The following is a 230,697-nucleotide window of genomic DNA, read 5'->3' on the forward strand; positions in this document are numbered from 1 at the left end:
GAAAGGGAAATGTGTGCTTCCCACTTCCGCATGCCCCAACACATAGAGTTTCAGATCCTGAACCACAGAAGGGGGCTGGGATGGAGTTGCAGCCTCCTGGCTCCAGAGACTCCTGTCATTTATATCTGTGTATTCCGAGCTAACATCCGTATCCAGATATACGTGGGAGAGGAGAGAGCAGCATCACTGGCCTCAAGGTAACAAGGCCAATTGGAATTTTGAAGACACAGAATTCTCCTCTCCTTCAAAGAAAACATCCACATTAAAAGTTAGCCTCACCTCTCAACAAACAGTTTCACCATCCTGAGTTTGTCTTGTGTCTTCCAAAACGGAAACAAAATGTTGCACCTCACACCGCTAGGAAATCAATATCCCCTCCTACCTCACCCCCACTCCTCACAAGTCTAAAATCTACCAGAATTCACAAAGTTCCCTAGACCAAATGGCAATCAGAGTATCAGCTTCATTAACGGCTGATATTTAATCTTCAAAAACACAAAGTAAGGGCAGATCTCTAAGGCCAAGACTGGACTTCCTTTCTGAAATGCAATCTTCTCCTTGAAATGCAAGATCACCCTCATACGTCCTGTCTGGTACTGGTGAAGAAGCTGGGTCCAACGGTGAACCTGCTGAAACAGGTCCTGTTCAGTCTGCTTACGTCACGGGGAAGGGCAGTGCTAAGCCCTTCTGCCCTCGTGCAGAATGATAAGACAAGCAGAAAAAGAGTAAAGTCAGATTCTCGCTTTGGAGGCATATTAACTACCCACTGTGCCGTACATGACCCTAGATTTACACTCCCCAATTAGCTATTTATCTTCCTTTCAGGAGGGTGAACAAAAGGTGGTCAGAGAAACAAGAAATGTTTACTCCAGAACTGCCGAGGACTAACGTGGGAATACAAATGAATGGATTGGAGGCCTGGCAGGATAGAGTACCCTGAGACTTAAATCTTAAAGACCCAGTTTACTACAAAGCTCCAAGAATACATTTTCAGCAAGTGTTAAGAGTGAACATCAAGGTGGGGTGATCCTAGGGGAGGGAGAGTTCTCAGGTCTCCTCAGTTTCTGATAGCAGATGGGCTCAGGCTGGTGACAGTGGTATTCTACCTGTCCAGAGAGCGATCCCGCCGGGTTGCATGAAGGCCTATCACTATGAAGTTCTGAACGACTGCTTCATATGTGGCTGCAAAAAAACTAACCTTAGTTAACCACATCAGCTGGCTCCACCACCCAGTTCTACGGGTGCTTATTTACAACCCCATTGGCACCATCCTGCCTTCTTGTCCAAGACACTACAGTAATAGATGGGCGGTCACAGGACAATCGTGATATGACCAGGCCATATGCCTGCCCAAACGGGTATCTAAGAAAAACTGAGCACAGCAGACCTAGCCCCTTTTATATTATCCCCATTTTACAGATGAAGAATTTAAGACAGAGGGTGGTTACATAACTGTCCAAAATCACAGCTAGCATGCTGTAGGGCCAAAAAGTTGAACCCGAGTGATCTAGCTCCAGAGTTCATACTCAACCAGTGCACTGTGCTACGGTGCAAAACTACCTATACATGTTTCTAAGGAAATATGCCCTACTAAGATCACATGAAAGCGTGAGCTTTGCTCTGGTTAGAAAAAGAAAATTAGCCTCAACTCAGATTGTCACCCAGAGCCACAGACTTAGAATTAATAAGAGGCTGAGCCATCACCTTGTCCAATCCCCAGTCCAGAGCATAAATCCTTTCTGTAAACCTCCTGACAGATCTTATTTCTCCTAGTATGCCACAAATATCACAACCATAAGAGGTAGTATTTATTAAACATACACTCTGTGCAAGATTCTCCTGCATGCTTCATGTAAGGTATCACATTTAGTCCCCATCAGATATGAAGCACAGAATCGCCATTTTCAGATAAAAAATTTAAGTGTGAAAGGATCTCATACTTTGTAACTAGCGAACTCAAGATTGCCTGTTGGAAAGGGGTCTGGGAGCCAAGATCAGGGTGCCAGCCCTTGCCAGCAAGTGGCAGCAGTACACTGTGCGGGGCACAGCTGCCGTCTGAGCCCCCTGGTACGGCGCACGCGCTCATCAGGGTTGCTGCTGTGGTTGTTCTCTGTGCCATCACTTTATTCTTTCTGCTAGCCGCCCTTTTTGCCCCCTCTCTTTATTTAATCTGTTTTATCTTTTACGCATCAGCAGTCATTTAATGAGACTGACATAGGCACTGAGGATAAACCAGTGAACAAAACAGAAATCCTTTCTCTCTTGGAGCTTGTATACTGTTGGGGGCAGGAGAAGTAAGTGTGTGTGTGTGTGTGTGTGTTGTGTGTGTGTGAAATATATAGTCAGAGATATCTAAATATCTCTATTATCTATGTATATTTACTATAGATATCTATCTATAGACATCTTCTGTAAAAGATATCTATCTTTCTGATATGTATCTGATACATCCATCAAATAGATGGATAGATGCAGAGACAAAGAGAGAAAGCTTTGGTGATAAGTGTTATGATAAGAAAGTAAAGCAGAGTAAGGGAGACTGAGAGTGACAGGGTATGGGGAGGAAGATGGAATTTTATATTAGATGGTAAGGAAAGGCTTTCCTAACAGAGTGACCTATAAGCAGAGACTTTATTTCATGTACTATTGGGTCCTCATATCAGAGAAGGGATGGAGTCGATATTATATCCCCAAAGTAATGTCTACGTGTCTTCATCCATTCATTCATCTTGGAGTATCTTAGACACAGATTTCATTACGCTGGACTCTGTGGAAGACACAAAGATGAAGAATAACAGCTAGCTGTCTTCAGTTGGTCCCCCGGGTAATATATATACTCTGAGACTGAGATGTGTGTGCAGAAAGGAGTTTATGGGGAGGGCTCCGGGGACAACACTGTGAGACGGTGAGGGAAGCTGCGAGGGAAGCTGCATTGCGCAGGAGGACACACTGACTAGTCTTATCGGGAGCTCTCGAGCTGGGATGGCCCTACAGAGGCCAGGCAGACAGGCGTTTGAACTTTTGTATCAACCAGTCACTGGATGCAGGCTGTCCCTAAGGACAAAGTGAACTCTGGCTAGGCTGCTCCCCTCTGCAGAGGGCAACTGAAAGTGAGGGACTTCAATCCAACAGCAACCAACACTCCCAGCAAGTGCAGAGATGCGTGAATTAACACCGTGGTCCTGGAGGGAAGTCTCCGCGACGCACCACAGCACTACCTGTGCCAAATGTTTTCTCAGTAGGCAGCATCATGAGATTGTTAAGAACGTGTTGGGTCAGAGCGCCTGCATAAATCCTGTCTCCACCTTTTGCCAGTAGTATGACTGTGCCTGCGTTCCCTTGTCTGTAAAATTAAGGTAATAATGATTTCTACTTCCTAGGGTGGCTCAGAAGATTAGATGAGTTGGTATACGTAAAATGCTTAGAAAAGCACCTGGCATACCACGGTAAGCATCAAGTAAATGTTAGTCAGGATACCAATTTTCTCTTTCTGCTCTCAGAACATCTCCTGTACATATTACTATTTCCATGTTAACAAACAAGCTTAGAAAATTCATTCAACCTTTCTTTCCCTTCTTTGCTTTGCAGCCCATGTGGTTTAGATAGGGCTGGCCCCACCCCTCAAGCTCTGGGAATGGGCACATGACTTGAGCCTGGCCAATCAGAACAGTGCAGAGCCTGCTGCAGATTCTGAAACAAGCGTCCACCTAAACTGAGACAAGAATTTCCTCCCCTAAGTGCTTTTCCTGGACTTTCATGAAAGCATGCTCTTTCTCCTGAAAATCCTAGCTCTAAGGATAGTATAAAGATTCTGAATTTCTAGGAATCCTCTTTTCTAAATTTTGGAGAGAGCCAGCCTAAAAATGAAGCCAACCCAAAGGGAACAAAACCAATGTATGAGAGACAGATTCTTAATGACTGTGCTTGAGTTTCTGGATCCTGGAATGCCTGAAACCAAAATTTGGGGTTTTGTAAAAACATGAATTAAGAAATTCCTTTTTTGTGTGTGTGCTAGGCGGGCCTCTCACTGTTGTGGCCTCTCCTGTTGCAGAGCACAGGCTCCGGACACACAGGCTCAGCAGCCATGGCTCACGGGCCCAGCTGCTCCGCGGCACGTGGGATCCTCCCAGACCGGGGCACGAACCCGCGTCCCTTGCATCGGCAGGCGGACTCTCAACCACTGCGCCACCAGGGAAGCCCAAGAAGTTCCTTTTTTTAAGTTGGGTTTTTCCACTGGAAATACTTGCCTAGGTCAGCACAGCTGAGCCAGCTAGAACTCAACTCTGAATTCTGAGGAAGGGAGCATAACCCTGGAGAGTGACCTGAGATCCCAATATAAAGAGAATGAGGCAACAGTAAGCTATCAACAGCCGCAGCCTAGGAGAGCCCCGTCAAAAGGAACGATAATCCCTGATATGGATGTGATGAGAACGGCACTTCACCTCTCTGCTGTCACAGGAAGAGGAACCTAAGGAAACATGATGACTAAATGTAATCTAAACGTGGTAGCCTAGATGAGATCCAGGAACAGAAGGACATTATGCAGAAATTAACAAACTATGAATAAAATATGGAGTTTAGCTAATTTTTAAAAAGGGGGGCACGGGGGTGGGGGAGGGAATAACCTCTGCATTTACTACCAGTTAGTCTTTGCTCTGACAGCTGCGTGGCCTAGAAAGATGAGGGCAAAGCAGAACGGCCTCAACTCTAGCAACGGGAGCTGCTTCCATCTTCCTGGATTATACCTCTTCATCACAAGTCCTCTCCCACTCATTTAGCACAGCGCGCTCTGTGCAAGGTACTGGGGCTCAAAGATGTGCAAGCCATGGGCCCACTCTCAAGCAATTTCCAATCTGGGTAGCACCAGACAGAAAGGGGGGGGTCTCTTGGCTCCAACAGTGGCTCTTAGACCCACTGCCTCCCCAGCAGATCTATTCTTGGGGCTTCGCTTGGATCTTTCCGTCCTTGGCGTGGAGGACCCCTTTACTTCAGACGGCTGGGTCATTAGAGGAGACAGAAGGAAGGGAGAAAAAGGAGTTGGCTCAGTTGGCTGGCTCTGAGAAATGACCAGAGGCTCTTAAACCTATCCAGATCCACAATCCCTTTTCTGAAATCTTTGAGGCAGATATGCTTCAGAACTGAGAATTTTTCAGAATTTAGAAAGCAAATATAATGAATTACTAAGACCTCCAGTAGAATCTGGGGCCTTACCCCATAATCAAATGTATTAATATTTTATCAAATATTATCAAAACAAAACACAAATATTCACTCTAAGTGGGATAAATATAATGATCATAAATAATCTCATATGAATTCCAGGCAGGTTTTGTCACCAATGAATTTTGGTGCCAAACTTACATTAAAACTCTTGGTTTTCAGAGCTTTGTGAGTTAGAAATTTGGATAAGGGACTGTAGACCTGATTAACCTTTCAGCTTCAACCCCAAGAGAAAATCAGTAGTACTCCCCACATCCCTTTCCACTCTCCCTGGAGCTGTGTTTGGTTTATTTCCTGACCCTGCAGGAGACCACCTTGAATGTTCCTTTCAAACTTCTTTCAGCCATCTAACAATGACTGTAGTTTGGAAGGGGTTGGCCTGAACTGGTTTCACTCTCTAACCTACTTCCCTTAGTTCTCCCCACCTCATCCACGCAGAACTTACTGGGAAGTTCTTAAACTTGAGTGTGGATCACAGTCACCTGGGGAACATATTAGAACGAGTCCTACACCCATAGTTTCTGATTCAGTAGGTCTGGGATCAAGCCTGAGAACTGCATTTCTGACAAGTTCCCAAGGGCATCACTTAGACGGTGCTAGTCCTGAACCACGCTTTAAGGATCCACTGCTTTACCTGACAGAGCTTTCTCATTCCACACTGTAGAGAAAAAAAATCAATAAACACTCAAACCCATTTTTTATTTTCATAAAGACTATCTCCCAAATGACCCCAATGTGTATTTGATGACTCACAGCTGCCTGCCTGTCTGACACATAGTGAGACAGAAAGACAGCGGGATACTTGTGAAAAGCTTGCTTGCCATGGGATTTTGGATGGGATGTCACCCTGAAAAGCCCAAGCTAGGCTCTTTACTGGTATAGGAATCAAAACAGCAATGTTAATGGGGGTTAGGGAGGGGGGGTTAGATTTTGATTTTAAAGAAAATTCCTGAATTGAAATTTCTTTCCCAAACCACTGTATCATGTTGCTATGTGGAAAAAAAAAAAAAAAAACTTTGCAAATGATCTTCAAAAGTCATTAAACATGCAAAATACTATTTTCCTTTTAATGTATATAACTGTCAGCCAACATGGAAACTAGCAGACATAGATTCACTTCCTTTGGGAATCAGGAGGTTGTACAAACTCTCATGAGTTGATTTTCTTAATTTCTCTACTTATAGGCCACTTGCTAACTTCAAGATATCTTTTTCACACCCACACATATTTTTTTTCAATTCTCTTCTTCCATCTTTATTTTCTAGATCTTATGCGCTAAGCCCAGAAAAAAACTCTCTCCTCTTCTTACTCTGTTTCAATTCTGAGGGGGAAAATGGCCAACTTTGAACAAACACAAGAAGGCTACCCATTTTTAGACTAACTTAGACACAAGAATCAGTGCCACCACATCTCAATACAAAGGTATTTTTCTTCTTCATGTTTCTCTAACACTACGTTTACTGAAACATCTTGATAACTAAAAATGTATTTCTACTGAATCTGGCATCTCCTTCATAGTTTTGACTATTCTAGCTGTATTCTTTTTACTTGCTTCAGTTACAAATTGCATTATTTAACCTACCTCATGGGTTTAATAGCTTTTGGAGGGTTGATCTGAAAACCTATTCGTGATTTATAATTTTTGTAATAAAGGGACATATGCATTTTTGCCTCAATAAATATCTACAAGCCAATCCATTTCTTGTTCAAGGACTAAATGAATTTCTGTAATCGCTTAAACATGGAACATGTATTTAACAAGAGAGACCCTTAATGAACATGTCTTGGCCAACACATAGATTATCAAGTTGAACTGTGTGATAATTTACTTTGCAAAAAGATTCTTTGCTTTTCAAAAGAACTAACCAGTTTCCTTTACTTAGTCCCATGTTTGACCCACACACATTTTCATGCACACAGCTGCTGCTAAAGGCAAATGTAAAAATGAAATAGAAATGAAGGGTAAGTGTCATCACACTTATTTCAGGCCTGTCGACTCTGCCTCCTTAGATTGACTCCCAGTTCCTAAAAGAAAGGCTCAAAGCATGTACCTTTCCATGTGGATGTTAGATTGAACATTAGCAGACATGGCTACATGCCCTCACCATAGCTCAACAATAAGTAGCCAGGTGAAACCTAGGGCTAGGGATGTTTAGTGAGGCCCTATGCATAGGGTCACCAAGAGCAAGAATTAAAATGTCTAAAGAGCAAACTACAGTTGACCCTCCCTGAACATGCAAGGAGGTTAGAGGCACCGACCCTCCACACAGTAGAAAACGTGAGTATAACTTATATTTGGCCCTCTGTATACTAATTCCTCTGTATCCACGGTTCCACATCCACAGATTAAACCAACCTCGGGTCCTGCAGTATTATAGTATTTACGATCGAAAAACTCTGAGTAAAAGTGGACCTGCGCAGTTCAAACCAGTGTTCAAGGGTCAACCATATTTGTTTCCAAGTATCTTTTCTGAAGCTCACCCTTAAAGGCAAGAGTTGTGTCTCAGAAAGCTCTGCCTCAGGGGAAACCGTTCTAAAATTAAGGCCCATGCCTGTTCTATCTTTCAGCTAGGGTCCCTGACTCTAATCCTAATTCCAGTTTTAAGGATGAGGCCTATAAATGGATTTTTAACAGTCTCTCTGTTTTATGCCTTAAATGCTCTTATATTTTCATATTCCTTAACTATCCTTTAAAATAAAAATTCAGCCCTGCTTCTAGAAAAGGACCAGGTTGGCATTTGTCTCAAGGATATATGCCTCCCATTCTCAGGCTACCTGCCTCTGTGAAAATAAGCGAAGAATCCCATAACTCACTCACTATTTGAGAAGACCACCGGCCAGCAGGGTGTACACCTTCCTCATCCAGATGCCACTGGGGTGAAATCATACCATTAATGAGAGACAGAACGCGTATTCACTGGTACCTACTACGTGGCCAGTGTTTGCTAGGCTAGTGGTATGAAGATAAGCAACTCAGTCTCTACCCTCAAAGGACTCAGAGTCAATTAAACGGATCCCTTCTTTAGGGTTAATTGTTCTTTCTCTGTAGCCCTCTTAATATGCAACTTCATCAGGTCTTTCCTCCCAATCCTAAAGTATCTGTGGGAGAAGACAACTTTTAAAGAAAACGATTCTCTCAAATATTTGAAAATAAATACAATGACTCACAGACACAGTTTAAGAAAAACTCAACTCTGTCACCTTAAAGACTCCCTTTGCTGCAACCTGTGTCCTTTTATGACTGAGTCATTCATCTGCCATTCCTACCATGAAGCACTAGATGGCACCAGAAAACTGCCGCATCAGAGTAACTGCACAAGCATCCTTGGCTTTCGATGTCTCCTTTCTCATCAAGGGGTCTCAGCATTTCACATATGGTGCCTCAAATTTGCCCTTGTGGGTATGATTTTCATGAGAGAGGAGCTAAAGAAACAAAAATAAATTGATATTCTAACAGAAGAAGCACCTACCATTATCATCGTCAACACTGATTCAATTGCTAGGGGCCAGCAACGTGGCTTCAGGTAACTTCATAATTTTCCCAGCAACTCAGAGTTCTCATTTTCTCATATACTAATTAGGTCCAGAATCTCGTGTACCTCCCTGAGAGGAATGTGTGAGAACAAAATGCTATAATGGATTTGAAAGGCTTTTGTGAATTGTGACGGGTTATTTATTAATTGCCATTAGCACACATTTCCCCCTGAGATCAGAGCTTGTCTTGAGGCAACACAGGCTGTGAAGGGAAAAGCAATTTCTCTGCAGAAGGCATGAGGAGCTTCTGCCTGGGTATGCAGTGTTTCCATTGAGCTTGGCCAACACACTCAACAGCATACAGTGAGGGAAGAGAAGTGTTATTCAGTATCTAGACACCAGGGATTTGTTCTCTCCACTCTCTGGTTAAAGTATCACCCTGACTCAATTCCAGTATGAGGCAGAAGCCTTGGCACAATCATTCCCTGTCCTCTCAGCAAACTCCATGTGAAGCTGAGTTCTAAGCAAAATGGTGAAGTAAGTGAAAAGAAGTCTCTAAAGTTTTCCTCTTCATCCATAGCCTTTTTTAACTTATCCTTCACAGTTAATCCTGTACCATCACTTTTGCCCAGGCTGTCCCTGTCAGCTTGGGAAATGAACAGAAAAAGGTATATAGAGATTAACATGTTACCCCTAGAAACATCTATATTTTAAATGAGAATGGTAACCAAAAAGACAGTGTTTCATCCAAAGGAATAAATCTCTAATGGTTGAATGTGAGGCACTGTGGAGAGACTTTGTTATCTCTTTGCACCAAAAAAGTCATCTCTCATAGCTTTTAACAGAAGGCCCAGCCAGCTTTTTCTCCTGCTCCCCCACCCCAACTTTTTCTCTCTGGTCTATGCAACTGACCACACTCTGAAATGAACCTACTGTGCTTTCCCTTCCTCTATGCCCCTCAGCAACCACACTTTTAAGTTTACAGGATCTTTCTTTCTGACCCTAAACTCAATGATGACGTTCTCCTCCCTCCCTATACATACATGCTTAACAAAAATCAAGCTAGCCACCATGTAAGTACCAGAATTATAGCTCTTTACACTAATTTATAATTGACAAAGTGTTCCCATCCAACAGGTAATGGGAGGAAAATGAGATGCAGTAAATTACCTGAGGTCACAGGACTAACTGGCAGCAGGATTCAGACCCAAATACAGACCCCTGGCTCCCAGCAACCCAAGGACTGTTCTGAAAAGAAGAAGAACCTGAAGGCCAGAATGACACTGCCATGGAAATGCCCCAAGGCCCCACACCTACACCGCCAGGCCCACAGACTTCCCATGGGGACCAAAGGCAAATCATATCTACAGCCAGCACTGGTGCCCTCACTTTCACTGGGGTTGGGGGAAGGAGATGGAAGACAGAAGTACTGTACTATCTCAGGCCCCGAGATAGCCCCTGATTTAAGGGGACCTTAAATACTTAACACATATCCCACCCTGAGCAGAACAGGACCCAGAGTACCATCTCCACATCCAGATTCAACCTTGAAAAACCATGAGACAGGAGAAGAAAGAAGAGCTCTAGAAAGCAAAAACTTGGGGCAGTAAAACCATGTTCTTATTTCCAGATTTCTTAAACCTCCCTGAGGACAGCTCACGTAAAAGAGCATTCTAGGCTGTTGTGAAAGAAGGGGAACCAACACATAATTTGGGGGTTTTCACTGAAATCCCCTACTATGATGTAACCATATACCCACCAACATCCTTTCCTCCCATTAGACCATCCCTACTAGGGCTTCTTCTTTGGCCCACAACAGAGCTGCCTTGCCCGTCCTGGGCCAGCCCCTCCTGACACCACACAGTAAAGCCTTTGTAAGAGCTGGCTCTCCTTCCCGGCTGGGGAGAGCCCAAGACCTGGGAAGAGATTCTCTGCCCTAAACCAGGAAGGAAGCACCTGAACACCTTTCAGCCCTGAGTGCTTCACCATGGAGGAGGAGGTGGAAAAGGGGAACAGGAGAATTGGAAAGAGTTATTGAGAAGGGCCACTCATTTCGGAGAGGGCAGTCCTGTCAGTGGCCCCTCGTAAAACTCTTTTCGGGCTTCCCTGGTGGCGCAGTGGTTGAGAGTCCGCCTGCCGATGCAGGGGACGCGGGTTCGTGCCCAGTCCGGGAAGATCCCACATGCCGCGGAGCGGCTGGGCCCATGAGCCATGGCCGCTAAGCCTGCGCGTCCAGAGCCTGTGCTCCGCAACGGGAGAGGCCACAACAGTGAGAGGCCCGCGCAACGCCAAAAAAAAAAAAAAAAAAAAACCTCTTTTCCACATCCATGTGAAATGCTTTCATCTGAGAGCTGGGCAAGTGGCCCCAGCTCTCTAGGGCACCCCAGTGCCCACACTACCCTCCCCAGTTATACTGCATACCTAGAGATAACTTCCACACAAGGCATCCAAAGGCGGAAAAAGAAGCAGGCCCGAAGCTTATTCAATTAAGATCGTATCCAGAAGCCTTGTCAGCACACAGGTAAGGTTGTGGTCGCTGCTGCCCTGGGACAACTGTGCTTTAGCGGTTTCTTTCTGCATGGCCTACCGCTGCCTTGGCATAGTCTTGCTTCCAAAGGCCCGTATAGATACCGGATGGACATATATGTACCCGTGTACACCAGTATACATATATTTACATACATCTCTGTGTATATATGCACATATATACATATAGCGTCGGCTCCCGGTATCCTCTGGGGACTGGTTCCAGGACACACACGAATACGAACTCATGGACACACAAGTCCTTTACATAAAATGACCGTGGACGCACAAGTCCCTTACATAAAATGACCGTACCGTCTCCCGATTCCGCCCCCGCGGGTTCCGCCCCCGCGGGTTCCGCCTCCCACTGATCCATTGACGCGTAATACTTCAAGTGTGTGGCTAAATGGGACTACAAAGGACAAGAAAAATAACAATACACTATACTTCTGTAAAACTTTCTACCTTTATCAAAAGCTTTTACACCTATTACGGTATTGTTTCATTCCTAACTCATGAGGTAGATTGGACAGATGTTATTAGGAGCCGTATTTCACAGATAAGGAGATTAAACTTTAAATACAGTATGTTGGTTTGAGCCATAACTAGAGTCCAGGTTGAATGACATCCATGTCATCCTGCACCAAACAGATATTGCTTAGTAACTGTACAATTAAATATGGTGCAGTTTGAGATGGAAAATTCCATGTTTTATTGATATAAACCCATTTTAAGAATTATTGTTGCTGATAATACCCACTGCAAATCACTTTTTATCTCTATAATTAAAATTGGAGTAGAAGTGAGCAAAAATTATTTGGATACTACCTATCCTAAAAGAGCCATTTGATCTATTACTCTCAACCCTACCTGCATGTTAGGAATCAACTAAGGATCTTTTTGAAAATATCAGTGCCTGGGCTTCACAACTCTGAGCATTTGAAGTAGACTATCTGGGGATGGACAGAGCAAAGCAATTTTTTAAATCTCCTTGTTGGATGTTAATATGCAACCACAAGCTTAGTTGGCACGGGAGTACACAACATCAACCAATGCCAGATCATTTTGTACATTTTGTGCATGTACATGTCCCAGGTCTATAATCCAAATGTCCCCAACTTTATGCTGAGAAATCCAATCACCTCCGTAATATTTTTAAGGAGTCTAGGAACCATGTTCTCTTGGTTCATATCACTCCAAATTCCTGCTGTTGCTGGTTTCTCAGTCCTACTTACCATCTTGCTCTCTGCAAATGCTGACCTTTTTCCTCATTCTATCCCCTCACCTTTGGCCACCACCCTCCTACCTCCTTTCAACACCCAAAGCAACTGTATCACTATTACTTCATGGAACAAGCCTTTACTAAAAGCTTAGGTTTCATAGAAGACTACCAAGCCTAAAGAAAAACTTATCACCGGGTATTAGGCATTACTGTTCTTGAAGCTTCCCCATCCTGTCACAGGGGATTCCTGCTGGCTGGTTTTTTTCCCTTAGCCAACAACAATTTATTATGTTACCATATTCAACCAGACTTTTCTATCATCCTTTGTCTTCTCTCAGTCCCAGGGGTCCTCACCATTTTTCTACCAAGCTACCACCCAAGCAAGCTCACAGTCACTTAATTTTTTTTTATTTTAACTGAAATGATCCATCCAGTATTTTCCTAAACAAAAAATTCATTACCTTTAACACCTGGCAGAAGCTTTGAAGTTACTGTTTTTCTTTGATTTGTCACAGACTGAGTTTGTAAACTGTGATCCCTTCCCTCACCACTTTCTTATGTATATGTTTATATATGTAATTTATATAGGTGTGTGTGTATATATATATATGCATATATTTACACACATATATGGGTATATATATGCATATATATGTATGTGTATATATATATACATATATATGTGTGTATGTATATGCATATATATAATATACATGGGTGTGTATATATGCATATATATGTATGTATATGTATATGTGTGTGTGTGTGTGTATATATACGTGGCAGGCAATCATTGGCTGTCATGTGGAAGACTGGTTAGAACCTTAGGAAACAAGGGACATGACAGGCAAGTTTTGGAGAGTCCATAGGAAGAGACAACTCTAAAACATGTGGAGACATCTTGAGAGAATTAGGCAATTTCAAGGAGCAGCCAGAAAAGGCTAATTGGTGGGCCAAATGTGAAGTGCTTGAGCTCTGAAACATCAGAGAATGTCCCAAGGCCAATTTCATTTAAGGCAACCTAAGATCTTTCCTCAAGTGATCAAAAATATTTACCAGGAGGGGATCTACGCTCCCAGGGAAGCTGTGCAGTGCCAGACACTGAGCTGGGTAGTTTTATCACAAGCCTTCAAGATAGGGTATGATGGAATTCTTTGGCTGAGATGCCTTCCAGACATCCCATCTATCTCCAAATTACAAAATCTTCCTAATCTGTTTTTGGTAACGAAGGAAGGCAGCCTCCTACTCATGACCTTCAGGGTATTAACTAGCAAACCTGGCAATTCTGGACTGTATGTAGTAATATCTATTGCACTGCTTGGCAGGGTACATAACCAGATCAGGATGATTTCAGAAACAGGGTATCTTGCCATGAGGGATGACCTAGAATTGAGGAACTACAAGAGAACTAAAAAAGTCATCTAATTCACCTCTTCATGACAAAGGAACTGGGGTCTTTTGGATGCTCTTGGATTCTTAGTTGCAGAGTTGAGGCAACTTGTCTCCTGGTTTCCTGTTGTGGAATGTTTTGTGACCATACAAGCTGTCATAAAGTGTACCTTTAATTAATCTTTATTCTCCGTAATGGTAGAAGAAGCCTTAAGATGTGAAATGAACTATATTTCAATAACATGATGGAAAAGAAGTATGTTTCCTGACACAAGTGCCATTTCCTTTCTGGCTACACTGCCATCTTCTTCTCTCTTTCTCCCTGATACCACATCCATCTACCCACCCACACCCTACCCAATATATATCACAATGCCTGAAAACAGCCTCTCTTCTGACAACTGCCCATGAAAACCGCCTAGAAAAAGGCAATGATTCAGTCTGACCCCAGGATGAATTAATAACAAAAAAACAGAGCCCTGAACAAAACACGGCCTTACTTTTGTTGAGTTAAGAGATTTTATCCCAGCATATTTTCTAAATTTTATCACCTCTAGATCTGCTACTTGCTCTGCTAAAAATGTGAAAAAAAGGTAAATCAGTGCCAACCTTACCTATTAAACCATAAACATAAAATTTCCAGCATTTTGATAAAATATTAGGCAATCCTCCAAGGAAGTTTATCACACACACACACACACACGCATGCACACACAAAAGTATAAACTTTCCAAGCTGGGCACAGAGAAAAATGACAGTGAATTGAGTAGGAGTCAGGAGGCCTAGATATAGTGTCAGCTCTTCTGCTGACTGACATAAGACACCATCCCAGTGGGCCTTGCTTTCCTTACCTGAGATCAAGAACCAGACTAGGAGTCCCTAAAGTTCCTCCATCCACAAGTTTCTTTGACTCCATATAATCGTACAGATACCCTCTGTGATATCCTGAGTCATGTGACTTAGGTTGGGTCATCAAAAAGGATGGACATGCCTCCCTGGGTTACCCTGGCAAAGCATATTAAGAAACTGAACGTTGATAAGAAAAAATAATGTTGAAAATTAGTGTCACCCTACTTGCCCAGGAGCCTGCTTTACTTGAAAGGAAAACCTCAGAAGCTCAGTGGCCATGGGTCATTATTGAGGCTGTGGGATTCTTTCCTCACAACCCAAGTGTTGCCTTGCCCAGCACATCAGGGGCCTCTTCTAATACTGGCTCGGAGGGCACTAACCCCCTACACTCTGTTTTCCTTTAAATTTTCTTTATAAACATTTAACTACATCCCACCCCTGCTTATCTTAAACGAATGTACCAGGCATGGCTCCTCTTGGTCCATAGCCAGAAAGATAAGGAGACAAACAACTCTTGGTTACTTTATGTCTTTCTGAGCAAGGAAGAAGCAGCAGAAGAGAAGACTCAAATAGGAAGATGGCATTGGAAATAATGGAAGAACCAAAGGGGGAAAAAAAAGTACTCATTACTTTTGGCTATTACTAAGTCAGGAATAGGTAGTCAATTGGGAGGGAACCAAGCAGTGGCCTCTCTACTATTTATATGTCAGATTAATTATGGAAGCTGATGGGTAAGTTGTGTGATTTGCCTAACAGAGTATACACTTCTCAAGTGCATGCATTCAAGAGGCCCTAATACTCAACACATGGTACATGGCACATGGTACATGGTACATGGCATTCTGGCAGCCTTCCAACACGCCTCAACTTCAGATATAACAAAAATGTTGAAATCAGTGAGGCCTTAAAGAAGTGACCACATCACTGATAGTAGAATATTTAGGATGCATTCTTGCTATAACAAAGCTCAACGGTGGCAGAGGAGGTGGAAGTTCTGTTGTGCTTTTCCCTTTCTCCCTTTCATCTCAGAACTTGAGCATACAGAGTGTTGTGGACGGAATGTTTGTGTCCCCCACCCCGCAAATTTATATGTTGAAGCCATAACTCCCAATGTGATGTTATTTGGAGGTGGGGTATTCGGGAGATACTTAGGTTTAGATGAGGGCAGGAGGATGGGGCTCCCAGGATGGGATTAATGTCCTTATAAGAAAGGGAAAAGAGATTAGCACCCTCTCAAAGAGGTCATGTGAGTGACAGCAGCCTACAAGCCAAGAGAAGAGGCCTCAGAATGAAACTTACTTTGCCAGGACCTTGATCTTAGACTTCACAGCCTCCAGAACTATGAGAAATACATTTCTATTGTTTGAACCCCCCAGTCTGTGGTATTTTTTTATGGGAGCCCAAGCTGACAAATACACCAAGACCCAGAAGTCACAGTCCTTCAATTAAATTCTTTACCAAGGCTTTGGTGCATGACATAGTGCATGGGATATCTTGAAGCCTGAGTTTAATCAACACCACAAATCAGGTCAAAAAACTCCCAAGGGTTGCAGGTTACTGAGTAGAGTTTTCCAGATAAACAGACCTCTGCTGCCTTCTCATTCCTCGGTCTAATTTCCTACGTGGAGTTTCCTTCACAGACCGTGAGGCAGATCTGGATTCCTCTGACGAATCTGACCATTTGGCTTTTCTGTAGCATGCCATTCAGCACTGAGTTACACACCATCATGGACTTTTTATGTTTTTGTTTTGTGCCTTAAATGTCTCTTCTCCCTGAAGACCAATTATAAGCACCTAAAGTGCAGAGACCACATCTCATTTGGTTTCAGCCTCCACAAAGTCCAGCACGATACTTAGTATGTAATAGGGAATCAGTATCAGTATGTCTTGGATTTATTGGTCAAATAAAGAGTAACAATTTTTGTGGTCAGGCAAAGAGCAGTAATTTGCTACAGGCCTCACCTGTGTCAAGAAAAGCCCTGCCGGGGCTTCCCTGGTGGTGCAGTGGTTAAGAATCCACCTGCCAATGCAGGTTCGAGCCCTAGTCCGGGAAGATCCCACATGCTGCAGAACAACTAAGCCTGTGCGCCACAACTACTGAGCCTGTGCTCTAGAGCCCGTGAGCCACAACTACTGAGCCCACGTGCCATAACTACTGAAGCCCGCGCGCGCCTAGAGCCCGTGCTCCTCAACAAGAGAAGCCAAAGCAATGAGAAGCCCGCGCACCACAACGAAGAGTAGCTCCCGCTCACCACAAGTAGAGAAAGCCCACGTGCAGCAATGAAGACCCAACACAGCCAGAAATAAATAAATTAAATAAATAAATTTATAACAACAAAAAACGAAAAGACCTGCCATTTTCACAGAGAAGATAAAGAGCTTTGCTCTTACTCAGCATCGCACCTAATAGCAATAGTTGCTCATATTTGCCTGGCACTTCATAGCATACAAAGTGCCTTCAAAAAGATTGATTCCTACAGGTTTCTTCCCACAAACCTGGCAAACATGATCCTCATATCAGAGCCTCTCCTGTCAGGGTGAATGCAATTGTAAAATCCACCTCATTAAATACCACCTATCTCTCTCCAATCCTCTCAACCAAATCTAGCAATATTTCCATGATTAAAGTAAAAGCGTGAGGCTTTAAAAGTTCTATTTACTCACAGATAGGAGTCATGAGAGAAAATCTCTATACATGACCTGGACAAGGAAAATAATTTTAAAAGCAGACATAATCAGCTTCCTCACATTCAAAACTCCCTCTTGATTGAGGGCTGACTGGAGCCCTTTGTCCCTAGGAAGGTAGAAGAAGCAGAATCTACCCTGCCATGTAACCCTACAAAAGAGTGAAAGGTTCTTGGAGATAGGTAAATGGTTTACCTATTTCTTTTATGAACAATAGAACCAGACAGCCTTTAGGGGAAAAATAAATCATAAAAGGGTAACATTGTATTTTTAGCCAGAGGGGTATATGCAAAAGAGGAAAGACTTACCAAAATTCTTTTGTCCAATGTTACAAACAAATCTCCAATTTGTTACCCCCAATGAGTGCTTTCACTAAGCAGGCCACCCCCAAATTGGAAATTCAGAATCAACATTTTTTTTTTAACTAAACAAATAGAACAGATTACTTCAACAGAAAACAGAGCACCTCACAGCCACAATGTAAGAATCGCTTCATAAAACTTTTGAAATTTTATATGTAAAACTGTACTGTATCTTCTTATCAAATATATTTCTTACTACAGTGCTGAACAAAAAAATGTTTGAAAGTTTTGCCCTAGCTGTAGCAAGGTTGCTGGTGGAGTTGTACGGTTTGCGGTCTCTTTTTTACTGGTATTAGCCCAATGAAAGAACAGCACTATTTGTTTTCTTTCTTTCTTTTCTTTTTTCGGCCTCTCACTGCTGTGGCCTCTCCCATTGCACAGCACACGCTCCGGACGCGCAGGCTCAGAGGCCATGGCTCACGGGCCCAGCTGCTCCACAGCATGTGGGATCCTCCCGGACCGGGGCACGAACCCTTGTCCCCTGCATCGGCAGGCGGACTCTAACCACTGCGCCACTAGGGAAGCCCGCATTATTTGTTTTCTGATAGAGCAGCACTTGCCCTGGGAGCTGCCCAGGGGGCAGGGTGGTGTAAGCCCTGGATTCTGGCCTGTGAATCATGGCTGCATCATTGCCCAGTAGTTAGGTAATGTTACTTAGGCAAATTACTTCAGAGTCTTTCTTCATCATTCTATAGGGATCCCTGCTATTTCCTTCAAGAGTCTCAAAAAGTGGGGCTTCCCTGGTGGCTCAGTGGTTCAGAATCCGCCTGCCGATGGAGGGGACGCGGGTTCGTGCCCCGGTCCGGGAAGATCCCACATGCCGCGGAGCGGCTGGGCCCGTGAGCCATGGCCGCTGAGCCTGCGCGTCCCGAGCCTGTGCTCCGCAACGGGAGAGGCCACAACAGTGAGAGGCCCGCGTACCACAAAAAAAAAAAAAAAAAAAAAAAAGAGTCGCAAACAGTAATGAATATATTGCCTACAAAGTACCTACAAAGATATTCAACAAATGTGACTTCCTGCCCTGTCCACACTTTCCACCCCACGCCACCCCTTCTGCAGTGCTGCTGTAGGGACTCTGGCCTCTGCATTTTCCCACTTTTCTTAGGTGGGGCTCTGTTGACCCTGAAAAGCGCTACCAAACAATCCGACCGAGTCATCTCCAGAAGCAGTCACTGACTCAAAACGAGGCGAACGCATAATTCACTCAAAGTGTCCGGAAATACATGTCTCAAAGAATATGTGAAACAAGACCTCCAGAAGGACTGTTATTTGTCTTGGCTTGCACAGAGTAAAGGCCTAAGAGAAATGTTTTGTTAGATGAACGGTTTCAGTGCCTTCAGGGGCTCTGAAAAACATCAGTTTCACATTCTAAGCAATAAAAACGACTTCTGTATCTCCTCCAACTGACTCCACATTCCTTGTAATCAGGTGGTTTCCACAGCACCCAAGAAGGACTCTCAATAAATATTAACTAGGGAAGAACAGACCAGGAAAAACTCTACTCTTCTCCTTTTCTGGCTTAACCATTTAACTCTGAAAGGTCAGAGGCCTCATCTGTTCCTATGGAAACCCCCCAGTGAGAATCCAACCCGATTCAGCCTGTTTCCAACACTCAGTGAGGTGTTAACTTTTCCTAACTATGAAAGACTAACTGTCCCAAATTCCAGTACCTTGAGGGAAGCAAGTTAATCATAGGTGGCCTCCCGCTGTGTCACCCATCCCAACAGAGCTTTCGCGGGCTGTATTTCTTCTCAGAACCTTCTAGCTCCTCCTCAGCAAGAACATTGTTCTCACCATTGCTGTCTTTCCCTGGCTCTCTCTCCCCATGTCAGTTCTTTCCTGAAACCTTCCCCAGGTCTCTTGTCAGAATACTTCTTCTTTTCTTTGCATTGCTTGCTAGTTTGTTTATACCTTCCCCAGATCCCTTACTACACTGGGATGGTGTTACAATGACTTGAAAAGATGCCCATCCTCCCCCATAGACGGTGAGCACCTTCAGAATGTGGACTGTGTCTCAACTGTTATCACACCTCCCCTGAGCTCCATTCGTAACAGTGCCTGACCCATCACGCACATCCATCGCAGGTTGTTGAACTGGCTTGACCAGAGGTCTCTGTACCGCTTCAGTTGCCCTGCTCGTTTGTGCCTACAACCAAGTCCTGGTGACTTCTTTCTTCTCCATAACATCAGGAGAGAACATTTTAAGACAGGAAAGAAACAGAAAGGCCAGAGAAGAAAGGAAGCTAGATACAAAACCAAAAACACTTCCTTCTGTAACATTCATAGCTGTACTTCACGGCTCTGTCTGCCACATCCACCCATTTGCCCATTCACCACCTCCTCAACTATGCTTGAGAGACTGGCTTTACCTGAAAATCAGCTCACTCACGCTGGAGCTTTCAAAGGCTTCCGGGATTGCTAATGAGAATGACACTGCATTTCAATTTAGGGTCCTTTTTACCATAATCTCAAAGCATTTTCTAAGCTCAAGAACCAAACTTGATTAAATCACACATTCAATTTGCCTCTCAGTCACATTCCGAACATTCAGGTCTTTGGAGGCAGGCCAAGCTGAGACCCTGAAGAAGGAGAGGGTGTCCTGCAAAATCGTGACTGTCCACTCGGCTCTCTCCGTGCGTCTACCCTTCCTCTGGTCACTCACAGGCTGGCCTTGCAGCTGCTACTGTCACCAATGTAATGCATGATGTTGCCCGGGAAGCAATGCTTTTTGCAGTGGCTGGAACAATGTTTCTGACATATGTTCCCATGGCCAGAACAATGACAAGGCTCCTTTCAACTCGCTTTCTTCCCTAGCAGGTTTGGAGAATGCTCTTTGTGAGGCCTGGCTGAGTCACAGATGGACACAGGGCTCAGGTCCGCCCCCCTGCCGTCCTCCCCACCAGAATGCCTAAGGCATTTGCATATGGTGAATCCTCCTGCCAGGCTCTTTACAAAAGCAAAAGAAAGGCATTGTTTTCCTTTCAGGGCCAGGTGGCTTTGACGATTAGTTTGTTCCACTAACAAGAGCAGCCTGAGGAGATTAGACAGAAAGGTCAGTTTCCCTGCACAATGATTTCACCCAGTGATTATTTGAAGAGGCTCAGTAGCCCAGGGGCTCTGTGGCTACATCTGATCTCAATCTGGCCAGCACTTCTGCACTTCTCAAAGGAGGTAGGAACCAAGGCTTTAAACTAGCTATAGACCTTTGCAGAGATCCCACCCTGGCTTGCACAACTAGGATAATATCTGGGGATTGTCACCTCTATTAGGGTTAATATATCTGGAAAAATACACAATACAACCCAGACCCCCACATACACGTCCTCAAAAACCAAGGCACAGGGATATGTTTATTCATATCCATTACGGTTTATGGCACCACTTTGGGCCCAGCTACTGAAATAGAAGCCCAAAAGTCATTCTGGCTGCTTCACTTTTCCCCATATCTAGTGGGTTAACTCTATCTAAATGGCTCTCTTCCTCTTCCTCTCTTCTCCATCCTGTTGTTGCTAAGCTCTATGCAGCTGGTTGTATTAAGTTCGTTGCTTTTCTTCCTGCCTCTCCCTGAACCCTTCCACAAAGCTGTCCCAATAATTTTTCTAACGTTCAAGTCCAATTCCATCAGTCCCTTGCTCAAAATTCTTCAGCAATGCCCATTTGTCTTGGAGATAAAAGCTGACTGCTTCAGGTGGCTTCAGGGTTTGGTTCTTCCCTACTTGTTCATCCACCCTTATATCCCAACTTCTCCCTAGACTCCAGTGACTCTAAATGGCTCTGGGCTCAGCATCCCTGCTAGGCTCTTATATACCTCCAAAGGTGCTCTTTTCCCTAGAATGCATCTACTCTCTGGTTGGTTCCCAGTGCTCAAGACCGCCAACTATTCCATTAACTTACCTAATTTCATTCTGCTCCCGGTGACCAAACCAGGACACATGTTAGTCCATTCTTATCTATGTTGTTGCCTTAATCGGTCAAGGTTAGCAGAAGTTTGAGAAGTTCATTTTGCCCACTCTGCCATCCCCAAACAAGAAAACCTTAAGGGATATCCCACAGGGTGGAATCTAAGAGTGAAGATGCCCAGGTGGCAGGCAGAACAGAGGCAAAGAGGACCTGGGTCCTTGGTAACTTTGAGTGACTGAGTAAAGCCTGTCTGGAGCCTACTTCATATCTGGACTTTTCAAGTTCATCAGCCAGTAAATTCCCTGTATTGTTTAAGTCTGTTTGGAGGCTGTTCCATCTATTACAATGCAGAGAACCTTATCTGATACAGCAGACATGAAGAGTATTATCTTTGAAAGAAGCAGCTTTCCTTAACATAAATGATAAAATAATATGAAACCAAGGGAGTTCAGCAAATGCAGCATTGAAAAGAGTCAAGAAGCTTGAATTCTGGACTTCCCTGGTGGCTGAGTTAAGACTCTACGCTCCCAATGCAGGGGGCAGGGGTTTTATCCCTGGTCTGGGAACTAATATCCAGCATGCCGCATGGTGTGGCCAAAAAAAAAAAGCTTGAATTCTAAATAAAAATTTGTCCACAACTTCTAGGGGCCCTAATTTCTTATGCTTTATTCTTCTATCTATAAATTGAGTACCCCTACCAATTCCTTCCTTATTTTATAACACAATTGATAGTAATGAAGCCTTGGAAGGTGTTTTAGTCTGTTCTGGCTGCTATAACAAAATACCATAGATTGGGTGACTTCTAAACAACAGAAATTTGTTTATCAACATTCCTCAGGCTGGAGGTCCTAGATCAGGGTGCCAACATGGTAGGGTTCTGGTGAAAGCTCTCTTCCATGTTGCAGACTGCCAACTTCTAGCTGTGACTTCACATGGTAGGGAGGGGATCAGGCTAACTCTCTGAGGTCCCTTTTATAAGGGCACTAATCCCATTCAAGAGGGTTCTACCCTCATGACCTAATCACTTTCCAAAGGTCTCACCTCTAAAGTATCTTCACCTTGGGCATTAGGCTTCCAATATATGAATTTCTTTTCTTTCTTTTTTTTTTTTTTTGTGGTATGTGGGCCTCTCACTGTTGTGGCCTCGCCCGTTGCAGAGCACAGGCTCCAGACACACAGGCTCAGCGGCCATGGCTCACAGGCCTAGCTGCTCCGCGGCATGTGGGATCTTCCCGGACTGGGGCATGAACCCGTGTCCCCTGCATCGGCAGGTGGACTCTCAACCACTGCGCCACCAGGGAAGCCCCATCAATTTCAATACATGAATTCAGACCATAGTGAAAGAGTTCTTCTGTTCCTTTATATATGCATTTAGTCATTAAAAAAAATAAGACAAAAAAAACTTTTAGTGAGTACTTACTATTTGCTTGGTGGTAGGTATTATATACGTAGAAAAACCTGAGACATCCTCTAGGCTAGGGTTTGGCAAACTCCAGCTCACAGGCTAAATCTGGCCCCCACTTGCTGTTTTTATAAATAAAGTTTTACTGGAACACAGCGGCACCTATGTGTTTACATAATGTCTGTGGCTACTTTCACACTGCAAGAGCAGAGTGAGAAGTTGCCACAGACAACATAGACCTGCAAAGCCTAAAATACTTACTATCTGGCTCTTGACAGAAAAAGTTTGCCAACCTCTGCTCCAGGCTATTCACCACTCCTAAAACTTCTGGTTACAATAAACCTCCCTTTTCTGAAGAGCCATAGTGGAGTATACTCCACCAACTTTTGTGTAGCACAGTCCCATATATCAAATTACACTCCTCCCAAAAAAAGCATGGGGGAGAAAGAAAAAAAATGTTTTTAAACATACATTCAATTGAATGCATTTTGAGTTTCCAGAATTAACTGGTACGGCAAATGAGATGCAGGCCCTGTGAATCATCATTAGGATCCTCCTTGAGAGATGGGCAAAAACCACCCCAGCTGGTGTCAATGAAAAAACAAGTGTAGACAATATGACTCATTAACAAAGAAGAGAAGTATGTTTGTTTCTCCTCCATCCTTTCCCCGGGTGTAGTTTATTTCTCAGAACAATGATTTGACTTCAAGAAACCAGCCCAAGGGCTTCCCTGGTGGCGAAGTGGTTGGGAGTCCGCCTGCCGATGGAGGGGACACGGGTTCGTGCCCTGGTCCGGGAAGATCCCACATGCCGCGGAGCAACTAAGCCCGTGAGCCATGGCCGCTGGGCCTGCGCGTCCGGAGCCTGTGCTCCGCAGCGGGAGAGGCCACAGCAGTGAGAGGCCCGCATACCGAAAAAAAAAAAAAAGAAACCAGCCCAAGACTAGAAAAGAAAAGTAAACCCCAGTCCATTTCTGAGTCTGAATGCAAAAGCTGAAATCTAGAAATTAGGCCCCTGGTTTAATTTTTTCTATATTGGTCTATGGTGACCCACAGGTAAGCTTCTAGCCTAAATATCCCCCTTTTCATTATGCAGTAGAGGCTTTTTCCAAGCTCTTTTCAGATGCTAGAGGGATTAACCCCATAATCACTAACATTGTTATACAGTGGAATAGAAATAGCACAGACTATTGAATCCAACAGATACCTATGTGAATTTGTTTTGGCACTTATAATGTATGCAATATAGAAGGAATATATTCTTCTATTCCTCTTCTCTGAACCGTGATTGCCTCAACAGTATGCAGACACTAACTTGTAGAACTGTTAGAGAACACGTGTGTGGCCACAAGTGAAAGTACCTAACACAGTTGCAGGCACAGAGCTGTTTTCCAATAAATGTGGCTTTCTTCCCTCTTCCTTTCAACCTTCTATACCTCAGAAAATAAAAAGCATATCCTAATCTGAACAACAGAATCACAACCTCCTACTATTTTGAGTCTTTCCTGTGTTAAAGGAAAAACAGAAGTTAAAAGTTGAGAGATATAAAGAGATTTAATTGTGTTCTGGGATTTTCTCCCCCTAACACCACCATTACCTCCTCTCCCAACCCCAAGATTAAACATGAGAATAGGTTTCTATTTCTAAGTGAACAGAATGCTGCAGGCATCAATCAGTAGTAACCACTAATGGAAACTTAGCCACTAGTACCCACTCCAAGGCTGACACATTTGGATCTAATTGGCAGTCTGCTTTAGAGCAGCCAAAGAATATAGTGTCATACACATCACAGATCAAAGTGGAGGCAAACTTGCTAGTGGCCACAGGGCTCTGATTGCCGGACTTAGGTAGGCAGATCTGTGGGTTTTGTTTAGGGACAGGTAAACGCTCACTAGCTTATTTAGAGAAAACCTCTAGAAGACCCTGATTTAGCTAGTTTGGGCCCAAAACATGAAGGTACAAGAAAAAGCATTCAGAGTAGCTGGCCACTTGGGTGGTCAGAAGGAGAGACCAGCTTATATTCACCCTGCCACCATGTACATTGGAAATTACTTAATATTCTCTTCTGGGCTTTCATGTAATGAGTGACTTAGGCTTTTCAGTAAGAAATATGCCTAAGTCTCAAGCTCAGAAATGTCAACTATACCTAAAAACACTCAAATCCATTATTTGTAGGAGAAAACAAAATTTCTCCTTTTACTAAAAACCAACAAAAAGAATGCTTTTTTTCTAATTCCAGCATTATGCAGAAATACCTATCCACCAGAATTTAAATGATAAATGCTCCTATTGAATACTGTTAATCTTTTTAGTGTCATAGCCTCCTAAAAATTATGGAAAACTCTTTCCAGAAAAATATATATGCAACACAATTTTACACACAATTTCAGTACTGACAGACTTCCTAAGGACCTCCCAGGGACCCTCTTGGGCTCTATACTTCCTAGATTAAAGATTACTGTATTAAATCTGTTAAACAGAAGAACAAAACCATTTGCCAAATGATAGTTTACCACTATAGGTCTGTCATTACTTCTAATTTATGACAGTCATAGCCAATTTACCATTCCTACAAGGACCTCCAGCTCACCAATCAAAAATTACTGCCTATCTAATATCATCCACTGTGAGAACCCCTAGGAATATCTGATCATTTAATTCATTCATCTAAATATGAACAGACTACTAAGAAACAAACATTTGAGAGAAGTCTGCAGCACAAAAGAAGTAAACTATGGCAAACTTTTTAAAAAGTACAGTTCTGACTAGTATCCTTAGAGAGATTAGAATAGATATTACACCTATAACAGGATGTTCTGCAAAAGGAGAATATGAACATAAAAAATAATTACTGGAGGGCTTCCCTGGTGGCGCAGTGGTTGGGAGTCCGCCTGCCGATGCAGGGGACACGGCTTCGTGCCCCGGTCCGGGAAGATCCCACATGCCGCGGAGCGGCTGGGCCCGTGAGCCATGGCCGCTGAGCCTGCGCGTCCGGAGCCTGTGCTCCGCAACGGAAGAGGCCACAACAGTGAGAGGCCCGCGTACAGAAAAATAATAATAATAATAATAATAATTACTGGAGATTAAAAATATGATTGCTAAGATACACAATAAAATAGAACGGTTGAAAGGTACCAGTAAAGGAAGTCTCCCATAAAGGAGAACAAAAAGATGGAAAACATGAGAGGGAAGGTGAAACATGCAGGATTAAAAGAGGATTTAATATATAATAGGAGTTTAATAAGAGAAAAAGGAGGCAAAGAAATAATAGAAGGAAATTTCCTAGGGCTTAAGAAGAAAACATGTCTTCACATTGAAAAGATTTACCAACTAAGAAGAAGGAGGAAGGAAAAAGACTCATAACTCTAAACATTACTGTGAAAGTTAAGAACAGTGAAAGATAAATCCCCTACAGACTAAGATATGGAATTAATAGCTTTAGAATTCTGAGGGAAAAGCATTTACAATCTAAAATTCAATACTCAGCGAAACTCTCTATTGTGAGGAAAGACTAAAAAAATTTCAGACAAGGAAGGACTAAGAAAGTTTGCCTCCCACACATTTTAGTTGAAGATTTACTCCAGCAAAACAAGGGGATTAACCAAGAAAAGAAGACAAGAGACCCAGGAAATAGTAGATCAGAACCAGGAATAAGAAAAGATGTCTCAGCATGACAGCTATGGAGCTGGCCTAAAAGTATAAGTTGAGGCAGGAAGAAGTGGTGATCTGGGAGGGAAGTCACTGAGGGAAGAGTACACACCATAGAATAGACAGGATTTGAGAAGACGAAGTACCTGAATATACGATAAAATTCACAAGTGCAATAAAAAACATACAAAATATACTCAGGGAAAAGCAGAAAGTTATATAACAAAGTCATGTACCAATAGAAAGGAAATTAACCAGTTAGAACAGTATCTTGATGGATTCTGTAACAAAGAACAGAATAAGTCTCAAGTAAAATACAGAATTATTAAGACTCTTAAAAGTGATAATGGGGGCTTCCCTGGTGGCGCAGTGGTTGAGAATCCGCCTGCCAATGCAGGAGACACGGGTTCGTGCCCTGGTCCGGGAAGATCCCACATGCCGTGGAGCAACTAAGCCCGTGAGCCATGGCCGCTAGGCCTGCGCGTCCGGAGCCTGTGCTCCGCAACGGGAGAGGCCACAACAGTGAGAGGCCCGCATACCGCAAAAAAAAAAAAAAAAAAAAAAGTGATAATGATCTAATGATAGACACATGTTTCTTTTATCAATTAAAGAAAGAAAAGGCGATCAAAAACTCCAGGATAAACAAAAACTATACAAAAAAGTTATGGAAAATGTAGCATTTTTAACAATTAGTGAAATATAAGAAAGAACAATCCATTTGAGCATTCTCCTTTAATTGGTTCTTTTATTAAGGAAATATAATCATACCACACAGCTTGACTCTATAAAGAAAACAAGTATTTATAAAAATGAAAATATTTACTAGGTTTCAATTTTTAAAATCAATCTCTTCAAAGTGTAACACAAAAGACAAAATAAAAAATAAATATTGTCTTGAAATGTATTGATAATAATAAAAATAACAGTAACAACAAATATTTAATGAGAATTTACTATATATCAGATACTGAACTTAGAATCAGCCTCTATTCCTATTTTATAGGTAGAAAAAGTAAGGTGTGGTGAGGTTGTATAACTTGCCCAATGTCATGCAGATAGTAATGTGTGGGTCAAACCTCCAGATAGTCTGGCTTTAGAGGCAGAGTTCTTGCCACTATACTATAATTTCTCCTTTGTTTTTACTAAAAACATTAAAAGTACAACTGATAGATTTTACAAATTAAAATTGGGAGAGGGTGAAGAGAAAAGGAGGAAGAAAGGATTAAGCATGTTAATAGCCTTTTTTACAAAGTAGGGAGTCAAGATACAGTCTAGTGGATGGAAAGGGAAATGGAGGTTTTAATTCTTAAGCTTGTAAAGGTAACCAAGAAAGGAATTAAAAGTAATGATGTAACAATATTGGGAGGAGGTAGGAAGGATAGGAGGGAGTTTGTATAAGTGAGCTAAATCCTTAAAACTAGTAGCAAGAAATCAATTCATATTGTAGTTAAATTAAAAGGAACTTCCCAAACAAGAATTTGTAGTATATACATACTATTTAGACTTACAGAGGCACCACTAGATGAACACAAAACCAAACTGATTAAAGGTTGCCTGGGGAGTGGACTAAAGATGGAAAGAAGAGGTCAGAGGCTCTGCTGTTATTATGCTATTATATTTTTAAATTTTATGTTAATATATGCTAACGTAGTAAAATATGGATTTTATTTTGACTTAAATAAAATAGTTTTTAAAACACATAAGCAAAAGCCACCAGAAATACAAGGGAATTGATAAAAATGAGAGCATGGGGGAGAGGGAAACGAATACCTTCCTCTCGTGTAGATAAAGTAGACTAATAGCAAACAAAGATAAAATGGAATTGTATAATAGTATTAATAAGCAAGATTTGATATTTATATATCAAACTTTGTACCCTTCAGAAGAAGATGGTGACATAGGAGGCTCCTGAACCTACTTCCTTTCACAGACACAGCAAATGTACAACTACACACAGAGCAATTCCCTCTGAAAGAAATCTAGAAATGAGCTGATCAAATCCTACACACCAGGCAGACAAGAAAACACCCACACGGAAGTGGATAGGAAAGGCTGAGATATATTCTTACTGTAAACCCCACCCCTGGCATAGTGACATACAATTGAGGAGGAATGCACAACTCCCAGCTTCTCTCTGAGGAATCAGAGTTTGGACCAAACATCTAGCACACCTCAACTTTTAGGACTAGGACTTCCACCTGAAGGATGACCCCCAAAATACCCAGCTCTGAGAGCCAGTGAGTTTTGTGTCCACAAGACCCACAAGACTATAGCAAACAAAGAAATAGTTTTTTTGGCTTTTGTTTTTGGCCGTGCCATGTGGCATGTGGGATCTTAGTTCCCCAACCACGGATTGGACCTGTACCCCCTGCACTGGAAGTGCAGAGTCTTAACCACTGGAGCACCAGGGAAGTCCCCAAAGAAATAGTTCTTAAGTGGCATTTATTAAAATATTTTGGATGCTATCAAAGTTGTATTGAAAGAAAAAAATCATAGCTTTAAATGCTTTTATAGCTAAACAAGAAAGAATGAAAACAAGTGAAGCATTTAACCCAAGAAGTAAAGACAATTAAAAAATTAAGTAGAGAAAACATAATATTTAAAATAAATTAATGAATTAGAAAGCAACATAAAATTAATAAATCCAATAGTTCTTTGTTTGAAAAAACTAAGAAAACAGACAAATATCTGGCTATTAAGAAAAAGCAAACAAACAAAAAAAAACCCCCAAAAAACAAAAACAAACAAAAAGAAACAACTGAGAGGAAGCCAGATAAAAGCATCATTCTGAGAATCAGAGATTGTTTTTAATTATAAAAGATTTCTCTATATCACTCAATTCTTCACCCTCTCAATACAACAAAACTATTAACAATTGATTTACATACACCAATGTCTATGGAAGAACTTAGGAAAACTGTCCAAGCATTCCTCCAAGTTTTACTTTTCCTTCCCAAGCATCAGTTGATCAGCATGCAAGAACTATGGGGGGACTGCTGAGCCTGCACTCTAGAGCCCACGAGCCACAACTTCTGAGCTCACGTGCCACAACTACTGAAGCCCACGCGCCTAGAGCCCATGCTCCACAAGAGAAGCCACCTCAATGAGAAGCCCGTGCACCGCAGCGAAGAGTAGACCCCACTAGCTGCAACTAGAGAAAGCCTGTGTGTAGCAATGAAGACGCAATGCAGCCAAAAATAAATAAAATAAATTTATTTTAAAAAAAACAACAACTATGGAGAGTGGGGGTGGGTGGCGGAGGCTGAGCTCTCCTGCTATTCTTTATAGGGATGGCCATGTTGGTCTCTGATCATTATATGCAGCTGTTCCTTTTTTTCCTCCCGAAATAATGGGTATTGATTAACAAACCGCCAAACTGGCCAGATTTCAGTGTTCATCCCCTCTCCTCCCTGGCGTCTGTGTTCAGCTGTAGTAAGCAGAGCTCCAACAGCTACTGTGTCCGATGTACAAAGAGCAAAAGATTTCCATGGGCAAAGGGCAAAGGAATGTTCTAATGAGAATGGGTTAATCATCCTTTGTAAAATAGAATCACTGAGCTAAGTGATATTGCTAAAAGCTTTAGTCCTTCACATACAATAAATACTAAAGTATGTAACATAAGATTACATCAGTTTATCTTATTGTCAGAGTGGCAGCTAAGAAAGGGGAAAGACACACCTCACTGCACTTTCAAAGGGAATTCCTTTCCAAGTAAATGAAAACAACATGGTCAATTAACTTCCTCAAAGGACTTTCAGAACTCAGCTCCATTTCCGGTCTTTGTCAAGCTGGTTGTGTACTTTGTGTTCCCAGCTTTCCCTAAAAAAGGAGAAGGTAGTTTGGTTGAAAGCATTTCTTAAACCCTAATGAATTCATTAATGTAAGAAACTCTCCTGTGCTCTCTACTTTCTTATGAATTACCTGAAGTCATTACCTAAAACCAAGTAGAAACATATCCCCCATGCAATTTTTCTACTTTGGGTCTGGCTCTTTCATCATGCCCTATGAGTAATCTTATTTATTCTCCGTTTTGTTCCAAAAACGATTTAAGGGAAAATCCTATGAGTAAGCCTCACATTAATAAAACCTTTTCTAAACTGGCTCTAGGTAAAAACTGATAGCAATTGTACGGAGGCTTTAAGATTCAATGTAGTGATAATGTTCAACTAAGAAAATGATAGTGTAATACTTTTTAAAAGCACTTATTCTGTGTATATATATATATATATATATATATATATATATAAAACAAACTGCCATATATGTGTGTGTATAAACATCTTTCTCATTTGCTTTTTTTCCCTTCCTCTGGACAAGGTCTTCATTAAATGATACCTCTAGACTAGTGCAGGGTACCCCTAACTAGTCATGCTATTTCCAGCTTTCCCCCTTGCAAGTCAACCAGCACAGTGCTGTCAGATTAACCCGCTAAAGTGTACCTTTGCACATATCACCCTTCAAGCTCAGAACTGTTACTCAGCTCCCCAATGTAATGAGAACCCACCAACTCCTGAGCCTGGCACCCAAGAGTCCCTTTCTCCTCGTCATTTTCTGGCTTTCCTCTGTTCTACAAGTGCTTTGTTTCAGCTTAATTAAGCTAGTTATCAATCCTCAAGCCACCTTGCTCTCATCATGCCCCCCTCTCGGTAATGCCCTTGTCTCCTTCTTTGCAATCACAATCCTAACCTTTCAAAGCCCTGATCCGGTACTGTCTCTGTAAAGCTCTAACCAAAAGGTTTCAGCAATACCTATCCTCCTCCACATGCTCCTAACATGTACCTCAGCCACTTACCTGTCATCTATCAGGCATGACCTGATATGGTTATTCACCTTTCTATAGCCCAATGTGTTCTTTCTCCTAAACCAGACTAAATCACTTTAGGCAACTAATTGCCACACATTTGTTTGTACACAGATGGAACTGAATACATGCTTCATAATGAGAATGGTACCCTAATAGACTTGCTTCTTCGGTGTGCTCAGCTACAGATGGGCCGTGTCCTGGAGGAAACAAGGCAAAGGTGAAGCATCTTTAAGAAGTGAATTTTACTTAGGTAATTTACAGTGTTATCTTTAAAATGAAATCAAAATAATATGGAGCAGATTATAATTTTAGATGAATGTTAAAGACAAAATTAAAAAATAAAACAGGAGATGTCAAAAAGTTTCTTGTCCTCAGCGGTTCACTTTGGGCAATGCTTTCAGGTCATTATCTTCCTTCCAAGGGTAAGTTCGTGTTCTTATATCAGTTGAGGATGTTTATGTGGAAACGTTCGAGAAATACCCTGTAGATTATGAATGAGCAGTAAGGAAAGAATACAATCATTTCCCTTTTTTTCCCCATTTTTATTTTAAGATGCAATCAACACACATTTTTGTTTTCATTAAAATGGGTAATAGAAATTAAACCTGAAGATTTGTTTAAGTCTTTATTTTACTTACTTGGTTATATTTGTGAAATCAGATTTAAATATTAGAAATGAATTTTAGTGTGACCATTCTTAAAATTAAATCTCAAATGTTTAAAAGTCAAAATTTTTAAGCTTTTTTTTTTTTTTTTTTGCGGTACGCGGGCCTCTCACTGTTGTGGCCTCTCCCGTTGCGGAGCACAGGCTCCGGACGCGCAGGCTCAGCGGCCATGGCTCACGGGCCCAGCCGCTCCGCGGCATGTGGGATCTTCCTGGACGGGGTTATGAACCCGTGTCCCTTCCATCAGCAGGCGGACTCTCAACCACTGCACCACCAGGGAAGCCCCTAAAGCATTTTTTGAATATTGATTTAGCTTTTGCTTTTTAGTTTACTGTTTTTGAAATCCAGTAGTAGTTTTGTGTTCTACTTTTGAAAATCAAATTTATTAAGTCTGAATAAAAATTTCTTTGTTCCTAAGTAGATGTGCCCATCCATCCACCTATCAACTACTCACACACACACACACACACACACACACACACACACACACACACAATAGACATATAGATAGGTAAATATACTATCATATATATGCTATCCTATAACACATCCATTAACACATGTACATATGTGCCATAAATTTAATTCAATTCACAGAACATGCCATGTGTACAGGAAACATAGAGATAAATTAATCAATACCAAGCAACTGAATGTTAAAAAGATTCCTCAGACTGACGCACTCAGAATAAATAGTCCACTGTGTGTTTAAAATAAGGATACTGAGTTTCTGATGTTTTTAATATAAGTACAAGAGGAAACACATCCCTGAAAATTCCCCAAACAACTTTTGTTGTCTTTTCAGCCATCAAGAGCTGTAAACAAACCAAAGTTCAACCATTGTTCTTTGAATTTGCTTTTTTTTTTTTAATTTTTAAAAAAGATTTATTTATTTATTTTATGGCTGTGTTGGGTCTTCGTTGCTGCACGTGGGCTTTCTCTAGTTGCGGCGAGCAGGGGCTACTCTTCATTGCGGTGCGCAGGCTTCTCGTTGTGGTGGCTTCTCCTGTTGTGCAGCACGGGCTCTAGGCGTGTGGGCTTCAGTAGTTGTGTCACGTGGGCAGGAGCTGTGTCTCGCAGGCTCTGGAGCACAGGCTCACCAGTTGTGGTGCACGGGCTTAGCTGCTCTGCGGCATGTGGAATTTTCCCGGACCGGGGCTCAAACCCATGTCCCCTGTAATGGCAGGCAGACTCTTAACCACTGTGCCACCAGGGAAGTCCAAATGAATTTGCTTATTTTAAATAAACTTGTAGTGTATTTCACATGCTTCTGGAATTATCTATAATTTTGTGCCTGGAAGCTTCTTCCAGTAATTACCAGTTCCTTGTCTAATAAGAACTTCCCTTTTGTGTACTATTCTCATGTATATGAGGCTCACAATGGGTGCTAGTAATCTTTTCCATCTACACAAAAGGTTAAATTTGAAGTGGACCTAGAAAATAAACACTTCCGCTTTTCAAGATGAGGAAACTGAGGCCAAGATAAATTGTAAATTGTCCAAAGCCAAAAGGAACTAGTAGAGGTCTCACACCTCCCTCTAATCTTCCATTTCTAGTCAGAAAAACGGCCATTCTACTTTAAAACATCTAAAGTGTCTGGTCAGGGTCTGTATTCCTGCATTGGGGCAGGAAAATGGAAGAGGTGATGACCTTGACTTTCAGTGCAGGTCCTTCCACAACAGGCAGCAACTGGTTAACTGAAATCCAGTGCTTTATTGGTCTGACCTGGGTGGAAACACCATCCTGTACTTTAAGTCAACTCTTGAAAGGAGTTGTCCTTCTCCTTCCTGAATCCAACACAAGATTCAGTCCAATCCTGAATCTTCTGAAGCTTTGTTCAGAAAGATGAGATCAGGTTTTCTTCTAAGCCCATGTGGAAAAATCTGTCTCACGTAAAGACCAAGCAGACCTCTCAAGGACACCAGCCAGAAGCAGAGTTACTGTTGAAACCTTGGCCATGCTGGGCTTAACTGAAAATTCAGATCAACAGCTCCCTTGTAGGAAGCTAGATATTGCTTTTAACTCTTCCCTGAGTTTGTGACTTCTTCTAGTTGATACTATCACGTCTGCAAACTGCTTGGCTTCAAGGGGCAGGGAAACAGAATGGTAAAAAGTTAAATTTCCTATTGAAAATGACACACATGTTCCCATTGGACACTTTGTAATTTAAAATTATGCAAGTCAGAAAGATGCAGCCAAAGAGGATGTCAAAGAGATCTGAATTATAAGAAGGACTCGATGTGGCTTGAAGATGGAGGATACCACACAGAAGGCATGAGAATGAACTGAATTCTGCCAACCAGGGAGCTTGGAAGAGAACCCCGAGCCCCAAATTCAAACACACTTGGGCCAACACCTGGATCTTCAGCCCAGTGAGAGCCTGAGCTGAGAACCCTACTACATCATGCCAAACTTCCGATGTACAGAAACTGAGATTAATGAATGTGTTGCTTTAAGCCACTATTTTAAAAATTAAAATAATGCTAAGAGGCCCTAGGCTGGCTCATGCAAGATGTGGGTTCAAATTCTAGCTTTGCCACCAACCCACGTTACGAACTTGTGCCACGTCACCTACCCCCTGAGTCTCAGCTCCCATCTGTAAATTGGGGGAGGGGCACATTAATAGCTACTTCCCAGAATAGTATGAAGAGCCAATGGAAATATGTGATTCAAAGTACTTTGCACACCATAAGAAATCTTGTAAATGCAATTTTTTTACCATAAACCTCCCCCAAGAAAAACTTACTGTGCTTTTATGAACGCATTTCTTTCTCCACATATCCTCCATTTTAATGGAGCATAAAATTAGCTACATGCTTGTGAAAAAGTGACATGAAGGAATATTTTAAATCTAAAAAGACAACATATTTACTGAGGAGGTCATTCCTACCTCACAAGCTTGAAATATATTTTGGGGGACACACCCCCCCTGCGCTTAGTTCTCTCTTCTCCTTTGGAAAGAATGTCTGACTACAAACTCATCACCCACACTCACAGCCACAGCACACACAGTACAATGGCTCCCTCTCCTCTCCCCTCCTAACAAAGAACACTTAGAAGAACTTTGACATTCGTGATCTCATCCTATCCTCCTAAGCCTGAGTTAAAATGGACGAAATGACACCATGTGATAAATGGCTGGCCCCAAACCACACCACCAGTCAAGAGCAAAGCCAGGCCTGGAACTGAAGCCACTTGTTACAAGCTGGGTGTCTGTCCCCCAGCCCCACACCACCTGGATAGCAGAAGGAAGGGACAATACAGGACGTCGCCTGCTGGTACTGTGCCTCGGGTGACACAGATGTACCAACACTCTCCCAACTTTGTTCACGTGCCCTTGTGGCGCCAAAGTCCGGAATTTGGGACACACCATGCAGGGCAGTGTGTGGATTTCTGGACTTGTTTGCTTTTAGTGAAACAAACTGGCTTGACTTCAGAAAAATCTGTCCAGGCTGATGAATAATCAGATGTCTCACAACTCACCTCAAGAAAATCTTCATGTTTATTTTATCTAAATATGTTAAATAGCATTAATGTCAACCACCCATCCACTCCCTCCAAAAGAAAATATATTCCTTCAAATCACGTCAGGTCAGTAAGGAACCACAAGATAAAATGGCTAACATTAGGGCTTCCCTGGTGGCGCAGTGGTTGACAGTCCGCCTGCCGATCCAGGGGACACGGGTTCGTGCCCCGGTCCGGGAAGATCCCACGTGCCGCGGAGCGGCTGGGCCCGTGAGCCATGGCCGCTGCGCCTGCGCGTCGGGAGCCTGTGCTCCGCAACGGGAGAGGCCACAAAAGTGAGAGGCCTGCATACCAAAAAAAAAAGTTTAACATTAGACTTAATCTGCTTCTCATCAAAAGCCTGAATCCTAGTTTTAACACACAGAAAAAGCAAAGCTGATAAAACTGAAAGTCACACTGAGAGAGAAGATGGCGGAAGAGTAACGCGGCGATCACCTTCCTCCTCACAGAGGCATCAGAAATACATCTACACCTGGAACAACTCCTACAGAACACCCACCGAACGCTGGCAGAAGACCTCAGACCTTCCAAAAGGCAAGAAACTCCCCAGTACCTGGGTAGGGCAAAAGAAAAGAGAAAAAACAGAGACAAAAGAATAGGGACGGTACCTGCGTCAGTGGGAGGGAGCCGTGAAGGAGGAAAGGTTTCCACACACTAGAAGCCCCTTCGCGGGCGGAGACTGCGGGTGGCGGAGGGGGAAGCTTCGGAGCCGTGGAGGAGAGCGCAGCCACGGGTGTGCGGAGGGCAAAGCGGAGAGATTCCCGCACGGAGGATCCGTGCCGACCGGCACTCACCAGCCCGACAGGCTTGTCTGCTCCCCCGCCGGGGCGGGCGGGGCAGGGAGCTGAGGCTCGGGCTTCGGTCGGATCCCAGGGAAAGGTCTGGAGTTGGCGGCGTGAACACAGCCTGAAGGGGTTAGTGCGCCACGGCTGGCCGGGAGGGAATCCGGGAGAAGTCTGGAGCAGCCGAAGAGGCAAGAGACCTTTTCTTCCCTCTTTGCTTCCTCGGGCGCGAGGAGAGGGGATTAAATGCGCCGCTTAAAGGAGCTCCAGAGACGGGCGCGAGCCGCGGCTGTAGGCGCGGACCCCAGAGACGGGCATGAGACGCTAAGGCTGCTGGTGCCGCCACCAAGAAGCCTGTGTGCGAGCACAGGTCACTCCCCACACCGGCCCTCCCGGGAGCCTGTGCAGCCCGCCACGGCCAGGGTCCCGTGATCCAGGGGCAACTTCCCCGGGAGAACGCACGGCGCGCCTCAGGCCGGTGCAACGACCCGCCGGCCTCTGCCGCCGCAGGCTCGCCCCGCATCCGTGCCCCTCCCTCCACCTGGCCTGAGTGAGCCAGAGCCGCCGAATCAACTGCTCCTTTAACCTTGTCCTGTCTGAGCGAACAGCAGACGCCCTCAGCGGACCTACACGCAGAGGCGGGGCCAGATCCAAAGCTGAACCGCGGATTAAAGCTCCACAATCAACTTGATGTACCTGCATCTGTGGAATACCTGAATAGACAACGAATCATCTCAAATTGAGGAGGTGGACTTTGGGAGCAAGATATCCTGTTTTGATTTTTTTTTTAACTTAAAAAAATTTTTCTTCTTAATAACTATTTTTTATTTTAATAACTTTATCTTATTTTATCCTTCTTTCTCTCTCTCTCTCTCTCTCCTTCTTTCTTTCTATTTTTTTCTCCCTTTTATTCTGAGCCGTGTGGAGGACAGGCTCTTGGTGCTCCAGCCAGGTATCAGGGCTGTGTCTCTGAGGTGGCAGAGCCAACTTCAGCACACTGGTCCACAAGAGACCTCCCAGCTCCATGTCATATCAAACGGCAAAAATCTCCCAGAGATCTCCATCTCAACGCCAAGACCCAGCTCCACTCAACGACCAGTAAGCTACAGTGCTGGACACCCTATGCCAAACAATTAGCAAGAGAGGAACAAAACCCCATCCATTAGCAGAGAGGCTGCCTAAAATCATAATAAGGCCACAGACACCCGAAAACACACCACCAGACGTGGACATGCCCACCAGAAAGATAAGTTCCAGCCTCATCCACCAGAACACAGGTACTAGTCCACTCCACCAGGAAGCCTACACAACCCACTGAACCAACCTTAGCCACTGGGCACAGACACCAAAAACAACGGGAACTACAAACCTGTAGCCTGTGAAAAGGAGACCCCAAACACAGTAAGTTAAGCAAAATGAGAAGACAGAGGAACACACAGCAGGTGAAGGAGCAAGATAAAAACCCACCAGACCTAAGAAATGAAGAGGAAATAGGCAGTCTACCTAAAAAAGAATTCAGAATAATGATAGTAAAGATGATCCAAAATCTTGGAAATAGAATAGACAAGATGCAAGGAACATTTAACAAGGACCTAGAAGAACTAAAGAGGAAGCAAGCAACGATGAACAACGCAATAAATGAAATTAAAAATACTCTAGATGGGACCAATAGCAGAATAACTGAGGCAGAAGAACGGATAAGTGACCTGGAAGATAAAATAGTGTAAATAACTACTGCAGAGCAGAATAAAGAAAAAAGGATGAAAAGAACTGAGGACAGTCTCAGAGACCTCTGGGACAACATTAAATGCACAAACATTCGAATTATAGGGGTTCCAGAAGAAGAGAAAAATAAAGGGACTGAGAAAATATTTCAAGAGATTATAGTTGAAAACTTCCCTAATAGGGGAAACGAAATAGTTAATCAAGTCCAGGAAGCACATACAGTCGCATACAGGATAAATCCAAGGAGAAACACGCCAAGACACATATTATTCAAACTATCAAAAATTAAATACAAAGAAAACATATTAAAAGCAGCAAGGGAAAAACAACAAATAACACACAAGGGAATCCCCATAAGGTTAACAGCTGATCTTTCAGCAGAAACTCTGCAAGCCAGAAGGGAGTGGCAGGACATATTTAAAGTGACAAAGGAGAAAAACCTACAACCAAGATGACTCTACCCAGCAAGGATCTCATTCAGATTTGATGGAGAAATTAAAACCTTTACAGACAACCAAAAGCTGAGAGAGTTCAGCAATATCACTGATGAACATAGATGCAAAAATCCTCAACAAAATACTAGCAAACAGAATCCAACAGCACATTAAAAGGATCATACACCATGATCAAGTGGGGTTTATTCCAGGAATGCAAGGATTCTTCAATATACGCAAATCAATCAACGTGATACACCATATCAACAAACTGAAGGAGAAAAACCATATGATCATCTCAATAGATGCAGAGAAAGCTTTTGACAAAATTCAACACCCATTTATGATAAAAACTCTCCAGAAAGTAGGCATAGAGGGAACTTTCCTCAACATAATAAAGGATATATGTGACAAACCCACAGCCAACATCGTCTTCAATGGTGAAAAACTGAAACCATTTCCACTAAGATCAGGAACAAGACAAGGTTGCTCACTCTCACCACTCTTATTCAACATAGTTTTGGAAGTTCTAGCCACAGCAATCAGAGAAGAAAAACAAATAAAAGGAATCCAAATTGGAAAAGAAGAAGCTGTCACTGTTTGCAGATGACATGATACTATACATAGAGAATCCTAAGGATGCTACCAGAAAACTACTAGAGCTAATCAATGAATTTGGTAAAGTAGCAGATACAAAATTAATGCACAGAAATCTCTGGCAGTCTTATACACTAATGATGAAAAATCTGAGAGTGAAATTAAGAAAACACTCCCATTTACCATTGCAACAAAAAGAATAAAATATCTAGGAATAAACCTACCTAAGGCGACAAAAGACCTGTACTCAGAAAATTATAAGACACTGAGGAAAGAAATTAAAGATGATACAAATAGATGCAGAGATATACCATGTTCTTGGATTGGAAGAATCAACATTGTGAAAATGCCTCTACTACCCAAAGCAATCTACAGATTCAATGCAATCCCTATCAAACTACCACTGGCATTTTTCACAGAACTAGAACAAAAAATTTCACAATTGGTATGGAAACACAAAAGACTCCGAATAACCAAAGCAATCTTGAGAACAAAAGATGGAGCTGTAGGAATCAGGCTCCCTGACTTCAGACTATACTACAAAGCTACAGTAATCAAGACAGTATGGTACTGGCACAAAAACAGAAATATAGATCAATGGAACAGGATAGAAAGCCCAGAGATAAACCCACACACATATGGTCACCTTATCTTTGATAAAGGAGGCAAGAATATACAGTGGAGAAAAGACAGCCTCTTCAGTAAGTGGTGCTGGGAAAACTAGACAAGTACATGTAGAAGTATGAAATTAGAACACTCCCTAACACCGTACACAAAAATAAACTCACAATAGGTTAAAGACCTAAATGTAAGGCCAGACACTATCAAACTCTTAGAGGAAAATACAGGCAGAACACTCTATGACATAAATCACAGCAAGATCCTTTTTGACCCACCTCCTAGAGAAATGGAAATAAAAACGAAAATAAACAGATGGTACCTAATGAAACTTAAAAGCTTTTGCACAGCAAAGGATACCATAAACAAGACCAAAAGACAACCCTCAGAATGGGAGAAAATAGTTGCAAATAAAGCAACTGACAAAGGATTAATCTCCGAAATTTATAAGCAACTCATGCAGCTCAATAACAAAAAAACAAATAACCCAATCCAAAAATGGGCAGAAGACCTAAATAGACATTTCTCCAAAGAAGATATACAGATTGCCAACAAACACATGAAAGAATGCTCAACATCATTAATCATCAGAGAAATGCAAATCGAAACTACGAGATATCATCTCACACCGGTCAGAATGGCCATCACCAAAAATCTAAAAACAATAAATGCTGGAGAGGGTGTGGAGAAAAGGGAACACTCTTGCACTGTTGGTGGGAATGTAAATTGATACAGCCACTATGGAGAACAGTATGGAGGTTCCTTAAAAAACTACAAATAGAACTACCATATGACCCAGCAATCCCACTACTGGGCCTATACCCTGAGAAAACCATAATTCAAAAAGAGTCATGTACCAAAATGTTCATTGCAGCTTTATTTACAATAGCCAGGACATGGAAGCAATCTCAGTGTCCATCGACAGATGAATGGATAAAGAAGATGTGGCACATATATACAATGGAATATTACTCAGCCATAAAAAGAAACGAAATTGAACTATTTGTAATGAGGTGGATGAACCTAGAGTCTGTCATACAGAGTGAAGTAAGTCAGAAAGAGAAAAACAAATACTGTATGCTAGCACATATACATGGAATCTAAGAGAAAAAAAAATGTCATGAAGAGCTTAGGGGTATGACTGGAATAAAACACAGACCTACTAGAGCATGGCCTTGAGGACATGGGGAAGGGGAAGGGTAATCTGGGACAAAGTGAGAGACTGGCATGGACATATATACACTACCAAACGTAGGGTGGATAGCTAGTGGGAAGCAGCCGCATAGCACAGGGAGATCAGCTCGGTGCTCTGTGACCAGAGCACTTTGTTGAAAAGCAGAAACTAACACACCATTGTAAAGCAATTACACTCTAATAAAGATGTTAAAAAACAAAACAAAACTGTAAGACAAAGTTTATGCAGAAAATGGAATTCAAAGCACGTCTTTATACAGATCAGAAATTCATTAATTTCATTATTTAGAGTCTGTTTTCTTGCTTTTAAAACTGCCAATCGACTGATTTATTTAATTCTAGGCCACAAATACACTTTAGAGTACAAGTTAGTAATGTTAATAGGGAAGAATCTGGATCTGAGTTAATCACGTTGAGTCTTGATTGTAAACATTAAAAGGAACTGATGACGATGTACCTCGTATTTGTGGGGAAGAGGTAAACACTTTGGCTTTTGGAGTAAGTACATGGATGGACGCAGCTATAATTCTAGTTTCGATATTAGCATATCAGATACACACCCCTGTATTACTTCTCTAAGGAATCACCATCTGTCTCCTGTCTCCTGCCCTTCTCTAGGTGAACCCCAGGGAGTGACTGGGGTCGATCTCAGGGGGTGGCCCTTTGCCCTAGGCATGTTGTCAGACACACCAAAATACAAACTCTAAATCATTATTTGAAATAACACATTCTCTTATACATACATCCATTGATGCAGGGAACTGGAAGAGGAGGACATTTTCTTGGGACTCACAGACCTGAGAGTAAAGGCAAGCTCAGAATTACTAGCTGGTTTGTTTGTTTGTTTGTTTGTTTTTGGCCACGCTGCTTGTAGGATCTCAGGTCCCCGACCAGGTTAAGATTAAACCCAGGCCACACCAGTAAAAAGCCCAGAATCCTAACCACTAGGCCACCAGGGAATTCCTGTGGCATTCTTTTTCTATCTGTCACTTATAAATAGTATGATCCCTGGCCAGACATGTTCACAAAACTATTGCTTTCACCATGAAGTAGATCCAATATCTGCCCCACTTATTTCATAATATTGTTCTCAAAAGTTCTTTAAAAAGCATACACAAAAATATATAAATAAAACATACTATAGTTACTATTAAATTATTCAAAGAAATTCATTTCTTTCTCATAATGTAGAGCTGGATACTATCTTTAGGGTCTAAAAAATACCTCGATTTATTATCTAACAAATGAAAATAATTGAATTACAGGAAAACCTAATTATAATTCTCCTCCAAACTCACTAGATTCATAATTTACATTGCAATGAGTTTGCTGGTTAGGGGATTAATTAAAATCACTGCTGTATAAAATGGTTCATTCAATAATTCTTTGGAAATGCAAATTCAAGTTCAGCAAATAATAAGCACACTTTAAAAATGAAATAATGTTGACATTCTAGGAGACGATTAAGCAAATTAAGAAACGATAACCCAAAAATGGTTTTAAATGATCTTATTGATTTCCTCCAAACTGAATGCTTAGAAAATGAAATTTGAATTATAAGTCAGTTGTAAACCTTTGTGCTTAGGTATCATATTAGAGGCAAATAACATTCAGCAAAAAGGCATCAACACCAGTATAGGAATGTGAGTTTCCAGTTTTGCAGAGACACAAGTCCTAGTTGTTAACCAACTTCTGGCACTCAACTTCAGGCAAGTCCTGCCTTGAATACTAATCAAATGGAAATGACCTGAAGTTAACCCTCTTTCTGTAAATCCTTTCTTTAAAAATCATAACAATGAAACACATTCCTCTAACATACTTTTGGGAGGTTAGAACTGACCTTAGAGCACACGGAGCCCAACATGTATTTTATAGAACTGATAGCTCTGATGCCTGGCAGCATTTTTATTAGGATGATCAAAGACCTAAATTATTGGTTATTTTTCTGGATAATGATCAATGCCTGTGCAATGGCAGTGTGAAGTATCACACACACAACAAAGTCTGCAACAAGTGAAGGCATCACACTTGCTCCTCTTTCTTTTAAGAAACAAGGTAGCAAGAGTTACTTCCATATATGGTATTGCAGATTAGGTTACTTTTTTGTCAGTTCCAAACCTAAGATTTAATAATGACTTGGTTGGCTCCTGGATGATAAAATTGAACGTGTCTAAAAACATGCAGCATAACAAAAAATAACACGCTTGATTTCCTGCTCCACATTTATTGGGGCCAGAGAGACTAAAACAGCTATTTTCCTCTCAAATACTTGGAAAAATATAATACTACAGCAATTTCTTAAATACATAACAAAACTTTCTGGATCATGAATCAACATGAGATGTAACAGCCTATAGATATCAACCGTAACAGCTTTATAAAATGTCATTCATCGAAGGCATTCTGAAACTATCTTTAAAGCTACACATATACACATATTCTATATACATAAAGGCATCCATTCATGAACAGAAAGTCCTTTAGAAGCACTGCGTAGGGAAGGCTAAAGTAATACATATCTAGATTCTGTATAATTTTTAAGAGACAACTGGGGTTCTAAGAAACGGTGATTTACATTCAAATAAACATGTAGATTTTCAAACCTGAATAGGTGAGATTTTTGTGATGCCAGTGACAAGAAAATTCACACTGTGAATTGTTGGTTTTTCAAAGGCCTCTTTCAAACTAGAGATTTCAAGTTGGGAGCAAACATCCATGGCATGAACAAATAGGATGCCTAAGATTCTAAAACTTGTTTCCATGAGGTTTTCCTCTTCACCTCCCTGCCTAATAACACTGGAAAAAATCCCTAGAAGGGGCAACAGCTAAACGTTATGGAATTACATCCAATAGGTTTTCTGGATGGTGAGTTATCCCACCCAGATTACAATGTGGCAAAGGATTTGTTTAATTTCTATTTCAAATGGACTACACTACTTCAAACAAAACAATCTTCTGCCACAACATCCAAAGATAATTACATAGACCCATATTTTTTCCTAGGACGGACAGAGAAATCACTAGGGAAGGACAGAGCTGACAGAGGAAGGCAACAAGGGTAAACCCTTTCTCTGGCCAGTTATACAAAATGAAAACATCAGTCTCTGTTATCAAAGTTGCCAGCTTTCCCCATTATAAACACAATCTCTAGACTGGCTTACGTCTCACCCTTTGATGCACTGGAGATGTATGTGGGTTTTAACCAACCAACCCGTTCCTGTGGATTCCAACAATCTCACACAGGGCAAATCGTTAAGGAAGAAGTCACCAGTTTTCAGGCACTTTTCAACATTTAAAAACTTAAATCCAGGGGATTCCCTGGTGGCGCAGTGGTTGAGAGTCCGCCTGCCGATGCAGGGGACACGGATTCGTGCCCCGGTCCGGGAGGATCCCACGTGCTGCGGAGCGGCTGGGCCCGTGAGCCATGGCCGCTGACCCTGCGCGTCCGGAGCCTGTGCTCCGCGACGGGAGAGGCCACAATAGTGGGAGGCCCGCGTAACGCAAAAAAAGAAAAAAACCAACTTAAATCCAGTTATTTTAAGCTATTCTCTACTTCAGTTCTTTTTTAAAATTTTTGTGTTATATATATTTTTTGGCTGTACTGCATGGCTTGCTGGATCTTAGTTCCCCGACTAGGGATCGAGCCCGTGTCCACTGCAGTGGAAACAGAGTCTTAACCACTGGACTGCCAGGGAAGTCCCTCTAAATCCAGTTATTTTAAATCTATTTGACAAACACTTCCCACTCCCCACAAAAAAATTAAGCTAGTTCTTTTATAGTATCTCTGTGAGAAGACATAGTCCTTCAATTTGTCGAGGAAATAGCATAGATGCTTTCTTCCACTTTTACTCCAAATTCAGGAGCTCTGCCTCAGATAACATAGAATTTCAGGTTACTTGAAATCAGCCCCTGTTTAAAGATTCTTTGTGGAACCCAGCTTGAAGACTGTATAAATATGCGGGAGTACATTGCCATGACTGACATTCTTGGTACAAAAATTCAATTTCAGTTGAGTTCCTGTGATCCCCTGAGCAGTTATAAATGCCCTGTACTATAATAAGGCAGTGTAAGAAAAAGCAAATTACTCAAATATCTATCCATTTATATTTGTACTAATATGAAATACAGTGTTAGAAGAAGATTGATTTTTTTCCCTGAAGTGTTTAGAGTTTCAAAGGAAAAGAAAGACACTTAATATTGAGAAATTCCTAATGAATAATTTAAAATATTTTGGGGTTGGTGGCCATTCAAAAGTTTTCCCAGAGTTCTCATCTATGTTCTATACAAACAGTAAATAAAAATGTACACAAACAATAGATGTACTATACATATATCAGATATCAATATGTACATGTGAATTAAAGTTTCTTAAATATACACATCCCCACTTAGAATACAATCCATTACACAGGCAAAGCATCGTTCTTTAATAACAGGTCCAGGATAGCAGCAATTTAATAGTCTAGTTACCCAGTTACCTCAGAAAATAGGTCCTGATAAGTCCTGATGTGGTACCCCTAGCTTCAGGGAGAGCCATCCACTAACATTTAACATGTTTCTCATGAAGCACCAGGTTACTTTGCTAATGGCAACTATAGTAAAAGTTACTGTCTTTTCAAAACTCATTTATTCAAAATCTGACTAATAGTATAACGGGAAAAATAAGCCACAATGAGGTGATACGAACCCAAACTATTTAAGATATATAAAGCATTTACATTTTGTTTCTCAGATATTTTTTGTTGTTTTATCAGTGCCCTGTACATACAAAAAGTACTCTGATTGCCCTAACAGATGCTGAAAGAGCAAAACTTTGCTGCTGGTAAGAGAGCTGCTCTGAATTGTGTTTGGAAATACATAAACAACTTGATTATCAATTAGTGTTTTTACAAACTGGGATGGCACATTGTACTATTTTAAAAGAGTTATGTTTATGAGTCAAAACCTTCAGGTAACTTATGAACTTGTAACCAAAATGTACATATATAATATGCAAAAAACATTTAGGTTGATTTATAATAAACCATATTAGTCCCAGAAGAATGGCTTTTAAGTAACATTTATTTTGTGTGTACTATTGGGTAAATCCATTCATGCCCAATGAATAGAAACTCTAGGTAGGCAGCAAGTTATACAGATTCTAGATGTACCTATGGACTTTAATATTCACTCTCGGTGTGTACTTGCAGGTCCAATTCTAAATCTGTTGGGTGCATGAACAGAGAGCTCAAGAAAGGTCCCTGAAACCTGTGATGATGATTTTGAATCTCTGCCACTTTACCCATACTTCATATAAAACAATTCTGTAGACCACAGCTACTAGCTGTAAGAAAAGTTTATCACCCAGGGGAGAGATACTACATTAGACCAGATTATTTTACCTGCTGCAGCCCTTTTCCTGGGAAGGGACAACTCCCTCTGCAAAGCAGTTTCTCCTGCTGGACACTGAGACCACACAGGAGAAACCTATTGTTTCTGCCAAGTTCCTGGGGAATCAGCACACCCCCTAACCGGCAGAGGCAGAACCGCCATATCAGCTCCTAAGATAAGCAGCTCTCTTATAATTCTTACAAGAATTACAATTCTTATAAGAATTTCCCCGTAAACAGTCTGATTCTTCCTCTCCTACAGGAGGTTTTCCTCATGCTTCTCATGATGGTCAAATCAACACAATAGACTATGGCTTCTCAGTTAGCATGTGTGTTGTTATAACTGGCAGCACATTCATTACACCAAGTGTTCATTCAGGCTCCTTGGATGTGGCTGGAAGTTGAACAGCCCAGTGGGATCCTTCAGACGATAGCATGATGATGTGTTAGTTCCTCCCCATCAACCCCAAAGCTTTCCAACGTGCTCCATAGACATGGCCTGGACTGTTGAACTCTGTTCTCCTTACACAGGAACACACACACCAGCACTTGGCCTTTTTGGATGCTGAAGGTGGGCAGACAAGTTCAAAGTCCGGACACAGAGGCACTTCCAAAGTTTGGCAAGGAGGGGGAGGCGAGTTCACTAAGGGGGGCTTTATCACTGTGCTGTCTCATATAACCCAGACATCTGTGGCACATGGATACGAACGGAGATCTTTAGGTTGTGGATGGGTCATGCTTTTTCTTCTTGCCCCGACAGGACTTGCAGATGCAACAGATTATACATGGGGAAGCCAGGAGCAGCAAGGGTGAAGTCACCAAGGCAACAATGCCCAACCCCACAAGAATCCCGACCACCTGGAAATGTAGAAGAAAAGCCTATTTCAGCAGTTCAATCTTCCTATGTGTACACTCTACCATCAGCTGTGGACTGTTTGTGTCCCCCGCCCCCCAAATTCATAGGTTGAAACCCTAGTCCCCAATATGATGAAGTTTGGAAATGGGGGCCTTTGGTAGGTAATTAGGACATGAGGGTGGTGTCCTCTGATGGGATTAGTGCCCTTATAAAAAGAGACAGCAGAGAACTTGCTTCTCTCTCCATTCTCTGCCCTATGAGGACACAGTGAGAAGATGGCCATCTGTAAACCATGAAGAGGGTCCTCACCAGAACCCAACCACACTGGCACCCTGATCTCAGACTTCCAATCTTCAGAACCGTAAGAAATAAGTGTGTGGTTTGAGCCGCCCAGTCTAGGGTACTTTGTTATAGCAGCTTGAACTAAGACACCATCTCAGGCACATAAAGCAGTTACAATTATGGGACCTTCTAGCCAGTGCCCAGAAGGACAAACCAAATGCTAACTCAGGCTCTGGCGCAAGCCCAGTGGGATCATGAATTGTTGGTGTTGGCTACCTATCTGTTTCTTCAACAGTCTTAGAGGGTTGTTAATAATGGTTACTAGGCTATGAACACTGACTCCCTCAAAAGGAAGGAAGGAAGGAAGGAGGGAGGGAGGAAAGAAAGAAAGAAAAGAGAGAGAGAGAGAGAGAGAGAGAGAAAGAAAGAAAGAGAAGGAAAGAAAGAAGAAAAGAAAGGAAGGAAGGAAGGAAGGAAGGAAGGAAGGAAGGAAGGAAGGAAGGAAGAAAGGAAGGAAGGAAGGAAGGAAGGAAGGAAGGAAGGAAGGAAGGAAGAAAGAAAGAAAGAAAGAAAGAAAGAAAGAAAGAAAGAAAGAAAGAAAGAAAGAAAGAAAGAAAGAAAGAAAGAAAGAAAAGAAAGAAAGGAAGAAAGGAAGAAAGAAAGAAACACTATTAAAAATAAACCAGGACTCCCTTTGAACCTGCCACGTAAACACACAATGATATGTAGAGAGGGATCTATGCCCCAGCAGGGGCTCATGGGATTTTATTTTATCTTAATAAATTTATTTATTTTTGGCTGCGTTTGGTCTTTGTTATTGCACACGGGCTTTCTCTAGTTGTGTCAAGCAGGGGCTACTCCACTTTGCGGTGCATGGGCTTCTCACTGCGGTGGCTTCTCTCGTTGCAGAGCACAGGCTCTAGGAGCACGGGCATCAGTAGTTGTGGCTCGTGGGCTCTAGAGCACAGGCTCAGTAGTTGTGGCACGTGGGCTTTGTTGCTCCGCGGCATGTGGGATCTTCCTGGACCAGGGCTCGAACCCGTGTCCCCTGCATTGGCAGGCTGACAATGTGTGCCACCAGGGAAGTCCGGCTCATGGGATTTTACAGCCCTGCCTTTCATAGCAAATATGCCTCAAAGGGCTTTGGGAAGGTCATTCTCTCCATTTTTTCAGGAAGAGCGAGCATTTGTCTTCATTCTCATGGTCACTGTTAATTACTTGGCTGCTCTGTCACCCTGACCCGCCACCTCTCCCCTAGGATATTGTGCTCATGGATTTACTTCAGGCCCCAGAAGTTCCCCAGAACCTCTCAGGCTGGGCTGGGTAAGTAGGGAATGGAGTAGGGAGGATAAGTAGGGAGGGTAAGTGGGCTTTTTAACCCATCCTAGGTCTGGCTTCTCTCACGCTCCTTTCAAGGTCAGGGTACCTGTGTTCGGTTCCACATCACTGAGGCTCTTGAGTGGCCGAGCTTATTCCTACATGGCCCTTTGTCATAATGTCTGAGGAAAATGTCATTCTGAAAAGCAAAGAGAGCATTCAGTAAACATGCATTTTTGAGTTGAGAAGTGGATACTAACCCCATCAGATCACCTCACTGGAAGCAAAGGCTCTTTCTGGTGATATTAATGACAGCCTGTAGGAACTCCAAGCTGACAATCCTTAGACAGTATCTTAGTAATTTTACAAATCATGGAGTGAAAACAGATGATAGTCCTTGAGGCTCCATTGATTCTAAACAAGATTAACGATCAGACCAATTATCTTTGAAAGGCTGCTCTAGCAGAGGTGCAGTATGGAATGAGAGGACCATGAATGAGGCAGCGAAAAGCTTCCTAGTCAACCAGCTGAGATAAAATGCCAGCGGCTGAGATGGAGAAGAGGTAAATACAGCCATGAAGAATTAAGGTAAGTAACTAGATGGGGAAACAGGGAGAAGAAACCACAGATGAGGGAGAAGCACTGGGTAGAAGGCTTTATTGAGGGAACTGACAACACAGAGATGCATTTTGTTGGGAAGATGATGACCACAGTTTGGACGTGTTGAACTTGAGAGATACTTGAGACATTTAAGCAGTACCGTTCAAAAGACAGCTGATTACATAGATCTGGATTTTGGGGAGAAGACTTGGGAAGCAATGTCCTTGGGCTGAAGAAACCACAGAAGTAGATGAGGTTACCCTGACAGAGGGTGTAGACTAAGAAGTGAAGAGGTTATTGAACACAAACATTTAAGAGAGGGCCAAGGAAAAACCTGGAAAGGAAACTGAGCAGTGGCCAGAAACAAAGATGGGAAATCCGAAGAGATGGTATCACTGGAGCAGAGGTGGTTGAGATGTGAAAGGCAGCGGAGAATCCAGGTAAGATGAGGAATGAAGTATCCACTGGATTTTACCCAAAAGGAATCTCTCACAGTCTTGGAAGAATGCAGTCAGGGTGTGTTTAGGCAGCAATCTGAGTCACAGCAATGACTGGAGTGTCAACGGCTAGAGGCGATTATGCTTTTTTGAGTCTAGGCTTCTAAAGGAACGAGAGAAAAAGAATGGCAGTAAGGGAAAGATGTAGGCTTGAGAAAAGTGTTACTCAGTTTTCAATGGGATACAGTTGAATGTGTGAGTAGGTTAGAGAGTAGAGAATGGAAGTTGAAGTCACAGGAGAGAGAAGATATAAATGAAGGGGACAAGTCTCTGAGGTTCCCAAAGCAGAGGATGAAGACTATCTCATCCTCTGAAAGAGCAGAGATGAGAATCAAGGCAGAAACAAACCCAACTCCCCACAGCAAAACTCAAAATCACTCTTTGGTGTCCGTCTCAGGCTTGGCTTTTGGATAATCACCCTTCTCCTGGACCCATGCTCTAAAACTTTCCTATAAACAAAGATCAACCCCACCATATGACGTGGGACACTTGTCTACAGGACAACATCATTATCCACAAGCCAATGCCCCCTGGCTAAAACTGAGAAAAATGACACCTCAAAACACAATGACCAGAAGATGTTGCGTATCTAGCAATTTCACATCGGTAGCATCTTACTCGCGTACCAGAACAGCACAAGTGATGGAACACTGTGTTCTTTGCAACACCATACCTAAAACGTATTTCAGCCAAAGGGAGGACTGATCTGGCACACATATTTATTCCCTTACTCTCTTGCCTCCTAAAGAGAACCTCACGGGCTCAGCCTCCTAGTGGATATGAATCCAATTACTGTTTTGGTTAAACCTGAAGGAAATCAAAAAAGATTTCTTTCATTTATAAAGCAGGAGGGGTGTACAATCACGAGTCATACCCTCATCCAGAATATCATTCATTTGGAATTAGGAGAGGTCTCAAATATCAAACATAACTGTAATTCAAGGGGTTATAATAAATAGGATTTTTTTTAAAGAATGAAAACATGTCTTTCAACCTGACCTGCTAGGCTTCTAGAGTCTAAAATGTCAACTTTCTCCTCCCCAGTGCATACCTCTTCCTGAAATCCTGACATCAAGCTGATTAAGATTCTTACTCATAGATGTCAGCCTAAGCAACTTACCTAATTTTCAGTTAAAAATCAGGCATGTGGTGGCCAGCATGCGTGCCATGTTAACTACACTCACTCACTAAGGGTGTATAATACTAAAGCAGTACACAAATGGCCTATGAAAGTAAAGCAAACTAAGCAATTAAAATGAAAAGTTGAGAAAAGAACGGCCACCCATCCAACCACGGCTGAGGGCTTACACTGATATGAACATACCTTACAGGTCCAAATTGCCAAAATAGGGAATATGTATAAAAAACTTATGCCACCCCAAACTGTAAAACACTAGAATTGAAAAAACTCTCACCGATCCTTCACATCACCTTTTTTTTTTTTTTTTTTTTCACATCACCTTTTAACAGTGAGGTTACCATTAGCCTCAGCACTGGAGTGAATGGAGCTGCACCTGAATTTGAGAAGACACCCTTCAGGAAGGGCGGGGGGAAAAGAATTAGACAAGACCCCTTGATGTGGGAAGGGAACTGTAAGAAAGCAGTAACGATCCCGCTGTCACGCCAGTGAATGAGATAGTAATTAAGAGATACCATTTATTTGAATGGCTTTTTTCCTTAAATTCATAAAGAAAAAAAAAAAAACCAATCTAATCGTGGTAAGCAGAATAACTGCTCCTCTAAAGATGCCAATGGCCTATTCCCCATAACTTGTAAATATGTTACCTTACATGGCAGAAGTGATTTTGCAAGTGTGATTAAAGACCCTGAGATGGGGGAGATTATCCTGTCTTATCCAGATGGGCCCAACCTAATCACATGGATCCTTAAAGGCAGAGAAGTTTTCCCAGCTTGTCGGAGGGAATCACTCTGGAAGTTAAGACCATGGAAGAAGGGTCAGAGAGATGTGATGATGCTTGCTGCCTTTGAAGATGGACAAAGGAGCCATAAGCCAAGGAATGCAGGCAGCCTCTAGAAGCTAAAATAGGCAAAGAAAGGGATCCTCTCCTAGAGCCACCAGAAGGAACGCAGTCCCGAGGACACCTCGATTTTAATCCAGTGAGATCCATATCAGATTTCCAATGGACAGAACTAATGACAATAAATTTGTGTTGCTTTAAGCCACAAGTCTGTGGTAGTTGGTTACAAAAGCAATAGAAAACTACCACACTAATAGTCCTTTACATAATAAAATGAGACAATGCCCCCAAAGCAGGAAATGTCCCTAAAACAAAAGCTTGCCTTTAAAGTTAAGGTGACACACCTAAGGTAATCAGAGAGAGGTATCTAAAGTAGCAGGCTCAGGATGTCTCATCAGGAAAAATACATTTCTTTGGCGAACAAGAACAGGATCAATATTTTAAAAGGAAAGACCATAAGATACTGGCTGTTGCACAGATACAGGATGGAGAAGGACCACACGGGGAGACTCTTCCAGGTGGAACTTACGTCCAGGTTCTGGAGGCAGTACCAGCAAAACGTGTGCTTGCAGTTCTTACACATCATCTGAGCACAGCCTTCATTGCGTTCAATATAAACCCGGCACACTGGGCATTGCTTAATGGGGGCTTCTGCCTCCGTCACGAAGAGGGCCCTAGAAACAAAATGAATGAGAAATTATAGGAGAGGGATGGAGAATGCTGCCTGATTTTTAAAAAGCAAGGACCGCAAGGTGTGCACTCGCCAGAGCTATGGGAAAAGTGGGCTGAATATAATTAATTAATCAGCCAAATACGCTCTTCTAGACTCAATTTTATGGTCATCAACTGAATTCCCAGGGCTCCTATTGGGTAGGGAGTGAACTCTTTTCTATCTGTGCTTGATTCCCCATCCCAGGGGAATGGTGAGGGTAACAGTAGGAGAGAGTATTTGTCGTTCAGATAACTCAAAACAAAGAAGAACCTTAATTTATTTATCTTTGGCTTTGAGTGAATTACATAATTGTATTTTCCACAGCTGATTGAATTCATTGTTTTGCCAAATTAGTCTTTCATTCTCTGAGCACACCCTGTCTGAATAAAAAGTACAAGAAGTCTGCCACACAGTGGATAAAAACAGCTCAGGATCTAACACAGGGGTAGAGATCATCTATCTAATGATCTGTGCAAATAAACAAACGGAGGGGATTGGAGGGAGTCAATCATCAATTCTTTCAAATAAATGCCCAATATCACTGAAAAGACCTGCTCCAAATAGATGAATAGGCCAGCAAGGCTCACAGGCTCAAGTGGCATAGAAAATAAGTAGAACAGGGCTTCCCTGGTGGCGCAGTGGTTGAGCGTCCGCCTGCCGATGCAGGGGACACCGGTTCGTGCCCCGGTCCGGGAAGATCCCACGTGCCGCGGAGCGGCTGGGCCCGTGAGCCATGGCCGCTGAGCCTGCGCGTCCGGAGCCTGTGCTCCGCAACAGGAGAGGCCACAGCAGTGAGAGGCCCGCGTACCGCAAAAAAAATAAATCAATAAAATAAGTAGGACAAACTGAGGTGGAGGGAGGCCTGGGTGAGCCAGAGCACTAGCTTGCATTTTAGCTACTGTTCATGAAAACCACCACCCAGCACATGGAAACATCAGTTTCACAAAGTGCACTCAAACCTATGGCTGGATTTGGTGCTCATAGCAACCACCATTTTCGGGGGGACAGCCACCATTTTCATTCCTCCCCTTTTTTTTTCTCCAAATACAGAAATAGACTCATAGAGGCTGAATGACTTGCATGAAGTCACAGATACCAAATGACAATGTCAGAACTCAATCCTTCTCTCCTCCAGGAGCTTTACATTGTCCTGTGATTCCCTGGGGACCTTGCTGCACGGCAGTGAAAATGTAGCAGGTATTGGCTAAGCAGGCACATGCCTGCCACGTGTGTTAGCTCTTTTTCTCCTTTTGACGTGTTTGGTCTGCAGTTCAAGCACAGCATCTCAGCCAGGTAGCGTTTCTGTTCCTGGAGAATGGTTCTCCACACTCCGAGGGTGCTGGGTGATTAGGCCAACTGGACGGTAACACTGGTATTTCTGATCTTGCTGATGCAAAACAGCCATAGCCTCAAGCAAAGCAAGGGATCAAACACACAGGTCTCTCACTCTGGGCCCTGCTGCTGCCATAAAAACCCTCCATCCTAGAAGGTACAGAGTGCATTGCTTCTCATCGTAACAAAATCTCAACCTCATCACTGTTTTTTCAGAGCACAACGAACTGAAAGATAAGCTCTCTTTCTCTAGTACACACGAATTTTAGCAGCGTACTACACTGAATGGCTGTTGTTTCTACTGCTGTGTTCCTTTTGATATGATTGACAGGCACACCTCACAAACTGGCAACTGAGTCAGGGAAGAAAGTCATTTCTGTACCTCTTCGCAAGCAGGAAGACTGAGGTGTATCAATTGTAGGCGGTCACGGTACCTAAGCAAACGGCTGTGGACAAAAGTCATGACTTCCTATGGAGAACCAAAGGACCACATGCCTCCTACCTAAAAAGAAACCAAAACTCATATAGACTCTAACTTCAGCTGTATCTGGAAGATTCTCTGGGGGTAAATAACTAAAATCCCTTTAGACATGCTTATTTGGTTATTGTTTGTTAGTAACTTACCAATTCTGAGACACTTCTCAGGAAAGCTCTGTAGGGAAATAACTTACCTTGAAATGTCGTCACAATATAACTCCTTCTCCAAGCAACGTATTTCTAAGATCACTAGTGAATAATCCCAAGACGGAGTTTCCTTTCTTACCCGTGCTCTGTTGGCAGGACGCTAGGCTGACTGTCTCTGCAGGAGACCTCTGCATGCCAAGCATCCTGGCAGCACGAGCAGAACTTCAGGTGACAAGAAGGGCACTCCACGAGCACGGGCTGTCCTGGCTCACTGGATGCGACAGTGCATATTGTCTGACAGTCCACAACAGGACACCACGTTCTGCAGGGGTCCAGGTGGACTTCTAAAGTGTAAAGAAAGAAAATGTGGTGGTCTATCTATCTTTCATTCAAGCTTGAGGCTTTGCTTTCTCTCCTACATTTATTCTCTTTTATAGGTCGACACTTACACGGAAGCTTAGTACAACCAATGGCAATGATTTCTACTGCTGGTCTTCACAGTGGACCCAGACCTACAAGGTCACCCAGCCCTGCCACACTTCCCAAAGTACGTACTCATGGAATAGGCCACCATTGCCCTTGTGAACGGATAAGGAGGCTTCTTACTAACCAAAATGCACAACTCTTTTGGAATATTTCTCACCTTTTGGCATTCAAAATAGACAAAAAGCTCAAGTCCCTTCTACAATTATTTTGGATACCATCTTGGAGAAAAATTGGACATGAAGAACCAACCAAGACAAAAGAAAAAAAGTCCACAAAAGATTTTGTCCTTTCAGGCACTGATAAATAGGTAGTGAGGTTTCTTCTGTTGTGTAGAGAGAAACTAAAGAAGAAGAATCAAATAGTTTTAGGACCAAACAGTGTCTGGTGCGGCTCAGCCAAGAAATCAGACTAGCTGTCAATTTGGATATTCTGTTGCCCTGCCAATGTGCTAGTGAGGGACGATTTGTAAAAGACCCACATGCTCTAAAAACAAAAGGTAGGGACCTTCACAGGCCATAAAATGATCATCATACACCACACTGGCTAGATCCATGTGGCATGCAGAAAAGAAGATACGGTTTGGGAGGTGTGCAACTGTCTCTCTATGCGAGTGTTTACAAATCTTGTTCAGTTTTCCATTCTCTAGTCAATAACAGACTCCACATTCTTGTCATATAACATAACCTTTAGTGGAAAATATCATGTGGAAAATGATGTTACTTAAGAGGTAGAGTAGCCCTTTTTTCTCTGGACCAACGTATTTTGCAAAGTTTGAACTGATGAGATTCTAGTTTCAAATTTCTTAAGGCTTGCGATTCTTGGAAATTTCCATGCAAAAAGCAAAAAAAAACCCAAAGAATGGTGCAAAAACAAAATGAAGCTATTAAGTATGAGCTTAATTTTAAAGGTAATAATTTTACAAGTTCAGTACCAGGGGGGGAAAAAAAGTCTGAAATCTTCCAATAATGAAATCTCCAATAATGTTTCATCTAGAAAATGCAACAATTGGACCTATGTTTATTATAGGTTTTTATTCAAAAAGAGCATCCTTAAACATATTTTCTTATCTAATAACTCTGGAGGGCAGGAATTAGAGAACGATGGGACAAATATAATCAGAAAAGGGAAGCTTATGATTCACAGGTCCTCAGACTCCGAGAGATGAACCCCTCTAAGATACCCAAAATTTGGGGACAGGATGATTAAAATGTTAAGGGAACACTGACACACATATGCTCCAAGACCTTGACCTTTGATTTCCACACCATTTATGTTTTCTCCCAAACTCTTTAAACTGCTTTGCAAATACTAAGCCCAAAGAAATGAAGTCTGGCATGGATCTCAGCACTAAGGATATTTAAGGTGGGAACCTTAAATATCTACTTACTATTCTAAATCACAGGTCTTTTAAAAGTTTGATGATAAAGGAGGGAAAGGAAAGGAAAATTAAGAGATATTATAAAATTTATAGCATCCCTACTGATCACCTTAAAAAGATTCAAGTATGCAACCTGTCTTCATATCTCTAATCAATTAAAATTATTTGGTGGATGTTCTGACTTGTTTCTACCCCCTTATTATTTCAGGTATCTGGGTGGCACAATAGAAACAGAAACAATAAATAGGGGAGCAATGAAAGATTCTGATGAACTCCTATTAACAAAAGGGCCTTAGTCTGCAGTGCAGCTATGACACACAGTCCAAAGCAAATGCTAGGGAAGAGTCAGAGACACAGAAAACAGAGATCGTCTGTAGTTTTCTCCACGATGACAGTACATAAGTGACAATGAAAAGGGGCGTGGAAGGAGAGGCAGAAGAGAGACATTATAGGCTTCTACTCATTTCTTTCATTAGAAGTCTTGTTCTGTAGGAATAACCTATAGAGCTCAACAAACACCAAAAGTGGAGTTGGTGGATGTGACTCTATTCAGAAATGAAATTGGCTACTCCAGCCAATTCTAGTGTTATCTACTCAATATCTATCCTTAACCCTGTCAACCCTCCTTGCTGAGAACTCTTATCTATCTCTATAGAGGTGGAATATTCCGGAGACTTGCTTTCTCCACCTTCCCTGCAGCTAAGGCTTGGGTATGTGACATGAGTCTTCAACGGGAGGTCAGGGGAGGTCCAGCAAGGGGCTGCTGGGACAAGATCTCCTCCCTGATACAGGGGGAGGAATCGTCCTTTGGTCTTTCTGCCTTTGAATACAGCCGTTCAAAGCTGACTGAAAGGCTACTTTTAGTCTGGCATATGAACAACAGACTAATAAAATAATTTTGGAACTAAGCTGTCCCCTGGAAAATCATTTACTTTTTATAACACTGAAATATATTCAAATTTCCCCTTTGTTTCACCTTCTTTCCCAAATATACAGTTCTCATTCTGTGATTTTCCTTCCCCCTAAAAACCCCCTCTCTTCTCTACCAAGTCGTAGCCTATCCATTCCTAAAGGACCTACTTTCACGTGCTTGTCTTAATTTTTGGAGTCACAGAACATGCATCTTGTTCACTGCTGTTCTCTATTCATTTCGTAAAGATGGCCTTTCTCTCTTCAGACTGTAGGCAAGAGTTGTTTCTTATTCAATTTGTGTGCTCCAATATACCTGATACAGTGATGGGATGTTACCTATTGATATAAAGTAGTAATTCCTGGGTTTTTCAAAAGCATAGACAGACTGCTCTGCAAATAACTGATTTATAATACATACAGTAATAATACCATCTCAAATTGCCTTGCACCAAAATTCTCTTCTGGGACTCTCATCAATAGATGTGCACACTAAAATCATCCAATATCAGTCCTGGTGTTGAAAGTATGTGATGATCTATATTAGACCACAGATCTCCACCCACCTCAGTCAGGGCTCTCTACATCTGAAATGATGTCGACATGGCAAAACTTGGATTTTTACATATAGCACTTTCAAAACTAAACTTTTTTTTTTTTTTTTTTTTTTGCTGTACATGGGCCTCTCACTGTTGTGGCCTCTCCCGTTGCGGAGCACAGGCTCCGGACGCGCAGGCTCAGTGGCCATGGCTCACGGGCCCAGCCGCTCCGCGGCATGTGGGATCCTCCCGGACCGGGGCACGAACCCGTGTCCCCTGCATTGGCAGGCGGACTCTCAACCACTGCGCCACCAGGGAAGCCCCAAACTAAGCCTCTTTTATGAAGTGTCACTTATAAGGGCAATGATGAAAAATGTTTCTAACATTAAAATGAATAATAATTACCCCTTCTAGAATCCTACTTTCTCTCTATACCTAACATTCATTCACTTCCTATCTCATCTTAATCCTTGGGTGAGTGATCCACATTCTCTGATTCCCATTCCTATCCCCTCATATCCTCCTTAAGTCTTTAAAACAAAGTTTTTACTCCCAACACGTTAAGTAAACTGCTCTCTGAAAGGTACAACTGACATCCCTCTAGTCACATACAACAAATGTTTCTCAATCCATCTTTTATCTGGTACTCTTCTTGTAACTCTATCTAAGGCACTGGCCTCTCTGTTTTCTTCCCACAATCTTCCTTTCCCCTTTATCATCAATACTGCTTCCTTTGCTCCAATGATGGATGGTATCTAAGACTTAGTCCTAGATTTTACTTATTTATAGAGCTCATGCCATGACTAAGCCTCAACTCTCATTTTAATTTGGACTATTCCAAATTTCTTCCTCAGGTCTGATCTCTTGTGATGATAAGACTGAAAATTAGACAAATGTCTATTATTCATTGTTCATTCAACAAATGATCAATTTCAACTACTTACTGGACACCCTGTGTATAGAGGCTTTGCTCCTGAGAAATCTCACAGCATGAAAAGGGAAAGAGATGTTTAAATACAATGTAAAAAGTAATAATAATAAGCTATGTAATAACTGACAAAACATCTCACAAGATAACAAAAATAAAACTATTAACAAATATCTGTGAACAGATCTTAGGGGATGGAAGTAAGAAAGTTTTAAAAATACAGAAACATTCTTATATACAGAATGTTTTTTATGCTTTTTTGTCCAAGTATCCACAATTAAAGTTTCCCCTTTTACTCAGCTCTACAATCAGAAGGTAAAACTAGTCCCTCCTAATCACAGTACAAAGCAGGTGACACATGCTGAGATGAAACACAACGAGATTAAGTTAGAAAGAGCTAAAGCATCACATAAACAGAGATTTAAAAAAAAAAGAAATCCCTGGAATAGCAATTCTGTAGGCAGCCAGAGTTTACAAGGTGTAAAAGTGAAAGAAGAGTCTCCTTCCAGATATTAGAATAAAGATTCTGCACTTAGAGGAAACACTGAGCAAGGATACTGTCAGTCACCTCCAGAAGTGGGTTTCTGCCAGTTCTCAAGAACCCACTGCACCTCTTTCCAACTCCATGTTCAGTGACATCTCATCGGCTGCTGGAAGTATTTACACCACAGAAACTGGTAAGCACTATAAATCAAAGCCTTCCCCACTCCCCTAAAATCTGTTTACAATACATCACTGAAAGCAAGCCAAACTGAGAGTGAACACATAAATATATAAGACCAACTCCAGCACAGACGTGAAGGGCGGAACTCACACAGCACAAAAAGAAGTCAAAACTATAATAGAAGGGATGGTTCTTTCAACCGGATTTGCTGATCAACTTTTCCCACTTCCTGAACATCCTATATACAGACAGGTATTTATCCCAGAAGTCACATTCACAAATGTCTACATCTTCTTCTAAAGAGTACTTAATTTGGTTATATATTCTAGTTTACTATTCTAATTTATTATTCTAGTTTACTATTCATTAACTGCTTCTTGCATATCTGTCTGGGCTCTTCAACTCCTGGGAGAGCTACCCTAGAGGACAGGCTTAGGCTGCACTTAGAAACACAGCACATCACAAGGCAGTGTTTCTGGGTCTCCCTAGCAGGCTTCCCAGCCCCCTCACTAGGCCAATCAGCACCATCAGATGGGATGCATTCATTATATTCCCCTCAATCCCAGCGGATCAAAAAATTTCCCTTTATAAATGCAGGGGGCTCGGGGAGGAAATGAAGACCAGATATCTACTAATTTAAACCAATGACTTCTCTCAAACAGGGCCCCCCCTTCTCCCATCAGCCTCCCTTTTAAATAATTTCAATAAAAAGAAAGCCCTGCTAGTTAGAATCACATGATTAAAGCCTGGAGAAACGTCTATCCATACAGGAGGTACCCACAGTAGCAATAGAATATCTTTTGTTTATGGAACGTTTTTTGGGGGGCACAGATTTTTTTTTTTTTTTTTTTTTCCTGGTACGCGGTTCTCTGACTGTTGTGGCCTCTCCCGTTGCGGAGCACAGGCTCTGGATGCGCAGGCTCAGCGGCCATGGCTCACGGGCCCAGCCGCTCCGCGGCACGTGGGATCTTCCCGGACCGGAGCACGAACCCGCGTCCCCTGCATCGGCAGGCGGATTCTCAACCACCTTGCCACCAGGGAAGCCCAGATTTTTTTTTTTTTTTTTTTACACAGGTACTTGAGCGTGTCCTACAACTTTTAAATACTGCTCTGCTTCTGTAAAAGATACTTGCCAAAAAGGTGTGTTATTATTGCCTTCTTGATAAACCATTAAAGGCAGAGTAAATGACTATTCTGGTGGGTAGGAGGGTAGAGGATGGGGTGGGGGCAATCTAGCCAAATTCATTAAAGTCCTCTCAGTTTATATTTCTATGTTAAAGTAAGGAGCAAAGTAAGTTAGCAAGGAGTTAGGGAATGAGTATTCAAAGGAGTAGTGACTCAATTTCTCTTACTGGATGTACAGACGGGACCGCAGAGATTTCTCCCTTATAGTCAAACAGCCACATGCTGCAGAAATTCATGATGGACATTTCTGAATGAGAAGAAAAGGTACACTGGTGTTTCTGGGCCTGAAGACACGAAGGATACTTAATTTGTTTTTCTCTATTTTTGATTCATGACAGAGACCACTCAGCTCAAATGCACACTTTCTACTCTTTAAGCTGGGTGACTACAGTATTAATTTGGTTAGAATTGGGAAAGATAAGCCTTTGGGACTGTTACATTTGTAAGAACCAGATGATACTGAGCAAACATCACTTCTGTTTTTGAGGGTTTTTTATAGCTGTGCATTTAAAAAATCACATTTAAGTCTATAAGTGAGAACCGTGAATAAGTAGCCAACATGCACATGGTTTTTGGTCTGAAAGATTTCCAACTTTTATCCAAATAATGCAAGAGAAGGGATTTACATATGTAATAAGGCAGTCCAGTCTTACAAGGAGCTAAGTAAGCAGAGGGGAGAGTCACAGGAAATAATCTGGGGATAGTCATCAAGGGTCTAATCGCAGATTACGATGATAAGGCCTAAACGTGATGAGAAGCCGTTGGAGGAGAAGGCCATTTTGATCAGGGGAGTGTTGTGATATGACTTGCACTTTTAGAAGATTATTCTGGCTACTGTAGGAAAAACAGGTGGTAGCAGAACAAAGTGGCAGCACAGAGATCTAGTAAGAGGCTATTGTAGTTATCTAATCCAAGATGATACATCCAATACAAGATGATATATGTTAGAAGTGGAAGTACTAAAAATGTGGAGCATAGTTTGAAGGTGAAACTGTCAAGATTTCCTGGTAGAGATGCAGTTGGATGCAGTCATCCAGTTGACAACGACTGACCTAGACACGTACCTGGAACATAGTATTCATTGAATAAGTGAGTGAAGCAACATAACAGAAGTGTAAGAAATAATATCTGTAGATCAATTCCCTATGGTAATAAAAGATAATGAAAGCATCTATGGCAAGGTTCTATATTGTTCAGCCCTGCGTCTAGATATTTTCAGAGAACAGACACAACTCTTCAGAGAGATATTTGTATAGGGCATCTTGGAGTCTCTTGGAGAAGAGCCTCCCACAACAGAACAGGGATCTAGACATACAATTCTGGCCAGGTTACACTGAAAAGGGATCTGAATACAATATGGCATCTGTCCTTCACATTATCCTTCAGCCTGGCTCCCAGAAAAGCAGCTACAAGTAAAAGTCAAAAGAAGCTAAAAGAGTTGTCTTGCTTTTAAAAAATTATTAACATTCCAATGTGCCATTAAGAGCGCCATTTTGTTTCATATACCTTAGGTAACAGAGTATACCACAAGCGGGGCCTAGAAGCCAGAGTGGTAGAAAAGGTGAAAAAAAGCTGAAGAGCCATCAGAAATTGGCAGCCCCGGCAGCTAACAGGAATTCCCAGAAGCCAAGCCAGGATACCAGGTGGTAGCCAAATCGCTATCACATGAGCAAGAGCTGGCTTCTCCTCCACACCAATTATCTGAGAGGAGTTTGAAGGGAAGGAGAGCCCCTGGGGTGAATGGAGAACTTTCTAAAACACTATTACTATTACTGTGAATTCAATTCTACCTCCTGGCTTTGGGCTCAGGAAACACAGTTATTATGTAGATAAACAAAACGCACATTATCCAAAACATTTAAGGTTCAATCTCTTCTTCCTTCCAATTTCTATTCCAAAGATGAAAAAAAAAATGAACTGATGCATATTCAAATATGTATCAGCAGTGATGAAAGCTTTCTGCAGCTTTGAGATGGGGAAAGCTCAGAAACCTAGAAAAAGAGAACAGTACCCTCAACACTTTAATATGGACATGACTGAAAAGTGAATAATTGTAACATACTTACATCAGAGATAGACGAAGTCACAGACTTGAACTGGAATTTACTTATGAAAATTAGAATTGATTACTGAAGTAAAGACCCATGACTACTTGATCTTCAGATTCTGCTTCTTCATGTAAATTGCATAAGGCAGGAAATGCTATTTAAAACTATTTTCTACTTCTATACTCTGACAATTATTAGGACATAGACACATTCCAAGAAAATAAAACTGTCATGAAACCTATAGACCACATCTGACCCCATAACTGTTTTCAGCTTTCTAAAACTAAACTCCAGACCCTTGGTTTTCCCACCTGGAACTAGATATGTGAAGCTTACTTTTTATTCGGCTAGATATTTTCTCAGCTAACACAAGTGTTGTTTTTCTGCTATCTTCTACCATTGTGAGGCTGTACCAAAAAAGACATCGGAGGCATGTTTATTATTGTGGGAAATGCCATGCACTCAAGCTAATTTAATTATCAACTGAGCTAAATCAAACTGTTTCACGACCCACTGCATTTTAAATTATGCCAAAATTAATTTGCTTTCTACTATCTCAAAGAACAAAGGTCTTCTGCAGAGAGTTAAAATGCAATTAAACTAAACTCATTGGAATTAACATCTGCAATAGTAAATATACCCAAACAGAGGTGGCCATCGGCAGAGGGGTTGCTCTCAAGATAGTTGATGAGAACCACAGCATTTCACACTTGGAGACAACTTTTGAGGTTATCTAGTCTAACACTGTTATATTGAGACCAACAGAAGTTAAGAGTCTGCATAACACATGGTTAGTGAGTATGTGACGGGATCAGGCCTTTTTACTCCTAGAATACCATTATTTATGTAAAAACATAATCATGTTATTAAATAGATTTTAATCCCCCCATCACCATGGGAATCTTTTCTCTTTGAAGCAGCAACTTTGAATGCTCCATCTCAGCAAGTCACAATCTCCTTGGAGGTGTTCAGAGAAGGTGGATCGATGCTTTGAGTAAGAATATACTGTATGAAGGAAACTGATATGCTAGGTGGGGTAAAGAATTTGCCTCGATTATCAAGTTTCTATACAACTCTCTAGAATCTAGGACAATAAGGAAGGAGACACACTGAAGAAGATTTGAATTAAGATGAAAAGAAAACAGAGTGATATTATTGTGCACTCACTCCAAGACATGATCTGGATTCTGGAAGATTCTTTCTTAGTTTGGTTTAGAGAACTGGGGACAAGATTTGGGGCTGGTAGTGATGAATAACAACAAGAAGAATAAAAATAATGGCAGTAATAATTTATTGAATGCACACTGTGACATACACAATATTAACTCATTTATTCTCTACAGCAGCTCTGGGACTGTCATTCCATTACTATCCCCATTTTACAGATGAGGAAATGGACTTGCAGAGAGGAAGAGGAAAACACTTATGAACACTGTGTCTCTTATTCAGGTCCCTTTAGAAATCTCACCCAACTTGCTAATAAATGTCTTTTCTTGCAGACGCTTCAGTTTTTCAGGGGAGAGCTGTAACATCTAGAGGGTGCTGTGTCAGGTTTAAAACTGATCAACAAAAAAGAACGGGATGGTAAAGTTGAAGAAGCGTGAAGCCAAGGAGAAAGTGTTACCATCTGAAAGCACAGAAGAGCTTGGGAAGGAAACCCTAGACTTAGTCATACATTTACCACAAAACACCAGAAAATCAGGCTTAAAGAGAAAACACACACACACAGATGGTAAGAATGAGCTTGTGATCAGAAACTATGAAAAGGAAGGTGACTAATGAGAGATGGGAGGTGTTAAAAAATAAAACTGAACTGCTGATAAAGTCATTTAGTATCACCCAGTCTTAAAAAGTAAAAACACTAAAAGAAACCAAATAGCTACACAGGGAGCTCTGGTGAGATATGACCTTAATAATTAGATAGAAATGATGGAGTGGGAGCATTTCACCAAGGTCAAATGCAAGAGCAAGATGAAATTTGAAGAGCCGTCTCATAAATGTTAAGGCTCAAAATGAAAGGAGGCTTTTGTAGGGACTTCCCTGGTGGCGCTGTGGTTAAGGATCTGCCTGCCAGTGCAGGGGATATGGGTTCGATCCCTAGTCCAGGAAGATCCCACATGCCACGGAGCAACTAAACCCAGGCGCCACAACTACGGAGCCTGCGCTCTAGAGCCCACGTGCCACAACTACTGAGCCCATGTGCCACAACTACTGAAGCCCACACGCCTAGAGCTCGTGCTCCACAACAAGAGAAGCCACTGCAGTGAGAAGCCCACGCTTCACAACAAAGAGTAGCCCCCCTCACCTGCACACAGCAGTGAAGACGCAACGCAGCCAAAAATAAATAAATTAATTAATTTTTTAAAAAAAAGGAGGCTTTTGTGAAAAATGTTGAGAACAAAAGAGCTTTCAAAGAAAAATGGAACCATAGCTTGAAGCCACATCTGGAATTGCACCTGGCACACAGATACTCAGTATATACATAAGTACATATTGAATACATGAGTGAAAACAGTAGGATTAACGGATGATAACAGGAAAATAAATTCCTATTGTATTCACCTTTTTTTTTTTTTTTTTTCCGCGGGCCTCACACTGTTGTGGTCTCTCCCGTTGCAGAGCACAGGCTCCGGACGCACAAGCTCAGCAGGCCATGGCTCACGGGCCTAGCCGCTCGGTGGAATGTGGGATCTTCCCGGACCGGGGCACGAACCCGCGTCCCCTGCATCGGCAGGCGGACTCTCAACCACTGCGCCACCAGGGAAGCCCTGTATTCACTTTTTTTATGAAGGAGAACAATAATGGCATTTAAACCATTTGTAAGAGTCTCTAACCACTTGGTAATTATACAAATATCCAAGAACAGACACATTCACCCACCAAGGAACTGAAGCAACTTGCAGTTACAGTAAGTAAAAAGGATCACGAAAATTAGAAAAAACTCTTAAGGACTAGAGATGCATAATCTTAACCCAGCTTTCCAAAAAACTAATTTGAAAAAGTAGGTTCTGGAAACAAGAGACAAACAAAATTCTAGCCTTAATAATCAGACATGTGCTTTGAGAACCAGAAGAAAGTAAAGCAATAATCACTAACACATGCCAAACTCAGTATTCCCTTTTCTTTGTTAATATTCGAAGATAGACACAGAAAACACACAAACACAGCAGTAGCCAATGGAAAAATCACAGATGGATGAAAAGTGGATTCACAGAATAACCAATAAATGCCAAGTGACACTTCTCTGTTTGTGTAAACAGAGTGGTGATTTGGGACCATTTCTGTTCAAAAGATTTTCCCCAGAAAGATGCTGATGAAAACAAAGACACAGAAGACAAGCTAATCATATATGTAACATAATGTAGAAGAAAACTAAAACACTGGATGACAAACTAAAAACTAAAAAAGAACTTGGTAGGCAATAAGAATTGGACAAAACTAACGATAATTTTTCTTACTAAGATATAGAGCTGCCACTAATCTGATTCTACATTTTTTTCAGAGTAAAAATAATCTCTCCAATTCTGAGTCCAGCCAATGAGTTTTAGTTTCCACCAGTTAGTCATTGAACCCATTCATAATATTAGTATTTAATACATCTCAAGATCCCCTCTTAAAGAGTTCCACATAAAATATCTTCATGACATAGACCTCAAAGTCACGTAGCTGGTAAGTGCTGAGTTAGAGGTGAATATGAAGTCTATTAGGTAAAATGGCAGTATACAATTTAGATAAAGATGATCCCTATCAAGTAAATTGCATTTACTTAATTCTTACTTGGAATTAAGAATTATTCTTACTTGGAACGTTATTAAACTTATTCTTACTTGGAATGTCTATTTTCTAATAATAATTATTTATAATAGATGCTGAGGAAGAATTACATGAGTACAAATTGCCTTCCAAAATCACCTAAGATCAAAACGTCTCTGGGAACCATAATTCAAAAAGAGCCATGTACTAAAATGTTCATTGCAGCTCTATTTACAATAGCCAGGACATGGAAGCAACCTAAGTGTCCATCAACAGCTGAATGGATAAAGAAGATGTGGCACATATATACAATGGAATATTACTCAGCCATAAAAAGAAACAAAACTGAGTTATTTGTAGTGAGGTGGATGGACCTGGAGTCTGTCATACAGAGTGAAGTAAGTCAGAAGGAGAAAAACAAATACCGTATGCTAACACATATATATGGAATCTAAGAAAACAAAATGTCATGAAGAGCCTAGGGGTAGGACGGGAATAAAACACAGACCTACTAGAGCATGGACTTGAGGATATGGGGAGGGGGAAGGGTAAGCTGTGACGAAGTGAAAGAGTGGCAGGGACATATATACACTACCAAATGTCAATTAGATAGCTAGTGGGAAGCAGCTGCATAGCACAGGGAGATCAGCTCCGTGCTTTGTGACCACCTAGCGGGGTGGGATAGGGAGGGTGGGAGGGAGGGAGACGCAAGAGGGAAGAGATATGGGAACATATGTATATGTATAACTGATTCACTTTGTTGTAAAGCAGAAACTAATACACCATTGTAAAGCAATTATACTCCAATAAAGATGTTTTAAAAAAAAGTCTCTGGGTCTCAGTTTCCTTTTTTATAAAATGAGGAAGTTGAACCAAATTGTCATCAGATTTAACAAATTTCCAAATTTAAAATAGTTCCATATGGGACTACCCTGGTGGTGCAGTGGTTAAGAATCCGCCTGCCAATGCAGGGGATATGGGTTTGAGCCCTGGTCCAGGAAGATCCCACATGCCATGGGGCAACTAAGCCCATGTGCCACAACTACTGAGTCTGTGCTCCAGAGCCCGTGAGTCACAGTGACTGAGCCCACGTGCTACAACTACTGATGCCCATGCACTCTAGGGCCCACATGCCATGCCTAGAGCCCGCGTGCTGCAACTATTGAAGCCTGCGTACCTAGAGCCCATGCTCTGCAACAAGAGAAGCCACCACAATGAGAAGCCTGCGCACCACAACAAAGAGTAGCCTCCACTCACCGCAACTAGAGAAAGCCCACATGCAGCAACAAAGACACAATGCAGCCAAAAAAATTTTTTTTTAATACAAAATAAATTTAAAAATACTTCCAGGGCTTCCATGGTGGTGCAGTGGTTGAGAGTCCGCCTGCCAATGCAGGGGACACGGGTTTGAGCCCTGGTCTGGGAAGATCCCACATGCCGCAGAGCAACTAGGCCCGTGAGCCACAACTACTGAGCCTGCGCGTCTGGAGCCTGTGCTCCACAACAAGAGAGGCCGCGACAGTGAGAGGCTTGCGCACCGCGATGAAGAGTGGCTCCCGCTTGCCACAACTAGAGAAAGCCCTCGGACAGAAACGAAGACCCAACACAGCCAAAAATAAATAAATAAACAAATGTGGGGTTTAAAAAAAAAAAAGATCCTTTAAAAAAAACACAAAACTTCCATCCTTTACAATAGTGTAAATGTCTAATTAAATTACAGCGTTTACAGTTTGTCAGTTCCTCAAAAACTAAACATAGAATTGCCGTATGACCCAGCAATTCCACTGGTAGCTACATACCCAAAAGAACTGAAAGCAGGGATTGTACCCCAATGTTCACTGTAGCATTATTCGCAATAGCCAAAAGGTGGAAACAAGCCAAGTGTCCACCAACAGATGAATGGATAAACAAAATGTGGTATATGTACACAATGGAATATTATTTAGCCATAAAAAGAAGTTCTGATACAGGCTGCAACGTGGATGAACCTTCAAAACATTATACTAAGTGAAATAAGCCAGACACAAAAGGAAAATACTGTATGATTTCACTTATATGAAATGTCTAGACTGCAAATTCACAGAACAGAAAGTAGATTAGAGGTTATCAGGGGCTGGGAGAAGAGGGGAATGGAAAATTATTGTTTAATTGTTACAGGGTTTCTTCTTGGGGTGATAAAAGTTTAGCAAGTGGATGGTGGTGATGGCTTCACAACACTGTGAATGTTCTTAATGCCATTGAATCGTACGCCTAAGATGGTGAAGTGGTAAATTTTCTGTTGTATTTATTTTACAGTAAAAAATAAAAAAATATAGAATTCAAAAAATTTTATAGATGAGGAAGCTTGGACACACCTATGTGGTCCTAGGCAAGTCTCAACCTCTCCAATTTTCAGTTTCTTCATCTATAAAATATGAATAATAAAATCAATTGTCAATTCATGGGATCTGTATGGGGCATCTGCCTAGAACTTGCAAGAAAAAATAAATTCCATGTATGAGTAAAACTATTTGATCTATAATGCATCAGAGCTATGGAAGACCACCTATAAAAAAAGACTGACTCCAAAACCTGCTTAACTTGCAACCAGACTGCATATATTATCACATCTAATGAAGAAATAAGCCAGTCAGAAGTAGGGTTGAAAACAAGAACCTTGGAAAGTCCAAGTCACAAGGCAAAGTGCGGTAGCATCTCTCCAAGCACTATCGGGGCAGAGTAAGAGTCCTGGCCAATAATCTTCCATGTGCACCTTGCATATGACAAGGCTGTTCCTATTGTAAAGATGGATATGGCACTTGCCTGCATATTACTAAGCGAAAGAAGCCAATCTGAGAAGGCTAAATACTGTTTGATTGCAATTATATAACATTCCGGAAAGGGCAAAATTATGCAGACAGTAAAAAGATCAGTGGTTGCCAGGGGTTAAGGGGGAGGAAGGGACAAACAGGCAGAGCACAGAGGGTTCTCAGGGCAGTGAAACTACTCTGTATGATACTGTATTGGTAGATACATATCCTTATAAATTTTTCCAAACTCACAGAATGTACAACACCCAAAAAAATGGATGTGGCCAATTAATTTCAAGTGTTCTAATCCCACTGACAACAAGACAATCATAACATCTATTTCAATATGAGGGTATCTCCTAGAGAATGTTATGATGATCTCATCTTAGAAAAAAGAGAATAGAAGCAGGACATTGAATATACTTTAAGTTATTACCAGTTTGATTACCAACAACTTAATATTTTGAACACTGAGACACTGGAAGGACTCAAGGAAGTGTTTTATATGTATTAATTCATTTAATCCTCATCTGAACCCCGTGGTATAGGGACTATATTAATAGCCACATTTTACAGGTGAAAAATTAAGGTACAGAAACTAAGGTCACACAGCTAGTAAGGGGTGGAGCCTGCATTCCCACACAGGCTCTTCTTGGCCACTATTTTTAGAATACGCTAAAAATTTATATTCATCAGTGAGAACCAACTCCCAGAAAGTTTTAATTCCTGATTCTATTAGAATCTGTCTAATTAATTGCAAAAGACATTTTATTTAATAAAATGTTTGCAAACAGTGAGGAATAAGGCCTGCTACTGACAAGATGGGGCCATGGGTGGGTGGGGAGGAGGTCGATGGTCTGGAGGAGAGATGCATCGGGGGCGATGGAACCCCATAGACGGGCTGAGCCCTGGTTACTGAGTGGGACTGGTGAGATTGACAGGTCTCACTATTTAATTTTTTTTTTTTTTTTTTTTTTTTTGCGATACGCGGGCCTCTCACTGTTTTGGCCTCTCCTGTTGCGGAGCACAGGCTCCGGATGCGCAGGCTCAGCGGCCATGGCCCACGGGCCCAGCCGCTCCGCGGCATGTGGGATCCTCCCGGACCGGGGCACGAACCCGCGTCCCCTGCGTCGTCAGGCGGACTCTCAACCACTGCGCCACCAGGGAAGCCCAGGTCTCATTATTTAAGAAGTCTGAAAATCCAGCCTAACTCCTTTGACTTTCTCCAGGTAAGAGCCCCCGCATGGCACTGCTACCAGCCACATCCATCCACGGGGTTAATGCCAGAAGTAATTTATTTTTATAATGGAGGATATCAGGATGAAGTGGGAAAATGGCAGGGCAGATGTTTGATACCGTTCATCGGCATCTGATGTTATAATGCTCAACCTAATTAGCCCACGTGGATGGATTAGGGAGGGCCAATATAAACTACCCCATCATTAATTCCTCTAGTTAGCTCAGAATCTACACAGGACAGTGTAGACGGTGTATCAGGCTATGTCTTCATACATTAAACCTAAAATTCATTTGACTCTTCTGGTTCTGATTCTGTGTTCGTGTTCGACAGCATCCTTTTTGCATCTTCCTACAGGGCAAAAATGTAATTCAAGTAATGTAGTCCAAGAATTTTAAAATAAATTCCATATATCAGTCTTACAAATTTAGTTAAATGATATATCCGTGAGAGATGAATCTGCTTTTGGCTTGCTGAAAAAAAATAAGCCTATGAGACTGAACCAAACTTTGGTCAAAGGTAGTGAATGCCATCCTGTGATTCTCCTGCAAATATTCCTATTCTTACCCCCTTTATGCTCCACATGTTCTTCTTTCTTTTTTCATGAAAGAATTATCTGTCAGGGTAATTGCAAAAATTAAATGAGATGGGCTTCCCTGGTGGCGCAGTGGTTGAGAGTCCGCCTGAAGATGCAGGGTACGCGGGTTCCCACATGCTGCGGCGGAGCGGCTGGGCCCGTGAGCCGTGGCCGCTGGGCCTGCGCGTCCAGAGCCTGTGCTCCGCAACGGGAGAGGCCACAACAGTAAGAGGCCCGCGTACCACAAAAAAAAAAAAAAAAAAAAAAAAAAAAAAAAAAAAATTAAATGAGATAAATTGTTTACCAAATTTACTGGCACATTAAAAAAAAAAAACTGTTCATTTCTTCCCCTACCCTCTTACCTCTAGACTTTATTAATCCAGACTAAAAAGCTAGCAATCAGAAAACTGTACATTCATGCCAGATTAGAGTTTATTTTATATGCTCAACGAGGCTTATGAGTTCCAGGGGAAACAATTTTCTTCTACTTCTCAGATATGGAAAAGTACACCAAAAAATAATTCCTACAGATAAAAAGGCAGTACAAATAGAAAAGCTATATAAATTACCCCAAGTCTAAAGTCAGAAAGAAAATTAGTCCAATACATTGGCAATAGCATCAGAATGATTACTCAGCCATCACTATGAACAAGAACAAACGGTGACTATTACAATGACAGTGAAAATGTTTGGATGGATGAATGTTTTGAAGAGATCTTCAAGAGCAGGGAAATTGGTGGTAAAACCCATTTTGAGGGACACTTTCTTTGTCATACTGTTATTGTGAAACTACCCAACTTTTGCAGAACTTCTCTCACGTGAGCCCAATTAAAAATACAAAACAACCAACATAAGGAAAGTTCTGTTTCCTGCCAGTTTGCTTTTTTTTTTTCTTGGCTGTGGCTGAGAAAGTTGAAATTTTATGTTGCAATTACCGTTTGTCTTCTTCGGAGCACCCTGGTGGCTTTTCTGACAGCTCACAGCTGCCTTAATCTTCCACACAGGTTAGTGTAAAGAGGACACATGTAATAATACCACATTCACCGTCAGGATAAAAAGAAGAGCGCGTACATACCTCGTTCAGATTTTAACCGCTGATAAAGCTGAAACTGATCCACAGATACCAAACAGGCAATCTGAAACCAGAGACATTTAAAAGATGAGATTTCAGGTCATCACAGAGCCCTGAGTTACCAGTCTTTTTATGATCCCTTTTTCTTGTTTGGCTTACTGTATCCTCTCTATACCAGCTGTCCACAAACTTCTTTTTCCTTAGACTGTTCATGCAGTAACAGAAGCAGCAATTCCCAAATCATCCCCAGTCCTCCGCCATGGGATTCGCTGCTCAAGGTATCAGTTACACAACTCAGCGATCACCTCCTGTTCTTTTATCAGCATCTATCAAGACCAGACAACCAAATTTTTGGATTTCCCAAATTATCTGTGCACGTATACCAAGGATGCTCCTCTTCTCTTTTAAGACATTTTTAAAAGATTATACTTCTCCTGGGCATCATTCTGTAAACAAAGCCTGAAGATTCAAGTGCAGGGAGTGGCTGGGGTGACTAACAACAAGAAAAGATTATAGTTCTAATCTAAGAACTAAGACTAAGCTAAGAAAAGCTAAGACTAAGATCAGGTAGATACTGTCTCAGCAATAATGAGAACTTCATTAATCACCTAGGAAAGAGTACTTTCTAAGCAACAGAAAAGTAATTTCATCTGATGAAAATCACCTCACGGGGCCTTGGTGATAATCATTCATTGCCATTCATGCCCTGGTAGAAAAGAAATGCCTGAGATAGTTCTTGTGGCTACAAGCCACTAGGAAAAAACAGTGATTCACATCGAACTAAATGACATTTCAGATTAATCATTTTTAAATTGCATTTCAAAGGCAGATGCAGGAAAAGCTAACTGCTCTTAAACTGGCATTCTAAAAATAATTCCACTGACATCAACATATAAATACATTGACATTGCTTAAAAGACTTATAACTGAGAAAATCAAAGGACTTTAGATTAGGTTTTCAGACATTCGGCAAGTTGATAAAGGACACAGTCTTAGCCTTGGCAATTCCAGCTGTAAAACATGACATATTTTTGGTATAAAATATATCTAGATGAAAGTTCTTGCAACTAATGGAAGGAAGTCTGCTTTGAGAAAACCCTTAAAAATGAGGCATCTAAAATGTTATTTCACAAATATATTTTAAAAGGGAACGAAAACCTAATTCTCCCCCTCACAAAAAAATTCAACTTGTTTATTTTGCAAATGAATTCAACTAAATTAGCTAAAATGTATGAAGAACCACACAACGGGCAAGTTCAGTCTTCTATGTGCCAAGTAAAGTCTCCTAAAACGTAAATTTAGTTATAACATTTTTTCCAGTTGGGGAGAAAATGTTGCATTTTCATCTGGCACCTTAAATAAAAGCTCCTTAGCAATCACTGGAAAAAAAAATCATGGTTAATTTTACATGATGCGTATTTTACCATAATATTTTTAGAAGTATGGTTAGGCTTTTCTCATACTGAAAGCCAGTTTTGTTTCATCTATTATAATACTATCTGACATCTTTCCTGAAAGACAAAGGTGTCTCAAATAAAACGCAGAGTTGGAGACAGAAGGTACAGGCTCGTGAAGAGATCGGAGGCATTAACAATCAGTATAATTCTTGACTTAGTCACTGCTTCACTGCAGGTGGAGGACAAATAATCTAATACTACATTAACTTTGGGGCCAATGGTACTTGGGGAATGATGTCTTCTGGGACTGAGAGACCTCAGTGATATTCTAGAAATCTATTTTTAATAACATGCCCCACCCCCCAAAAGAAGCTACTTGAGGTCTTTGATTCTATGGGACAGTCTTGTACTCTAACTGCCACCACCTAAAATAGTTTCTGGACTGATGAAGACCTTCTTCAAACCCCTGAAAGGCAACCCCTAAAAATTATTATTTTTTTCAATGACAAGCAATTTATGTAACAGCTAAGTCCAACAGAGTTGATGGAAGACAAAGCAAACAGGAGATATTTTAGACACAGATGAAATTCTAATGAGAAAAATGACAGAAATTAATGCAGTAAAAAGTCAACAATAGTGATGGAAGTTAATTTTAAATTAGAAAGATAAATTTCATCCAAGGACACATTACTGCCAACAGGGAAGTCAGAGGTCTCTAACTTTTCTATCTCTTACTCTACCTTGTATCTCCTATTTATTATTTTATAGCTCAAAGGTTTGTATGGAATTAGGTCTTAATATGGTATATCAATTTTTCTATTGAAATGTGTGATCACAAAAAGTTAGTTCCATCACTTCTCACTCACACAAAAAGTTAGTTCCATCACACTCACTGTTTGATCCTTTTGGAATAAAGTTAACACAAAACACACCAGTCTATTCTCCAGCCCCTACCTCCTGGACTTCTTTTCCATATACTCATTGACAGTCTATTACGGGCAAAGCATTGGCTGGAAGCTTGGATACAAAAGAGGAAGGAGTACCAAAGCTGCCTTCAAGAAAGTTAAGTTACTCAGAAGGCAATATGTACACTAAGATTGGTTGCAAAACTGAAAATACTAAGAATAATAAAAGAGATTATATATAATGAGGTGTCTTGTGTGTATTCAATTTTCCTCTTCCCATCAACAAACAAGTTCCAAATCATTCAAAACCACACCAAGACATTCCTTTTAAACCTTTTTATTTTGAAATAATTTTAGACTTAACAAAAAGTTGCAAAAAAATGTATAAAGTTCCTAAACGCCATTTCCCCAACTTCTAATGGGAACACCTTATATAACCATAGTTAATTATTAAAATATAAAATTTACATTGATACAAAATAATTAATCTGTAGTCCATATTCAAACTTCACAAATTGTCCCACTAATGTCTTTTTTTTTCTTTTTTCAGTCCAAGATCCAATTCAGGATACCACCTTGCATTTAGTTGTCACGTCTCCTTAGCCTTCTCCAGTCTATGGAAGTTCCTTAGTCTGTTTTTGGCTCTTATGACCTTGACATGCTTGAAGAGTCCAGGCCACTTATTTTGTACAATGTTCTCCAATGTGGGTCTGTCTGATGCCTTCTCATGATTAGGCTGAGGTTGTGCATTTTTAGCAAGAATATCACAGAAGTGATGTTGCGTCATCAGGAGATACAAGAGGACAACGTGTCTCGTTACTGTCGATGTTAACTTTTTAACTTGATTAAGGTGATATCTGCCAGATTTCTCTACCCTTTGTAACCAGCAAGTATCTTGTAGTGAGATATTTTGAGATTCTGCAAATACACTGTTTTTCATCATATGTTTTCCCACTAATTTTTGTATCTATCAATAATTCTTGCCTATAATAATTATCACTGTTACTTGCTTAATAATGATTTTCTATTTCCATCATTCATGTCCACATTTATTAATTAGAATTCTAAGTAAGAGTTGTCCCTTATCCTTCATGTATTTGTTTATTCATTTATTTATTTAGGTCGATACAGACTAACAAGACTTATTATTATTATTTTTTGCGGTACGCGGGCCTCTCACTGTTGTGGCCTCTCCTGTTGCAGAGCACAGGCTCCGGACGCACAGGCTCCGGACGCGCAGGCCCAAGGCTTATTTTATTCAGTGAGTTCTAATCCATTACTAACCAGACTCATTTTCAAACGACAGAAGCAAAAATTTCTAAGTATTTTCTCAACTACTGAGAGAACACCACCCCAATCCTGAACTTGATTTAAAGTGATTTTTCGTTATTTCTCCTTTGAAATTTGTACTAATCTACCCGTTAAACAAAAATTTTCCTGTCCTCCTATCCAAAGACCACATTTTCTCCTCATCACTATTGAAACTTTCCAAAAAGAAAAAAATTTTTCATTCAAAGAGAAGGCAAATTCAGTTTCATTTTAACAAAAACAATATCAGAATAATAACAACAAAAGGCTACTAATTACCTGCAATCACTGTCTTTTTTGTTGTTGTTATTAAAAATGAACCTGGGGGTATTTATTCAATACCCAGTTCCTCCGCTGATGAAAGTCTTCACTTTTTCACCCCCCTCCACCTACAGCAGAGCACAGGCAGGGAATCCAGGATATATGTATATGTGGGGTGCTGGAAGTATTATATATAACAGTTAATTGTATATAGCTAAAATCCACAAATGAGGGCTTCCCTGGTGGCGCGGTGGTTGAGAGTCCGCCTGCCGATGCAGGGGACACGGGTTCGTGCCCCAGTCCGGGAAGATCCCACGTGCCGCGGAGCGGCTGGGCCCGTGAGCCATGGCCGCTGAGCCTGCGCGTCCGGAGCCTGTGCTCCGCAACGGGAGAAGCCACAGCAGTGAGAGGCCCGCGTACCGCAAAAAGAAAAAAAAAAGAAAAAAAAAATCCACAAATGAGAAGAAACAAAAAGGCACACCCCTATGGACCATTACTAACTATGACCATAATATTTGAGCAGACATCACCACCTACATTGACACTAACCCTACAAAAACCAAAGGAAAAGAAAGAGCAGACAGGGAAGCCTGCTTGCCAGAGAAGCATTAGTGCTAAGAGTACAGTGTGTTTTCATTATATTGATAAATACAATATATGCTGTCTTTTAGTTAGAAAAATAAAATGGTTAAAACACAAAAGCTAGGGATTGGCTTTCATGTATGTACTACCCATCAAGGTCTGGAAAGCCAGGACAGAAGAGGGGAAAAATAGGCCGGACTTTACTTAGCTTTGACCCTTTAAGTCACACTTCTGCTATGGTTGCTCTTAAAAATTAAAGGAACAGGCTGAACATAGAATACAAAAGATCAGTAGATCTGGAGATGAAACTGACCACAGAAATTGATCATTACAGCATGTCAAGGTGTTGGCAATTTTGAAGGGCTGCGACTTGCAAAAAATACTGGTAAGAGACATAGTACTGGCCTTACGGATAAGTGCCCTATCACATTAACACAGAAACTTCTTAGTTTCCTATCACAACCCAGAAAATAAAAACTGGCCCATCCACCCATTCATCTGACTGTAATAAACCAAGCTCACGCTAGCTATCAAATCCTAGCTGAAAAAACAAGAGGGCATTGTTGTCTGAGAGCCGGAAGGTATGGCTCATTGGGGAAGCAAAAGATGGAGGAGACCTGGAATTCCAGGGCCTTGGAATCTCAAAAACGTCTATTAACTCCAGCATGGCAGATTCCTTTATCCTGTGCCACCCCACAGTTTTATCCTTCTCCAGACAACAGGGATCACAGCCAAAGTTGTTTATAGACATGCTCAGACCCTTCCCACTCAGGTCCTTAAACTACAGGAACATTGATATGGCCACTTGCCTGGGCACCCTCATTTTTCCTCTGCCCCAGCTTCATACTCAGATAATGGGGGGAAAAAAGAGTTAAATGAAAAGATGGCAAGTGAAGACAGTGCTAAAGGGTGATTTGGGGGGGAACAACTGGATCTCTTATAATTCCAGCAGCCTTTACCTAAGCCACCCTAAACAAACACGTGATATGAGTAAAAACTGTGTTATTTTGCAAATATAACTTCAAATTTCTTGGCACTCCACTCCTCCATCCCCCCATCCCAGTCCTTCCAGAGTGCCCCACCCTAAATCCCTTCCGATACCAATTCTGGAGCCCCTGTTCTTGACAAGAACAGCTGCACCCACTCTTCTTCTGGGTATGCACTGTGGCACCAGCAGTAAAGGCAGGTCGTGTCAGTGCCCCGGGACTTGGAAGGAGGATTGGTGGGTGAGAAGCTGTTCCCTGCCATCCACTGCCAGCTGGCAAGGGGTAGAAGTTCAACTTCTCAGGCCGTGTAATGGTAGGTATGTGCTCCACTTAAAATTTTTTTTTTTTAATATGTATTTTTAAAATTTATTTTTGGCTGCGTTGGGTCTTTGTTGCTGCGTGCGGGTTTTCTCTAGTTGCAGCAAGTGGGAGCTACTCTTCGTTGCAGCGCACGGGCTCTAGGGAGCACGGGCTTCAGTAGTTGTGGCACGTGGGCTCAGTAGTTGTAGCTCTCGGGCTCTAGAGCGCAGGCTCAGTAGTTGTGGCGCACAGGCTTAGTTGCTCCGCGACATGTGGGATCTTGCCGGACCAGGGACTGAACTCGTGTCGCCTGCACTGGCAGGCGGATTCTTAACCACTGTGCCACCAGGGAAGTCCCTCGCCGCTCAAATTTGACATGGCCCAGACAAATGGGTCAGGTTCTCCCTGTGGTGGTAGGTTACTTCCCTAACACAGTAAGGACACTGCTTAAATGAGTCATCACCTTTTTAACAGGGCTGCTAACTTCAAGCAAAGGCCTTGCCTGAAGAAATGCTATCAGAACCAACCATCTGTGTCCTGCCTTTCATAATTCCATGTTGGACAAGATTCCTGGATCAAGTGCATTTGAAACACTGCTGAGCAGCAGCTGAAAGCACCAGATGACGCAAGAAAGGTTTTCCTTTTCCCCCGGGGCCCAGTAACTGCGCCTCTAGGACACAAGTCCTCCAGTCACTGACTCCCGCCAGCTTCCATGACATTGAAGGGAAGCTGCCTTTTCTGCTGTTTCTTACCTAAACAGTATTTGGGTTGGGCACTGAAAGCTTTGAGGATGAAGCTACTCCTGATAAATAGAAGTGAAGTGGCAGAACCACAACTGAGCCAATTTGGAAGCATTACAGCTTGCAGGAGACACACATGTGAAGCACAGTCAACTTTGTGAGCTAGACCTACATAGGAAAGCATTCAGAGGAAAGAGCTTAAATTCCTGGTGTCCTTTGAAGATGAAAAACTTTCTACTTACATGCATTTTGTAAGACAATGAACGGTGAAGAACCATATATTGTACTATAAATAGCTGCAGCACAAAGGGAACCTCAGCCTTAACCAGAATTATTCTTAACAAGCAAAGCATATTTATGTGTGACCTATAAAAATAAATACTTTTTTAAATGATGGAAGAAGCAGTCACAGAGACAGAATCCAGTCAGGCACACTGTAGATAAGCCCCATTGTGATATACTCCATAATATCTAGATTAAGAGTTCTGTGATATAATAATAATAACTGTATACGAGAAAAGCTTGATGTCAAATCAGAAAGGGAGATGGTACAGCCCAAGCTCATGTATGTAAGGTATCTGCTCTGCAAGGAATAGTCCCATATAAACTATCGAAGCCACCAATAGCTCCATTATAACCTGCTCATTTCTCAGTTCAAAAATGAGACAATCACCACCACCACCACATTTTTTTTACTCTGAAAAAAAAAATAGTGGCAAGTTAATTAAGAACATTTGATTACTGTAATTCACGCCCATCTTCAGTCAGGCTCTTAGCCAGGCCTATGAGTACAGAAATGGTCCTTTAATGTCCTGGAGTGTCTCTTACTTACCTAATGGGAAACAGACTTTGGAGAATGTAAGAAGTACCATTGTTTAGTTTGGAGTATGTTTTCGTTCTGTTTTTCAAATATCCTTTTGTCATTTTTAAGAGCCATTATGGATTTAGTTGCTTTTAATGCGGCCTAAAAGTAAAATTGTTTTTGGAGTAAAGCTGGGTAAATGGAATCAACACTAGGGAAGTGTGAATGAGCACGTGAACAGAGAGAAAAGTAAGGATTAAGAAGGAGAAGAGAACTACGGGGGAAGATGACCAGGGAATGTCTATACTAAGAAAACCAGAAAAGTTAGACTCTGTTCTAGAGATCTCTCACACAAACCATGGCCTGTCTTCATTCATCTGTACAACATTAGCCCTAACACTTGATATCCAAAGTGTCAATGGCTAATGGTTACCATTCATTCAAAGTCTAGAACGCCACTACGTAATGAGCTTTCTGCAAAGATGGAAATGTTCTGCTCTGTGCTGTCTAACCTGGTAGCCACTAGACACATGTAGCTACTGAGTACCTAAAATGTGATCAGTGCAAACAAAGGAATGAATCTCTAATTTTAATTTTAGTTAGATGTAAATAGATACCTGTAGGCTTATCTAGAAGAGAGACTGGGATTAATTTCAAAGGCTTGTTTAGAAACATCACTTCATTTATGTTTAATAGATTTTGCATACATGAATTAAATAAATAAGATTCCATGGCAGACACGGCTCTTGCTGCCTGTTCCATCTCACACTTTTTGCTCTTATAATTATCTGGCTCTTTATCAGTATAATGTCTCCCTGCTAGATCAGAAGCTCCAGGAGGACATCACTGGGACTGTCTTATTCACCTCTCTGTCCCGGCCCGGAACAGGGCCTGGCACATTGTACACTCAGTAAAAAAAAAAGGAAGCATATTCCCTGGAAGGCTTATGTATAGAAAGATGCTTCTGCAAATCTGAGTCTCATTTTAAAAGTCACTTCCAAGTTGCATAGATCAATAGTATTCTTGGTAGATAACCTAATTTTTCACCATTTTAATTTCCTCTACCCATTACTCACACAAAAGTAAACATTTCTCACCACAGGATGTACATATTCAATATTGCCTTTTTATTTAAAAAATTCAATTTATTTCATGATTTTCCTAAAATGAACAACTTCTAAACCATTATGTATTCCTTTTATTCTTTTCCCCAAAACACTTCAAGCTCAATTGTACCACTTACCCGATATTTCATAAGCTAAACACAGGGCGTCCAGATGCAGATTGGTTAAAAATGGTCTATAACATCTTTTTGACTGCTTTGCTTACAAAGCAAAGGATATATATGTAAAGCATATATATTTGTATACAAAGCATATGTGTGTGTATGTATCGTGTTTACATACACATATTCATACACACACACATATCCACATACATACATATCCACACACCTATATATCTACACACATATATGCACTGTATTGGGCTTTCAATTATCAAGTCCTTTATCATGCATTCTATTTATCTACCTAGTTCTACTCTTAAAGCCATGTAATTTGTCAGAAAGAACTGGATTGGAATTCTAGCTCTTCTGCTTTTCAGATATGCACTCTTGGGCAAATTACTTAGACACTCTGGGCTTCAGTTTTATAAGTCTGTTGAAAGGATTTCATGGTATACTGGCTAAGAAAGCAACTACATGAACACAGACAAGATTTAAAGTGAGCAGGGCCTGAAGGTTAAAAGCAGATTTAAGGGCAAGTTACTAGTCAGGGATTGAAGAAACAAAGGGAAGAGATACATCACAGTCTTAATACAGTGGGAGAAGAACGCACTCAAAAAAGACAGTTCTATGCCTGATAAATATTGAACGAAAGGCCTTTCTCTGCTCTTTGGAAATGGTTCAACTCAGGCTACCTATGCAGAATCACAGTAATTTATATTATCTATAACCGTGGCTAATCTGTCACCTGTTTATCTGACTATTCAGATAAGGCCACTGACTATTCAGCCTCCAAACCTCACATTGGTAAATTTCTAGCACCTTTAGCCTATTCTAGAGCTTCTTTAACACTCAGAGGGCATTTAGAAATAGAACCAAAGTAAGTAACAGCTTTAACAGTTTCTATAAAGAATCTGAGGTATGTAGCAATAAAGTACTCCTTTAAAAAGTTAACCTCTGTATTTTGTTTCTAGACTCCCTGGCAGAGAAGTACATAAAGAGGCAAGATCCTAGGAAATCATGTCAACAGGAAGGAGGGAAAAATCAGTGCAGTCATCCATACCTCAGCTTCCTGTAGGGTCCCGTGGTTGAGGCACACCATGTCAGGGCAAGTGATGGGAGACCCACATCCTTCTCGGATTGCCAGCTGCATGTACTGTTTCAGACACTAGGAGTTAAGAAGAAAAAAGACAGATAATTACCCACCACATTACAGAAGCACCAAGGTTATATAACCGCCACTGCCTCTTCTTCCTTAATTGGCAGACCTGGGGCTCTTGTACTCAGGAAACATACGTTATCATGAGTGTGAATACTAAGAGCCATCACTCTGGAAAGAATGCAGAGATGGGTAATTAATTATGTATGACTTCATCCTAAGAATACTGAGTTTATCCAAGGCAACAAGTCAATGCCTGTATGCTCACACATTTTATCCACCATAGATTGGGAAAAGGAGAAACGTTCTTTCGCACTAATGGCAAAAACCTTCTTTGTACTTTTTTTTTTTCTTTTTTAAACTTACATGACTTCCCGGTTCCATTTTTACCCAGTGGTCCTCTCTCTCAAAATCTGCCGGAAAGTAGAACTCTGTGACCCTTGTGTTGAGCTTGCCAAACAGAATCAAAATAAGATTAAGGCACTGGCTCACCTATGAATACTCTCCATAGCAAATGCACCTGGAAGAAGAAGTGTCAAAGACAATTGGGAGAATGAGACCTTCCCAGAACTATAGGCCTTGGTAGATGCTATGATGAGGAAGTTTGAGGAGAACCCGGGGAGAGAAAAAATTGGATAGGAAATAAGAAATCCAGAGAAGAAGTAGAACACCGTAGACAAACTTGGTCTACTCATTGCCTGTTGCATGTGGATATTGGGCACTGGGTGGAGAAGTGAGTCAGATAGAAAAGGAACTGAGAGCATTATGAAGACCTCTGACCCCTCCCTTCCAACCCATCCCCACAGGCCCCAGGGAATTAAAAGGCATAGTTCCGGGAGATCAAACTCTTAAGAAATTCAAAAGCTGGTTCCTCAATTTCTACGAATTTGCTTATAATTGGTGAGCTCTTTTCTATATGCATGATGAAAAACAGTCACGCTCAAATGTTTGAGGAGGACACCCCCCAAAATACGTAGCATCAATAAATTAATGACTCTTACAAAGTAATGATTAGTCATAATTTGGTTCCAATTTTTACAACTCTATACATTTATGTATCAACCTGCTACATTAAAAATACTGCTGTCGTACCTTTTATAAAAGCTTAACTAGTAAATAAATCCTAATGACATAATTGTGCAACCTTTTCCTTTCATTGACCATCTTTATGCATTTTCCTTGTCTGAAAATAAAACTATCACAATTGTATTATTTCAGAAAAACAATCGTGTATTTATCTGATTGAAGTTACTGTTACAATGTACGAATGAATTAATGACTAAGGCCAACCATTTAAACCATATTTTTAACTCTGTAAGTACTTAAAAATTCCCTTTTCCAAGGAGTCGGTTTTTTATCACAGAAAAATACTAGAAAATAACCTAAATATCCAAAATAGAAAAATGCATCAATAAATTATGCTAAATTCATGCAATAGAATGCTGAAGAATCAAGAAAAATATTTTCAAATGATGTTTAAAGACATGGGAAAATGCTTAAGATTTAGTATGAATTGGGAAATAAAAGATGATTTAGTATGAACTGGAGAATACACAATATCTGAGGACAGAGTCCTCTTAAGTCACTCTTCCCCTACAATTGACCACGTATAGATATAATATTTTAACTCTCACTTTTTTGCTCAAGAGAAGAGTGAACAATCACTTGCTCTAGGAGTTACTATGCCAGACAAGGTCTCCAGTACAAGGAAGAATGATAAGAAAGCAGTAGCAAGGAAATGTGGGGAAGAACTTCAATGTACAGGCAAAACTCGAGAGGAACTGCAGAAGTGGCTCAAGAAAAACAGTGTCACACTAAGGGACAAATAAATGAGTAAATGATGTGAAGCCTTGTCCGCTCAGCTCTGCTCCTGAGGACCTCTCGGCCTTCCAACTGCCACACAGATTACAGCGTTCCTGCCGTGATCTCTCCCGGCTGCCACTTGAAACTGATGTAGAAAGAGTGAAAATGTATGGTCTCTAGGCTCAAAAGGAAGATATATCTGAGAAAAACAAAGTGAACAGTATAATAAGCATCAAATCCCAATATCTGGGCTCTAGCCTCAGTGCCACTCTATCAGGTGACAATGGGAACATTACCTAAACCATGACCTGACTTGCCTCCCTTAATTTTTGAAATAGGGACAATAATACCTGTTATGGCTACTTCACGGGGTTTAAAACACTCATACGCACAAACACAAAGCTAAAATTTTGTACATGGAAGCCCTTCGGAAGTGTGCAAAATGCAGAATATTTAGTCATATTTCTACTGCATTTCACCTGGTCTCAGACTTCCACAAACTTTGTGGAGAAATGTTAATCCTTTAGCCTTCTACGATTATTCTTTCTCCACTCCCTTCAGGAAACCCGTTAAACCACTTGGGGTAGAGAAGCTCCATAAGCAGAGCAGATATTTATGAGAACATCACACACACCTCTATTCAAGCCTCTCTGTAGAACTATTTATTTGCATCTATAGAAAAGGCTTAGAGTTAAATAGGAACTAAAGAAACTATGTGAGTCTTTATAGGCAAAAAAATTCATCTCAACTTATACTGCAAATTTGTAAAGCTGAAATCTAAGTTTTCCCAAGAGTTTATAATGTATGTTCTGTTTGCTAATGTATGCTCTTAGATACACTGCAACCAGGATACATAAACCCAGTGAACTTTGAAGCTTCCCACAAAGAGTCTCCGCACCACAATATTATCTAACTTGTGCTTTTAGGACAGAAGTTAGAGGTGTATACACTGACTACAGGGTCTAAGAATATGACCTTTTTTTTTTTTTTGCGGTTCGCGGGCCTCTCACTGTTATGGCCTTTCCCGTTGCGGAGCACAGGCTCCGGACGCGCAGGCTCAGCGGCCATGGCTCACGGGCCCAGCCGCTCCGCGGCACGTGGGATCCTCCCGGACCGGGGCACGAACCCGTGTCCCCTGCATCGGCAGGCGGACTCTCAACCACTGCGCCACCAGGGAAGCCCTTTTTTTAAATTCTGAGAAACACTGGTTCAAAATAGAGATCTGTAAGTGCATGTTGCTAAGTGATGCTACAGCACAGGCACTTGACACTCCCTCACTACAGGCATGCATTTCTATTCAAAGGCAAAGAGAGAAAACAACCAGCCCAAGTTACTGCCTCTTACTGAATTTTTAAGTAACTTAGGTTCATTATATGTCTTCTATTAGCTTCCACAAAAATTTAATCTCAAACCCTCCCTCTGTTCTTTAGTACCTCTGGCTAAAGCACAAAAGAACCATAAACATTCACACGAACCCCTGTGCACGTTACACAAACTAAACCTACGTACAATGGTTAACAATTCTGGAAGAAATGGCATCTAGCTTGTAAATAAAGAGAGAAACACAGAAAGAGAAAAAATAAAACTATCATCATGTAGTCACATTAATAAAAAATCACATTCCATTAAACAACAGCATTAAACAAATGTCTAACTATGCAATTTTCATAACAGCTAACAAATTCTAAGGGAAATGTTTCAAAAATTGAACTTTTCAAAAATCTTTTATTTTTCACATCTTTATTGGAGTATAAATGCTTTACAATGTTGTGTTAATTTCTGCTGTACAACAAAGGGAATCAGCTATATGTATACATATATCCCCATAACCCCTCCCCCTTGCATCTCCCTCCCTCCCACCCTCCCTATCCCACCCCTCTAGGTGGTCACAAAGTACCGAGCTGATCTCCCTGTGCTATGCGGCTGCTTCTCACTAGCCATCCATTTGGTAGCATATATATATATGTCAATGCTAGTCTCTCACTTCATCCCAGCTTCCCCTTCCTGCGTCTTTATTCCTGCTCCGATGACCCAAAAAATAATGAAACAATTTTTTCTTTTAAATCACCAATATTCCATTTAGTTTGATAGAACATAGAAACATCTTTAGGTCATTAAGGGTCATGTATAATAATGATTGTTCCTCAAAATCATTCCACAGCCCTCAAGGATTCAGATGGGATCCAACCAAGGATTTAACCGTCAAACACCTGGTGAACCAGATGACATGTCTCTTCCAACCCTGAGAGCCTATGAATTAGGCTCAGTGGAGTCTTCCCAGAAAGGGGTTTCTTCTAGGCCCCTTTCAGGGATGTTATTTTCCAGTTGACCAAAGGGCATTCTTCATTAGGTAGTCTCATCTATTAGGTGGACAAGGCAAAAAGGGCTACAACATTCAGACAAAGCTCCTATGTATCCACCACAAGAATTATACACACACACACACACACACACACACATACATCAATATATTCACTACACAACTGCTCATTCTCTGTTACTAGATTATAGCTTTCTTAAAGGTTTTTTCTAAGAAAAAAAAAGCATTATAATGAATAGTTGATGGAACTGGATTCTAATGATCAAGACTGAAGTACAAGCTCTAAAAGTCTCCTCTGCATCTTGGGCAAGTCATTAACCTCTCTCGCTTCAGCACTCACAGTTATAAGATGGGACAATACCACCTGCCTAGCCTACTCTCAGGGAAATGGAGAGTCCTCCATGAGGATAAATACATGAAAATACTCTGAAAAGTGCAAGAGGAATGCAAATGTAAAGAAGAAGAGGAGGGAATAGAAGTCTCTGAACTTCAGGCAGGCATGCAGAGATGAAAGCCCCCAAAGAGATGTGACCCCAAGAGGGTGGGGAGGGGAGGTAAGAGGACAAGAGGCATTGTTGGGAGAAGAGAGGTAACGAGTGCCATTAACTGAAAGTTTAAATTGAGCCCCAGGATCGTGGACACTTCTAGATGCTGGTGCTGGGGTTCTGAGGTCAAATAAAAATTGGCAGCCCACGTGGCTTGAAGCTGGGTTGGTGACCTAGGGTTTCTCATCCCTAGCTCAGCCATGGGTGGGAAAGAAGGTGATGAGGGGGAAGTACTTGAGGCCAAAATCTAGACAGGCCTTGAGTAAGTGTCTGTTTTGCTTTTTATCATTCCTAGTACAATGCTGTACACTAAAATGGATATTTAATAAAATGCAGACTAACACTGCTCGGCCTTGGTAAACAATTACATCACAATGTCTCAAGTGTGTTTTAAATAACATCTCTTATTGAAGCCAATATTCTGTTTACTCCAGTTCAGACTATGATGTGTGTACATGATCCAAGAATAATGCCTTCTTTGTTGGATGCCGCTGAGCTAAATTATTAGTACAACTCAAGATGGTATGCCTTCCAATTCAAAAAGCCTTTTAACACACCCAAAGTATCCTGGCTTGGAAACACATAATGGGTTCAAAAAAATTCAAATAAATCAACGACCCATAGCTAAGCAGTAAGTTGTTTCCTGGTACAGCATGATCCTAAAACTTTTTTCTTACAAAACCCCTTTCAGAAACCTTGACTTTTCACAAATACGGTATTCCTAGTGGTGGGGGTCACCTTCATAGCCCTTTGCCAACTACACAGGACATCAGAGGACTGATAGGAAAACCTGGTACCAGATGACTATAAAGAAGCCTCAAATCAAACAATAAACCATACTGATGTTAAAAAGAGACCTTAGTTTTCCATTTCTCATCCTTAAGCTTCTCCTATTCGAGAACGCCTCCCTTGCCTTGGACCCCAGTCTGATGCAACGCCCAGACTGTCTGCTCTCACAGCACCTCGATGACCAGCTAGCACAGTACTTTTCAAACTGGGTGCAAAGGTGCATTCTTGGGAGCTCCCAAGTCCTCCATGGCTAGGTTTTTTCCCCCCATTTTATGTTTATTTAATGGTATTAATAAAAGCAGAGAAGACCCATTTCCACTCAATGTCAACGCTCACACTTGCGCTGGTGGGGCAGTCCTGTTTTGCCAAGCTGGAATGCTTTGTCACAGGCTGATGAAAAAACAATGGAAGTATCTGGGCCAAGTGAAAGCTGTACAAATCAAGATTTTTAGTGATTCCAACACAGAAAAGTGGCAAGATCACTGAATTACCACACCAAACTCAGAGCCTAACTGTTAAAAGTCGTTTAGTGGGAACTAAACATTGCCCATCACATTAATGTTAACTTAAATTGTATTGGTCTATAATTTTAGTTAATAGTCAGCTTATGCATTTATTCTGATGTTCTTGTTGTTTGAGATAGTAGTTTAATGTGCTTATCCCTTGTATTATGTTTTATCAGTTTAAGTGAGTTTAAAATTATTTTTATTTTAGCCTATCTCAGTATTGGGATTCAAATTATTGTCCCCTTCAAAAGGAATCCTTACAAATCCATGAAAAGGAGGAGAACAGTGTGATTCTCAACGGCAGTGGGGCTGGTAGTATGGCATTTTCCCTTGAGGATGTATTAGAATATCAAGCCCTCCAAAGAGAATTTTATAAACTATACAACCGCCTCCTCTCCTCCAATTCTCCAGAAGACTCGGATTTTCCTCCCTTCTTGCCAATATTCCCATCAACACCTTAGGTAACGCTAGATGTTAACAATTGAAGCATGTTGTACATGGAAATCATGCAGCGATTATCATCCTACATTGCAGGAGACTGTGAACTTGCATATCTCTCCAGTAGCCCAGGGACCCTTCAAGGTCTGGATCCTGTCTTACTCCTCTTCATATCCTCTGGAAACACCCATCACAGGAGCTGGTACATGGTAGACACTCAGACATCTGTGGGAGCTGGAAGCATGAATCTACCACCTACCAGCTGCGGCAAAAACTTCTTCTGCCCCAGGCACTGAAACATAAAGCCACCCCACCTGCAGCACTCCTCTCATCTCTTCTCCTTTGACACATAGGAGCCGATACCACCTTCCAGGTCCAACACCACTGTCTTCTAGTTCCCGTTCCCTGCTGACTTTCAGGAAATTTACCCTATTGATCATCTAGTTTCTTTCCTATGTCTTGAATATTTCCCCATATATTGGGTTCTTCTCCAGCAGTTAAACATGCCTAAAAATATCCTACTTAAAGAAAAACAATAATAAAGCAGCAAAGAAAAATAGCCCTCCCTTACTCCTCTTGCTGGCTGTAACAATGCCTTTCTTCATTCCTCTCTGCAGTCAAGTGTGTGAAAGAGCTGTCTGCCCTCACCTCCTTCACCAGCCCCATTCCCATTCCTCCCCTACAGTTTCAGTGAAGTGGGTGCTAAAGTCAGAAGCCACCTCCATGTCACTACATCCATACACATTTTTTTTTTTTTTTTTTTTTTTTTTTTGCGGTATGCGGGCCTCTCACTGTTGTGGCCTCTCCCGTTGCGGAGCACAGGCTCCGGACGCGCAGGCCTAGCGGCCATGGCTCACGGGCCCAGCCGCTCTGCGGCATGTGGGATCTTCCCGGACCAGGGCACGAACCTGTGTCTCCTGCATCGGCAGGCGGAGTCTCAACCACTGCGCCACCAGGGAAGCCCCATACACATTTTCTTTCTTCCTGATCTCTCGGTGGTCTAAGACCCAATGAACCACCCCTACTTTCTTGGAACTTTCTCCTCCCTTGCCTTCAGAATTCCACACTTCTCTGAGTTTCATTCTTCCTCTCTGGCCATTCCTCCTCAATCTCTTTTACTTCCTCTATGCAAAATTTTTATTTATTTTATTTATTTATTTTGGTATGCGGGCCTCTCACTGTCGTGGCCTCTCCCGTTGCGGAGCACAGGCTCCAGACACACAGGCTCAAAGGCCATGGCTCACGGGCCTGGCTGCTCCGCGGCACGTGGGATCCTCCCGGACCGGGGCACGAACCCGTGTCCCCTGCATCGGCAGGCGGACTCTCAACCACTGTGCCACCAGGGAAGTCCTCTCTACTCTATTTTTGAATGCTGGAATTTCAGGATGGGATCAAACCTCTTTTCTTTTCACACTTTCTTTTTGGTCGCCTCATTAACTAGATATAACTAGTTATTTATTTGGTCCACTGCCTATGTGTTCTCAGGTCCATTCCCCACTTCCTGCTCTGCTCCATAACGCAGAGAATGTATTTCCCGGGTTCCAGGGAGACGTGGCCAATGGGAGGCATTACTGAAAAACTAGAGGGTGGAAGGAGGGAAGGAGCCTGGGCATTTCCACCTCCACCCCTTTGCTTTCTGTACTGACCTCTGACAGTGGCTGCATCTCCTGCTCCTCCTGGACAGGACCCTTCCCCATGGCTCTAGCTCCCACAATGCCTCTAGCTCTCACCAGATGCCCTAACTCCTATTCTAGTAATACCTTTTCTTCCTCTTGTCCCCTAGCTTCCAGGGGAGTGCTGCTTCCTGTTGTTGCTAATATCTAGGTACGTCACTGCCCTATTTGGCTTCTCAGTTCTCTATCACCTTTATAACCAATCACCTGAATGAAACTTCCTGTTTTGAAAGACCAGGAGTGATTTCCATTCTCCTGGCCGAATCTCAACCAATAAATCAATGAATCCCAAATTTACCCTTCCATGCCAGGTCTCTCTCCACATGTGCTGCAAAGCTGCACATCAAACTGGGTACTTAGCATGATGGGCCCTGAATGGCTCACAGGGACCTCACACTCAAATGCAAAGCTGAATTCATGATCCCCTCCCCCAGATCCAACCCTTGTCCTGTGTCTTCTATCTCTAGGAATGGCATTTCCATCCACGCTGTTGTACAACCCAGAAACCTAGGAGTCACCTATGATATGACATCTCTTTCTCTCTTCCCTCTATATCCAATACATGCCTACTACACATCTTCACCTGGTTGTCTAATCACAGCCTCAAACTTGACTTAGCAGAGCTTTGGAATCCACTTGCCCCATCATATCAACACACAGCCTTCCCCACAACTCCAGGTTTCCCATCTCAGGAACTGAAACGAATTACCTACTTGCGGAGCCAAAACAAAAACCATCCCTGATTCCTCTCGTCCTCAAACTCCACAACCAAAACAGGTCCCAAGTCTAACCACTTCCTACCACACCCACTGCAATTCAAGTCACCATCACTCTTTCAAAGACCCCTGCAAGAGCTTTCTCGGGGGTCTCTTGGCTTCTACTCTATAGGGCAGCCAGAGTGCTCTTTATACATCTTTAAAATAAAAGTCATATATTATTTTTCTGCCCCAAACCCTCCAATGAACATGCACCTCACTTAGATTGCCTCTCAAACTCTCTACCATGCCTCACAAGGTCCTACAAGTTCCAACTCCAAGCTACTGCCCTGACCTCATTCCTACCGCATTCCTCCCTTATTCTGGGAAGCCTTCTATTTCTCCAACATGCCCAACTTGTTCCTGTCCTAAGGCCTTTCTTGGTATTTGCATTTCCTCTCCCTGGGATGCTCTTCCCCCAGATGGCTCACTCTCACTTCAGGGCTCTGCAGAGGACAGAGCCCCGAAGAAAAGGATATAAGACAAGTATGTTTTTATAGACAAGAAACACGAGAAACTACAAGATCCCCATTTGGGAAGGGCAGCTGTGATATTGTGATTTATATTAAGAAAAACATACTCGGTCTTCATCCTTTTTCTAGCACAGAGCTTCTAAAACCCTTGAAATTTCCTAAGTCGTAAGAGAGAGAATTGTGTCTTTTGTTATGTTAATGAAATGACTTTTTAAAACATTTTTTATTGGAGTATAGTTGCTTTACAATATTGTGTTAGTTTATACTGTACAGCAAAGTGAATCAGCTATACGTATACATATATCCCCTCTTTTGTGGATTTCCTTCTCATTTAGGTCACCACAGAGCACTGAGTTCCCTGTGCTATACTGTAGGTTCTCGTTAGTTACCTATTTTATACATAGTGTCAACAGTGTCATATATGTCAATCCCAACCTCTCAATTCATTCCCCCCACCTTCCCCCTTGGTATCCATACGTTTTGTTTGTTTGAAGAGAAATTTATTTTTATTATTTATTTATTTTATTCACTTATTTTTGGCTGCGTTGGGTCTTTGTTGCTGCATGCGGGCTTTCTCTAGTTGCGGCGAGTGGGGGCTACTCTTTGTTGCGGTGCACAGGCTTCTCATTGCGGTGACTTCTCTTGTTGTGGAGCATGGGTTCTAGGCGCACAGGCTTCAGTAGTTGCGGCACGCGTGCTCAGTAGTTGTGGCTCGCGGGCTCTAGAGCGCAGGCTCAGTAGTTGTGGCGCACAGGCTTAGTTGTTCCGCATGTGGGATCTTCCCGGACCAAGGCTCAAACCCGTGTCCCCTGCATTGGCAGGTGGATTCTTAACCACTGCGCCACCAGGGAAGTCCGGTATCCACATATCTGTTCTTTAAGTCTGTGTCTCTATTTCTCCTTTGTAAATAAGATCAACTATACAAATTTTTTCAGATATTAACCGATATGCATTAATATATGATATTTGTTTTTCTCTTTCTGACTTACTTCACTCTTTATGACAATCTCTAGGTCCATCAATGTCTCTACAAATGACCCAATTTCATTCCCTTTTATGGCTGAGTAATATTCCATTGTATATGTGTGCCACATCTTCTTTATCCATTCATCTGTTGATGGACATTTAGCTTACTTCCATGTCCTGGCTATTGTAAATAGTGCTACAATGAACATTGGTGCATATGTCTTTCTGAATTATGGTTTTCTCTGGATATATGCCCAGTAGTGGGATTGCTGGGTCATATGGTAATTCTATTTTTAGTTTTTTAAGGAACCTCCATACTGTTCTCCATAGTGGCTGCATCCATTTACATCCCCACCAACAGTGCAGGAAGGTTCCCATTTCTCCACACCGTCTCCAGCATTTATTGTTTGTAGATTTTTTGATGATGGCCATTCTGACCGGTGTGAGGTGATACCTCATTGTAGTTTTCATTTGCATTTCTCTAATGATTAGTGATGTTGAGCATCTTTTCATGTGTCTCTTGGCCATCTGTATGTCTTCTTGGGAGAAATGTCTATTTAGGTCTTCTGCCCATTTTTTGATTGTTGTTTGTTTTTTTGATATTGAGCTTCATGAGCTGTTTGTATATTTTGGAGATTAATGAAATGACTTTTGGAATGCCCCCAGGTCACCTAAGGATGGGGGGCTGGTTGCCAGGGGAACCGATGCTATGATTAAAGGATTAGAACTTTCAAGTCTCAACCCTCAATTCCAGGAAGGGGAAAAGGGCTAGAAGTTTAATTGATCACCAATGGTCAATGATGTAATCAGTTGTGCCTATGTAATGAAGCCTCCACAAAAACCCAAAATGATGGGGTTCAGAAAGCTTCCTGGTTGGTAAATACGTGGAGATTTGGGGAGAGTGGTGAGCTGGGTAGGGCTTGGAAGCTCCATGCCCTTTCCCATACTTTGCCCTATGTATCTCTTCCATCTGGCTATTCCTGAGTTATATTCTTTTATAATAAGCCAGTAATCTAGTAAGTAAACTATTTCTCTGAGTTCTATAAGCTTCTCTAGCAAATTAGTCAAATGCAAGGAGATCGTGGGAACCTCTGATTTACAGCTAATCAGTCAGCAGAACAGTTAACAACCTGGGCTTGAGACTGGTGTCAGAGGTCTATGGAGGGAGTTGTAGGAATCTACATCTGAGCCAGTGGTTAGAAGCCCAAGTAACAACCTGGGCTTATGACTGGTGTCTGAATTGGGCAGGTATGTGTGTTGTCGGGGGCTGGGGGGGGGCGGAGTCTTGCACTACTGAACCCTTAACCTTTGGAATCTAACACCATCTCCAGACTCTGCTGGTATCCGAAAATTGGTTGGTAGTGCATGGGGAAGGCCCCCACATACACACACACTGGAACAGGGTACAGGAACCCCAAAGAGTAGCCTTAAGGAGAAGCCCTGGGCAGAAAGAAGAAGGGTGTTTCAACAGGAAAGTAGTGAATTTCAAAGATAACACTCACCAGCCTTACTATTCAAATACGTTACTGAAAATGCTTCTTCAACGTTAATGTCCATTCGAATCACTCAAGGATCTTATTAAAAATGCAGATTCTGATTCAGTAGATCTGGGGTGGGGTCTGAGATTCTGCCCTCCTCATAAACTCCCAGGTCTTACTGATGCTGCTGGCGCACAGAATACACTCTTGAGGAACAAGGTCTAGTGACAAAGACTCTCTACATTGGGTGCTTTATACCTGGGGAGCTTTCCAAAAGTCCAATGCCCAGGCCACACCACAGACCGATCAACTCAGAAATTTCAGAGGGAAGGACCAGGCATCAGTATGTTATATATGCATGTATATGTACTGATATATGTACATGTGTATATTATACATATATATACACATGTGTATTTTATATATGTATATATGTTTTATTGCTTTTATTCAATGGCTTTTAACATAATCGCAGAGTTGTACAACTATCACACATCGATTTTAGAACATTTCATAATCCCCAAAGAAACCCCATGCCAACTACTAGTCACTCCCCATTTCCCCCCAAATCCTCCCACCCCAGGTTTAGGCAACCACCAGTCTACTTTCTGTCCCTATGAATTTGCCTATTCTGGATATTTCACATAAACTGAATCTTACAGTATGTGGTCCTTTGTGACTGGCTTCTTTCAATAGTATATACATGTTTTCATTTCTTTTAGGTATATACTTAGGAGTGGATGTGGTATACGATAATTCTATGTTTGTCTCTTGAAGAACTGCTAGGCTATCTTCCAAAGCAACTGCGTCATTTTACATTCCCACCAGCAGAATAAGGGTTCCAATTTTCTTCAAATCCTCACCAGAACTTGTTACTGTCTTTTTTACCTTTTTATTTTATTTTTTAAAAATTATTTATTTATTTATTTTTGGCTGTGTTGGGTCTTCGTTTCTGTGCGAGGGCTTTCTCTAGTTGCGGTGAGCGGGGGCCACTCTTCATCGCGGTGCGCGAGCCTCTCACTAGCGGCCTCTCTTTTTGCGGAGCACAGGCTCCAGACGCTCAGGCTCAGTAGTTGTGACACACGGGCTTAGTTGTTCCGCTGCATGTGGGACGTTCCCAGACCAGGGCTCGAACTCATATCCTCTGCATTAGCAGGCGGATTCTCAACCACTGCGCCACCAGGGAAGCCCTGTTACTGTCTTTTTTATTCTAGCTATCCTAATGTGTGTAAAGTGGTATCTCACTGTGGTTTTGATTTGCATTTCTCTGATGGCTAATGATTTTGAGCACTTTTTCATGTGCTTATTGATAATCTGTACACCTTCTTTGGTGAAATGTCTATTCAGATCCTTTGCCCATTTTTAATTGTTTTTATTATTGAGTTTTAAGAATTCTTTATTTATTCTACATATGCCCCTTATCAGACATGATTTGCAAATACTTTCTCCCATTCTGTAGGTTATCTTTTTACTTTCTTGATGGCATCCACTGAAGAATAAAGGTATTTAGTTTTGATAGAGTATAATTTTTTTCCTTTTGTTCATGCTTTGCCTAACCCAAGGTCATTAAATTTTTTCTATTTCCTATATTTTCTTCTAAGATTTTTTTGGCTTTAGCTCTTATAGTTAGGTCTATAATCCACTTTTTGAGTTAATGTTTATCGATGGTGTGTGGAAGCAGTCCAACTTCATTCTTTTGCAAAAGGATATCCAGTTGTCTAAGCACCATTTGTTGAAAAACTTCTGTCCCCTTTGAATTGCCTTGGCACCCTTGATGAAAATCAATTGACAATGTGAGAATTTACTTCTGAACTCTCAATTCTATTCTATTCATCTATCTGTCTGTCCTTTTGATGGTATCACACAGTTTTGATTACTATAGCACTGTAGTAAGTTTGAAAGTAGGAAGTGAGTTCTCCAACTTTGTGCTTCCTTTTCAAAATTGTTTTGGCTATTCTAGGTCCATCAAATTTCCATATGAATTTAAGATCAGCTGTCAATGTCTGCAAAGAAGATGGTTGGGATTTTGATAGGAATTGTGTTGAATCTGTAGATCCGTTTTGGGGAATACTGTCATTTTTAATAATATTAAGTCTTCTAATCCATGAAATGGGGTATTTAGTCTTCTTGAATTTCTTTCAACAATGTTTTGTAGTTTTCAGAGTATAAGCTTTGTACTTCTTTTAAAAAATTTATTCCCAAGTATTTTATTCCTTTTGATATTATTATAAATAGAATTGTTGTCTTAATGCCATTATCATATTACTTTGCTAGTGCATAGAAATACAATTGGTTTTTGTATTTTGTATTCTGAAACCTTGCTGAACCGGCATCAGTATTTTTAAGCTCTCAAAGTGATTCCAACGTGCAACCAAGTCAGAACCACTAGGTTCAATACCATCCATGCCCTCAGGTCTAATGAAGGAAAACATGTCCATCATCACTGCCTTTATACCATTTTGGAAAATTCAGCTTCATAGAGAATACATGCATCAACTAGTTCCAGAAGAAACAGTAAAGGAAGTCTAAAGGGGAAATTATATATGCAAATTTTAAATATATATAAAAATTTAAAGTATCTTGAAACACTTTACCCTAAAATAGTGCTGTTACTTTTTTTGGAAAAGGATACTCAGATCCACCCCATTAAGTCTGAGAACAGTCATTCAATATGGCAGATTAAATCGAGGCCCCAGTTAAAAGTACCTCCAGTTCCCACCAAGCAAGAATGATCAAAAGCTTCTATCTTGATCTCAAGTGATCATGAAACATTTAAATTAAGAAACTTGGGGAAAGTAATAGCTCTGAAGATAAATCCACTGGAAATGCCGCAGTCCCGTCAGTCCTCACAACGAAGCCAATTAAATCTGCTAACCTGGAAGAACATTTCAATCAGAGCACGGAGCAGACACTAGGAGTGCAAAGACCTGCTTCCAACACGAGTAATTCAATAACTCTTCAGTTGACCATTCTGAGGTTTTCCCTTTTGTCTCACCTGTGCTGCCTTTCTCAACAGAGGCAGGCCCCAATTCTGATACTAGTTCCAAAGGGATCCCTCTCTGCCAGATGCTATCTTACGACACAGTACACCCAGAAAAGCAACCAGTGGTTCCAGGAGAAAAAAAAAAAAAACAAGAAGGCTTGCCAAGTTTACATCCTTCCATTTCCTCCAAAGAAACATTAGACCTCAGAACTGCCAGCCCTCAGCTGGCCCCAGCACCCCAGCCAACAGGCCCAGGACAGGCAGTGAGAAAAAGCACATTCCAGATTAAACATCTGTAGATTCCACTGAACTCATTTATCACTTTCTTCCTCCTCCTCCTGTGTCCCTAAATAGTCCCTATTTGAACTCTCAAGCAGCCCTTCTGACTCTCTCAGAATGCACACAAGGTTTCAGCAACACAGAAAGGAACAAATCCCAAAATAATAAAGGGTCAAGAAACTCCTTTAGCCATGACGTAAGACTAAGCAAGTTATCTGCATAAAATACAACCATTTAACCAATCTAAGCAAACAACTGGAGAATGCAGTACTTACATTCTACAAGAGAATTCACAGTGAGTATTAAAACTATATCATACAGGAAATTCCCTGGCGGTCCAGTGGTTAGAACTCTGCGCTTCCACTGCGGGGGGCACGGGTTCGATCCCTGGTCAGGGAACTATGATCCCTCATGAGGCACAGTGTGGCCAAAAAGCAAAACAAAACAAAACAAAACTACACAATACAAAGGACAGAAGGATAAATTAAAGGGATGGACAACAGACGTGTGACAAAGCAAGAACAGTAAAAAGTTAATGTTAGAATCTATGAAGTGGTGGCAATATAGATATTCATTGTTAAAATTCTTTTGTCTTCGGCTTCCCTGGTGGTGCAGTGTTTAAGAATCCACCTGCCAATGCAGAGGACAAGAGTTCGAGCCCTAGGCCAGGAAGATCCCACATGCCACGGGGCAACTAAGCCCATGCGCCACAACTAAAGACCCAACGTAGCCAAAAATAAATAAATAAATAAATTTATTTTTAAAAATTTTTTCTTTTTTTTTAACATCTTTACTGGAGTATAACTGCTTTACAATGGTGTGTTAGTTTCTGCTTTATAACGAAGTGAATCAACTATACATATACATATATCCCCATATCTCCTCTCGCTTGCTTCTCCCTCCCACCCTCCCTATCCCACCCCTCTAGGTGGTCACAAAGCACCGAGCTGATCTCCCTGTGCTATGCGGCTGCTTCCCACTAGCTGTCTGTTTTACATTTGGTAGTGTGTATATGTCCATGCCACTCTCTCACTTCGTCCCAGCTTACCCTTCCCCCTCCCCATGTCCTCAAGTCCATTCTCTATTCCTGATCTGCCCCTAGGTTCTTCAAAGCACATGATAGTGAGCAACTCATATGTACTTCACTCATAGAGTGCTCTGCAAATACTCTGGACCAGTGTATCAGAAACCCCTGGAGGGAGGAACTGAAACACAGATCACAGGACCCCATCCCCAGAGTTTCTACTTCAGTAAGTCTAGGGTGTGGCTCAAGGATTTATAATTCTAACATGTTCACAGCTGCTCCTGATGTTGCTGGTCTGAGGACCACTGGCCTAGAACTAAAATACTCATTACATGAGAGGCAGGAGAAAGGAGGAGATGATGGTAATGAGAATATTTGTCGAGCTCCTATGATAGCTATGGTATGTGTCATAAAATTATCTCGTTTAATCTTCATAGCAACTCTGAGACAGAATTATTCCCACCTCACACAAAGCAGTTTGGTAACTTACCCTAAGTTTCCATGACTGGTAAATATAGGAATTGAGATTTAAACCAAGGTCTAATGGAGACACAGCCTTTTCTTACTTCCCCCCTACCTCACCGTGATTTCTATGTCATTAGAATGAAAGCAGGAGAAAATACTGGAATCTTGATAACTTGAAAACACTACTTTTGTTCCTTCTGAAGTTTACTGACGCCATAAACCACAGAATTATTCAAAAACTAGACACCATTCCATATTAAAATGGTCTGCATTCCACACCTACCCAGGAAATTTTTACAGCTATAAAATATTTTTTTCCAGTTGCAGTAAAGATCTCTTTGCTTTAGAGTCGCTCATTCATTAATTACCCTCAGCACAGGGGAAGCACTTGGAAACAATTAGAAGACTGAAGTCCTCTAGGGAACGCCAGTAACTCCACAAGCATGATGCATGAGCGGATGAAAGAACACTCGTCTTTGAATTAGGAAGTCTGGGCTTGAACCCTGACTTCAGTTTCAACATCTAAACATACACTAAGTGTACTGGAAGCTTCCAGGTGTGTAAAACAGACCTCTTAATCTCTCAGCTCTTGTTTTCCTCAAATAACTTGCCTGAGGTCACACAGTTGAAAGTTCATAGCACACCCCCTCAATCCCTTCAGCCTGGGGCTATGGCCACCAGTGTATTCAGATTATACATATACTCTCTGGTCTCTGGAATTCCTTGGATTTTGAAAAATCATTTACTACTTACATCTTCTTTGTACTGACTCACCTTTTATTTACATAAAAACCAGTTATCAATTTTGCATTAGAAAGGCCATTGTCCAGCTTTAGAAACTCTTAGGATTACAAAAACCTAATATGGGCCTCATCCACTGTTCAGCTAACAAACGAAATTTAGGGAGCACATACTACATGCTAGGCAGTACATTATGTATCTTCACAGAGATTGTTCTTATTTCATCCAAACTACCCTATGATTCAGGAATTAAGAGTATGGATCTTGGGCAAGCAACTTAACTCTGCACTGGTTTCTTGATCTGTAAACTGCAGGGTAAGAGTAAATGGGGGAAAAAATAATTCTCTTACAATATAAAGAGAGGGTCAGAAAGATTGAATTAAAACCCTACATTCACGTGCTAATAACTCCCAAACACTTTCCACAAGAAGCAAACCAAAAGGACCTCCTTAATGGGGCTGGGAAATGATTCAAAACCACTGAGGCTGTCAGTTAACACAGAGCTATTTACTTCCATTGAAACGGGGCACTGACTGTGTCCAGCCTGATTCCAAGAGGTTCCATGCATATCTGAAATCCATATCCTAACCAAACTTTGATTAACTTACATGTTCAGAAAATGGTGTTTTAGAGTCAACTGAATTTTGTAGTTAACTCACAACCTTTTCGGCTGTCACCTGTCTAAATTTTTTTTTTTTTTTTTTTTTTTTTGCGGTACGCGGGCCTCTCACTGCTGTGGCCTCTCCCGTGGCGGAGCACAGGCTCCGGACGCGCAGGCTCAGCGGCCATGGCTCACGGGCCCAGCCGCTCCGCGGCATGTGGGATCTTCCCGGACCGGGACACGAACCCGTGTCCCCTGCATCGGCAGACGGATTCTCGACCACTGCGCCACCAGGGAAGCCCACTCGTCTAAATTTTTAAGTTTCTTTTCCTACTTAGTAACATCTTGTCGCTGAACATAGAGTTTTTGTGTGTGTGTGTGACAACGCATCTCCCACCACCTTAGGCCCACCGCTATGAGCGTTATTTTCTCATTCATTCATGTCTCCTACGTGTATACTTTTCCAGACAGGGCCCATATTTCTAATTTGACAGCACTGTGAATACCAAGGTATAAAATCAGCTGAAACTGTACTGGCACTGGACGAGCCACATACTTTTTAAAGATAAAATCAGCTGAAACTGTACTGGCACTGGACGAGCCACATACTTTTTAAAGATAAATTCATGAAATGAGTTTGTTTTGCTGCAATTAACTTCCTCCTTTAAAAAAGGAAGCATGGATTAGACAATGAGATAGTATGTTCTTTTCACATATCAGATTAGAGAAGGTGAAAATTTTGAGAATACCCAGGGTGTCAAAGAAGGGGTTTTTTTTCTACACCATTGGTGGGAATATCAACTGACACAACAGTAATGGAAAGGCGACGTGGCAACACGTGATGATTTAAAATGCACACACCTTTTAATTAGGCAATTCCACTTCTAGAAATTTATCTCAGATATATTTTCATATTTATGTAAGTACAAAAATGTTTATTTATAATAGCAAAAACTGGCCCATCATTAGGAGGGACCTAGTTCAATAAATTTTGATTCGGTCATGCCATAGAACATTATGCAGCACTTAAAAAGGAAGGTAGGTCTGTATGTTATTATATAGAAACATGTTCACAAAACACTAGGTCCAATTTGTAAAACTCAAGTTACAGATCCCATTTCTCTATTACGTGATGTGTATGAATATGTATCCATCCATGTGTTTCTATATATTAACAGAGAAAGAGTCTAGAAGGGGGTACAGGTGAACTGTTCATATAATCAATACTTTGAAAGGTTTTTAACTTTGTTTTAAAACCAGCACATGTCACATTTAAGATTAAAAATTAAATTTTAATTTAAAAAGAAGAGAACAAGGAAAAATGGAATTGAAGACAATAAGTAACTGAGATTTCACTATATTTCTAATTAAATTCTCTACCCCCATCAGCATATATGAAACTGGTCACCAAAACCTTTGCATTTAGCTGAGGTCTAAGACTGAAAGCCATTCTGAGTTGACAACTGAAGGGAAGAGAGAATTCAGCCAAGTAGCTTTTTCTTCTCACTCTTCTGTTGGGGGCCTTCATTTGCCTGTTGGCTTCCTATTTCTACAAAGAGATAAAAGAGGAACAAAAATCTTCCACATGTCACAATGAAATTACTGCACACTTTGAAGAAGTACTTGAAGTTAACTGGAGTAGCCATCTGGTCCTGGCATAGTTGCCCCTGCCTGTCCCAGTACTTTTGGAAACTGGCAAGTAGGTGAATGATTTGCTTGGGATGGCTGACTGGGCCTCAAACCATGAGCACATAAATCCAAAAAACTGTTATACTAGTAAACAGGCAATTACTGTATATCTACTTCATGATCTTCAAAAATAGAGAGATTTTTTAATGACTGATTTGGGTCATGATATGGATGAAATGAGTTAAAGTACTTAGAAGGATGCCTTGCACTAAGTTGGATAAGTGCTTGCTGCTATTATTATGACAACAACAATGAGGATTAATGATACCTAATTACCTTCCTGGGTTTCTGCCCTCGGTGAACTTCAAGTCTAGGTGGAAAAATTAAATGGATCTATGCCAAACAGCTAGAGTACAAGACAATACAGATATTTGTATGAAATCTTTTAAAGCAGATTTTAAATGCTAAATGCTTTCAGAGAGGAGATGATCATTTTACACTCACGTAACATAACTCAAACGTTACCAGGGTAAGAACCATGTTTGAGCTTTTCATCAACAAATCCTCCCCAATCAAGTGTTCTGCTTGTCAAAATAAGTATTTGTTGAATACTGAGCAGAGGTATGCCCTGACCAAGCAGTGAGACGTCATTAGAAACTGAGCAAGGGAAATAAAAAAAGAAAGAAAAGAGGACAATTCTAGGAAGAAGTAAAGACCTGGAGGTAGGAGGTACCTCACACACAAGAAGTAGCAGAAGGTGATTTGGGTAAACACCGTGCAACGGTTCCTAGAGGAACTTGAATGTTAGCACTAAGGAACAAGATTCCAATAGGATCACGTGAATCCCTAATAATGGCAGTGGCATTGTGACGGCAACATTTTAAGAAATCTGACAGTAGTATCCAAATGGATAGGAAGGAGGAGAAATTGGGGACATGAAAATAATTTAAATACTCCATACCTCAAAAGTACAGTCTACCATGATAAATATAGCATATGTTGACCGGGGTGTTCTCTGAGCTCTACCCACCCCCCCCTCCTTCATACTACTCCAGTTTTGTGCACTTTCAGACCATTCTCAACCCTATGCCAAAGCCATCCTCCCCAGCCCACACCCAAACAAAGCCTTCCAGTGCCTCCATAATGCTCTTCAACATGGCATACAAGACCCTGCTTGCCTTTCCAGCCTCCCGCCCAAGAACACCCATACTTCCAACAACATGTTCCAGGGATGTCTTTCAGTGGGGTTCCTTAGTAGACCTCTCCTCCTTGGTTCCGTGCCTCACACGTGGCTGCCCCTCCTCCATGTAGCACGTCTATCAATCCATCTCCTATTCATCTTTTGGCCTTATCCCCTCAGGAGACCTTACCTGACCTCCTCAAGTCTAGTTTAAGTGGGGTCCCACATGAACCCACAGCACACTGTACTTCCTCTATCAGTGGATCTGCTTCCCACGTGAGAGCTGGACTGATTATACCTTATGCAGACAATTAGCACAGTGGCTGGTACACAGTAGTACCAAATGGAAGAGTAAAATCAGGACTTAGATGGGAACAGACTTAGAGGAAACTGTAATACAGGTGATACTTCAAAAGAATAAACTTTGGTGACTCAGTGGATGGAAGGGAAAGTTCTCTCATTGGACACCCACTTTTGCCCACTCTCTGGTCATGATCTGCATGTTTGGCCAGCCTGTCACATTCTGCTAATGTGGTTCAAAGAATTAAACACTGGCAAGGTATGCTTTAAAAAAAAAAGACATATAAGTGCAGATTACCAACATACCATCTGTTTATAACCTTCTTTGTGAAAAAGAAATTAAATCTTGGTCCATTTTCTAGAACCACCCTGCTACCCTGATACCATATGCTTTTCTAAAAGAAAGTAGAAAAGCCTGAAGTACTTGTTCAACTAATGATCAAAGTCAAGAATGTTGTGCAAATGAAGCTTGTTCCAAAAGAATTGTGTCAACTGAACCAGGGGAAGGGGGAATAAATTTATTAACATTCCCACATTGGACAGAGCCCTGTGGGTGAATTTTTAATGAGTAACCTTGTCCTTGCCCTCTAACAGAAAGATAACCTTCATTCATATAATACAGGGCTAGTGAATAGAATAAAAATTTGATTTCAACCAATTTTATTCTAGAGAACAGAACTCATACTAATAAGTAGAATTTATATAGAAACAGGTTTCAAATCAATGCAGAAGAAAAAGATAATTTGGAATTAGGATTTCCAATAACTGAATAGCTACTGTTATGGTATGTCCCAATCCTGGAAGTTTTCAAGCACAATCTAGATGATCACACCAAAACCATTAGAGCTACACATGCTAGCTGTATTCCAGGCACTGTACTACATGCTTTATCTAGATCTTCTCTCTAACCTTAAAGGATGATTTATTATTATCCCTAAATTATATAAAAGAAAATGAAGACTCAGACTATCCAAAGACATAAATGGCTACCACCTGCTGGTCCAAGCCACTATCATTTCTGGCCTGGATTATCATATTTACCTTCTAACTCGTCTCCATGCTTTCACCCCTGCCCCTGTAGTACATCCTCTACACAGCTGGCAGGGTGATTGTGATGGTTAATTTTATGCATTAACTTGACTAGGCCATGGGATACCTGGGTATTTGGTCAAACATTATTTCTAGGTGTGTCTGTGACGGTATTTCCAGATGAGATTAGCATCCAAGTTGGTAGATTGAGTGGAGCAGATCCACCTGCCCCACAACCCACCATGTAGATGGGTCTCATCTAAACAGCTGAGGGCCTGAATAGAACAAAAAGGTGGAGGAGGGGAGAATTCACTCTCTCTGGTTGACTGTATGAGCTGGAACATTGGTCTTCTCCTGCCCTCAGACTGGAACTTACATCACTGGCTCTCCTCATTCTTAGGCCTTCAGACTCAGAGTGGAACCACACCACTGGTTCTGATGAGTCTCTAGCTTACAGACAGTGGGTCATGAGACTTCACCTCCATAACTGCATGAGCCAATTCCTTATAATGAATCTAAGAGAAAACAGAATCCTAATAATAAACAGAACCAATAAAAGATATGTATGTGTATATATATATGTGTGTGTATATATATATGCTCTTACATATATACATGTACATATGCATATATATACATACGTGTAAGAGCATATGTATACACACATACATATCTTTTATTGGTTCTGTTTCTCTGGAGAATACTTATTAATACAGGGATCCATTTAAAACAACATCAGACCAAAAAAATAAATAAAATAAAATAAAAAGGGGGGAAAAAAATTACATCATGTTACACTGTGGGTTAAAACCTTCCAAAGGTTTCTGTTCTCACGTCAACCTAATGTCGAAATTCTTATCATAGCCTACAAGGTCCTACCCACAAACACCACTATCTCTCTGACCTCGTGACTCTCTCTGATCTCCCTACACACACACGCACGCACACACGCACACACATACATATGCATGCACACGCACACTGGCCTCCTTGCTGTATCTGAACATATCAAGCACACTTCCAGCTTAGGAGTTTTGCTTCCCTCTCCCTAAAACTCTCTTCTCCCAGGCATCTATACAGTTTGTTCCCCATGTTCTTCAGGTCTCTTCTTAAATACAGAATAATGTATTTTCTGCTTAAATAAGTCAACCCTCTGTATCCATGTGGTGGGCGGGTTGGTTGGTTCCAGCACTCCCACCAGGTAACAAAATCCACGGATGCTCGAGTCCCTTATACAATATGACATAGTACAGTCGGCCTTCCACATTCCTCACTTCTGCATCCACAGATACAGAGGGCTAACTATAACACCTTGTCAGTGAGGCTTCCTTGACCATCTAACGTAAAATAGAAACCCCCTCTCTAGCTTTCCCTATCCCCTTCCGCCTGCTTTGTTTTTCTTCAGAGCACATATCATCATCTGACTTCTGCATTTACTTGTTAGTGTCTGCGTCTTGCACTAACCTGTGACCTATTTGAAAACCAGACCTTGATCTGATTATTTACGACTGTATCTTCACCATCAGAACTGTGCATGGCACAATAAATCTTTGTTGAATAAATGAAGCCCAGACAACCAGATTTGAAATCTATTCTCTTAAATGTCAAGCCATTCTGGCATCCAGGAAAGGAACTTCTTTCACTAGGAAGGCAGGGGCATTAGATCTAAGGTCCCTTCCAATTCTAGGACTATGATGCCATGACACCATCATTAGGGCCTTAAGAGCATGGTTCTCTTTGCTGCTCTTTCCTTTGGCCACATTTTACCACTTTCCTTGAATAAGTAAGTGGTAAGCATTAGGCAATGGATGAGATCATAGGTCCGGGAAGCCAGCTCCTCCTTAAGTCATCTCTAATCCATTTCTCATGCTACTACAGTTTGCTCTTATTTCTCAGATGCTATCTGACCTGCAGTCACTCAGTTGTCAGTGGAAAAAGAGAGTATCAAAATTTGTGTTTTTAAACCAGTGGCTTGACTGCCAAATATACAAGTCATCATAGTTTTATCATTGAAACTCCAATCAAGCATAAGCAGCAAGAATATTGAGGTCATTTACAAATAAACAAAGACAAAGATAAATTTACCAACTCACCATTGATCATCCAAGATAAAGTTAAGGGAAAGCATAAAACCAACTTTGCAAGCCAGTATATTTTAGTACCAGAAACCAACAGAGCAAGAGAGGACTCTGAACTGGCAGAATTTACTGGTCTATTTAGTACTACTAGAAGACATGGGAATCCAGGGAGCTGGAGATTTTAAAACTTCAGGAAAGGCTGGCAGTCATATGACCAGAAGAGGGTACGGAAAACTGTTGCATAACATTGCTGGAGTAAGATGCCTCCTTATTTCCTGCAGTTCCACAGAGTTCTCAGTAAAAGATACTTAAAATGATACTAGATTAAATATATCAAGTCAGTAAGTAATTATATTACTATATTTTTATTGGGGGTCAGCAGCTCTTAAACGTTAGCGTGAGATACTTCCATCTGAATCTTTTACATCCACCAGAAATGTGCTCATCTGTTGACTTTCCAAGTTGCGTTGGTTTTTTATTTTTCCTGTAAGTCCTACTGCTAGGTCTTCAGTTGAAACACGCAGCCATTAGCCACTCTTTGGACAAATCCAACAGAGAAATTTCTCTTTCTCAACCCTAACTGCTAATCTGTGGGTGTCTCAGAATAGTAGTGAGTTGAAATCACCTATATAACCACGTTTTTTTTTTCTTAACATCTTTATTGGAGTATAATTGCTTTACAATGTTGTGTTAGTTTCTGCTGTATTACAAAGTGAATCAGCTGTATGTATACATATATCCCCATATCACCTCCCTCTTGTGTCTCCATCCCACTCTCCCTATCCCACCCCTCTAGGTGGTTACAAAGCACCAAGCTGATCTCCCTGTGCTATGCGGCTGCATATGGTAGTGTATATATGTCCATGTCACTCTCTCACTTTGTCCCAGCTTACCGTTCCCCCTCCCCATCCTCAATTCCATTCTCTACGTCTGCGTATTTATTCCTGTCCTGCCCCTAGGTTCTTCAAAACCATTTTATTATTTTTTTTTAGATTCCATAAATATGTGTTAGCATACAGTATTTGTTTTTCTCTTTCTGACTTACTTCACTCTGTATGACAGACTCCAGGTCTTTCCACCTCACTACAAATAACTCAGTTTCATTTCTTTTTATGGCTGACTAATATTCCACTGTATATATGTGCCACATCTTCTTTATCCATTCATATGGTGATGGACACTTAGGTTGCTTCCGTGACCTGGCTATTGTAAATAGTGCTGCAATGAACATTGTGGTACATGACTCTTTTTGAATTATGGTTTTGTCAGGGTATATGCCCAGTAGTGGGATTGCTGGGTCGTATGGTAGTTCTATTTTTAGTTTTTAAGGAACCTCCATACTGTTCCCCATAGTGGCTGTATCAATTTACATTCCCACCAACAGTGCAAGAGGGTTCCCTTTTCTCCACACCCTCTCCAGCATTTACTGTTTGTAGACTTTTTGATGATGGCCATTCTGACCGGTGTGAGGTGATACCTCACTGTAGTTTTGATGTGCATTTCTCTAATGATTAGTGATATTGAGTATCCTTTCATGTGTTTGTTGGCAATCTGTATATCTTCTTTGGAGAAATGTCTATTTAGGTCTTCTGCCCATTTTTGGATTGTATAACCACCTTTTTATAAAAGGCTAATGAGGAAGCAAGTCAAGTCTTTACAGGATTTCCTTCCTCTAAAACATTTTTGAAAAACAGAACAGCTCAGCATACTGACAGAACTTAGGAAAGAGAGGAATAGTAATGTTAACTTACTAGGGGTTTGGGACTGTGCTAGTTGCTGTAAGGGGATTCTCATTCGATGCTTCCTACAACGCTCTTGGATACTACTATCCACTACCCCCGCTTCAACCTACAGGTGAGAAACTAAGTTTCACAGAAGCCAAAGAACTTGCCTAAAGTTATACACCAGTAAACAGCAAAGCCTGAACACGAGCCTGGGTCTTCCTAGCTCAGCAGCTGCACTTTTAACCACTATGAGTGTGACACTGGAAGGGAAGAATGGAGGTGGGAATAGAAAAATGACATTCCTTCCTCCTTATGTAGATATCGGTTAGAATCCAGGAAAGAACCACTGCAGGTTCTTTGCTTCATTTGAAAGTTACCAATCCGTGTGGGTGTGCATGTATGTTTGGATGTACTCAGAAACATACACAACGTATGCACGCACACACACTGCAAATCTTCCCACACTGTAAATGTCTCCCAGGCTATATGTGGGCCTTGCTTAAAGGTCACCCAACAGGCCCCAAGGAAAAGAAGGGCTTGGTCTAAAAAGCTTTATATTTCCTCTCACTTTTTCAAACACTGGAAAATCCATTTGGCTCAGAAAAATGAATAGTAAAAGGAGTTCTAACGACTTAGAGCCAACAAAATGTAATGGAAAAAAGGCAGGAATATGGCTGGACTTTATTTTCTTTTTGCTCAGCACATCCTGTCTTTAATCTGAACGGTAAATAGGCCATGCCAACATACTAACTCTTTTTAGGTGAAATTATCTAGGTTATGAAAACAAGCAACAACTGTGTTTTCATTATTGTTTAATTCGTGGCTGACAGAAATAGCTTCCAAAGTAAATCAAAGAGGCAAATATTGCTCACAAGGGAGAAACCCACAAATTTTCCCTCCTTTGATAATGGATTTTTGTGAAATTTCTTTTCTTTCCCTTGAATTATAATTGTGTGGTATTATCTGCAAGAGTGTGTTGCAAAAGCTAGAAAAGGGGAATTTGAATTTTCACATTTGCATTATTTAAATCCATGGGGGAGGGTGGGGAGAGAGAGAGACTTTTTCCATATTATTAATCAGTAGACTAAACATCCCTGAGATATTTAACTTTCAAGTACAACAAGTAATTTTACAACACCTCTCTCTGTAACCCCACAATATCAACTTCTTTGGCTCCATGATGTACCTAAATGCTGGTCATGCTAGTGAAGAGCTCCACCCATTTTTGTCCGTATACTTAGCTTCCCTTGCTTCATACTACACTTTCTTCTCTATGTTAAACCTGAGCAAACAGTCTAACAGAAACCATCTTCTCAAATAGAACATGGTAAAGCTTCTTTTAACAAGAAACTAGATATATCGATGGATTATTTGAAGCAACATCTGTCCCCTTCCTTTCTCTGGATGGCATTTAAATCAAGAATTACATTCATGGGGTAAGTCAGAGCAGCATTCTTCCATGCACTGGTTGTGGGGAAATTAATAGGTATTCCACTCAAAAAAAAGTTGGCATTGGTCAAACGGAAATGCTTCATCAGGAGAAGGTCAACAGGGTCCCTTCGCTTTCTTTCTAACCACAAGATCTCACAGAGTCTCTAAAATGCAATTATACTTTTTACATGCCTCCAAGAGAGGACTAGAAAACATACACGTTTCCAAGCTAATCTGACTTGGAAACAGAGCTGGAGGGTCACGGAACACCCTTGGGTTAGGGAACACCTGCTTAAGCTCCAGGTCTGAGCTGGCCAACAGCCAATGGTCCAGTCAGACTCTGTCCATCCTGTACTCGCCAAGCAAACTGATCACACTGTTTCTTAGGGAAAACAGGACAAGGACAGAATGTATAAAGAGCTTAATTGAACTGATGAAAATATACAAGTATAGCACCATCTCTAGCAGGAGAACCATCACATTTGGACATTCTCCTCATGGGAGGGGGAAAAGGGAACTATCTTAGCGAAACCATTCTAAATATATGGCATGTGCACAAGAAGGCCTTCCCAGCCAATAATTGGAAGATGTCATCCAATCATACTTAAAATTGGGAATTAGTAATATATAGCCTATGAAAAAATGTCACTGGTTTCTTTTCAGCCTTGAAAACACAAAACACATTTAATATCTTTAATTTGAATGCAAATCAAAATCTGGGGGGAATCAGACTTTTTTTTTTTTTTTGCTGTACGCGGGCCTCTCACTGTCGCGGCCTCTCCTGTTGCGGAGCACAGGCTCCGGACACGCAGGCTCAGTGACTATGGCTCACGGGCCCAGCCGCTCCGCGGCACGTGGGATCCTCCCGGACCGGGGCATGAACCCGCGTCCCCTGCATCTGCAGGCGGACTCTCAACCACTGCGCCACCAGGGAAGCCCTCAGACACATTTTTAACTGGTATTTTTAACTGGTTTTTAACATCAGTAACCCTCAGATCCATTTTTAAACTGTTTTTTAAAAAGAAGAAATAAGAGCTCTAACAGAAACGTTAGAATAGTATTTCAGGTGAGTCTGGTATCAACTGCAAATTTATAGACACTAATGTAATCAAACATATACAGCTTACTATTTTGGCAGATCATAGAAAATGGGGTATTGGGAAGCCAGGGAAGGTTAATGTTTACAGCGATGAAAACTTCCCAAGTTTCAGGGATACCAAAACACCAAGCCATTTGTCTTTCTGCTTTTTTTTTTTTTTTTTTTTTTTTTTGCGGTACGCGGGCCTCTCAGTGTTGTGGCCTCTGCCGTTGCGGAGCACAGGCTCCGGACGCGCAGGCTCAGTGGCCATGGCTCACAGGCCCAGCAGCTCCGCGGCATGTGGGATCTTCCCGGAAGATCGGGGCATGAACGCATGTCCCCTGCATCGGCAGTCGGACTCTCAACCACTGCGCCACCAGGGAAGCCCCCTGTCTTTCTGCTTTTGAGTACTCCCCAACAATGAGGAAGTATGAATCTAAATGACAGAATAATCTAATTGTATTAACTCCTACCCCCAAAATGCTGAAGGAGAAATAAGAAGCAGTTGTGCTGTCTTTAACTGGGAACTAAGATCTATGGAAACAATAATATGGCAGTGGTAGCAATCTGTGAATGTGAAATACAGCCTTTGCTTGTCTGTGTATTCTTTATCCAACGTTGACGCACAAATTTGAATCCTGCTCTTTGAGATCTCATTGCAAAAAGTGAATTCCATATCCTGCTTTGAAACATCATTAACCCTCAGATAAAAATTTCCACTCTGGCTTTAACCAAATGTTGCTTCTGACTCATTTGTTTCAAGGATTAGCAAAGGTCCGAAAGCTATGTGAGAAAGTCAAAGAAAACAGTTCTGAAGCACAGCACTCAGAAATAAAGTAAGACCAAAGGAAACTGAAGCTGCCCCGTGATGACAAGGCCATTTCCTTACTTCCTGCGAAGTAACACACGCTGACAAGATGAGGAAGAACCAGCATAAACATCACTTACTGAAGCCTCCTTCTGTCCGCCCAACTATCAGTGTAACATCCTGGAACCCACACTCCTAACCTCCTGCTCTGCTTTTTTTCTAAGCCCCTATTACCCACTAGTATGTACCTTACCTATTTAATATGCTAATTATTTATTATGTAACTCCTTTGATAGCATATAAGTTCCTCAGAGCAAGGATCTACGCTGGGTTTTGTTTCTTTCTTTTTTCTCTTTTTTTTTTTTTTTTTTTTGCGGTACGCGGGCCTGTCACTGCTGTAGCCTCTCCTGTTGCAGAGCACAGGCTCCAGACGCGCAGGCTCAGAGGCCATGGCTCACGTGCCCAGCCGCTCCGCGGCATGTGGGATCTTCCCGGACCGGGGCACGAACCCGTGTCCCCAGCATCGGCAGGAGGACTCTCAACCACTGCGCCACCAGGGAAGCCCTGGGTTTTGTTTCTTTAACTGATAAATCACGGTGCCTAGAACAATTCCCAGGACACACAAATGCTGCTCACTAGATATGTGTTGAATAAAGGGATAAATGATACTATTCTTTGCCATCTTTGGATCCTACAGTTGAAAACATAAGGAAAGGATTTTAGTCACTTTCCTTTTTACCTAAAAATTATTCCAAGCCTTCTCTCTACCCTAATCCTCAATCCAAAAGAATTTAAGAAAATGGATATAAACTAGCTAGACAATGTGTCATGTTAGTTAAATTAACTTAGAAAAAAAGAGATGGAGTAAAATTTATTTCACCTTAAATGTTTTTTTAAAAAAAAAAGTATGCTTAGTAAAATGTCTTTTTATAAATTATTCCAGTATTTCCTAAATGATTTCTTTCTCCTTACTCCCGTTGATTTAAGCACTGATCACTGTATCTAAACTGGTCAAATTCCTTCACAAGTCAGGGGTATTAAACCCACATTTGGCTGGTGATTATTATACTTACTGTATAATAAATATTAACAGTCTGCCCATACGAGGCCTACCAAAGCAAAGATAAACAGTGACTACCGTAATTCAGGCACAAAGCCCTCCCGTCTACCATGCTGAAAGGCCCAGCACTCTTCCCAGCTGACTCTTAATCCATCCTTAGTTTAAAAGTGTAGCTAATTCAAACACACAGGAGAGAGGTTAGGGACCATAAATAGAGGAAAAATCATTTATTTCTGGGCCTATGAATACAGGCCCAGAGTAGCTCTATCTTACTACTTTTTCATTTGTTCATGAAAAATTTACCAATTTGTTATTTGAAATTTCCCAATTGGGGAGGCAAACAAAAATGTGCTGAGGCCCGATGTGGCCCACGGGCATCAGTTTACAATGTCTTGTTTCAGGCCTCAGGTCAGAGAGCACTGCCACCAGGAACCCCCCTACCACTCCTAAAGTGGGTGAGGCACTCCTGCGGTATGTTACGTCTAGCCATCCCTGATTTCACCAAACTCTTGTAGAGTTCCTGCAACGTGTCCATCTTTTCTGTGGGGAGTATCTTACTTATCTTTATATTCCCAACATCAAGTGCCTAGAGCACAGAGTAGGATCTCAAAAAATGCTTTGATAAATGAAAATTTGAACAAGACCACCTGGTTCACACTTCTCGTAGTCCCCGTGAACCCATCAGTCCATTTCCTATCTTTATTCCTTAACCAACCAACCTTTAGGGATACATGCAGTCAAGGTCACAGGCCTTGATACCAAGTGCCAAACTAAAAGAGACAAGCCCACCCCTGGAGATCTATAGGGTTATATTTGTTATGAGGAATAAGCAGCATTCGGCATATTGTGAAAATACGAAAAAAAAATTAAAAAGGAAATTCGACAAAGTAAAACAGTTGTACACCATGTGCTTTGTAGGAGACGAGCAAGTACATGAAGGAAAATTCAGCAAATTGCTACCTGATTTCTCCATCATTCAAAACACTTGATGAGCTTCTTACAGATGTTAGTTAACTAAGGCATGTTTAAAATGTCTATTTCGTTCCTTAGCTAGAGCTTTAAGAACAGAAAGATGCTGCTTATGCAACCAATAATTAAACTTCATGTATGTGTTACACTTTGCCTAAACCCCAGTAAACATCGGGTTTACTATTCAAGATAGTATTTGGAATCATATCCAAATGTGGAATTGCTCTCCCAAGCAGAATCATATTGTAGCAAACTTTGGCTTCTCAGTAAGTCACAGAAGTATATCCTGTATTTTTATAATTCTTCCCTTTGTATTTTCTCATGATGAAAGCATCAGGGTAAACTTACAGCTGTGCAAAAGATGCACCGGCATTCCTGGAGCGTGGTCATCTTGTCCAGAGACTGTTCACACAGGCAGAGTTTGCAAGTGATGAGGGGGGCCAGAGCTAGGTCTCCAGGTGTGGGATTTTTGGCAGCGGTCATGGTGAGACAGTGGAGCCTACCAACTGAGCCCATCAGCCTGTCTTCAGAGTTCTTCAGTCTCCTCAATCCCTACAGAAAGGCCCAAAGCAGAAAATATCATATCCATTGATACAGCTGTTGTTTAACCAACACATCTGGACACCAGCAGGGCAAATCCTCACCCTCAATGATCTAAGTGTACAGCAAATGCATTTCTGAGAACCATGGATGAGAGAACTTATCACCTTGGCAACCTATTCCTAGAGTCCTGAAATGTAAGGTGACCTCACTGTCCTGACTCATATCAAGTCAACTATGGAAATTAAAAGACTACTATGAACAAACACACACCATTTAGGAATCGCATTGCTATGATCAATTCAACAGATTCAAAAAATACTTAAAAAGAGAATGTCACTCAAAAAGTTAAATATAGAATTACCATATGATCCAGAAATTTCACTTCGGGGTGAACACCCAAAAGAATTCAAAGCAGGGACTCAAACAGATACTTGCACACCAGTGTGCACAGTAGCATCATTCACGACAGCCAAAAGGTGGGAACAATCCAAATGTCCATCAACGGATGAATGCATAAACAAAATGTGCTATAAACGTACAATGGAATACTATTCAGCCTTAAGAAGGAATGAAATTCCGACACATGCTACAACATGGATGAACCTTGAAGACATTATGCTAAGTGAAATAGGCCAGACACAAAAGGGCAAATATTGTATGATTCCATTTATATGAGGTACCTAGAACAGTCAAATTCACAAAGACAGAAAGTAGAAAGGTGATTACCGAGAACTGGAGGAATGGCAAATGGAGAGTTATCACTTAATGAACACAGAGTTTCTGGCACGATGAAAAAGTTCTAGAAATGGATAGTGTGATGGTTGGACAACATTGCGATTGTACTTAATACCTCCGAATTACAGTTAAAATGGTTGAAATGATAAATTTTATTATGTATATTTTACTCCAATAAAAGAAATTTCAGGGCTTCCCTGGTGTCCTGCAAGGGACACGGGTTGGAGCCCTGGTCTGGGAAGATCCCACGTGCCGCGGAGCAACTAAGCCCGTGCGCCACAACTACTGAGTCTGCGCTCTAGAGCCCGCAAGCCACAACTACTGATCCGTGAGTCACAACTACTGAGCCCACGTGCTGCAACTAATGAAGCCTGCGCGCCCGGAGCCCGTGCTCCACAACAAGAGAAGCCACCGCAATGAGAAGCCCGCACCACAACGAAGAGTAGCTCACCTCAACTAGAGAAAGCCTGCACACAGCAATGAAGACCCAACACAGTCAAAATTAAATTAAAAATAAAAATTTCAATAAGGTGTCAGTGTTAATTGTGTTCCTTCACATGCATTATTTCATTTAATGTTTTGCAACCACAATGATTATTTCCTTCATTTTATAGATGAATTGAGGCCCTGAGAAGTTAAGTAATCTGCCAAAGTTCTCAGAGCTTATACACAGCACAGCTAAACTCAAACCTCCATCTTCTGAGGCCAAGTCCAGTGCCTTTTCCATTACACAAGAACTGCCTCACAAGTGGATACTATGTGGAGGGATGTAGCAGGGAGAGAGAGATATAGGAAGAGGGAGGGAAAGAGAGAGAGAGAGAGAGAGAGAGAGAGGTGAATTCCATGACTACGGCTATCATAAGATCACTAAAGAATAAAATTTGCCTCTACACATAGCATGACTAGAGGAAAGAATATTTCTACACCGAAAAATAAAAATTATAACCGAAGCCCTTCCACTAGATTGTTTTTATTCAGAATATCTTTAAAAGAGGTAAGATAATTGTGAAAATAATTTCCCTACATATCCATAGTTTATATCACATCAAGAAATTTCATGTTCTGATTAAATAAAAGCAAAATCCTTAAGTTCTTACTACTTTAACAGAGTATGGCCAATTCTAATAAATTTGGCCATAGAAATAATTGTATCCTCTCCCCGCAGAAGAACCAGACTCTCTTCCTCCCAATTGTTGGGCAAAAGAAATTATTTTACATATTCAGCATTTGTTATACAGCCCCACAGCGACTTAAGTCTCCATATATTAGTACAAAAGTACTAAAATACGGGAGAAAAAAACCAGATTAGATCAGAAAGAAAAAAATCTATGAGATCTAACTGCACTAACTTTCTTAGTGTCACATCAGAAAGAATCAACAGTTTCTAACTCTAGCGAACTGAAGTGTTTACGGTTTATCACCTACTTCTTAAGTAGTAGTAAAAGACTTGATCAAAAATAAATTAAATAGGAAGCTAACCAATGACTGGCTTCCAATACGATAGATATTTCTCGGGAAAAGACCAATATGGTTCAAGACACAGTGTTCTTATTCAATTAACTATTGACGATCTATCATCCAAGAGCAAATTAAATTCAAATCAACCTGCACATCAAATCCAGGATTTTAAAGTTAAAAAAAAAAAATCCCTTTAGGGTCAATTAGGGGTAAAAGTGAATGACTTTGCTTCTCCCGTTCCCAGTTTATACTTAACACAACTATCGCCTGTTTTCTTCTCCAAGACTCCCCCGTTGATAACACACATCACCTTATCGAAAATGTCTTTTCACCTGTCTTTTCATCTCTATTTTCCCAACACTGCTCATGCAACATATTCTGACTTATTTTCCCCCTCAGAAAGAGAAATCCCAAGTCACACAAGAAGAAGAAATGTAGCCAGTAAATTCTTCCTGTGTAGGGAAGATGGGAAATGACACAGGCCAGAAACATCCCACACCACAAATGTCAATTACACTAACAGCCCATTTGGAGGAAGCTGTCGAGAATAGATAAATCCTGCTGTCCCAGCCTAGGCAAGAGAGCAAGGTGTTCTTCAAGAAAGTCATTTTCTTCTAACAGTCTCAATCTATTTTCTAGAAGGGGACATTTAACAGGCCAATGTACTTGAAAAACAAAGACATAATGGGATACTTCTTAAAAGGTTATCTCTTTGAAATAGTCTTCTTTTGAAGGCAGGGCAAGACAGTTGTGTGACTCAAGGCCATCTGAAACTAATCTTGTCCCTTGCCATATACATAAGGTTTTACTCAGTTTGTGAGTTACATGCCTATAGGCTATGAAATCAAAGTTGCAGAAATACAAAAATATCTATCACCTCCAAAAGTTTCCTCCTGCCCCCTTTATTTATCATTGTTTTGTGTGTGCGTGATCAAGAGCACGTAACATAAGATCTACCCTTGGCAAATTTTAAAGTATACAATACAGTATTGTTAACCACAGGTACCATGCTGTTCCATAGGTGTATACTTCTCAATTCGTCAAATTCTATACATTAAATATGTACACTTCTTGGTCTGTCAATCATACCTCAGTAAAGTGGCTTAAAATTTATACATATAAATTTAAACTACATATATTATATATATAAATATATTCTTATAACATAAAAACTTTTTACAAGCAGAGACCAATTTTGTTTAAAAAAGAATTCCAAGCATTCCAATCAAGGCAGAACTTGTGACTGAGACAGAGGAAAGAAGTCACATATTTCATCTCTTTGAGAGGTGAACAATCCAAAATAATTCTTGAAAAAGAAGTGATTTACCTTTCTGTCTACCAGAACCCCAGTTCCCCAAAGTGATGGCTTTTGAATATTTTTAAAGCAGTGGAATTTTATAAAAACAAAATCTTAAGCACCCCGCCATTGGATAAAAGAGATAAGGTAGACTAGCGCCAGATGAAACAACACTGGGAGACCCCGTCCAGGTACCCTTGACCTTTCCTTCAGCAGCCTCCCAGGCACCATCATGGAGGCTGAAGGCTTCACCACGCACAGCTCGAAAACCAGCCCTTTGGTTTTCACTCTGGGCAAAATCAGTAATGAATGTTTTAGAAATAAATGACACACAGTAGCAATTCATAGAAAAAGAGTATCAAGCAAGAAATCTGTTCACCATTGATTCATCAGAAATTGAGCTCTTCAAGCAATAGTCAGGGGAATCCCAAAGTCCTCTAAATGAATCTCCCCCACACTTGAGATGTTTGTGAATGGCTCCAAGGTGTCCTAATGTTTCTTCATGTGTGTCTTATTAAGATTCACTGGAAAAAAAAAAAAAAAAAAAAGAAAAGGTTCACTGGTCTCAGGCTTCCCTGGTGGCGCAGTGGTTAAGAATCTGCGTGCCAATGCAGGGAACATGGGTTCAAGCCCTGGTCCAGGAAGATCCCACATGCCACGGGGCAACTAAGTCCACGAGCTACAACTACTGAGCCTGCACTCTAGAGCCCACAAGCCACAACTACTGAAGCCCATGCACCTAGAGCCCGTGCTCTGCAACAAGAGAAGCCACTGCAATGAGAAGCCCACGCACCGCAACGAAGAGTAGCCCCCGCTCGCTGCGACTAGAAAAAGCTCGCGTGCAGCAACGGAGACCCGACACAGCCATAAATAAATAATAAATTCTTAAAAAATTTCGGGCTTCCCTGGTGGCGCAGTGGTTGAGAGTCCGCCTGCCGATGCAGGGGACACGGGTTCGTGCCCGGGTCCGGGAAGATCCCACATGCCGCGGAGCGGCTGGGCCCGTGAGCCATGGCCACTGAGCCTGCGCGTCCGGAGCCTGTGCTCCGCAACGGGAGAGGCCACAACAGTGAGAGGCCCGCGTTACCGCAAAAAAAAAAAAAAAAAAAAAAAAAAAAAAAAAAATTTACTCCTCTCTACAACATGCAACCACCACTGGCAGAACTATCCCCCCCTCACCTCCCCGGCCAACTACTAAACTAAATGTCATGAAGCACAGAGGGGTGGCCAGAAGATGACCGACCACACACAGTTCCTCCTGACCTGCTCACGAAACCAACATCCTCATAGGTACACTGACAATACACACACTCCCTTTCAGGTTTCCAGAAAAGTCTTCCTTCCAGAAAGCCAATAACTCATTCTTACTGGCTTGCTCAACTTGTTTTGCCTCATACTTCACAATTTGCCTAAAATAAGAAAGTGACTTGAATATTCCATCCTCCTGCTTGATTTAAAATGGTAACAATTATAATTACTTTTACACTTATTACAAGTGTGACTGAGCCTCTTTTGGGATGTCAAGAACCCAACGAGAAACGAATTTTGGTAGAGAATGTAAGAGCCATGTTGGAAAGAAGAAAAACGTGACAAGCTGACTTCTAGTTCAAATGTTCTAAAGTTGGTGGCAGGGTTGAGGATGGAGTGGTGAGGGCAGGCTTCACCCAGATGGTAGAAGTCTCACTTGCTTAACTATAAGTAACCACATAAGAGGACAGATTGCCCTACAAAGTATTCATTATATGAGAAGCAACCACCTTCTGATAGGAAAGAACAGGACACTTTTTCCCTCTTGTGTTTTCATTAGAATTGCCAAAGAAAGGAATACTTCAGAAACGGTGCTGGAAAGCTCAGGAGGTATAAGGAATTTTCATATTCTGCTGGCGGCCTGAAAAAGCAATCTGCTCCAAAAATGCAGTGGGTGAGAGAGCCAACATTCAAAGTATTTTTAACTAATGTAGTTTATATCCGTTTCACTACCCAAAATCATAGCTGTTATTCAACTGCACAAAGATAACGTGATTGGAGAGGATAATGTTTTACTAGGATACTTGTCTAGTTATTTAGGAATTTTTACACCATCTGAAAAAACGTTAAGATTTAGATAAATTGGTAAAGCACAATTAAAGGGACTAAGAGAAAAAGAAAGTTAATACAATGAAACAGCTGGATGTTACTTATGTAATAGAAATATTAATTTATGTAAAAATCCAGTTGTTCTGTGGCGAGGGGTCTTAATTCCAGGCCATGACATGAAAGTCTAAGAGTTACTCAAGAACAAGGGACAAAACAGAAGAGGAGACACATGAATGTTCTCAGAATGTTTACATGCCCCTGCAAGACACTGAGTCATCCCTGCAAAATATTCATAAAAGGTATGAATGCTTCACAGTGACAGGGAGCTAACAAAGGGAAGTGTTTTCAGGAAGGGTAGGTGGTGGGGAAGGTAGGGCTGAAGTGCTGCCTGTATCATGGAGAGAGATTCTCAGGAAGCAGAGCAGAGATACTCTAGCAGAGCAGAAAGAAACAGTAATCCAAAGGTCCCATCTCTGCCTCGTTAGGAAAGCCCTCCCAATATCAACTAAGACTGACATGTTAGGCAACCAGCTCAACACAATCCAAAATTAATATTTTGTTGACCTTGGCATTTCTACCCAATGCAATGATTTATTTCACTGCTGGTTCATGTTCTTGACAAAAGCTATTAGTGACTCAAATGGTACTGACTGAACCTAATAAAGTGCTGACCATCATCAGCCATTAGCCACTTGCTGAAGTTCTACCCTCAAAAAGTTTGGAATGGAAGGTAGACCAGCTGGCTGGTAGAGTACCAAGGGCTACGGACATTGGTGGTAAGTGAGGCAAGGGCTTATGCAGACCTCCATACTGGCCAGTGTTGTGGTTCTACTCCCTTACTACCTCTTTGACCCACTCTCCGGCCATTCATCTGGCCATTCAGGGACTAGATGAACCAGTGCACAACCAGGAATATCAGAAAAAGAGTTCTAATACGTGCCTTGAGAGGGCAAGAATAAATGGGAACACAGGCAGCCTCACTAGTAATCACAGAAATGGAATTACTCAAGTATATTTTATGTCTATTTAACTGCTTTGTAAAAGAATGAGTAGATGCATGGCATCACACATAAGATATTTCATCATTATTTGAAAACAATAAAACATATTAGAAACTATTTTCTAGTACAGTCGTCCCTAGATATCCATGGGGGATTGGTTTCAGAACCCCTGGCAGATACCAACATCCTCAGATGCTCAAAGTCCTTTTATAAAATGGCCTAATACAGTTGGCCCTCCACACCCGCGGCTTCTGCGTCCGTTGGCAGCTTTCACCAACCACAATGCAGGACCCACCAATATGAAGGGCTGACTGTAAAAACAAACCCAATAACTGCTTAATTCTTAGCAATCATGGAGGCAAATATTCACCTACTCAGGCTTTGTGATGTTGTAACATTGCTGTAAAACACTGTTCATCACTGTGATGGGAAAGGGAACTTCGGCTTTCTTCCCCACTGTTTCACAGCTTCATTCAGGGGAACTCAAGTGATGAAAAAATATTCAGTCTAAAATTTTTTAGATTTAACATGTTCATCTCAACAGGTTCCAGGATGTCAATAAGATTATAACTCTGTAAACTGGGATCCGGTATCTTCTAAAAATGGTAGAAGATTCCCCTCCCCTTAGGAGGGGAATCTTAAATATTACCAAAAACTGTTTTCTAGGCAGTCTCTTTGCTATTTGAAATTATGTAATGAATAAAGCCCATTATTTTAATAAGATCTATCTTTTCTAGCTTTATTGAGATATAATTAGTACAAAAAATTGTGTAAGTTTAATGTATACAATGTAATGAGTTGATATAGATATATTTCGTGAAATGATTACCATAATAAGGTTACTTAACACTTCCATCGCCTCAGTTACCATTTTATTTAAGATGAGAATAATCAGATCTAATTTTTATATTTTTTTCCTACCAAGTACATAGGAGAAATATATGGAAAGATATATGAGATCATGACCAACAAAGTACATGATATTGTGATAAGCGAACTCTAAACCTTACAGAGTAGAGGGCATCTGGGATGTCAAGTTTGAACATTTACAAAACGCCTATCCTTCTTCTAAAAAGCGCATTTCTTTTTTCTTGCCTTCTTCTGTATTCTCATTACCACTGCGAGGTAAGGCCCAGGAGGCAGAAAACCATTCCCAGCTTTCCTAACAATAAAAACTTATGAAAGAAGGTTAGGGGTGAATATGAGAATAACAGCTCAATGATAGTTTGGGCATCGTAATTTTACATTCATCATTGTAGGTCCCTCCTCGACACCACTGCTGTGCCCTGTCCACCTCTTATTTAATCAGCGGTTCCCTGGCCTCCCACAATTATTCATACAGCCCTGCTGAATAATTGCCTTCCCCCTGCCTGGCATAACAACAAAATTCAGAGGCAGGAAGGAATGCCACTTACAGGCAGGTCAGACAATGATGTAATTAACAGATCAAGGAGAAGTGTTATTTCAGAAAGCCCCATAGAGCAAGAGACAGGCTGATTTCCTGGGTTATGACACTACCAAGAAGTGGCTAAAGAACGAATATCTAAACCAAAATGTTTCCTCCAAATGAATAAAAGCATGTGTAAATATCACCCTGTCCTGTGAAAGTTAAAAGTTATATACAGACATTTTATAGACACAAATTTAAAACCAGTTTGGGAAAAGAACTCCTCCATCCCACACGAAGCGAGGTGCAGGGCGTGTATTTTTGTACATCTTTGCCAAATGAGTTTCTCAAGGAATCAAATACAGAAAAATGCAAAACGCAGAAAATAAGGTCAACCCACAAAGAATTGAATTCCATACGTTAGGTGCTATGGATGTAAAGGTGATTAAACATAGTCCCCACGTATAAAGCATAAACTGGTCAAGGAGGTTGTCAACAGACAGGCTCATATAATCATACACAGGACAATTTGTGGGTTTAAGGCTTCAGCCACAAGTCCAACAAAAAAGAGAAATGAGATAGTCTTGTTCTATCTTCCCAAGAAAGACAAAGGACCAGTTGACTTAAGGTCTGAGACTCAAACTCATGACTGCAGAGGAATTAGAAACCACTGAGACATAGCTTTCAAAGCATGTTCTTTAATAGATACCACAAGCCATGTGATCAGAAGTATCCCCAGCTATGAATAAGAGACGTGTATTTCACTTGTATTGTTGTGTTTTCAATTCAAGGAAGGGATATAATGCATTGGGTTTAGGACTATTCATCCACCAAGTAAATAGCAAATGCCAATGTTAATAAAAATAAAATGTTACTGCAAGACCTCCCACATATGCCTAAAGGTGAAAAAACAAATTTAAAATTAAAATAAATAAATTAACTTAGATGCTCTTATGCCTCTTTAAATTACTTAACACTCAGGTGACATCAGGGAAACGTTATCAAAAAAGAAAAAAAGCCCCCAAAACAAAAACATAATTGAAAGGACAACATCAAAGTATTTTTCATTCTCAGGTAAAACAACATGAATTAAACATTACTATTCTAGTCCAAAGTCACTTTCACTTCCAAGCTTATTCAACTTCTTTCAGGACAGAGGCTACATCTTATACATCGTTACATCCTCAGCCTCTAATCACTCAATACCACAGTAGATAACTTCTCTAATGTACATGGAGGAGAAGAAATATTCAGGGCCTGATTCTCATCTGGATTCGTTTCCAGCAATTCAAAAGCTGAAAATATTGATAATTTGTTATAGCTAAGGCACTGCAATAAATTAAGGCAGGCATCCCTGAAAAAAAAAGTCTAAGTACTCAAGAGCAGTGGCTGCAGATACCTACTCCCCAAAGCTCAGCTTGGCGCAATTCCCATCTCCGAAATAATCAGTTGCACAAAGTAGGTTTAGTCCCCAAGCTGTCTGGACTTTGTTCCCCCACCAACATCTGGGTTCAACATGATTCCTGACCTCTACCTCAAACTACAGATTTCAAACACTAAGAACCTCACTCAACAGGAAAGTAATATTATAAGTCAAGGCCAGGGGGAAACACAGAAGCCAGGACCAGCAGAAACAGTACAGAGAAATGATTCTGATGTCCTTAAAAATGTTCCTAAACAACTCAAATATTGAAATAACTTTTCAAAAAGGAAAACTTAAATATAAATTTCTCAGATTAAAATATTTGTGTGATTCAAGAGAAAGATAGTTTCCAGAAAGCTAAATGGTCTTACCATTTAAATAAAATGAGCTTTTCTCTTTCTGATAGAGCATATGTTCCTCTCTGCTGTAGGGTTTGGCTCTGAAAACCTGGATCATAATCTGGGAGACCCAAAAACTAATTATCATGTTTAAAAAAAGACATGTCTTAAACTGACCTAGTTTGGAAGCCCGGATGCCTTTAAATTGCCAACGAACTGAAACCATTCATGAGAATGGGCCTTTTGAATGCTGAGAATGTTCTTTGGGGCCCAGCACAAAGATATTTGGCATAGATGACTGTAAATATTTGTAAAACTCTGGGTAAATGGCCAGTGTTTGACCACACTCAGAACTCATGTCCAGCACAGTACTGTAGAAGCAAGTTATCTAGGGTTATTGGTTTGGGGGCGGGGTGGGGAGGGGGTGGCAGTTGGTTGAGGGGGTTTATTTCTGTTTGTTTTAAATAAAAAGCCAAGCAATTCAATTCTGCTACTTGACATCTTTTTTACATTTCCTATACCTTGAATTTGTTTACTCATCAAGACAGTTTGAATTTATTTTCTTTCCCACTTTCCTAACTTTATGCGCAGCACAAAGAATAAAATCCCAGTCACAGGTGTGCAAAGGGGAAGGCAGGAGTTTTATGAAAATGTGGCCTTGGACTTCCTGATACAATTCTCTCCACGCGTGGCCTTGTGGATCTGCTATAGATGTCTTTCTTTTTCTCGCTCTCTCTCCTCTTCAAGATAGCTTCAGAAATACTGAAGGGACCCATGAAAAGGACTAGGGTCGAAAAGGGAGGACAGAGTAAGGAGAAGGAGGGACCAGCAGAGGAATTAGATGTGAAAGGGACTGGGGACCAAGAGGCTCATCTCAGTGAAAGCTACAGCAGCCAGATACTTTAATTAGCCAGCAACTCAGTGAAGACTGGTTGGGTTCCTTTTGCCTCTTACCCACACCCTAAAAACTGCATCATCTCAAAGTTCATTTATTTTGCTTCTGGGACTAGAAACCCGCAATCGGCTGCTTCAGAAACGTTAGATACATTGTTCTTTAATTCATACCTGGCAACGTTCAAATAAGCCTCCAGAAATGCCAATTCAGAAGAACACTGCTAGTCCTATTGTGAGCCCCAGCTAATGTTTTGAAAAGATATGTGCTGCAGACAGAAATATGAAAGCGAGACCGTGAAGACAGAGAACATTTTTCCAGAAAGGAGAAATCATTTCTGAGAAATCCGAATGTGAGAAGTATATGTCTCAGGAGTAGACTTACAGCAGAATCCCTGAAACTAGTAAGAAAAACAAAAGGTACCCTGGAAAGGGTAAGCTAAAGATACCTTTAGTCTGCTGATACAGGAATCTGTTTCATTTTAACTTAAACTTGAGAACAGCAGTATAAGATCAGAGTTTCACCCTGTTTTATCAGCAGTTACACGACAAAATAAACAGCATATGACCAAGATCCCACAGATAATAAAACATCTTATCCATATCTAGGTATGTCAACGTATTGCTGTACATTTCCAAATAGCAGAAAGCAAACATCTGAGATTATGCCAAGTTTGGTCTCCGCTGAAGACACTGTGAGGTTTGATCTAATCTGGAATTTTGCAATACATTCTGCAGAGACTGTTTTATTAGAAATTAAACTCGTTTCTTTTTACCTTTACAAAGGTATCTATTTTTTAAAGTTAACAGGTGTTTCAGGCATTCAGAACGAATTCAGTTCTGTACGTTTTAAGCACTGGAGGCAGAAAAAAAAGCTAAAAACCATGGTATCAGAGTTAGTCTCCCGTCCTTTTTTTTCTTAGTCCAACCCCACTGCTGTCTTGCAATGCCTGCAGCGTTTAAAAAGCTCGTTAAACCTACCTGGCAGGAGAGCTACGTTCCTCCCGGCCGCCGGGCTTCTCAGCAGACTCCCTCGCGCTCACCGCCAGCCGGGGCGGCTCGCACCCGGGGGCGGGGGGGGGGGGAAGAGTTGTTAAATTCTCTCCCTCGTCCGCAGACAGCTTCTCGCTCTGCAGGACCGCACCAGGGCTCCGGCTCCCCGACTTCCTGGGCCCGAGGAGGAGGAGTACCTGTAACCGCCTCCTGCCTCGGGGCACAGCTGCGATGCCCGGGAACCTCGCAGAGCGTGGGGCGCCACACGCCAGCGGCAGCCCCGGGAGCCGCGCGTTTATTTATACAGGAAGCTCAGGCGCGGCACTTCCTACTTCCCATCTGGGTCACTCTTCAACTGCAGGTGATGGTCTTAACCCCGTCTGAACCCGGCTGCCAGTGCACCCGAGCAGTCCCGCCCTCCTGCACTCGCTCCACTTAGCAGGACCTCTCTCTTGTCCTTCTTGGACGGCTGCTGCAGAAACGCCGAGCAGGGTAGCCAGCAGCAGCCCCTAGTGTCCTTCCTTCCGCCCAGAAAGGGGCACTTCACCTACTGGCTCTCAGAACTTGCCGCTTCTCTGCAAGCGTCCTCCCAGGACGCCTGTCTCCCTCCTTCCCAGTTCTTTAAGTCTCTTGCTTCTACTTAAAACAACCCAGACCTGCCTTCCCACCTTGCCAGAAAACTGTTTCTGTAGAAACACTTCCCATGCACGTCTCATCCAAAACACCATGTACTTGATTTGCCCTTTTGCGCCTAATGATAAAATTAGATCGCAGGCAAATCAAATCAGGACAGTCTCAGTTTACCTCATATAATACAGGCACGCTTGTATGAAACAATGATTTTGCTGGAAGTGCTTTGTCAACAAATTATGTGGGGAACTGCTCAGTAACCTTTAGTAACCTTTCCAGCTAAAGAAAATGTAACCAAGTAATTCAGAAGCTGTGGGGTACTAGGGTGCGCCTTCCTCACTCCAAAACCTCAGACACTTAGTCTGTGTGATGTTTATAACACATTACATACCTACTCACTCCCTACACACCCCAAAGGTCACAATCACAGTCCCAACTCCGTTGAACATTCCTGTTTAGAAACGTGGTTCTTCTGATCGGGAATCTTTCTGTGCTCACCCTGCACCCTCACTCTACTTTTGCAACCACAGTCAGGAATGTGCTTCCTAAAAGGAAGGGACTCACAGCCCTTTGTGGAAGGAATCTGAGCATGCCAGTGAAGTATCAGCAGTAGGCACAGTGCCAAAGGACACAAGCAAACTGCTTCTCGGCTCTCCATGTTGAAGAAAAGCCTCGAGGTCAAAGCCAAGTGCTGAAGCACACAGTGTATCTCTGTGTATGATGGTAGGACAGGAAGGAGGACCAGTCCACTAGTGGGGGAGGAAAGGAAGGAGGACAAGGGAGATAAGATGGTAAGAGAACGTACAGTGGCGACCCAAAATAATAGAACTGAAGGATATTTGAGCTTGACAAGTCCTTCTAGCTAACTTTAAAGATGAGGAAACTTATGTCCAGGGAGATTTAAGTGGTTGGCTTGAACCAGACAGGGGCAGAGCTGGAACGACACCTAAAGCTGTGTTAGAAGAAAAAGGTATTTGTTAGTGAAAACCACCCCATGGATGTCTAACTTCAAATTTAACAGTAGCTTAGGTTCTGGGATAAACGATCTCAAGATATTTTCTTGGTGTAGTGACCACTGTGGATGGATAGGAATTAGGAAAGATAAACAAAGCACGTTCTAAGAGGTTACTTTATTCATTAGTGTCAATACAAATCTTTGGTGCCTTAAAGCAAAGTTCAACAGAGTCCACTTTTTCAATTATCATGCAATGAAGTTATAATCTCTTGTCAACAGGATAAGGGAAGAAGTTACTGCTAATATGAATGAAAACATGGGTTAAGCAATAATCATGCTGCCTGTTGCTACAAATGGGAAGAAAAATATATTGTATAATTAAATAATATCAGCAATGATTATTTTCAAGTTTATAAAATCTGCATGCAAATTTTAATAGGACTAAATAAACATGTAGAACACTATAGTATTATGTGAACAACTCTTTCAGATCTGGAATAAAATATGTAAGAAAAAATTTAACCAAGGAGGTGAAAGATCTGTATATTGAAACCATAAGACACTGATGAAAGAAATTGAGGACAGAAATAAGTAGAAAGACATTCCGTGCTCATGGATTGGAAGAATTAATATCATAAAGATGTCCACCCTACCCAAAGCAATCTACAAATTCAATGCAATCCTATCAAAATTTCAATGGCATTTTTCACAGAAATAGGACAAACAATCCCAAAATTTGTATGGAACCACAAAAGACCCCAGATAGCCAAAGCAATCTTGTGAAGAACAAAGCTGGAGGAATCACACTTCCTGATTTCAAACTATATTGCAAAGCTATGGTAATCAAAACTCTTTCAGATCTGCCTAACGAATCCACAGTGTGCATCATCCTCTCAAGCATGTATTGATCTCCTCCCAGACAAGCTGCTTGATGTTAGGAAGACAGACATAAGTTGGACACGGCCCCTGTCCTCAAAGAGCTCTCAGTCCAGGGAAGGAGTCAGACAAGCAAATCAATTATCAGGATACTATGGTGTGTATGTATGTGATACAACAGACTGAAACATGATGTGCTTTGGGAGCACAGAGAAGAATTTAACTAAAGGAAAGGGGTTGGTAAAAAGAATCAAGGAAGGCTTCCCTGAGAAAGTGACTTAAAGCTGATACTTCAAGGAGCCAAGTGGGGAAGGTGGAAAAAGGTGAACCAGTCAGAGGCAAGAGCCACTGCAAATGCCTAGAGATGTCAGACTTTAGGTGACACTTTTCATAATTCAGACAGCAGATGCATTCAGAAGTAAAGAAGGAGGGCTTGAACTAACATAGTGGCAACTGGCATGAAAAGGAAATGAAGAAATGGAGAGAGATCTCAGAAACAGAATTAATGGGACCTGATACCTCATTGGATGTAGGGAATGAGGGAGAAAGAAGAGCCCAGGCTGCTGGTACCACTAATTGAGAGTGAGAATAAAGGAGGAGCAGCATAAGGAAAATGATTCCATTAAATCCTACAGAATCTGAGGTGTCTCTGGGACATAGAAGACTTGTCTAGTAGTCTGTCAACAGAGAGAGATCTGGAGTAGAGGGTCTTTTAGGAATTACCACCATTTAGGTGGTGACCATGGATGAGATTACCAAGAGCTGAGGTCACCCACAAAAGGTAGAAAGCTGTAGAGGGACAAAGGGGCTTTCAACCCATACACACTCTATCACCCACCAATTATTATGTAACCTTAAACAAGTTATTTAACATACCCCAAACTCAGTTTGTTCATGCATAAAATAGGAATGATGATATTCATCTCATACGTTGTTGTGAGGCTCAATGAGACGTTTGTAAAGTAGCTAGCACAGTGTCTGATGGCACTGTATGAGTTGTGAAGGTAGGGCAGTGAATGTCACCTCCTAGAACTGTGCGGTACACAACCTGCTCAGCTGTACAGCATGGCCCTGGCCTGATACACAAAAGAAACTCAGTCAGCATTGTTCATCTTAGAAGGAATGGAAAAGGTGAGAAAAAAAGAAAAGAAAGGGATCAGAAAAGAGAGCCCAAAGGAATGCCAGTATTTATTTAAAACGTAGGTGAAAGAGGAGCCCTCATATAAGCCTAAGAAGGAACTGCTTCTCTCAGACTACAAAAGTAGATGTAACATTTGATATCTCAGACTGAGAAGTAAAATCCAGTCACCTCAATCTACAAAAATATTTTTTTATCTTTCTGAGTAATGACAGACATAATATAACAAATTGTTCACCAGAGATTGCAGTCATGTTGACTTTCATCACAATAGAGAATTTCCTAATCTGAATCACAGACCTTCCTAAAGAAAAGGCAAACAAAATCTTGGCATTAATGGTAAGTAATCCAAACCACAGGAATTGTATTAACTTGTAACATACCTAAAGTCTTGTAAAAGCAAGACCAAGATGAATCTAATGCATACTTATATAGCCAAAAAGCAAATATAGAAATATAATTACTAGATTATGAGACATGTATGTATAGGTAATATTACATGTATAATAATATGTAATATGTTACTTATGTAATATATGCCATATTCTATAATATGTAACATGTAACAGATTTTATATATATATATATATATATATATATATATATAAAACATACACTGTAGTCCTACATAAGAAGGAAATCAACAATGGAATTCTTGGGCTTCCCTGGTGGCGCAGTGGTTGAGAGTCCGCCTGCTGATGCAGGGAACACGGGTTCGTGCCCCGGTCTGGGAGGATCCCACGTGCCGCAGAGAGGTTGGGCCCGTGAGCCATGGCCGCTGAGCCTGTGTGCCCGGAGCCTGTGCTCCGCGATGGGAGAGGCCACCACAGTGAGAGGCCCGTGTACCGCAAAAAAAAAAAAAAAAAAAAGAATGGAATTCTTTTTGGAAAATTACTCTCATTAATTAATATAAAGAAATGTCAAGATTCATTCTGATGCCACTGAAATTACTCTTCTCATGTACCTTAGTATATGTTAGTAACACACACCTTAGACATGACATCTTAATTACATCCTGCTATAAATCATTTAAAAAATTTTTTTAAATGATTTGTTGAGTTTCAAGAAATCAGGTGAAAAAACACAAGTATTGGGAAACCAGCTTCTGCAATAGGTGCAATTCTCTCTCCATGGGAAAAGATTTAAGGCAAAGGTCATAGTATTCTGCCAGTGACAATTTGGTCATTTCTCATTTCCAAAGAGCTACCATTTCATTCACATTTTTCTGTTGGACCTAATGGGGCTCATCTTATACATACATTCAACATTTATTGAGGGTATTGAGTATAGAACTAAGACTAAGACACAATACAAAAATAAGACTAAGATCACAAAATAATATAAAAGAAACTATGCCAGAGATTCATTCAGGGTGGCATGACAGTCAAACTACATGGAAAGTCAAAATATGACCCCAAAATGATCACCCAGCTACATCTGACTCGATAACAAAAGTTTTCAAAAAGCTGGAAACATATCATTTTGGTTTATTTCATGCATACAAGAGCATCTCAACAGCTCACAGAGTAAGTCAAAACCAGCTGGGACCCAATAAGGAAAACCTGACCAGAATGGTCATCATCAAAAAGTCTACAAACAATAAATGCTGGAGAGGGTGTGGAGAAAAAGGGAACCCTCCTGCACTGGTGGAGGGAATGTAAATTGATACAGCCACTATGGAGAACAGTATGGAGGTTCCTTAAAAAACTAAAAATAGAACTACCATATGATCCAGCAATCCCACTCCTGGGCATATATCCAGAGAAAACCATAATTCAAAAAGATACATGCACCCCAGTGTTCACTGCAGCACTACTTACAATAGCCAGGACATGGAAGCAACCTAAATGTCCATCAATAGATGAATGGATAAAGAAGATGTGGTACATATATAGAATGGAATATAAAAAAAGAATGAAATAATGCCATTTGCAGCAACATGGATGGACCTAGAGATTATCATACTAAGTAAGTCAGACAGAGAAATACAAATATCATATGATATCATTTATATGTGGTAGAATCTAAAAATGATGATGTAAGTGAACTTATTTACAAAACAGAAACAGACTCACAGACTTCAAAAACAAACTTATAGTTACCAAAAAGGAAAGGTGAGGGAGAGGGGTTAAATTAGGAGGTTGGGATTAACATATACACACTACTGTATATAAGATAGATAATCAACAAGGACCTACTGTAATAGCACAGGGAACTCTACTCAATATTCTGTAATAACCTATACGGGGAAAGAATCTGAAAAAGAATAGATATATGTATAACTGAAACACTTTGCTATGCACCTGAAACTAACACAACACTGTAAGTTTTGTAAACAAAATTGTAAATATCCCAATATAAAATAAAAATTAAATTAAAAAAAAATTTTTTTAAAGAAAAACCTGGGCTTCCCTGGTGGTGCAGTGGTTGGGAATCTGCCTGCCAAGGCAGGGGACACAGGTTCGAGCCCGGGTCTGGGAAGATCCCACGTGCCGCGGAGCAACTAAGCCCGTGAGCCACAACTACTGAGCCTGAGCATCTGGAGCCTGTGCTCCACAACAAGAGAGGCCGCGATAGTGAGAGGCCCCCGCACCGCGATGAAGAGTGGCCCCCACTCGCCGCAACTGGAGAAATCCCTTGCACAGAAACGAAGACCCAACACAGCCAAAAATTAATTAATTAATTAATTAATTTTTAAAAAAAACAGAAAAAGAAAAACCTGACCAGAACAATCTCAAACTGCCATTGCCATCATTCCACACAAGAGCCCATCATGACCCGGGATGAAGGGCTGAACAACAAGACTCCTAACATCCTACATATAACACCACTAGCAAGCTGGGGTTATGGACCAATGAGAAAATGGAATTCAGCACTCTTGTTCATCACCTAACTCTAGAAAAAAATGACTGTGTTAGCCCTGAATTTAAATTCTCCACTAGAAAGTCAGATGAAATCAACTTGAGAATCCTTATGTTTGCAAAGCTTACATTAATCCCTCTATTAAAATTACCATCTCCTCCAAATTCCTGCATATCAGACAATCAATGAAAAAATTCCCCAATGTTCCCATAAATCATCAGCCCAGCTAATGTACCAACTGGTTTGTAGAAAATGAAGGACTCAGTGCTGTGTACCCATATCCTATAGATAAAAGGACTCAGCTGAAATAAAAGTCCAACTATTTCTTGCCTTAAATAATGAGGAACTTCATTCTTGGAATTAAGACTCCAATCTACAAGGATCAAATTACCCATACATGGGAATATTATAAATGATGAGTTTTCCAGTGGGACTTTATTTTGAAAGGCACCTTTAAAAGTTAAGTCTTCTCTATGATGTAGTTGGCTGATTCCCTTCTTTTCCTGCCTTCTCCCTTTCCTTCATCTCCTCCCTCTTCCTGAAAAACAGTGAATCATAAAGTCCCCAGTGAAACCAGAAGCCAGAGAGAGCTAACAAATTCTATCATCTGCAACAGATTAAAAGTTAAGGGCATGGAAGCGAGGGCTCCGTGAATGTTGGTTGAAGAAATGCACATACCTTGAAAGGCAGGCATCCTATTCTTAATCCTAGGAGAGAAAAAAAAATCCCCTCCTGGGAAAGTCGATTTCCCTTCCATATCTACCACCCTCCACCTAAAGTCCTCCATATCCTCCTCAGAGGGTCATCGGAGGTTGGCTGTTATTTCAGTATAGTGCCCCCACAGCACATGCCACAGTCCAGCCCTCACAGAGCACCTCAGGGACTTTTGTAGATATTAAAAATTGCAGCAAAAACCAGACTCTGTGCAACAATGCCTGCATCCCGAACACAATGAAATCTCAGAGAGCCTTCTTACAAATCAGTGTTCCTTTAGTGGATCCTTCTCATTGCCCTTGGCCTCTGGAGAGGAATCATACTCAGATTAAATATACAAAGATCAGTTTAAACAAGCAATAATTGCAGTCATGCTCCACGGTGTTACAAAGTGCCTTTTTCCACGAGTCCCACAATCATTTTAATATATTCCTGACCCACAAAACTATACTTAGCTCATGAAAGTCACTGTTACTAGTTGCAAATAGTTAATGATCTCATAAGGCCAGTAATAAAGAAAATAATCTTCTGCCCAGAGTGTCTCTATTCAGATCATGGGTCTTTCCTTCCTCCTCTAACTCAGGTCCCTTTATTCCCCAACCATGGAACTTAACACAGCACTCAAATTATTGACGTGTCTATCTCCCTGAGTAGTCTGTGAGAACAGTGTCATAATATTTTTCCCACTTTCTACTCACATCATGTACCAAAGTTAACAGCCTATGGTGTCTTCTAAACGTTTCCTCTGTGCTCATTTCATCACACTGATGTTTGCTAAACACACACACACACACACAAACCATTTATCTCAGCTCTGTGACTTGTCTATTCATAGCCTTCATTTTGCTTTAGGGTAGTTCATATTTTTCCTGTCTATTTACAAGAGCTCTTTGTAAATTATACACATTAACACTTTGCCTGCAATATAGTTTTAAAATACTTTTTTCCAGACATAGCTGATTTCTATTGATTTATTTTATGTTACTATTTCCAGGAAATGGTTTTGGATGGTATATATCCTGATATACCTTCCTTTTCTCATAGAGCTTCTGGGGTTTCCAGCCTTGATTAAAGAGGTCTCCCAAGGTTTAGATTGTACATGTGGGCTTCCCCAGATTCTTGTGAGATTTTGGTTTTTTTTAATGTCTTTAATCCATCAGGGAATTATCTTTAAATAGTATATGATGATTACTGTTATATTTTAACCAGATAGAGAATTACCTATAAGGAGAACAATTTATTAGGTAACCAGGATTTTCCCACTGAATTGGGCTGCAACATGTATCAAATATTCAGTTTTCCATATTTTAAATGATCTGTTCCTGAATCTATTCTCTTCCAATAATCGATTTGTTGATTCCGAGGCCAAAGGCATTTTGAAGTAGTTCTTCAAAGACACAAAGCATTTCTAAAATCTGATTGACAGTGGACGGCAAAAAAGAGAAAGCACATGCTGTACACTGAAGGATTTTTTTATATTCAACATCAACATCAGCTTCATCACAAAAATGTTGTAGTTCAACTACTTAGTGAATGTAGAAAAATATTTGTAAAATTTGGCAATGATTTCTATTTCTATTGCAGTTTGTTTGAAGGAAACATTGAGTTATATGTGCAGTTATTAGTGCAAATTTCTTTCCGTGGATTTCTTATTTTAGTAATTCCACTGTATGTATTCTGACATTGTGTGCCACCAAAATCCTTATTTGTATTTAAAAAATAAATCATTTTCAGTGGCTGCCTGGGGCTGTGGATTGGCTGCAAAGGGAGCACCCTTTGCAGTTTTGGGGTGAGAGAAGTGTTCTAAAGCTGGATGGTAGTGATGGTTGTACAACTGTATAAATTAGTTAAAAGTCTTCTAATTGCAAACTTAAAATGGGTGAAATCTTGGTATATAAAGTCTACCTCAATAAAACTGTTTTAAAAGTAATTTTATTGATTGATTGATTGATTGATTGCTGTACGCGGGCCTCTCACATTGCGGAGCACAGGCTCAGCGGCCATGGCTGACGGTCCCAGCCGCTCCGCGGCATGTGGGATCCTCCCGGACCGGTGCATGAACACATGTCACCTGCATTGGTGGGCGGACTCTCAACCACTGCACCACCAGGGAAGCCCAATTTTTTTTTTTTTTTTTTTTTTTTTTTTTTTCAGTACGCGGGCCTCTTACTGTTGTGGCCTCTCCCGTTGCGGAGCACAGGCTCTGGACGCGCAGGCTCAGCAGCCACGGCTCACGGGCCCAGCCGCTCCGCGGCATGTGGGATCCTCCCAGACGGGGTCATGAACCCGTGTCCCCTGCATCGGCAGGCGGACTCTCAACCACTGCGCCACCAGGGAAGCCCGGGAAGCCCAATTTTTAATGTCATTTTTTTTAAAAGGAGATGTTGGGGGTAGGAGTTTATTAATTTATTTATTTTTGCTGTGTTGGGTCTTCGTTTCTGTGAGAGGGCTTTCTCTAGTTGTGGCAAGCGGGGGCCACTCTTCATCACGGTGCGTGGGCCTCTCACTACCGCGGCCTCTCTTGTTGCGGAGCACAGGCTCCAGACGCTCAGGCTCAGTAGCTGTGGCTCACGGGCCTAGTTGCTCCGCGGCATATGGGATCCTCCCAGACCAGGGCTCAAACCCGTGTCCCCTGCATTAGCAGGCAGATTCTCAACCACTGTGCCACCAGGGAAGCCCCTAGTAATTTTTTTTTTTTTTTTTTTTTTTTTTTTTTTGCGGTACGCGGGCCTCTCACCACTGTGGCCTCTCCCTTTGCGGAGCACAGGCTCTGGATGCGCAGGCTCAGCAGCCATGGCTCACGGGCCCAGCCGCTCCGCGGCATGTGGGATCCTCCCAGACGGGGGCACAAACCCGCGTCTCCTGCATCGTCAGGCGGACTCTCAACCACTGCACCATCAGGGAAGCCCAGTAATTTTATTTTTGATGATAGTTTTAAAACAAATTTACAATTCACAATAATATTAAATATTTACATTTCAGTAGAATATTCTAAAGCTTTACTTTGATTCCACGAATTATATGAAAATAATTAAACCATTCAGGTAAAAAGTTTAACTGAATTTCTACTTGAAGAATCTGATAATATTTATATAAATCTAGCATAATCTGTGAAAATTCCTCTTTTGCTAATGGGGCCAACAGATTAACAGCTATTACTTCACTTTTCTACATGCATAAGAAAACTTAACATTGAAAATGGGTGGAATAGTTTTAGAAGAGTCATTTGATCTAAATGAAAAGCCATGCTTCACAAAATGAAATATAATGACACCTTCTGTGACTGCATGTGTTAAATCATGGTCTCTGGGCAAAGTATTTTTTTTTTTTTTTTAACATCTTTATTAGAGTATAATTGCTTTACAATGGTTGGGCAAAGTATTCTTAAAATAATTACAAATTTTTGAAGTAGATATGGCTGCTGCTCCAGTAGATGTGTGAATTATACATTCATCACCATCATTCTTAAGAAACAGACATTCAGTACTTAATTTTTCATTAAACTTTGTGCTTCTTTAGTTCATTTTCTACCAAAGGGAATTATCCCAAAATAAATTTTAAAGTTTTAAACAATAAAATAAATAGCTATCGATTTGTACCCTACAAAAATGACAAAACTGCTGTACCAGGAGCAGTCAGACTTTCTACACTTCCCGCTGACCTTACCAGTGGTCAGCGTGGCAGCTTCCTGCTTCTCACAGGTCACAGTGGGGAGAATGGCATAACTGGTCTATCAACTAGCTGACAGGGTTAGCAAGAACTTCTCCCACCACCATGAAGACTGGAATGAGTTAGTTGTTCTCAGCCACTGGTGTTGGAATGCATTTCATTTTCTCAGTAAGTGCTTTGCATGCTGTTCTTCAAAGGGAGGTTGAAGTTAACTTGCACTTGGAGAGAATTGCCGGTAAAAACAGGGTTATACTACCATCTTTCACATTTAAGCATGTGTTAAAGTAAAAGCACTGTTTTCAACAGATACATATCACATGCTATTAGAGGAGACCATATAGTAAAACCTGATGTTATAAGGTGGAGGCTTACTATCTCATCTTATTTTAGTTCATTTTAAGATAATAATACTTCCTTAAAAATAAAGTCCAGAACCAATGCCAAATGGGACACAACAACTGGCACAAACTGGGACTTCTATAGTAATTGATCTGTTTGAATTTTCTACATGAGTCAACATTGGTCTTTTATGTTTTACTTATAAAATTGTCCATTTCTTCAATATTTTCAAACTTGTTTCTATAGAGTTTTGCACATAGTCTTCATGTATAACTCTTATAATTTTTCCAACTCTCCTGCTTCTGTGGTCGTGTCTGTTTCCTCATTCCTAATGTTGTATGTTTTTGCTTTTTCCAGTTTTTTGTCTTCAGCCTTTTTACCTATTTTTTCTCCATTCCATTAATTAGAACTTTTAAAACTTTATTGGTTCCTTTATAAGTTTTCCTATATAAGTTCTCCTTTGAGTAAAGTTTAGGGTATATGCTATGCCCTAAAGATTTGGGTATTTCCAATTTTTTACTGCTTTCTTTTTCATTCTTTTATCAAAGGTTTATCTGGGAAAGTTTCTTAGTTTCCAAGTGGTTTTGGGGGGGATCATATTTTTACTATTAATTTCTAATTTAATTGGATTATGTTGAGGGAATGTGATCCAAAAAAACACTCTACTTTTTATATTTGTTACAGTTTTGCTTTGTTTTTGCCAAGTAGGTTAATAATTCTATTTCTAGTCATTGGTGTTTGGAAAATTGCACATCTCCAAAGAAATACTCCCTGAAAGGTGATGTGACCAGGTAACCTGCCCTGCTCACCTAAAGGCTAACTCCCAGAAATAACAACGGCTCATGTTGCAAAAAGAATTCTCACTTGCAAATATGGAACCATTACATCTCTAAGTAGAAAACAAGGCAATTAATTATTTTTAACAGCCAGATGATTGTTTCACCTGGGAATTTAATCAAAACAAACCAAAGACATACAATACTACTCCTGAAAGGTGCCCAGCAAGTACCTGGTTCAAGTTTTCATTTTCCAACCTGGCATCTCAATTCTTCCACAGCATTAGTAGACATTGAATAAGCATCAGGCAAACCCGCTGTCCATCTACAAATCTAAGAGAAACACATTTGTCTTGCACGTCAAGAGTACCACAGCATGATTCACTGAAACCTGGAGTTGAAAGGGGCTAGTACTATTTTAAATGCAAGTAACTGCTAAAATATTTAGTCCCACCAAAGCTTTGAAGACTCTGTACTCAAATCAGATCAGCCTTGGTGATCTAAGATGCAGACAATGAGCCCATTTAAGAGAGGAAATCTTGTTTAAAAACACCAAGGAAATTCCAAACTCTTACAAAAGAATTAGCAGATATTTCAGCATAGATACACTTGAAGGAAAGGAGTTGTTTTTTTAAAATTTTTCCTGAAAGTTCATAAAGGTAAAGTGGAAACTCCCTCAGGCCTGGTGTTTGAGGAATAAATAGATTATATTCTTGAGCATCTACTGTGTGCCAGGCAAGGTACTTGGTACTAAGCATTTTGCATACATTACCTCTTTTAATCTGCACAAAAGTCATGATAACAGAAAATAACCTACATTTATGTGCATGCATTTTTTAATGGTTAATATGGATATATAGGAAAGGCTCATTAAAACATAAATTCGGCTATAAATTTCTCTCATGATATAGTCCATTTAGAATTAAATTAAGACTCCAATATTTTTACCTCTAAGTTGAGAAGAACCCCTTAAAACTTCTAAGATTTCAGTTTGTGATTTCAGCAAACATTTGTTTCAAACACGGACCGATATGCCCATCCATTTCCTTTGAAATAACTGTTACAAAAAAATTAATTAAATAATAAGTCATCTAATCAAATGACCTCAGGAGACCTAATCCCATCTGGTATTATCCAATTGACCCAGCACATTACAGAGGTAATTCTGGCTAATACCCGAAATAATTTTAATTGGCACAAAATTCAAAGTAACATATAACCTGCCTACACTTTTAGATTCATCTGCCCTTTTCATTTTGCAACTAAATTCCAGCCATACTAAGCTATTTTCAGGCACTCTGAATTTCCCACTCACAAGTTCCTCCAGTCCTTCATTAGCCCAGGCCATTTTTCCCCACCTTTTTCACCGAATGAAGAGCTCCTCATTTCCCAAAATGTCACTCGCGGTGTATCTTTTCTGGGGCCACCTCCCTCTACCTAACTTCCCCCCATCCAGTTAGATGGCCTCCTCTGGTCTTCCTCTGTTAGTACAATGCTCTGACCCTATTAGAGCACCCATTCCTTTCTTCAGTAAACATTCATTAAGCTCCTATTATTGACCAGGTTCTTTATTAAGTACTGGGACTATAAAAATAAATAAACCATCAGATTTCAAGTGGTGTAGGAAAAGACAGACATATACAAGTTAGAGCAATGCCACAGGATCCAGGAAGGCAGGTTTGTGAGCCCCACCCTGTAGAACAGGAAGAGTTGAATGGGTAGAAGTGTGAGAGACCAGGAATAAGAAATTGCATGAGTAATGGTATAGAGATGGTTAACAGATAAGCTTTGTTGATAGCAGAAAAAAAATTGCTAGCCAAGGCATTTGTGTAAAAAAAAAAACAAACTAAAATGACTCACTTACAAAACTTTGTTCAAGCTATAAGAAAAGCAAAAGATAATCAGAGAAAGTCAATCCTAACTTTATTCCTAATTTTTGTTAATATCCAGGGCTTTCTTAAACCCAAAAGGGCTTATCAGTGATATGTTACAACTTTCAACTTTTATCAAAAGACAAAAAGGTTATTACTATTATTGTTTTTAGATTCCATATATATGTGTTAGTATACGGTATTTGTTTTTCTCTTTCTGACTTACTTCACTCTGTATGACAGACTCTAGGTCAATCCACCTCACTACAAATAACTGAATTTCGTTTCTTTTTATGGCTGAGTAATATTCCATTGTATATACGTGCCACATCTTCTTTATCCATTCATCTGTTGATGGGCACTTAGGTTGTTTCCATGTCCTGGCTATCGTAAATAGAGCTGCAATAAACATTTTGGTACATGACTCTTTTTGAATTATGGTTTTCTCAGGGTATATGCCCAGTAGTGGGATTGCTGGGTCATATGGTAGTTCTATTTTTAGTTTTTTAAGGAACCTCCATAGTGGCTGTATTAATTTACATTCCCACCAACAATGCAAGAGGGTTCCCTTTTCTCCACACCCTCATCAGCATTTACTGTTTGTAGACTTTTTGATGATGGCCATTCCGACCGATGTGAGATGATATCGCACTGTAGTTTTGATTTGCATTTCTCTAATGATTAATGATGTGGAGCATTCTTTCCTGTGTTTGTTGGCAATCTGTATATCTTCCTTGGAGAAATGTCTACTTAGGTCTTCTGCCCATTATTGGATTGGGTTTTTTGTTTTTTTGATATTGAGCTGCCTGAACTGCTTGTAAATTTTGGAGATTAATCCTTTGTCAGTTGCTTCATTTGCAAATGTTTTCTCCCATTCTGAGGGTTGTCTATTTGTCTTATTTATGGTTTCCTTTGCTATGCAAAAGCTTTTAAGTTTCATTAAGTCCCATTTGTTGATTTCTGTTTTTATTTCCATTTCTCTAGGAGGTGGGTCAAAAAGGATCTTGCTGTGATTTATGTCATACAGTGTTCTGCCTATGTTTTCCTCTAAGAGTTTGATAGTGTCTGGCCTTACATTTAGGTCTTTAATCCATTTTGACTTTATTTTTGTGTATGGTGTTAGGGAGTGTTCTAATTTCATTCTTTTACGTGTAGCTGTCCAGTTAACACAGCACCACTTATTGAAGAGGCTGCCTTTTCTCCACTGTATATTCTTGCCTCCTTTATCAAAGATAAGGTGACCATATGTGCGTAGGTTTATCTCTTGGCTTTTGATCCTGTTCCACTTATCTATATTTCTGTTTTTGTGCCACTAACAGACTGACTTGATTACTGTAGCTTTGTAGTATAGTCTGAAGTCACAGAGCCTGATTCCTCCAGCTCCGTTTTTCTTTCTCAAGATTGCTTTGGCTATTTGGGGTGTTTTGTGTTTCCATACAAACTGTGAAATTTTTTTGTTCTAGTTCTGTGCAAAATGCCAGTGGTAGTTTGATAGGGATTGTATTGAATCTGTTGATTGCTTTGGGTAGTATAGTCATTTTCATAATGTTCATTCTTCCAATCCAAGAACATGGTATATCTCTCCATCTGTTTGTATCATCTTTAATTTCTTTCATCAGTGTCTTATAATTTTCTGCATACAGGTCTTTTGTCTGCTTAGGTTGGTTTATTCTTAGATATTTTATTCTTTTTGTTGCAATGATAAATGAGTGTTTTCTTAATTTCACTTTCAGATTTTTCATCATTAGTGTAGAGGAATGCAAGAGATTTCTGTGCATTAATTTTGTATCTTGCTACTTTACCAAATTCATTGATTAGCTCTAGTAGTTTTCTGGTAGCATCTTTAGGATTCTCTATGCATAGTATCATGTCATTTGCAAACAGTGACAGCTTTACTTCTTCTTTTCTGATTTGGATTCCTTCTATTTCTTTTTCTTCTCTGATTGCTGTGACTAAAACGTCCAAAATTATGTTGAATAATAGTGGTGAGGGTGGGCAACCTTGTCTTATTCCTGATCTTAGTGGAAATGGTTTCAGTTTTTCACCACTGAGGATGATGTTGGCTGTGGGTTTGTCATATATGGTCTTTATTATGTTGAGGTAAGTTCCCTTTATGCCTACTTTCTGGAGGGTTTTTATCATAAATGGGTGTTGAATTTTGTCAAAAGCTTTTTCTACATCTATTAAGATGATCATATGGTTTTTCTCCTTCAATTTATTAATATGGTGTATCACATTGATTGATTTGCATATATTGAAGAATCCTTGCATTCCTGGGATAAACCCCACTTGATCAGGGTGTATGATCCTTTTAATCTGCTGCTGGATTCTGTTTGCTAGTATTTTGTTGAGGAGTTTTGCATCTATATTCATCAGTGATATTGGCCTGTAGTTTTCTTTCCTTGTGACACCTTTGTCTGGTTTTGGTATCAGGGTGATGGTGGCCTCGTAGAATGAGTTTCAGAGGGTTTCTCCCTCTGCTATATTTGGGAAGAGTTTGAGATGGATAGGTGTTAGCTATTCTCTAAATGTTTGATAAAATTCGCCTGTGAAGCCATCTGGTCCTGGGCTTTTGTTTGTTGGAAGGTTTTAAATCACAGTTTCAATTTCAGTGCTTGTGATTGGTCTGTTCATATTGTCTATTTCTTCCTGGTTCAGTCTCAGAAGGTTGTGTATTTCTAAGAATTTGTCCATTTCTTCCTGGTTGTCCATTTTATTGACATATAGTTGCTTGTAATAATCTCTCATGATCCTTTGTATTTCTGCAGTGTTAGTTCTTACCTCTCCTTTTCATTTCTAATTCTATTGATTTGAGTCTTCTCCCTTTTTTTCTTGATGATTCTAGCTAATGGTTTATCAATTTTGTTTATCTTCTCAAAGAAGCAGCTTTTAGTTTTCTTGATCTTTGCTATCATTTTCTTCATTTCTCTTTATTTCTAATCTGATCTTTATGATTTATTTCCTTCTGCTAACTTTGGGGGGGGTTTGTTCTTCTTTCTCTAATTGCTTTAGGTGTAAGGTTAGGTCGTTTATTTCAGATATTTGTTTCTTAAGGTAGGATTGTATTGTTATAAACTTCCCTATTAGAAGTGCTTTTGCTGCATCCCATAGGTTTTGGGTGGTCATGTTTTCATTGTCATTTGTTTCTAGGTATTTTTTGATTTCCTCTTTGATTTCTTCAGTGATCTCTTGGTTATTAAGTAGTGTATTGTTTAGCCTCCATGTGTTTGTATTTTTTACAGTTTTTTTTCTCGTAATTGATATCTAGTCTCATGGCGTTGTGGTTGGAAAAGATACTTGATATTATTTCAATTTTCTTAAATTTACCAAGGCTTGATTTCTGACCTGAGATATGATCTATCCTGGAGAATGTTCCATGAGCACTTGGGAAGAATTTGTATTCTGCTGTTTTGGGATGGAATGTTCTATAAATATCATTTAAGTCCATCTTGTTTAATGCATCATTTAAAGCTTGTGTTTCCTTACCTATTTTCATTTTGGATGATCTATCCATTGGTGAAAGTGGGGTATTAAAGTCCCCTACTATGATTGTGTTACTGTCAATTTCCCCTTTTATGGCTGTATTTGCCTTATGTATTGAGGTGCTCCTATGTTGGGTGCATAAATATTTACAACTGTTATATCTTCTTCTTGGATTGAACACTTGATCATTATGTAGTGTCCTTCTTTGTCTCCTGTAACAGTCTTTGTTTTAAAGTCTATTTTGTCTGATATGAGAATTGCTACTCCAGCTTTCTTTTGATTTCCATTTGCATGGAATCTTTTTCCATCCCCTCACTTTCAGTCTGTATGTATCCCTAGGTCTGAAGTGGGTCTCATGTAGACAGCATATATGTGGGTCTTGTTTTTGTATCCATTCAGCCAGTCTTTGTCTTTTGGTTGGAGCATTTAATCCATTTACATTTAAGGTAATTATCGATATGTATGTTCCTATTGCCATTTTCTTAATTGTTTGTGGTTTATTATTGTAGGTCTTTCCTTCTCTTGTGTTTCCTGTCTAGAGAAGTTCCTTTAGCATTTATCGTAAAGCTGGTTTGGTGGTGCTGAATTCTCTTACCTTTTGCTTGTCTGTAAAGTTTTTAATTTCTCCATCAAATCTGATTGAGATCCTTGCTGGGTAGAATAATCTTGGTTGTAGGTTTTTCTCCTTCATCACTTTAAATATGTCCTCCCACTCTCTTCTGGCTTGCAGAGTTTCTGCTGAAAGATCAGCTGTTAACCTTATGGGGATTCCCTTGTGTGTTATTTGTTGTTTTTCCCTTGCTGCTTTTAATATGTTTTCTTTGTATTTAATTTTTGATAGTTTGATTAATATGTGTCTTGGCATGTTTCTCCTTGGCTTTATCCTGTATGGGACTCTCTGTGCTTCCTGGACTTGATTAACTATTTCCTTTCCCATATTAAGGAAGTTTTCAACTATAATCTCTTCAAGTATTTTCTCAGTCCCTTTCTTTTTCTCTTCTTCTTCTGGGACCCCTATAATTCGAATGTTTGTGTGTTTAATGTTGTCCCAGAGGTCTCTGAGACTGTCCTCAATTCTTTCATTCTTTTTTCTTTATTCTGCTCTGCAGTAGTTATTTCCACTATTTTATCTTCCAGGTCACTTATCCGTTCTTCTGCCTCAGTTATTCTGCTATCGATCCCTTCTAGAGAATTTTTAATTTCATTTGTTGTATTGTTCATCACTGTCTGTTTGCTCTTTAGTTCTTCTAGGTCCTTGTTAAACGTTTCTTGTATTTCCTCCATTCTATTTCCATGATTTTGGATCATTTTCCCTGTCATTATTCTGAATTCTTTTTCAGGTAGACTCCCTATTTCCTCTTCGTTAGGTCTGGTGGGATTTTGCTTTGCTCCTTCATCTGCTGTGTGTTTCTCTGTCTTCTCGTTTTCCTTAACTTACTGTGTTTGGGGTCTCCTTTTCACAGGCTGAAGGTTCGTAGTTCCCGTTGTTTTTGGTGTCTGTCCCCAGTGGCTAAGGTTGGTTCAGTGGGTTGTGTAGGCTTCCTGGTGGAGGGGACTTGTGCCTGTATTCTGGTGGATGAGGTTGGATCTTGTCTTTCTGGTGGGCAGGTCCACGTCTGGCAGTGTGTTCTGGGGTGTCTGTGGCGTTATTATGATTTTAGGCAGCCTCTCTGCTAATGGGTGGGGTTGTGTTTCTGTCTTGCTAATTGTTTGGCATAGGGTGTCCAGCACTGTAGCTTACTGGTCGTTGAGTGGAGCTGGGTCTTGGCGTTGAGATGGAGACCTCTGGGAGATTTTCACCGTTTTATATTATGTGGAGCTGGGAGGTCTCTTGTGGACCAGTGTGCTGAACTTGGCTCTCCCACCTGAGAGGCACAGCCCTGACGCCTGGCTGGAGCACCAAGAGCCTGTCCTCCACACAGCTTAGAATAAAAGTGAGAAAAAAAAAAAGAAAGAAAGAAGAGAGCAACCAAACCAAAAAACAAATCCACCAATGATAACAAGTGCTAAAAACTATATTTAAAAAAAAAACAACGGACAGACAGAACCCTAGGCCAAATAGTAAAAGCAAAGCTATATAGACAAAATCATACACAGAAGCATACACATACACACTCACAAAAAGAGAAAGAGGGAAATATATATATATATATATATATATATATATATATATATATATATATATATATATATATATATAGTTGCTCCCAAAGTCCACCTCCTCAATTTGGGATGATTCATTGTCTATTCAGGTTTTCCACAGATGCAGGGCACTTCAAGTTGATTATGAAGATTTAATCTGCTGCTCCTGAGGCTGCTGAGAGGGATTTCCCTTTCTCTTCTTTGTTCGCACAGCTCCCAGTGTTCAGCTTTGGATCTGGCCCCACCTCTGCATGTACGTCCCCTCAGGATGTCTGTTCTAAGCTCCGACAGGACGGGGTTAAAGGCGCAGCTGATTCGGCGGCTCTGGCTCACTCAGGCCGAGGGGAGGGAGGGCTACGGATGCGGGGCGAGCCTGTGGTGGCAGAGGCTGGCGTGACATTGCACCAGCCTGAGGCGCCGTGCGTTCTCCCGGGGAAGTTGTCCCTGGATCACGGGACCCCGGCAGTGGCGGGCCGCACAGGCTCCGGGGAGGGGAGGTGTGGAGAGTGACCTGTGCTCGCACACAGGCTTCTTGGTGGCGGCAGCAGCAACCTTAGCGTCTCATGCCCGTCTCTGAGGTCCGCGCTGATAGCCGCGGCTCGCGCCCGTCTCTGGAGCTCCTTTAAGCGGCGCGCTTAAACCCCTCTCCTCGCGAACCAGGAAGCAAAGGGGGAAGAAAAAGTCTCTTGCCTCTTCGGCAGCTCCAGACTTCAACCGGACTCCCTCCCGGCCAGCCGTGGCGCACTAACCCCTTCAGGCTGTGTTCACGCCGCCAACCCCATTCCTCTCCCTGGGATCCGACCGAAGCCCGAGCCTCAGCTCCCGGCCCCCGCCCGCCCCGGCGGCTGAGCAGACAAGCCTCTCGGGCTGGTGAGTGCCGGTCGGCACGGATCCTCCGTGCGGGAATCTCTCCGCTTTGCCCTCCGCACACCCGTGGCTGCGCTCTCCTCCGTGGCTCCGAAGCTTCCCCCTCCGCCACCCGCAGTCTCCGCCCACAAAGGGGCTTCTAGTGTGTGGAAACCTTTCCTCCTTCACGACTCCCTCCCACTGATGCAGGTACCGTCCCTATTCTTTTGTCTCTGTTTTTTCTTTTTTCTTTTGCCCTACCCAGGTACTGGGGAGTTTCTTACCTTTCGGGAGGTCTGAGGTCTTCTGCCAGCATTCAGTAGGTGTTCTGTAGGAGTTGTTCCACATGTAGATGTATTTCTGATGTATTTGTGGGGAGAAAATTGATCTCCACGTCTTACTCTTCCGCCATCTTGAAGCTCCTCCCTAGGTTATTTTTTTAAATTGTAGTATAGTTGATTTACAATGTTGTGTTAGTTTCTGCTGTACAGCAAAGTGAGTCAACTATGTGTATACATATATCCCCTCTTTTTTACATTTCCTTCCCATTTAGGTCACTACAGAGCACTGAGTGCCCTGTGCTATACAGTACGTTGTCATTATTTATCTATCTTTTTAAATTAATTAATTTTATTTTTGGCTGCGTTAGGTCTTCGTTGTTGTGCATGGGCTTTCTCCAGTTGCAGTGAGTAGGGGCTATTCTTCGTTGCAGTGCACGGGCTTCTTACTGCAGTGGCCTCTCTCGTTGTGCAGCACAGGTTCTAGGCACGTGGGCTTCACTAGTTGTGGTACGCGGGCTCAGTAGTTGTGGTTCACAGGCTCTAGAGCGCAGGCAGTAGTTGTGGCACATGGGCTTAGCTGCTCCAAGGCATGTGGGATCTTCCCATAACAGCAATCGAACCCATGTCCCCTGCATTCGCAGATGGATTCTTAACCACTGTGCCACCAGGGAAATCCCTAATTATCTATTTTATACATAATAATGTATATATGTCAAAAAAAAAAAGGGTATTTGATGACTGCTCTGATAGGCATCAGTGAATAAAGATAAATCGTTCAGTCATGTGAGATATGAACATAGCAAACTGAGAAACGGGCTAAACAGGAGAGAGTCAATCACCTTTCCATGTAAGGATGAGAACAAGTCAAGACAAATGGCAGAAACTTGGGTGCAAGGCTCCTAGACCATTCTGTTGGGATTGGGGTCGGGGGTGGGGGGTTGTCAAGGACCTACCCTGGACAACATAGATGTTGCAGTACTTACCTATAGCTACCAAAATTAGAAATGAGGAAGCAGAAATCAGATAACATCATCTCCAGAAGAATGTGGTAAACTTGGGTGGCTGCCTGCCCCGTTCGTGCTGATTGTTTCAGTCGAACAGTACAGATTGGTCCAGATGTTCCTTTGCCATCACGTCAGCTTATGTCTCTTATCAGAAAGCATAGTAACAATCAATGCCCCAAATAAACAGAGGCACTCATCCTCATCATGCCCTGAATTATGCTATGTTTATTTTATACTGCATTCAAGAAAATCAGATGGTCAACTATACTCCAATAAAATTTTTTTAAAAAATTATGTTGTACACCTGAAAGCAATATAATGCTATCAATTATACTACAGTATGTATAAATAAATAAAAAGAAAATCAAATGGAAGATGAAATGACAAAGGAGTGAACATCATTACCTCTTTTCTGCAAGGACTGAATAAAAGGCGTTGAGCACAATACCCTAGGTTTAAAACAAATAAACCGTTAAGCAAATTAATCCTTGTTACAATATAATATAAACTATTTTGTTATAGAGGAAGGATAATTCTAATCTCGAAAAACTAATCAAAACCTCGGTTACTATAGCCATGTGACCTCATCTGAGTGCTTTCACAAACATCCTCTCACTGAATACACACAGCCGCCTCTCGGTTGAAGTTGTATCCTTGCCCTTTTACAGATGAGAAAACTGAGCACTGAAAAATGAACTGACCCTCCTGGGGTCAAAGAGGCAGTTACTGGTACAACATGGACTAGAACCTAATAACCAAGTCAAGTGATCTGCTAGAGGATCACTTGCTTCCCAAAATAAACTTATAGGTGAAATCAAGCTCCCCTTGTTCTCATATCAGGATCTTTTTTGGAAGGAGGACAAAAATAGAAGGTTGATGTAAAACGTTTATTCCTATTTTTAAACCTCTACTTCGGGCAAAAAGCCAGGTGTTGTACCAAAACAAATTAGACAATACTATCTTAGCAAAAGCCCAATCTCGACCAAGAAGAAAAACAGAAAACACACATTGCGAGTTCTGCAACTCTGAGTGCATTACGTAGCCTTCTGCGAGAAAGAAGGGGCAAGTGTCCTGGAAGAGTGAACCGTCAGAGTATGACTCAAAGACTATTTTAGTACAAGATCCTGTTTCACCCTTGTCCATCTGTTGTGCCGAGAATGTAAAGTTGTCTGGGTCCAAGTCAAAAAAGGGGATGAAATCATCTGCTAAAGCCACATATGCAAGAGCCCCACGAAGGCACACAGCGATTGCCTAACACGGCCGTGCAATGAGAGGCCAGGGCACACCTTCTGTTATCTGGCTGGACTTCTATGCAATCATGCTGCCTCAGCCCAGGGAGGGGAGTTCAGGAATTCAGCTAAACCAGTGGGGAATACTGTAAAATTCATTATTAATTTACTACAGGCTGATCGAAGGCAAAGAATGACTCAACTGCATACAAGAAAAAATATTTGCATGCAGGCAGTGACTAACTAATGACAATACCTATTTATCAAATGTTGCAGCCAGTTATTCTGTCCCTTCTACTCTTCCCCCCACAAGACTTCCCTATCTTCCCTATGAGAGTCACTAAGGACATCAAACTCACTACTCTCCACCCTACCCTTCCTTTTGTGCCATCTAGTACCCCTGCATCCTTCAGCACTTGAAGCCCACACCTATCATGCATCTGCACACCTCCATGGTTTCTCCCTACCTTCTTTAGAGTGAGAAAAAAAATGGGAGGTCCAGAGATTATCAAACTGTAGAGAGGTACAGGGGAATTACTATTAAGGAAGCTAGTGAATTCAGGGCTTTTGACATAGAAGAATCCAGACGCTCATTTGAAGGGCAAGGAAACCATTTCAGCCGTGTTGTAGACCAAATGATCATTTACAGTTTGGCTAAAAACCTAAACTATCAAGTGTAATATTGTTTCCATAGTGAAATGAGTTCCAAGTTTTAAACCACTGACCCACAAATAAACTTTTGGAACACTTACTATTCATAAGTTTGGGCCACCTACAAAAAATGTAACAATAAATATTTCCCCTTGAGTTTCTCTTTACAGCTACAGAAGAATATATAGAAAGTATACACATGTATAACTGGGTGCTAAGATTTGACCTCCTTCCTTAGAAGCTGCTTCAAATGAGAAAGGAGTTGGTGACCACCACTGGTTCCTACGAGCCCCAGATGAATTTGTGCTTCTCACTGTGCTCAATGAGAGAAATAGGACTCACTTCTTGATAAGCAGTGACCACTGGGGAAAGGACTCTCAACATTACCATAAAGAGACAGTAAAGCAAGAGGGAGGAGATATGGGGATATATGTATATGTATAGCTGATTCACTTTGTTATACAGCAGAAGCTAACACACCATTGTAAAGCAATTATACTCCAATAAAGATGTTAAGAAATAAAAAGACAGTAACGACAACAGGTTGGGGGAGGGTTTTATTGGCTTTATATTGGTAAAGGGTCAGTAGAATTGTTACCATTGCAGCTTAAATTAAATGCTGAGTTCCAAGGAGGCAAGTGGTTTCTTCTGGGAAGAAACTGTAAACATACTCCAATGTCTAAGTGTGTGTCTGTGTGTGTGTGTCCGTGTGTGTCTGTGTAGAACCAACTGAGCTATGAAGAATAAGATGGAGGGGACCACAAAGATGTGCCTCAAGACAAGATGATCACTAACATAACAACATACTAGCCAAGCCTATCCTAGTCCTGTTTTCTCTTCAAAGAGCTATAATCATGGGTCGAACCTGGAGGGGAACTCTTAGACATCTCCATGTAACAGAGTAGCCAGAATCAGCTGTAGTCAAACTAGATGAGTGAGAAAAGACAAGAGTCAGACACTCCTACCAGTAAAGGATGGTGCCTCCAAATCCCACGGCAGCCATGTTTGGATGATGTAATTCCATCTCCTTCAGCTAAAGCTGATTGGACCCAGAACAGATGTCTGTCTGAAGTAGAGCCAATCAGATTTTCTCTATCAGGAATTTGGAATTTGGATTTAGGGACAAATAATCTCTGTGTTTGGCTGAAGCTGTACAGTAGCCATATTCTATCATCTCACATATAAGAGATAACCTGCATTAAGCACCCCACACACCCAGGTTAATATCCTTACTATGCAATGCAACAGATCCTCACTTGTCTGGGAGGGGTGCTTGGATATTCCCCAGGTAGTCTGTACATACACTTCCACAGCACTTACCCTACTATATTTTAAGCATTTACTTGCATGTCTGTCATACTAAACTGTGAATGAGCACAGAAAGCGTGTCTTTCATTTCTAGGATTATGGTTCATATAGTAAATATTCAATAAATGATAAATAAACTTATACTATTTTGTAAATATAAATTACGATTTGTGCTCATTTTTCACTCAAGAAATAAAAAACTCAAGATAGTGTGCAGGCAGTAAAAGAATTTTGATCCACTTCAGAATATCCCCCCAAATTCAATCTACAACAACCTTATCAGGGCTAAAGGAAGTCTCTGCTTGGTTAATTCTAAAGAATTACATTTTTTGGCAATGGAGCTCTATACATTGCACAACTTCTGGTCTTCTTCGATTCTCTTCTACTCAAAGACATTTCTAAACTATACACCCCCATACACAGAAACATGTGAGCTCACACATGTACATTCCACAAGTGTCAGATTTTCATGGAATTGTCATGTACCACAAACAGCCAAAATATATTCACTTGTTGCTTCTTACAGGTGTTGAAGGTAGTGGTAGAGATAAGAAGAATTATAGTGACATTTCAAGGCACATATACTGCCCTCAATTACATTTTGAATGTGTAGTTAACCAAACAAACAAACTTGAAACAAGGTAAAGATCGATACATAGGGCAAACCCTAGGCTTATCTCCATATTACTACGGCCTTAACTGACTCATAAATAATCTAGATACAGCCTTCTTACTCAAACATAGCCTTTTATTCATTCATTCACTCAGTGAGTTTTAAATAAATCCTTATTATGTGCTAGGCACAGTGCTAGACCCTAGGGATACAAAGGTAAACAAGAAGGCCAGAGTTTCTGACCTCACAAAGAAAGGATAATCATTTTCTAGTTATTTTTCAGTGCTAATAATAAGGTGTGAGGAGTGTTATGCTAGGAGATGCACAGGTGCTATGGAAGCACTCAGCTAGAGCCCAAACTTAGCTTAATCTAGAACAATGGTTTCCAAGTATGGTCCCCTTAGCAGCAGCAGCAGTGTCACCTGGTGATTGTAACAAAAGCCCTCCAGGTGATTCTGATTCATAGCCCATCCCAGCGCCGTTATCAATAAATTGAATCACTGCTATGTTAAAACATCCCCAGCTGATTCTAATGTGGAGCCAAGGGTTGAGGACTACTGGCCCACTCCCTATGGAAGCGACATTTAAGCTGAGACCTGGAAGGACAGGAGTCAGGAAATAAATAGGAAAAGAGGAATTTCAAGGTAGAGAAAACTGCATGTCTAAAGAGCAGGCGGCAGAAAAGAAAGTGCATTTGAGGGATTTACAGAATTCAATAGGGCTGGATTACAGAGAAGTTGAAGAAGAGTACTTTGAATTTAGGATGAACAGGTAGACCAGACGATGCGGAAGCAATTTGAAAGCTTAAGAGCTAAACTAGAAGACCATGGGAAGACTTTTTAAGCAACTTGACATTAGCAGATCTTTATTTTTTAAATATCACCCTGGCTGCAGTGTAGAAATAGACTGAACGGAAGCAAAATTTAATGCAGGTGCTTCTAGGTAAGAAGATGTTTCAGTAGTCCAGGTGAGAAATGATGCTGGTGGTAGCAGGGGGTTGGAGAAAAGTAAAATACTGATTTAGGAGCAGCCTGCTTATTTACAATTATTGAAGCCATGAATGTGAATGATATAACCACTGAGTAACTCAAGTTTTAGGTAAAGAGAGCTTAGAAACTAACCCCTTAGGAACACTAATGAAGAGAGGAGAAAGAAATAATAGAGAAAGCAATAGCAAAGGATAAAAAAATGGCCAGTCTCTTTCCATGTCCAAGTCATGCAGCTCATGGTGCAGTACTCTAGATGGGGATATAGAAGAGGGAGCCTCTTTGGCAGCATCCCACACAGGGCAGGAAACCAGATGCTCACTCACCTGCTCTCATTTTTCCCCTTACAAGAGAAACTGTGGAGGACTTCCCTGGCGGTCCAGTGGTTAGGACTCGGTACTCCCACTTCCAGGGCCTGGGATCTATCCCTGCTCAGGGGAACTAAGATCCCACAAGCCGCATGGCACAGCAACCCACCCCCCCGCCAAAAAAAAAAGTAGAGAGAGAGAGAGAGAAAAAAAAAATTGTGGGCTGAGAAGTTCTCTCCTGGCCCTAAGCTGTGCCACCTTGCGGGAGGGTTTGCGCGGGTAAAGTCAAGTTGTTCCTCTTACCCTCTCCACTGTGTCCAAATGCATGTTTTTGCTTCAAGAGTGTGCTAGACGTTCTCCTCTAGGAACCTGGACTTCCACAAAGGCTCTCTCATCCTTGCGTGATTGTCTAAGACAGTGTCTTCCAGTGTTTTCCATGGCTCCTAGACCATGGCTGAGGAGGACCGGACCTGGTTCTTGGACCACTGCAGGGTCCACAGCTGCAACCAAGGTCTGTATGTCTGTTGCCTGACACCCTGATGGGCAAGACTCATCCTGAGTCCCACTGCTTCCACAAAGGCACTTCTGTCCGTTAGTATATTTCTAACATACTGATTATTTCTAATGTAATAATACATCCGTGTCCATTAATACTCATTATTTCTAAAATGCTAAGATGCTTAGATGGAAACCTCTTTTAAAAGAATGAAACACAGTACGTTAACTTTCTTGATCATTCGCGAATTGACTATATACTCCTGGGTCATTTACTTCTCACTCTTGAATTCCCACTGAAAATTTTATAGCAAATAACTCAGAAGAAACTGGAGAAAGGGGAGTTTTGACATCATATCTGAAATCTCTCTTACCCACATATGACAAAAACTGATCCTGCTACTGACAAACACAAAGTCATAAATATTAGACATTGATCAATAAAACACAATCTTTATACTATGCATTCTAAAATAAAATTAGGGGTTAGCAGTCTAACACTTTGGGGGAAGAAAAGAACCAGAACTAAAAGAATACCATACAGAAGGGGGAAACCATTGTTAAATAGGTATGATTGATAGCCTCAGAAATTACATTGGGTTTTTATACCCCATCAATCCTCCTCAGATACCCAACGTTACTATGTTAATGGAAAATAAAAACGTAAAGCTCTCCGTGTTCTCCCTCAGCGTAGCTCAGGAGGGAGCTAATTAAACACATATTTACCTCCCAGTACCCTGTTGCCAAACTCTTTGTAATCCTCAGAAGTATGGTTGAATTTGGTAGAGGGAAAAGAGGCATGGAAGGCTAGAGTTTTGCTGTTTCCTCAGAAATAAAGCCATCTTGTGCAGCCTTCATGAATATTGTCATTATTTTGATGCTTTCTGAGTTCTTAGAATATGTTGATATCTGCATTATCATTCAAATCCCCAAAATTGTTTTCAATAGCTAAATCACAAATTATTTTGAATTAGTTCTCATTTAGGATATCCCTAGTACTGTCCCCTTCCCTAATATAGCTACAGAAATAGAATAAGTACCCCAGTGATATCAGAAAACACAATTCTTAAAGAGAATAGTTATTTGGAGGAGACAGCACATAAGATTAGACCGTAGTTCTCAACTCAGGTCACACACTCAAATCACCTAAGCGTGCTTTTTACGAACACTTGCCTGGTTCCTTTGCCAAACCAATGAAATCAGAATCTCTGGGGTGGGGCCCAGGCACAGTACTTTTAAATAGATTTCCCCAGATGAGCTCAATGTGTACCCAAGGTTCATTAAGTAAGAATTAGGTTTGGCTGCATATAACAGAAAAAAGAAAAGAAAAGAAAAGAAAAGAAAAGAAATATCTTAAGATAGAAGTTTTCTTTTTCTCTTTCATATTAAAAATTATTGTTTGAAAGTCTGCACATAATAGTGCATGTATTGCAACTCTGAGTCATCCAGGGCCTGAGTTCATTCTGACTTCCTGTTCTACAATCCTGTGTTGGGTTTCTGATTTTAATGTCCCTTCATGGTCCAAGATGGCTGCTGGAACTCCAGCCATCATATTCAGGACCCGTGGTAAGCCCCACTGAAATCATTCCAGGTAAGCAGTTATCTCTTTTGCCTGCAGGTAGGCCTAGACCCAGTCAACGGCAACAGTCCTGTGTTTCTAATGGACATTTAAAAATCTATAATTTGAGCAACAAAGGAAAGTACTATTGGATTGTAAATACAAAGCATAAAATAGGCATTCATGAGTCCATACTGATATAAATAAATAATGGAGAACTGAGCAGTCTCTCATACAGAACTCCAAATAATTGATGTAGACACTCTACCCTCAAGGAAGTGGCACATGATTCCCCGATTCTTAACTCTGAATGACACAGAGACTTCCTTCTAAAATGTACTGTAGGTTAAGAGGGAGAAAGAGTAACTTTAATGTGGATAAACCTGCCAACACCACCTCAGTCAAGTGATCAAGGCCAACATCAACAGCGACAAGTCATGTTGATAGTAGGTACCTTTGATATGATAAGAATGACACTTTATTTCTGTGGTCGTTCCTCCTGAAAACCCATAATCCCGGTCTAATCACTAAGAAAAGCATCAGACAAATCCTAAATCTCAATTGAGGGAGAGTCTAAAAATACCCCACAGTACTCCTCGAAACTGTCAAGGTCACCAAAAACAAGGAAAGTCTGAGAAATTTAGCCAAGAGGAGCCTAAGAAGAGATGATAGTTAAATGTAATATGGTAACTTAGATGAGATCCTGGGACAGAAAAAGGGCATCAGGTAGACATTAAGGAAGTCTGGATTAAGTATGAATGTTGGTTAATTTAAAACATGATAATAATAATCTATACACAAACGTGCCCTATAGAATTTCAACAAGTAAGGCTCCCTTCTTTACCACTGCAAAGACCCTCAGAAACTGCTGAAGTCGTAGGTGGCTGCAGAGCAGCTGCAGGAAGTATGTTCCCACAGCTGAAAAGGAGGCAAGTTCACTGTAGCATACGTGCCAGAAAGGAAATGAGCCCCATACAGTTATCGAAGGCAACACGTAGCAGGCGTCAGTGCTGAAATTAAAAGGCAGCACAGGGCTTACCTGGTGGCGCAGTGGTTGAGAGTCCGCCTGCCGATGCAGGGGACGCGGGTTCGAGCCCCGGTCCGGGAGGATACCACGTGCCGCGGAGCGGCTGGGCCCGTGAGCCATGGCCACTGAGCCTGCGCATCCGGAGTCTGTGCTCCGCAACAGGAGAGGACGCAACAGTGAGAGGCCAGCGTACCGCCAAAAAAAAAAAAAAAAAAGGCAGCACGCAATACAAAGGAAGGACACCTGAAGAGGGCCAGCTGGCCGCTCATTCAGTGACATTGCCTTGGTGAATTCATCTCTGCCCGGGGTCAGCCCTCAGCCTGACAGGCTCAGCAACTACTTGCTGGTAACTTGAAGTTAATCAGTCCCATGATGCTGACTCATACTAACTAAACATCCGCTGGTATGATACAGAGAAAGAGAATGCCGCACTCTCGGGCAAACCCAACACACTGGGCTGGGTGGGGTGGGGAATGAGAGTCTGCATTTCTAACAAGCTCCCAGGTGATACCAGTGCTGCTGGTCCCTGGACCACTCTTTGAATAGCAAGGGTCTGAACAAGCTACATGAGAAACCCAAGTGTCAAGTTTATTGATCAGCTGAGTATCAGATCACGAGAGAGGTCAACCACTTAACTGTTAATGCCATCAGGCTTTGGGTGCCTGACGCATCCATCTCCAGAATAGAGAGAAAACCACCACTGTCACTCGGTGGTTGCATTATCCTTGGCAGTTCACTCTTTCCCCTGCACGGGGCTCACCTAGGTACGGCCAATATGCAGTTCCAGAGATTCTTCTTACCTACGCTTCCACGCTTAATCTCCTCCCACCTCCAGTGGGGGGAACAGATTCTTTATATATGCGAATAAGACACCTTCCATTAGTTTATGAGCTGGTTTTGCAGACTGAGGAGTCATTCCCTCCAAGGGGACCCGATCAATGTCTGTACTGACCTAGTGCATATACATTTCCTAGATTAGCTCTCTAAAGAAACTGTTGTTTCCCTTAGTCTTAATGGAAAAGGCGAAACACTGCACTTACACTGTTGCCAGAGTAGGAAGGATTCTCACTTCTAAACTATTTTATGGAGTGCCGGTTGAGTGCCACACGTTAAGCCCTGGGGAGGCCGTGCTGAGCAAAAGTACACAGGACTCCAGCCCACATGCAAGGCTGCTATCTGAGAGAAGTGACAGGGTTTCTGTCTTTAGAACAGCTGCATAAAACTTCTAATCTTTCCAACTTCCACTCCCTCCTTTTGGTCAGCTCCAGCTTTTTCAGACCTTTGGTTTGATAGCCTTGGGAACACAGGCACCCACGCTGAACTACAACCTGCTCAGGTGACTGTTCTACAGCACTTCTCCCTGGTTTCATCATCTGACCTGTTCTGTTCATGTGACCGTGCAAAAACCCAAAAATAACTCCCTTAAAGTTCTGCCAGGTCAAGTCAAAGCATATTAAAAATGAGACAACTCTCTAGAAACCCTATACCAATCAATGGAGAGTAAGTACTGAATTTACAAACAGGACATGAAGAAGCACATTTCTAACAGATTGGTTTAGCAAAAAAGGAAATAGTGATTCCATATCATTCATTCAGCTGTTTCCACTCATGCCTACTAAGGGAAAATGCCATGTGATGGGTAGTTCTCAAAGTCTAGCATGCAGAAGAATCATTGGCAAAGACTGTTTCCAGGGTCTCACTCTCCCTACCCCACCCTCAGCCCAGCTCACTCCCTACTACCAGGGAGTCAGATTCAGCAGGCTGGAGCTTTTAAATCTATATATATATATATATATATATATATATTTTTTTTTTTTTTTTTTTTTTTTTTTTGCGGTATGCGGGCCTCTCACTGTTGTGGCCTCTCCCGTTGCGGAGCACAGGCTCCGGACATGCAGGCCTAGCGGCCATGGCTCACGGGCTTAGTTGCTCCGCGGCATGTGGGATCTTCCCGGACCAGGGCACGAACCCGTGTCTCCTGCATCGGCAGGCGGATTCTCAACCACTGTGCCACCAGGGAAGCCCAAATCTATATTTTTAACACAAACCCCAACTGATTCTGGGAAATACTGACTTAAGTCTGATTTTCATTCTCTATTATAGTGGTCTTCAACTCTGGCTCACATTAGACTTCTGTGATAAGCTTGAAAAAAAAAAAAAAAGTCCTCATTGCCTGTACACTGCCCACCAAGACCCCAAAACAATCAAATCAGAATGTCCACTGCATGAGACCCAGGCATCAGTGTTCTTTCAAGCCTCCCAGGTGATTGTTTGGTACTATTTGTCTGGGTTGTTACACATCAGATTCCAAGACGCTCCCCGAAAATTCTGATCCACTAGGTCTGTCCGGGGCACAGCTCTAGATTCTACATGTCACACAAGTGCCCCAGGTGATTCTTACAATGGGGTTTGAGAAATGTGCCTACCTTGCTCAGCTGAGTCAGAAACTCCCATCCCCAGCAAGACTGCTCCAACGGACCTTTTGACCTCAGTTTGGGAACCCCTATTCCATGCACTCAACTCCAATCTAACCTGGGTTTTCCTAAGTAGAGAAAGGGAACTCACCTTACTTTATGCTACATGGTGATGACAGCCACTGCTTTATGTGGCAGTGACTGCTGCAACCTCACTTCTATTACTAATATAACAAATTATTTCTCCCACTCACTTAGCACTATGTACATGGTCTTATCAGCACCTAATATATCAACTAATTTAATTTTCACAACACCATTAGGAATAGGAACTCTTCTTACTGCTAATGCTACCGACAAGGAGACTGAGGCAGAGAGGCTAAACGGACTGCCTGCTAAAGTCACAGGTAGGGGATAAATTTGAACCCAAACGTGGGGGACCAACACCCACCCTGTAACAGGGCTCACCGAACAAAAGCTGAAGAGCCTGCCTATGCATCGCTTGCTGCCGGAAAAAGAACACAGAAAGGATTCCGGAATCCCTACCTCATGTTCCAAGTACTGGGCTAGAAGCTTTATTATTTCATCCAATCCAAGAGTCAGATATAACACCTGTTGTCATGGACACACTCTCCTGCCTTACTCAGCGATGGGAAGAGCTAACAGTTGCAGGGCATTATGCAAAAAAACAAAGAAAGCAGCCAAAGAGACCTTCCAAGTAGACTTGGCAGGCAAGATACTGGAGAATTAGCCAGTTGTGGGTTTAGCGAGTTGAGGCAAGAGGAGGCTGAGAAGGGAGGCACTGCGACTGACTGGCTCTGGAAGGATTCTTCAACGAGGCAGAGCTGTGGCGATGTCTGATTCCCAGATAGGAAAGGGCTTCCTGAGGTCTCGGGAAGAGGCGGACCTTCACTCAGATGTACTGCTTGTCACAGTGAATCTTAACAAGTCGGGACAAATGGCGGAGGTCCACCCACTTTGGCGGATAACATGACACAAGCGGCCTTGAAAGATAAAGTGATGTTTCCAATTCCTGCAGGGCAACACAAGAGCAATACCTTTTGTCCTGCTTCCGGTTTCTTCCTGAGCAGTGGTACAGGGTTTACAGGCTGCAAACCAATGCCCTGAACTCCAAGGCATTTCAAAAGTCTTTGGCAAGAGACCAAGAGACACTGTGTCTATGGAAAACAGCGATGGGTGGCCACCTTTCTCCTACCTCTGTTTAGGGACGCCACACCCTGACAGTTCCAAGTAACACAGCTGTCTAAGAAGAGCCACAAGGAGCTTCCCTGGTGGTCCAGAGGTTAGGACTTTGCCTTCCAATGCAGGGGGTACAGGTTCCATCCCTGGTGGGGGCGATAAGATCCCACATGCCTCCTGGCCAAGAAACCAAGACATAAAACAGAAGCAATATTGTAACAAATTCAGTAAAGACTTTAAAAATGGTACACATCCCCGCCCCCCCCAAAAAAATTTGGGCTTCCCTGGTGGCGCAGTGGTTGAGAGTCCGCCTGCCGATGCAGGGGACGCGGGTTCGTGCCCCGGTCCGGGAAGATCCCACGTGCCGCGGAGCGGCTGGGCCTGTGAGCCATGGCCGCTGAGCCTGCGAGTCCGGAGCCTGTGGTCCGCAACGGGAGAGGCCACGGCAACGAGGGGCTCGCGTACCGCAAAAAAAAAAAAATCTAAAAACAAAAAAGAAGAGCCACAAGGAAATCCACAGGGCCTCCAGGGTTATGGAGGTCAAGGCTATTTGCTAGGTCACAGAGCACACATGGAAGCCCTAGCAGAAATGGAACTCTCCACTGAACAGCTGACCAGAAAGGGTCTAAAAGAAAGCAGGGATTAGATACACGAATGAGTTCCAGAGCAGTTGGAAAGGGGAGGTCTAGGCTGGCTGGCTAAAGAAAAAAAAACTTGATTTCAGGATAATCATTCAAGAGTAATAGCTCTGATCCTAGAATATGAGCTGTTTGGTCTTTTCATGTGGGCTGTGGACCACACTGGGCCCAAAGGCATTAACTGCAACTGAAAGGTAGGCAAAGTTCCACAGGTCAACCTCGCTCTTAACTGAAGCAGGGATGTAAATGTTAAATTTCCATGAGAGTTGTGTTCCCATCCAAGATGAAGAGCAGGTGAGTTAGGTATATGAAACCAACAGAATCACAGGAGTGAGAATAGAAAAGGAAGCAAAGTGTAACAAGCCTAAAAGAAGGGCCAGCGGGCTTCCCTGGTGGCGCAGTGGTTGAGAGTCCGCCTGCCGATGCAGGGGACACGGGTTCGTGCCCTGGTGTGGGAAGATCCCACATACCACGGAGCGGCTGGGCCCGTGAGCCATGGCCGCTGAGCCTGCACGTCCGGAGCCTGTGCCCCACAATGGGAGAGGCCACATTTTTCACTGAAGGCAATAAATAATAATAAGTAAATATTTTAAATCATTCTACATTTCACTTTTTTTATATAAGTAAATATTTTAAATCATTCTACATTTCACTTTTTTTATTGAGCTCCTACCATGATTTATTAGCAAATTTGCAAAACAAGCATTACCCCAAAAAGGGGGAAGGGGGAGGAGGGGGAGGAGGGAGAAAGAAAAAAGAAAAAAAGGTTGGTTGAAGAGTTTGTTTTTCAAACCTTCCACTATGTGTTTTATTCCTCCTGGGCACGGAGGGCTGAGTAGACCATGTTAAGTCAGGCAAACCAGAATTCATGGTTCAAGCCTTTTTTACTTCCTCCATCCAAGAAAAAATAGCTGACAGTGTTTAGAATTGAACATTGTTTCAAGGCAGACAGCACTTCCATGTCCCATGTTTAATGCATTCCGTTGCGAATCCACGCTTATTGTTTTCCCTTTGTACATTATAAAGTCATCATCTCCCTATGTGCTACACTGGTAGTGCCTTCCCCATTGGCAAACAATACAATAGCTGCTTGCAACTCACTGAACCTTCAAAACAAGCAACCTCACCGAATATTTAGTACGTTCTAGGCATAACAAATAAAAAACAAGCCTATTGCTTCTAAGAATTATTTGATGTACATCCATGAACAGCAAACTGGCTGAATTCTCAAAAAAAAAAAAAAAAAAGTTTTTTGGGAAACACCTATTGGCTTAAGGAAATCAACCTTTGCCCAAACTGGACAAATCCCTATGTGAGCAAATGACCTTGTATTTTACATATCCCCTTGTCTATGTTGCCCTCTTAGCTGTAACCATCAGAGGGCAGGGACTTTGTCTAGTTTTTTCACCCCCTGTACCTAATACATTGCACAGAACATAACACATGCTGAATAAACATTGGTTGGAAGAATGGAAGTTGCTCAAAGTAAAAAACCAAAACATTATGCATTTGTAAAATATCCTTGGCTAAAACCAGAAAAAAATTAAAGAAATGGATTTGATTAGGCTCTCAGGCAAACACCTACATGTCTTTCTCCATCGATGTTCATCTGGCATTTAACACCTTATTTGGTTGAAAGGAAGACCCCTAAGACAGCCATCTCATTGACCCTCAGCTGGGAAACCCTGGAGTGTGGTATTAGACTTCTGACTGAGTATCACTGGCTTTCACCTACTAGCCCAGTTTCCTAGGTAATTTCTTGACCTTCCTAAGACTCATTTTCCACATCTGTATAATGGGATTTTTTTAAAAGCTTCCTATAAGAATATCTGATGATAACTAACATTTATTATTTACTCAGCTAAAAACTATGCTAAATTCTTTATATGTATATAATATTTCCTATATTTATATGTTATGTAAACATATAATCTCATTTAATTCTCACAACAACCCTATGACTATTCTCTCCATTCTACAGATGAGGGAATGGAGGCATCTGGACTTTTAGCTGTGGGCCCACGTCAAAACAGGTAGCGAGGGCTTCCCTGGTGGCGCAGTGGTTGGGAGTCCGCCTGCTGATGCAGGGGACGTGGGTTCGTGTCCCGGTCCGGGAGGATCCCGCATGCCGCGAAGGGGCTGGGCCCGTGAGCCATGGCCGCTGGGCCTGTGCGTCCGGAGCCTGTGCTCCGCGGCGGGAGAGGCCACGGCAGTGAGAGGCCCGCGTACCACAAAACAAAACAAAACAAAAAACAAACAAACAAAAAAAAGCAGGTAGCGAGTACCAACACCAGGACCAAAATGCATGTAGTCTGGCTCCAAAGCTGGTACCCACAACCTCTGCTGTGGTTGTATCTATGGGCTTAGATTGTCTCTAGGCACAGAAAATAGTGGTAATAATCCTGCCTCCCTGGAGAAGAGCCGGGTGTCTGGGATACAGTAGGGATAGTTTTAACTTATACATCCTTACATATCCTTGGAATTTTATGCTTTAGGAATGTATTCCCTATTCAGAAAAATATCATACTCTAAAGAAGGCTGAAACTGCTATGAGTTGACAAACTCAGCAATGATGCTTCCCTTTATGTAAAGAGTTGGGGGGCAGGTATCATTTTCACTATTTAACACTAAAAGCATCATAAAATCTTATACTCATGCAAAGGCCCATCCAGGTACCTGTTTACTACGTGCTGAAGTTCCTAACATAATCACTGTACTAGTTCTTTTGCTCCATTTGTAAGGGTTTCGCTGACTGTGAAGGAGCGTGTCCACCTCAGGGCTTTTGCACTTGCTGTTTCCCCCACCAGGAGCCTTCCTCCCCCATTTATCCACAGGCTCTACCCTCACCTGCCTCCTTCAGGTACATGCTTAAATGTCATCTTCTCAATTACACTTTTTTTTTTTTGTAACAGCTTTAGTGGAGCATAATTGCTTTACAATGGTATGTTAGTTTCAGCTTTATAACAAAGTGAATCAGCTGTACATATACACATATCCCCATATCTCTTCCCTCTTGCAACTCCCTCCCTCCCACCCTACCTATCCTACCCCTCCAGGTGTTCACAAAGCACTGAACTGATCTCCCTGTGCTATGTGGCTACTTCCCACTAGCTCTCTGTTTTACATTTGGTAGTATATATAAGTCCATGCCACTCTCTCACTTCACCCCAGCTTACCCTCCTGCTCCTGTGTCCTCAAGTCCATTCTCTAGTAGGTCTGCATCTTTATTCCCATCCTGCCCCTAAGTTCTTCATAACCATTTGGGTTTTTTTTAGATTCCATATATAAGTGTTAGCATACAGTATTTGTTTTTCTCTTTCTGACTTACTTCACCCTGTATGACAGACTCTAGGTCAATCCACCTCACTACAAGTAACTCAATTTCGTTTCTTTTTATGACTGTATAATATTCCATTGTATATATGTGTCACATATTATATTTTTTACCATTCATCTGTCAATGGACACTTAGGTTGCTTCCATGTCCTGGCTACTGTAAATAGAGCTGCAATAAACATTGTGGTACATGACTCTTTATGAATTACGGTTTTCTCAGGGTATAGGCCCAGTAGTAGGATTGCTGGGTCATATGGTAGTTCTATTTTTAGTTTTTTAAGGAATCTCCATACTGTTCTCCACAGTGGCTGTAAGAATTCACATTCCCACCAGTAGTGCAAGAGGGTTCCCTTTTCTCCACACCCTCACCAGCATTATTGTTTGTAGATTTTTTGATGGTGGCCATTCTGACCAGTGTGAGGTGATACCTCATTGTAGCTTTGATTTGCATTTCTCTAATGATTAGTGATGTTGAGCATTCTTTCATGTGTTTGTTGGCAATCTGTATATCTTCTTTGGAGAAATGTCTATTTAGGTCTTCTGCCTGTTTTTGGATTGGGTTGTTTGTTTTTTTGAAGTTGAGCTGCCTGAGCTGCTTATAAATTTTGGAGATTAATCCTTTGTCAGTTGCTTCATTTGCAAATATTTTCTCCCATTCTGAGGGTTGCCTTTTTGTCTTGTTTATAATTTCCTTTGCTGTGCAAAAGGTTTTAAGTTTCATTAGGTCCCATTTGTTGATTTTTAAAAAATTTTTTAAATTAATTAATTTATTTATTTATGGCTGTGTTGGTGTTGGGTCTTCGTTTCTGTGCATGGGCTTTCTCTAGTTGCGGCGAGCGGGGGCCACTCTTCATCGTGGTGTGCAGGCCTCTCACTGTCGTGGTCTCTCTTGTTGTGGAGCACAAGCTACAGAAGCACAGGCTCAGTGGCCATGGCTCACGGGCCTAGTTGCTCTGCAGGATGTGGGACCTTCCCAGACCAGGGCTCAAACCTGTGTCCCCTGCATTGGCAGGCAGATTCTCAACCACTGAGCCACAAGGGAAGCCCCAATTTGTTAATTTTTGTTTTTATTTCCATTTCTCTAGGAGGTGGGTCAAAAAGGATCTTGCTGTGATTTATGTTATAGAGTGTTCTGCCTATGTTTTCCTCTGAGAGTTTTATAGTGTCTGGCCTTACATTTAGTTCTTTAGTCCATTTTGAGTTGATTTTTTTGTATGGTGTTAGGGAGTGTTCTAATTTCATTCTTTTACATGTAGCTGTCCAGTTTTCCCAGCACCACTTATTGAAGAGGCTGTCTTTGCTCCAGTGTATATTCTTGCCTCCTTTACCAAAAATAAGGTGACCATATGTGTGTGGGTTTATCTCTGGTCTTCCTATCCTGTTCCATTGATCTATGTTTCTATTTTTGTATCTTGATTACTGTAGCTTTGTACTATAGTCTGAAGTCAGGAAGCCTGATTCCTCCAGCTCCATTTTTGTTTCTCAAGATTGCTTTGGCTAAGTAGGGTCTTTTATTTCCACACAAACTGTGAAATTTTTTGTTCTAGTTCTGTGAAAAATGCCACTGGTAGTTTGATAGGGATTGCACTGAATCTGTAGATTGCTTTAGGAAGTATACTCACTTTCACAATGTTGATTCTTCCATTCCAAGAACGTGGTACATCTCTCCATCTGTTTGTATCATCTTTAATTTCTTTCATCAGTGTCTTATACTTTTCTACATACAGGTCTTTTGTCTCCTTAGATAGGTTTATTCGTAGGTATTTTATTCTTTTTGTTGCAGTGGTAAATGGGAGTGTTTCCTTAATTTCTCTTTCAGATTTTTCATAATCAGTGTATAGGAATGCAAGAGATTTCTGTGCATTAATTTTGTATCTGCTACTTTACCAAACTCATTGATTAGCTCTAGTAGTTTTCTGGTAGCATCTTTAGGATTCTCTATGTATAGTATTATGTCATCTGCAAACAGTGACAGCTTTACTTCTATTTTTCTAATTTGGATTCCTTTTATTTCTTTTTCTTCTCTGATTGCTGTGTCTAGAACTTCCAAAACAATGGTGAATAATAGTGGTGAGAGTGGGCAACCTTGTCTTGTTCCTGATATTAGTGGAAATGGTTTCAGTTTCACCATTGAGAATGATGTTGGCTGTGGGTTTGTCATATATGGCCTTTACTATGTTGAGGTAGGTTCCCTCTATGCCTACTTTCTGCAGGGTTTTTATCATAAATGGGTGTTGAATTTTGTCAAAAGCTTTTTCTGCATCTATTGAGATGATCATATGGTTTTTCTCCTTCAATTTGTTAATATGGTGTATCACATTGATTGATTTGTGTATATTGACGAATCCTTGCATTCCTGGGATAAACCCCACTTGATCACGGAGTATGATCCTTTTAATGTGCCGTTGGATTCTGTTTGCTAGTATTTTGTTGAGGATTTTTGCATCTATGTTCATCAGTAGTTTTCCTACTGTAGTTTTCTTTCTTTGTGACATCTTTGTCTGGTTTTGGTATCAGGTTGATGGTGAGGGGATGGAAAAAGATATTCCATGCAAATGGAAATCAAAAGAAAGCTGGAGTAGCAATTCTCATATCAGACAATATAGACTTTAAAATAAAGACTATTACAAGAGACAAAGAAGGACACTACATAATGATCAAGGGATCAATCCAAGAAGAATGTATAACAACTGTAAATATTTATGCACCCAACATAGGAGCACCTCAATACATAAGGCAAATACTAACAGCCATAAAAGGAAAAATCGAGAGTAACACAATCATAGTAGGGGACTTTAATACCCATTTTCACCAATGGATAGATCATCCAAAATGAAAATAAATAAGGAAACACAAGCTTTAAATGATACATTAAACAAGATGGACTTAATTGATATTTATAGGACATTCCACCCATAAACAACAGAAAACACTTTCTTCTCAAATGCTCATGGAACACTCTCCAGAATAGATCATATCTCGGGTCACAAATCAAGCCTTGGTAAATTTAAGAAAATTGAAATCTATCAAGTATCTTTTCCAACCACAATGCTATGAGACTAGATATCAATTACAGGAAAAAAAACTGTTAAAAAATATAAACACATGGAAGCTAAACAATACCTACATAATAACCAAGAGATCACTGAAGAAATCAAAGAGGAAATCAAAAAATACCTAGAAACAAATAACAATGAAAACACAACGACCCAAAACCTATGGGATGCAGCAAAAGCACTTCTAAGAGGGAAGCTTATAGCAATACAATTATACCTCAAGAAACAAGAAACAGCTGAAATGAACAACCTAAACTTATACCTAAAGCAATTAGAGAAGAACAAAAAACCCCCAAAGTTAGCAGAAGGAAAGAAATCATAAAGATCAGGTCAGAAATAAATGAAAAAAAAAGAAGGAAACAATAGCAAAGATCAATAAAACTAAAATCTGGTTCTTTGAGAAGATAAACAAAATTGATAAATCACTAGCCAGGGGCTTCCCTGGTGGCACAGTGGTTGGGAGGCCGCCTGCTGATGAGGGGGACGGGGGTTCTTGCCCCGGTCCTAAAGGATCCCACGTTCCGCGGTGCGGCTGGGCCCGTGAGCCATGGCCACTGAGCCTGCGCATCCGGAGCCTGTGCTCTGCAACGGGAGAGGCCGCAACGGTGAGAGGCCCGCGTACCGCAAAAAAAAAAAAAAAAAAGTCCCAATCACTAGCCAGACTCGACAAGAAAAAAAGGGAGAAAACTCAAATCAATAGAATTAGAAATGAAAAAGGAGAAGTAACAACTGACACTGCAGAAATACAAAGGATCATAAGAGATTACTACAAGCAACTATATGTCAATAAAATGGACAACCTGGAAGAAACGGACAAATTCTTAGAAAAGCACAACCTTCCAAGCCTGAACCAGGAAGAAATAGAAAATATGAACAGACCAATCACAAGCACTGAAATTGAAACTGTGATTTAAAACCTTCCAACAAACAAAAGCCCAGGACCAGACGGCTTCACAGGCAAATTCTATCAAACATTTAGAGAAGAGCTAACACCTATCCTTCTCAAACTCTTCCAAAATATAGCAGAGAGAGGAACACTCCCCAAATAATTCTACGAGGTCTCAATCACACTCTTTTAAAAACTGCAATCCCTTTATTTTTCTCCATATCACGTATCCCCATCCGATGACACCCATGTTTTTACTTATTTGTTGTATTGCCTTTCTCCCTACCCCAGGCCCTTACAATGTCAGCTCCATGAGGGCTGGAATTTTTACCTCTTCAAGTCACTGCTGCTTCCTCAACCCCTAGAAGAGTGGAACCTCATTTAATTGTTGAATGAAATGAATTGAGTGTGGCCTATGGAATCCTCCTAAGGTGAACATTTTGAAACTTTTAAACTGAAAAATGTATCTATTTTACAGGGCCAGCTTTAGGAAAGAATGAGGAGTGACCAACATAGTATATTTTAAGAAAGAAAGAAAATCCATTAGTCCAAAGTGTCAAAGCAAAGTCTAACTTTACAAATTCATTCTCTGGGGTTCTTCTGAAAACCTTTCAAATGTGTGTTACAGCAGTCTTGCTGATTTGAACTGAGCTGGTGAAGTGGAAAAAGCATGGAGGTTGAAATCAGACTAGAGATTTCCATGTCAATGTGGCCAGCAAGATATTTAACCTTCCTAAGTTTCCTAATCTATAAAAGGTTGATAATTATAACAGTTGCTTAACTTTATAAACTTGTTATGCGACTTACATTGGTTTAAGTGAGGATCAAATGAGTTTATGAGTGAAGCACTTGGTAAAATGTAATACATATTCTAACTAAATGTAAAGTCTAAGAAGGAGTAACATAACAGATATTTCTTTCAAAGTTATCACCAAAATAGTAAAAGTTAAGTGAAATTTAAAGCATAGAAGAGAAAATCAAATTTAATAGAAAGTATGGACTTTAAATGTCACTTAAATTAATGCCAGTTTCCTTGAGCTTTTCATTTTTTAAGCTTTATGAAGCAAATTTGTAACAAAATCTACAGAAAATAATGTGGTATGACTGCCAGTGGGCACATATTAAGAATTTCCAGAGGAGGGAAAAAGTTTTTAACATCACATGTTCTAAAAGAGCAAAGCCCAGCAATCCTGACAAGCTGCCCAGAAACTTCAGTGGAAACAAGCATTTATTTAACGTCAAAGAAGCAGCAATGACTTGCTGGTTGATAAGAAAAAAAAAAAAAAAAGTGCAAAGTCAAAATTCTCTTGCTGCCTTTTTTTCTCATTTATGTAAGTTTAAATGACATCTTTCCTTGGACTATTAAAAGTATACAATCTTCTAGAGGCCAGTCAACCTTCATTTAAAGGGTAGGGAATGACTGACAGATGTTCAACAGTCATTCAATTCTTATAATTTGCGTTACAAATCAGAGCCCGTGAGATCAGAAGAGGTCTGGGCACCCAGTCGAACTCCCTCATTTTATAAAGAAACTGACACATTGGCAAATTAAATGGCTTTCCCAGCTCTCATGTTCATTCATTAAAAATAGACACCAGAGTGTTTCATGGAATATGGAAATTACTTTTTTCAGGAAAAAATAATTTTCCTCCCTAGCCCAAAGGAATTAAATACACTGGATTAATGAGTTAAACAAACAGCCCAGATGGCCTTCTCAGGATCTTTCAGAGGCTTCTACAGCTCCTTCATATTTCAGTAGCGCTTTTCATATGAGGGAGAGTAACAGCCTTTTTCTCCCTTTCAAGTTGAAAATCCTGAGGCTCATCATTTTAGCATAGATACAAGTTAGAATTATGTGCCTCTCTTGGGGCAGTCCAAAGATCCTGTATATGTAAATATATATGAGACCCACCCCGAAAAATATTTTCTTACCTTTATTGTGACTATACATAAAACAACCCTCATCCTTAAGTGGCGAACTTTGACCTTCCTTTGGAGAGAAGCTCTTCCCTCCACCTGAATTCACCATCCCTTTAACTTTCAAATTATTCAGTGATCAGCATCGCATATGCTGGAAGAGACGCCAGTAAATTCAAAGGGAGATGATTTAAGAATAATAAAACAACCTACACGAAGTAAATAATAAAACTAACATCCAGACTCATAATTCCCACGTGTTTCGATACCATTTACTATTAAATGAGTTTTCCTAATAATGCTAAGGAAAACCAGAGCTTTACATCAGCTACCCAGGCAGACGCCCACACATAGGATGAGCCTTCAGAGAAGCCTAAGATGGCCCTAAATATCACAATTACACCTGCTAATTAACAGCTTACTATGTGCTAAGCATTCTACCATCTGTTAGCCCACCTAATTCAAACAACAACCCTGCCAATTGGAAATATCACCCTCAGTTTTGAGATGAGAATCAGAGAGGTCAGTCATTTGCCCAAGATCACCAAGCTAAGAGGTTAAGGAGCCAAGATTTACACCCTGATCTTTCTAACGCTGAAGCCAGAACTCCTTCTCCAGAGACACCGTGTGACTTTTCCCCTTCTAGCCTGAAACTGGGACCATTGTTCATTCTCCTTAAACATCTTCAGGAAATGGCTGTTTTATCTGAGACAATGATACGCTCTGTAGCTAATATATTCACTCAGATGAGCATCTCTGATTAACAATTACTGTCATCTAATAGAAAGTAGACTCTGTGGGAAGAAGTCAAAGAATAGGGAGGGTTCACCTGTGCCCAACAAAGCAGGGAAAATGAAAGGACTGGGGAGCTGGCTGGGCTCTGACAATCTGACAGTGATATCCAGATAGCAAGACACCCCCACCCCATCATATGTATTTTTCATATTTTGAACTAATAGAATAAGTTACAAAGAAGTTCTACCCAAACCATTCTATTAAAAGAGCTCTTCTAAAAACACATTTGGGAAAACTCACAAGTGAATATACAGAAGCCTGTGGATAGGAAGAGACTCAAAGAACTTGATGATACTATCCCTTAGGAAGAGTTAAGGAATATTCAGGAATTCCTGGTTGATTAACATCGAGTCTGTAGAGCTCATTCATTGAGCCAATATAATCAAGCACATTTTACACACCTGTTCCCAGATATGGTTTCCATCTACCACGTCCCCAGGCTATATCAGGGAAACCAGAAATGTCATCTTTGGCCTGAGTAGTTCATGGACTGTCTTTGGCACGGAGCTTTTTGCTGTTCTGGTTCTAGGTGGGTAAGAAGTTGGCCTGTGACTTCACAGTTGTAGAAATAGAGTTTTTAGGACCAGGGAGGACCTGTGACTTCACAGTTGTAGAAATAGAGTTTTTAGGACCAGGGAGGACCTGTGACTTCACAGTTGTAGAAATAGAGTTTTTAGGACCAGGGAGGACCTGCGAGGATGGAACAAAGTTGCTTCGGGGGTAAAAGGAGCTATGCCTCCCTTAAGTAGGGCAAGGAGAAGGGTGAGTGGTAAAAGCAGCTAATCTTCTCTTCTCAGAACACAGAATATTCCTTTACGGGTGCTTCCTAACTTCTCTTTTAAGAGTAAAAAGGCAAGTGGGGTGTAAGCCTGCTGAAAAGAAAATGGATGACTTGTATGTTCCAAAGAATATGTTTTAAATGTCTGTTTTCCAAAGATTCCGATTACAGAATCTTTTCGATACAGGTTTTTCAGGGCTATATCATGATAGAAAAGCAGGATATGCTATTTTTGACTAAGAATGGAGTACAAGGAAAGTTATGAGAGACGGTGAAAACCTATGTAGAAAATTATCCCAGAAGCAACATCATACCTAGCAAATTTGACCTGGAGTAAATCTAATACCACCCTTTTCTATACAACAAAATTATCTTATTAGTTAGAATTATAAAAGTAAACAGTGGCCAGAAGAGGGGACTAGGCAGGGACACTTTTATTTTATTGAATTCAATATGTATATGTAATCATGCCAATAAAAAATAAAGAATTAAAAAGAAAAGAAATTACCATTCAAAAAAGGGGGAGGGCTTCCCTGGTGGCGCAGCGGTTGAGAGTCCGCCTGCCGATGCAGGGGACGCGGGTTCGTGTCCCGGTCTGGGAAGATCCCACGTGCCGCGGAGCGGCTGGGCCCGTGAGCCATGGCCGCTGAGCCTGCGCGTCCGGAGCCTGTCTCAGCAACGGGAGAGGCCACAGCAGTGAGAGGCCCGCGTACCACAAACCGCGCCCCCCCCAAAAAAAAACCAAAAAGGGGGAAAAGATGAAGCAAATACCCTTTAATGACTTTAATATATTTTTTTAGAATAAAGAGGGAAAAACTTATCTACATATTAGTCTATCTTTATATATACCATTAATGAACACGAATTTACCTTATATATAATGAATATTATTACAGTAACTGAATAAGCAAATTTGAATAAAAATGAAATGTCTGAAAAAGGTACAATTTTGGTAAACTACTAAATCATATTGATGTGATATTGTATCTTTTTGTTCCTTCTTTAGTTTTAAAACAATAATTTTTTAAAATAAATTTTAAAGTTGCTATTCAAATTCAGTAAAACATGTCATGTGTAAGTTAAAACTCACACTTACAAATAAAAATTGTACCCCTTGTGATTTGCACTGTTGCAAATTTTAAACACAAATAGAATCTCCAAATGGTCACAAAGAGTGACATAATTCAAGTAGATTTCTTCCTCTGTGCCATCATTGTGGTTATCACTGCTGACTTCAAATCTATGATTTAAGCACAGACATGTGTGGCACCAGAGGGACCAGAGACTTGAACTACACCTGAGGTGAGCTCAAACAGTTCTGAACTTTTAGGAACTTACTGTCAAAGTGAATGTGTAGGTATGGCTCACACAGGGAGAAGCCAGGTGCCACAATGAAGAGCCGTGTTGGAGAGGCCCAACCGGTGAGGAACTGAGACCTCAGACCAACAGCCAGTGAGGAACTGAAGATGGAGCTGGAAGCAGATCTTACTCCCAAGTAAGCATTCAAATGATGCAGCCACAGCAAAAATCTTCATTGCAACCTCATGAAAGGTGCTGAGCCAGAACCATGAATCTAAGACACTCCTGGATACTGACCCCCAGAAACCATTCAATATAATATTATTATTTTTTAAAGTATGTAGTTCAGTGTTCAAGTAGGTCTTCTCAGAATTAACTTCCACATAGAAACAATGTGTATTAAAGAGTAAGTAACACAAATGTGCTAAGTTCGTAGCTTACCGATGTGTTATTAAAACAACAATAAACATAGAAATTGTTTAGAACTTAGGCCAATGAAAGAGTTTTTTCAGGGAAGAGTATTTTATCACTGACATTTGTTTAGGATTGTTCTCACACAGTGATATTAAAAAGCAGACCAACTATTAGTTTCATTACTGTTTTACAATTATACACAGAAAACACACCCCTCATTATGTCCCCTCATGACAGGCCACTCCTACTTTCCCATACTTGCTGGGTCATGGTCAGAAAAAAAAAAAAAGGCATTTTAAGTCAATTCCTGAATAAGATAAGAAATGTAGACTCACTGAATAGAGAGTGAAGAATTATAGCAGGTAGAAGAAGATCTATTTAAATTGTATTAATGCCTCTCAAGAATACCAAAGTACAACATCACAAAGGAATCTATACTTAAACTACAATCTAATTAACAGATATGGCAATTAAATAAAAAATGTTATATATCAAAATGGCTCAAACATAGGTATTTTTCAAATTTAAAGATGTAGTGTTATTTTTGACTGCCACCATAAGTGGAATAACTTATTCCCATTTTCTTGACAAGGATACTGAAGGATGAGAGTAAACCCGGGCCTCCACAGAGGCTACAAATAAAGAGACACCCCTATGTGCAGGTTAAAAACAAGTATTAAACCCATTCCAGCAGTCTCACCAGGAAAACCATGACCTCTGAGCACAGTTCCTCAGCTTGTACCTGAGCCCTTATTCCCAGTTGTCACATGGGCAATCTTTTCTTAATTCCAAAAGACCGAACTACATGGCTGTTCCTATCCCAAAGAAGAGCCGATCCACTTGTAAAGCCTCTAGAAACCTGACATCTGCTGACAGCTGCATCACATCACGTTGTCTGTCTGCAGTGACAATTGCAGTCCTGAGTGGAATCAAATTTGGTGTGCAGTCTTGGTGCTAAACCAAGACCGGGGGCCTGGAACCCAAAACAAGGCTGTAAAAATGAGACACTTATTAGCAGACTTAGCCAGCAGTCTTGTGAGCCCCCAATATTTTGAATGGCCCTATTTTCTATACAGGCATTTGATTTAATTAAATTCAATCCATTTCAACCCAAGTAATAGCTACCTCTGTGCCAGGTCCTGTGCTACACAGTGTTTCAGGAGGGGGGTGGGATTAAATATAAATAAAAGAATCCCTGTTTCAAAATGCTCACAGTCCAAAAGGGGAGAGTACAGAAACCCTGAGATAAAGGTAACAATAAATAGTGACCCTGGTACAAAGGAAACAGAGGAAAGAGGCATCGCCATCTGGAGGATCGGAAGGTGATAGAGCTGAACTTAAAGGACAGCAGCAGTTTACAGGCAGGAGACAGGGAAATTCCCTCCGGTGTATCAGTACCAGTGAATGTCATGTCAAATTATCTTATCCATGAGTACCTTTAACACTGAAAACAATATCTATCTTTCTTATTTCAACTAGACAGCTGCAAAAAAATCTGTAATGTCTGTTTTTCTCTGTACACACATGACAATATTTATGAACAAACGACCCATTTACAGAACTTACTTTGTGCTAGGTGTCACAATAGATATGTTAGCCCTACAATATCCTCTAAACGTTATATATTCTTGTCTTTACAGATGAAAATCCTTTAGACAGACCAAGGTCACCTGGTAGTCAATGGCTAGGGCAAATTTTGAACCAGGTTTATCTAAGGCCAATGGTTCTGGTCTTAATCACCATTCCAAATTTCCTCTTTATAACTTCTCTACATATTTAAACCAATCCCTTGTTTCTCTATTTAGTAAAGATCTCCAAGTTGACATAGTTATGTTCTCCTCCTGCTATGCTATGAACTAGAGCTAAGAGTTTCCTTCTCACAGTTGCTTAAGCCAGAGCCCCTCCTTTCAGAATTGAACAAATCACAAAGCAAATGTAGAAGTTACACGGGGATGGTGGGAAGATGTTTGCTTTGCAGGACACTGAGCTATGGTGGAGTTTTTGTGGCTAGGAGAGTCCCTGCTTCCAAAGCCCCAATTCTTGAAGTAGCAAAAGGAAGAGAAACTCTACAGCTGAAATGACTCAAGAAGGAACTTGAGAAAGTCCACATAAAACCAAAGACCCACTGAAATGCTAAGGTCAAAGATGGAGAATTCAACTTTGCCAGCTCTTCCTCTGAGTTGAACCAGACTCACCCCTGGTTTCCCAGCCCTCATTCTCGCTATTATTTATAGTACATGGTGGTCCACTTAATTTCTCCCCATCAACAGAAACAGCCCCTAAACAACTGCTGGGATCTTTGAATGTGGCACAATTTTCTTGCCTTTTAAGGAAATTATCTCAAACTGTGGTTGGAGGAAAAAACTGGCCAAACATTCTTTTAAAAGTTCAGAACAGGGGCTGCCCTGGTGGTGCAGTGGTTGGGAGTCCGCCTGCCAATGCAGGGGACACGGGTTCAAGCCCTGGCCCGGGAGGATCCCACATGCCGCGGAGCGGCTAAGCCCATGTGCCACAACTACTGAGCGCACATGCCACAACTACTGAGGCTCGCGCTCTTAGAGCCCGTGCTCCACAACGGAAGAAGCCACTGCAGTGAGAGGCCCGCGCACCGCAATGAACAGTAGCCCCCGCTCGACACAACCAGAGAGAGCCAGCACACAGCAATGAAGACCCAATGCAGCCAAAAATAAAAAAGTTAAAAATAAATAAAAATTTTTAAAAATTAAAAATAAATAAATAAAAGTTCAGAACAGTCTAAACTATGGGTTTGGACACACAAGAAGAAAGTTTTGTTTTAATCTGATTTTAAACTGGATTAGTGGGCTTCCCTGGTGGCGCAGTGGTTGAGAATCCACCTGCCGATGCGGGGGACGCGGGTTCGTGCCCCGGTCGGGGAAGATCCCACATGCCGCGGAGCAGCTGGGCCCGTGAGCCATGGCCGCTGAGCCTGTGCGTCCGGAGCCTGTGCTCTGCAACGGGAGAGGCCACAACAGTGAGAGGCCCGCGTACCACACACAACAAAATAAATAAATAAAATATAAATAAATAAATAAATAAACTGAATTAGTTGAGCCTGCTACAAAAATGAACTATGTAATTAGAGCAGTCTACTCAGTTAATATGTCTACAATAAAGGAATACAGTCAGAGTGAAGGACAGAGACCCAAAAGCTTTTTTTCTGCTTTCCCCACTAAGGTCATTATTTTCTTTTGTAACAGGAAAAGGAAACACAAATACCACACAGCACATTTAATATGCAAAAAATACCTGATATTAAATAATTTTGAAATTCTATTTCTTACAAAATATACGTTTTAACACTTCTTGGAAAATAAATGTATCTTTTTTATGCAGGAGGGAGACTTGTTCTTTAAAGGGGCACTAAATGTATTTATTTACATTTAACATAGGTCTCACACTCATAAATAAACAGATCACACTCACAATATATGTAACTGGAGGGAATTAATGCTGCCATAATAATTCTTTTAATGTCCCGATTTTTACAATTAATTTTTAAGCAATGACGTCTTGCTTATTAAACATTTTTAAAAACCGTACTTAGTGGAATTACTATTCCCACTTAATTTTTAGGACTGAAAAGAATCTCAAAGTTTACTGAAAAGCAGGGAGGAGATACAAAAATCAAAGTTACACTAGACAGAAGAGTCTTATTATTATGTCATACCAGCAGAAATGAGGCATAATTGGGCAAGTTTTAGAAACAAGAAAGCCATGATGCTGGTGAGTTTGAACTTAAACTTAGAAAGTCTCTCCAATGCTCAACCTAACATCAAAATAACAGGAGTATCGCAGTTTCAAAATACAAAGAGAACATATATTCCTCAAGTGTTTTTTTTTAACGTTTTTCATTGAAATTGAAACATAAAAAGCAAAGTCAAACACAAAAAGTACACAGTGAGTATAACTTTAGGGAACAAATAACTAACTTGTTTAACAAGGAACCAGTTTTCAGAGTTGGTGAAAGAAAGCCAGATCAAGTGATGCAGATTTAATCACTTCAAGGAAGGTTATTAAACTGAAAAGATTCCATTGGTACCTTAAATATTAAAATGCGACATAATGAACGCAGCTCCTTTAAAGTCTTGACAATAAATATTACAAATTACAAATTTGTGTAACACCATACAAATTACATGTAAGACCAGGGTTTTATAACACCAGCAGCAAAGCTGCTGTTCCAATAATAAGCAGGCAATATTGTTCCCATGGGCTTAAAAGGACAAGAAAAAGCATAAGAAGGGAATTTTCAGGTGCATGTAAAATGTGGTCAGGAACTGGAAGTTTGGACATGGAAAAAGTGAAAGGAGTGCAGGTCATTCACTTACCAGTAAGTGATATAAAAATAATCAACTCATTCAATGAAAACAGAATGTAGAATTAGGTCAGCAACACAGACCCAGAAACCTCCTTCCTGTCTCCCCACCCCATGCATGCTGCAGCCAAGGCTGCCTGCCTTTCCACAAACCCATCCAATGTGAAAAAGCCAAGAGAGAACAGCAGTGAGGTGGAAGGAGGTCCCTCCTGCTTCGAGAGTAGCAGCGAGTATGGAAACCTACGTGGAAGGCTCTTCAGAGTCATGGCCTGGGGAGCTCAGAGCTGGAAGTGAGCGTGTAAGGACAGCTGAATAGAATAGAAACTGCCTCCACAAAGAGCTTCTCTTTTGCACTGATTGACCCAGAGTCAGCCTTGGAAACTTCTTCCATGTCTCTATCAGCAGAGAATCTGCAAAGGAGGGAGGAGGGAGGCTGCAAAATCCAGCTCTCCCCACACCCTTGCAAGACTCCAGGTGGGCTAGCCACCTTAGATGCTTTAAGTGACAGCTGCTGGGTGGGCAAGGGCAGTGTCCCGTCTGGTGCCGGTGAAGACACACCAGGGCAGGGCTGGCTCCTCCGGCCCCCTCCTCACAATCCCAGCTTCCTCTTCTCTCCTTCCGTCTCCCCACATGCCTGGGGCTTTGGTGGTGTCTGAATAAGGCTGCCGTACCTGTGCTCCAGAACGACAGCCTTACCCTACCCTCTACGCCAACTCCATCATTCTTATTTGCTTACTTCTGCTGAGGGTACCGGAGAATGATCTGGTGACACAAATTCACATTCAAGAGTGAATAAGTGGGCTTCCCTGCTGGCGCAGTGGTTAAGAATCTGCCTGCCAATTCAGGGGACACGGGTTCGAGCCCTGGTCCGGGAAGATCCCACATGCCGCAGAGGAACTAAGCCCGTGCGCCACAACTACTGAGCCTGCGCTCTAGAGCCCGCGAGCCACAACTACTGAAGCCCGTGTGCCACAATTACTGAAGCCCACGTGCCTAGAGCCCATGCTCCGTAACGACAGCAGCCACCGCAATGAGAAGCCTGCACACCACAACAAGAGAGTAGCCCTCGCTCTCAGCAACTAGAGAAAACACACATGCAGCAGCGAAGACCCAATGCAGCCAAAAAATTAAATAAATGGATAACAAAAAAAAAAGAGTCAATAACTAACAGGTCTTTTCCCTACCTCAACGCCACCGCCTCCACCCGATTCTCTCGCTGTGAAATCAAGCCAATCTCCCAGTTTCTGTATTTTAGAGAGAAGGAACTGGGGGATAGGTTGGGGTGAGGGGTTTTGAATCACACCACTCACTGGCCGTGGGACATGGCAAGGAACAGCCAAGAGACAACTTGGAACTTCTTCAAGGGCAGGAGGACGGCACCCCTGTTCTGCTTTCTCCACCGGCCACCAGAAGAGGACAAGCCCAGAGCCTCTCATGCCATCTCCTCTCCCGTCTTCCAGTTTTAACAAAGAAATAAAGTTCTGACGCGGGCTACACGGATGAGCCTTCAGCACGTTATGCTAAATGAAAGAAGCCAGACACAAAGGCACAAATATCATATAATTCCACTGCTATGAGGAACCTGAAATAGGCAAATTCACAGAGACTGAAAGTAGAATAGAGGTGACCAGGGGCTGGCAGCAGGGAGAGGGCAGTGAGGAGTTTCTATCTGGGAAAATGAAAAGGTTTTAGAAATAGGTGGTGGCGATGGTTACACACCGTGGTGAATGCACTTAATGCCACTGAATTGTACATGTAAAAACAGTCGATTTTATGTTATGCATATTTAACCACACTTTTTAAATTATAAAACAGAAAAGCTTTTGCAAAGGGAGACAACCTCACACATACCTCCCCTACTCCCACCTCACCCACCGCTCACTGAAACCAGTTTTAGTCCTGAAGTTCAGTGTCTGTCCATCTGCTTTGGTTCCACGAGGGGTGGACACATTTGTTAACCCAATGAGGCCTGGCTCCGGGGGCATCCCGTGGAGGGTCACGCAGGGACTCGACTTTCTCCTGAGTCAGGTCAGAGCTGCCAAGGGAGTTCGAGTGGTGTCTCCTCCCTCCAATTTTGCCTGTTCTTTCCAGAAGTGGACCCCCATTCTTGCTCCCATGCTCCCTTTATTCCATCCCTGAGCCAAACTCCCAAGGGTTGAATTAGTGGGTAGCCTTGAATCTGAATCCACTATTTTCAGGCAAGCCTTGATGTGACCCAGGCAAATCCTTTCCCAACCCTGATGGACTCCACTAGACCCTTGGGAGCTGGGGTGAGATTCACTGAAGAAAATATGGGGAAAAAAAAATATACGAAGTGGTATTTTCTCTCTTCCCTTCTTTACCATGTGTTTCATATCTTCATGTCTTCATTCATTAGACTTTAATCACTAATGATTATGCCATGCAACTGTGTTTAACTTAATTGTTTAAAGCACATGTCTGAAGACAAACTTCCAGGCACTAGTGTGGGGCCCTGAGCAGTCCTCCCCACCTCCTGGCGCACCTCAGTTTCCTCATCCATAAAGTGGGGATAACAGTCACGCCCACATCTCATAGGGTTGGGATAAAATTTGAATGTGCTACACACAAAAGGTTTAGGAAAAATACCTGGCACATATTAGCATTCAGAGTGAGTTGCTGTTCTCGTTTTATCTGAATCAGTTTATCACCCTCAATTTTCCTTGCTCATTGCCAACATGGGACATTTTTTATTCCCAGTGTTTGACACTTTTGTCCTACAAACACAGAGGAATGGGGTGCAAGAAGATGACGTTACATTTTATAATTTTCTCTACAGTTTTTTCATCACTTGTACTATAGTGGTCGAAATACCAGCCAGCCATCTGGCACATGCTAATCCAACCGAAATTCTCCACCTCACTAGAATTCTCAAGAAAGATTTTTTTTTTAACTGTAGGATGCAAAACTGTAAGCAGAGGTGAATAGAGCTGAGGGAGGTGGAGAGTTCCATGGTCAAATCTGAATCTCTGATCCAGTAATTCCTCCCCGACCCCCTCAGACTTCCCAATTATGTGAGCCCACAAATTCCTTTTGCACCTGCTAGTTTGAGTGGAGTTTCAGTCCCTTGCAACTAAGAGAGTCTTGACTGATAAGCTCAAAAACGATCTTGTTAAAAATGACAGTAGAAATATTGTTATCCGTTTGATTCGTCTCTTCCCCCAGTGTTATTTTTAAGAAATTTTTAAGGACAAGTAATGAAATGAGTCTTTGGCTAAATGCCTGAGGAAGTGGTTGCACTCCTTAAGTAAATGAAGGTTCTCTAAGGAACAGAAAGAATGGGTTTAGGAAGCACCATCTTGAACTCAAGCCAGCATGTCCATCAAAGACTTCATGATGTGTTGAAAGAACTGAGAGCTCCATCTCTTGAAGGCACTTCTGCCATCCTCCAACTCACATCCTCCCCTGGACCACACTACACAAGGGACTGGGGTTCACGGTCCCTCCATTCACACCTCGGAAAGCCTGCTGTCCACCTGGAACCCGTGTCTTTCCTTGAAAGACACAGGGCGTTAGCATATTAGTGAGGTCATCTCCTTGTAGCCTGAACCCCTGGAGCTCCCATGGCTCTCCTCTTAGCGTCTGTGATTTTATCAGGGTTTATTTCTATGTTTGTTTTACCACCTGATCCTTAAAATGCTTGAAGGAAGACACTTCCACATTCATTTCACCAACCACACACCTGGCAACAAACTAAGTACTCAGGACAGGGTTAATGAATGGATGGGTGGCATCTTCCTGACACTGACCTCTGTAGCCTTCTGGGGTGGTCTACCTGCCCACCTGCCCCAGTTCCCAGGTGTGAGACCCATCCCAACTCCTGCCTTCCCTCCCCTACTCTGTCTCCGCTCCCAAAGCTCAGTTCAGATGCTATGAGTCATGAAGAAACTGCCAAGAGATGGAAGTTGCCTTTGGGATTGCCTTCATTTTGATTTCACCACCACAGATGGTGAAACTACGAAGTGTGAAGAAACTTTCAAGATCTAAAACAAGTTATCATGCAGGAGTTACTAATTGTAAGTGACGGTCTACTTGAAGCATGAGCGCACAGAGACACCTGCAGACGCAAGGCACGCGAACACAAGCACACAGATGCACACACACAGACAAAGACGCACAGAGAGACACGCAGAAGACTACAGAAAATGCTACCAATTGAGAAATGTGTTAAAAGTCACTTTTTAATCTCTATGTAAGACAGGAGTTTTACAACTCCACCAACCAAATTATTTTTCTTCCAATAGAGATGAATGGCGCTAACATTTCATTTTTCCATGTAAAGGGTACACCATTCAGCATGTTTATTTTAGAAGTAGAACTCAATCAGGAATGTCTGAGAATTCTTCGGAAGTTAAAAAAACAATGTAGCAACAATATTCAGATCCCTAAACAGTCTGGCCTCAAATATCTGAGGGCAGAGGGGGCTTACATTGACCTGGCAAAGGGTCATCTCCAGTGTTTTCATAGCATCAGAAATAGACTAATTACACTTAAATGAAAATCTCAAGTGATTTTTGGCCTCTCACTGTTTATCTAGCCTGAATCCTAGCAGCAAAGTCAATGAATATAAGCATTTGACCATCATTTTTACTTCAAGGGAAGTTTGAGGCTGGGAAGCAGTGCTTGTATGAGTATTTTCTACCAGGTGACAAAGAGCTATCTGTTTCTAATGTAAAATAAGCCATTAAAAAGAACTTGATCAGGGCCCCAAAACAGGGAGCCACTAGCTCCCCACATTCTCCTGAATCAAGTTTTCACAGTGTCACAGACTTTGTGATTTGAACTGAAGGTAACTTCTAGACAAGGCACCTATGTGCGAATGTAAATTTAAGACTAATCGTTAGGGTGTGAAAGTCAGGATAAGAGAATTTTAGACTTGAAAAAGACTGAGTCATTTAGGTCGACCCCACCACTTTACTAATAAACAGGCCCGGGCTTCCCTGGTGGCGCAGTGGTTGAGAATCCGCCTGCCGATGCAGGGGACACGGGTTCGTGCCCCGGTCCGGGAAGATCCCACATGCCGCGGAGCGGCTGGGCCCGTGAGCCATGGCCGCTGAGCCTGCGCGTCCGGAGCCTGTGCTCTGCAACGGGAGAGGCCACACAAAAAAAAAAAAAAAGAAAGAAAAAAGAAAAAAAAAGAAACAGGCCCAGAAAAAGCCTAAGATCTCCCAAAGTCACAGAGACAGGGACAGAACCAGGGTCTCCAAGACGAGACGAAGAGTTAAACAATGTTTTTCCCCACTGTTTGTACTGCTGCCCTGAAGACTGGAGTCCTTGCCTAATAATCCACCCGTACTTAACACATATCATAAGAATAATGGGTGCCACACGTATGTGAAACAGTATCATCAGGGTTATCTCTAAAGAAGGACGATGGGGCTTCCCTGGTGGCGCAGTGGTTGAGAGTCCGCTTGCCGATGCAGAGGACACGGGTTCGTGCCCCGGTCCGGGAAGATCCCACGTGCCGCGGAGCGGCTGGGCCCGTGAGCCATGGCCGCTGAGCCTGTGCGTCCGGAGCCTGTGCTCCGCAAAGGGAGAGGCCACAACAGTGAGAGGCCCACGTACCGCAAAAAAATAAATAAATAAAAATAAAGGACGATGTTATAGTTGTTTTAATTGGCTGTACAGCCCTCCCTTGCCCTGCCCCTCCTTCAAGAAAAAACAAAACCCCAACTAATGAGGACAGATTGCAGCCTAATCTTTACCTAACCTTAAGGCACTCCTGAAGATTTAAGAAAAAAAGACATTCTGAAGTAAAACAAACATAGGATTATCATTGTAAATCAACTATACTTCAATTTAAAAATAATAAAATAAAATAGGATTATCATAACCTCCAGCATGGGGACACACACACTCCAAAACATTTATGTTGAATTTGATCATGTTCTTGGAATAGTAAAATCAACTTATATGGACTTACCTAAATTTTTATAAATCATTCACCACTGAAGTTTGTAACATCAGTCTGGTACAATGTTTCCTTGCGTAAATAAAGCAAGATTCTTAATTACAGTCTAAAGCGCCCTCTAGTGTTCCTTAATTACAGTGTAAAGCGCCCTCTAGCGTTCTAGTGTTCCTAGTGTTAAAGACTTCTTTTAAGATAAGGTGCCATCCTTCCTAGGGATAATGGCTAGGACTTTTTGCCTTAGTCAGTCCTGCTTTGGGCCAGTTGTCCTGCCGTCTTGTTTCGCTTAACATTTGCCTGGGTATTTTCACTTTAATGAATGACTATTAGTAATCGTAATAGAATTATTATGAATAGCCTCATTAAAATAAGCTGGGATTGATTTAGTAGCCCTCCACTTTGTGTTTCCATGCTCCTTTTATTGTCTTGTCCAGTAGTGCATGAGGCACATAAGCAGTGACAAGAACTGAATGTTGGTCATAGGTTGAAGCCCCAATTCCCAGAGTGAGGTAATTAGGTTTAGATGGAGGCACGAGGGTGGGGCCCTTACAATGGAAGTAGTGGTCTTACAAGAAAAGGAAGGGATATCTGTGTGTGTCTCTCTCACTGCAAACACTGAGGACCTAACCAGAAGATGACCATCTGCAAACCGAGAAGCAAGCCCTCACCGGACACTGAATCTAATGGCACCTTGAGGGACTTGCCAGCCTCCACAACTGTGAGAAATAAATTTCTGTTGTTTAAGCCACCCAGTTTACTGTACTTTGTTATAGCAGCTCAAGCTAAGACAAGCAGTGAACAGAGCTGTCGCTCTAACGACAGTAGTTAAATCTCTAAGATGACCAGCAATGACCCAATTTCCCCAGCCCTTTCCAAACACTTGGAACTAACACCTCTCTTTCAGGACAGCAGGGCACCTGCTCACAGAAGAAAATGTACTCAAACAGGAGCTGCCAGGGAGAGCTAAACTCTCCAGCCTCTGGTGGTGGTGAGAGAACTCTCTGATAACTGCCGTGCTGTACCCTTTGGAGTTACCAGCTAGGTGTGCCAGACCCACGGTCAGGCCCACAAAACTGCAAAGGCACAGCTAGTAGGGTCAATGGGAAAGGTGGGAAATTATGGGGAGGGGGAAGGTGAAATACTTGCAGGGAAAAGAGGTCGAGTGTGCTGCCTTCAAGCATGTAGAGACCAATATGGACACGGAATTGGTCATTTCTTGTATGATGTATGATGTATATCTACAATGACTAATTATGTTACTGTTTGGCTTTGCCTTTTTATTTCATAATAGGCCCTTCAACAGCAATGAGCTCAAAAAATTGAAGTTTATATTCAGCAAAATACTAAAAGTGCTGAATTTTCAATTCTCAAGTACGTGAACGATGAGTGTAAAACTGCACAAAATGTCATCATTTGCCACCTCCTACAGCCATGAGGAACCTTGAGGAAAGTGATATCAATAACCAAGTGAAAACCCAAAAACACCAACTGGCTGAAGAAGCATTATATTATCATAGAAGTCAAAAATTAGTAGCTGTTTTGAGAACCCTGTACTTATAGTTTGGTTTGTCACATGCAGCTGTAGAAGGTGCTTACGTAACATTTAGATCCAGTGAATGCTCTTTGCAATTGACTTTGCCAATTTTTTATTTCAAGTTTTTGTGTTCATGCACAAAAAGTAAAGCAAAAGCTACAATGTGTTGGTAGTGAAAGCAGAAGAATTTCTTAAACAATTCAATTTTTCTAATTTTATCTCAGTGTTATCAAGCTTCACTTAGATCAACTAATTCCAATAAGGGTTTAATTTTTTTAATCCACTTCATGGAATCAAAGCTTTTGGAAATTTAGTCTGTTTAAGATGAAACATCTAAAGTTACTGGGAATCTTCCTACAGATTTAGTTTAAAAGTTCAATATTAAAAGTAAAAGTATTTGCTTTTGAATCAAAACATACTATATTTTGATAATATAATTTTGGTGGACCATGGTGTCCATGGTAAAAACAATAATTTGCTAAATTTTAAATTAGATATCTTAATTAAGATATGGAACAGAAAAATAATTGGAATTGGTTAGAGTGTATATATAAGTAATAATTTCATCCAAAGAAGTTGCATTATTTTACTAATTGAAATGGAAGCTCTAACTTGTCAAATTTTACAAATTTTGAATATGTCAAGTAATTAAATTACAAAACTGGGGATGAAGCTGATGTGGAATTACACACACACACACACACACACACACACACACACCAGCCTGGCAGTACCAGACTTTTCTCTTTGCTGCCCATCATCAGTTGAAACTACTTAATAAATTAATCTGTGTCTGCCTAAGATACTGAACATTTTTGTAAACGAGTCCTCCAGATTTGAGGTGCATTTTGTTCAATATGAGTTAGAAATTTTAATTAAGAATTCAAGGAGCACCAAAAACCTTCAGATTTTTTTTTTTTTTTTTTTTTTTTTTTTGCAGTACGCGGGCCTCTCGCTGCTGTGGCCTCTCCCGCTGCGGAGCACAGGCTCCGGACGCGCAGGCGCAGCGGCCACGGCTCACGGGCCCAGCCGCTCCGCGGCACGTGGGATCTTCCCGGACCGGGGCACGAACCCGCGTCCCCTGCATCTGCAGGCGGACTCGCAACCACTGCGCCACCAGGGAAGCCCAAACCTTCAGATTTTTAAGGTTTTGGAGAATTACAATTATTGAAAAACAAACTTGCAAAAAGGAAACAAATGGGACCTAATTAAAAGCTTTTGCACAGCAAAGGAAATCATCAACAAAACGAACACACAGCCTACTGAATGGGAGAAGATATTTGCAAATGATATGATCTTTAAGGGGTTAATATCCAAACTATATAAACAGCTCATACAACTCAATACCAAAAAAACAAGCGACCCTATTTAAAAACGGGCAGAAGACCTGAACAGACATTTTTCCAAAGAAGACATCCAGATGGCCAACAGGCACATGAAAAAGATGCTCAACATCGCTAATCAACAGATAAATGCAAATCAAAACCACAATGATATACCACCTCACACCTGTCAGAACGGCCATTATCAAAAAGACCACAAATAACAAACACTGGCAAGGATGTGGAGAAAAGGGAACCCTGGTACACTGTTGGTGGGAATGTAAATTGGTGCAGCCACTATGGAGAACAGCATGGAGGTTCCTCAAAAAACAACTACCATATGATCCAGCAATCCCACTTCTGAGCATATATTTGAAGAAAACAAAAAAAATAATTCATAAAGGTACATGCACCCCAATGTTTACAGAAGCATTTAAAAAAAAATCTGAATCTGCTTTTTTTTTTTAATGCATACTCCAGTTGTCTTTTTAAATTTTATTTATTTATTTATTTATGGCTGTGTTGGGTCTTTGTTTCTGGGCAAGGGCTTTCTCTAGTTGTGGCAAGCAGGGGCCACTCTTCATCATGGTGCATAGGCCTCTCGCTGTCATGGCCTCTCTTGTTGCGGAGCACAGGCTCCAGACGTGCAGGCTCAGTAATTGTGGCTCACGGGCCTAGTTGCTCCGCGGCATGTGGGATCTTCCCAGACCAGGGCTCGAACCTGTGTCCCCTGCATTGGCAGGCAGATTCTCAACCACTGTGCCACTGGGAAAGCCCCTAGAAGCATTATTTATGGTAGCCAATATATGTAAACAACCTAAGTGTCCATCAACACATGAATGGATAAAGAAGATGTAGTATATATATACAATGGAATATTACTCAGCCATAAAAAGAACAATGAAATTTTGCCATTTGCAACAATGTAATTGGACCTGGAGGGTATCATACTTAGTGAAGTAAGTGAGACATAGAAAAGCAAATACTGTATGATATTTACATATGGAATCTAAAAAAAAATGATACAGGGCTTCCCTGGTGGCGCAGTGGTCGAGAGTCTGCCTGCCGATGCAGGGGATACAGGTTCGCACCCCGATCCGGGAAGATCCCACATGCCACAGAGCGGCTGGGCCCGTGAGCCATGGCCGCTGAGCCTGCACGTCCGGAGTCTGTGCTCCACAACAGGAGAGGTCACAACAGTGAGAGGCCTGTGTAATGCAAAAAAAAATAAAACCAAAAAATTAAAAAGATACAAATGAACTTTTTGACAAAGCAGAAATAGACTCACAGACATAAAAAACAAACTTATAGAAAATAAACTTACAGTTATCAAAGGGGTAATGGGGAGGACAGAGGGATAAATCAAGAGTTTGGGATTAACAGATACACACTACAATGTATAAAATAGAAAAACAATAAGGATCTACTGTATAGCACAGTAGATCACTGTATAGCACCGTATATTCAGTATAGTGTAATAACCTATAATGGGAAAGAAACTGAAAAAGAATAGCTATATACAGAGAGAGACATATATATATGTATAACTGAATCACTTTGCTATATACCTGAAATAAACACAGCATCGTAAATCAACCATATTTCAATTTAAAAACAAACAAAAGAATGTCCATATTAGAAAAAAAAGTCTTCTTCAAAAAATGACAGTAATGTGGTATTATAATCAGCTATGACTAAAAAACTGATTAAGTATGTGAATACGTATCAAAAATCATCACTCCACTTACTTTTATTGTTCAAATAAAACATTATAAAGTTTTTTAAATTTTGCTTTAATGTACATGGCTATTTATTTTAATTTTTGGAAAGAATTTCATTTTCAAACATTTTTATATAGAACTATTCTGTGGGCCTATCCATATAATAAAACTAATTTTGCAGTCAATATATAACTATTCAAATGTATTTATATATATTATATAATATGTCTCATCTTAGTACCCTTTTTCATTTTTGAAAGTGTACTGCTTTGGACAATAAACCACCCTAAGAGCAGCTACCATGTTCCCAGAGCTTACTATTTATCAGGCACTGTGCCTGAATCACTTTATCAATCTAATCTTTACAAACACCCCGAAGGGTTGGATTGTCTTTATTGGGGACAGTAAGTGGCAGAGTCAGGATCTGCACCCAGGCTCTCCCCTCCACCCCTTGGCCTGCACTCCCCAGTCACCATATTCTGCTGCCTCTCTCCCTACGTTGCAGATTCACTTCTGACCCAACACAGACTGAATCTTACAGTTAGTGATCTTGAAGCTGGTTCCATCATGACCTCTGACTCCACTACCCACAAGGCCACGGCTGTGCGCTTTCATGATAGCCGGCACATTTAGGAGGCCAAACTATAGCTGCAAAGCCAAGCAACTAACTGCCCCCAGTTATACTTAGCCCCTATCTTTCAAGGAGCAAGTGACTTTTGCATGTTTAATCTCTCCAATTCTGCAAAATCTTTTATTTTTCATTCAGTGGTATCCTAGACACTTAAGGGGCAGACCATAAGTAGAGCTCTTATGTTAATGTCACTTAAGTGGTATGTGAGCTTCACAAAAAAATTATAAATTATTCATAAGTCCCTGGCTATCCTATACTATAAAAGATGCTACGAAAAGCAACAATAAAAGTATAATAAGTTCAGTCACTAGACGTAGCACTCGGTATGTATTCTGTTCTGTCTTAAAGTGTCACTATTGAGACTGGGAACTCTTAAAATATGATGTGCTTAACCTAGGTACTTAGTTTTCTGATGCTTTTACTGTATTTTCACTGTTTCAATCATGTTTTAGATGTTCAAAAGCTTTCCCTTTAAAAAGGAAAAAAACAACAAAGACATTATTTAGTTAGGTCTTTAATGTTAAACAATTAACAATAAGTGCTACCAGATAATGAAAATACATAAAGTACCTGTTAAGTGGATTAAGCCAGGAGTGTTTTATCTACCTGGGATAATAGATGAAAATGTTGCCTGAAGGTAAGAGGTTTGCTTCAGACTAGGTACCCCCCAAAGCGGAGATTTGATTTGATTTGATTTGAGACAAAGATTTGATTGCAAATAGTTTACTAAGGAGGTATAGGAATTACTGGTAGGGGAGCAGCAAGAAAGGAGGGAGAGCTAACGAAGGCTAAGCCATACCTGGGACTTAACCCCACCAGGAAGCTCTGAGACAAATAGGCCTTAGAATCATCCCACCCAAGGGGTGAAGGAGCTGGAGTAAGTACACCCTAACTCCCATCAGCCACAGATGAAGAGCTTCTGGGGGTTGGTGTTAATTCACAGTTGGAAGTCTGAAACCAATGAAACGATAAGGGAAGTGAGCGGGCCACCCACAGTACCTGCCACCCACTTTCAAGGGCGAGATACATTCTTACATCAAGTAACTATGCAAATGCTAACTGCCTGCCCCCTCCCCTCACCAACATAAAGAGTCAAAACCTAGCAGTGATAGTTTTTTTAATTAATTATAGCCAAGAAAAATAGTTCTAACTTTAAACATCCTTTCCCAAACAGAAACTTCCTAGAATATCACATAATTTAATGTTATACGGAAAAGGACAGAAATAAAGATTCAATTTAAACTTCTATTAGGTTTTAGCTTGCAAAATATTTTGAAAAACATCCATGAAATTGGCCCTACTAAAATCTAACGGGGATTTCTCAGTCCAATCAGATCCCAAAACAATGTCAATGAGTCATTTATGGATTGAGCTGGAGGTAAATATAAAGAACTAGAAACACAATTCAACTGTGTATTTCAGTACTTCAAAGAAGGGAAGGATTTGCCCATGGTCCCCTAATTGATCCAAATGTTCTCCTTTTTAAAGAGAAAAATCAAGGTTTCTCATTTGTTTTTCTTTCTTGGTTCGTTGGTTGGCTAATAATTTACAGACTATGCAACAATGCTATTCTCCAACATATATATGTTGCAACAGTGCTAGGTATACATGGATGTTAAGAGAACAGCAGTATTGCATAGCGCATATAGCGCTTGTTTTGCCATATATACATGGCAGGAGAGAGTGGAATTTGTTTTGGAAACGTACTGATGTTACTTGAGTCTCCAAAGCACTCCCCATCTATGGCTGATCCAAGTTCAGGCAGATGAGCATTCTGAGAGCTGCTCAAAGGAATGCAGTTTTCTCCAGACATCAGACGGCAAGCCTACAATCCGTTGAAGAATTTCTCACCTAGTTTTCACCTCTGTTTATCACTCACCAATTTTACATCTATACCACCCCCCCTCCAAAAAAAAAAAAATGACAAGCATTCCTATGGTCATATCCTGGGTGGATCTTAAAAAGTATTGGAAATAGCATATGCAGCTGTTAGCTTCTCCAGATACACAATCCAAGGCATTTAAATGCCCAGTCTGCAATGCTGGAAGCTAAAGACAAGAATAACAGTTACTTTTTTTTAACCAAAGATAAATGCCACCGGATTATGCCTGAAAAAGGCAGGATCAGCCTAACTCCTAGGCAGAAAAGAATAGTACCAATGTCAACGGGAGAAAAGGCTCCTGGGAAGGACGCACAGACCCTACAAATTGAAGGGCTTTTAAGAGGAAAGCAACTTGGTTTTAAATTTTGAAAAAAAAAAATATTGATCTCAACTGCTTTCCAAAATTAAGAAGTAGATTTTTTTGGACTTGCCTGGTGGCACAGTGGTTAAGAATCCACCTGCCACGCAGGAGACATGGGTTTGAACCCTGGTCCGGGAAGATCCCACATGCTGTGGAGCAACTAAGCCCATGTGCCACAACTACTGAGCCTGCGTTCTAGAGCCCGCGAGCCACAACTACTGAAGCCCACGTGCCTAGAGCCCGTGCTCTGCAACAAGAGAAGCCCGCATACCACAAGGAAGACATAAATAAATGTACTTCTTTTTAAAATTTTTATTTATTTTATTTATTTTTGGCTGCATTGGGTTTTCGTTGCTGTGTGTGGGCTTTTCTCTAGTTACGTTGATCGGGGGCTACTCTTTATTGCGGAGCACGCACTTCTCATTGCGGTGGCTTCTCTTGTTGCGGAGCACGGGCTCTAAGTGCGCAGGCTTCTGTAGTTGTGGAACGTGGGCTCAGAAGATATGGCTCGCGGGCTCTATAGTGCAGGCTCAGTAGTTGTGGCACACAGGCTTAGCTGCTCTGCGGCACGTGGGATCTTCCCGGACCAGGGCTAGAACCCGTGTGCCCTGCATTGGCAGGTGGATTCTTAACCACTGCATCACCAAGGAAGTCCCTAGAAGTAGATTTTAAGTATATATAACAAAAAGTTAGCTCTGATTTTCTCTGGGTGACGGAATTTCAGTGACTTTTATTTTCTTCCTTACATATTTAAGCATTATTGAATTTTTTTGACATGGATATAAACTACTTCTATAATCAAAAAATTTATAAAAGCGATAAAGACGTTCAAACTATGAGGGAAAGACAAAATAAATAAAGCTATAGGAAGAGAAGAAAGAAAAGGCAAGAAAAGAATGTGAGCTTCTCATTCATTCATTCAATCATTTGACAAAAGAATTCTTTAGTCAGACACTGTTCAAGAGCATAATCACTATAGGTTATAGCTGTGTTTGTTGAAAAAACAAATACAGGGTTTAGAAAGGGGCAGAGATTACTATGCGTAGTAAAGAGGTCAGAGAAAGCCTGTCTGAATACTCCAGCTAAGCTCCCAAAGAATCAAAGCTAACCTTCCGAAGAATGGTGGGGAACAGCACACAATAATGCCCTGGTGCAGGAAAACCTTGGTGACTTCAAACTAGCCAGCATGGCTGGAATTCAGAAAGAAAGAGGCAGAGTGGAAGGGAGGTGGCTTCCTTCAGGCACTTGAAAGCCCACTTAAGGAATTCATAGTTTAATCTCAATACAATGAAAGCCATTAAAGGATCTTAAGCAGGGAAGAGAAGTAATCTGAGTTGATCATTCTCACTGGCCAGGGGATGGGAGAGGGGAAACAGGTTCAGAAGTTGGTGGTGGTGGTGTTGTAATAGGAATATCTTGCCTCTTTCACCCTGCACTTGCCGCTACCAAAATCTCTGCAGCCTTAGATCCAACCCACCTGGCACCATTGCCCCCAAATCTCTAATCATCCTAATCACTCAGCTCTCAGACACACTGCAATCTTCACCCCAAACCTGTGAACCCTTCCAAACTCATGCCCCCACTTCCTAGGGCTCCTGCCACACAGACCCCATCTAGCCCTTGCTCTGCAGCTTCTGCAGACCTCTGGGAGGACTAAGGCCAATTCCTCCATAATCGCCATCTCCTTTACTCCTCTAATTCACCTCTTGGTTCAAACCCATATGCCACCTTCTGTGTTCCCAGTACTAGGTGTCAGTGTTTTATTTCATGGAACTGTAAAATGCCTGGGGTTGAAAAGGACTTTATAGATATTCTGGTTCAACCTCCAGGTTTTCATGATGAGGAAACAGACCTGGCATGGTTAGAAGACTTTTCCAAGTCCCAAAGGTTAAGACTTCTAACTTCCTACTTAGAGTTCCTTGCAATTTAAATTTAAAGCAATTTTTTTTTAAAACAGAAGGCTTGCATAGTGCTTCATGTTTTACAAAACACCTCTACCCACACAACCTTGCAGAATCACTGCAGCCCCCAAGTACGAGATATAAATTGAAGGTGAGAACGATGGAGCTGAGAGCAGGATGAAGCCAGGCTTGGACCCAGGTCTTCTGGTTCTAAGTACATCTTGAACTATGAAGACATCCCTCTTGTTAGATGAAGCTAGTCCAAGGGCATTAAAGTTAGAGGTTTCCTATTTCTGCTCATTATTTTTGATTAATAATACCTTTGTGTTTTAGTTGTATATACCTTCTGAAGATCAGGTTTCTTTTACTGTGGTTAGGGAGGGACTTTATCCAATACTGGGATTTTATTGGAATGAGGGTGAGGGCTTCTGAGCAGGAGAGAAAACTTAATGGACAAAGAAAATGAAGAAGAAAGATGCAAACTTTACCAAGTTTATGATTTGGCCTAAAGGTGCATGTGGATGCAGACCCAATCGACATGGCAAATAACCATTGTCAGAAGACCCTCCCTAAAACTGGCTGTCTTAGGTAAAAGTTAACATAGCACAATTCCAACATAGTGAAAGAACGTGAATGGTTTCATAGAGATCATTATGAAAAGATCTGAACTATAAAAAAACCGGATTATTTGTATTATATTTTTTCAGCATATTTGATCCTTAGAGTTTCAAATCCAATGTCAAACTCTAAGTGACAGCAAAAAGTCCTTCTTGGTTGCCTTGCAGGATGTGGAAGAGATTACTGCTTTGGAGTAAGTATATTTTGGAATGCATTGCATCCTCATGCTTCAATTAGTTCTATTCTTGTTCTGAAAGTGGAAAGGGGTCCGGGCCCTGCATAACTGACACTTAACAACAGCAGCTGATGCAAACTAGGCATCCCACACTCACCCAGGAGAAACAGCTCACTCTTGGCCTCAGAGCCCAACAGAGATCCATCCGTTAACAGAACACTTATGCAAGAATTATTGCTTGCCTACTCTTTAATTTGCTTTTACTTTGATGAGCTCCAACTTTCTTCTCCCAAATATCAAACCTACTATTGTCAACGTCCCCTTAGGGTAGTAGGTACAGTTATTTGAGTGTGTTGTGGAACCTCTCAAGCGTGAATGAAAAAAATCTGCACTTACCTCAAACGCTAAGTACCCTGAGAATATAGCTCATCCCCTCTGTAAATACTTGCTGAGCTAAGAGAAATCTTATGGGTCTATTAACTGAAAGCCCGGAGTAATGTATTTATTAGGGTTTGCTTAATATCATCCATTGGACTTGGAGAAATGGCTATGATAACAAATCAAGCAGACAGCACTGCTTGTTTTTAGAAGGCTAAGACAGAATGTCTAAAAGAGCAAGTGTTCCACTGAAAACAATCACACAAAATGCACCTCTCTCTCACACCATCAAACCTGAACACATTCAGGACATCCTCTGTGTTACTGCATTCCACCCAGTTTACAGTCCTTACCAATTAAGCCACCCAAGTTGTGACCTGTGGATTCTGGCTTAGCTCAGTTGAGTGCTGGGGCATAAGGGAGTTAGTAAATACCTCACTCCACATACCTCTCATACCTATCGAGAGACCCCACGATTGTGGTTCACAAATATACAGACAGCCTACAGTGCGTTACCTTGGCCTTGGGGGCTTATGCATTCCTCAGAATTAAGTGAAATCTGGAGGCACTGAATCACTTTTTCTAACACTGCGCTCCATTGTAAGTAGCCAATGTTTAAGACCAGGTAAGAGGACAAGTTGAAGATGATAAGATTGTACCGTTAAGATCACTCTTTTCAAGCTCTTTAAAGCACTGAATGGGGGCTTCCCTGGTGGCGCAGTGGTTGAGAGTCCGCCTGCCGATGCAGGAGACACGGGTTCGTGCCCCGCTCCGGGAAGATCCCACATGCCGCGGAGCGGCTGGGCCCGTGAGCCATGGCCGCTGAGCCTGCGCGTCCGGAGCCTGCGCTCCGCAACGGGAGAGGCCACAGCGGTGAGAGGCCCGCGTACCGCAAAAAAAAAAAAAAAAAAAAAAAAAAAAAACCACTGAATGGTGCTTTTGTACACAGGACTTTAAGCTCAATAAGAATTCTTGTGACTGAGTAATGTTTGTAACCATGTTTAGTTATTTTTCTTTCTTTAGGTAAATGCACCAAAACTGTCTTTATATTTAAGATTCAAAAGAAAGCAGAAAATGAAAATAATGTTTCAGAAATACAAAATAAGTAACAGTTGTCCAAAGGTCACACTCTGCTTTCCTAAAAATTGCGTTTTATTACATAAAGAGCATTTTATTTGCCATCAAATCAGTGCAATTCAGTAGACTTATATTTTCAGGCAGTTTCTGATTCTTACAAGTCTATTTTACAAACAACAAGAATGACAATCATTATGAGTAACTTTCTCTAGTATTAGTAGCTCTCTAAGGTAAAAGAATATCATGCTCCAACACCAACTACATGAAACTGCAATACAAAAATAAAGTATAAAATGAGGCTTCCCTGGTGGCGCAGTGGTTGAGAGTCCACCTGCCGATGCAGGGGACGCGGGTTCGTGCCCCGGTCCGGGAGGATCCCACGTGCCGCGGAGCGGCTGGGCCCGTGAGCCATGGCCGCTGAGCCTGCGCGTCCGGAGCCTGTGCTCCGCAACGGGAGAGGCCACAACAGCGAGAGGCCCGCGTACCACAAAAAAAAAAAAGTACAAAATGAACAATCCATTACATTGTCTATGTAAAAGCAAACAACTGAACTGGCATTCATAGGTCACTTCGTCCTTTTACCAATCCATAAGGATAGCAATGACATTAATATAACTTAGATTTGCCCCTCCTGGCCAGAGGCTATGGCTTGATAGTTCTGTAGCCAGCTTACTTTTGGCTCTGAGAAAAGTCAGTCAGTAGCCAGAGCAAGAAACCTGTGACACCACTTCCACCACGAAGGTACATGGCAGTTGATCCTAAAGCCTTTGTCACTTGATCCTTCCATCCAAATTGACTGCAAACAAAATGTTCTGAAGATTTGATAGCTGAACTTTAAGTGCAGCCACTGTTGCACTTCCATCAAAAAGGGAGCCTGCCACTACTTTCCCAGGGTCTTAGAACTCAGCAGAGTAAATTTAGATAAAGTTGATAAATCTCTTGAAAAAGTTAAAGATCTTGGCATTCACATCTCTTTTTAAAAAAATGGAGAGATAAAAAAAGGAAGTTAAACAAAACAAACAGTTCCATTCCACTACATCCTTTTTCTGAGTGCCAAAGAAGAATGCTCTTAAATATATGTGAAATACACTTACATATTAGAAAAACCTGGAAAATATATACTTTTAAAAACATGGATAGCACTTACAAAAGACCTCTGAAAATACAGTATATCATGTTTGGGGACAAAGTTTGGGAAGATTTAAGCATTGTTTATAACTTGAATTGTTAGACCAAGATATTCTTAGACCTGGTTTTTATATTTTAAAATTGTGCTTAAGCTCCCTAACACAAAACAGCTAGTGACATGTTACTCTGATTTCCTGGAATTACAGATCAACACTGCTAGAAAAATATTCAAGATGATTTGTTTCAACACCTATTTATACATGTGCATCCTAAAACCCAGACAGGATGAAAGTCATGCAGCAGCAATATGAAAACTAGGACCCAGATTCTTGACTCTTACTTTAATTTACTGAGTTTTAGTTGTGACTTAAAATAATAATAGTTCAAAAAATTTTCAGATTGGTTGCAGCAGTCACTCCAGGCATAGTCTGCTACCATAGGTGATAAAAAATAACCAAAGGGGAGAATCAAGATAATGATACAGAAACATTCCCCGCCCCCACCAAAAAACCAAAAAACATACCCCTAAAAAGCAAGAAAAGCAAAAAAAATCATATCATTCTTTTTGTCCTAAATTGTCAAATGAGTTGCCTAAATTCTTCATTTCCCTTTAATGCTACAGCCTAAATTAGAAGTACTTTCTTCCTTGAAAGAAAACACCCCTTAGCAAGTTTATAACCTGAGATTGAAGTAAGTCCTAAATCTTAGTAACTTAAAACAAAAAGGGTTTAAATGACACATTAAACAAGATGGACTTAATTGATATTTATAGGACATTCCATCCAAAAATAACAGAAAACACTTTCTTCTCAAGTGCTCATGGAACATTCTCCAGGATAGATCATATCGTGGGTCACAAATCAAGCCTTGGAAAATTTAAGAAAACTGAAATCGTATCAAGTATCTTTTCTGACTACAATGCTGTGAGACTAGATATCAAATACAAGAAAGAATCTGTAAAAAATACAAACACATGGAGGCTAAACAATACACTACTTAATAACCAAGAGATCACTGAAGAAATCAAAGAGGAAATCAAAAAATACCTAGAAACAAATGCCAATGAAAACACAACGACCCAAAACCTATGGGACACAGCAAAAGCACTTCTAAGAGGGAAGTTTAAAGCAATACAATCTTACCTTGAGAAACAAGAAACATCTGAAATAAACAACCTAACCTTACACTTAAAGCAATTAGAGAAAGAAGAACAAAAAAATCCCAAATTTAGCAGAAGGAAAGAAATCAGAAAGATCAGATCAGAAATAAATGAAAAAGAAATGAAGGAAACGACAGCATAGATCAATAAAACTAAAAGCTGGTTCTTTGAGAAGATAAATAAAATTGATAAACCATTAGCCAGACTCATCAAGCAAAAAAGGAAGAAGACTCAAATCAATAGAATTAGAAATGAAAAAGAAGTAACAACTGACACTGCAGAAATACAAAGGATCATGAGAGATTACTACAAGCAACTCTATGCCAATAAATTAGACAACATGGAAGAAATGGACAAAATCTTAGAAATTCACAACCTTCTGAGACTGAACCAGGAAGAAATAGAAAATATGAACAGACCAATCACAAGCACTGAAATTGAAACTGTGATTAAAAACCTTCCAACAAACAAAAGCCCAGGACCAGATGGCTTCACAGGCAAATTCTATCAAACATTTAGAGAAGAGCTAACACCTATCCTTCTCAAACTCTTCCTAAATATAGCAGAGGGAGGAACACTCCCAAACTCATTCTACGAGGCCACCATCACCCTGATACCAAAACCAGAAAAAGATGTCACAAAAAAAAGAAAACTACAGACCAATATCACTGATGAATATAGATGCAAAAATCCTCAACAAAATATTAGTAAACAGAATCCAACAGCACATTAAAAGGATCATACACCCTGATCAAGTGGGGTTTATCCCAGGAATGCAAGGATTCTTCAATATACGCAAATCAATCAATGTGATACATCATATTAACAAATTGAAGGAGAGAAACCATATGATCATCTCAGTAGATGCAGAGAAATCTTTCAACAAAATTCAACACCCATTTATGATAAAAACCCTCCAGAAAGTAGGCATAGAGGGAACTTTCCTCAACATAATAAAGGCCATATATGACAAACCCACAGCCAACATAGTCCTCAAGGCTGAAAAACTGAAACCACTTCCACTAAGATCAGGAACAAGACAAGGTGCCCACTCTCACCACTCTTATTCAACATAGTTTTGGAAATTTTAGTCACAGCAATCAGAGAAGAAAAAGAAATAAAAGGAATCCAAATTGGAAAAGAAGAAGTAAAGCTGTCACTGTTTGCAGATGACATAATACTAAACATAGAGAATCCTAAAGATGCTACCAGAAAACTACTAGAGCTAATCAATGAATTTGGTAAAGTAGTAAGATACAAAATTAATGAACAGAAATCACGTGAATTCCTATACATTAATGATGAAAAATCTGCAAGTGAAATTAAGAAAACACTCCCATTTACCATTGCAACAAAAAGAATAAAATACCTAGGAATAAATCTACCTAAGGAGACAAAAGACCTCTATATAGAAAATTATAAGACACTGATGAAAGAAATTAAAGATGATACAAATAGATGGAGAGATATACCATGTTCTTGGATTGGAAGAATCAACATTGTGAAAATGACTCTACTACCCAAAGCAATCAACAAATTCAATACAATCCCTATCAAACTACCACTGGCATTTTGCACAGTACTAGAACAAAAAAATTTCACAATTTGTATGGAAACGCATAACACCTCAAATAACCAAAGCTATCTTGAGAAAGAAAAACGGAGCTGGAGGAATCAGGCTCCCTGACTTCAGACTACACTACAAAGCTACAGTAATCAAGACAGTCTGGTACTGGCACAAAAACAGAAATATAGATCAATGGAACAGGATCAAAAGCCAAGAGAGAAACCCACGCACATATGGTCACCTTATCTTTGATAAAGGAGGCAAGAATATACAATGGAGAAAAGACAGCCTCTTCAATAAGTGGTGCTGGGAAAACTGGACAGCTACATGTAAAAGAATGAAATTAGAACACTCCCTAACACCATACACAAAAATAAACTCAAAATAGATTAAAGACCTAAATGTAAGGCCAGACACTATCAAACTCTTAGAGGAAAACATAGGGAGAACACTCTATGACATAAATCACAGCAAGATCCTTTTTGACCCACCTCCTAGAGAAATGGAAATAAAAACAAAAATCAACAAATGGGACCTAATGAAACTTAAAAACTTTTGCACAGCAAAGGAAACCATAAACAAGACGAAAAGACAACCCTCAGAATGGGAGAAAACATTTGCAAATGAAGCAACTGACAAAGGATTAATCTCCAAAATTTACAAGCAGCTCAGGCAGCTCAATATCAGAAAAAAACCCAACCTGATCCAAAAATAGGCAGAAGACCTAAATAGACATTTCTCCAAAGAAGATATACAGATTTCCAGCAAACACATGAAAGGATGCTCAACATCATTAATCATTAGAGAAATGCAAATCAAATCATTAGAGAAATGCAAATCATCTCACACCGGTCAGAATGGCCATCATCAAAAAATCTACAAAGAATAGGGCTTCCCTGGTGGCACAGTGGTTGAGAGTCCGCCTGCTGATGCAGGGGACACGGGTTCGTGCCTCAGTCCGGGAAGATCCCACATGCCGTGGAGCGGCTGGCCCCGTGAGTCAGGGCCACTGAGCCTGCACATCTGGAGCCTGTGCTCCGCAACGGGAGAGGCCACAACAGTGAGAGGCCCGCGTACCGCAAAAAAAAAAAAAAAAAAAAAAAAAAAAAAAAAAAAAAAAAAAAAATCTACAAAGAATAAATGCTGGAGAGGTTGTGGAGAAAAGGCATCCCTCTTGCACTGTTGGTGGGAATGTAAATTAATACAGCCATTATGGAGAACTGTATAGAGTTTCCTTAGACAACTAAAAATAGACCTACCATACAACCCAGCAATCCCACTACTGGGCATATACCCTGAGAAAACCATAATTCAAAAAGAGTCATGTACCACAATGTTTATTGCAGCTCTATTTACAATAGCCAGGACATGGAAGCAACCTAAGTGTCCATACACAGATAAATGGATAAAGAAGATGTAGCACCCATATACAATGGAATATTACTCAGCCATAAAAAGAAACGAAGTTGAGTTATTTGTAGTGAAGTGGATGGACCTAGAGTCTGTCATACAGAGTGAAGTAAGTCAGAAAGAGAAAAACAAATACCATATGCTAACATATATATGGAATCTAAAAAAAAAAAGAAGGTCATGAAGAACCTAGGGGCAAGACAGGAATAAAGACACAGACCTACTAGAGAATGGACTTGACACGGGGAGGGGACGGGTAAGCTGGGACAAAGTGAGAGAGTGGTAGTGTATATATGGACATATATACACTACCATATGTAAAACAGATAGGTAGTGGGAAGCAGTCGCATAGCACAGGGAGATTAGCTCGGTGCTTTGTGACCAGATAGAAGGGTGGGGTAAGGAGGGTGGGAGGGAGGGAGATGCAAGAGGGAAGAGATATGGGGATATATGTATATGTATAACTGATTCACTGTTATAAAGCAGAAACTAACACACCATTGTAAAGCATTTATACTCCAATAAAAATGTAAAAAAAAACAAAAACAAAGAAAAAACAAAAAGGGTTTTCTCACTCACGCTAAATGTCCGTTCTGGCTCAGCAGGGGGCGCTGCACATGATTCTCATTCAGGCCAATGGAGCAGCTAGATTCCCAGAGGGTCTCATACCGTGGATTAAACACTCCCCCTCAGAAGTGACACACAATCCTGCTAGCAAATCATTGGTCAAACTGGTTACATGATCCCATCCAACCACATGGGGGTCCGAAATTACAATATTGAAGGCAGAAAAACAGAAATATTTAGAGAACAGTGTTACTACCACACACTATATTTCTGAAACATGAATAACCGGATATTGACCTTGTCTGATTGAATATACGAGTTTATTACGTACCTAGCTTTTTTTCCCATCATACGCAGAAAGTAGCTAAGAAGAATGTCACCAAGAATCAAGAACCTTCAGCACCAGCCTTTGTTCAACCGCCAGATAACTAATGACCCTGGCAAGTCATATCAGTTTCCTCATTTGTAAAATAACAATTGACAGGGGCTTCCCTGGTGGCGCAGTGGTTAAGAATCCGCCTGCCGATGCAGGGAACACGGGTTCGATCCCTGGTCCAGGAAGATCCCACATGCTGCGGAGCAACTAAGCCCGTGCGCCACAACTACTGAGCCTGCGCCTCTAGAGTCCGTGAGCCACAACTACTGAGCCCACGTGCCACAACTACTGAAGCCTACTCACCTAGAGCCCGTGCTCCGCAACAAGAGAAGCCACAGCAATGAGAAGCCAGCGCACAGCAACGAAGAGTGGCCCCTGCTCGCCACAACCAGAGAAAAGCCTGCGCGCAGCAACAGACCCAACACAGCCAAAATTAAATAAATTTCATTTAAAAAAACATTTAAAAAATTTTTTAAAAAAATTGCCAAAGGATAATTTCTAAGGTTCCATCTAGCTTTATAAAGCCTACAATTCTAACTTATTGAGTTTATAAAAGTAAACAAGAGGACTTTTCACTGGTTGCATTGGCCATGCTAAAATTAGGATATGTTCTCTTAAAAATGTAATATTCAAATATAGAAGCCTTAATTTCATACAAAAATGGTGGATACTTGGCTGTTGGGTTTGGGGGTTTTTTAGCTTTGTTTTGCTTTTTCCAAGTCATCACAGAAGTAGAAAATCTCACTCTGTTCAAGGAATTATGGCATGTAGCTTGCATAGCGCTTGCTCCGAAGAACGGTATACTATATCTAAGAGTAGTTTCCCTAGCCAAAGCAAAAGTTTTCTGTTCATTCTGCACCTGACTACACTTTACCCTGCTTACCTGCACAATCTTTTTGTTATCTATTTCTCTCTGCTTATATTTGTCCCTTTTCTTATAGTGATGAAAGAATTCTAAGTTCTGCAAGGCAATATGTAGCATTATATTTTTTCTCTACAGGGATCAGTTCATGACATTTTACCTGAATTAAGGTCATTCTCTTCAACCAGTTGAGCAGATATGGATACTCATATTTACTCCTAATCATTAAGAATAATCTTAACAGGAAAAATATTTATTTTACATAATATGGAAAGAACAGCAGGAGATCCTCTTTGAGAAAGGAACATGTGAAATTAGACATGGGACTCCCTTTAAAAACTGAATCTGTTTTTGCGAACTATTATATATAGGATGGATAAACAACAAGGTCCTACTGCATAGCACAGAGAATTATATTCAATATCCTGTGACAAAACATAATGAAAAAGAATATGATAAAGAATATATATATATATAACTGAGTCACTTTGCTATACAGCAGAAATTAAACACAACACTGTAAATCAACTATACTTCAATAAAATGTTTTTTAAAAAATGAAAAAAAAGTGAATCTGTTTTAATAAAAGGTAGATTATAAAGCAAGTCACTTGAACTCAAAATACTTTATTTGGATCCTATGTTACTAAACATCTTGATCGGTGCTGTTACACAAGCTGAATTTGGGGTCTAATGAATGAAAAGAGAGCCCCAGTTAGCTTTTGATCAACAAAGGTGGATGGTCTCAACTAAGCTTAAAATTAACTGTGCACTATCCTCTTCCACAAATAACAGATTCCTCCATGGGATTTTTCCCAACTATCCAATGTAAGGAAAAGACCCTCTTGCTTTCCAGTTGTCTCCAGGAGCCTGCTTTACCCCTATAAAAAAAAGGAAATTTTAATATTTGCATAAACCTCAGGATTTGTGAAATCATGTTTCAAAGTCATTAAAGCCGACCAGAGTGGGAGGTGAAGTCAAGTCATGAACTATACATGCTGTTAATCAGTTCAGATATATATGCATGTAAAATCAAATTAGTGGGTTAAAAAATTATTTTCCTGTCTAGAACTCAGTCTTGGTCCCATTGACACTGTACAAACTTCAGTGTGGCTTCCAGCATTGGACCCAGCAGCTCTATCTGCTCTCTCTTTGCTGCAGCTGTTTGCAACTAACTTGTATTATTATCATTAAAGAGCTTCTCCCAATTTCTGAACGCAAAACACAGTACAGAGCATTGTTCATTCATCTACATTATAGAAAAACACAGATTTGTCTTGAAAATCAAGGTCTACCTAAAGCCCCCAGTCATTAAGTCAGAAACTAAATTGCAAGTTGATGGTAGTGAAATATGAGCTCAGAACTGAAGAAACAGACTCATTAAGGCTTACATTTTCTAACTGCCTATGTTAACCAAGGCAATCTTAAATCAGAAGTATTTTTCTTCGCTCCAAGGACTCTTTCATCTACACAATTAAGGGGTTAGACAAGAGAAATGATTCTACACCAGAAAAGTACATCAAATAACTTGGGAAACTTTTCCAAACACACACACACCCATCCACACCTCAGATATACCTATTCAGAAGGTGGCATGTACATTTTGAAAATGTTCCACAAAAGGATTCTGATCTCTATCTTCAGTTTGTAAATTCTAAATCTCTGAAGTCCTTTCCAGCTCTAAGCGCTACGTTAATCAATGGAGCCAATCAGAAAAGAGCTCTACGGAGTTGAATCAATAAGGTTCTGCAAGCAATAATGATTTGTTAATTACATGGTGAGACTGTAGTGAAAGAAGAGAGGCACCTGGTTTCCATCTTACAGTTCAGTTGTTGAAAAGGCTTTACTATTAGATTTGCATTTCACAGACAGTCTTGTATAGAGGAAAGGAATGGGCTTTGGCCCAAGTTCAAATTCTTGCTTTTTCATTAGTAGCTGGGTAACTAAACCTGCACTAGTTACTGAACTTAAACCTTTTTGAGCCTCAGTTTTGCCATGTATCTACTGGGAATAAGAATTCCTCTCTCGTTCCTTAAAAAACTACAAATAGAACTACCATACGACCCAGCAATCCCACTACTGGGCATATACCCTGAGAAAACCACAATTCAAAAAGACTCATGTACCAAAATGTTCATTGCAGCTCTATTTACAATAGCCAGGACATGGAAGCAACCTAAGTGTCCATCAAAAGATGAATGGATAAAGAAGATGTGGCACATATATACAATGGAATATTACTCAGCCATAAAAAGAAATGAAACTGAGTTATTTATAATGAGGTGGATGGACCTGGAGTCTGTCATACAGAGTGAAGTAAGTCAGAAGGAGAAAAACAAATACCGTATGCTAACACATATATATGGACTCTAAGGGGAAAAAAAATGTCATGAAGAGATTAGTGGTAGGACGGGAATAAAACACAGACTTACTAGAGCATGGACTTGAGGATATGGGGAGGGGGAAGGGTGGGCTGTGATGAAGTTGGAGAGTGGCAGGGACATATATACACAATCAAATGTAAATTAGATAGCTAGTGGGAAGCTGCAGCATAGCACAGGGAGTTCACCTCTGTGCTCTGTGACCACCTAGAGGGGTGGGATAGGGAGGGTGGGAGAGAGGGTGATGCAAGAGGGAAGAGATATGGGAACATATGTATATGTATAACTGATTCACTTTGTTGTAAAGGAAAAACTAACACACTATTGTAAAAGTTATACTCCAATAAAGATGTTTAAAAAAAAAAGAAGAATTCCTCTCTCACTTGTGCACAGTGCCTTCACACAGAGCTTAACATATAACAGGTGCTGGGTAAATGTTACTTCTAAACCCATCCATACTCCCTTCTGCTTCTGTCTCCTCATTTCTCTAAAGATAAGCCTTTTCTCACTATAAAACTAGTTTAAGACATTTTGGTTTAAAAAGAAAACTGTAGTCTTAATTATTCATGCCAGTGATAGAAAGATATATGACAGATAGACGAAACATTATACCTAATCATCCCAAACGTGTTTATTTATCACTATTTCCTAAACCACACACCTCACCTTAGTCATTTCTATTTTCAGGTCAAATCCTCCAATTTTCTAAGTAGAAGGCCTTGGGCAAGTCACTTTATCTTTGGGACTTCGCTCTGTAAAGTATGAATGTTAATATCTTCACCATCTACTTCACAGGGTTGTGTGAGATCCAAATGAGATAATGTATGACAAAGTTATTTAATGTGCATTTAATGTTACACAAATATAAAAGAAGGCTATTAGATGGCAACTCTTAACAGCCTTTCACCAAGTTTCTCAGACACAACAAATTTGACTTACTTACACTCTCATTTTTTTTCTTCATTCCCACATTATAAGGGAGATGGTAAAAACAAAACCAACCAGCTACATGTGAAGAAGGTATACATACCTGAGGAATAAACTGATTTGTAACCATAATATCATATACGAGTTCCAACTACAGTAATGCCTATCCCCTTTGTTTTCATATATGTATTTCACTTCAGTAAATCACATAATGAAGCTTTTTATTTCCCACAACCTTTGTAATATATTCTCAGAATAGTTCTGGTGGAAACATAGTTAAATATGCATAGATAGACTTTATATTTTTATTTTTCCAATCATATGAAAAAATAACGAAAATAAATAACAAAGGTAAAATTTTCTAAAATGAGCAATTTTTTTTTTTTTTTTTTGGCTGCGACACACGGCATGCGGGATCTTAGTTCCCCGACCAGGGATCGAACCCGTGCCCCCTGCAGTGGAAGTGCAGAGTCCTAACCCCTGAACCACCGGGGAAGTCTCTAAAACGAAACCATTTTAATATAGGGTGCTAGCTAAGCATACCAGAATAACTAAAGATAACAGAGGATACTGTAGCCCAGAAATTCCTAACATGTTATAAGATTTGCCCATTTAGGCTTGGTTGATTTGCAGATGCCCCCTTAGATTCTTATCTCACCTGACATATGGTGCCAGATGTCTATTTTTTAATTAAAAGAAATGATAAATTTTGCAAAATCCTTCAAAACTGTGGGTACGTGAAACCAGGGTAGACAGTTATTACGCTGCCAACAGAGGGTGTGATCACAGAGTTTCCACTGACCCCTCTACAAGGCCTCTTTAGGAACGTAAGATTTCTGTTGTGTCTGAGTTGACTTTTACCATATCCTAACAATGTAGATCATGCAACTCACTCAATGTCTGTTGCCTAAATCTGGGCTCCCCAGTCTAGCCAGAGACCTAGGTTCCACAATTTCCTTCTTCCAGCTAATAATTTCGAATCCTGATTCTGTCATGCATCAAGTAAAAAAAAAAAAAAATCATACATAATATTAAACAACAAAGAAAAAAATCATACATGGTAATTTTGTTTACTACTGTTAGTTTCTATTTTTACTCATGTTTCAAAAAGCTCTACTTTATGTATTTTGAGTAAAACAGTAATTAGTTCAACCAAATTAACACTATCATGATTAGATTATTTCCTCATGGTTATTCAACAAGCCAGGAATAATACCTAGGAATAAAGTATAAAACCTAGAACTAAATTTAACAGTAAGTACACAGTACCTTTTTTTTTTTTTTTTTTTTTCAGTACGCGGGCCTCTCACTGTTGGGGCCCCTCCCGCTGCGGAGCACGGGCTCTGGACGCGCAGGCCCAGCGGCCATGGCTCACGGGCCCAGCCGCTCCGCGGCACGTGGGATCCTCCCGGACCAGGGTACGCACGAACCCGTGTCCCCCATCGGCAGGCGGACTCTCAACCACTGCGCCACCAGGGAAGCCCCACAGTACCTATTTTTAATTGCACAGTTTCAGTAGGACATTAAAGAGAAGTTTCAAATGAAGGGTGGGATATATACCAGATTCATAGATGGGAGGACTCAATATTATAAATACTCTCCAACTTAAATTATAGATGCAATATAATTCCAATAGAAAGTAAAATGGAATTGGGAGGGTAGATCACAAAATGAAGTTAAGGACTTCTAGTCAATAAGGCATGCTGAGCTGATTTGGGAAGTGCACTCCATCCCCACCCCTTGCCATCCCATCCCATCCCCTTCTTTGCTAACACATATAAGCTCTGGATAAGTATAACAGATTATTTTAAATGCACAGCTGGGCAGAAAGCAATAGAAAGAAACTCAAAACCGACAATAGTGATTAGGAATCGAAGACCTAGTAGGAATATGAGAATAGGATATTTACCTTCAAGTGTAGAGTTTACCTACCATGTGAGGCTGGAATTAAGCACCTTACATAACATCAGGAGGGTGGAAGAACTAGAAAAACTTCATCTGCTCAGAAGGAAAGCAGTACAAAACAAGATTTCAAGAGGAACCACAGAGATCGAGAACTGAAAATATCTTTAATGAAAAACAAGTAGACCATTTTAATATAGCCACACTCAAGGGGAAAGGATTTACAGAGGTGTACACCAGGGAGTGGAATCTTGGGAGACATCTTAGAGTTTTTGCCTACTACAGGGGAAAAGCAATATTTGAAGATATGTCCCAGGTCACACCACATTTAGCGCCTTTGCTCTTAACCACTGCGCTAAGGGAATTGCACTTCAAATAATAGAACAGCATGGAATTGGGCTCAGGATCCTAAGGGTATGGCAGGATTTCCTCTAGAGCCACTGAAGACTGACTCACCCCCAGGCCAAGTCATCACCTTTCTTCCGTCTTTGCAAGTCAATCTAATATCCTACTTCCGGATCCAAAATTCCACTTCTATGGAATAAATGACACTTGTTGTCAATGTAAATACTCTGTGTGTGGCTCACAGGTATTTTTCAAGTTGTCTTTTCAACTTCTAGGAACACATTAATAAAAACATTATTTAGATTGTCTCCTTGTCACTCCTTTACCATAAAAGACTTTGGCTGAATAACATTACAAATGCTGCAAAGATAATGTGAAAGCTAATAGTTTAAAGCCCTTTTAAAATTCCGCAAAGCTGAAAAGAGACATCCATTAACATGCTTGTTTATTCTAGAGTTTATTGGCTTATGGGTATCAGCTTTATTGTTTCACAGGAATGCATACTTTTTAAAAATTGATCAATGGCAGAATACAAACAGTGAACAATTAATCTTAGCTGTTTATTGCTTCTATGATTCTCTGGAAACAGAAGGGGGGAAATGTCTTATGTGCTTATAACACAAAAGCACCATCTCAGATGATTTCCCCAGCTGTGGAACAGATTGCAAATTTCATCTTAAAATTACCAAATGTATATCCTAATTGATTAATTGAAATTCTCCTAGCATCATTTTAAGAAACAAAAATAGTTATTGTGACATTTCTGTGAATAAATTTGATTCCTATAATAACCATCCCTGCCCTTCCCTTCTATCCTCTTGCCAATTATGTATCATTGAAAAACTATACCTGGTTTTGTATGTGTGGCCCTAATAATGAACAAGCAGGACCCATGGGATATAATGATATAAATAATGGGATATAATAAACAGAAAATGACTGTTTCTTCTATCGCATCTGTAAGTTTATTATGTGGGGCTGGTTTTTCCCTTGTCCTTGTATGAAATTCAGGACAGTTGTCATGTCTTTTGCAATCACTCAAATAATGAAGACTTTTCAAGTCACTCTAAGTCCAAAAAAATCAATCACAGTTCTGTAATTAATGTGTCTAATTTAATATAGCACTCAAACTCTTCCAACTTCATGCAAAGTTAAATGGCTCCCTCCTGCAGCTAGGTATGGCCTAGTGAACACTTTCCCACAAGTTCTGGGAAAGGTGAACAAAGATTCTTCTCTCTCCAGCCGGATTGCTAATTTAGGTGGCCCTCACTTTCTGATACAAAAGTGGGGATGAGGTAGAGGGAAAAAGAGGCAGCAGGAACATTCTTCCTTGACTAGTACAGACTAATTAGATCATTAGACCTAATGCTGGTGATCTGTGAGCGTGGTGGATGTTTAAAGGTTACTTTTTAAAAACTGAAATATAGTTGATTTAGAATATTGTTTTAGTTTCAGGTGTAGAGCAAAGTGATTCTGATATTTTTTTTTGATTTTTTCCATTGTAGGCTATTACATGATATTGAATATAGTTCCCTGTGTTATACGATAAATCTCTGTTGCTCATCTATTTTACATACAGAAGTATCTGTTAATCCCATAGTCCTAATTTATCCCTCCCCCCGCCACTTCTCCTCTGGTAACCATAAGTTTATTTTCTATGTCTGTGAGTCCGTTTCTGTTTTGTAAATAAGTTCATTTGTACTATTTTTTAGTTTCCACATATCAGTGATATCATATATTTGTCTTTCTCTGACTTACTTCACTTAGAATGATAATCGCTAATTCCATCCACGTTGCTGCACATGGCATTATTTCATTCTTTTTTATGGCTAATATTCCATTGTGTGTGTGTGTACATGCATATATAGTGTGTGTGTATATACATATATATGTATATACACACACATAATATACATACCACAACTTCTTTATCCATTCATTTACTGATGGATACTTTAAAAGCTTACTTTTTCTTTTGAACAAGGGGTGGGATGGTGATGAAGATAATGGAAGGTAGAGAGGTGGGAAACCTCAACTCCAGCCCCATCACTGGGGATCTCTAACTTATGGATCCTTTTTTGCAGATGGTTACTTAGGGCTCCCTCCTCAGTTTACCCTGCTGGGGTCCAGGTGGCCCTCTTAGACGTGACCTGAGGTGATCCCCAGCTACCTCACTCTCCATCGTGGGGATCTATCCTCGTTCTTTCGGGAACAACCCATGCACTCTGTGCTCTACCAAACTATGGAACAGTGCAGCTACATCTCTTTCACTCCATCATCCGAGGAGCTAGCCAGCCAGTCTCCTGTCCTGTAGATTTCTCAGGCCTGAATCTCTACACCTCCCCATCTTCAGGGATACACAGTAAACACTCCAAATGATCTGCATAAAACCCCTTTCTCTAAGACGTGAGTTGAGGGGCAGGTACCTCACACCCCTTTGCTGGTGGCCAGGATCTGGGACTCGAATTCACCACCAATTCTCTGAAAATCATCTTCTAATCATTCTTTTCTTGGCCTCTCCAACCTGTTTTATCACCTGGGAGTGACCAACAAGCTAACTCATGAACAGTTTGAATTGGTTCTCCTGTGCCTCCTTTTCCAAGTCTGCATCGTGGTCTTACTTTGGAATGTGGCCTCTACTGTCTTAAGCCACAGCTAAAACTGAAAACTAAAAAGTTCCGTTTTAACATCCTGTTCCATGTGTACTCATATTTCTATCAAGTGGTCCATTTCTATTTTTTTCCAAAAGGAAACATATGTATTCTGTTGGCTCACAAACTCCTACAAGCAGGGTTTGAACTCTCAAGAGTTAAATAATTCTATAAACTGAGGTTTAACCATGAAGGATGAAATGCCAATGGCTGAGGCGGGGTGATGGGGTGAGGTGGGGACCTAGTCAGAAGCACAGAGTAGCAAGAGTCAAACACACAATCAGAGCTCCCAACCTATATAGCCTCCTGCATGCTGGACTGAACCAGTGATCTTCTGTTCTCTCAGTTCTGCTTCTCCTCTATGACACCATGTAGCAGAGTCACCTGGGAGTTATCTTAGATCCCGCCCTTTCTCTCATCTGCAAGAGCCAATCAGTCACCAAGTGTTATTACTGCTACATATAAAGCATCCCTCCTACCCAACCACTGTTTCATTTCAGTAAGAGTTAATGAGGACCTATGTTTTTTTAAGAGAGGAGAGTGGAGTATGCTTATATGTTAATGAAAAAGAGTCAATCAAGAAGAGATCGAAAATATTTGAGAAAAAAGACAATTGGGGTTTCCCTGGTTGCGCAGTGGTTGTGAGTCCGCCTGCCAATGCAGGGGACGCGGGTTCGTGCCCTGGTCCGGGAAGATCCCACGTGCCGCGGAGCGGCTGGGCCCTTGAGCCATAGCCACTGAGCCTGCGCGTCCGGAGCCTGTGCTCCGCAACGGGAGCGGCCACAACAGTGAGAGGCCCGCGTACCACAAAAAAAAAAAAAAAAAGACAATTGGCGAGGCCAGATCCGTAAAGGAGAAGGAGAGAAAGAACCCTGAACCCAGGGGGAAAAGGAAATCTTGGACAGGAAAAGAAAAACTTCACTATCTGAGATACTGCCTTTCTCATAATGCTATATTTATTCAACTTTTTAATGTTAATATTTTCTTTTCTGAAATAAGATTAGATGGTGGTATTTTTCATGTCCTTACTTGAAAAGCATTTAAACTTGGCAAACATTCAGTCCCTAAAATTTGGGTTGGGGGGGGAGATTTTTCTATTCCCTCAAATCCAAATCCAATTCCCCAGTCTTGAGTATCTATGTGGCTACTGACCTCTCTCTCTCTTTCCCTATCTTGTCCCTTTCTCCTAAGGGAGAATCGTTTTTCTATTCGCTGTCTGCACTTTCCTGTCTTCCTGATGCTCATTCATCATTCCACTGTAGCCTTCCTTCTATCTGCATCTCACCACTGAAACTGCCCCTGGCTGAGGTCACACTGACCCAATTGCCAAACCCAATGGTAACTTCTTTGTCCTCATGATGCTAATGAGAGTTCTTTTCATCTTAAATTTCTAAATTCCCTTTGATTCTCTGATTTCACTCTCTGCTCTGGCTACTCCTTCTCAGGCTCCTCTTGTTGACTTGCTTCCTATGTTCGCAGAGTTTCACTGTTGAAGGTTTTTTTGCTGCACACTCTAGGTTCATCTCATCCATGCCTTTGACCACCACCTGACAACTCCTCTATAATTACCTTGTGTTATCTGTACCACTCTAGGACGTGACTATCACCTTTTCCAGATGAGGGAAATGAGGCTAAGAAAACTAATTTGCCAAAGTTCCATTATTAGTATAATATTAAGGAATGTGTTTAAACCACAATCTTCTGAATCCAAAGGCCATGGTCCTCTGACTCTAAGACAACTGTTTTGAGGATAAAATAAGATCATGTATAAAAGTGAAAACAGACAAAGGTTTCTATTTTAATCAAGTTCGGGCATTGTAGAATCAAGAAAATTTTGTAAAGAGCCAAAGTTCCCTTCTATAATGCCATCTGCCTCTTGCTGTCTCCCTTCTCTCTGAGGTGGTAAAGTAAATCACAGCACATTCCAACTTTCTCCTTCTCCTTTCTGACTGTGGAGTCAGCCAGGGATTCACACCATAGGTACAGGACCTATCTTACCCCTGATTCTGGACTAATTAGGCATTATTTCTCCAAGGTAGAGCAATCAGGGAAAAAGGACTAGGTATATGAAAAGACCATTTCAAAAGAAGACTCTTCTAAGGAATTACCATAAATGGCGTCTACTGAAAGAAAGTGGCTGCACAGTAGAAACTTTCATAGATTTTCTCTTTAGTGGACTCAGTAAGAAGAAAAAGGACATCATAGCTATGAAACCAAAGCAGGTAGTCATAAAGCGGAAAGAATCTGAGATTAGGTAAGACAACTTGGATACCAAAAATATCATGACCCAATAAAAAGTTGCAATGGAGGTGGTGAGTAACAGATTGGAAATGATTGAAAATCTGATCAAAGTAGACTGATTAGACTAAGCTTGAGAAATTCTGCCCATATTCAGAGAAAAGGCAAAAGATTAAATGTATTAAATAAAAAATGAGATATGGGAGATGAATACATAAATGTATATGTAATTACAAAAAGAAATAATCAGGAAAAAATTGAATTCTGAAATGAAAAGAAATTTTAAGTCTTCAAATCAAAAACTACTCAAAGAGTACCAAGAAAAACTAATATAACAGATTATCACCATGATATGATATGGTAAAAATTTTTATAGTATCAGAGAAAAAAAATGCTTTTATAATGGAAAAGAATCTGAAAAAGAATACATGTAACTGAATCACTTTGCTGTATACTTGAAACTAACACAACATTGAAAATTAACTATACTTCAATTTTTAAAAAAAATGATGCTTTAAGCGTCAAGGCAGAAAAACAGATTATCTACAAAAGAACAGCAACCAGGTAGACCTCAGACTTCTCTTCTGCAATCCTAACCTCTAGAATTCAACAGAGCAACATCTAGAGAACACTGAGGTAGACTGTGACCTAAGAATTTCATATAAAGCAAGAAAAACAGAAAAGTATTCCAATCTATATAAGGATTCCTGACAATAATTTCTTAAAAACTTCTCAGCTATATATGACCTCCTAACAAATTACTTGAATATATACTTAAATTTGTCATGCTATGAACTTAAGGATGGAGGAACTGTAATTCTATTAAGCTGGCATAAGCAACAACTTAAACAGAGTTAAGTCTAAATAAACTTGGTCAATATGGGCACAAACCTTAAAGAAAATGTCCAAAGTTCTCAAATAGAAAATAACTGATTTCAGCATTTATTAATGATAATAAATTTGTTTTTAACAACCCTAGATGATATCAACAAAAAAACTAGGAAATGGCAGAGCTGGAGAAAGAAAGGTAGTAAATGTGTTAAATTTCTCATCTTACAAAAGAAAGTTTATTAATACCATTTCTCCCTGGCACTAATTAGGGAAGACAAGCTCATATATATATATACATTAAAAAAACAAACAAAAACCTTAAAGGCAGCTATAGTTGGATTTTTAAAATATGATCTACACCTTTTAATCTATCAGAAGAAAAGTGAGCAAATAAAATACAGTCCAGACAGCTAGAGAAAACTATTGAACAGCATGGGCAAGTCTTATGACCTATTGTTAAATGTTTTAAGTAAATAAAAAGAATGCATAGAAAAAAATCTAAAGTCTGTAACAACATTCATACACATACATGTTCACGTGGATACTTTTATCAATAAAACTGGAAAAATGATGCCAAGATGTTAGATGTGCTTATCTCTGGATGGTAGGATTAGAGGTGGTTCTGATAATCATCCTTATACTCTTCTGTATTTTCCAAAACCAAGATGTAAAATTCAACAGTCTGACATGCTCCTTAACCTTTTTCATAAGCCTACTTATAAACTTAAATATATTTATATACAAATTTACATATGATACTCCAAACACTCTTACCTCTTTCTGCTCACATGGTTTCCAAAAAAACACTTCAATAGTGATAAGGCACTAAAGTATGCTAAAGGAGAGTATTATTTTAAAAAAGAAAAAAGTCTGGACTAATTAAATACTATAGGAAAGAGGTATGAAGTTACAAGAACTTGCTTGAAGATTTAAAGCGAAATTTCCTGAGGCGCTTCTGCACTTTCCAAGAGGCGGCAGAGGTGAGGACCAGGGCAAACGCTGCCTGTGTTGCTGGCAGAAACCGTCCCAATTTGGAGACCCAGAAACTGGGCTATATGAACATCATGGCCAAGACAGTTGCTGTTTGTACTAGAGCTAGAAGCGGAAGCTTTTAAACTGTTTACAAAAAAGATTTTCTATGAACCAACTAATGCAGAGAATAACATCTACCTTTGAGGATACGGAAGAAACTGCGAAGGAAGGACGCCTTCCACAGGGTGCAAAGACTCCCTCCTGGGGTAGAAGCTTCAAGGTTAAACTTTAAGGAGACAACTCTTCACCTCTTTACGTAAGGTTTAATGTTGACCAGATAGAATAACAAAAGCCAAAAGAAGTTGATTAAAACATAAATTTATGAAACTAATGGTAAAACTTTTACTGCTAAATAGTTCTATTTGTGTCAGATTCAGTAGAAATATTCCTTATAGGGCAATGACTCTCAACCCTCTCAAACTAAAGCTCATTTTTATAACAAATATTCTGTAAGTTACTCCTTTGCTGTCTTGAAATGAAATTCATAAGAAATATAGTCTAATTACATACATATTTTCAAAACCAAACAAATATAACATCCTAACTGTAATATATAGGAGACATAAGAGAAAGTAAATTTAATTAAGTAATACACATTTTAATTTATAACTGCTCTGGCAGGACCACACTAGAAAACAGAATTTCTAAAAAGCCTTGAAGGAAGTGGTACCATAGAGAATCATTTGTAGGGAGTAATGGAGGGTGCAGCAATTAGTCATATTATAGATGTGAATCACCAAAATGTCATGAAATTATAAAGAAAATATATTTTTAAAGGCGTCTTGGGCTTCCCTGATGGCGCAGTGGTTGAGAATCTGCCTGCCAATGCAGGGGACACGGGTTTGAGCCCTGGTCCAGGAAGATCCCACATTCCGTGGAGCAACTAAGCCCTTGTGCCACAACTACTGAGCCTGCGCTCTAGAGCCCGGGAGCCACAGCTACTGAAGCCCACGCGCCTAGAGCCCGTGCTCTGCAACAAGAGAAGCCACGACAGTGAGAAGCCCGTGCCCCACAACGAAGAGTAGCCCCAGCTCACCGCAACTAGAGAAAGCCCGCGCGCAGCAACGAAGACCCAACGCAGCCAAAAATAAAAATAAATAATTTTTTTAAAACGGCATCTTGATTGTTGAGGATTAATTCTACTTTGGGACGCATATTTTAAATGTAGTAATTGTCTTTAGTCTTTAAATCTATGCAAGACTGTTGAGCTCCACACATTGAACACAGCTACACTGAAATATAGAAACATATGAAGACTTTATAAGGTCTTTGCAGAATTAGGAAATTTGCCAGATATCCCCAAATTAGCATACTATCATCTACATATTCAATCAACAGCTTGACTCTAGGGAAGCAGTGTGGGGTGTTGAAAGGGGTATGTGTGTGTGGTCAAGATGCTTAACTTCTCTGAATCACAGATCTATATAAAGGGGAACATAATGTCTATCTGTTAGGACTATGAAGATACTTTTTTTTTTTTTTTTTTTTTTTGGTGGTACGCGGGCCTCTCACTGCTGTGGCCTCTCCCTTTGCGGAGCACAGGCTCCGGATGCGCAGGCTCAGCGGCCACGGCTCACGGGCCCAGCCGCTCCGCGGCATGTGGGATCTTCCTGGACCGGGGCACGAACCCATGTCCCCTGCATCGGCAGGCGGACTCTCAACCACTGCGCCACCAGGGAAGCCCAGAAGATACTATTTAATGTATGTAAAGTACCTAAATAAATAAATGGCAGTGAGTTGCCGCACTAGCGAGAGTACTCCCCTAGATTCTATGTGGTCTCTTAAGATTGGACCCAATCCTTTTAGTGCCTATATATCAGGATAAATTCTTTTGTAAATCCTCAACCCTAGAAACTTGGGAACATAGATCTTTTAGAAGATCTTGAAAGGCAGAAACATCAAGAGGTGGAACTTCCAAAAACCAAGCCTCATTTAAGTAGGATTTTGAGGGCTAGAAACCCCAATGATTGTCTCCATTATTTCAGATTAAAATCTCAGGGGAGGGGTCTGAAGGCAAACCACTTCTGAATAATTTGCTGATTCATTAAGTCATGCTCTTCTCTCTTTGCCCTCATCTTTCTGAGGGCACTCCTTTTCTTCTGTCAGTCGCCTGAAATAGTCCCCATCCAAAATAATGAAAAACACAGGATGCTAGTTTATAGTAGTTCACCACCTTTGTAAATGACTCACATGGCCCTTAAGATCACACTTTGAATTTCATTGGAAATCAGAGATTTGCAACTTACTTTACTGCCATTCCTACATCACTGAACTCATATAGAAATTCATTTCAAATGAGCAAAGTCCTCATTACTACAAGAACTGGAAAGAATATAAAATTTAATGTCTATGAAAAGAATATGAAATGTAACGTCTCTTCTCAAAGTTTGGATTATGCCTACGATTGCATCAACATTCATCTGTAGAAAGGAATTATTAAAATCTAGATGACTTCTAAAGTGCCTTCCAACTTTAATACTGTATGACTCGACTGTTTCTATACAGGTGAATCATTGGGAAATTAACACAGCACCATTAAATAAGGCAATTTGTGATCTAGGCTGCCCTGAGCCTACTCTCTTTGTGGCTAAAGGTATTTCTTAGAATACTAAGCTAAAAATGTAACTGAATTCTGCAACCAATGCAAACGTCCTAATTGATGGGAGTGGAAAAAATTCAACCCAGAGTGCCAACAATTCCTCTGTGAGCTAGCATGGCGGGGGGAGTGTGGGGTCAGTGAAGCATCAAGTTACAGACCAAATTAAAGGTCTGGAGAAGAGTGGCAGGGTCTAATCATCCACTGAGGCTGCCAGAATTGGATCTACCACCCTTAACTCGCTCACAAAGAACTGCTTGGCGGATGCTAAGCACACAGACTAAGGGCTTCAAACATCTTTCATTAAAAAAGGCCTTCAGTCCCAAATAGCTCTTGGTGGAATTATTTCCTTGAAGTTTTTAGTTCTGTCATATTAAAATTTCCATGAAAAAGTAATCAAAACCTAATGCTTACAGTGTCCTGTCACAAAGAAAAATATTGCAGGTTTTCATTTCTATTAAAAACATGTGTTACATAGATGTACATAATTATGTAAGTCCCAGACCCAGTGTACACACATATACACAAAAACCTTAGGAAAATAATAGTTCTCCCTAAGACAACAAAATGTATAACATAACTTTGTACTCTGTTCGTAACTCCCCTCATTAAGCCAATGCTTTGAAGATGTCAGCAAATAGTGAATATTTCTGCATATTTTGAGTCATAAGCTGCAAACACTAGATGTATAAGAATGAATTGAGGTCACTTTTAAAATTCAAACACAGTAATTTCTGGACTTGGTTGGCTGAATCGTGTGTATCTGCACTATTTTTCCTAGAGGAAAGTTAATTTTAGAAAGGTGAAAAAGTTTGCCAGGAAAACAATCCCATTGGCTCAATACCTAGACAGTGACTCTAAAGGTTCAAAATGCTTTACAGACAGTCACCTACTTGTCCTTAATATCCTTGAAAGCAAGTATCAAATAGTATCCCTATTTCGTAACAAGCATCTCATCTCCTAAAATGTTGTATGATTTACTATCATACCTACTTCATGGCATTTACAAAAAAATTAGTCCTTCACCTCAAATTTCCAAAAGACAGATAAACAAAAATCTTTATGTTCCCTGGTAGTTACGCTCAGAGTTTGTTAGGCACTTAGTATGGTTCAGGTATAGATACACACGAAAAGCAGCAGATGTACATCTATGACAAAGTTCAAGATGGAGAAACAGTACTAGTGCAAACTCAAATACAATATAATTTACACTCTTAACCAATTCAGGGTAGAAGAGCTTGGTTCAAATAATTAGGAATGTAAACAGGAACTCAATCAATTTATATGACAATTCCTCTTTGGGTTCCCAGAGATATAGTCCATTAGGGTCTTTAGCCTTAAAATAACCAACCTGTAAAAATGCCAGGGGTCACTGACAGAAAGCCAGCCAATGCAAGCACAGTGAAGAAAGCTTTTCTGATTCCCAGGAGAAGAGCCCCCCCCCCCCCCCCGCGTCCTTTCTAATTGCCAGAGTACTTGTGAAGGAATTCTTACATCTTAAAAGCTTATGTTTAAAAACTAACTCTTTAACAAGGGCGGTTAGAAGTGGGGTATTTCTCTCCATCCTATATCTGAGTTTCAAAAGAACGTTAACCCTCCCGTCCCCAAATTGCCATCTTAACACCAATGACACTGCACCAAATTCACCAACTTGAAGAGAACCAGCTTTCACTCCGTTTTAATTCCCTATTCACACTATTATTTTCAGGGGATGGCCCCTCTCCTCATAAGGACCTTACAGATATTTTCAAGTAATTATGAGGGGAGAGCGCATCGCAATCACCTGGAGGGCTTTTTAAATACACAGAAGCCTGCGCGCGCACGCACACACAACCCAATTTCTTAACCAGGATCTCAGCGCCCGCGTAGGAGCTATTGCTCCACGCTGTGATCAAATTCTCGCACCGCAGTCACCCAGAAAACCTTGTAAACTTATCACAGTATTTAATTTTCAGGAAAACAAAAACCAAAACCAAAGAACCTCCATCACTGTTTGGTGCAGATACAAAAGATAAGACACCTACCTTGACCACGGGTTAATATCCTCCCAAAGTTAGGACAGTAACAAAAGGGGAAAGAGGTATGTTTTGGAAGGAGAGGAGTTGTGATTTCTCAGCTTGGAAATTACTGCAGACTCGAGGGGAAAACGGTGCGCCGGTGTTTGCGCCACACACCTGGACACGCTGGACGACCTCCTGCCTCCTCCTTCGCCCTCTCGCCCGGGGCCGGGGGTGCGTTTCGGAGCTGCCCGGGGGAAGGGGGGAAAGTGAGGGGTGAGGGCAGAGAGGAGGCGGGGGTCCGCGGAGGTCCGCGAGGGCCGGCGTCCCTGAGGGCCGCCCGCCCGGAGCTCGGCTGGGCGCCGAGGGGAGTGGGGAGGGGGCGAGGGAGGGAGCAGGAGGTGACAGCCTGGGGAGGCCAAGCCGGCAGCTGGCACCGCGGGCCTGCAGCGCCGGGGCGAGGGCAGCACCCCGCGCCCCTCCTTACCATGAGCGCGAGGTCGGAACCCGGGGCAGGGAGACCGCGAGAGGCCGGGCTCCGGCGAGCGCGTGCGCCCGCTGGCGTCAGCTGTCAGCTTCTCCAGGCAGCGGCTTCAGGTATCGGAGGCGTTCGGCTCTCCCGGCTACCAGCCCCTGCGCGCGTCTGGGGCCCCGCCCCGCCCCCGGCCCTCGCCCCCGCCCCCGGCCCTCGCCCCCGCTGCTGCCTCCTCATCCCCTCCCGCCGCCCTTCGCGCGCTCCTCTTCTCCCCCTGCTGTTTATTCCGGAGAGCGGTGGCCCCTCTCCCGAGCCTTCCCTCCCCCAGCGCGCGCACGCACCCCCCACCCCACCAGAAACGCGCTCCCTTTAGGAAGCTGGCAGCGAACGGGATCCTGGAAATTCTGGGGCTGGGCCATTTCAGAAAAACCCTTTTAAAATCTTTGATCTGCCCACTGAGGTTCAAGGCAGACACCACTTCCATTCATCCCCTGCCTCCGTCCTCATTTGTTTTAATCACAGCGTCACTCGACAGTTGATATTCATGTAGATTGTGCTCTGAGAATCTGCTCCCAGCCATTCTAATTTTTCCCAAATTGCTCCTTCCATTTTATTGTTTTAAAAATGTAGACGTCCCCACTAGTTACCCTTAGGTGGCAAGGACTTTCGATTGGCCCCGGGAAGGATAAGTTCAGCTGTAGAAGACAGGACAAGTTTCTTTTGCTAGCACTGTCGATACCTGCCACCTGTCAGGGCCCCAAGTCAGGGCAAGGGCAGTTAATTTCACCTGGCTTGGAGTACTGAGCATACCTCCGTTCACGGTTAGGAGAGATGCAGTTTTGAAGCCAAAGTTCTGGGGAGGAGCAGGTGGATGTATTCAAAGAGAGTTCTAAGGGCAAACGAGCTAGCAAAAGGCAGAGCATACTGAATAATATAAAAGATGAGCGCGATGGGAAGCGATATGTGAAAACATCACTGTATCACTAACAGGCAGGAACTGGGAGTGACGTATCCCTACTGGGAATGTGGAAGGTGAGTTGTTAAATGGCGCTCCGTTTGTTCATTCATTTACTTATCAATATACGTTTATAGAGCAGATTAGAGTGTAACATTATTCATAGTCATGTTATAATTTAAGGGTACTAGGAATTGAGAAGCAACCAGTTTATAACAGAGCGCTGGGAAATGCAAATACGGTTTAAATACGTTAAAATACGTTTTAACTCCATGTTAATCCACTATCTTTCCTAAACTTATCAGATAACTTTTTAATCTAAGGGCTGGAAAAAAAAATTGGTGCTTACTAGAATTGTCAGGATTCTCTATTGGGCAGGAGGCCAGTGTTGGAAAATAAACTCATTAAACAAGTTATTGCAAATGAAAGGGCCCCCTTAGGTGACAGAGGAAGAGTAGGAGGGGGAGGTTAGCACAAAGGCTCTGGCCTTCTTAGTCATTCAGCCAATATTGATGGAATGCTTACTAGTTTGAGACACTGCTCAGGGCTAGGGATAGAAGAGGTAACAAGAAAGATAACATCCCTAACCTCAGCAAGCTGGATAGGGGATAGGCGGATGGCACTCAGAGGGCAGTATTACATGAAGCCCAGAGGAGGAGGAGAAAGGGTTGGGGGAGGGGGAAGCATGCAGGGAAAAAACCGAAGGTAAGAAAAGCATGGTAATTAAGAGAATTTAAAGAAGCTCATTGATTGTGGCTGGAAGATTGTTTCCAAAGGGTGGCAGTGGAAGTGTTTGGGAGGAAGAATGGAGAGACAGGCTAAAGAGGTAAGCAGAGGCCAGATCCTAGAGTCTTCTAGGCCCTGTTTTAAAATTGCACCTTAGGGAATTGCCTGGTGGTCCAGTGTTTAGAACATCACCTTCCCACTGCAGGGGGCCCGGGTTTAATCTCTGGGTGGGGAACTAAGATCCTGCAAGCAGCATGGCAGGGCAAAAAAACCAAAAGAAAACAAATCAAAATAATGGCTTCATCTTATTAAAAAAATAATACAAAAATAAAATTGCGCTTTATTCCACAGATAGTGGGGAGACATTGAAATGTTAGGCAAGGTAATGACGAGATGGGATTTTTGCTTGAGAAAGACTACTCCCTACAGACAGGAAGGAAATGAGGATGGCGGCTAGGGATGAGAGGGAATGGAGAGAAGAGCTTTAGAAGGGAGACATGGTCAGTGAATAGCAGCATGTAGATCCTCATGCCTTTGTGAAATCCGCCCCACCACAAGTCCTTGGAGAGAGGAACTTTTCCTGAAGGGACGTGGGGAGGGAGGAGAGTCATCGGTGAGAAACAATTGAGAAACAATAGAGGTAAATAGAAATTAGAGATAGGGAGAGAATGGTATGTTTGGGGGGTTGGGTTTTGTTGGGTTTTTTTACAAGATATTTTGTTTATACGTAACTCTAGCTCCTACAGTTCAAGGATAAAAAGAATGTTGATTTGTAAGTGAGTAGTGGAGTAAATTAAAGGAAAATTGGACACACAGGAGTCACTGATCTATACATATTCCAAATTTCCTGCTTTGTGACATCAAACCAGTATGCTCCTACCCCAATAAAGAAGGAGCTCGCCTCTCCTTCTGAGAGAGTTGTTTTATTCCTATTATCTTTCACTCCTGCCATCTAATTGTCTTATGACCTGCCTCGATTTCAATCCATCTGTCGGAAATCAAAGTTCATGCTACTTGTACTAGGCCACGCTCTCTAGATTAGTTTAGGTCTTAGACACCTGTGGCTGCCCTGGGAGCTGAATTACCTTATGGCATTAAGCATGGTGGGCTGTAATCAGAAGATCTAAAGGAAAGCTTAAGTGCTAGCGCTAAGGTGTTTGGAGGTACCAGGGCTCCCTGCTAGACCTTCTCTCTACTCTGAGAGTACAGGGGCAGAGGTAAAATCCAGGGGGAAAGCTGGCTGACCAGAGCCAGAGGAGGACAGCCAAACATTTTACCCCTAGATTTGCTTGTTATTGTTTTGAGATCATTTGCTGCATTCTCTCTCTCTCTCTCATTTCAGTTCTACTATCCTCAATTTTCCTTCATATTTTTCCTTTTCTATTTCTCCTCTCCTCTTTTAATCTTTTTAAGTTTTTTGTTTAAAATTTATTTATTTATTTATTTATTTATTTTGGTCTTCGTTGAAGTGCACGGGCTTCTCATTGCAGTGACTTCTCTTGTTGCAGAGCACGGGCTCTAGGCATGTAGACTCACAAGTTGTGGTGTGCGGGCTCAGTAGTTGTGGCTCGCGGGCCCTAGAGTGCAGGCTCAGTAATTGTGGCGCACAGGCTTAGTTGCTCCATGGCATGTGGGATCTTCCCAGACCAGGACTCAAACCTGTATCCCCTGCATAGGCAAGAGGATTTTTAACCACTGCACCACCAGGGAAGTGCCTCCTCTTTTAACTCTCTCTTCACTTTTCTTTTTCCTTCTTTCCCTTCTCCCTTTCCTCCTTTCTTCATTAATTGATTCACAGATATTTTTGTATCCAGTATCTATTTTGTATCTATATAGTACAATCTACTCTGTTACTGGCATAAGTGCAGGATCTACAGAGAAGACCAAGGCAAGGGGCTAACCCTTGAATTCATAGCCAGTCGATGTATGAATCAGGACTCTATGGTTGCAGGTAACAGAAACGCAGTCAAGGTAACTTGGGGGTGGGGGGGAGGGGAAGTGTTTAAGAGGTAACAGGGCTGTCACCTGGAAACCAAACATATGGATACAGACAGCAATCTGAAATGGGAATTGAATACAGTCCTGACTCTCTCTCCTTCCCTTCTCTTGATTCTCTTTTATCTTCATTCTCTCTCTCAATTCCTAATTCCCAAGGAGGGGACTAACTGGCCTTACTTGGTCAGATGCCCAGTCAAGGAGGACAAGGTGTCAGGATCATGATGTAAAAACATGCCTACAAAAAGGCACAAAGAACCTGAGTTTAAGTCCTGACACCAGCTGCCCAAGCTGTCAGTGGTCGTGGCAGCACTTCTCAGTGGAGACAGCGCTTAGAGGGGTGGTTCACACAGAACACTGAGCCAAGGCCTGAGGCAGGACCCAGCAGACACGTCTGAGGGTTGACCTTGACCGCCTGCACACACCTCGTATCTCCCAGAGGAGCAATTTCTAAAGTTCCGTGTGGCCACGTCGCAGGAAGCCTCTGCAGTGCTGTGCCTTTAACCCCTCTGCAGCACCTTCGCATCTCCCCTTGAACTCTGACGGATACCGAAAGCCCCACAGGTGGGAGAAGTTACCTGTGTGCTGCCCACAGCAAGTAGACAGACCCCAGACTGGTTGGAACCAGGCTGATGATGCTGACTCCCTCACCACCAACCAATCAGAAGCATGTCCACAAGCTGATCCTGCCCTCCTCCTTGAACCATTACTATAAAACTCTTCACTACCCCTTCTAGGTCGGGATACACAGTTTGGAGGGCATTAGCCTGCTGTGGCCCCCTTTGCCTGGCAAAGCAATAAAGCTATTCTTTTCTACTTCACCAATAAATAAATAAATAAGAGGGAATAGAATATCCTGGCAGTCCAGTGGTTAGGACTCGGTGCTTTCACTGCCGTGGCCCGGGTTCAGTCCCTGGTCGAGAAACTAAGATCCTGCAAGCCACGCAGCATGGCCAAAAATAAGTAAATCAGTTAATTAATTAAAAATAAAAGGAGGAGAGATTTGTTAGAGAATGGGTTTAGCTGTAATATGTTGAATTTCAGATATTAATAGGATATTAAGCAAGGAAATCTGATAGGCAGTTATAAGAGTATGATGCTCAAAGAGAAAGTAAGTTGTTAAATATATTGATTTGGACTTTATTCATCTAGAGGTCATTGATACCAGGGGTGTGGACGAGCTCACGCAAGAAAATCATGTCTAAGGAAAGAAGCAAGGGCCTATGGGGATCCCTGAAGAACACCAACATTTAAGAGGATAACAGATGCAAGATAGCCAGCAAAGGAGACGACCCTAGAGAAAGCAATGTCATGCAAGTCAAGAGAAAAAGGTTTTGAAAGAAGAGGGTGCTAAACAGTATCTAATGCTGCATAGACATGAAGTAAAAGTAAAGGAGTATTCAAAAGAAGCCTTTCAATTGCCTATTTGGAGATCATTACTGGTCTTTATCAGAGCAGCTTTAGTGGAGTGCTAGGAAAAGAAAGTACTGTACATTGCATGAGATTAAGGTTTCTTAATCTGAGCACTATTGATGTTTTGAACCAAATAATTCTTTGTTGTGTAGGCTGTCTTGTGTATTAAAGGATGTTTAAGCAGCATCACAAGCCTCTACCCACTGGATGCCAGTAGCACCTCTCCCTACTTGGGACGACCAAAAATGTCTCCAGACATTGCCAAATGTCCCCTGGGCACATAATGCCCCCTCCCCCACTTGAGACTCACTGCATTAGATTGAGATGTGGATGGGAGAGAGACAAAACAAATGTATTTTTCCAAAAAATATTATCAGGAGGCAGCATCATCTTTTTAAAAAAATTTATTTAATTTATTTATTTTTGTCTATGTTGGGTCTTCGTTGCTGTGGGCGGGCTTTCTCTAGTTGCATTGAGCGGGGGCTGCTCTTCGTTGCGGCGCGCGGGCTTCGTTGCGGAGCACAGGTTCTAGGCTCTCGGGCTTCAGTAGCCGTGGCACGTGCGCTCAGTAGTTGTGGCTCGCGGACCCTAGAGGCGCAGGCTCAGTAGTTGTGGCGCACGGGCTTAGTTGCTCTGCAGCATGTGGGATCTTCCCAGACCAGGGCTCGAATCCATGTCGCCTGCACTGGCAGGCGGATTCTTAACCACTGCACCAGCAGGGAAGCCCAGCACCATCTTTGAAAAGCCTTTTTCTTTTTTTTTCTTTTTTTTTTTTGGCTTATAAACAGAAATTTATTTCTCGTAGCTCTGGAGGCTGGGAAGTCCAAGATCAAGGCCCCAGCAGACTGGGAGTCTGGTGAAGGTCTGCTTCCTGGTTCATAGACAGCTGTCTTCTCGCTGTGTCCTCACATGGTGAAAGGGATGAGGGAGCTCTCTGGGGTCTCTCTTATAAGGGCACTAATCTCATTTATGAGCGCTGTGATTGGGGGTTAGGATCAACACCTTAACATTCAGCCTACAGCCCAGGCTTAGCACAGTCATGGCACAAATAAAAGATTGAACATGAATTCAACTGAAATTCAAGTAGAACAAAACCCCAAACCATATACTTACTCTATAGCTTAAAAAAAACTGTTCACTCTCATCTCCTCTACTAGAGGGAATTAAAGCTGGCCTGTTAAGTTACCTGACAGGACCACTAAATGTCTAAATTGGGAATTGACTATATTCTATCCAGTTTAACCCTTTCTGTTAACACAGGGAAACAGAGGTCCAGGGAGTTCAAGAAACTGGCCCAGAGACAGACAACTACTTTTGAGCTGGGCCAAGTGTAAGAGCGGGGTTCCTTTCATTAACACCAACATCTTTTCATTTACGTGGCCTTTCACAATTTACCAAGCACCTCTCAGCTCCATGACCTCATTTATTATACTATGTCCGTGAACGTACAGAGGTGGCTTTGGGGAGATTTTTTTGCATACTCAGACCAGTGTTGCAATAGCTTATCCTATACTGACCCTTAAATTTAAAAAATATATATGTACACACACATGTAAATGTGTGTGTACATATATATGCACATATGGAAGACACGACACCACATCTCCCTGTGTTAACCCCATGAGGGCCACACCCTGGCAGTCACAAAGCACAAACAGAACATGGTCTTCGGTTTCAGAATTCCTGAGTTGCCACCGGTGCTTCAATATTAAAGGGCTTAGAAGTGTTTACACTTTCAAGAGGAGTAGGAACGTTTTAGGCTTCCCTTTAATGAGTCTCATTTTGAGATAGGATGGCAAGGTTGGCCAGCCACTCTTTTTTTTTTTTTTTAAACGATTTTTTAAAAAATTATTTTTATTTTATTTATTTTTGGCTGCGTTGGGTCTTCGTTGCTAAACACAGGCTTTTTCTAGTTTCAGCGAGCGGGGGTTGCTCTTTGTTGCGGTGTGCGGGCTTCTCATTGCGGTGGCTTCTCTTGTTGAGGAGCACGGGCTCTAGGCGCGCGCGGGCTTCAGTAGTTGTGGCACGCGGGCTCTGGAGCACAGGCTCAGTAGTGGTGGCGCACGGGCTTAGTTGCTCCGCGGCATGTGGGATCTTCCCGGACCGGGGCTCGAACCCATGTCCCCTGCATTGGCAGGCGGATTCTTAACCACTGCGCCACCAGGGAAGCCCTGGCCAGCCACTCTTCATGCAGTTTTTGTAGTAAGTCTTTCAGGGAATGAATGGTGAAGCCAATTCATTTCTCCTCCTGGAATTTGTCTTTCTTCTTTTTCTTTGTTGTGAGGTTATATATTAAAGCTATGGGCATACAGACATTATGAAAGATAAGGGCTATCACGTGAGGGAGGAAATCAGACAATAAATCCAAACCTACGGAAATTAAAAATCTGAACTCAGGGGCAGGGCAGGAGGCGACATGGCCTTTTCACAGAGCCGTTACACATAATGCAACTGTCCTCAAAAGCAGGAATGGAAAAGACTAGCCATTCAGCTGCAGAATGAAGCTGGGATCTTGACTTTAGAGCTTTCAGTGTCTTTAGCATTAGGCTGGGCAGCAAGTGCCTTTTCCAGAGTAGGCCAGAGAAGATAAGTCCAGTTTGGTTTTTAAGGATTGAGTCAGCTCTGTGGCCAGTAGCTCGTGGAGGGACACACCATCGTGGGAGTACACCCAGTTTCTCCCAGTCCAGTCGTAACGCTTGGGGACACTGGATGGTGAAGACAACCAGATTTGCTTGTTTGGGGTCTGCTTCCTAGATCTCCACCCAGTTTAACTGTTAAAACACCACTCCCAAAGGAGACATCTAGTCTTCAAGTGTGTAAGGTGTGTCTGCAAGGTCTTCAAAAAACCCTGCTAAGGAGTCCAGCATCTCCAGTCTTTCATAGGTGGTATCGTCCAGAGGGCCAGCGTCACCCAAAGTTCCTGTTCTCAAATTCATCCAACAGACACACTGCTTTTTGACATTCAGGATCTGGTTGAGGCAGCAGAGGCTCAGACTGGGCTAGCTGGGTGTGGGCCGGCCGTGGCGGTCCCGGTGCACCTGCCCCGGTAGCCGAAGAGACGGGGGTCCTTCGTTGGCTGCGGGGCCCCGGGGTGGGCCTTGGCAGAGCCCGCGGGCACCGAGCTGGGCAAGAGGCTGGCAGCCGCTCAGTGCCCAAGCGTCCACATCGAAAAACCTTTTTCTTTTCCTAACTTGCAAACATCTGTTTATTCTAAATTTAATTTTTTAAACCCAAGTTGCCTATGGGGAAGATACCCACCCAAACCTTCTCTAGTTCCTTTAAATGAAGAATAAGTTTTAAAAAGAAATATTTTATTTATAAAAGTCTATAGATTCAAAATAGGAATTATTTTTTTTAATTTATTTTTATTTATTTTTGGCCATTTGGCTTGTGGGATCTTAGTTCCCCAACCAGGGATTGAACCCAGGCTCTCAGCAGTGAGAGAACAGAGTCCTAACCACTGGACCACCCGGGAATCCCCCATAGGAATATTTTAGAGTTTCACATCAATTTTCTAAGATAATACTCCGTTTTGACCATCTCGTGACAATGTTGAGGATTTCTAGCCAACTTGTAGTGGAAAACACTTTTCTGCCTCTGATGTTATGATTCTACCAACAGTGATGGCATTTAATATAATCTAAACAGGGCTTCCCTGGTGGCGCAGTGGTTGAGAATCTGCCTGCTAATGCAAGGGACACGGGTTCGAGCCCTGGTCTGGGAGGATCCCACATACCGCGGAGCAACTGGGCCCGTGAGCCACAACTACTGAGCCTGGGCGTCTGGAGCCTGTGCTCCGCAACAGGAGAGGCGGCGATGGTGGAAGGCCCACGCACTGCGATGAAGAGTGGCCCCCACTTGCCACAACTGGAGAAAGCCCTCGCACAGAAACGAAGACCCAGCACAGAAAAAATAAATAAATTAATTAATATAATCTAAACAATGTTAGTCCATAAGTAGAAAAGCCCCTTTCAACAGAGATGATTTTATTTTACAGAAAACAAGGGAAGTAATACCAAAGCTCTGTCGTCTCTATTTTTTTGGCCTCATTCCATGAAACAGTTGATAAGGATATATTAATAAAATGTGGTACAAATGATATTTGCTAAATTTAGAGCAAAATTAGATTCTAGGGCGAAAATTTGGTAATCACTTATCCTTTGTTCTCCAACTTTTATTGTCTTACCACCATATCCCTCACCTTCTCCTACTGCTTACTTTGAATAGTCTTCTCTGGCGATTGTCCTAGCTGGAACATCCCATTTATCAACCAGCTGGATATCGTTGCATTCACATATTTTCAAACCTAATCTCAAATTACTAACCTGTGTATAATACTTTGGCTAACTCTACCAGAATAGAGTATGATATCTTGTTTTTAGAAGAACCAAATGTGTCACTATATTTATATTTATGACCGGGTTTAAAAGAGAATCTGGTCATCAGCTTATTCTAGCCATGTTAATTTACGGAGCTGACATTGCTGGAAGGTCTTTAAATGGCATCCAGACAACAGACTCATGCCACCGTCTCTGTCTTAGAACCAAAAGGGGATGCATTTCAATTAAACCCATATTTTAGAAGTATGTGTGTTAGGCACTGTGCCAAGGACTGGGAGAGAATAATAAGCATGGGTGTGGGCCCTGCCCATGAAGCTTGTAGCCTGGGAAAGATAGATATGTGTTTAAGAAAGATAAGATATCTGTGTGCAGTGGATGTAAAAACTTCTTAAGGCAGAAATGAAACAAATTTAAGAATCAGGGTTTTAACATTTCCATTAAACCAACCCATATTTTTAAGCACGGTCCCCTGTTGATCCCAACTGTACCTTATTTGGTTATAATTATCATCCCCTCTGTGCAGAGACAGCATAGCTCACCATATGTGCCCCCATGTCTCCTAGATTCTTTGCAGTGAGGTGGGGTAGCATGACCCATCGGGCCACTAGCCAATGAGCAGAGCCCTAGAAGAGCAGGTATGAGTTCTCGTCTTGCTCTATTCCCCTAACACTCTGAATACTAAGGACTCATATCCTGATGGTGGATCACAAGACCAAAAGGAGCCTAGGGCAATGAGTAAATCACAGGCAAGGAGGCCCTGCAGAGCTGCCTGAACTGACCAAGAGTTTTATAGAGTGAGAAATAAACTTCTGTTAAACAAAATTGTTTAACTGCTGTTAAATAAACTTTCGCCAGAACAACCTGTCTCATCCTAATACACCCTCGCAACACAATAAACAAAAAAATGCTCTGAATCTTCATAATAAGAGTTTATTTTGGTTTGCATGCATTTGGCAAATCCCTATTGACCTCTTACTATGCGTCAGGCCCTGCTTTAGGTGCCAAGGATACTGTGATGAACAAGACAAAGTCCCTGCAGCCACAAGGAGTTTACATTTTAGTGAGGAAGACAGACAATAAGTAACTAAAAATTTCAGGTAGTGATTGAATGCAACAAAAGAAACAAAGACCTTACTTCTTTTTGTTGTTGTTGTTATAAATTTATTTATTTTTATTTTTGGCTGCGTTGGGTCTTTGCTGCTGTGCGCAGCCTTTCTCTAGTTGCGGCACGAGGGCTCAGTGGTTGTGGCTCGCGGGCTCTAGAGCACAGGCTCAGTAGTTGTGGCGCACGGGCTTAGTTGCTTCGCGGCATGTGGGATCTTTCCGGACCAGGGCTCGAACCCGTGTCTCCTCTTGGCAGGTGGATTCTTAACCACCTGCCACCAGGGAAGTCCAAGACCTTACTTCTTAACCTTGCCCTGTTTTCACCATGTCTCATCCCTCTCACGTTGTTACCTTCCTCCCTACTCAACTCCTATTCTATGCTCCATCATTATGCTCATTGTCCCACCCATATCTTCAACTCACCCTTCTCTCCTCTCTTCATATTTGTCTGAAAAAAGGCCAACCTGGTTAAATCCAATTATTTGCCACCTTTATACCTAGTCCTAGTAGCTGAATATGGCTGCAGAGAAACAATAATCCTGACTGTTCTCACTTTGACTTCATGGCCACTAACCTCAATCGGTCCTCCTTGCTGCTGCCTGGCAACCCTACTACATCCTCTTGTCCACTCGTCTCCCATTCTCCTATATGACCAGCACACGTTCCTCTTTCCTGAAACCTCCAACTGTCCTCTCCCACACTGACAGTCAATGATTTTGCTCCTGATTTCACTGAGAAGTTCAAAGAAATAAGAACTTCTGAAGTTCCCACAAACCTGCCAACCCCACCCACTGTCTATAGCTGTATCCTCTGTCTTCCCTTCTGCTACTACGTAGAAATTGTCCTAAGGACGGCTCCTCCACTTGTGTACTAGGTTTCATTGCCTCTCATCTCCCATGTAGACATGAAGATGTGTCACCTAGATCCCCCTTCAAGGAAGGACCTGTTGCTCAGCTGCAGAGCCCGCAGTCAGCAGACAGCCTCCATGGTCAGCTTCTTCAGCGGCTGCCCCATCTGTGGTCAGCTTCATCCCAGGTCATGCCCTTCCTGGGGCAGCTTGCATGCAGTGACTGGGCAAGGCGGGGGTATAAAAGCCCAGCTACGCAGGACACTCTGAAGAGCCGTACTCACTCCAGAACTCCCCATGAGGTTGGCTGAGGCTTGGCCAGTTCTGCTTTACAGTTTGACCTCTTCCTCTGCCCACTCTTGCTTTCTCCCCCTTCCTTTTACAGGTACTGATTCCTAATCAATATCTGACACCCCAAATTCTGTTTCAGCATCTGCTTACAGAGCCCAACTTGACATACCAACTTTAGGTCAGCTCCAGCTATTGTCCCCTCCTTCTCTTTCATCGCCAATTTCCCCCTCCCTACTGATTCATTCCCATCATCACATAAACATACAGTAATATTTCCCATGTTAAGAGCCAAACTCCTGGGACTTCCCTGGTGGCGCAGTGGTTAAGAATCTGCCTGCCAATGCAGGCGACACGGGTTTGAGCCCTGGTCCAGGAAGATCCCACATGCCGTGGAGCAACTAAGCCCGTGAGCCACAACTACTGAGCCTGTGCCCTAGAGCCCACGAGCCACAACTACTGAGCCCACGTGCCACAACTACTGAAGTCCGCGAGCCTAGAACCCATGCTCTGCAACAAGAGAAGCCACAGCAATGAGAAGCCCGTGCACCACAACGAAGAGTATCCCCCACTCTCTGCAACTAGAGAAAGCACGTACGCAGCAACGAAGACCCAGTGCATCCAAAAATAAATGAATAAAATAACTTTATAAAAAAAAAGGACCAAACTCCCTTTGAGTTACTGCTCCATTTTTCTGCTCCCCCGAAATAGTAAAATTCCTGGAAAGTGTCTGATTCCATTCCTTGCCTACCTGTCTCTCTCTAATCCCACTCCTGGCACCTTCATACTCACCACTGCAGAGAAACAGCTCTTGTCAGTGTCGCTGATAACTCATCATTCTTATACCCAGTGGTCAATTCTGAGTGCTTATCTCACCTGACCTTTTAGTAGCTTTGACCCAACTGATGGCTCTCTCAGCTTAGACACTTCTTAATCACTTAGCTTCTGAAGCACGACATTTTCGCTTGATTTTCCTCCCACTTCACTGGCTTCAGTCGCTCCTCGTCATCTCCTTTGCTGGTTCCACTTCTTCTCCTGAACTTCCAAACACTGGTGAGCTCCAGGGTACAATCTTGACCCTCTCCTCACCTCTGCTGATATTCATTCTGTTAGTGAGCTCCTCCAGGCTCAGAGCTTTAAATACC

General features: G+C 41.2%; 1 protein-coding gene and 1 pseudogene across 9 annotated transcripts; both read right to left on the minus strand.

The window, feature by feature from the left end:
* Positions 1-41,868: 41,868 nt before the first annotated feature.
* RNF144B (ring finger protein 144B) lies at positions 41,869-218,037 on the minus strand. 9 transcript variants are annotated; one of them, XR_010835152.1, is made up of 10 exons: positions 217,897-218,037; positions 217,437-217,656; positions 113,292-113,495; positions 81,723-81,827; positions 72,157-72,217; positions 54,728-54,932; positions 52,450-52,594; positions 48,954-49,043; positions 46,500-47,247; positions 41,869-46,455 (listed from the first exon to the last, which is right to left on the minus strand). XR_010835152.1 is itself a non-coding variant. In XM_067006700.1 (10 exons), exons 3-10 carry the CDS (start codon positions 117,356-117,358, stop codon positions 47,107-47,109), a joined length of 954 nt encoding a protein of 317 aa, XP_066862801.1. In that variant the 5' UTR covers positions 117,359-117,500; positions 118,240-118,385; positions 125,074-125,741; the 3' UTR covers positions 41,869-47,106. The 9 variants fall into 9 exon arrangements, 6 of the variants coding, with proteins under 6 accessions (XP_066862801.1, XP_066862800.1, XP_066862799.1 ...); XR_010835150.1 differs by lacking the exons at positions 217,437-217,656; positions 217,897-218,037 and adding exons at positions 117,356-117,500; positions 125,074-125,741; XM_067006700.1 differs by lacking the exons at positions 217,437-217,656; positions 217,897-218,037 and adding exons at positions 117,356-117,500; positions 118,240-118,385; positions 125,074-125,741 and having other exon boundaries at positions 41,869-47,247.
* A 7,452-nt stretch (positions 218,038-225,489) lies between these two features.
* On the minus strand, positions 225,490-226,139 carry LOC131763988 (frataxin, mitochondrial pseudogene; annotated as a pseudogene).
* Positions 226,140-230,697: the final 4,558 nt, after the last annotated feature.

The sequence above is a fragment of the Kogia breviceps genome, chromosome 10 (genome assembly GCF_026419965.1).
Source record: "Kogia breviceps isolate mKogBre1 chromosome 10, mKogBre1 haplotype 1, whole genome shotgun sequence".
Taxonomy (NCBI): domain Eukaryota; kingdom Metazoa; phylum Chordata; class Mammalia; order Artiodactyla; family Physeteridae; genus Kogia; species Kogia breviceps.

Bases quoted from the DNA above. Each gene is read 5' to 3' on its own strand.
- RNF144B (XM_067006698.1), bottom strand. The intron at 52,595-54,727 runs GTAAGAAAGGAA...TTTTGTTTCTAG, and splicing joins GTCCTGCCAACAGAGCACGG to GGCCCTCTTCGTGACGGAGG. The intron at 49,044-52,449 runs GTAAGTTCCACC...TTTGCTTTTCAG, and splicing joins ACTGCCTCCAGAACCTGGAC to AATGACATTTTCCTCAGACA.